General features: G+C 48.3%; 3 protein-coding genes and 5 long non-coding RNA genes across 24 annotated transcripts; 4 read left to right on the forward strand and 4 right to left on the reverse strand.

The window, feature by feature from the left end:
• Positions 1-231: 231 nt before the first annotated feature.
• Positions 232-17,159, reverse strand: LOC108589438 (uncharacterized). Of its 2 annotated transcripts, none has more exons than XR_013531987.1 (2): positions 16,028-17,159; positions 232-574 (listed from the first exon to the last, which is right to left on the reverse strand). It is a non-coding gene; the product is annotated as an uncharacterized LOC108589438 (long non-coding RNA). The 2 variants fall into 2 exon arrangements; XR_001908685.3 differs by lacking the exon at positions 16,028-17,159 and adding an exon at positions 5,006-5,096.
• Positions 17,160-17,171: 12 nt separating this feature from the next.
• On the forward strand, positions 17,172-43,497 carry LOC144581367 (uncharacterized). Of its 3 annotated transcripts, none has more exons than XR_013531984.1 (4): positions 17,172-17,577; positions 25,331-25,487; positions 36,620-36,687; positions 37,333-43,497. It is a non-coding gene; the product is annotated as an uncharacterized LOC144581367 (long non-coding RNA). The 3 variants fall into 3 exon arrangements; XR_013531985.1 differs by having other exon boundaries at positions 17,172-17,403; XR_013531986.1 differs by lacking the exon at positions 17,172-17,577 and adding an exon at positions 17,597-24,831.
• On the reverse strand, positions 28,362-31,462 carry DUSP1 (dual specificity phosphatase 1). Its single transcript, XM_002744574.5, has 4 exons — positions 30,856-31,462; positions 30,433-30,578; positions 29,850-30,069; positions 28,362-29,399 (listed from the first exon to the last, which is right to left on the reverse strand). Exons 1-4 carry the CDS (start codon positions 31,220-31,222, stop codon positions 29,029-29,031), a joined length of 1,104 nt encoding a protein of 367 aa, XP_002744620.1. The 5' UTR covers positions 31,223-31,462; the 3' UTR covers positions 28,362-29,028.
• Positions 43,498-47,833: 4,336 nt separating the features above from the next.
• On the forward strand, positions 47,834-53,626 carry LOC103790812 (uncharacterized). Its single transcript, XR_617098.5, has 2 exons — positions 47,834-47,950; positions 53,014-53,626. It is a non-coding gene; the product is annotated as an uncharacterized LOC103790812 (long non-coding RNA).
• Positions 48,570-88,405, reverse strand: LOC103790815 (uncharacterized). The gene is made up of 3 exons (XR_008479215.2): positions 88,373-88,405; positions 88,172-88,234; positions 48,570-48,980 (listed from the first exon to the last, which is right to left on the reverse strand). It is a non-coding gene; the product is annotated as an uncharacterized LOC103790815 (long non-coding RNA).
• A 4,573-nt stretch (positions 88,406-92,978) lies between these two features.
• Positions 92,979-212,072, forward strand: ERGIC1 (endoplasmic reticulum-golgi intermediate compartment 1). Of its 11 annotated transcripts, XM_078364564.1 has the most exons (14): positions 93,071-93,190; positions 151,836-151,897; positions 159,992-160,064; positions 164,643-164,803; positions 165,534-165,637; positions 167,206-167,280; positions 167,799-167,980; positions 171,317-171,411; positions 175,893-176,017; positions 185,107-185,211; positions 187,590-187,650; positions 193,077-193,177; positions 195,909-196,031; positions 210,093-212,072. In XM_078364564.1, the coding sequence occupies exons 6-14, from the start codon at positions 167,206-167,208 to the stop codon at positions 210,198-210,200; spliced, it is 975 nt and encodes a 324-aa protein (XP_078220690.1). In that variant the 5' UTR covers positions 93,071-93,190; positions 151,836-151,897; positions 159,992-160,064; positions 164,643-164,803; positions 165,534-165,637; the 3' UTR covers positions 210,201-212,072. The 11 variants fall into 11 exon arrangements, with proteins under 11 accessions (XP_008989050.2, XP_078220684.1, XP_078220690.1 ...); XM_078364562.1 differs by lacking the exon at positions 165,534-165,637; XM_078364563.1 differs by lacking the exons at positions 164,643-164,803; positions 165,534-165,637.
• An 18-nt stretch (positions 212,073-212,090) lies between these two features.
• On the reverse strand, positions 212,091-220,779 carry LOC118151335 (uncharacterized). 3 transcript variants are annotated; one of them, XR_004739499.3, is made up of 4 exons: positions 220,539-220,779; positions 217,969-218,182; positions 216,186-216,320; positions 212,091-215,070 (listed from the first exon to the last, which is right to left on the reverse strand). It is a non-coding gene; the product is annotated as an uncharacterized LOC118151335 (long non-coding RNA). The 3 variants fall into 3 exon arrangements; XR_004739501.3 differs by lacking the exon at positions 217,969-218,182; XR_004739500.3 differs by lacking the exons at positions 217,969-218,182; positions 220,539-220,779 and adding an exon at positions 217,527-217,638.
• Positions 220,159-231,047, forward strand: RPL26L1 (ribosomal protein L26 like 1). 2 transcript variants are annotated; one of them, XM_078364568.1, is made up of 4 exons: positions 220,159-220,235; positions 220,569-220,745; positions 230,058-230,198; positions 230,687-231,047. In XM_078364568.1, exons 2-4 carry the CDS (start codon positions 220,578-220,580, stop codon positions 230,813-230,815), a joined length of 438 nt encoding a protein of 145 aa, XP_078220694.1. In that variant the 5' UTR covers positions 220,159-220,235; positions 220,569-220,577; the 3' UTR covers positions 230,816-231,047. The 2 variants fall into 2 exon arrangements, with proteins under 2 accessions (XP_078220694.1, XP_017825162.2); XM_017969673.5 differs by lacking the exon at positions 220,159-220,235 and having other exon boundaries at positions 220,507-220,745.
• The last annotated feature ends 1,173 nt before the right edge of the window (positions 231,048-232,220 follow it).

Raw genomic sequence — 232,220 nt, forward strand, 5'->3', positions numbered from 1 at the left:
CAACATGGCAAAACCCTGTCTCTACGAAAGATACAAAAATTAGCTGGGCATGGTGGCATGCACCTATAATCCCAGCTACTCAGGAGGCTGAGGCAGGAGAATTGCTTGAACTTAGGAGGTGGAGGTTGTAGTGAGCTGAGATCACGGCACTGCACTCCAGCCTGGGCAACAGAATGAGACTCCATCTCAAAAGAAAAAATACATGGAAGTATGTTGACAATCAGAAAAAAGCAATAGGCAAGATGCTCTTTATTCCATAAAAGAGATGAATAGGTCCTCAGTGTCAGACAAAAAGATAGGAGCAGGTGTGTCCCAAGTACAGGCCAACATCCTGCTGAAGATGGAACTTTCTCTTCCTACTGGGGCTTCTCCCATGGGGACAAGAGGCAGCCCACACCAGGAATTTAGGGGAAGTGCCATCAACTCAAGAAGGGAATGCCGAAAGTGAGGGGGACAGAGAAGAGTCCCTGCTGTCCTTCCGGTGTCCTGGTGCCGGGTTTACTTGTCTGCGTTTCTCTCCAGACTGAGTTCCTTAAATGCAGGGGCTAGGGCTTGGGTGCTTCTCCATTTTCATCTAGGAAACCCAAAACAATCAATTACATTCAAGTGGCATTTTTATCACATTTCTATCTCCTGGGTCTTTTCACTGGGGACAGCAGAATGAGTGAGCATTTGGGCATTTGTTCAAAAATATTCATGGAGCTTCCAGGATGTGCCAGGCACAGCTGTGGCTCCCACACTTGTGAAGTTCATTTGTGCTATTGCAACTGCAACTGACATTTTAAATTCACTCCACACTATACATATTTTGACTTGGGGAATTTTTTTTTTTTTTAAAGAAAACAGTGGCCAGGCATAGTGGTTCAGGTCTGTAATCCCAGCACTATGGGAGGCCTAGGCAGGCAGATCAGTGAGGTCAGCAGTGTGAGACCATCCTGGCCAACACGGTGAAATGCCATCTCTAGCAAAAATACAAAAATTAGCCAGGCGTGGTGGCGCATGCCTGTGATCCCAGCTACTCGGGAGGCTGAGGCAGGGGAATCACTTGAATCCAGGAGACAGAGATTGCAGTGAGCCAAGATCATGCCATTGCACTCCAGCCTGAGCAACAAAGCGAGACTCCATCTCAAAAAAAAAAAGAAAAAAACAAAACAAAGAAAAGAAAATAGATTTCCACTGCTAGAAATATAGTAGGTATATATTCAAGAGGAATGAAAATATACAGCCGCACAAAAACATGTACACTCACAAATGTTCATAGCAGCATTCTCATAATAGCAAAAAAAATGAAACAACCCAAATGTCCATCAACCAAAGAATGAATAAATAAAATGTAGTTTATTCATACAATGAGGGAATATTATTTGGCCCTCATTTATTGGCCCTAAAAAGGACTATAGTACTGATATGTGCTATGACATCACTGACCTCGAGAACATTAAGCTATGTGTAAGGAAATAGTCACAAAAATGTCGCATCTTGTATGATTCCACGTATATAAAATGTCCAGAGTAGACAAAATTATGGAGACAGACGTTGGATTATTGGTTGCTTAAACTGGTGGTGAGGGGGAAGGGGAGTGGCCACTGATGGGGTAGGGGGTTTCTTTCTGGGGTGAAGAAAATCTTCTTAAACTGATTGCAGTGGTGGTTGCACAACTGTGAAGATACTAAAAACCACGGAAGTGTCCATTTTGCATGGATGAAGTATACAGTATGTGATTATATTTCAATAAAGCTGTTATAAAACAAGAAAGAAAATAGAGAATTTCCCCTTTCAAGCACGCCAAGTGTCACGGAAATTGATTTCACAACCGAGTGGTCTGCTTTGGTTTATGAGTGGAAAATTTTTATTTTTCAAGAGCTTTGAGCTCATTCTTCAAGACTACTTGTCTTAAGGTTCTCTTTGTCCCCAGAAGCCTCCAATTTCTCCCGCACTGCCTGTCCCCAGTCCAGGGAGCACCATCTGTGGCCCTTGGCCCACCTCATTCCTTGCCCACCTCTGTCCCCACCCCCAGTGCCCACTGCCAGCTCCCAAATGCCAGAGCTGCCACCTGGGGCCCTGGCGACGCCTGGGCCCACAGTGTTGTGATGTGTTTGGATGGGGAGTTCGTTCAGTGCCAGCGTTACCAGGCTCGAAGGGTGACTAATGGCATCTGCATTTTTGGTTTCAGCTGCGGGGCCTGCTCAGCTGGAGAGCCCCACATCTCTCAGCTGTTTTTGGAGAAGCTCACCTCACAGTTGTGGATGCCGGAGCGCAAGCCTATTCCCCAGCACCTCAGCATCACTTACACATGAATGTGTCCCACAGGACTCTATTGAACACCTACTATGTGCCGGGCACTGTTCTGAGGACACAGCAGTGACAAGAAAAAGTACTTGCTCTAACAGAATAACAAAAATACATAGGAAGAGAAGGAAGGAGGGAAGGGAGGGAGGGAAAGAGAGAAAGAAAGGGAAAAAGAAAGTAGAAAGAAAAAGAAAGAAGAAAGAAAGAAAAAAGGAAAGAAAGATCTATATGATGTTAGAGGCGCTGCTCATGTGTATTAAACAAGGTGAAGTGATTGTGGATACTTAGAAGAACTTCTGATTGGGTGGATGGTGTGGGGAGGTAGCCTCTCTGCGGAGGTGGCTGAGGACGAACCCTCTGCGTGAAGATCTGGAAAGAGAACGAGCCAACATGGTTCCTGCCTCATGGCCAGGGAGGAAGGAGAAAAAATGAAGTTGGAGCAGTGGGCACGCCAGGTTTTCCTTTTTAAATGCAACAGGAAGCCATTAGGGGGTTTCACTAGAGAGGAACAGAATTTGTCTTACATTTTAGAAGGTCACTCTAGCTGCTGGGTGCAGAGCGGATGGGTGCTGGGTAGCAGGCAAGTTGGGGCCAGGACAGCCTTCAGTTCCGGTTCAGGCCATACTTGATCTGCCCCTACTTCTTCCAATGGGGCCTGGGCAAGAGCCCACCCCCCTGACTCTGGTAGCAGAGTCGTGGTTTTGGTTATTCTGTTTTCAGGCTCGGGTGGCAGTGAGCTCAAGCAATCCTCCCACCTCAGCCTTCCAAGTATCTGGGATCACAAGCACGACCCATGGCAGCCAGCTAACTTTATTCCTTTATTATTATTATTATTTTATTTGTTTTTAAAGACGGGGGTTCACCATGTTGGTCAGGTTGGTCTCGAACTCCTGACCTCAGGTGATCCGCCCACCTCGGCCTCCCAAAGTGCCGGGATTACAAGCGTGAGCCACTGCGCCTGGCCCTTTATTTATTATTTTACTTACTTTTTGTGGAGAACAGGACTTTGCTGTGTTGACCAGGCTTGTCTCAAACTCCTGGGCTCAAGCAATCCTCCAGCCTCACCCTCCCAAAATGCTGGGATTATAGGTGTGAGCCACTGCACCTGGCCTAACTTTATTTTTTAAAAGGAAATTATATCATAGCCAAAGGTCATGATTTGATGCAGAGGTTACATATGTTTTCTAATCCACGTGAACATAAATATATAACTTTATTTTTTTGAGACTGAGTCTCACTCTGTTGCCCAGGCTGGGGTACAGGGGCATGATCTTGGCTCACTGCAACATCCACCTCCCAGATTCAAGCAATTCTCCTGCCTCAGCCTCCCGAGTAGCTGGGATTACAGGTGTGCACAAGCACACCCGGCTAATTTTTGTATTTTTAGTAGACACAGGGTTTTGCCATGTTGACCAGGCTGGTCTCAAACTCCTGACCTCAGATGATCCACCCTCTTTGGCCTCCCAAAGTGCAGGGTTCACAGGCATGAGCTACAGCACCCAGCCTCCAAAATATGTAACTGTTTTGAAAGTTTAAGTGAATGAGTAAATATAGTCTTAATACTAAAGATGAATAATGAAATTATAAGAATAAAAGTTTACAGGAACACATGGGTTTCATACAATTTTTTTTCTAATATACATTAAAACAAAATAATTCTTTTTAAAGTTAGCCAAGTACCAGTTTGAATCATCTCATGCAAGATTGGGGAATGGTGATATGTAAGTTAGGACTTCACACTAGATGGGGTCTGGCTGTGCTACTTCCTGGCTGTGAGGCTTTGACCTGGCTGCTTAACCTCTCTGAGCCTGAACTTCCTCTTCAGTGAAGTGGAGATAATGGCCCACCCTCATCAGGATGTTGTGAGAACTAAATGTGTGAGAAATGTTTAGAATGGTGCTGCACAGAGCACTGGCTCAACACACAATATCTAGTTACACAAATCAAACAGGCTGCAATTAAATTCCACTAGGTGGCCGGGCGCGCCACTGCCCTCCAGCCTGGGCGACAGAGTAAGGCTCTGTCTCAAGAAAAAAAAAAAATCCACCAGGCTTTCCTGAGAACCTACTATGTCCTGGACCCTATAATAAAGACTAAGGGTCCAGAGAGAAACAAGAACAGTCTCTGTCCTGATACCGTTAATCATCTAACTGGGAAGACAGAGAAGCCTCTATGTGATCACAACCCACGGTAAAGGGGGCATAGTGGAAAGATGCTACAATGGACACAGGTGGTCCAGAGGAAGGAGTGATTGCTGCTGCCTAGGGCAAAGTCAGGGACAGCTTCAGGAGAAGGTGCTGGTTAATCTGGGTATTGATGGGATGAATAGGAGTTTGCCAGGTAGACAGAGAGGAATCAGAACATTCCAGGTATAGGGAACAGCACATGCAAAGGTATGGAGGCCTGAAGTAGGAAACTGCAGGAGCATAAAGTTCAAGAGGCTGTTGGAGATAACCCCAGGTCCTACCTTTACCTCAAGCTCGGAAGGTACCTAAATCTATGGGGGCTGTAAACCCTCGCTCCTGCCTCCATTTTCTCCTGAGCCTGAGTGGAGATAAAGAAACTGATGGTTCTGAGTTCCTAGTGAAAGGAACAGACAAAAAAGAAAAAGAAAAAGAAAACCAAAAAAAAAAAAAAAGAAAGAAACTGATGGTTGAATGAAGAGTAGAAGGAACTCAGACTCCAGAGAAGATGGCCCTGGCATGAAACCTCTTACCCTGTGCACACTGGGTCCATATTTTGCTCATCTGTGACGCAGGATTATTCCCATGATTTGTTGAGAGTGAAACAAGACATGTGAATAAAGGGCTGGGCACAGGCCTGGCTCACGTTAAACGCTCAATGCCAGGCTTCCTCATTCTTGTCCCCACCTCCCCACCCCACCCCCACTGCAGTGTGTAGTGGGCTGAGCCACCAAGGGAGGGTGGGGAGGAGACTCCCAGCAGCCTGCAAGCCCAGCTCAGCAGGAGCCAGACCAGCTAAGCCAGCCCCAGCCTGTCCTTCCCCTGGCCCCACCATGCCACTCTCCACGCCCAGGAGTTCCCAGGCGGGCAGGTCATGGCAAATGAGATGCATACACATTGCTAAGGACAACTGAGTGACCTGTGTGCTTGAGTCTCCGTAAACACGATCCCAACCAAGGACCCCTTTGCTGGATCTTATCACAGCCCATTTGATCCTCCAGTGCGCAGACAAGGAGGCCTTGCCCAAGGTGCCACAGTCAGGATCAGGATTGAAACTCAGGTAGGGTCTCCAGGATTCCTTCTTTGTCTCCTACATACAGGCACATGTGTCCATGTGGTCTAAGTCCCTGCAAGGGCCCACCGATCTGCCTTTCCGGCCCCAGCCCCACCCCTCATTTCCTCCCTCACTCCCTGCATCCATGTCATAGGGAACCACTTGCAGTCCCCAATGACTCCGCTTGCTTCACACCCTGTGCCTTCTGCAGGCCATCCTCCACACCTGAAATGTTCTTCCTTAGCCCTCACTCCCCACTTCACTCCTCTCCCATCTGGCAAACTCCTACTCATCCTTCAGAGCCCAGCCCAACTGCCTCCTCCAAGAAGCCTTGCCCAACAGAGTCAGTCTTATCTTCCTCTTTGATCATAGGGCACCTTTAAATCGCAATGACTGAAGAGAGAACAGACTTTCAACTTTGAGCCTCTTGGTGTCTACTAATAACTTCTTAATGATCAAATGAGAGAATTCACAAATCAACTACTTTGCTGTTCCATGCTTTAAAGAACCGCAACTGTGTTTATTGATTTTTGTTGTTGAGAGCAGAGTGTGGCATGCGCTCGGGGTTGCTGTGTGCAACCTCAGAGACTGTGCACTGCACAATGCCTTGAGGTGCTGAGCACACTGACGACAATGTGAATTATACTCTCTGGAGATGGGCAACGTGCCAGCCCTGACCCTTGGCCATTCTGGAAATATTTGCAAGCCATCAGGTGCTAGAGCAAAAGGAGCACAGGCATTGAATTCAGACTCACTTGGGTTCAAATCCCAGTTTTGCCACTTCCTCGTTGTGTGCTCCCAGACAAATGACTTAACCTCTCTGAGCTTCTGTAGTAAAGTGGGAATAGGTAAACCCCTCACAGAGCTTCTGCAAGAGTTATTTAAGTCAATAGAAAATGTGGCCAGGCACAGTGGCTCACGCCTCTAATCCCAGCACTTTGGGAGGCTGAGGCAAAGTGGATCACCTGAGGTCAGGAGTTAGAGGCCAGCCTGGCCAACATGGTGAAACCCAGTCTCTATTAAAAATACAAAAATTAGCTGGGTGTGGTGGCAGGCACCTGTAATCCCAGCTATTTGGGAGGCTGGAGCAGGAGAATCACTTGAACCCATGAGGCAGAGGTTGCAGTGAGCCAAGATCTCACTATTGCTACCAGTTTGGCAGACAAGAGTGAGACTGAGTCTTAAAAAAAAAAAACGAAGTGTCTAACATGTAGCAGGCCCACAATAACTGTTCATTCCCCTCCTTGAACATCTGGAATTCCTGTTCCCTCCCCTAACTTCCAGATTGTTTGCGTGTCTAGGATGCAAATGAGATGTCTTAAACCAGGCTCTTCCTAGACTGACTGCAATACCTTTTTTGTCCTTGCTCCTATAAGCTTTGGCACTGGGTCCAGCTCTGACACAAATTAGTAAGGTCCTATTCCTCCAGGAATTTGTCTCACTGGTGCCCTCACATACGTGAATGAGAATGTCCACTGAAGTATTGTGAATAGAAGCCAAAGGCAGGAAACAACCTCCATGCCCATTAGAAGAAGCAGATCAATGAATCACATCCATGCATGCAGTGGATACCACGTAGTTGTAACAAAGAGGCAGCTCTCTACGTACTCACAGTAAGTCATCTCCTAGATAACAGAAGAGAAAAAGAAAAGTATGGAACAATTTGTTGAACGGAGCAGCTGGGGCTCAGGTTCTAACCACAGAACAGAGAAAATGTTGTTCTGTGTCATGAGGGACTAATACTTAGTTTGCCCAAGGATGGCACAGACCTGGTACCATTGGGATGCAGAGGAGAGAAGCTAATTCCTTACACAGCATAGATGCCCTGGGGCATCGAGACCTAGTTCTGTAGTGAAAGCCCACTGAGAAAGCCTGCCCAGACCATCTCTGGAGGGACATGCAAGAAACTGATAACATCAGTTCCTGGAATACAGAATGAGGTAACTGGGGGTAGGCGTGGAAAGAAGTCACTTGTCACAGATCAGACTCTTGAGTAGTTTTAAATATTTCGCTATGGATGTGATTTAACCTGTTAAAATGAAAGCAAACTATTTTAAATAAGGATTTTGTAAGGCCCGTATGTATGGAATAATAATAATAACTTGCTGTTTGACCTTGGCTGGGGCTCAGGGGACTCCATATCCCCAACTTCGAAATGAAAAGACTGTCTCAAGAAGAGATGCAGGCTCCACATCAGAGAGCCATTCCTGAGTCCAGCACCCAGCACTGTGGGCATGGGCAGAACATTGCATTTCGGTGGGGCTGAACCACCAAGGCAGGTTTGTCCTCAGAGACAATGGGATCTCAGGCATCCTGAGCCACTCCAGATTCAAGCACACACTTTGTGTCCCAGTAACAGAAGCTTGCTGTTTACACCGTTTCCCAGGGAGCAGGATCACAGCAGCCCCTGGCTCAAGGGGCCTAATTTTAAAGTTCTGGGCAGACAGAACAAAAAGGCCAGACCCTGGCTACCTACAAGACACATGTACTTAAAAAAAAAAAAAAAAAATTACCTGGAGGGCAGAGAACAGAAAAGAGAAATCAGTGTCTCCCTCCTCCCTTTCTCCTCTCACAAACTGACTTCTCCAGCACATGTCTGTCCTCCAGGAGCTCAAGGAGCAGGAGTCAGGCAGGAATCACTGCCTTGAGGACAGTTCCCATTTTACCCAGAGTCTCAAAGCTGCCTGAGTGTAAGAATCCCATCTGGGAGCATCAGTTCAAAACAGATCACTAGGCCCCAAACAGGTGATTCTCGGGGATCTATTTGACTTTTCTGATTGTTTCATAATGTTTTTCATTTGTTTGATTGGTGAATTTCCTTTACAGTTTGTTTAGATCAGAGTCCTAATGAGATCCAGACATGGTGACTGGTTGACATGTCTCCTAATCTGCTTTACTCTAGAGAGTCCCTCTCCCTGCATTTATTTACTTATTTATTGTTTTTCTCCCTTTTTTCTTGCATTTTATTTGTAGAAGAGACCAGCTGTTTATCTATAGAATGTCACATGTCTGAAATTTGCTGACTACATCCCCGTGGTGCCACTTAACATGTTCCTCTGTCCGCTGTAGCCTCCATAACCTGGTAGAACCTAGGGACTTGTTCAGATTCAGGCTAGAGTTTTGGGCAAGACTGTTCCATGGGTGGTGCCATGTTCTTCCACCCAGAGGCTCATACTGCCTGCTTGTGTGTCTCTTTGTGATGTGAACAGCCATAGTTAGTTACCCAATGCCTGGTTCCATTACTCCATGAGGTGTGGAACAATGACTTTCTAGTCTATCATTCTTTCCACATTTTTAAGCAGAAATAGACACTTCTAATCATCAACCATTTGATTACCTGGAGGTGCCGTTTACATAGAAAAGGCAGAATTGATTATTTAAATCCTTTTTGGCACAGTGACTATGCCAAAAAGTTGACTTGCAGTGTGAGTGGGCAGATTCCTCTGAGCCTGTCCCCACAGGTGTACACGGGACGTGCTGCTGATCTCACAGCTTTATCCTGGCATCTAAGGAGAGCTCAGTCTCTTAGCAAATGCTGTGTGCATATGCATGCTTTCCAGGGCACCTGGCAAGGTTTTCCAGCCTCTCCCGTGGCCCCAGCCTCAGTCTCAAACCCACTGTTGAAAGATAGCCAATGCCAGTAAGATCTTCCCTGAAAAATGCACAAATTCTAAGCAAGAAACAAATCCAGTTCGCCTCTGTGGCCCTCTCTGCAGATGAGAATGCTAGTGCCTCCCTCCCTGGGTGACTGTGGGTACCAAATGAGATAATGCAGAAGGGCCTGACACTTGGGGAAACCCAGTAAGGGGTCCTCCCTTTTACCCCTCAGAAAGCAAAGAGTTCTAGGGCCCTCGGACTTCAAAGTTCGCGCGCGCGCGCACACACACACACACACACACACACACACACACACACACCGGGCACCAGTCCCTCCCAGTAGCCCCGTCAGCCGGCCGGGCAGCCCTATTGTTCAAACACTTTCCCAGCCCGAAGGGGGCCGCTGGGAACGCGAGGAGGCCCCGGCCCTTCCTGCTCCGACGCTGACGCGCGGCCTGCGGAAGGAACAGCGTGTCTCTCGGGGCCAAACGCATTCCATTCATGCTCCGGCCGGCAGCACGCACGTCCGCACCTCCGCGCCCAGCACAGGCTCACTGGTGATCCTGGCCCGACCTGCTTAGGGAGAGGGAGACTTGGTCGGAGAAGTCAGGGCAGCAGATCCCATTTGAGCTCTCGAACCCTCATCCTCCTTCCCGGAGCCTTGCGAGGATGGGTGCCTCAGCCCATTCTACGGCTAAGAGAAGTGGAGATCAGAGGCCGGGTTGGGGAGATCACGCCTGTAATCCCAGCTCTTTGGGAGGCCGAGGCGAACCTTGAGCCCAGGAGTTCGAGACCAGCTTGGCCAGCATGGCGAAACCTTGTCTGTACAAAAATACCAAAATTAGCCTGTCATGGTGGTGCAGGCCTGTAGTCCCAGCTACTTTGGAGGCTGAGGTGAGAGGATCACTTGAGCTGGGGAGCCTAAAGCTGCAGTGAGCCATGATTGCACAGCTGCACTCCAGCCTGGGTGACAGAGCAAGACCATGTCTCAAAAAAGAGAGACAGAAAAAGAAGCAGTGAAGAGCAGCACCTACTTTTCTCCTTTCATCCTCCTGACAACATGGCCAAATGCAGTGTCTTGCTAGGAAGTGACTGAATCCAGGTTTTCCTGGGTCCAAAGACATGATTTTTCCATATAGCACAATGGACTCTGACACCAGCACAGCAGAACTTAAATCCTGGCTTCATCACTCAGCTAGTGGCCAGGCAACAGGCAGGCTGTAGCACTTCTCTGTGCCTCAGTTTCCTCATACGTAAAACGGAGATGATAACAGTCCATACTGTTAGGGTTATTGTAAACGTTCTAGAAGATGATACATGTAGTTTAAGCTACTGTTATAATTTCGCTTCTAGATCTAAAGAATGTGTGAAATGGAGCCAGAGTGACCAACTGTCCCAGTTTGCTGGAGCTGAAAGCCCTGGATGCAGGAATTTCCATTCTAAAACAAAGACAGTCCCTGGCAAACCAAGATAGATGGTCCCCCATAACGAAGCTGATGGGTTTCTTGTTTTCGTTTCTTTTTGAGATGGAGTCTCACTATGTTGCCCAGGCTAGAGTACAGCAGTATGATCTCAGCTCACTGCAACCTCCGCCTCCCAGGTTCAAGCGATTCTCCTGCCTCAGCCTCCCAGTTAACGAGGCTGTTTCTAAAAGTCCACACTCCTCTCTAAAGGGCAGGATGGTGGCCATTTCACGCTCTTACTATTGAGATTTTCCCAGAATTCTTCAGGCCTCAAGTCCTTTGTCCTGCTCTCCCTGCTCCACCCTTGCTTAGCCAAAGGGAAACCAGACATTCTTGACATGAAAATTTTCCACATCCTTCAGGGCAATCTTTTGGTGCCAGAAATAGTCAGCAGGATTTGGGAGTCAGCCTAAGCCTCTAAAAATAGCTTTCATTGCCCCCTGGAAGGCCTGCACCATCTCAACCCCAGATGGCCTAATGAGCTGCCCGCCTGGACCAGTGCCTTAAATGACCAAGAGCTCTGCTGGTCTGGCTGACTGAGGGCGCAGAGGAGGTCAGTTCCCACTCAGCTTCCTTGGGCCGGCTACCAGGCCAGGACCTCCCAGGCCACCCACCCAGAGACATCCCCTCCTCCACCCCCTGGCATGCCTACGTCCCTAACTCAGGCAAGTGCAGCACCATCGCATGTGTCCACACCTGGACAATCACCCACAGCCCCAAGGGCATCCATACAAATGGGAACTCACAGCCATAACCTCCCTGCCCTCTGTAAACTTCAACACACGCAAAACAGCCACACATATGCACTCATGACTAGCGTATCGTTTTCACTACACAAATGTCAAGCTGTCCTCTGCATTCCTAACACAATGTTTCCAAACTTTTCCATCTTTGCCTCTATTCCTCTGAAACTCCCACTCCATCCCAAGATTTTTGTTAAATTTGCATTTTTCTGTGGGGACTTGGAGTTTAAGAAAAATCCAAGAAGGTTGAATGTTCATTCTCAAGATATTCTCAAGCTGTCTGCTGCTGCCCAGATCTGACATCTGTCCTCTACCTGCCTCCTATCAACTCAGTGAGAATCCAAGGCCAATAAAGAAGGAGGATCCCTGCAGAGCACCCATAGAACTCCAGATCCTCAGCCCAGCCTTGTGGCTTACCCTCACAGCCTGGTCTAGGTGGGAGCAGGTGGGAAGGTGCCCTCCCCAGGGTGAGGGGCCAGGGCGAGGAGGCCAGGATACCTGGGGGTCATTGTTACATGCAGGAGCAGAAGCATTTGCTGGTGCTTCTGCACTGATTTAGCCCCAGGCTCCCTGACGTTCTCTGAAGGGGAAAAAGAAGAGGAAGAATAAGAGGTATGTACTGGAAGTAGCCCACCAAAAATGTGAAGACCACATCCTTGTCCCTGTGGAAAAGCAGAGAAAGGAGAATAGCCTGGCAGGGTCTGACAAGACCCCAGCAGCCAGGCAAGAAGTGGGGTTCCAGTCAGGACACTCCCACCCACATTCTGACCTGTGCCGGGAACTTTCCCTTCACTAAACTTCAGCCTCCACTGGCAGGTGGTGTCCACAGCGGACCTTCCTGTGCAGACAGTCCATGGTCCTGTTCATTCACTCATCCAATTATTCCAAAACACATTTCTTGAGCACCTGCTTTGTCCTAGGTCTGGGCTGGTGCTGGGAGAAACAGCTGTGAACAGCTGGGTGTAGTGGCTCACGCCTATAATCCTAGCACTTTGGGAGGCTGAGGCGTGGGCATCACAAGGTCAGGAGATCAAGACCATCCTGGCTAACACAGTGAAACCCTGTCTCTATTAAAAATATAAAAAATGGCCAGGCCTGGTGGCTCATGCCTGTAATCCCAGCACTTTGGGAGGCCGAGGTGGGCAGATCACCTGAGGTCAGGAGTTTGAGACCAGTCTGGCCAACATGGTGAAACCCCTTCTCTATTTAAAAAAAAAGTAAAAAACAAAAAATTCAAAAATTAGCTGGGCATAGTGACGAATGCCTGTAATCTGAGCTTACTCAGGAGACTGAGACAGGAGAATCCCTTGAACCCGGGAAGCGGAGATTCCACTGAGCCAAGATAGCACCACTGCACTCCAGTCTGGGTGACAAAGTGAGACTCCATCTCAAAAAGAAAAAAAGAAACTGCTGTGAACAAGACCGCCAAGGTCCCTGCCCCACAAGTGCCTACAGGGCAGTCAAAGAGACATCACAAAGCCATAGTCACCCTTTAACAGAAGCTGGAGCAGTGCCTGAGGAATGTGTGCTGAGGGAATGCAGGCTGCATGAGACAGCCATGGCAGAGGGTGCTATGGAACCAAGGAATGGGTGCCCAGACAGAGCAATGTAGGGAGGAGGCATGGGAGGTAATTCGGTTGGTAAGACCCTCTGATCAATGGGGGAAGGCAGCCTCACGAAAGGTGTGGAAAGGGGTGGGAGTGTGTGGGGTGTGAGCGTGCATGTTTCTGAGTGCAAGTGAGTGTGTATGGGAATGAGTATTGTGTGAGAAAATGTATTTGAATGTGAATATTATGTGTGTGAGTGTGGATGTGATTGTGAGTGACAGCTTGTGAGTGTGTGTGTGTGTTCAGGAATGTGCAGGTGGGTGTGAGCATGTGTGAGCATGAGCAGGTGTAAGTGTATGCATTTGAGCGTGTATGTAAGCACACATGGTGTGTGTTTGCTGGGTGCAGGCATTAGAGTTCCAGGCAGAGGGAAAGGCATAAACTCACAGTAAAAATAAGCTCAGTTTCTTGAAGAAATGAAAGGAAACCCATGTGTCATTTGCAGTGGTCAGCAGAAGGGACACTGTGCCATAGTGATGCATAGTGAGGACTCGCCATGTGCCTGACTCCATGCTTACTGCACTAACTCATTTGGCTCTCTCAACAACCTGATGAGCTATATTCTATTACTAGTCCATTTTACAGATGAGGAGCCCGAGACACTGAGAACTGAAATAACTTGCCCAAGGTCACAGACATCGGAAGCAACACCGATAAAATTTTAAGGCCTTGCTCTTAATCACTCTGCCAGAGACTCAGAGTAGCTGGGCCTATGGAGGACGCAGAAAGAGCTGCGCTTTATCCTAATTATGATGGCAAGCCACTGGAAGGTCCTAAGCAGAAGTATGACTTCATGTATTAGAATTAAGTTCATTTGCAAGAAAAGCCCAGCATCACAATGGCTTAAACAACGTAGGAAGATAGAAATACAGGTTGCTCACACACGTAAAAAGCCCACCAGATTTAAGAGAATGAGAAGACAAGCCACAGGCTGGAAGAAAATATTTACAAAAGATCAATCTGATAAAGAGTCGTCGGCTGGGCGCGGTGGCTCAGGCCTGTAATCCTAGCACTTTGGGAGGCCCAGGCGAGTGGATCACAAGGTCAGGAGTTGGAAACCAGTTTGACCAACATGGTGAAACTCTGTCTCACCAAAAATTAGCTAGGTGTGATGGCATGCACCTGTAATCCCAGCCACTCAGAAGGCAGAGGCAGGAGAATCACTTGAACCGGGGAGATGGAGGTTACAGTGAGCCAAGATCACGCCACTGCACTGCAATCTGGCAACAGAGCAAGACTCCATTTAAAAAAAAAAAAAGAGTTATCATCCAAAACTCACATAGCACTCTTAAAACTCAACAGTAAGAAAACAGCCCTCAAAAATGAACAAAAATTACCTTACACCCCTCACAAATGGCAAATGAGCCTGTGAAAAAATCCTCAACATCATCTGTCATCAGGGAAATTCAAATTAAAGCAGCAATGAGATACCGCTACACACCTAGTTAAATGGCCAAAATCCAAAACTCTGATGACACCGAGTGCTGGAGAGGATGTGGGGCAATAGGAAGTCTCACCCGTGGCTGGTGAAAATGAAAAATGGTACAGCCACTTGGGAAGACAATTTGACAGCTCCTAACAAAACTAAACATACTCTTGCCATGCAACTCAGCAATCGCATGCCTTGGCACTTACCCAAAGGAACTGAAAACGTGTCCACACAAAAACCTCACATGGATGTTTATAGCACCCAAATTCACAGTTGCCAAAACTTGGATGCAACCATGATGTCCTTCAGTAGGTAAGTGAATAAACCGTAATACATCCAGAGAACGAAATATTATTCTGTGTTAAAAAGAAATGAGCTATCAAAGCCATAGAGGAACCATGGATGAATCTCAAATCCATATTACTAAGTAAAAGATATCACTCTGAAAAGGCTACATACCATATGACATTCTGAAAAAGGCAAAACTATACAGTGAAAAGATCAGTGGTTGCCAGGAGTTATGGTGAGGGAGGGGTGAATAGAGGATTTTGAAGGCAGTGAAACTCCTCTGTACGATACTGCAATGGTGGATACCTATCATTACACATTTGTCCAAACCCACAGAATGTCCAATTCCAAGGGCGAAGCCTCATGTAAACTGTGGACTTTGGGTGATACTGATGTGTCAGTGTCGGTTAACAGACTGTAACGAATGCACCTCTCACTCTGGCAGGGGAATGTTGATAGTGGCGGAGTCTATGCATATGTAGGGATAGGGAGTATGTGTGAAATCTCTGCACCTTCTGCTCAATTTTGCTGTGAGCCTAAAACTGCTCAAAGAAATAGAGTCCATTAAATTGTGTAAAAAAAAGAACTACCGGGTGCGGTGGGCTTAGGCCTGTATCCCAGCACTTTGGGAGGCCGAGACAGGCCTGATCATGAGGTCAGGAGTTCGAGACCAGCCCAACCAACATGGTGAAACCCTGTCTCTACTAAAAATACAAAAATTAGCCAGGCATGGTGTTGGCTCCTGTAATCCCAGCTACTCAGGAGGCTGAGCCAGGAGAATTACTTGAACCTGGGAGGTGGAGGTTGCAGTAAGCCAAGATGGCACCACTGCACTCCAGCCTGGTGGACAGAGTGAAACTCCATCTCAAAAAAGAAAAGAATCGATGATGCATACAAGAACATGGATTAATCGCAAAAAGCGTGCTGAGCGAACCAGCCAGACACAATAAAGGAATACTATATGATTCCATTTATAGAAAGCTCTAGAAATGGCAACATTAATCTAGAGTGACAGAAAGCACAAGTTGGCTAGGTGGCTAAGGTGGGGAGGTTAGGGATTGATTGGAAAGGAGCACAGAGGAATTGCTGATGGTGGATATGTTCCATATCTCGAATGTACTGGTAGGTATAATACACTCTGCTAACATCTGTTGAAATTTAAAAATATATAAAACTGTCAGAATTTATTCAACTGTAAACCGAAGTGAGATCTATTTATTAAAATAAATATTATCTCAATGAAGTTAGAAAAAGGAAAACCTTAAAAAGTGCACCAGAGCTGATGATATTGCTCTGCTCCATAAAATCCTTGTCAGACACATGAAGGGTCTGGGATCTATTTTTTCCTACTTGCAAACTGACAACTGAGCTTACCACAATTGCACAGATGCTAGCAGAAGACACAGGACTCTCGGGTCAGAGACAAAGGACTTCATTAAGCAGCATAAGCTTCATCTTTGCCGTGGTTTACTTGCCCACTAAGTTCCACGGGGCTGGAGCAGGAGGCCCAGGTGGACACTGTGCACACAGTGGGCTTGTGTCAGAGCTGAGATATACCAAGCTGAGGAAACTCCTAATCTTATTAGCATAAGAGGCTACTAACAAACCTGGTCAACATTCGACCAGGAGAAAGGCATTATCTTTATAATCCTGGTCAGGAAATAAATTTGTCGTGTGCTCCAAAATGAGACACTATTCCTGCTCCCCCAGGCTATTTGCCAGCAAACATCCTCGAAAAGATGGGTCCACACAAAAGGTGTCACAAGAAGTATAAGAATGCCATGGAGGGCCGAGAGCAGTGGCTCAGGCCTGTAATCCCAGTACTTTCGGAGTCCGAAGCTGGTGGATCACCTGAGGTCAGGAGTTCAAGATCATCCTGGCCAACATGGTGAGACCCTGTCTCTACTAAAAATAAAAAGTTTGCTGGGTATGGTGGCATGTGCCTGTAATCCAAGCTACTAGGGAGGCAGAGGTAGGAGAATCACTTGAAACAGGGAGTCAGAGGTAGGAGAATCACTTGCAGCGAGCCAAGATCATGCCACTGTACTCCAGCCTGGTGACAGAGAGAGATTCCATCTCAAATAAATAAATAAAAATAAAAAGAATGCTGTGGGGAATTGCCCCTCAACAGTGCTAAGGGAAGGAGACTCCTTCGGTCTTGCTGCTGTACCATCATTCCCAACTTCACTTCATGGCTAAAAATGGCTGCCTCAGCTCCAGTCATCACTCTGTATTCCAAACCACAGGGAGGAAAAAGGGGAAAGAAATGTATCAGCCTTCTCTTTAAGGACACTCCCTAGGAGTTACACACACATTAGGTTTGACTTATTCAAATAGCTATGCCTGGCCAAAAGAGAGGCTGGGAAATGTGAGAAATATACCTGGCTAAAAGCCTGTCACTAAGGAAGACGAGAGCCTGGGAAACAACCAGCCTTTCTGCTCTACATAGTCAGTGTCACAATGGTCTGTCACAATGGTCTGCAAATGCTCTATCAAGTGCTGAGGACACAGGACACATGAACCTTCATTCCAGTAGGCCTTGGGAGAGCGTCTCATTTAGTGGCCATCTTGGCCCTTCCCACCCTCCCCAGCCTTAAAGAGGTTGTTAGGCCCCTGAGTGTGGGATGTGCCCTTGTCTTGCCTGGTGCAGTGGAAGACCCTGCCAGACCTGAGTCTTGGATCACACACTGTGTTCAGCCTGAGGTGTGGGTGAGTCCTCTGCTTCTCCAGGCCTCAGCTACTTACTCCAGGTGACATGGTGTATTAGTTTGTTTTGCATTGCTATAAAGGGATACCTGACACTGGGTAACTTATGAAGAAAAGAGGTTTATTTGGCTCATGGTTCTGCAAGCTGTATAGGCAGCATGGTGCCAGCATCTGCTCAGCTTCTGGAGACCTCTGGAAGCTTCCAGTCATGGCGGAAGGTAAAAGAGGGAGCCTGTGTATCAAATGGTGAGAGGGCACAAGAGAAAGAGGGAGGAAGGGCCAGACTCTTAAACAGCCAGATCTTGGCAGGTACAGTGGCTCATGTTGTAATCCCAGGACTTTGGGTGGCCAGACCAGGTGGATCACCTGTGGTCAGGAGTGCAAGACCAACCTGGCCAACATAGTGAAACCTCATCTCTACTAAAAATACAAAAATTAGCCCATCATGGTGGCAGGTGCCTGTAATCCCAGCTACTCAGGAGGCTGAGGCAGAAGAATCACATGAACTCAGGCGGCGGAGATTGCAGTGAGCTGAGATCACGCCACTACACTCTCCAGCCTGGGTGACAGAGCAAGACTCTGTCTCAAAAAAAAAGAAGAGAGAGAGAGAACTCACTCCTTACCTGAGGACAGCACCAAGCCACTCATGAGGGAGGAACCCACTTCCATGGCCCAAACACCTCCCACGAGCTCTCACCTCCAACACTGGAGGTCACATTTCAAGGTGAGATTTTGAGGGGACAAAACATCCAAACTCTATCAATGGTTTGTTAAACGTGGCAATAATAATAAGCCCACCAAGCAGGCTAAATGGATGCACTAAATAAGTCACATATATAAAGCAAATAGGCTTAGTAGGTGCTCAATAACCCAGGCTTCCCTTATCTTTCCTCTCTCACCCCGAGCTATAAGGTCTATATTGGGCACCAGCTCTGGCCAGAGACATTGAAAATAAAGTCACCCCTAGTCTCCTGTAGTGTATATAATAGGATGAGCAATGGCTCTACTGGGACCCCAGGTCTTGCCTTGCTAAGGCTACAGGGCCCTTCGCACCAGGGAAGCAGCTTGGAGTACAGCATGCCGTGTTGAGTGTTGGAGCAGCCTGGCTCTGCCACGCCGTGTCCAAAGTCAGTGTGAATGACAGCCTGAATGGCTCACTCGGGGCTCGGGAATGGGGCAGTCTCCCACCTTCACAGGCCCCTCACCTTCACAGGACGCTTGGTATCCTCTGCAGGTTTTAGGTTCATGGTGAGTCTCTCAGTTCATCTACTTCACATTTTATAAGTAGGAATCTAGCTGGGCATGGTGACTCACGCCTGTAATCCCAGCACTTTGGGAGGTCAAGGTGGGTGGATCAGCTGATGTCATGAGTTCAAGACCAGCCTGGCCAACATGGGGAAACCCCACGTCTACTAAAAATACAAAAATTCGCTGGGCGTGGTTGTGCGTGCCTGTAATCTCAGCTACTTGAGAGGCTGAGGCAGGAGAACTGCTTGAGGCCTGGGAAGCAAAGGTTGCAGTGAGCCAAGATGGCATCACTGCACTCCAGGATGAGACTCTGTCTCAAATAAAAAACAAAAAAGATAAGTAGAATCTGAAGCCCAGAGAGGTGATATAACTTACTGAGAGTCACAGAGCAAGGGAATGCTACACTTGGGGCTAGAACACAAAGCTGCTGCCCGAGTCTTTGGCTGTGGCTCAGAAAGTTCAGTCACTGGTGATGATGAGGACATCAGGAATGAGAGTGGCCAGGGAAATCTGCAACAGACCCTTCCTCTGCCTAAACTGCTCATCCGATGATGACATTGAGGGGAGCTGGGGCCAGCGGCCAGGCTTTCAGTTCCTTCCTCCCTGCTGGTCATTTCCTTGGCTTCAGAGCAGCACGGTGCCCACACTCTGAAACGTCCACCACAGGGGGCACAGGGCTCTGATCCTTTTTGCATAAAAGAGCAGGACAAAGGCAGGGACCCTCATGAGGGCTCTTGGGAATTCAGTTCTAAGGAAGTAGGTTGGGCCTGGAACAAGTTCCGAGGCCTTTATTCCTCTTATAAAATCTATAGAACAACAATAAATTGGCTTCAGGTAATTCCTCAACACTTGAGATGGGAGTCCTTCTTGTGCCATGTACTCAGCCTTTTAGGTCTCAAGGGTCACCTCTTCCAGGAAGTCTTCCTGTATTGTTCCCTCTTCTGTCCACTCCTCCCTGCATTTCTCCACCCCCTTGCTCTGCCCACACCTCACCTACAGCTCCCAGACCACTGTGCTATAATCATGGGCCAATGTATCAGTCTCCACCACATGCCAGGAGAGCTTGAGGTCAGAAACCACGTCTCCTCCATTCCTGTGCACCCAGCATCCGGTGCAGGGCCCAGCACTACTAAGAGCTCAGTATGGTTAGTTTCCTGACTGAATTGTGGGTCAGGCTAGAGCACGTGTCCCCATCAGAACCGGATTCCTAAGCCTCCCTTGCAGAATTCACTGCAAGACCCCAAACTCTGCCGCTGCCTGGAGGCTCTCCTTGGCTGGTCATATCCTAGAAGGAGTTCCCTCACCCCCAAAGTGTTTCTTCGAGTATTCAGCCATGCACTTCCTCAACAAAATGCTTAGCCCTGCAGTGGGGCCTGAGGACACAGAAATGAAAAGGGCACGATCTTAGCCTCAGGTGGCTCACAGTCAGATGAGGGAGGCCAATGCCCTCTCCCTTGCCTCCTTCCCTTCTTGCCTGTCTTCCTTCTTCCTTTTCATATGTATTTATTGGGCAAGAGACACACAACTACACAGAGTGACAAGAGCCAGGAAGGTGGCTGTTGAGAACTCTGCAGGAGTCCCGAAAAGAATCCCCAGCAGTCACCAGAGGCCTTGGCAAAGGAGATTTCCAGGAGACTCAGCATGGATATCAAATCTTCCTATTAGAGGAGAAGCTGTGAGTCATAAGCCCCAAGCAGCCCTACAGACTTCCCCGTGAATCACCCACTGCCCTCTTCTCCTCATTGGAGGCACATGCCATGGGGAATTCTACTTAGAAAATGAGGGAGGAAATATGGGGGAAGTGGTGGGAGGACAGGGCTCAGAGTGGAGTCCCCGAGGCCCATTTACCCACCATTGTCTTTCTAGACCTACAGCCCTGATCCCAGAAGCTGAGTCTCAGGATGGCAGGGTCTCGAATAGCCAGGGCCCTCGTGTGGCTTCCTGCTTACAAAGTGCTTTCACACACGTTATTACATCTGCACACCACTGTGTGTTATGGGAAGGTCTCCAAGGGAAATTGCTTCATGAGGAAGGGAAAGAGGCTGGTTGAGCAGAAAAGAATCACTTCCCCCTAGCTTGGGCCCAGGACCCACCCAGAGGGGAAGGGAATTGTCCATAGCCTGCAAAGATCTTTCACTTATCCATCACATTCACTAAGCACTGAGCACTCCCTGCATGCTGGGCACTGTTCTAAGGGCAGGATGGCCCAGGTCCAGGCAGAAAGAAGAGCATGGACCAAGGCAGGAGTGAACTTTGCCCATGCAACATAAAGCAATGAGGCTGGGTTGGCTAGAAGGGATGAGGGAGGGAGAAGAGTGGCAAAGATGTGGTCAGAGATGTGCAGCAAGACAAATATCAGATCTTGTAGCCTCTGCAGTCCCAGCTACTTGAGAGGCTGAGGCAGGAGAATCACTTGAACCCGAGAGGCAGAGGTTTCAGTGAGCTGAGATCTCGCCATTGCACACCAGCCTGGACAACAAGGGTGAAACTCCGCCTCAAAAAAAAGAAAGAAAAGGGCCGGGCGCAGAGGCTCATGCCTGTAATCCCAGCACTTTGGGAGGCCGAGGCAGGTGGATCACAAGGTCAGGAGTTTGAGACCAGCCTGGCCAGGATGGTGAAACCCTGTATCCACTAAAAACACAAAAATTGGCTGGGTGTGGTGGCAGGCACCTGTAATCCCAGCTACTTGGGAGGCTGACGCAGGAGAATCACTTGAACCCGGGAGGCAAATGTGGCGGTGAGTCAAGATTGCGCCACTGCACTCCAGCCTGGCAACAGAGAGAGGCTCCCTCTCAAAATTTAAAAAAAAAAAAAAAAAAAAGATGAAAGAAAGGAAAAGTCAGAGGGATGAACACAGCACTTGGGGCCTCTTTTCCCCAAAGGGTATCTGCCAGTTATGAAATAAAAGGATCAAAGACTAAGAAGTTGAGCAGAGCTTTTAAAAGACTCATGGGTCTAATGGGACAAAAATTAAAGCTCAAGGCATACCAAGGGGGGACCTGGTACACCCTATGCTTTGGGGAGTATTACCCAAAAAATTAATCCAGGCTGGAGAGTCTGGTAAATCCAAGCTTTTAGTTGAAACTCCAAAGGGATACACCCGTAGACTCAGAATGAGCTAGTCATAACAGGATCTAAAGCCCAACTTCAGGTCATCACAACCCATTTCAGTCTCCAAGTGGATTAAGGTGATGTGGGATTCCTAAAAAACCCCTAAACACCTTCCATAAAGGAAACCATCTCTAATGGAAAATAACATTACCTTAAGCTTCAAATGATCTCTAAAATTTTTCATATACAATGCCCGACGATCAACCAAAAATGTGAGAAAATGAAACAAAATCAAAAATCAAGTGAAAAAATAGACAATAGAAATAAGTACAAGGATCCATATAGTTATTGGTTACAGACATTCAAATAATGATGTTTAATATGCTAAAGTATATAAATGGAGAAATAACTGAGAATTATCTAAGGCAAATGAAAGGCATCAAACCACAGATTCAAAAACACCATGAATCACAAGCAATATAAACAGAAAAAGAAAAAAAAACTACAGGCATATTATAAATGAAACTGCTAAAAATCAAAAACTAAGAGAAATTTCTAAAGCAGCCAGAGGAAAAAAGACAGATCACCCTCAGAGCGACAACAAGGCAGTTAGCTGAAATCTCAGCAGATGTAACAAAAGTTAGAAAACAATGGACCGTATCTTTGAAGTGATTAAATAGGGCCAAAACTTGAATTCTTTACCCAGTAAAAATTCTTCAATAATGAGGCTGGGCACGTGGCTCATGCCTATAATCCCAGCACTTTGGGAGGCCAAGGCAAGTGGGTCCCCTGAGGTCAGGAGTTCAAGACCAGCCCAGCCAACATGTCTCTACTAAAAATACAAAAATTAGTCGGGCATGGTGGCAGGTGCCTATAATCCCAGCTACTTGGGAGGCTGAGGCAGGAAAATCGCTTGAACCTGAGAGGGTGGAGGTTGCAGTGAGCCAAGATCACACTACTGCACTCCAGCCTGGGGACAGAGGGAGACTCTATCTCAAAAAAAAAAAAATCTTCAATAATGAAGATAAAAACATTTGTAGGGAAGCAGAAACTAGAACTTGTTCTCAGAAGATAATGCCCTAAATACAACACTAAAAGGATAGCTTTGCCTGCTGGTTAGGAATAGACAGAGAGAGGCAGTGCTGAGGCAAGGAGACCAGCTTGGAGGCTACTGCAGCAGCAGGCCAGACACGATGGTGGCTGGACAAGAGAGGTAGGTTTGTTCTCAAACTTCTGGCATCAAGTGATCCTCCTGCCACTACCTCCCAAAGTGCTAGGGTAACAGGCATGAGTCACCATGCCTAGCTCAGAGAAGTAGTTTTGGAAATGATGAGCAGTGATATATTTTGGAAATGGATGTGTTTGAAAATGGATCTGTCTCAATTTGCCATGAAATTAAATATAGGTTATGGGAGAAAGGGAGGAGTCAAGGATGTCTCCACAGTTTTTGACCTGAACTAATAATGGAAGAATGAAATTGCTATTAAAAAAGGTGGGAAGATTGTAGAAGGAGCTGGTTTTGGGTGACTCAAAGATTTGTTTTTGGAATTGCCAAATTTGGGAGCCTATTTGACAAACATGGAAATGTCAAGGAAGCTATTGGATATGCGAGTCTGCAGTTAGGGGAGAAGTCTAGGCTAGAGATATGGGTTTGTTTCCTTTTCTTCATACTTCCCTTATAATGATGATAATCATGACAATGATGGTTAAAATAGCTAACATTTATTGTTTACTATGTGTCAGGTACTGTGCAAAACATTTTATATATACCATTTCATTTCATCTTGACAGCTACCATGTGAAGCAAATACTTTCTTTCTTTCTTGTTTTTCTGAGATGGAGATTTGCTCTTGTTGCCCAGGCTGGAGTGCAATGGCACGATCTCAGCTCACTGCAACCTCCGTTTCCTGGGTTTAAGTGATTCGCCTGCCTCAGCCTCCCAAGTAGCTGGGATTACAGATATGCGCCACCATGCCTGGCTAATTTTGTATTTCTAGTAGAGACAGGGTTCCACCATGTTGGTCGGGCTGGTCTCGAACTCCTGACTTCAGGTGATCTGCCCTCCTTGACATCTTGAAGTGCTGGAATTACAGGCATGAGCCACTGTGCCTGGCCATGAAGCAATCGTTTCATTCCCTTTTTAGACATGTCAAAACTGAGGTTTTGAGAGGAGAAATAATCTTCCCAAAGTCATATAGACACTAGTTGGACCTATCAGTTTTGTCTCAGGTATTTGGAACAGAATCTCAGAATTTCCTTTGGTGGTATTATTTTCTTTCTTTCTTTCTTTTTATTTATTTTTAAATTTTTTTTAGAGACAGGGTTTCACCATGTTGGTCAGACTGGTCTCGAACTCCTGACCTCGGGTAATCCACCTGCCTTGGCCTCCCAAAGTGCTGGGATTACAGGTATGAGCCACCACGCCCAGCCTGGTGGTATTATTTTCACATCTACTGAGTGTTTTACAAACCATGGATACTTAAAGCATGTTTATTGAATGAGTGAATGATTGGTGTCGATCTTGATGAAACTTTTAAATCCCATCTTTGTAGTGGGCTCCACTGCAGAGGGCTGTCCAGGCTGGGAGGGAAGGAGGGCCCAGGGGTCAGAAGTATGTGATGCCCCCACAGGCCCTTGCAGGGGAACCCATCCCTGCAAGAACCAGTCACATCTCCATTATACCAACTCACCTTCTGAAGGTCCAGGACCCCTCACTGCCTCTTCCCAGAAAGTATCTATTTCCTCCCCTCTTTGTCTTCCTGAACCAGCCTTCAGGAACCCCGGGGATTCCAGGACCCTCCCACCCTTGGTTATGGAAGGGACTTAGCACTGACAGTTGGGTGGAAGAAGAGAATAGATGCAGTTCACTGCAGGTGCTTCTTACACATGAGGGAACAGAGGCCTGGGAGGGGGAAGCAGCTTGCCCCAGGTTAGTGGGGCAGGGCTAGATGAGCTCAGAACAGAGGCCACTTCCCCAAAGCTCTGATGGCCCAGAGAAGAGTGTTGTATGATGTGGGCCCAGGGTGTCCCTTCGGCAAGGCAGCCTACTTCTATTTTGTTCTCCTTTGCCAGACATTTGGGAGGGGCGCTGCTGCTTGAGCAACAGAATGGGGAGCAGCTGAGTCACAAGAGGACGAGACTACTGGACCATATTGCAGATTGGGAAAACTGAGGTTAAAGAGTTTGATAGCTTACGCACTACTAACAGGTGGCAGAGTCAGGATTTGAACGCAGGTCTAGCCAACTCCAAGTCACATCCACAAACATCCCTCTCAAACCTCAGGTCTTTGCTGCTCTCCTGGCCTTGGTGTTCCCTTTCCAGTTCGCCTCTCAAATGGGCAACTGGGTTATATCATTCAGATCTTAGTTTATTCTGCCTTCATAGCCTTTGACCTTAGTGATTATCTTACCCCCAATATATAGTGCCATGAGATGGCAAGTGACAAAGTAAAATTCTTTCTGCTGTTCAGCTAAAATAGCAAAAGTCTTTTAGCTAATGAGTAGGAATTTTGTCTTGCACCAAAGTATCCCTGAGACTATATATTTGTCGATATTTGTTGAACACATGGATGAATGAATGAATGAGTGAATGAATGAATGAGTGGGCCTCCTGCCTAGCTTTAAAAGCCACACTCAAGGAAAAGGTGACTGTAAGGTTATCTTCCTTGGCAGAGCACAGTTTTGTCCACTGTGGCGCTAGCAGAGAGCACACCCTTTGTTCTCCATCCGACGGAAGACACCTCCTTGGCTCGCAGAGGGGAGCAGGGTTGCTGGTCTGCAACTACAGGCTGTCTCAAACAGGCTCGCCCCACGGAGCTCCGGAAAAGAGGTAGGCAGCCCTCCCACCTGCTCTCCAGAAAGCAACCTGCAGAGAAAAACAGCCCGGGGTGACCCGGATCCACCCGGCGAGCGCGGGGCGGGACCGCGGCGGCACCGCGGCGGCATTGTTTGCCTCTGTGTATGGCAACCAGAAACCACTGCAGCCAGCACTTCTCTGAGGCACCCCACCCCCCTTTATTTTAATCTCCTAAACTGATTTGTCAGCAGCAGGAAGTGACATGACAGCTTTCCTCACAAAAGGGAAACTCCTCCGTGTTACCATGGGGATGGAGGCCACTGTAGGATCACAGATTTATATAATCTTAAAGGTGTATACACCATGATGTCATCCTCCGACGGGCCAGGGGAGGGAGGGAAATGGTCGCCAGAGGTTGCAAGTCCAAAGCAAATTAGCTATGATTTGCAAAATTCCAAGGAAAAGAGAGAATGCGGTGGAGTTGGCAAGATGGGGGCGGGGGTTGGAGGTATTATAAAGAAATAAGGGGTGCCTGGAAATCACAGAAAAGCATAAAGTATGCATTGATGCATTTTCTACATCCCAGAATTAAAGAGATGGGAGGAACAGTACTCAGATCCAGTGCAAATTGGTCATTTTACTGGGTGGGAAAACTGAGCCAGGAGAACTGACAGAAGTCATTAGTACAGAGGCAAGGGGATGGACACATTTCTCCATGGCCTACTGTGTGCCAGGCACTTTACATTCATCGGCCCATGTCTTTCTCACAAGTGAGCCTCAGTTTCCTCCTTTGTAAAATGGGTGTTGCTATTAACGGTTATTTAACCTTAGCAGTGCCTGGCACACAGTGCTCACTCTAAAACTGACAACCATCATTACCACATTATCAGTATTAAATGATGATGAAGTCTTATCTCAATCTCTTCCTAAGACACAAACACATTAATAGATTTTGAGTATCTTTCTTTTCATCCTGAGGTATTAATTCTTTCCCAAGGAAAGCAGTCTGAGACCAAATATGACATTTTCTGGAGGGTCTGAGCACAGTGGGTCCAGTACATGTGGATAGGGGTCATCATCCCTGGCTCTCAGGGCTGGCATGAGGCAGAGTGGCTTGAGCTGGGAGAAATGAGTGACTTGTTTTCACTGGCAGCTCCCTTAGGCAGCCACTGTATTTTTCCACTGCGTGGATCACACTGGAGATTAATTTTGGTTCAGCCACTGCCTGCCAAGCAGAAAGTGAAGGCCCTAGCCCACGGGGAAGTCAGCCATGGTATCTGTCACAGCCTTGATGTCGCTGGTACATTTCCACGGAAAGATATTTACAATAGTAAATTTCTAGGCTTTGATAAAAACATTGGGTACGGTTTGTTTTGATAGGCATGAACATACTTGTAATCGGAAAGCCAGCTGAGGAAATGAGCTTGCCAGCCCAAGTTCTTAGAACTTAGAACACAGAGATCTTTCAGACCCTGGGAGTCAAGTGGCAGACAGTGAGCCAGTGGGGCAAAGTCAAGGACACTGATTCTGTATAAAGATCTTAAACAATGGGGCCGGACAAGAATCATGGCACAGGGTGCTCCTGGATAAGGCGAGTGAGATATTTCCTTTTCTGCTTCCTATAGCACTTTGTCCAGAAACAAAGAGTGGGGGTGGGGCACTAAGGGGCCAGTAATCCAAGAGCTTCATTGTTTTTTTTATACAACATTATAGACTGGATTGCAGGTTGGTAGCAATTACATCTTTTCTGTTTCAGTTGGTTGGCAAAGGGAGTACAAATTCAGAATATTATCCTAGAACAAGTCAGGTTTAATTGCTTATCTTCAACAAAATTATGAAATCAGAGCAGATGACCTAAGGAGGCAACTACTAAAAATGCCATGTCTGGGGCACAATGGCTCACGCCTGTAATCCCAGCACTTTGGGAGGCTGAGGTGGATGGATCACGAGGTCAAGATATCAAGACCATCCTGGTCAACATGGTGAAACCCTGTCTCTACTAAAAATACAAAAAATTAGCTGGGCATGGTGGTGCGTGCCTGTAATCCCAGCTACTCAGGAGGCTGAGGCAGGAGAACTGCCTGAACCCAGGAGGTGGAGTTTGCAGTGAGCCGAGATTGGATCACGCCATTGCACTCCAGCCTGGGTAACAAGAGCGAAACTCCGCCTCAAAAAAAAAAAAAAAAAAAAAAATTCCATGTCTGTTTCGACGTCCTCCACAATGTCAGCAATGGTCAGGCTGGGGATGGGGTGTTGCAAGTGATTTCTTTACATTGTATTTGCTTATAGTGTTTGTATTTTTTTTTCTTTTGCCATTCAATATATTATTTTCACAAAAACCAAAGCCTTTTTAAAAGCAAAAAGAGTGCCACAAGGTGGGCAAGTGAAAGTCCACAAAACAGATATAGATTCCAATTCCCCTATTGCTGCCACTTAGCTATACTGGGTCTCAGCATCTCATTTGCAAAAGGCCTGGCTGAGTTTCTCTGGGGGCAGGTAGTACACACTGACTTATGTCATGTATTTCAATAAACTTTTGTCTCTTCATAACCCTAGCACAGTTCAGAGGGGAGGGAGACTTTTTATACTACCCTGAGGAAGGTATTAAAAAGGCAATCCAAGCAAGTGGCCGTTTCTTCCTAGCTTTGGCTCTGGGGACACCCTGGCATCTGGGTGACATAGTAGGTTACAGAGCTGCTAAAACGGGCATGGATGGGCACACTGACCAAACCTAATACTCATTTAAATGTCTTCCTCGCAACCCAGCCATTTCATGGGATCATAGGGACACCACAGGGCATAGGATCAGATCTCAACACATTCTGCAAGCTCTTGTCGGAATTCTTCCCTAGTTCACAGGTAGAAGAGGGGTTGGATGTGGATGCCAAAGAAATAAAAGCATTGAAATTTCAATAGAAATGCCATAATTTATTCCACTGTATAAAAAAAGTCATCCTTACGTAACAAAATGTCTTCTCAGAAGAAGAAATATATTATTTCAGGTCATAAATAATCAGCAAACATACAACTGTTGGCAACTAAAAAAAACTCAACACTGGTGTTTTCCATCAGTGCTGAAAACAAACCTGCTCACAATATATTTACAGATAGTACAGTACTCAAAAACAAAAATTGAGGTATTTGGTTCTAGGAGTAGACAATGACATTTGTGAAGGCAGACACCTACACAAAAATAAATAAGGTGTATATTCTCATATGTGTATGTGTTGTCGGGAATGATAATACTGGTAGGTATGTCAAGCATGAAGAGATTCTACAAAAACCGGGGCAAGCAAAAAGAAACTGGCTCACACACTGAGTCCTTTCTCTTCTGCCCCATTTTGTCAGAGGGACTTGATGTACCCACTACATATTGGTCCCGAATGCTGAGTTCAGCAAATGTCTTGACGCTAAGTCATCAGGACGACTGGTTAGGAACCCAGGAGAACTCGAGTGAAATTAAATAAATAAGGACCAGCTCTCTCGAGCCCCTCCCAGAGTTATTGCATTTCTCCTCTCAAGAAGGAGCCTGGAGTCCCGGTGGGATGTGAAGAGCCTCACCTCCCGTGGCCTTTCAGCAGCTGGGAGAGGTCGTGATGGGGCTCTGCAGGTAGCTCAGCGCACTGTTCGTGGAGTGGACAGGGATGGAGACAGGGAAGTTGAAGACGGTGGTGGTGGAGGTGCCTCGGTCCAGCACAGCCATGGCAGGGCTCCCAGCCTCTGCCGAGCAGTGTGGGGCCAGCACCTGGGACTCAAACTGCAGCAGCTGGCCCATGAAGCTGAAGTTGGGGGAGATGATGCTTCGCCTCTGCTTCACAAACTCAAAGGCCTCATCCAGCTTGACTCGGTTAGTCCTCATGAGGTAAGCGAGGCAGATGGTGGCTGATCGGGAAATACCTGCCTGGCAATGGACAAACACCCTTCCTCCAGCATTCTTGACGGAGTCTGGAAAACAAAAGGAGCAGCTAGTTACTTGAGAGCTCAGGAGAACCACCCCAAGCCCAGGTACAGGGTGTCTGAGAAAAGTCATGGGTGTCTTATCTAGAAATGGTCACTATCACCACATGCCATCACATGGATACTGCTCATGGAGCAAGGCAATGTGGGTGCCATGCAAAGGGTGGCACAGGATTTAAACCCAGACTGGGAGTTTCCACTCAGCAGATAGATCTCGGACCAGTCAATTCAACTTTGTGAGCCCCAGTTTGCTAATCTGTAAAGTGGGACATCAAATCAAATTCATATTTTGCAGGAATGTTGCCCACACTAGACAGATACTGAATGTGTGGAAGAAGGCTCAGAAGACTTCATTCAAGTCCTTGCTACAGAGGATGGGCTTAGGGGCTAAAATGAGAAGAGAGAGGCAGAAAAGCCCCAGGCATCAATTCCATTTACCTATGAAGTCAATGGCCTCATTGAACCAGGAGCTGATGTCCGCCTTGTGGTTGTCCTCCACAGGGATACTCTTGTACTGGTAGTGACCCTCAAAATGGTTGGGACAATTGGCTGAGACGTTGATCAAGGCAGTGATGCCCAAGGCATCCAGCATGTCCTTGCGGGAAGCATGGTAGGCACTGCCCAGGTACAGAAAGGGCAGGATCTCCACCGGTCCACCCTGAAATCCAGAAATATCCAACCTTCGTCAGCTTGCTCAAAGCCAAGGCCAGTGCCCACACCCACAAAAACTTCCTGCTGGAGAAGTCAATTTCAGATACCAGGTGAACTCAGTTCTTTTGCTGGAGGATAAATAAATAGAGGTCTAAGCCCATTTGCCTGGGCAGGACCAGCAAGTTCATTTCTGTAGAGCCTACAATTAGAGACTCGGCTTCATCAGACCACTTAACTGTGGAATAAATCATATCCCTGTGTCCCCTCTTATAAATAAAGCTGTAGGTCACTTTCTATATTCTCCCTGGCACTGCTCTTCCATGTCTTTGCCAGTTCTTACTTCTCCCCTGTGGCAGGGGCGCCTACTAACCTGATCGTAGAGTGGAGTACTGCAGGAACTGCACCCAGATTCCGCGCTGTCAGGGACGCTAGTACTCAGGGGAAGGCTGAGCCCCATGGGGGTCGACTGTTTGCTGCACAGCTCCGGGCAGGAAGCTGAAAACGCTTCGTATCCTCCTGGGAATACAAAGGCATTTTTTTCCATTAGTGTCGCCGGGACTGGGCACCTTCATACAAACTCCCCCACCCACCAAGGGCTGGAAGTTTACATCCGAAAGGCCCAGGCAAGTCTTTGTTCCCAGAGCCAAACAAAGCCAATGACAAGTTCCAGAGATAAATGTATTCCAACGCCCACGCGCTGCAGACGGGGCGGGCCCCCAGGAGCCGAGGGCCAGGGGTACCGGGCAAAACCTCAGGGGTATACGGCCCGCCCAGAGCTTCCCCGAGGGCGTACCTTTGAGGAAGAAGACCTTCGCGGCGCGCGCCTCACGGCAAAGCGCGCCGGCCGCCAGGGCCAGGGTGCCGTCGCGCTTGGCGCCGTCCAAGGCGGCGCTGCGCTCGTCCAGCAACACCACGGCTTGGTAAGCACCGGCCAGCAGGCGGCCGCGCAGCTCGGCGTTGGGCACGATGTGCTCCAGGCCCATGGCGCCCTTGGCCCGGCGCCGCACGATGGTGCTGAAGCGCACGTTGACCGAGCCGGCGATGTGGCCGGCGTTGAAAGCGAAGAAGGAGCGGCAGTCCAGCAGCAGGCACTGCGCCGCGCGCTCCCCCAGCAGCGCCCGCAGGCCTCCGGCGTCCAGGGTGCCCACTTCCATGACCATGGCCGGCTTCAGCGCCCCCAGTGTGCTCGACCCTGCGGTGCTCTTTGTCCTCGGGGCCAAGGGCAGGGCGGCGGCTTTCGAGGAAAAGCTCGACACCGCCCCCCGGGTCTCTCTGCGCGGAACCAAAAGCCGCTTTTGGACTGAGAGGGGCGTCACGCAGGACTCAGGGTTCCTCGGCTTCTTAGCGGCCCCGACTGCCCCTCCGATCAGCGTCGCGCACACAGCCCGAACGTCCTTCACAGCTAGCCAGAGTGGGAAAGCGCCTTTATAAGCGGCCTCTCGGGGGGCGGGGCGGACCGGGCGGGCGCGCAGGGGGAGGGGGTGTTTGTTTGAATGGTGATCACGTGATAGAGTGGTGACGTCACCCGCCCTGCCCGGCCTGGCGCCGCCGAGCCAGAGGCGAAGACGTCATCAGCCTCGGAGCCGGGTCCGCTCGCCGCGCACTGGCTCGCGGCCCGGCCCCCGCCCTGCTCCTGGCGCGTCCCCTGGGACCTGGTCCGCGCCGCGCTCGGGGCCCAGCGGGGCGGAGGAGAGCTTGCTGCCAGCTGAGGCTGACCTCCGGGATGCGAGCGGCCCGGAGAGGGGGCGACATGCCACCTGCCTCGGCATCGCCGCTCCCCGGACACCTCCCTCCCCGAGTCCCCTTCCCAGCGCCCCTCGGCCGCCGACCTAGCCGAAAGGGGCTTCCTGCACTTTTGCATAGTCTTGTGCCCCTTTCTCTTATTTCCTCATCACTAACGAGCGAGGAAACAGGTTCCCCGGGCGAAGCGACGGACTTGCCCAGAACCACACTGCTGGGGTGGTGGTAGGAGCAGCAAAGAGGCGCCTAAGATGAAGTTTATAGAAAAATGAACAACTCTGCCGATAGAAAAGTCGTTCCTACCAAGAGCGACCTGAGCGAGTTGGGGTGGAGAGGTTCAGGGCAATGCTTTCCTGTTTCCCAGACTTTCTTTAAGGTGGCTTTAAAATACCTACGTTTGCCGTGAAAATGCAAGCAAGCAAACCCCCACCGGGAAATAATTACTAGTCTTGTGGCCCCCGGAAGACTTGGAGCCGAAGAAGGCAGGTCAGGGGGCTGGAATCCCGGTGGGGGTCGCAAGGCCCTGCGGTGGGTTCCGGGTTTTGGCGTATTGAGGGGTGAGGGGCGACCCGCAGCGCGACTCGACGGCTCCCCCCAGGGGCCGTCCGACGCGTTTCTGTCACCTTGGCTCAAGACCGAGCTTCTCCATCCCTTTCTTTATTCCACAAATATACAGTATACTGAGTGAGCGCCCACTAAGCTGGCGGGGGGGGGGCTCCAATCCGGAACAGAAGCCGCCCCTCCTCCCCCCGCTCCCGGTCGTCGCGGCCGTTACTGGCTGAAAGCAAACTCCAATCCCGGGCCGTTCTGGGCGGAAGACAGGACCTGGATCGCAACGGTTGGGAAGACCCCACACAGCAATATCCGTGCCCTGAGTCCCAGTGACGGCCCCCTGGACAGCGGGGCCTGCTGCAGCGACGCGACGCGCTAGGTACACAAACATAAACATTGCGCCACCCGCCCGGGTGCCGAGTCAGGAACATTCTGCGGTTTCCTCCCCTCCTGGGGGAGGGGAATTCGCCGGCCACCCTCTGTCGTCGCTGTGCGAGTTGTATCACCACAGGCAACTTCTGCATTTGTCTCGCTTAGCCTGTGTGCTTTCCGCCTGCTCAAATGTTCTGCCTGGATTCTTCTAGAAAAGTTCAGGGCATGGAGTGCTTTTTTCAAAGGGCGTTTTCTACCTTCATTTGAACCTTGGTCGAGGACAGCAAAGAGGTCCTCAGATAAGAGCAGCACCCTCTCTGTGTGGAGAGATAGAAGAAAAAGAAATTATTTGTTTATACTACTTATTCAGCTAAAGAACTCAACATACTTTTTGCGTTGAATCATAGAATGTTACAGCGGCTGACTTTTCACTGCATACCGACTTGATTTGTCCCAATTTTTTTTCTTCACCAAGCGTATTTATTATACCTTCCCCTACTGAAATTTTTCAAAAAGAAAACTTTTTAAGGGCCGCACGTGGTGGCTTATGCCTGTAATCCTAGCACTTTGGGAGGCTGAGGTGGGGATCATTTGAGGTCAGGAGTTGGAGACCAGCTTAGCCAACATGGTGAGACCCCTGTCTCTACTAAAAATACAAAAATTAGCCGAGCCTTCTGGTGCATTCCTGTAGTCCTAGTTACTCAGGAGCTGCCGGGAGGCAGAGGTTGCAGTGAATGGAGATCATGTCACTGCACTCCAGCCTGGCTACAGAGCAAAACTCCATCTCAAAAAAAAAAAAAGAAAAGAAAAACTTTTTAATACAAATGTCACAGTGGTAGTAGCACAGTCTGGCCCTAGAGTCAGGTGTCTCCTGGTCTCATCTGCCTTTCTTTCTCTTCTCTTGCTGGAAAGAGTACAGAGAGTAGGCTTGACCCTGTCATTTTGCTGCTGGTTGGTCCTGGGTGAGTCTCCACCTCTACTGAGCCTCCAAGCCCACATCGGTACAGTGAGTCTACACTGGCCCACTTTGTAGATGGTTTAAGGCCCAAGTGAGAGATGTGGGGTTTAGGGAACCCAGGCCCTACCCCTTCCTGATCTCTATGATTCACTGTATCTCTAGGGTTTCCTCTTCCCAGCAGTATGGTTCTTTATATATCATCATGCCCCTGTGCCTTTTGGAGACTTGCATCAGAACTAGGGAGGTCACTGCAAGCCATTGGCTTATGGGAGACATCAGTAGACAGGATCCCAACTCAGGGAGAGCTCCTCTTCAAGACCCACTAACAGTGCTCAGGTCAGTGGGTCACCTGCCTGGAGACAGGTGGTAAAGGTGTAGCCACCTAGGCCCCCCAGTCCAGGCAATGGAGATGCAGCTTCTGACTGGGGATAGAGCCAAAGAGAGCCCAGCATCATCTGGTCTCTAACCACAGAAGGAGTGAGGGGCTGGCCTTGTGGGCCTGGCTACCAGACGGAAGCAGATAAATCAGTGGATGTTGACTCAGGTGAGAGAATTGGGTCTTTCTGACCTTCCCAATTCTACCTAGTCCTGTTTAGGAATAAACCTGGAGGCAGTGTGGAGTAGCAGGAAGAAGAGATCAGGCTTCTGCACTCCCCAAAAAGCTGGCCTGTATTCCTCACCTTTAATGTGTGGCTCTGAGTAAGTCCCCCCACGGGGCTGAGCTCCACACCTCCGTCCCATGACAGAGAAAATAATAACAACAGTTACCTCCAGGGACTATGGGGAGACTAAGTGTAGCCAGGGTTGGCCCTAGCTACAATCCCTGTCCTAATCGTTCTCTCAAAGGTGACTTTGGATCTGTCTTGGGGTCACAGGAAAAGAAAAGAGTGACGTTCCCCTGATGACAGAAATTGGCCGCTGCTCATTGTCTGCTCTGTGACCTTGGGCAGCAGCTTACCATTTCTGAGCCTCTGTTTCCCCATTTGTAAACTGGGAATAACATCCATTTAGGACCAAGTAAAACAACGTATGAGAAAGAACCTGATGTGGATGACACCCGGAGAGAGTGCTCTCGAGAGAGGGAGCAGGGTCGGTCCCACAGTCATGTTCTCTCTTTCAAAACCCATGGCCTTTTTCCTGTCTCCCCCGTGCTGTATGGAGGTTTCTCCCCTCAATATCCTTCTATGACTCCCCATTTCTTAACAAATCCAAAACTCATTCCCACTGGGCTTCGGCCATCTATATGGCTCAGCCTCCCACTCTTTTTGCTCTCTCTCTTGTGCTCCAGGAAAACTCTGTGAGCTGTGTTCTTCAAATGTTCTAGTCCTCTCCCACGTCTTTGCTCACACTTCTGCTTCCCCTGCCAGACAGGGGCCCCTCTGGGCTCCACCGTAATCTTTTCAAGTGAAGACTCCTCTGGTTTCTCCAAGTTCTCCCTCTCCTGGGCCCTGGAGGACATTGTCCATATATTCTGATTGTGTAAAAGTCACCTAGATCTTCGTCATTCTCCCTCCAGTTTGTAAGCTTGTCAGCTTGAGGGCAAGGGCTGTGTTTTTCTCAGCATTGCACTCCCCATTCTACTACCTTTGATGCGGTGCCTGGCACACAGTAGGTTCACAACTTGGGAAATGGTAGAATTGTTTCAAAGGGTACTGTTGACAAGCATCAGAAGAGAGGAGGGTGGACATTGACATTTATGCAGCCTCACCTCTGGGTTAAGTACATTACAGGTACCATTCCATGAATCTGTCAGTGATCCTGTGAGGTGCTTGTTATCCCCATTTTATACACAGGGAAGGAGGCTCAGAGAGAAGGCATGCCTAAGGTCACAAAGTTGATCATCATCAGACACAGATCAAACCCAGGGCCTGTCTGACTTGAGAGAAGGAGCTGGGCCTGGGTCTGTTCCCGTCTCCAGCAGCACCGCCTGAAGCCTCTGCCTCCCAGCTTCCTGGAGCTCTTCTCGCTGGACAGAGTGGTCCCTTGTGTCAGCCCTGCAGGGAACCTGAAGCCTCCTAAGACTTGCAGTTCAGGACCTAGTGCCCCTGCGAAAGAGACTCAGTGGCCACTCAGGCCTACCTTGAGGGCCTAGCAAGGGGCTGACTTCACCCTCCACACCCAGGCAGTTAGGACAGAGCTAGCTGCTATTGCACAGTTCTTACAAACAGATCTCCACGCTCAGACCTGGCAGGGCCCACAGAGCTGTGTCATCCTGCCTAACCCCCGCGTTTGAGAGACAAGAGCCCAGAGAGGTTAGGCAATTTGTCCAAAGTCACACAGTGTTCAGAACATTCTAACTGTAGTCAGCATTGAATGAGCTGTGTGTCCAAACCCTAAACAGTATTTATCTTTGGAGGGTGAAGTTCCTCTTATTTTCTTCCTTATGACTCTGAATGGTTTGAACTTTTTAAATGTGTAACTTTTGTAACCATAAATAAAAGGTAAGATTAGAAGGCAACCCTATGTAAGTAACAGCAACGTTGTTAAAACCAAGTTACAGAGTTAGACTGCCTGGATTAGAATCTCAGCTTGCTTACTCACTAGCTGTGTGTGTTTTTTTGGCAAGTTACTTTACCTCTGTGAGACTCAGTTTTCCCATCTTTAAAGTGGGAATGATAATAGTATCGATCTTGTAGGGCTGATAGCAAGGTTATATATGAGACAGGCTGTGAGACAAATCTAGCTTGCTACCTCTTTTTGTACAACCCACAAACTAAGACTGGTTTTTACATTTTCAATCGTTGGGGGGAAAAAATCAATGAAGAATCATATTTCATTACGTGAATGTCATATAAAATTCAAACTTCCGTGTCCATAAAGTTTTATTGTAACACAGCCACACCCATTTTTTTCTTTCACACTACAATTGGAGGTGTATACTTGTGACAGAGACTGGTTCACAGAGCCTCAAATATTTACCCTTGTCTCTTTACAGGAAAAGTTTGCCAACTGCTGATATGAGCTCATGGATGAAAAGTACTTTAGAACAATGCCTGGCACAGGGTAACTGTTTAGAAAACTTTGTTATTATTATTATATAGATATTTATAAAATCTTCCCGTCGGATGTTTTTAAAAGCAGTGATTGCTTTCATCATGTAATTCATTGTGTTGAAGGCACAGTTTTCATATTTTAGCATTTCTCAGAGTGCAACAATCGGCGGCATGTCATCATTAATTGACAGCATTTCCTTTCTTAACGGTGCATAAATTAACTAAAGGGCCTCAGAACTGATAACATCTTAGAGCCAGTAAATGCAGTAAAGTATAAAAGGTTTAAGATGGAAAAGAATTAAAGTGCTACAGTCATGCAGTCAACAGTCATTCTAGTGGTGGGACAGACTTATTAAGTGTCAGCACAGAAACTGGGTAGCCCAGGAAAGATGTGCAGAGGAGGGGACCTCTACTCGGAGATGTAAAGGCTGATGTAGGATAGAAATACCTGGAGGAAATGCCTCTGAGAGGTGAGCCTCGGTTACCTACCTCTTTCCCCCTGGAAGCCTCCCCTCCCCATAAAATAAGAATAGTAATAACCCCTAAAGACCACTTTGTGATTCATTATGGGGGACAGTCCCCATCGATGACCATTTCTCTCTCTCCCACTAGCTTGAAAGCAAGGGTATGGTTTTTTGTCTTTCTTGATCCCCAGTACAAATCTCAAAGCCAGGCTTGTTGGACAAACAAATGAAGATGAGCCTGGGAGGCCAGGCAAGGGACCAGGAGCAGCAAGGCCTCCATGACTCACACAAGCCTCATCCCAGAACCAAGGATACAGCCTGCCAGCAATGGCCCCAAGCCACGCCCCACCACTGGGACAGCTTTCTGTTGATTCTTCTTTTTTTTTAGCAGAACATGAATTGAGACATAATTTCATTTTCACAATTAGAAAACAGTAACTAATGTTGGTGGTAGCAAATGAGATCACAGTTTGTCTATTCCAAACTCTTCTCTGGGAAAAGGAGGAGGACACGTTATTGGCACTATGTTCAGAATCATAGCTGATGATGCAGAAATCGTTCATCCCAATTTTGCCTTTGTGGGTAAGTAATTTGGGGGCAGGTCTTATTACTAATAAGTGCCAGTCTCTGCTGAGCCACAGAACTTTGCTAGGTGCTTTATATTCATTTCCTGGTATGATCATGACATTACCCCTGTGAAATGGGTACCCTTACTACCTCCATGTGAAGAGATGGGGAACCAAGGAACAGAGGTTAACTAACTTGACCAAAGACGCACAGCAAGGGCTGTGTCTCTCTCTGCTTTCTAAGTTTTTTGTTCTTATTTCTCCACAGCACATAGCAGGCATGATATGAAGGTGGCATGCTACACAATTTCATTGTTTGTTTCTTGAAATAATAATTTATAGGGGCCTGCTTCTAGATTCCAAAGAAAAGAAAAGAGGAACTATGCCCCAAACTCAGGCTTTCTGCCTGGCCCTGCCTGACTCACTTAGCCGAATTGGACAAATGATTCATTCACTGGCCTTGACCTCAGTGGGTTTGGCCACCCATTGAGAGTGAAGTCACACCTCCAGCACTGTGATGCATTCATTGGTCCAGTCACCTAACTTCATGGCAGGCAAGAACAGGCCTAGGTGAGCCTGCCGGGATCAGGGACAGGAGGGCACACACGTGTTTCTGGATATCCTCGAGCTGTGGCTGGGCTGCTCAGTTCTTTCCTAGGAGATCCTCCAGGTCCTAAATTAGTTTGCCAGGGCTTCCATAACAAAGTGCCACAGACCAAAAGGCTTAAATAAAAATGTATCAACTCATGGTTCTGGAGGCTGTAAGTCTGAGATCAAGGTGCTGGGGATTGGGATTTCAACATAGGTTTTTTTGGGAGAGCACACTTCAACCTATAGGAGGGCCTGTGTCCCAGAGAGAGCCTCCTGTGTGCAGTGAAGGTGTGTGTTCTAAACATGAGAAAAAACACCCCTTGTTTTTGGATAGGATGACTCAATACCACAAACAGGTCCAATTGGTCCCAGGTAAATACATCCCTTTAACATGATCGTCATGAAAATACTGAGGGTAGGTGTGGTTTTTTGTTGTTGCTGTTGTTTTCTGGAGTTAAGTTGATATGAAATAATAAACAATCAAAAATAGCCAGAAATTGATATTTTAGGCTGAATTAAAAAGGAAAAAAAAGAAGAAGAAGAAAAGGAAAAAATAAATAGCCAGAATGTTTTTTTTTTTTTAAAGGGCAGTAAGGTGGAGGTAAGCCCTACCAGACATTAAAAAGCTGCTGGAATTGGCAGGGCACAGTGGCTCATGCCTGTAATCCCAGCACTTTGAGAGGCTGTGATGGGAGGATTGCTTGAACCCAGGAGTTTCACAGCAGCCTGAGCAACATAGCAAGACCCCACCTCTACAAAAATAAAAAATTAAAAGTTAGCTAAGTGTGGTGGTGTGCACCCATAATCTCAGCTATTCCAGAAGCTGAGGTGGAAGGCTTGCTTAAGCCCAGGAATCTGAGGCTGCAGTGAGCCATGATCACACCACTCCACTCGAGCCTGGGGGATGGAGTAAGACCCTGTCTCTAAATTTTTTTTTTTTTTTATATTTTAAAGCCTCTGTAATTAAAATGGTGTCGTTGGAAAGAAATAGCCAGACAGACCAATGGAACATGATAGAGAGTCCGGCAATGTATCCAAGTACATATGGAGATTTGGTGCATGGCCAAGGTGGCGTCTCAGATCACTGGAATGTGATAAAACTTCTTTTTTTTTGAGACAGAGTTTCGCTATCGTTGCCCAGGCTGGAGTGCAATGGCACAATCTCAGCTCACTGAAACCTCTGCCTCCTAGGTTCAAGCCATTCTTCTTCCTCAGCCTCCCTCCTGATAGCTGGGATTACAGGCATGTGCCACCATGCACGGGTAATTTTATATTTTTGGTAGATATAGGATTTCTCCATTTTGGTCAGGTTGGTCTCGAACTCCGGACCTCAGGTGATCTGCCCGCCTTGGCCTCTCAAAGTGCTGGTATTACAGGGCGTGAGCCACTGTGCCCAGCCAATAAGACCTCTTAATAAGCAATGCTTGAACCATTTCATTCCATTTGGAAAAAAGATAAAAGTGGATTCATACCTCACACCAAACATCTGAATGAACGGCAAATGGTCCAGAGATCCAGATTTTAAAAAATGAAACCTTACGACTCTTTTTTTTTTTTTTTTTTTGAGACCGAGTCTCACTCTGTTGCCCAGGCTGGCGTGCAGTGGTGCCATCTCTGCTCAGTGCAGCCTCCACCTCCTGGGTTCAAGAGATTCTCCTGCCTCAGCCTCTGGAGTAGCTGAGACTACAGGAACCCACCACCATGCCTGGCTAATTTTTGTATTTTTAGTAGAGATGGTGTTTCTTCATGTTGGTCAGACTGGTCTCGAACTCCGGAATTCAGGTGATCTGCCCACCTTGGCCTCCCAAAGTGTTGGAATTACAGGCATGAGCCACCACACCCTGCCAGTTTACTAGTTTTAAAAGAAAACAGAGGGAGATTTATTTATAACCCAGGAGTGAGAAAATTTTTTATCTATTTAGGACTCAAAGCCACAAATAATGAAAGAAAATCTTGATAAATTCAACTATTTAAAAATTAAAGTCAAATTTTTAGAAAGCTTTTTATGCCTAAAGCTTCATAAGCAAAATTTTATTTAAAAAAGACAAATGGGGGAAAAATATTTGTAATTTACAGATGAGGGCCAATTTCACCAACATTAAAGGAGTTCTTAAAAACAAAAATGAAAAAGCCAAAAATATGATTTTAAAATAGACAAAGACCATAAGCAGATAGTTTACAAAAAAAGAACTGCAATCCTTCTGAACACGTAAAACGTCCATTCTTTTTTTTTTTGTTTTTAAGAGGCCAAGTTTCTCACTCTGTTGGCCAGGCTGGAATGCGGTGGCTCCATCTTGCCTCACTGCAACCTCCGCCTCCTGAGTTCAAGCAATTCTTTTGCCCCAGCCTCCTGAGTAGCTGGGTTACAGGCGTGCACCACCATGCCTGGCTAATTTTTTGTATTTTTAGTAGAGATGAGGTTTCACCATGTTGGCCAGGCTGGTCTCGAACTCCTGACCTCCGGTGATTCATCTGCCTCAGCCTCCCAAAGTGCTAGGATTACAGGAATGAGCCACCATGCCCAGGCAAGATGCCCATTCTTAATCATAATAAGAGACAAGAAAGTTATTTGAAAGACTGTTTCTCATCCATCATCAGATTAGCCAAAATCCAAAAACTTGACAGCATCCTCTGGGACAAGGGAAATCTGAATATGGACTGGATATTAGGTGATATTATGGAATTGCTAACTCTGGTGGGTGTCTAGAAGAATGTCTTGTTCTTAAGAGATGCAAGCTAAAGTATTTAGCAGAGAAAGGTCATGATATTGGCAACTTGGTCTCATGGTTTGGGGAGGAAAAATATGCACACAAATAAATCAATTAAACGTGGCAAAATTATTATACCTCAATAAAGCCAAAAAAAAAAAAAAGCCACCATTAAGAAAATGAAAAGAGAAGCAGCAGACTAAAAGAAAATATTTACAAAACCAAATCTGATAAAGGACTTGCATCCAGTATTTGCAAAGAACTTCTACAACTTAATAACAAAACAAAAAAGGAGCAAAGTCCCTGGTAGTCCAGTGGTTAGGATTAAAAAAGAAAGAAAGAGAGAAGAAGCAAAATATATGAACAGATATTTCTCCAAGGGAGATATACCAATAGCTGATAAGCATATGCACAGATGCTTAACATCATTAGTCATTAGGGAAACACAGATTAAAATCACCATGAGGTGTTACTTCACATACACTAGAATGACTAATAATAACAGAAGTTGGCTAGGATGTGGAGAAACAGAACTGCTATGGTTTTAATGTTCCCTCTAAAACCCATGTTGAAATGTAATTGCCATTTGCAGTATTAAGTAGTGGGACCTTCATAAATGACGCAGTCTGTGGTATTCTATCATAGCAGCAGAAAACAAACTAAGACAAGAACTCACACATTGCAGGTGGGAATATAAAGTGGTGCAGCCTCTTTGGAAAACAGTTTGGAGGTTCCTCAAAAAGTTGAACATAAAATTACCACATGACCCAGCAATTCCACTCCCTAGGTATCTACCCAAGAGAAATGAAAACAGGTACTACACAAAGACTTGTGAGTCACTGTTCCTATAGCATACTCCATAAGAGCCTGACACTGGAAACAACCTAAATATCCATCCACTGATGAATGAATAGGCAAAATAGGCAAATGTGCTCTGTCCATGTACTGGAACAGTATTCAACAACAGAAAGGAGCAAACTGCTGACACATGCTGCCATATGGATGAACTTCAAAGGTGGGAAAGTGAAAGAATCAGACACAAGAAACTGTACATTGTATGATTCCACTCACATGAAATGTCCAGAAAGGCAAATTTAGAGAAATGGTAAACAGATTAATGGCCTGGGCCTGAAGTGGGAACACAGTTTTCTGTAAGTGGGCATCAGGGAGGAATCTTCCTAGGGGACCACGAGAGTGTTACAGAATTGATTTTTAATTTTTTTTGAGACAGAGTCTCACTCTGTCCCCAGGGAGGAGTGCAGTGGTGCTATCTCTGCTCACTGCAGCCTCTGCCTTCTGGATTCATGTGATTGTCCTGCCTCAGCCTATGGAGTAGCTGGGACTACAGGTGCACACCACCACGCCCAGCTAATTTTTGTATTTTTAGTAGAGATGGGGTTTCACCATGTTGGCCAGGATGGTCTCAATCTCTTGACCTCATGATCCGCCCACCTAAACCTCCCAAAGTGCTGGGATTACAGGCGTGAGCCACTGTACCTGGCCGATTTTTAATTAATTTTTTAAGAGATGGGATCTTGCTCTGTTGCCCAGGCTGGAGTACAGTGGTGTGATACTGGCTCACGGCAGCCTCAACCTCCCAGCCACAATCAATCCTCCCACCTTAGCTTCCTGAGTAGCTGGGACTCTAGGCATGAACAACTGTGCTTGGCTAATTTTTTTTTGAAAAATTGTACAATGGGAGCTTGCTTTGTAGCCCAGGCTGGTCTTAAACTCCTGGGCTCAAGCAATCCTCTGGCCTCAGCCTCCCAAGTAGCTGGGATTAAAGGCACAGGCAACTGCTCCTGGCTCTAAAATTGATTTATAGTGATAGTTGCACTACCTGGTAAAGTTGCAAAAAAACATTGAACTGTATACTTGAAGAGGTTGAATTTTACAATATTTTAAAAGTGCCTAAATAAATCTATTTTTTTAAAAAAGATTTAAGGTTCAGTTTTTTATGGTAATGCAATATTTGTTCTGTCCATTAATAGCTATTATTTGAGAACATTTACAATATTAATGCAGCTTAATCTAAGAGAAATTCAACTTTTTAATATCTCAATACTGGGTATTAATAAGAAACAATAGTCAAAATAATTATGGTCAAAATTATGCCAAAAACTTAAAAATAAATGGTTAGTATCAGTATGACTACACACAATTCAGTATTTGGTGTAAAGTTTTTTGGCTGCAAGACAGAATGTTAGCTTTACTTAACTGTGGGGGGTATCTCTTAATGCTTGGATGGCCTCTTTTGGTATTTCTTCTGTTGTTGGTTTTTGGCCTAGTTATCTGTGACTGTATGAATGGAGTTGAGTGGAGAGGTATCCATTGTGTTAATTCCAAATAAAAGTACGTAACTTACATAGTTTGAATATTTGTCACCACCCAAATCTCATGCTGAATTGTAATCCCCAATGTTGGAGGTGGGGCCTGGTGGGAGGTGTTTGGATCACTGGGGCAGATGTCTCATGGCTGGGTACTGTGTTCATGATAGATCTGGTCACACCTGTCATTCCCAGCACTTTGGAAGGCCGAGGGAGGCAGAACACTTGAGGCCAGGAGTTCGAGACCAGCCTGGCAACATGGCAAAATCCTGTCTCTACTAAAAATATAAAAATTAGCCAGCCGTGGTGGCGAGCGCCTGTAATCCCAGCTACTTGAGAGCCTAAGGCAGGAGAATCGCTTGAACCTGGAGGTGAAGCCTGCAGCGAGTCGAGACTATGCCACGACACTCCAGCCTGGTAGACAGAATGAGATTCCATCTCTAAAGAATGATTAAAATAAAGTATGTGGCACCCTGCACCCTGTGTCTCTTGCTCCTACTTTCACCATGTGAGGTACCTGCTCCCCTCACCTTCTGCCATGATGAGAAGCTTCCTGAGACCTCCCCAGAAACAGATGCTGGTGTCATACCTCCTGTAGAGCCTGCATAACCATTAGCCAATTAAACCTCTTTTCTTATAAAGTTCCCAGTCTCAGATATTTCTTTATAACAATGCAAGAATTGCCTAACACAATAACTGATTACTAAAATAAGGAATAAGGAGGTAGACAAGTAATGTAACTGCCCGATAATTTTGAGGCTCATAAGTTAAGCCTAAAGAGTTTAACCATGATTCAAGAATAAAGTCTCACACAACATACAGTATGACGTTAAACTGGAAATGTAAGAGAAAAAATAAAAGGCTGGGTGCTGTGGCCATGGCTGTAATCACAGTACTTTAGGAGGCTGAGGTGGGTTGATCGCTTAAGTCCAGGATTTCGAGGCCAGCCTGGGCAACATGGCAAAATCCCGTCTCTACAAAAAATACAAAAATTAACTGAGTGTGGTAACACATGCCTCTAGTCCCAGCTACTCAGGAGGCTGATGTGGGAGGACTGCTTAAGCCCAGGAGGTCAAGGATACAGTGAGCAAGATTGTGCCACTGCACTCCAGGCTGGGCGACAGAGCAAGACCCTCTCAAAAAAAAAAAGAAAGAAAAGAAAATCTATAAATGCCTCCTGGCAATAGCAAGGGTGAATCTTCCACCATTTCCCCTGTGACTTTAGACAATCTCAGCATGTTGTTTACGTTGTTCTCAGCACAAGCTCTGGCCAGGGAACCACAGGGTCCAGAGTTCAAGGTTCAAGTTCAAGAATTCAGTGTTGAACACCTGACCCAGAAGGCCTCTGGCTGTGATAGGCTCCTTTTGCCATGGAGCCCTTGCTGTGTAGGGTAGCATTGTAGACACCCCCCCTCCCCACCACATAGGATGGGTATTGGTTTATACTCATTTATATAGTCAGCTCTCCACCTTAGTATAAACTTCTGAGGACAAATGGGACTTAATAAAAGGCTTACAAAGTTGATAAGTGTGATTTGGAAAGCCAAAGCCAAGCAGAAAGAGAATACCACTTCTGAATTTTATTTCATCAAGGAAGTCTTTGATTGAGATTTATATTCATGTGAGAATAATAAAAAAGAAAAATTAGCATGGCAAAAGTACAATATATTTAACCTAATGTGCTTTTTATCCTAGATATAAGAGGACACAGGGCAAAAGGATAAAAAGCCCACTTAACGTGAACAAAGTGAGCAGACAACCTACTCTTTCCCTAAAAAAGGTTGGCAGAGAATAGAAAGAGAATAAATATAGGTAAATGAAAACTTTGGTTGGAGAAGCTGATGTATCTGGATGATAAAAACATGTTATATGAAAGAAGCAGAGAGACAGGAAGAATGACTGAAGAGAGGGAGGGAGAGAGAGGAGGCCAGTGTAGGGGGACAGCCTGAGAGAGGGGAGGTGGGGAGAGAGGAAGAGAAGTAGGGGACCAGAACCTGCAGGGCCTCTCAGGCCATCAGAAAGATGGGGGGCTTCTCCCCTGAGTGAAGCAGGAGCCCTGGATGCAGTGGGCAGAGCAAGGACAGGATGGAGGTGGACGGTACTGGGGCAGTAGGACGCACTTCCTTTGGGAGTGTGAGGAGAAGATGCATTGACAGGGAAGTCCAGTACAGTGACACACAGCAAGCACCAAGCCCATCACTTACGGTATGAGGCCTATTCTATCCGCCAATACCTGTAGGCCCAGAGAGGTAAAGCGCCTGCTCAAGGTCACAGCCATAGAGACATACAGATGCATAGAGACATTTATCTAGAGGACTGTGGGGAGCCAGGCGAAGCGAGTGGGAAGTCCAGAGGCAGGTGGTCAGCTCCTGGAGGGCAGGGGTGCCGGGCAGTAAAGGGCAGAGAGTACATGGTGACAGTGCACCCTTGGCCTCTAAATCTGTTTCTTACCTAGGGGGTGGGGAAGTAGCAGTGACATCTCCTACATGAGTCATGTAGGTGGCACACACACAAAGAAACAGACACACACAGATACATACACACACATACAGAGACACAGACATAGACACAGAGACACACACAGACACCCACAGACATACACAGACATACACACAGATGCAGACACAGAGACATGGATACACAGAGAGATGTCTAGAGACACAGAGACACACAGAGAGACATTTAGAGACACAGAGACATACAGAGATACATACAAAGAGACACACAGTTACACAGACACACAGAAAGACACAGACACACAGAGACAGACACACAGAGACATACACGTAAACACACATAATACATTAGTTAACCAAACTGCCAAATTGTCAAAATAACAAATTCCAGAATGAGCTAAGTGTTGATGAAATTCTTCCTGTAGAAATGAACAGAAGAGGTGACACCAGGGCTAACCTACTCGGGAATAACCTGGGTAAGCTCTTCCTAAGACAGGCCGTCACAATCTTCCCAAGGAAAAAGAGAGAGAATATGACATTATGACTAAAAAAAGGGATATTTCCTTGACTTCCCCCCACCATTTTCCCAGGCAGAAAGCCGCACTGTGAGATGCAGATGCAGGGACATATGAGTTTTCACCCCACGCACCATGTGGAGGGCCAGCTTTGACCCCAGTGGACAGAAGCCCAGAGCAGTACTCCAGCCCAGGCTCCTCACTTAGGACCTTTCATGATTCCTGCTGCCTGGGCCCACCTCCAGAACTTCTGATGTCACTTACCTGGGGGAGGCCTGGGCATGGAGACCTTAAACATCTTCACAAGGGTCCCAGCGTACAGTCTCAGGGTCACAAACTACTAACTTAAAGGGTCTTTCATGCCCAGCATATGTTATGGAAAGAAAACAGCAAGTCAAGGAATCTGCATGGTGATCAAATAGTGGGTGCTCTGCATATGTTCACTAGAGGGTTGAAGCTTCCAGCGTGGCTTCCCTCCTGTTACTAGACTTGTGCTTTTCCATGCATTTGCTTTCTGGCTTTGCCATTCTTTACTCCAAGCTTGTATGCTTTTGTAAATCAATACAATGGAGAAGATTTGCCAGCTGTTCCAGGACCCAAAGATCAGCTTCTTTTGCTTCCTTTTTCTTTACCTATTCAAGGAAGAGGAAACACCCATAAATAGCCATGGAAAGGAAATGCCTCAGTGGGGGCTGAATCTGTGAGCTGAAGCCCACAGGGCTGAGCTGCTGAGCCCTCCAAAACCCCTTCAGAAGTCCCTAAGTTCAGCAGCCTGGATCCCACAGTGGGTTGTGGTAACAGAGAAGCTAGGGAGGCCCTGGGGACTGATGGTGCTGGTGGGGGTGGGGTCCTGGGTTCCTGAGCCAGCTGGCCTTAGAGCTCCATTAGGTCAAGGTCATGGGGACAAGTCATCCTAGTGACCTCACACTGACACAGTCACTAGGCCCTGCCTCTGGGTGTTTCAGAGAAAACTCCAGACAGAGGGGTATGGAAACGCTCCAAGGGCTGCCTTATCTAGGGTAAAAGCCACGCGACACTCTGTGAGGGCCAGATCAGGGTCGTTGGACTGCTGATAGGGACACCAAGGCCGAGGTCAGGGTCCCTCTGTGCTAGTCCTAAGCCACACAAGCCCCTGAATTTCTGGACCTCACGGCATCCTGAGTCTCGGCTCCCCTCCATACCATCCCGGGGAATCTGCCTGGGGCTCTCATGGCTAGACACAGAGCAGGAGCCCAGGTAGCTCTACAGCCTAAGGAAGACACCCAGGAAACCGAAGCATGGGAAAGCACTGGGAAATCCCCACTCCAGTCCTAAACCTGCTGGAGCAGGGTCCCAGCAACTGTTTCCCCAACCCAGAAGCGCAGCACCTGCCCAGCCAGGAACTTAGAGAAATGAAGGCCTCCCCTAATCCCAGGACAGTAATACTGTTTTTTTCCCTGTTTACAGACAAGAACCCTGGGCTCAGAGCCATTTGGTCACATGACCAGGGCCCTCTCTGCAAAAGAGGCAGAGCCAAGTCCCCTGACCCCAAAGTGCAGGCCTCACAGTACTGTCAGAGCGCCTGAATGGTGGAGGGGGCTGAGGGCTTTCTTCCCAGCCCAGATCATCTTGCCCCACGCCTCAGCCTTGAGCATCTACCCAGGAAGGTGAGGAGATGAAGGCCTGGAGAAGGATCTGGAAGGAGCAGGTCCACAATGGGGCATCAGCTACTTCGTTTGTAGGCTAAGCCAAGCTGGGCTGGAGTCCGGCGGGGTGGGGGGCCCTCGAGGGCAAGCCTCTGGGCTGGGAGCCAGACTGACCTCTGCCCACTGAGGCCAGGATGAATGTGTTCTTTTCTGCCTCTCTCTTTCTTAGAAGTTCTCTCAGCCCAGTACTTCCTGAGATTTCTGCTGCAGTGCCAAGCAGCCTTCTTAACCCCTCACCTCCCACTCCTTTCGAGGCAACTCAGAACCCAAAGGGGAAGGGTCACAGGTATACAGGTGCCCACAGGTTCCAGGGAAAGAGAGCATGCATCTGGGACTGTGGAGGGCTCTGTTTCACCTCTTAACGTATGCCTTAGATGAGCCACTTCGCCGCTCAGAGCCTCAGTCTCTTCAGCTGTCAAATGGAGTTGGCAATGACAACAGCCTGGCAAGAGCATGCTTGCAGATGGAAAAAAGACAGACCTTGACAGGGCACCAAGCACCTTCTCCAGGCCAGGCACTGGCATTACTGATTGACGTGCATTTCCTATTCATTCTTTGCAATCACCCAATGAGGTAGACATTAATATTTCTGCCATTTTATTGTCATGGGACTAAAGTAGAGAGGGAACGTAATTGTCCAAGGTCATACAGCTGGCAGGTGGTAGGGCTGGGAGTAGGCGAGTGGAGGCAAAAAGAAGTCTTTCATTTGGCCTCTGATGAGTATTCTCAGCACTTCAGAGGCTTCTGGTAGACTCACACACAGAGGCCAGGCCTGGCCCATTCACTGTGCATCCCTGCATCAGCACCTAGCAGGATGTCTGGTGCAGAGTAGGTACTCTGAATGGCAAGGGAGTAACATAGGGAAGGAAGTTCCCTGGGCTCTGGAATGAGGACTCCCCTCCCTGCCCCCACTCTCATCTCCCAGCTCTGTCTCTTCCCCACTCTTTCACTGCACGATTGCTTCTGCCTCTTGGAACCTCCGTCTCCTCATCTGTAAAATACAATCATGATAATAGTATCACAAAGGGGATTGTGAGGATTCGAGGGTAAGAGGTGCATATAAAGTCCCCTCACTCCTGCAATGCTTGATAAATAATACCTGCCATTATTCACTGGAAATGGGGAACTGTCTGCAAAGGGACTTGGAAGAGGAGACCCAGTGTCTTTGGATATGTTATGCTGCTATTGAACTTCCCGAGTTCATAGACAGAAGGAGACCTTTCCTTGGTCAGGATGAAGGTGTCAGGGCCTCAGATCAGAGGAGTAACTCACAGGGACATTTGATGTCACCTTGCAAGCCAGCATGTGATGGGGCCAACCAAGGATCTGAGACACAGCCTGAGACTCGGGTGGGGCCAGCCTGGGAGCAGGCTGCCTGCCCTGGAACGGAAGGACCCGCTAAGGGCTGCCAGCTGGATTCTCAGACCAGAGCCCAAGGCTGATGCCAGCCGGGTCAGGGGCCTCAGGCAGGTCCTAGCCCCACTGTCTTGGCCAGCTTAAAGGACCTGCCAGGGCCACCCCACCCACACCCAGGTTCTTCATTCTGATAGGGAAAAGCAAGGCCCAGTGAGGGGCTGGCCAAGGTTATGGCAGGGACCAGGATGCCTGGCTCTTGACCCAGCCATGCCCCTCACCTGGCTGGATGCTCCAGTTGAGGCCACCCTGCCCACCTCCAGTGCCCAAGAGAGGAGAGACTGTGGACAGGTTGATTTCTGCCCCATGATCGCCAGGACCAAGCGGATCTTCCCTGCCTCAAGCCACGGCGTGTGGCCGGGCCTGGAAACACCTGCTGCACAAGTGAGACCCTGCTTGGTGCTGAGCCCAGGGACAGGACACTTGGAGCCTTGAAGGGCTGCCCACCGGGAGACAGTGAGGTCATGGGCTGGAAACCATGTCAATCAGTCAGGGGTGACAAAGGCATGATTCATTAGGGTAGCAGGCTGGTGTGGAGGGTTGCAGGCTTTGGGCCACACTGTCTAGGTTTAAATCCCAGCTCTACCAGGGACCAGCTGTGGGGCCTTGGGAAAGTGCCTTAGCCTCTCTGTGCTTCAGTTTGCTGTGTTCTGGAGTGCTCACCCCATAGGGTTGCCATGAAGATTAATGAGATGTAACCACTTGGCACAGCCCGGAGCACGGTCAGCACTCACCCAATGATGGCCATTGTTGCCCTCCACCGTCATTGTCTCTGAGTCATGCACGTGCCTATATATGCATGTGGGGCCCAGAGAGCTGCACTGCCTCCAAAGAGGAGCTGTCACCTCGACTCACTGGGGCAGAGTCAGCTCTTCCCTGCTGCTGCTGGGTTTTAAATTTGTATGTATTTATGTATGTATGTATGTATGTATGTATGTATTAGATAGGGCCTTGCTCTTGTCACCAAGGCTGGTGTGCAGTGGCAATCCTAGCTCACTCCATCCTTAAACTTCTGGGCTCAAGCAATCCTCCCACCTCAACCTCCCAAGTAGCTGGGACTATAGGTGTGTGCCGCCACACATGGCTAATTTTTTCGTCTTTTTGGTCTTTTGTAGAAACGGGATCTCACTGTGTTGCCCAGCTTAGTCCTGGGCTCAAGCAATCCTCCCACCTTGGGCTCCCAAAATACGGGGATTACAGGCATAAGCCATGGCATCTGGCCTCTGCTGCTACTGTTAATTTCCTCCGGATCTTTCCAGATGACTCCAGTCTCTCTATAGTGCCTTCATTCCTACCCTGGGCTGCCACACAGCAATCCTGGGGGTGGGGGCACTGAGGCCCATGAGTGTCCTTACTCTAGATGGCCCCGGTCTGCTGGGTGAAGTGGGGTCAGCCAAGAGCCCTGGGCGGTGGAGCAGGGCTTCCATCCTGGCTCAGCCTGTTGTTTGAGGCAGCCTCGGTCTTCCACATTCTCCGTGGTAAGGTAGGGGATGATCTAAAATAAGATTGTGATCTCCACTGGCTCTTTGATGGCGGAGACTCCGTGATTCTATTTTTGTTCTTCTGTTAATAGCATCGTTAATTCTCACAGTAGTGAGCATTCACTGAACACCTGCTATATGCCAGAGACTGAACTTGGTGGTTTGTTTCATGGCAGCTATCAGTTACTGCATGCTTGGATCCACCAGCCATGAGCACGGGGCAGGAGCATCTCATTTAATCATTACAGCTCCCTTCTGGGGAGGAATTATGATCATCCCCACCATAAGGATGAGCAACAAAGGTTCCACATGATGAGATGCCCTCATTCTGCCAATTTGGACGTAATCACCAAGCCATGCCCAAGTCCCTACCTCTCTGTAAGGGAGGAATTTTCATCTCCCATTTACTGATTAAAGAAAAATCAAAACCCACTGCCCAGAAAGGGGCAGTGACTCAGCCCACATCCCACTGTTTGAGATGATGACCTCTAAAGACATTTGGCCTCAACTTTCTATGTTCTTTGATCCCACTAGTCTGTGCTGAGGCCTCGAAGAAATGTGCCTGGGCTTTGTGACTCTCAGTTCCTCCTCAGAATTCCTGTTCAGTTACTCTGGGCCTACAGTGGACTCCAGGTAACTAAGGGTCTAGTCTTTGGCCAGCGGTCTGACCTCTAAATAAACTTGAGCCCTAACTAGGGAAGAACAGCACAGACCACGGAAGGTCACACCCTCTCCACTGCTGCTCAGGCAGGTGGTGCTGCACCCATGTTGTCTTCTTTGTGGCCTGGGACAATCTGTCGGCTCCAGATGAGGATCTTCATCATGTAGACAAGGAAATTGAGGTCAAATGGTTTATCCAAGCAGGGAATCATTGACTGGTGCCCCAGGCAAATCATATTATCAAGGACACTTTTTAAAATTCCAGCAGACTGGAGAGGGTGGGTTGTTTTTCCATTTTTGGGTAAGGAATTTGGACTTTAGGCTGCAGGCTCTGCCTTCAGCCAGGCAGAGGAAGAGGTCACATCAGAGATGCAGCTATGGTTCAAAGGTCCCTCACTGAGAAGCCTTTTCCTTCTAGTGGCAACCTTGGAAGATCAGCTTACTTGCTCTTTTCAGGCCTCTCTTATACTCATCTTTTACCCCCAAGAGCAAAGAAAAGAGGAAGCCACTGTTTGCTTTCTGAAGGCCCAGGCAAAGTGAAAATAAGAGCACCCATGTGAAGGATGGTGACTCATTCCTTGACGAAGAGACCAGGCCAACTAAAGCAGAGGGGCCTTGGGAAGGCCTGGGCTTTCATTCCTTTTGGGACCAAAATGAATCACTGATCTCATTAAGTCACACCGGCCAGTCCCAAACTTTCCTGGGTAGAGCCACTGCAAGCATCAAATCTTAGGTGAGGCCCCATCAGTGGGCACTCGCAAGAGCAAAGAGGCTGGGCTTCTCCTCTCTCAGGAGGCCAGACAGGTCCTTGTTCTCTTTGGAGCAAAGTGGAAACTGGGACCAGAAGAGTCAGGTCAGGGACAATGCCTCAAAGCAGACCAGTCAGCAAGGTGGCAGCCCCTACCTAAGCACGCTAGTGCTTTGGGACACCATACAACTCGTCCACTCATTTGCCCATGGGTTCGGGCAGGTAGTCAGCAAGCACTGACAGCATGACCAGCTGGTGCCAGGTGTTCTACATGCCATTTCTTCCCTAGACCTTGCATCAGAGGAAGAGGAGCCTCAGCTAACAGACAAGAAAACCAAGGTGGGTGGGCGTGGTAGCTCACACCTGGAATCCCAGCACTTTGGGAAGCTGAAGCGGGTAGATCACCTAAGGTCAGGAGTTTGAGACCAGCCTGGCCAACATGGTGAAACCCCATCTCTACCAAAAATACAAAATTAGTCAGACGTGGTGACAGGCGCCTGTAATCCCAGCTACTTGGGAGAATTGCTTGAACCCAAGAGGCAGGGGTTGCAGTGAGCTGAGACTGCGCCATTGCACTCCAGCCTAGGTGAAAAGAGCAAAACTCTGCCTCCAAAAAAAAAAGAAAAAGAAAAACCAAGGTACTGGCCTGGCTCATACAGCCAGGAATCCATCCCAGAGCTGGCTGATCCTGAACCTTTCTTCTTTTGATGCTTTCTCTACAGAGACCTACTCTTCATCTGCAGGCACTGAAGGCCCATTTCACACATCACCATCTGGGTTGGTCTAGGAGAGCCTTAGAAAGCTGGAGATTTTTCTCGACAAAGCAGCCTGGGTTATTTCAGAGGAGGAACCTGCTGCAAGGAGAAGCAGAAACTTGGGCCCATCCTCCAGGCCTCAGCATTCCAGAGGCCAGATGTGTGAGCCTGACGTCATCCACCAAGTCATGGCCCCACTCCAGGCTGCCCTCCGCTGGCTTGCAAACCCTGTTCCTCCATGCTGTCTCCTCCTCCCTTTCTTCGGCATGAAGGAGACTGAGTGGTGCTGGCAGCCACTCCCCAGCATCTGGCAGAACATTCTGCCCCATAGTTGAGCTCTTCTCACTCCCCAGCTTTCCCTAGGGATGGCCGGTGACTCATATTTCCATTTTCAATATTGGGCCAGGAGCCGGATCTTTCCATGACCACCAGCACTGGCTATATAGTGTCAGAATCAAGGATGTGATGTCAGATAGGTCCGAGTTCAAATCCTCCTCTGCTGCTTGTTGGCTGTGTGATTTCAGGTAACTAACTCACCCTCTCTGAGCCTCTGTTTCCCCATTGTAAATGCAAACCACAATGATCGACTCCGATGTCTTCCTTCTTGCAAAAGTCCCTTCCCTTTTGTCTGAAGCTCTGAAAAATGAACCATTCCCTCTATCAGCTTTCTTTTATATATTCACCTTTCACAAGCCAAGGAAAGAGGAAGCTGATATTAGAGTTTTTGAAATGGAATAGTAATATTTACATGCCATGTACTATGTGTAAAGAATCTATTATCAGGTGTTATTATTAGCCCCCAGCCTGGAATACCATGGTGCAATCTCAGGTCACTGCAACCTCCGCCTCTGGGGTCCAAGCAATTCACCTGCCTCAGCCTCCCAAGTAGCTGGGACTATAGGCATGTGCCACCACGCCCAGTTAATTTTTTTGTATTTTTAGTAGAGATGGGTTTCATTATGTTGGCCAGGCTGGTCTTGAACTCCTGACCTCAGGTGATCTGCCCACCTTGGCCTCCCAAAGTGCTGGGATTACAAGCATGAGCCACTGCACCCAACCTATTCACCCCATTTTATAGGTGAGGAAACTGAAGCCGAGAGAGGTAAAGTAACTTGCCCAAACCAGTAAGTGACACAGCTGAGATTCACACCCAGGCTGTCTGGTTTCAGCGTCCATGCTCTTAATCCCAATATGGAGAAATGGAAACAAGATGAAATGGGTAAGGCCATGGCAAAGTGCTGGGCCCATAGTGAACTCCAAATAGTGTTTACTGCTAGTACTATTACTTCTATTACTATTACTTCACCAGCATCATCTCTGAGTCTCATCCTTGCACCCAAGAAGAAGCAGGGCAGGGATCCCTGCCCTTCTGGCCGAATCCAGCAGTCAAGATGTACTTGAGTTAAAGAGGGCCAGTTGGTTACCCCTCCTTCTCCCCTCCTTCTCTCCTCCCCAAATGTGGGGTGCCTTGCATGCCAATTGAATGTTCTTGTCAAGTGGCCTGCCAAAGGTGGATGCTCTCCCTTGTTCTTAGGGTGGGAACAGGAGAGGAATTGCAAGTGGGGTGCTAGGAGGAGGGAGAGAGGTCACTGGAAAGGGTGAGAGCCTGCTGGCACCCGCCAAGGAGGAAGAAGGCAAGAGGGGGTGGAGGGGTGTGGCAGTGGTTTTGGTGAACACTAAAGAACCCTGGCCTCCTGGTTTCCCATCTCCACTTCTTCTCTCCTCCCCAAATCAATATACTAGTTGTTTCTACCCCTGAAACAAACAAAAACAAAGATTGCCACCCTGTAGATGTCAGCAGATTGTCAGGTGACCCTCCAGCCCAGGAACCTTGGCTCCAAGAGGCCAGGTTGAACCACTGGGCTCTCTGCTTCTTTAGAGATCGCTCCTGCCAAAAGGTGAAGCTTGCGATTTGGGTCCCAAAACCAAAAAACCAATGAGATGCTGGTAACAGAAGCCCTACCAGAGACAAAGTATCCCTTCGAGGTTACAAGTGAAGGGGTGGGCACAGGGTGATCAGGAAAAGACAAAAAGAAAGCAGGGCTGGCAAATGGATGACAGACAAGACAGAATTTGAGGAGGAAAGCGTGAGACTGAGTGATAAGGGGACCATTTTGTCTCCATGTGCCACCTCCAACTGGTCTCTCATTTTTATTATCCTTCCTAGACCTGGGAGCAAAGAACTGATGTTACATAGGCATCCGCCTCATCCAGTTCTTCTGTGGCCCCTTTGTGGCCAAAGGCCCGCCTTCTTCATGCCCCACAAGAGATGAGCCAGCCTCCAGTTCTCACACTGCTGCTAGCATTCCCTTTCTGCGGCTGCTGGGAGGTTTGGGAGGTTGAGATCTTTACTACTTGATCTTCTTTGCCAGACAGGGCCATTGTCCCCTCTCTCTCCCTGTTTCTGAGGTTCCAACTCTGCCTGTTCTCAAGGCACTTGGGAGCTTGTCTCCCAGAAGGAATGAGAGCGAGGGTGGACACTCAAAGCCCCTCTCCTAGCTGGTTGCTCACATGGCCGTCTCCAGCACTGGTCTTCGAGTGCAGGGCCTGGCCCCCAGTAGATACCCATAAACAATGTTTTGTGTTTTATTTTAATGACTTCTGAATCATTCATTTTTCTACTTTTGAACTGATTCACTCTTTTGTGTTGCGTAAACTCCTTTGAAACCTTAGTCTGTAAAATTTTGTTATTTTAACTTAAAAAAAGTGATGAGCAGGTCTTATCTGACAGTATTCATTCTGAGCTATACAGATCATTCTAGAAAATTTCCTATCGAATATTTTCAGCTAGAAAATAAGCCCACTGGAAGCCCCCAAGCCCATGCCTGACCCTAACTTCCTTCATTCAATGAGCATTGATCAAGATTGCTTCCAAGCATTTGATGTTGTAGGAAATACAAAACAGTGTAAGGCGTGAAGCTGCTAGCACTATACAAAAGACAGGAAGTCCTCCAGCCATCGGTCCATGTCTCTGGAACATCAGCTATTTGCTCCCAGATACTGATTGCATACAGTGCAACAGGAAACAGAACACTTCGTGGAGCTCATAGTCTCCAGCGGGGGGTGACAGACATCAAAACCATAATCACAACAAGAGCCAAGCACAGTGCCAGGCACCCCATGCAAACAGCTGCCTTTGAAGACACTCGCTTCAGAGTCGGCTTGGCTGGCTAGCACCTCAGCTGCATTACTGACTTTGTATGACCTTGAGCAAAAGGTGTAAACTCCCTGAGGCTTAGTTTCATTTTCTTCCTAGGGTCATGATAAAAATGAAAAGCAATGACCCAAGTAGCTGGCATATCATTATTATTATTATTAATATTATCATTATGCTAATGATCATGACAATATAATAAATACCAGATGAATGGCACAGAAACGAGGGAGGGTGGGAATACTTCTTCCTGGAGAGAGGGTGGTATGAGGATAATTTTCGGAAGAAGGTGGGTGTTGGCTGAGCCCTAAAGGAGGGGTTGGATTTCTATACAAGGAAGTGGCGAAGAGTGAATCAGTTCAAAAGTAGAAAAATGAATGATTCAGAAGGTCATTAAAATAAAACAAATAAAGAATCTAAACCAAATGACTGGGTTCCTTAAAAATAGGACATTGCATTGCCAAGCTGAGAAGCATTAGTCAGGCGGAGGAGGTGGTTACTGGGAAATTTCGCCCAGTTCAGCATTATTGAGAAGTTGTGGGTTCCTGAAGCATTCAGTGGGAGTTGTGCAATCCTGAGGGGTTAAGGGAACCCAAACCCTGGTCCGGGGAGTGAAAGGGAAGTGTTTAGGACGGGGTCAATATTAGAAGCTCCTTGAAAAGCAGAGCAGTTTCCAGGGAAAGTGGTTAAGTGTGTTGGAGGAGTCTGAGGTGGATCTACAGGCCAGGCGGCATCTGTCTGGGGAGCCATGACAGAGAACATCTGGAAGGCAGGGACAGTGCAGCCCAGGTCTGGGTCTGACATGTTCATTCTCCCTACAGTGTCTTGCAGTCTCTCCTGGCTTCTCTGTGCATTCTCCTACGACAGGGACACTCCACCTTCCCTGTCCAACTGGTGGAGCTTGGTAGATGGGTTCAAACCCTAGCTCTGCCACTCACTTGCTGTGTGACCTTGGGCAAGTCACCTTACCTCTATGTGCCTTCATTTTCCATCCATAAGAAGGGGGATCATCATATCCACTTCATAGGATTAGGGTGAGGAATAAGCGAAACACGCCTGGCACATACAGGAGCAGAAAATGTTAGTTTCAGCACCTTCTCCTGTTCTCCTCCTTGTCCTGGTCTCATCCTCTCCTTCTCTACCAATTCTGATGATTTCTTGCTCAGAGTGACCATGGATTCCATAGGCAAATAATTGAACAGCTTCGGTCTGATGTCCTGCCTGGAGGTCATCCGTTCATTTGTGTCATTCCACTTACATTTACAAGTAACTATAACATGACGAGCATTGTTTTTAGACTGAAAACAAAAATATGACATACGGACAAAGAGATGAGGGACTTACGAGAGAGGGAGACAAAGTATCCAGGGACCGAGAGGGGAGAAGTGAATGTCTGCAGTGCCCCTGTTGTGTGCTGGGTGTGGAGGACCCCCAGGCTCAGGAGGAAAATGGGGTCCAGACTGGGCCTTGGAAATGCTATAGCACAGTATGAGACAGACACGCAAACCCAAATGTCCGGGGTGCCCAGGAGAGACAATGGTTTTACTGTCTTGCATGAGCTGGGGAAAGCTTTTGAGAGGAGGTGATAGAGGAGCTGGGTGCTGAAGGATGAGTATTTACCAGGAAGGGTATTTTAAACAAGAATGACCCATGTGAAGGCCCAGCGGCATCAAAGAACAGAGTATTTGGGAAAGAGCTGGTGTCTCTTTAGAATAAGTGAAATTTTCATTTAGCATAGGACCAGACACAGAGTAAGTACTCAACTGAGTGATTGAGCATGGGTCCAGCACATTGGTTCTGTTAGATCATCCATGGATTTGCCCCCAGCTCTAAGCCCACATTCTAGTGACAGCCCCATCATCTTCCAGGAGGAGGGCAGCCTCAGAGTCAGAGGGAGGAGAGAAGTGAGCTCCAAACAAAGGGAGGCCATGAAGTGGGCTAGTTTCCTGCTTACCAGGGGCCTGTGCAATGTGTCTCCTGCCTGGGGCTGGACATTCTGTTCCCTTCGCAGACAGAACCCAGAGGTTGGGCCAACCCTCTGACCCAGGATAAGCTAACGGGAAAGCGGGCCACACTGGGCCCCAAGTCATCAGCTCACCCTGTTGAGCTGGGCCCTGGAGATTCCGCCTGCCCCAGGCAGGATTTAGAGAAGTACCAGGCCGAGTCATCAGCTCTGTGCGGTCACTGCCTGCCGGGGCTGCGCAGGGCGAGTGGGGAAATAATAGATTGCGGCACTAAGCCATGGGAACCAAGTACTGGGGCACTGGAGCTCTCTCCCTGGATCTGTTACCAGAAGCTGGTTATGTAATCGGCTCACTCGTGCCTTCAACAAGCATGTATTAAGGGCTGACTGGGTGCCAGGCACTGTTTCTAGACTCTGGAAATATAGCTGGGACAGATACAGAGACCCTGCCTCAGGAAGATGGCATTCTGGTGGACAAATGGATGTGACCACTGTCCTCCTACCTTTAGTGAGTGTCTACCACAAGCAAAGCTCTGTCCCAAGCACTGTGCTGGTGATATCTCATTTCATCCTCTCTGCCACTGTGGGAGGCAATCCTTATTATTATCCCATATTACAGAACACTGTCCTGCCTTAGGAACCCACCAGCAAGAACCCCCCTCCCCAGATCTTCCCAAGGTCCTTCTCATCCTTCAGGTCAAATTGCTTCTCAAAAGGCAGTGAGGGCCAGGCACAGTGGCTCACACCTGGCAATCCCAGCCCTTTGGGAGGTCAAGGTGGGCAGATCACTTGAGGTCAGGAGTTTGAAGCCAGCCTGATCAATATGGTGAAACCGCATGTCTACTAACAATAAATTTTTTTTTTAAATAAGCCAGGCATGGTGGCGTGTGCCTGTAATCCCAGATACTCGGGAAGCCGAGGCTGGAGAATCACTTGGAGGCGGGAGAATCGCTTGATCCCGGGAGGCAGAGGTTGCAGTGAGCCGAGATTGTACCACTACACTCCAGCCTGGACGACAGAGCAAGACTCTGTCTCAAATAAAGAAAAAAGGCAGTGAGCTAAGGTGGGGTGCAAATAGTGACACCTTGCCTTACTCTCAGCTCTCGGTGACCTAACAGGTCAGGAACGAGGAGCCTGGAATCCTCTGATAACGGTCAGGCTCCACCCACCCAAAGCACTTTCCTGAACTCACTGGAACTTAGAGCTTTCAAATGCTGTCAGAGCCTTGTAATCATCCCTTTTCCAACATTCCTTAATCATCATTACTCTGGGCTCAGGCATTTAATTGCTCATCAGTTTCTTCATACTTTCATGAAGGGAGAATTGCTTCATTCTTTCAGGGCAAGTGTCGCCTTTGATCAAATTGTGCTGTAGGGGAGTCCTCCCCACCACACCAACTCTACCCCTGCCCCATAACTGGTATTCTGCCATGCCTTCACTCACTCACATGAGCCCTGCTGTGTGCCAGGAACTTGGGTCAGGAGCCCCAAGGGAGGCAGAGGAAGAAGCAGCCACTGTGATCAGGGGCAAGAGAGAAGGTGGCAGCAGGGGATTGGTCAGCCCAGGGGTCATGTCACTCAACAGGACTGAGAAAAACATTGCTTGCAATTGGCTGCATCTGGAAGGCCAGTAGAAGTCATCCAGGTTCAGGGCTGTCTGGGCAGACAGGAGTGAAAGGACATGTGGCCTTTGGGGAACCTGGACACAGCCAGGAGTGCACAACATCTAGGGGATAAAGGGGCCCAGGCAGCCAAAGGACCAGCAAAGAAATGTGGGTGGCCAAAAAGGGCAAACTCGTGGAAGGTCTTCAGAGTGGGATTAAGGATTTAACTTACTTGGCTGGGTGCGGTGGCTCACACCTGTAATCCCAGCCCTTTGGGAGCCTGAGGCAGGTAGATTGCCTGAGCTCAGGAGTTTGAGACTAACCTGGGCAACATGGTGAAAACCCATCTCTACTAAAATACAAAAAATTAGCCAGGCATGGTGGCGGGTGCCTGTAGTCCCAGGTACTCGGAAGGCTGAGGCAAGAGAATTGCTTGAATCTGGGAGGTGGAGGTTGCAGTGAGCCAAGGATAGTGCCACTGCACTCCAGCCTGGGTGACAGAGCAAACACCTGACTCAAAAAAAATTTTTTTAGCTTACTCATTTGAGAATAAATTCAGGTTGTTGAGCCATATTTCTGCCCTAGGAAGTGTTCTAGACCATAGAGACTTGACTATAAATAGGGCAAGACCCCTGCCTCAGTGGAGTCTACCTTCTAGAGGGGGAATTGGAGCCAGGTTGTACCTGCTCACAAGAACAGGTGTTTTAGATTTTCAGGAATTTGGAGTCATGTGATGTCATGTTGGTAGCTTGAAATTGGCCACAGTGGGTATGTTTACACCACAGAAATTGGCAGACGCTAAAGGCAGCTTTACTCACTACCCACAATCATCCTGCACCCAAAAGCTGCTTAAACATTTGCCAGCATACCACTAGTGGAAACAGACAATAAACAGGTAGGCCCATAGGTAAACATAGTAACAATAGATTGTACATAAGGGAAAAATCTCAGTAGGGCCTTATGGTAAGAGGTAAGCAGGGAAGGTTTCCAGGAAGCAATGTCACCTGAGGCTAATATCTAGATCCTGCGGAGGAAGAAATCAGACTTTTATTTTGGTTTTTTGTTTGTTTGTTTTCTGTAGACACAGGGTCTAACCTTGTTGCCCAAGCTAGTCTTGAACTCCTGGGCTCAAGTGTTTCTCCCACCTGGGCCTCCCAAAGTGTTGGGATTACAGGCATGAGCCACCATGCCCAGCTAGAAACAGACTTTTGAAGAATTGGGACAGTGTTATAGACTGAATTGTTACCTCCTGAAAATTCATATGTGGAAGCCATAACTCCCAGTACTTCAGTATGTGACTGTATTTGGAGATAAGGCCTTTTAAGAGATAGTTAAGTTAGAATGGGGCATTACAGTGGGCCCAAATCCAATGACTGGTGTCCTCATAAGAAGAGGAGATTAGGACAGACACCAAGGATGTGTGAGCACAAAGAAAAGACCCTTAGAGGACACAGTGAGAAGACAGTTATCTGCAAGCCCAGAACTATGAGGAATAAACGTTTGTTGTTTCACTGTCACACACCATCCAGTGTGTGGGATTTTGTTATGGCAACCTTAGAAAGCTAATATAGACAGTATTCCAGGTAGAAGGTACAGCAAGTGTCAGCATCCTGAGGACATGGAAGGAGGCTAGCACACCTGGAGCACTGCTGGGAGGAGGGGTCTCTATACAGTACCTTTTCTTTTTTTTGAGATGGAGTCTTTCTCCGTCACCCAGGCTGGGGTGCAGTGGCCCAATCTCGGCTTACTATAACCTCCTCCTCCTGGGTTCAAGCAATTCTGCCTCAGCCTCCCAAGTAGCTGGGATTATAAGTGCCCGTCACCATGCCTCGCTAATTTTTGTATTTCTAGCAGAGACAGGTTTCACCATGTTAACCAGGCTGGTCTTGACCTCCTGACCTCAGGTGATCTGTCCGTGTAGGCCTCCCAAAGTGCTGGAGTGAGCCACCACATGCGGCCGATAAGATTCCTTTTCAAAAAAACCTTTGTGGAGACAGGATCTTGCTAGGTTGCCCAGGCTTGACTCAAGCTCCTGGGCTCAAGCGATCCTCCCACTTTGGCCTTCCAAGTAGCTGGGACTATAGCCACACACCACTGTGCCTGGCTAAGGTGCCTGGTTTTCATTTAAGTGAGTTGGTGACCCATTTGGAGAGGTTTTATTTTTCTAATTCATTTGTGACTTTATTAAGATGATTTTTTGTGATCTTTCTAATATTTTAATTTAAAACTTTTAATTGATATTAATATATGATTATATATATTTATCGGGTACATGTGATATTTCAGTATGCATAGACAATATGTAATGATTAAATCAGGGTAACTGGCATATCCATAATCTCAAAGGGTTATTATTGTTTTGCGTTGGGAATTTTCAAAATCCTCTCTTCTAGCTGCTTCAAAATAAATAATAAATTATTGTTAGTTACAGTCACCCTGCTGTGCCATGGAACATTAGAACCTATTCCTTCTACCTAAACACTTGTACTCATCAACCAGCCCTTCCCTACACTCCTTACGCCCTTCTCTCCCCAGCTTCTGGTAACCACTATTCTACTCTCTACTTTTACGGAATCGATTTTATTAGTTCCTGCTTATGAGTGAGAACACAGAATTTATCCTTCTGTGCCTGGCTTATTTCATTCAGCATGATGTCCTTCATTTGGAGAGTTTTAAGCAGGGAGTAACAGTATAGAGCTCAACAGTCATCATTTCTTCTTCTGCCGTATTACATGGGGGATCCGACGAGATGGAGCATTCCAACTGTTAACTGCTCCAAATATGATGAAATGTGAGGGAAGTTTGGGAGAATGCTGATAAGGGGGGACAATCCGACTCAGAACAAGAAGAGTCAGAGGTAGATGGTTTAATGATGGGAAGTGCTTCTCCCTCCGTAACCAGCCAAGAGGCAACACGCCTGCAGAAATCAGCTTCTAGATTCAATTCACTTCAGCAAGTATCTAGTGAGCCACTCCTGATGTGCCAGGCTGGTTCTAGGTTCTGGGGATAACCGAGATTTAAAAACAGCAGACAGGCCAGGTGCCGTGGCTCACACCTGTAATCCTAGCACTTTGGGGGCTGAGGCAGGAAGATTGCTTGAGCCCAGGAGTTCAAAACCAGCTCGGGCAATGTAGCAAGACCCTGTCTCTACATAAAGTACAAAAATTAGCCAGGTGCAGTAGCACACACCTGTAGTCCCAGCTACTTGGGAGACTGAGGTGGGAGGATTGCTTGAGCCCAGGAGGTTCAAGGATGCAATGAACTATGATCACACCACTGCACTCCAGCCTGGTTGACAGAGTGACCCCGACTCAAAACTAAAAGAACAAAACCAGCAGCCAAAAATCTCTGTCTTATGAAGCTGGCATTCTGGGGTGAGTGTAGGGGAGCTGGAGACATCAAACACCTAAGTACCATACAGGCTATGTCAGTAAGTGTGGTGGGAAAGTAAAGCAGGGGAGCATGGGGGAGGGCACTTGGGTGGAAAAGGATTGCCATTTTCTTTTTTTTTTTTTTGAGACAGAGTCTTGCTCTGTCACCCAGGCTGGAGTGCAGTGGCAAGATCGTGGTTCACCGCAACCTCCGCCTCCAGGGTTCACAAAATTCTCCTGCCTCAGCCTCCTGAGTAGCTGGGACGACAGGTGCCCGCTACCATACCAGCTAATTTTTTGTATTTTTAGTAGACACTGGGTTTCACCGTGTTAGCCATGATGGTCTCGATCTTCTGACCTCGTGATCCACCCTCTTCAGCCTCCCAAAGTCCTGGGATTACAGGCGTGAGCCACTGTGCCCAAGGGGTTGCCATTTTCAACAGGACAGCCAGGGAAGATCTCAATGAGAACATGACACTAGAGTGAAAACCCTGAGAAGATGGTGCGATGCTGCAGGGCTGGTGAGCCCCAGTGACATGGGGACCGCTGGAGGGTTGTGAGCAAGAGAGAGACACAATTGCTCTGACTGCTGCACCAAGAATACCCTCTCACAGGGAGGCAAGGAGACTGGGTGAGAGGTTGCTTCAAGAATCCAACAAATGTGCTTTTAAAAAATTGAATAGATGACTGCAGCTTGTCCAGCCCAGAAGCCACATGTGGACACAGTATCTCTTCAACCTTCAAGAATATGTCTCCTAACACATGCAGCCAACTTTGGAAGGCATGTCATAACCATCATGGGCTGATGTAGCTGTCCAAGAAATAGCATTGAATTTAAAAATTAGCATAATCCATTTTATGCATGAAAAGTGAGTAGGTGATAGATAATAGATAGATGGATACATAGATAGATAGATAGATAGATAGATAGATAGATAGATAGATAATAGGTAGATGGGAGGGAGGGAGAGAGGGAGTGAGAGAGGAGGAAGGAAGGGAGGGAGGAAGGAAGGAAGGGAGGAAGGGAGGGAGGAAGGGAGGGAGGGAAGGAGGGAGGGAGGGAGAGGAAAAGAGAGCAAAAGGAGGCCATCAATCACAGGGAGGGAGGGAGGGAGGGAAGAAAGGAAGGAAGAGAGGGAGGGAGGGAAGGAGGGAGGAAGGGAAGGGAAGGGAAGAAAGGAAGGAGGGAAGAGAAGAAAGGAAGGAAGAGAGGGAGGGAAGATGGGAGGGAGGAAGGGAAGAGAAGGGAAGGAGAGGGAAGGAGAGGAAAGAAAGAAAGGAAAACAGGCATACACAATACCCACTTGGTACTAGCTTCCTTCAGCTGCTCTCCTGCTGAGCTGAGGTCAATCCCACCAGAGTCCATCTCCTTCCAAACCACAAATTCAACCCTATAGTATTGTCAAATGCGTGAATTTAAAAAAATATTTCCCTTATTATGAAATATACACCTAAAGAGCATATATGTTCAGGTCTACCATATTGCCAGAACCCAATGTCTCCATCACACAGATTTTACTGCCAGTTTCCTCTAGAGATGGAGAAGGGAATTATACCGCACAAAGCCCATCAGGGCTTCTGAAAACTCCATTTAAATGCCCCTGCTCTTTTCCCCAAGTTCCTCTGTCCACCGCATCCCTGGCGCCCCACTCTGAGCTGTCCGTCAAACACCCCTCCCAGCTCCACAGCACTCTGCCTGCATTTCTCCTTGCTCTTCTAGCACTTATCAAAGCTAAGAGACTGAGTGCTGGGCAAAACAAACAGTGAGCTGAGGCCAAACTGGGATGCTGCCATCCTCCAGGACTTCCCTGGGGGCCTGTGCAGACTCACAAAAAAAAACTATTGGTTACCTGTGGGGATGGCCCAGGGGCTTTAGCTTACCATTTGCCACCCTTTTGAACAATTTCTTCTTGCATGTATGTCAGTTTTAGAGAGACCCCCCACCCAGATCTGTCCCTCCCAGTTTAGGACACAGGAAAAGAGAGCAAAAGGAGGCCATCAATCACAGCCTATTCCCTTCCCTTCTTGCCCCTGATCCAGCTGCTGGGAAGCTGTGTGGACAGGCCTGAACTTGCCTTGCCCACACCCTCACCCCCAAAGCTGCCCTTTGGTCATCCCTCAGCCCTAGGTCTACTCTCGTTAGGTCAGATGTAGAAAGACGCCTAGGTAGGCCCTAGAAATAGATTCGGGGATATTTTAGCAGGGAATGATGTCCTGGGTGCCCAGAATATGAGGTGTGGAGGGGCAGGACGGTGGGGGGAGGTTAATACTGGGTCCACCCAATGATAAGATTACCAACACCTTTCTCCTTTCACCTCTTCTGTATTCTGTCTTTTCTATCGAGCAGAATATTTGTGATCTTTGTGTGCTCCCCAAATTGTGTGGCCACATTTGGAGGAATCAAGACTTGTAGCGCGTTCTGGATTTTGTCACATCTTAGCTGGGTGGCCTGAGCAAGTCCCATTAGCTGTCTTGAGCCTCAATCTCCTCTGTAAAACAGGAATAAGCTCTGTGGATGTCACAGAGATGTTTAAGATGTAGTTATTACTATTTTTTAAACGTCAGTTGATGCCAGGAATATTCTGCCACCCTCCAAGGGTGGTTTCAGCAGGCTTATTTCCTGGTCATAATCACTTCCTCCATCCCCAGCTTATGTCATGCTCAGCCCTGACCTCACCACCAGCCCGCCCTTTTCCTCCCATTCGCTGCGTCACCCTGCCTCCACAGTTAGCCCAGCCCTCAGCACAGAACTCAGCCTTAGGTGAAAAGCGTTAGGGGTCAGCTTTCTCTTTTACCTCCAGCTGCTCTTTTAATTTTTACCCTTTCCCTGCCCCCTTTCTGATCCTCTTACTCACCTCTGCAGATGATGTGTAAAATAGCTCAAATCAGTGTGTTAACCTTTCTGGGGGTTATTTTCTTTTAAACTGAGGTTTTGTCCCTTGGTACAGCTGAAAAGAAAGCCAGCCTGGGAGCAAGAGACTTGGATTTAAATCCTGTGCTCATACTTTCTAGTTGTGGGGTCTCCGATGAGTTACTTCAGCTCTCTGAACCTCAGGGTCCTCATCTATAAAATGGAAGAATGCCCAATGCTTTGGGAGGCTGAGATGGGAGGATTGCTTGAGCCCAGGAGTCTGAGACCAGCCTGGGCAACATAACAAGATCCCATCTCTATGAAAAAAAACACACTCAAATTAGCTGGATTTGTTGGTTCTTATCCATAGTCCCAGCTGTTTGGGAGGCTGGGGTAGCAGGATTGCTTGAGCCCAGGAGTCAGATGTTACAGTGAGCTATGTGATCACATCACTGCACTCCAGCCTGAATGACAGAGCAAGACCCTGTCTTTAAAAAAACAAGAGAGTGAGAGAGAATGATGAATGATTTCTACCCCACAATTTTGTATCTTGAATTGCCAACATGTGTAAGACACAAAATAGGAGTTTGGTCAGTGATAGGTATGTAACCACCCAATGGGTTCATCTTGCCTGCTGCCCCTACAGATAGAGCCGATTTAGCAACATAGGGGAATGGAAGTAAAGAGTTTATACACGCACAGCCTGTTGAACAGGAAACCGGGGTTTTATTATTGCGCACATCAGCCTCTCAGAAAATTTGGAGGCTAGGGGTTTTTCTTTGTTGTTGTTTTTGAGATGGAGTCTCACTCTGTTGCCAGGCTGGAGTGCAGTGGCACAATCTCAGCTCACTGCAACCTCCGCCTCCTGGGTTCAAGTGATTCTCTTGCCTCAGCGTCCCAATTAGCTGGGACTACAGGTGTGCACCACCATGCCCAGCTAATTTTTGTATTTGATTTTTTTCCTTTTTTTGAGATGGAGTCTAGCTCTGTCACCAGTTCACCAGGCTGGAGTGCAGTGGCATGATCTTGGCTCACCGCAACCTCCGCCTCCTGGGTTCAAGCGATTCTCCTGACTCAGCCTCCCGAGTAGCTGGGCTTACAGGTGTGTGCCACCATGCCCAGCTAATTTTTTGTATTTTTAGTAGAGACGGGGTTTTGCCATGTTGGCCAGGCTGGTCTCAAACTCCTGACCTCGTAATCTGCCCTCCTCAGCCTCCTAAAGTGCTGGGATTATAGGCATGAGCCACTGCATCTGGCCAAATTTTTAGTAGAAGTGGCATCGTTAAGGGAGGAAGTGTCCTTACACACCACTCTGCTGGCCCTCAGGCCAGCACTGACCACCTGTATTTAGCTCTGGCAAAGGAGTGGAAGAAGGAGAAATAGTGTGTGAGAGAGAGAGAATGGGAAAAAGAAAACAGAAATCCTGATTTTTCTGTCCCAATTTTTTGAACACTGATTTCAACTAGAACAATCAATATGTAGCAAAGTAGAAGAAAAGGAGCAGTCTTTGTTGAGAAATAGTAATAGCTCACTTTCATTGAGCTCTTACTGCATGCCAGGCTCCATGCTAGGCATTTGACTCTGAGGAAGGAGACCCTTAATCACCCTAAATCCTTTTAAGTTTCTAAGACCACTTCCCCCTAGCCTTCTAGATTGCATTTCAATAGGAGAGGTAAAAGCTGGCAGACCAGGTGCCACCTTTAATTGCACCCCTATGGATCACAGGCATGGTATGGAAGAATCTTTCCTGAAGGCATTGTTTTTACTTAAACACGATCAGACCCCCACCTAAGTCAGGTACCCCACGCCTACTTCATGGATCAAGACCTTTCACACGTAATTTCTAGAGCTGTAAGCCTTTAAAAGGACAAGGATTTTTCTTTGTTGGCGAGCTTGATTGTTAGGCATCTATGCTGCCGCAGCTCCCAACTGAATAAAACACCACTTCCTTCCCAGTTCGGTGTTGGACAGGTTTGTTTGCAACCGTTCCTGCTTCAACTCTATTATCTGGTTTAATCATCACAATCACCCCACGAGGAAGGTGTCATCATTTTTTCCTTGTCAAAGATGAGAAACACAAACATAGAGGTGTTAAAGATGTGGTGTAAGAGCAAGTATTACAATTCAAGGTTGTCAGACCTAAAAACCCTACATTTTTTAAATTTGTTTTTTGTTTTGTTTTGTTTTTTGAGATGGGGTATCACTGTGTTGTCCAGGCTGGACTGCAGTGGTGATACAGTGGCTCACTGCAGCCTCAAACTCCAAGCTCAAGCAGTCCTCCTGCCTCAGCCTCCTGAGTAGCTGGGACCACAGGTGTTTGCCACCATAACCACCCACATTTTTATTTTTCTGTCAAGATGGGGTCTCCCTGTGTTGCCCAGGCTGGTCTCAAATCCTGGGCTGAAGTGATCCTCCTATTCATGAGGAAGGAGACCCCCTTCTCTGAGCCTGTGCTTGGAGAAAAGGAGGAAGTAAAAGCAAAGGTAAGCCAGATGAGGTGAGTGGGAAGGACTAGTTGGTGCCACCGGCCAGGTCTCAAGGTTAAATATTAAACCCCCTACTCCTAACCACAATCCTATCTATAGGTCACAGATATAGAATGGAGGAATTTTTCCCAGAAGGCACTGTTCTTGCTCAACTACTCAGACCCCTGCCTAGTCACGTCCCCCAAGCTTGTCTAATCCATCACAATCCTCTCACATGTGCACCTCTTAGATTGCAAGCCTTTAAAAGGACCAGGATTTTCTTTGTCTGCTTGAGCCAGCTACAGCTCCTGGCCAAATAAACTGCCACTTCCTTCCCCAGTTCGGTGTTCAAGACCTTTCCTTCACAGCTGCTCCTGCTACACTCAGCCTACCAAAGTGCTGGGATTACAGGCATAAACAATTGAGCCCAGCCTCCAAACCCCAAGTTGTTGGGGGAAAACTAAAGACCTAACGAGATTACAACAAAATGAGAATCAGAAATGTGAGGTGTCCAATAATAGCAGGTTAGTCACCATAAGGAGAAGAAAAGCACATTATATGCAGTGCAACTATAAGCACATTTTTAGGAAACCTATACATGGATACAAGATAAAATTTACAAAGGCAGCCACAAATATAAAGTCTCCAAGATAAGTCATTGTGATGTTATGATCTGTATTGATTTCATTCAAATTCACAGTTCCTGGTTCATAATCCCACATCCCTAGTTACAGTGTTTGGTTATAATGTTGGGTGAGTTGGGTCTCAGGAAACAGAAACTCTCCTGCCCTCATTTCATTTACTTTAAGGAAGAACTCTAATCTTCCCCCATCTTTTTGACCCCCCAGAGAGGGTCCTGCCCTATACTCTGGGAGGAAATAATGCTGACTGACATCATGAAGCTTCCAGAAAAACTCAAGAGAACAGGAGAGCTTTCAAGTAGCTAAACATGTGGAGGTTCCTGGAGGGTGGCATACCCAGGGAGGGCATGGAAACCCCACATCCCTTCCCCTATACCTCACCCTACATATCTTATTGGGTGGGGGGAGGGTGGTCAGTCTTGGGAACTGAGCCCTCACCCTGTGGTATTTGACACTATCTCCAGGTAGATAGTGTTGAAATTGAATTAGGGGACAACCAGCTGTTGTTCATTGCTTGGTGTGTGGGGAAAAACCCACAAATTTATTTGGTCACAGAAGTTTTCTGCTGTGTTGGTGATTGTTGTGGTGGTATGAGAGCAAAAAAAAAACATGGTTTGAGAGAATTTTTCCCTGCACAGTTATCAAGACGTCTTTAAGAAAATTATAAATTTTAGTAAGTGGCATTAAAGAAAACCTAAATATATGGAGATGCATACCATGTTCATGGACAGAAAGGCAATTATCTTCAAATTGTCCTAATGCTATTTCAACTAAAAGCCCCAAACAGTTTTTCATATAACTTGACAAGCTGAAGCTTCAATTTATATGAATGTGAAAAGGACCAAGAAATGCTAAGACTCGCCCAAAGCAGAATTCTGGGCAGGTACTTGACCTCCAAATCAAGTATGAAAATGACATAGAGATTGACAAACAAATGATGGAACAGAATGAAGGGCCTCAAAATGGATCCACATTTATTAGGATACCTGATTTCTGGCAGAGGATGCCCTGAAGACTAATAGGCAAAGAACAATTTATTTCATAAATAAAGCTGGGACAATTGGCTATCCAAATTGGAAAACAATACCCTTTAACACATTAAAAACTCAATTCCAGGTAGATCAAAGTCCTAAATGTGAAAATAAATCCTTAAACAGTAAGCATGTGATTAAAAAAAAAAAGACTGGCACATTTGACAAAATAATTTCTGTTCATTAAAAGACATCAAAGGTCAAGCACAGTGGCTCATGGCTATAATCGCAGCACCTTGGGAGGCCAAGGTGAGAGGACTGCTTGTGTCCAAGAGTTCAAGACCAATCTGGGCAACATAGAAAGACCCTGTTTCTACAAGAAATACAAATTGGCTGTGTGTGGTGGCATGCACCTGTAGTCCCAGATACTCAGGAGATTGAGGTGGGAGGATCACTTGAGCCTGAGAAGTTGAGGCTGCAATGAGCCATGATTATATCACTGCACTCCAGGTTGGGTGACACAGCAAGACCATCTTCTAAAAACAAACTGGTTTTGGCCAGGCACAGTGGCTCACGCCTGTAATACCAGCCCTTTGGAAGGCCAAGGCAGGTGGATCACGCAAGTTCAGAGTCTAAGACCAGCCTGGGAAACATGGTGAAACCCTACCTATACTAAAAACACAAAATTAGCCGGGCATGGTGGTGCCCGCCTGTAATCCCAGCTACTTGGGAGGCTTTGGCAGGAGAATCACTTGAACCCAGGAGGCAGAGGTTGCAGTGAATGGAGATCGCAGCATTGCACTCCAGCCTGGGCAACAAAAGGGAAATTCCATCTCAAAAAAAAATCGCTTTAAATGATGATTTAGGCCAGGTGCAGTGGCTTACACCTGTAATCCCTGCATGGGAGGCTGAGATGGGCAGATTACCTGAGGTCAGGAGTTCAAGATCAGCCTGGCCAGCATGATAAAACCCCCATCTCTACTAAAAATACAAGTGTGGTGGTGATCACCTGTAATCCCAGCTACAGGGATTACAGGCCGAGGCAGGTAAATTCTTTGAATCCTGAAGGCGGAAGTTGCAGTAAGCCAAGACCATGCCACTGCACTCCAGCCTGGGCAACAAGAGCAGAACTCTGTCTCAAAATAATAATAATAATAATAATTTTAAATACATCATAATATATGAAATGATAAGCCATAAATTTATAGAAGATATTTTAATGTATAATCAATAAAGATTCGTATCCAAAATAAAGTCCTACCAATTCATAAAACTAAGATAAACAACCTCATATAAAAATGGGCAAAAGACTTACACGGATATTTTACATAAGAGGAAACAAACATGACAAAGGAACTTGTGATCAGATACTCAATTTCATTATCATTCATGGAAAAGCAAAATAAAACCACACTGAAATATCATTCTATACCCACCAAACTGATAAAAACTGAAAGTCTGATAATAGTAAATGTTAGGATATGGAGCAACTGAGATGACTATCTACTCTTGATGACACTGTACGTTGGTGTGGCCACTTTGGAAAATAGAACACTCACATCTTATGACCCAGCAATTCCAATCCTAATTATGTAACTAGAAAAACTCTTGCATATGTACATCAGGGTATATGTACAAGAATGGTCATAGCTGTTGTTAATTAAAAATTCTGGAGCCAGAACTTTGGGAGGCCAAGGCAGTCGAATCACATGAGGTCAGGAGCTTGAGACCAAGCTGGCCAACATGGTGAAACACTGTCTCTACTAAACATACAAAAATTAGCCGGTGGTGCATGCCTGTAGTTCCACCTACTTGGGAGGCTGAGGCAGCAGAATTGCTTGAACCTGGGAGGCGGAGGTTCCAGTGAGTCAAGATTGGGCCACTGCCCTCCAGCCTGGGTGACTGAGTGAGACTTTGCTCAAAAAAATACATGCATACTAAAATTCTGGAACCACTTTACACACATTAGGATGGCTATGTTAAAAAAAATTTTAATAAAAATACCAGAAAATAACAGGTGTTGGTGAGCATGTGGGAAAATTAGAACCCTTGTACAGTACTGGTGGGAATGTAGCATGGTGCAGTCACTATGGGAAACACGCGATGGGTCCTCAGAAAATTAAACATAGAATTACCATATGATCCAGCAATTTCACTTCTGAGTATACATACACCCAAAAGAACTGGTAGCAGGGGCTGGGTACCGTGGCTCATGCCTGTAGTCCCAGAACTTTGGGAGGTTGAGGCAGGTGGATCACTTGAGGCCAGTAGTTCAAGACCAGCCTGGCCTGAACATGGTGAAACCTATCTCTATTGAAAATACAAGAATTAGCCTGGTGTGGTGGTATGCACCTGTAGTCCCAGCTACTTTGATGAAAGAGGCAAGAGAATCACTTGAACCCAGGGGGTAGAGGTTGCAGTGAGCCAAGATCATGCTACTGTACTCTAGCCTGGGCGACAGAGTGAGACTCTGTTAAAATAAAATAATTGAAAGCAAGGACGCAAACAGATATTTTATTTTATTTTATTTTATTTTGAGAAAGAGTTTTGCTTTTGCTGCCCATGCTGGAGTGCAATGGTGTGATCTTGGCTCACTGCAACCTCCGTCTTTTGGGTTCAGGTGATTCTCCTGCCTTAGCCTCCCGAGTAGCTGGGATTACAGGCATATGCCACCACCCCTGGCTAATTTTGGATTTTTAGTAGAGACAGGGTTTCTCCATATTGGCCAGTTGGGTCTTGAACTCCTGACCTCAGGTGATCCACCCACCTTGGCCTCCCAAAGTGCTGTGATTACAAGCGTGAGCCGCCGTGCCTGGCCATCAAACAGATATTTCATACTGATGTTCACAGCAACATTCTTCACAATAGCTGAAAATTTGGAAGTAACCCAAGTGTCAATCAGTTAATAAATAAATAAACAAAATGTGGGATATACATACAATAGAATATCTTTCAGCCTCAAAAGGGAAGGAAATTCTGACATCTGCAACAACATGGATGAACCTTGAGGACATTATGCTAAGTGAAACAAGCAGTTCTCACAGAAAGGTAAATACGGTATCATTCCACTCTCACAGAAAGGTAAATACGGTATCATTCCACTTATGTGAGGTCCCTAAAATAGTCAAATTCATAGAGACAGAAAGTAGAACAGTGGTTGCCAAAGGCTGAGGGGAGAGAGGAATGGAGAGTTACTGTTGAACGGGTGCAGAGTTTTAGTTTGGGAAAGTGATAAATTCTAGAGATGGATGGTGATAAGGGTTGCACAATAGTGTGACTGTACCTAATAGCACTGAACTGTACACTTAAAAATGGCTCAAATGAGGTCAGATGAGGTGGTTCATGCCTGTTATGCCAGCATTTTGGAAGGCCAAGGCAGGCAGATCACTTGAGTTCAGGAGTTCAAGACTAGCCTGGCCAACATGGAGAAATCCCGTCTCTACTAAAAATACAAAAATTAGCTGGGCGTGGTGGCAGGCACCTGTAGTTCTAGCTGCTCAAGAGGCTGAGGCAGGAGAATCACTTGAACCCAGGAGACGGAGGTTGCAGTGAGATGAGCTTGCCACACTACACCCCAGCCTGGGAGACAAGAGCGAAACTCCATCTCCAAGAAGAAAAAAAAAGAAATGGCTAAATGATAAATGTTTATATATAGAGAGAGTATAGACATATATATACACAAGTATACAACACATACACATATATATGCTGTATGTATATGTGTATATAACAATGGAAAAATACCAATAATTATTTAGCTTAATAAAATGTTTTAAAGATTAAAGAAGATTCCTGGAAACCACCCACATGTGTATCAGCAGGAGCATGGGTAAATAAATTAGAGTACAGTATATTCATACAGTGTATTACTACACAGCAATGACAATGAATGAGCTAAACCTGCACCATCAATATGGGTGAATCTCACAAACATAATACATGAAAAGGGAAAATTGCAAAATAATACACTCCAATTATATATAAAGGTCAAAAACATTACATTATTTTGGGATACTATCTATCTATCTATCTATCTATCTATCTATCTATCTATCTATAGTAAAACTATATAAAGAAAAGCAAAGGGGCCCGGCATGGTAACTCACACCTGTAATCCCAGCACTTTGGGAGGCCGAGGTTGGAGGATCACTTGAGTTCAGGAGTTTGAGACCAGCCTGGGAAACATGGTGAAACTCTGTCTCTACAACAGATAAAATATTAGCCAGGCATGGTGCTGCATGCCCGTAGTCCCAGCTACTTAGGAGGCTGAGGAGGAGGATTGCTTGAGCTCAGGAGGTCAAGGCTGCAGTGAGCTGTGATCATGCCACTGCACTCCAACCTAGGCGACAAAGCAAGACCTTGTCTCAAAAAAGAAAAGAAAAGGAAGGATTCGCACAAACTCAAGATGGTGGCTACTCAGTGTGAGTAGAAAGAGGTGCATGATCAGATAGGGGCATGAGGAGGCTTCTTAGATACTGATGTTGGTCTATTTCTTAAGCTCGGTGATGGATACATGGGTCTTCATTCTACATTTATTCTTTAGTTTTTAAATATGTGTTATATACACTTTTTGGCATCTGAATGATAGCACATTATTATCTTAAAATGCTATATATATAGAAAAAAGGCTGGAAGAACTCTAAATATGATGGTGCCTCAGTAGTGGGACTTTCTTTTTACTTTCTAATTTTTGTATTTTTAAAATAGTCTTTTGAACTTTTATAATGAAAAAAGCATTAAATTACAATAAGAAAAAAAGAAACAAAGAGAATTTTCCCCTCAAATTTGTTCGGAGAAAAGGGAAGTGAAAAGACTGGTGAAAGCTCTGGGCTTCCCCAAATTCTACTAGTAATAAAAGATGACATTGGAATTTTGAGGCAAAACGCTACTGAGGAGATAATGAGTTTTGACCGTTATCTTGAGGAGGGAAACGTTCCTCCAAAAAGCAAATTCCCTGGTCCCTTTTCTCAGAAAATCCCTGCCAGTTTCAAGAGTGGGCAGAGAATTTTGGTGTCCTTTGGAAACAAGGGGACGTAACCAAGGAGACGAAGCTACATGGCCCAGCCAGTCCTTGATGGGGCTGATTTCAAATGAAAATCTTGGCACAAAATCCCCTTTCAACAGCCCAAAGAGCTGATGAAAGAGATGAAAAAGAGGAAATAGTGGAACTAAGAGAAATTGTAGAGCTAGGAGGTGGCTTGAGACTATGTGGTCCAACACAGGTAACATACTTCTGGATAGTGCAATGGCCTTTTGACTAAAGCTAATCAGGAGATCTTAGGTTTCTCTTCTTAGTACTATCATCTTATGTACCTAGTCTCTTTCCCATCATCACTGAAACTCCCAAAAAAGATGACAAATTCAACCATTCTTTCTCTTGAGGCATCTATGTGCCCCACAAACACATATGCAGCGCCCACCATGTCTGCAAGCCTTGTTCAGCATGTAGAGACACAGGTGAAGGAGACAGTGACTGTCCCTTGAAGAAGCTACCCCCTCAAGGTTGGGAGGCAGATACAGTGACAATTAGAATGGAAGGTACAAGACACTGTGGGCCGTGGGGAAAGGACTAACCCAGCCTGGGGAAAGAGAGAGGGCAACCAAAAAGACACGGCCCTTGTACAAAGTCGTAAAGGATGAGCTGCAATAAACCAGGCAAAGAGGGGTTAATATGAGTTCTTACAGGCAAAGCGGACTACATGAGCAAAGACACGGAGAAGAAAAACAGCATGGCACAAGGGAAACCGCAAGTACTGGATAGTTTCTTTCTTTCTGGGAAGGTGACCATGAGGCAGGGCCTGGCCAGGGGAGTTTGGGGAAATTAATGGGAACTATATCTAGAAGATCCTTTCTTACCAGGTAGAGGGACTTAGACTGTTTTTTGGGCACTGGGGAGCCATGGAGATATTTTAACAGGGAAGAGAGGTGGCCAATGAGTCCCTAGCATTATGATCAGTCTGCTATTTAAATGGCCTAATTGGCCAGGCATAGTGGCTCACGCCTGCAATCCTAGCACTTTGGGAGGCTGAGGTGGGCAGATCACCTGAGGTCAGGAGTTTGAGGGCCAACGTGGTGAAACCCCATCTCTATAACATACATACATACATACATACGTACATACATACCTAAATGGCCCACTTGATGATATCAGGGAAACAAACAAAAAGAAAGGAAACTATAGGCAGATTAGGGAGAAGACAGATTCATGCTAAACTTGGAGAGAGAAATCCCTGTCTGAAACCCGCCTCACTACTCACCAGCTGTGGTGAGTCACTTAAACATTTATTGAGCTGCTGTTTGCTCATCTGTAAAGTGGGAGCAGTGTGGGAGCATCCACTGAAATGTTCCATGTGGAAGGCCTTGGCATATAGCCAGGCACGGTGGCATGCACCTGTAGTTCCAGCTACTCGGGAGGCTGAGGCAGAAGAATCGCTTGAACCTGGGAAGCAGAGGTTGCAGAGCTAAGATTGAACCACTGCACTCCAGCCTGGACAACAGAGCAAGACTTTGCTGCAAAAAAAAATTAATTTTTAAATAACCTTACAAAAGCCCTTGACAAAGAGTAGGTGTCCAGTCAATGTCATCTTGCTTCCTGTCACTTACATAGTAAGGGTCTTTCCAGTTCCATTTCCTAATTCACCCTCATTCCATCTTCAGTTCAAGGCCAGAGTTATTTCTGGCCTGTCATAGTCACTCAATAAATATTCGTAGAAGACCTTCTCTGAAGGGGTCAGTTGATCTCTTGGAAGTTGAAGATTGTCTTGGCAAAACCATGAGCCCAAGGCTTTGATGCCCTCGAGACCACAGAGGAACTGAACTCAGTCCTCAGCAGGGTTCCTGAGGAGCTGCCATCCCTCTAGCCTTCTGGAAGACCCTGAACTCCTTGGGCATCTTATGCTCTCCCTCCTTTCAGGATTCAGAGCTCCTGGCTGGGAAGACAGAGTAATCTCTGCCTCCGTTGCCCTCCCAAAGAAAGGCCAAGATATTCCCTGGCACACCAAAGAGCCCAGTCTAATAAAGGAAACATCAGCAGTGGTGGCCTTTGCACCAGGGAAGGAGGGGGATGCCAGGGAGATTTCACTTTCTGCTAGGGACTCTTTTTCCTTTTTTTTTTTCTTGAGACAGGTCAAAAATCTTTTGTCACCCATGCTGAGGTACAATGGCACGATCATGGCTCACTGCAGCCTCGACCTCCAGGGCTCAATTAATCCTCCCATCTCAGTCTCGAGAGTAGCTGGGACTACAGATGCATACCACCATGCCCAGCTAATTTTTGTATTTTTTGTAGAGTTGTGGTTTTACCACATTGCACAGGCTGGTCTCAAACTCCTGGCCTCAAGCCATTGGCCCAACTTGGCCTCCCAAAATGCTGGGATTACAGGCATGAACCACCACATCTGTCTTACTTTTCCCTGCTTGAATATATATATATATATATATTTTTTTTTTTTTAGGGACGGGGTCTCTCTATGTTGCCCAGGCTGGAGTGCAGCGGCTATTCACAGGCACAATCCCCCTACTGATCAGCACAGAAGTTTTGACCTGCTCCATTTCTGAACTTGGCTGGTTCACCCCTCCTTAAGCAACCTGGTGGTCCTCCGCTCCCGGGAGGACACCATATTGTTGCCGAACTTAGTGTGGACACCTGATCAGCATAGCACACTGCATCCCAGAACTCCTGGGATCAAGCAATCCTCCCACCTCAGCCTCCCGAGTAGCTGGGACTACAGGCACATGCCACCGCACCCAGCTTGAATATATTTTTTAAATGCTACTTTTAATTTTTTGTTTAGTTTTGTTTAGGTCTCTTTTTTTTTTGAGGGAGAGAGTCACACTTCATCACCCAGGCTAGAGTGCAGTAGCACGATCTCAGCTCACTGCAACCTTCATCTCCTGGACTCAAGCGATCCTCTCACATCAGCATACTGAGTAGCTGGGATGACAGGCACGCACCACACCACCATGCTCAGCTAATTTTTGTGTTTTTAGCAAAGATGGGGTTTCACCTTGCTGGCCAAACTAGTCTTAAACTCCTGGCCTCAAATGATCTGCCCGCCTTGGCCTCCCGAAGTGCTGGAATTACAGGCATGAGGCACCACCACTGGCCTTGTGTTATTTTTTAAATTAAATACATACTATTCCTTTAATTGGATGAGATTGGGTGCATTCAGTATAGACAGATTATGGTATCTGGTGGGAGTATCCATGGTAGATACAGTGTGATATGACCACAGCCCATTCTTTTAATTAATTAGTTGATGCAAACAAAAAGTAAATTTTACAAATGGAAATTCTATTTTAATAACTCTGATTTCAGCCAAATGAGAGCTCTTGCTGAATATGTGATTTTGTTCTTTCTGTTATAGCAGAAAACACAATGATCATTTGATGATTCTAAATCTGAACAATGGTGGCACTACTTTTCCGGAGAGGAGGATACAGTCCACGTCTACATCCCTCCCACATAAGTCCTAAAGCACTTCCTGAGGCTTGGGTGAGGCTTTATTGAACTTGATTCACATAGGAAGCCAAGTCCAGGGTCTGCTAAAAATGTAGCTGTTTTGTATAGAAGCGGGGGAAAGTGAAGAGAAGATGGAAGGAAGCCACAGAGCAAGGAGAGGCCGCAGTTGCTGTCCAGACCAATCCCCTCACTTCACCAACAAGGCCATGAAACCCAGAGATGGGATGTGACTGGAGATCTGGCCAGAGCCAGAGCCAGAGTTGGGAGGGTGGTGGTGCTACAATATGACCACAGAATCAACACTCAACTCCTCCCAGCTATCTGGCAAAGTGCGCACTAACCCCGTTCTGCAGAAGTGGAAACTGAGGCCAGCGAGGGGAATGGAAATTGACTGGACTAAGCTTAGAAGCCTGAACTCTGACCCCAAAGCTCTCTCTCATACCCTTGACCCCCTTGTCTTGTCCCGCAGCTCTTAAGGTTACAGTGAGCCAGTTTTTCATTTTGCCCTTGAGGCACCTTGGAAAATGTAGATCTGGCTGGAGATACCTGGAACATTTGATGATTGGGCTTATTTATATTATTATTATTATTTTGAGATGGAGTCTTGCTCTGTTGCCCAGGCTGGAGTGCAGTGGCACAATCTCAGCTCACTGCAACCTCCGCCTCCTGGGTTCAAGTGATTCTCCTGCCTCAGCCTCCTGAGTAGCTAAGATCACAGGCACGGGCCACCGCGTCTGGCTTATTTTTGTATTTTTAGTAGAGATGGGAGTTTCCCCATGTTGACCAGGCTGGTCTCGAACTCTTGACCTTAAGTGATCCGCCCATCTCAGCTTCCCAAAGTGCTGAGATTACAGCCATGAACCACCAAACCTGGCCTTATATCTATTATTATTTATAGTGATGACAACTTATATGCGGAATGAGAGAGTTCCTGTCCTGCTCACTGGTGTCTCATCAACTTGCTAATGATTGAAAGAATGAACAAATACTAATCCTCACAGATCCTGTCTCTGTAGAGGAAGAGGCTGAGGCTCAGGGAGGTGCAGTGACTTGCTTCAGAGATACGGGAATCATCAGGCCTCCCTTTCTCTCAGAGAAGAAAGACTGTTTCTGTTTCCTCCTCCGTCATGTTGGGCTTGTCACCCAGCCAGTCACCGTCCCTCCCTGAGGAAGCGCAACACAGTCACCAACCAGGAGAACAGACCCACCTGCACGAGGACGTCAATGCTGCCCACACTTGGTTCCACCCACGTATGGTGACACACTCACACTTGGGCCCCAGGCTCCCCAGATCCAATTAAGAAGCGGGAATGGCAGAGGAGGGTGCAGGGTTTGGGTGGGTACTGAACCCCACTGGGGACTAGAGGGGGAACCAGTGGAGCAGGCCCCGCCCAGCCCAAGTGTCAGACAATGAAAGAAAGGTGCAGGTGGGCTCCAGGTTGGAGAAAAAGAAGGTGAGCCAGCGGAGCAGAATCACTGCAGCCTGCCAAACCAACTGCTGGGCAGAGTTAGCACTGGCTGGACGAGACACTCCATATTTCACAGCTCCTGAAAAGTCTGGAGGAAATGCCCACACCCTACACAGACCAGAAAGGAATACATGAGCCCCTATCTGTTTGAAACAAATGCCCCTTTCCTGGGCATTCCCTGTTCCCCTTTATGGACAAAATGCTGCTACCTTTGCTTACACCCTCTCTAGAGGTTCCCCAAAGGAGGAGGATGAGGGAAGCTGCCTTTGGTTGAGTCTATGCTATATGCCTCACTCTGTGCCAAGCTCTGGACCTCCACCAAGTCAGGCGACATGATGATATAGGCACTACTAACCCTTGTTTCACAGTGGGCAAACTGAGGCACAGAGTGGATCAGTAACTTGCCCCGATTCACACAGCATGGTGAACAGGGGAGTTGGGATGGGTCTGAAATGCAGGTCTAGCTCAGCCCAAAGCACATCACATCATGGGCCTCACAGTGCAGGAGTCCCAGGCATGGTTACTGTGTCAAGCAGAAAAGGACCAGGTAAGCAAGTCTTCAGCAGGAGCCAAGACTGCACTATACCTTGCAAGGGACATGAGGCACTTCCAGATTTATCTGGACTCAGTGACAAAGTGAGGACTCATGAAGGAAGGATAAGGTGGGGCTCAGAAAAGAGTCCAAAGAACTGAGATCTCATGTGCATTGAAAATGTTACAAAATTGCCTCCCAGGGACTGGTAACTAAGTGGGTTTTAACACAGCTGTGGGGAGCATCTGAGCACTTTATATAAAGTGGAAACACTACTCACACACTCACTTGCTCATGCATGCACACACTCATAGGTGTGCACTCACGCATACATGTGTATCCTCCCACTGGCTGTTCATATGTGGCATGCAAAGGTTGGTGCTGGAGCAAGAGGAGAACACATGTCTACAGTCTATATACCTGGTTACTAATGAGCACCTACTGTGTACATGGCACTTTGCTAGATATAGGTAGTCCAAACAAGAGTCACTGTGATTCCCGGCTCCAAGGTAGATGATATGTATAGGCATGAAGAGTTAGCTACTCAGACTTCTCATCACTCTCTAAAGGCTTTAGGCTGGTAGATTGCTTTTTAGCTTCCAAAGCACTTCTATATATATTCACTCACAGTGAAAGGAAGAGACCAGCACGGTGAGTGTGGGAGAAAATGTGAAGAATGCCCTGAGCATCACCACCACAGATGAGTCTTGCCTGAATCAATTACTGGGATGAGTGCCAAGTGGTTTTCCAATTCCATCATTCCTTCTATGTTTATTTAGTTGGCATCCTGCTGCAAGGGAGAGCTCTCTCTTCTCCTTGATTTAGTGATGACTTGTTTACATTTGTATAGACTCACAGATTCTTATTTTATTCCATGTGTAATCATCCATGATCATCATTATTGGTTTTGATGTTGAAATTGTCCCAGATTAACCCGTATTTGGCCAGTGGGAGCTCCTTCAAGCTGGCTCTGTGCCCTTTCACATGCATGTGCCCATTATACCTTGAGCATGTCCTTGCTTCTGTCCTGAAAAGATGCTCTAGATTCATCTGGCACTTCCCCCAGCCCAGCCAAAGAATCAACTCTGGGTTGAGGTGCCGTTATCTGAAATGCTTGGGACCAGAAGTGTTTTGGATTTGGGATTTTTTTTTTTTTTTCAGATTTTGGAATATATATATATATATATAATTAGATATCTTGGTGATGGAACCCAAGTCTAAACATGAAATTCATTCGTGTTTCATACACCATATACACATAGGCTGAATAAAATTTTACACAATATTTTAAACAACTTTGAGCTTTTTTTTGGGGGGGGTTGGGTTTTGTTGTTCTCTTTTGAGACAGTGTCTTGCTCTGTGGCCCAGACTGGAGTGCGGTAGCATGATCTCAGCTCACTACAACCTCCAGCTCTCAGGTTCAAGGGATTCTCAAGCCTCAGCCTCCTGAGTAGCTGGGATTACAGGCATGCACCACCACGCCTGGCCAATGTTGTATTTTTAGTAGAGATAGGGTTTCACCATGTTCTCCAGGGTGGTCTCGAACTCCTGGCCTCGAGTGATCCTCATCGTTTGCCAGGCAGAATCCACCTGCCTTGGCTTTCCAAAATGCTGGGATTACAGGCATGAGCCACTGTGCCTGGCCAGAAACAAAGTTTTGACGACGTGCTGACTACAAGCCATCTCATGAGGTCAGGTGCGGAGTTTTCTACTTGTGGCATCACATCAGTGCTCAAAACGTTTTGGCATTTGGAGCATTTTTTATTTCAAACTTTCAGATTGGGGCTGCTCAGCCTGTGCTTCTCCAAGGAACCCTGGTTCTATTACAAGGAGACTGATATTTAGAAACCAATATCTGGGCAGTCTAAGTATGTCACTAGTGCTTCCTAGATGACAGAACCAAGAAAATATGTGCATATTTACACACGCACATTTCTCTATTAGCTAGAGAAATCTATGCACATATCATCTCTCTATGCACATAGTAAAATCCATGAGTTCACACCAATAACTCCAATTCCAATACGGAAGGACAAGGCCTCTTCTAGTCTTCCTCTCGTCCATATTTGCAACTCCCATCTCCAATGTAAGAACCTGATTCCACCATCCCCAACACATGAACTTAATTGTTCAATGTCCCTGTATGTAACAATCTCCCATTAACACAATCCTCTTCCTTGGTCCTGGCCTTGCTGGACAGAGGGGCCACACAAGCCAAGTTCCTGCTGGCCCTGGTATCATGTCCCTCTGATTTACATTCATTCATTCAATAAATCTCTGCTGATCACCTACTGTGTATGCTCCAGTCACTATTCTAGGTTCTGGGAACCAAATACAGACGAAAAATCTCTGCCACCGTGGAGATGAAGTTCTAGTACAGACAGAGACAACACACAAAATAGGTAAATAAGAAATGTGGAATTGTAGGTTAGAAGGTGATGGATGGAATGAAAAAAATAAGAGTAGGGTAAAGGGGGATCAGAGTGTTGGGGAGGTGCATAACTTAAGGGGCCAGGAAAGCCTCCCTGAAAAGACACTGGAGCAAAGACTTGAAGAGGAGCGGGCTGGATAAGCAGCCACTGGGGGAGGGCAGCAGTGGAAAGACCAGGGCAGGAGCATCCCTGATGGCTTGAGGTATGAAAAGCCACTGCAGCTGGAGCAAAGGGAGCAAGGGAAGGGGACCAGGAAAGGATGTCAGAGCATGCTGAGGCAGACCTTGCAGACTGCAGGCCATCGTAAGGACTTGCCATTACTCTCAGTGAGACAGAAGCCTCTGGCATGTTCTGAGCAGAGGAGGCACATGGTCTAACTTAGGATAAAAGGTCTGTTCTGGCTGCGGTGTTGAGAACAGGCTGCAGGTGACAAGACTGGACACAGGAAACCAGTTGAATAGCAATGCTTCACCCAGGTGAGATATTATGATAGCTTAGATCAGGACAGCAGTCATGTGAGATGGTTAAAAGGGCTCAGATTCTGGATCTGAATTTGGAAAGCCAGGGAGACTGACATCAGAGTCCAGGGTCTGCCACAATTTGATGACCCTGGTAAGCCACCCCCCAGCTCAGGCTGTGACCCTGAAGGGCTGTACCCTAGAAGTAGGGGTAAAATAAAAGCAAACTAGCTCTAAGCTTCAGGTCATCTGGGCAACCTAGTAAATTTCAAGCTCTAAACTTGAAATAAGGTCATCCTAGAATGCTGATTTGCCCCAGGTGCCTGGAGAAAGGGATTTAAAAAATATCATCCCAGACCTAAAATTATTTTTATAAATATTTTTCCAAACACAGTATTATGTTAGCACATAGTTGAAGATAACTAGATTTCATGAAAGGAAAAGACACCATGAATGGTAACAAGTGGAAATGAATCTCAAGGACTCCAGACATGAGAATTATCAGACACTGACTATAATATAATCATACTTCCTGTGTTCAAGGAGATCAAAAGCCGTGCCTGAAAATTCTGCAAGGAGACTGGAAACCAGACAAAGCAGCTGTGTCAGTCACGTCCTGTCCTGAACACCATGGCATACTCTAGGTGGTTAGAGGGAAGTTTAACTAAGGGATGCTTTTCTTTTTATTTTCGTCTTTATTTTGAGACAGGCTCTCACTCTGTCACCCAGGCTGGAGTGCAGTTGCATGATCTCGGCTCCCTGGAACATCTGACTCCCAGATTCAAGCCATTCTCCTGCCTCAGCCTCCTGAGTAGCTGGGATTACAGGCATGTGCCACCAGTTCCAGCTAATTTTTGTATTTTTAGTAGAGACAGGGTTTTACCGTGTTGGCCAGGCTGGTCTGAAACTCCTGACCTCAGGTGATCTGCTTGCCTTGGCTTCCCAAAGTGCTGGGATTACAGGCATGAGCCACTGAGCCTAGCCAGATGCTTTTAACAGAATGAGAAGAGTATAGGAAAACTACAAGAGATACTCTAGAGCTAGTACCCTGGAGTTAGTAACAGTGGCGTGCTATTACTATCACAAGGCCTGAAAGGGCAAGGAGAGGAAGTGGTTACTGGAACTAAGAAGAGTGGACCTAGGTGTAGAGTACCTCCTGATAGAAATTATGATGTTCACTGAGGGACACAATCAACCTGGATGACCACTCAGGATGGAAGCTGGGCAAATATATACCAAAACTTCATTCTTCTTCTTCCTTCCAATCTACTGCAGGTACTCCTCACAGGCCGAAATCAATCAGAAGCTGAAAATCAGGGGCCATCAAAACAGGTCAACCTCCCAGCACACAGAAAAGGGTGAACAAGTAGTTATTCTGGAGGGACAAATAGAAGGCACATGGCACAGTGAAGTCACATATTTAAAAAGAACCAAACACAAATTCCAAAACTGGAAAATGTAATGATTAAAAAAAGAAAGAAAGAAAATGTCATGATTAAATTAATGATTCAGTGGTCAGATTTAAGAGCAGATTCAACACAGCCCAAGAGAGAATTAGTAAACTAGAAAATGGGTCACAAGAAACTATGTAAAATGAACAGAAAATAAAGCAAAATGAGACAACAGAGAGAACAGGGCAAAGTTAATATCCACAATAGGTAGTTGGTAAATTTCCAGGACATTGAAAAAACATCAATCCACAGATTCCATTAAGTCCAATGAACCTCAAGTCTACATTCATACTCATTATAGTGACCCTGCAGAGACAGAAGAGTTAAGGATGATGGTAAGGATAACAGGCAAATGGAAGTTAATGGAGTTGCCCTCGACTGAGATGAGGAGACTGAGAATAGGGCAAATTCGGGAAATTTGAGGAATTGTCTGCCTGGCCGCTGTAAGCCCTTGTGTTTGAGCTCCCTAGTCCCTGGATCTCTTCTGGGCAGTTGAACTGCTTCCAGATCCATTCCCCACTCTCACTGCCTTGGGCCTACTCCCCATCTCTTGTCAGGAGATTGTAGCAACCTCCTCCATGGCCTCCCACTCCAGTCCATTCTCCACATTGGCTGTCAGAGTTATGCTTCTAAAAATTGCAAATCGTTGGTGGTGTGATGTGGCCTGATTGTGGGTAATGTACTTGCCTACTCCTCTGGTTTCTATAAGGAAGGATTTCCCCTCAATACTCTGGGCTCCCCTCCAACTGCACCAGGTAAGATGGGTGAATTCTGAGTGGTGAGTGTGGGACTGGAGTCTGAGACTGTGGTGCTCAGCAGTTCCTTTCTTCTTCCTTTTGAAAGAAGACCACCCTTAGGGAGCTGCATTTTGCTCTCCCCTCCCCAAGAAAGCCTGTGTTTTTCCTTTACTTTTTGTGCCTCCTGGGTGGGTCTTTCTGCCAAATTCTGAGGTTCACCATTAGGAAGCCCTCTGCAGATAGAAATCACATTTGTTCAGAGCATTGGCAGAAAAGAGAAACTATGTATTGGGTTCCCGAAAATCCCCAAACCAAAATATTGCAATACATCCTACGTTAAAATGCTTCAGGGCCCCTAATTGCCTACCAAAGAAAGTTCACATTTTTAACACAGTCCTCAAAGTCCTTCCCATCCAGCCCCGACCTACCTGCCTCTTCAGGCTGCATTCATTCTATTCTCTCTCCCACCACCCATGATATTTGAATCTTACCCAGTATATAGCCAGTCTCTTGAAGACTACTTTATAAAACATGGAGTCTTTTTCCAGCATTATGGAGAGGTTCAGGTGAGAAGGACTGAAGCCTCCAGCCAACAGCCACCTGAGTAAGCCTCTATCCCCCAGCTTCAGTCATCTGCAGAGCCTGTAGCCTTGACCATGCCAGAACCACCCAGCTAAGCTGCTCTTGGATTCTTAATCCTCAGAATGGGGCATAAAGTAAATGTATGCCATAGTTTAAGACCATCCCCCAAATGTTATGTGTTGGAAACTTATCTCCTAACTCATGTCAATGGTGTTAGGAGGTGGGGCCTTTGGAAAGTAATTAGGATTAGATAAGGCTATCAGGGTGGAGTCACCATGATAGTACTGGTGGCCTCAAGAAGAAGACGAGGTCAAACGTGGTAGCTCATGCCTATAATCCCAGCACTTTAGGAGGCCAGGGCAGGTGAATCACCTGAGGTTGCTAGTTTGAGACCAGCCTGGCCAACATGGTGAAAACCCATCTCTACTGAAAAAAAAGAAAAAAGAAAGAAGAAGAAGAAGAAGAGGGGCCTGAGCGGACCTGCTCATGCCCGCTCACCATATGATGCCCTTCACCATGTTATGACACAGGAGAAAGGTCCCCACAAGAGGCAGCCCCACTGCTCTGCCCTTCCCAGCCCCTAGAACTGTAAGAAATACATCTCTTTTCCTTACAAATTCCCCCGTCTGTGGTATTCTGTATAGCAATAGAAAATGGACTAAGACCATGTGTATTATTTTAAAGTTTTAAATTGAGGATAATTAATTTTTTATTATTATTATTATTTTGAGATGGAGTCTTGCTTTATTGCCCAGGCCGGAGTGCAGTGGCATCTTGGCTCACTGCAAACTCCGCCTCCCAGCGATTCTCCTGCCTTGCCCTCCTGCATAGCTGGGATTATAGGCATGCACCACCATCCCCGGCTAATTTTTGTATTTTTTGTAGAAACGGGGTTTCACCGTGTTGGTCAGGACTGGTCTTGAACTCCCGACCTCATGCTCTGCCCGCCTTGGCCTTCCAAACTGTTGGGATTACAAGCGTGAGCCACTGCACCCGGCCAATTTTGGGTAATTTTTTTTGCAGCAATAGATAACTAATGTACCGAGCCTACTTCTCTCCCCTTGACTAACTTCTTCTTCAGGTCTCAGCTCACACTCTTCCTCCTCCTGGAAGCTTTCCCTGACTCTGTCCAAGACACCTGATGGGTGAGCCTCCCAATACCTCTCCATCTTCTCAGGCAACACTGCCCAGACTTTTCTTTAGGGAACTACTCTTCTTCCCTCTGAGTCTGTGTGTGTAGGATGAGGCTGACTCCACTTCAGGCTTGAAGCCTGGCTGCCAGCCTATGCCTGGCCAGTCAGCACTCTCCAATCCCCTGGAGCCAATGTTTAGGCTGTGACCTAAGCCAGACCCTTGGGGGTCAGCCCAAGAGCCTTTGAAGGAGGTACAGGGAAGAGGTCATCTTTATCTGCCGGCATTGCTGAATGGGAAAATATCAGTCTGGAGCTACAGACACATTTTGCCAGCATGAGGTAAAGCCTGCCTCAAGATGAAGCTAGAGGAAAAGAGAAGAACCTGGGGACAGGAAGAGATAGATTCCTGATGCAATTGTTGAAGCACCTAGATGCAACTGTGCCTGAAACCCAAATCTACCTCTGGACTTTTGGATTTTAATTTTTTCCCTCCCCTCCCCTCCTTCTTGGACTTTCATTTTTCCCCTTCCCTCCCCTCCCCTCCCCTCCCCTCCCTTCCCCTCCCCTCCCCTCTTCTTCCTTTCTCTCCCCTCCCCTCCCCTCCCCTCCTTCTTGTCTTTTTCCTTTTTTGTGAGTGCCATAGACAATGTATGTTGATTTTAGATTATTTCTGTCACTTTCAGCTGAAAGGGTTCAGACCAATTCATCCCCATGGGCAGAATCAGGGACACCCTCCTGGACACCCAGATCCTCTGGTACCACCCTTACCACTGCAATCACCACGAAAAACTGCACCAGAAATAGGTGGCCCTGCCCCTGATGTTTTTGTGATGATATCAACTTTGGCTTACCTCCTCCCTTCTTTCTTGAAATTTGAGGTAGGTCATGTTCATTTCCACTTCCAGAGTACTTGCCTAAAAGAGGTATTCAGTGAATAATTGTATAATGAATAAATAAAAGAAAGAATGAATGAATGAACATATGAGTGTCTTCTAGTTGGTCAGGAGACTTTAATAGAGTGAGAAAAGAGAGTTGTTTCTCCAGAGACCTACCTGCTATGAGATCTAAGTTATACTAAAGTCCTCTCTGAGCTGACAAAGGATTGTTATTTTTAAATCTCTCTTCACCCAGACCACAGCTGAACTGGCCACACCCATGGGATACAAACCAATCTCCCGTTACAGAAAAACAAATCTGACCCAGCCATTCTCTGCTTAAAACAACTTTCAGTGATGTTTTTGACAGGAGTGGGTGGAAGGGAGTGAGCATTTGCATTTAGAGAACATTCCCTGTTAAAGAATGTTCATTTGCTTATTGACTGACTCATTAGGCAAGCAATGAATTAGCACCTACTATGTGCGGGCACTACACGTTACTCAATCCTCACAGCAACCTCTTTCTTAGGGCAATGTATTTGTTATCTGTTACTATGTAACTCATTACCCTAAACCCAGGGGCTAAAACAACAAACATTTGTTATCGCACAGGAATCCAGGTGCAGTCAAACCAGGGCCGCAGTCACGTCAAGGCTCCACTGGAGCAGAAGGATCCATTTCCAAATGCATTCACAGGGTTGTTGTGAGGCCTTAGCTCAAGCTTGTCCAGGCTGTGGTCTGCAGGCTGCCTGTAGCCCACGATGGCTTTGAATGAGTCTCAGGACGGTTTTGAATCCGGCCCAACACAAATTCTTAAACTTTCTTAAAACATTATGAGATTTTTTTTGTGATTTTTATATATTTATTATTATTATTTTTAGCTCATCAGCTATTGTTCGTGTTAGTGTATTTTATGTGTGGCCCAAGACAATTTTTTCTTCTTCCAGTGTGGCCCAGGGAAGCCAAAAGATTGGATATCCCTGCCTTAGAAGAATCACGTGCAAACTCACCCACAGGGGCTTTTCCTTAGGACTGCCTCACAGCATGGAAGCCAGCTTCTCCAGGACGACTGATCCAAGAGACAGCAAGAGAGTGTCCAAGACAGAAGTCACCATCTCTTGGTAACCTAATCTCAGAAGCAACATGCTCATCCCCTCTGCCACATTTTGTGCATTAGAAATGAGTCATTAAGTCCAGCCTACACTTGAAACGAGGAAATTACATAAGGGTATGAGTACCAAGAGGTGGGTTAATTGGGGCAATTTCAGAGGCTACCTGCCACAGGTAAGTTATTATTATCCTTCATTTCATACCTAGACACCCAGCTAGTTAAGCAGCTGGTCCAGGTCACCCAGCAGAGAGTGATCTGAGTCCAAAGTGGTTTTCTATTCCCCAGGCTGGTAGGGGTGTGAGATGGAGGAAGGCAGGGAGAAGTTACTTGCAGGAAAAAAAAATGAGGATGATGTCTCTGTTATTTATCTAACTAGCTAAATTAATAACTCTGTTATTTATCTAACTAGTATCTTTAGCTATGTAACTAATTACCAACAACTTAATGGCTTAAAGCAAACATTTATTATCTTATAGTTCCTATGGATCAGGAATTTGGTGACAACTGAGCTGAGTGGTTGTCAGAGTCTCCTATGAGGCTGTGGTTCAGCTGTGGGCTGGGGATGCTGCTTTGAAGACCTAACCAGGGCTGAGGCGCTACTTCCAAGAGACTCCATTCACATAGCTGCTGGTGGGAGGCTTCCTTCTTCACCACGCAGACACCTCGAGCTTCTTTAGGACAGGGCAGCTGGCTTCCCCCAGAACAGGTGATTCAAGAGCAGATAAGCAAAGCCTGAGTGTCTTTTGTGACGTAGCCTCAGGAGTCATAACTGTCATTTCTGCAATATCCTGTTGATTACACAGGATAGGTCAGTCCTATTCACTGTGGGAGGTGATTACAGAAGGGCATGGGAATACCAGGAGATCAGGATCACTGGAGGCTGACTATTTACCACAGGGTTCCACAAGGTTGATAACCTGAAAACTTAACTTTTATCGCTGCTTCCCTGCTCAAAGAGACCCAGAGCCTTCCCATGTACTGCAGCACACAATCTGATTTTCTTAGCTCCATCTCCCACTGGCTCCTGAGTGGATGGACTGTCTGGGACTGACAGCCTGGTCTGCTAACGGACCTCACCAGTCCCACAGCTGAGGCTCTTGTTGATACCTCCCCTCCCATCCTCTGTTCTGTGGGAAGGCCTGGCTCCCTGGGAAGCCTCCATTCAGCATTCAAAGCATAGTTAGCCAGGATCTGGCTGGATGCTAGGATATGATGGTGATATCACCTTCTCTCAGGGAACTTTCACTCAGATAGAGAGGTAGTTACCAGCGAATTAATAATAAACAAATCACACATCATGCCAAGTTCTCCCAGGGAAACCTACAGGGTATCATGGGATTATATAATAGGGGACTGGCCTAGTCCATGAGCACTGGAGCAGTCAAGTAGCCAACCAGGCTGCATAGGAGTATCAGCATTGGGTTTAGTGTTAAGTGTCTGAAAATGCAAAATAACAATAGCTTAAGTAAGACAGATGTTTATTTCTCTTGGGCAGGTGTTTGAGGTGCCACTCAGAGACAGGAACTCAGGTTCTTTCTGTCTCGTTGCTCTGCTCTGTATGGCCTCTATCTTATGGTCCAGGATGATGACACCTACAATCCGGGCAGCCAAATGGAGAAAGGGACACAGAGGGTAAAGCAGACATACCAACTATCCCAGACTATGGAATGAGTGGAAAAGTGAAGGAGTCTGATTGAGTTGTTTTCACAAGCATTAATGAAAGGATTAAATTGATGTGTATGAGTGCAACAGAATCTGTTGTAATTTCTCTTTAAATAAAGCTGTCTTTGGGGAAAACGAGACACTTCCCTTCACTTTTCAATGCCACCTCTAGCTACAAAGGAAGCTGGGAAATGTAACTTTCTTTTTTTGTTTTGAGACGGTGTTTTGCTCTTACTGCCCAGGCTGGAGTGCAGTGGCACGATCTTTACTCACTGCAATCTCTGCCTCCCGGGTTCAAGCGATCCTCCTGCCTCAGCCTTCCAAGTAGCTGGGTTTACAGACATGTACCACCACACCCGGCTAATTTTGTGTTTTTAGTAGAGATGGGGTTTCACTGTGTTGGTCAGGCTGGTCTCGAATTCCTGACCCCAGGTGATCCACCCACCTTGACCTCCCAAAGTGCTGGGATTACAGATGTGAGCCACCGCACCCCGCCTGGAAATGCAATTTTCATTGCTAGCACCTACATGCCCAGCCAAAAGTTGGGAGCTCCATCCCCACTCAGAAACAGCAATGATAATCAACCCTGTCTTGCACTTACTCTGTGCCAGGCATTTGCTGACCTTGGAGATCATCCCAAATACACACTTGATTCAGTAGGTCTGGGCTGGGGACAAGAGTCTGTCCTGTGATGGCCATGTGGCTGGTCTGTGGGCCACATTTTGAGGAGGGAGGATGAGAGGTCAAAGGTCTATCATTGCATGGTTTCGTCCCACACAGGGCCAAGGAAAGGCCATTTGGAAGCAGGGGTGCTCAAAGCCCCTTAACTCTCCCTGCTGACCCCAGGTTTCCAGTTCAGGCTGAGATTCCCTTCTCTCCCCCAACAGTGTCAGACCACTTGTTGAGTGAGTCAGTGAGTGAATGAATGAATGAATGAATAGAAAAGGAATGCAGAGGTCAGGTTGGGCATATGCTCCAGGGGAAGGGTTTGGTTCACCACACCACTCTACCCCAGGCCCGGTGCTGGTGCTGTCCCTTCCGAATCCTCCCGGAGAAACAAACACTGCAGTTCCCCTCTATTTACACAGGAAGAAACTGTCCACTGGCTCTGCTTTTTGAACCACAGCCCTCATCATCCTCTGCCGGGTTTTTTCAAGGCCTGTGTCAGCACAGCCTTGGAGAAGGGGCCAGTGACAGAACCTGGGGGAAGTTCAGGGAAGTTCAGAATGAGATTCCCCTACTCAGGTCTTGTGTGACCTCAACTACCATCTCCTCGAATCCAGCAGTCACGGAGGCAGCTGCTCTGTATCTCTGAGGAGGAAACTGAGGCTCAAAAAAGGGGACAGTTGGCATAGTCCACCCAAGTCACCGTGCAGGCTCCATCTGCCTCTGCGACAACCCAGCATGTGCTGGATGGACCAGGCTCGCAGCAGGCGCTCTATGAACAGGCACTGGAGTGAACCGCAGGGCAGATGGAAGCAGGGACAGCCCCGGCCAGCCTCCAGAGTTTCAGGTGTTGCCACCGTGCTGAGCCAGTCTCCTATTTCTCAGCTGGAGAAAACCTCCCTCAAGTAGGTATGGTCATCCTCTTTGTGCAGTTGTGCAAAAGGGTAGGGGGCTCCAAGAAGCCCAGTGGCTTTCCCAGAGAGGCACAGCAGGGGTAAAGGTGGTCCACCTTGTCAAGCGTAGGACTCCCTTCCTCCACAGTCTTGGGCCCTCACTCAGAGCTAGACGCTGTGCACAGCCAAAGTCTGTATCACCCCCACTCAATCACAGTTCAGTGAAACTGTTTACAAATGCCAAAAAAAAAAAAAACGGTGCTCGGAGAGGCACAGAATTCGTCCGAGGACATCCAAAGAAGGCAGAGAAGGAAATGTAAGTGGGAGGTTTGAAGGAACAAGTACTGGAGTCTGTGGGGGTCTCCCTTCCCCTCAGACAGCCTCAACCCTCCGCCCCTTCCTTGCCGGCTCCCGGGCCCCTTTAACAGGGTGGCGGAAGGGGCGGCCGGGCAGGCGGCGCCCAATGGGCTGCGCGGAGCGTCACTTCCTGGCGGCCAGAGGCGAGTGGCGAGTGGCGAGTGTCGGGGGGCGGCCGGCGGGGGCGGGGCGGCCGGAGGAGGCGTTGGCAGCGGGCTCCGACCCACGCGGCGCCGCGGCCCGCCTGGCCTGCAGCGCTCCCACCCCCGGCGGCGGCGGCGGCACGATGCCCTTTGACTTCAGGAGGTGAGTGTGGCGACCCCGGCCACTCGGGAGTCCCCTCTGCGGGCAGAGGGAGCACCCGGCACGCTGCGGACCCCTCTCGCTCTGCATGCAAAAGCGGCCCCCAGCCCTGTGCATGCCTCGGCAGGCCCCTAGGGACCCCAGGCGAGCCCCCTGCCGCACACGAAGCCAACCAGAGTCGCGAAGGCCCCCTCCTGCAGCGGGAGACAAATCCACCCACCTTCCCTCTGCCGAGTCCCCTCCCCAGCCTGCACGGATACCTTGCATTCCCCTCCCCCACACTAGGAAACAGATTTCTAGCCTCCCCCCAGATGAAAACAGCCCTTCCACCCCAGCATCCTTCTCCTCCCTCTACAGAGCCTCCTTGGTGGACCCCACCCCAGCTGACAGGTGGGGCACGGCCCCTGAAATGAGCCCGGAGGGGCCTGGGGCCCCATGCAGCCTGGCAGCAGCTGGAGGGCTTTAGGTTTCTATAGCCTGAAGCTCTCCCAGGCGGGGCAGATCAGGAGGCCTGCCCACCCCCCGACCCCTAGCCCCAGCCCTGCCCTCTGGGTATGGGGGCACCATGGGAAGGGGAGGAGACGCCTTGGGCAGGGCTCTGCAGAGGGACCACGGGGTCTGGCCTTGGCTTTCTGCAGTCACCACAATGAGCCCTTTGTGGGGTCCAGCTGCCTCATGGTCTAGGTTGCACGGGGCATTCTGGAAGCCTGGCGGGGGGAAGGGGTCTTCACCAGAGGTTCCCTTGAGGTGTGGAGCCTCAGGGGATATCCTGGCCTGAGGCAGCCACACCTGGTGTCTGGCTGGGAGAAAAGCAGGACTTTAATGCAGGGAGGAGATGGATTCGAATCCTGGCTCTGTTCTTTCTACTGAACAGCTCAGTGGATTCTAGAAGTTAGGGGCAAAGGCTCTGGGATCAGATCTTCCTGTCACTGCTCAGCTGAATGACCTCAGCAAGTCCCTGAACGTTCTCAGTTTCACCACCTGCAAATTGGGGCTAAAAGTAAGGTTTCTGCTTGTGACAACTGAGTGCGTGAAACACCCTTGACGGAGCCTGGCATGATTTAGAGCCCAGAAGTAGGGCATTAGTGTACGGGGGTGTTCTACATGAGGAGTTTTCCTCACGCATAAAATAGTGATTCAGACGCCTGTGTCACAGGAGGTATTTCTTCCTCTCCTCTTACATGTGAAGTCATGGTAAAGCGACAGTCTACCCAGAGAGAAAGGTCCTTAGCCTGCCATGACCCCCAGGGCATGGGATATATTGGGGTTTAGACCCAAAGAGTTCACCGGCCTTGGACCTCTTGATTGGCTGACGTGGTTTTCCAGCCTGCCCTGGCCACTGATACCAGCTAGCAAATGTTTGCTGGCTTCTTGCACCTGCAGTGCAGCCCTGTGGCTGGCAGACCCAGGCAGTTTTGAACAAGGAAAGCCCCTCTGATGGAATTCAAGGCCAGTCCTAATATCGTCAGTTAACTGGCCCATAAGAGCTGTGGTTGGCACATCAATTCCTGGTTCCACAAAGTGTCCCCTTTCCCAAGCTGACCATAAAGATTCCTGCCCCCCTTGTCCACCCTGGTGTGATTCAGTAGGTTCCGGTGATTTTGAGCTTGTTGGGGAGATTGCTGCTTTTGATCTTTTAATCCTTTCTCCCTGCACCTCACCCTTCCATCTTACAGAGGAGGAAATGAGGCTCCAGGGATGAGGGCCTTGTCCTGGACTTGACGAATGCTGGATGGGAAGGGTGGACTTGCGTCTCAGGTCACACGTGGCTCCCAACCTTGTGCTCCTTGAATTGGTGGTGTAGGGGGCAGGTAAGGGAAGTAAGGAAAATGGGTGAGGCCAGCTCTAGCCTTTGGCCTTGAAGGGCCCTGTATCAGGCATTGATATTTAAAGAGAGAAACACCCAGCTCTGAGAAACTAGCTAGTCTGGGGCTCCCTTGTCATACTTTAGGTCCCTGAGTGCCCAGGTGCCAGGGGTCCTAGATTTTTTTTTCCTCCCACTTCCCTGGAAGGTCCCCGCTTAACTAGGCAATACCTCCAGGGCTTGGGGTCACCATGGAATCGTGAGAATGGATTCAGTGCTTCACATTTGCACCTTGGAGAATGAGCCGTTTGGGCCCAGCAAACTTGCACTCTTTAAGCTCTGTGAACGACAGGGCTCCAGGACCTGGGTTCTACAGAAAGTTCTACCATCCCCATGCGCCTTCCTCCTCTTCAGTGTGCATTCATCAAGTGTCAGCTCCATGCTCAGCCCTCCACCACAGACCCTACCATGGGGAGGTGGGTGGCTTGTAGCCCAGCTCTCTTTGCTTCTGAGAGGAGAAGGGAGGAAGGCTTGATGGGTCCCAGGAGTGGGGATGTGTGTGAACTGGGCATCCTCAGTGTGGGTAGATGCAAGGGCATCTACCACTGTACACACACTTTGGGGTGCAGACATCTATTTCCTCCTCACGTGAGAGAGGGAGTTTTAATCTTCATTTTAAATCAGGAGAGGGGAGCTCCACCAAGCAGAAGCTGTTTGCTCTGGCTATCCAGTGCCTGAGCTGGTGGAGCTGGGATTTGAACTTGGGGATGTTAACTCCCAAGCCTTAGATCTGGGAGAAATGGGAGAGCTTGGAGGGGCCCACCATCCTGTCAGCTCTTTTAAGAATGTGGGGAATGGAGAGGGTTATACCATTAGATCTCCTTCTCCAGTTCAAGGCTGGGGAGAAAACCAGTCTTCCTGCTCATGTTGCTCTTCTAAAAGTCAGAAGCAGGAAAAATAGTGTGCTCTTGCCCTTCCCTATGGATACTTAAATTTTCTTACTGCCTGTAGAGCTGGCGCAGTTTAGCTCTGTGTTTTCCTGTCTGTGAAATGGGAATGAAGAGAGTACCCACTGAAGTAGAACAGTTGAGGGATGAGACAGAGTGGGTAAAGCATTTAGACACAGAGGAAGCGCCCCATCCATTTGGCCGCTACATTTATTTGTGTCATTTTATTTAAGCACCCATCATCTCCTAACACACGATGTAATTCACCTAATTATCATGCTGCTTCTCTCTCCCTCCCGTTAGTACATGAGCTCCTGAGGGCAAGAAATGTTTATCTGGCTTATTCAAGGTTGCATCTTCAGCACCTAGAACTGTGCTTCAGCCAAACTCAATCCTTGGAAGTACGTCTTGAAATCTGTCAAGGAAGCCACAAACATGGCGTGACTTGATATGCCAGCTTCAGTGGGCAGATTTTCAGCCCTTAGCGGAGAAATCTTCCCTCTCCACCAGTGAATCTGCCCTTTCTAGACTGTTTTTTGGGGTTAGGGAAAGAGGCAGAATGCAGGGGAGGGTGGCTGAGATTTCAATGATTTATTGTGTTTGCTTTGCTCTTGTTAAATTGTTTCACTAATGGCTGGATGTTGCAGTTGTGGAACTGGGCTTGTTACCCACATCCGTGTGTGTTCCCAGTTCTGGCTGGCCTGGGGCCAGTAGCACCTGCTGCTTCCTGCTCACCAGCCCAGGGTGGGTGAGGAGGGAAGATAACAGCATCTGGCGGCCCTGTACCCAGGCCCAGTGGTGCCTGAGCACTGCCTGGGAGGTACAGGTGGCTGCTGTCCCACAGTGACAGCCCCCACATTGAAACCCCAAGGCCTGGGGTGTGCCGCTGCACTGCCACCGACCAGATGTGCCCTGGGACCGTTGACTTCCCATCTCAGAGCCTCTGTTTCTTCATTTTAAGGAGAGAACGTAACCTTCGCTGCCTTACCTGGTCGAGTAGATGTAGGGGCAAGTGTGACGTCCCTGAAATGCAGGATCAGGTCCATAATTTGTGGGACCTAGTACAAAATGAAAATGTGGAGTCCTGGCCGGACGCAGTGGCTCACGCCTGTAATCCCAGCACTTTGGGAGGCCAAGGTGGGCGGATCACAAGGTCAAGAGATCAAGACCATCCTGGCCAACATGGTGAAACCCCATCTCTACTAAAAATACAACAAAATTAGCCAGGCGTGGTGCCACACATCTGTAGTCCCAGCTGCTCAGGAGGCTGAGGCAGGAGAATCGCTTGAACCCAGCAGGTGGATGTTGCAGTGAGCCAAGATCTCACCACTGCACTGCAGCCTGGTGGCAGAGCGAGACTCCGCGTCAAAAAAAAAAAGTAAGAAAATGTGGAGTCCCTTGTTGAAAAAGTATTAAGAGTTTTAGGATGGCATCAACAGAGCATTCAGCCAAGCATGGGCCCCTCTGAGTGTGTGATCCTGTGTGCCTGCACAGGTCATGGGCCCTCATGGGGCTGGCCTCTGCCACTTTTCACTCTGGCCTTCTGAGTGGTCTCTCCCCATCCAGGATATCCCAGAGTTCCTCAGGATACCCTAGTGAGCTTTCCAAAGTTGACGTAATATTTTCATGTCCTGATCTCAGCCTTCAAATGGGTCTCATTGCTCTGAGGATTCAGTCTGAATTCCTTTTTTAAAAAAAAATTATATAGAGATGGGGTCTCGCTATGTTGGCCAGGTTGCTCTTGAACTCCTGGCCTCAAGTAATCCTTCTTTGGCCTCCCAAAGTGCTAGGATTACAGGCATGAGCCACTGCGCCTGGCCCAGTCTTAATTCCTCAGGCCCCATTAAGGAATGGGACCCTGCTAGCCCCATCAGTCCCTACACCAAGCTAAGTCCCAGCCTCTGCAGGGGCCTCTGAGCACAGAGTTAACATTCAACAGAGAGTAGCTCACATGAATGCCTGTATCTACCCTGCTCTTTTCTTCCAGAAAGAATTCCAGGAAGCTGACAAGAATATAAACTTTTCAGCAAGTTTTTAAAAACATAAATAAAGGACCTGATATGGTGGCTTACACCTGTAATCCTAGCACTTTGAGAGGCCGGATTGCTTGAGGATGGCAGGAGTTGGAGACCAAGCTGGTCAACATAGCAAGACCCTGTCTCTATGGGAAAAAAAAAATAGCCAGGCATGGTGGTGTACACCTGTGGTCCCAGCTTCTTGGGAGGCTGAGGTGGAAGGATCACTTGAGCCCAGGAGGTGGAGGCTGCAGTGAGCCATGTTTATGCTACTGCACTCCAGCCTGGGTAACAGAGCAAGACCCTATCTCAAAACACACACACATACACACGCGCGCGTGCGCGCTTAAAAATCAGGGCAAAGAAAATCAAAATTAGGCCAGAGAGAAAATTATGTAAAACAGCCAGTATTTCGTGTTTATTGAACATTTCTAGTGCCAGGCACTGCTGTAGGGATCTTACTACATCAGCCCATTTAATTCCCCCACAGTCCCACAAGGGAGGCACTGTGGTTACCCCACTTCACAGATGAGCCAGTGGAGGTGCAGCGGAGTTCGGAAACATGGTGGTTCCTGTTCCTGGAGCTGGGATTGGAGCGCTGCCATTTGGCACCAGAGCTGCACTGTGTCCTGTCTTAACGCTAAAGCTTTCTCTTTTCCATTAACTAAATTCAGAAAGAATTGAGACTTCTTCTAATTGGGTTCATTGGATTTCTCTTCGTTAATCCTCACCCAACAGTGCTCATTAAGAAGCTTAAAACCATCAACTTCTCCCGCCTAGACTCATGTAGCCTGACACCTGATTCTGAAATGGTCTTTAACTAAAGACCCCCCACACCAGCTATTGGCATCATCCTCGAGGAGCTCCATTTTCCCAGGCTGACCACTGGGGGTTTTCCAGCTTAGAACATCGTGTTTACCTGCTCACTGGGACAGAGAGTGAGATGGAATGTTGCTCCTCCCAAGGCAGTTTGGATTCCTGGCTGTGGTGCCATGGTAGCTGGAGACAGGGCTTTAGCCAGCTGTGTCCTGGTTAAGTTCCATTACCCATCTGGTAATCCTTTCATATTTTATTGGGAGTTACTCCTAGCCAGTTTTCATCAGGCATGGGAGAGACAGGCAGAGTGTGAAGAGGGCGTTTGGGGTGAGGCTTACCCAGTACATCTAAATCAGGGAGCCTCAACCCTGACTGTACATTAAAGTCTGTCATGTGATTCTAATACACAGCCAAGACTGAGAAGGACTGAATTGGGAGAACCAGTGGCAAGCAGGCCTGAGTGCACCAGGGAAGCCAGGTGGGGTGGCGGCGGAGAGCCTTGCAGGGGGAGGCTGGGGCGTGGAGTTCCCATCCCACCGTCACTCCTACATGACCTTTAGCAAATCTGTTACTCCGCTGGTAAAGTGGACAGCAAGGGGCCTTACCTGTCTACTATATCCTTGCTGTTCAGAGTGCAGTCTGAGGTGGCAGCTTCGGTGGTACCTCGGAGCTTGTTGGAAATGGAGAATCTCAATGCCCACCTGGAATCTGAATCTGTATTTTAACAAGATCCCCAGGTGATTCATGTGTTCATTAAAATGTGTAAAGCCCTGGTCTGTATGACTGATTTGACTCAGTGTCCTCCAGTCTGTGTCCCTCCATGCCATACTGGCTGCCTCATTAAGGGGTCTGAAGAGTCCTATACTGAATGAACCAGAGTCACTTTGTTCAGCCCAGCATTTGCCACATGTATTGTCACAAATGCCCTGTCATTTATGGAGCAGCTAGTACCATTTCTCAAAACACAGTTTGGGAAACACAGCCCTGATTGATCCTTTAAGGAAGTGGCAATTAGCCTAATTGTCTGTTGTCAACTTTTAGATCTATTAACCTAATTACATTGGTCGTATATGTGGGAAAAGTACAGGACAGGAAAAAAACCTCCAACACTGACTCTATTTGTTTTTAAAAAAAGTTCTTGACCCATGGGAGAGACGGGGTGAACTCAGGGTTCTCCATACAGCCAAGAGCCAGGGGACATGTGGGGTCCTTTACAGATACCTCCTCTCCCTCCGAGTGGGCATGATCCTTCCTGTTTTATGTCCAAGGAAACCAATCCTCAGAAATGCCGGGTCACAGCTGGTGCATCAGACAGCGTAATCCCCATGCCCTTGACCACCAGCCTTCCTCCTGTCACCTGCCAGGCTGCACAGCTACACAGGAAGGAAGATCTGCTTGAAATAGACAAACTGCTCTGTTTCTCCAAAAGGTGGAAACCCTATTCAAGATGAGAGGCCTGGCTGTAATAACAGTTAGTATAGTCAGAGGACCTGGATGTCCCTGATATACTGGGGATTGGCGTTGTGGTAGCCCCTCCATACATTAGCTTTCCTTTGTCAGATTCTGCTCTGGGTCTTGAATCTCTTTGGAGGAGGAGAAGTAATGCTCATCTTATTAGTAATACCTAACGGCCCTTAAGCTTCTAATGTCCTGAGCACTGGGCTAGGCATGTCATTGGACTTATAAAATCTCATTGGCCTTACAGCAGATACAGTGATTCATGATTTATTTTCTTTGTTTTATTTTTAAAGTTAGCATATAATAAAATTGTGTGTGTTTGTGCACTCTTCTATGAAATTTAACACTTCTTTATCATGTAACCACCATCCAGATACAGAATAGCTCTATCTCCATCACCCTTCAAATCTCACGCTATCACTTATAGTTCACACTGTTAATTCCATTATTTTTGTGTGTGGTTAGAATACCTTCATGAGGTCAGGAGTTCAAGACCAGCCTGGCCAAGATGGTGAAACTCCATCTCTACTAAAAATACACAAATTAGCCAGGCATAGTGGCGGGCACCTGTAATCCCAGCCACTCAGGAGGCTGAGGCAGAGGAAGAGAATTGCTTGAACCCAGGAGGCGGAGGTTGCAGTGAGCTGAGATCACGCCACTGCACTCCAGCCTGGGTGACAGAGTGAGACTCCATATCAATCAGTCCCAGCAGTAGAGTACCTCGACACATTTTAAAGTGCACAATGCAGCATTGTGAACTCTAGGCATCAGGTTACACGGCAGACCCCTAGAACTTGTTCATCTTGCATTACTTACCCTTTATACCTGTTTAACAATTCCCATTTCCCCCACTTCCCAGCCACAACCACCATTTTACTTTATGCTTCTGTGAGCTTCCTTTTTTTTTTTTCTTTTTCTGGAGACAGCCTCACTTCTGTCACCCAGGCTGGAGTGCTGTGGTGCCATCTCTGAGATGTTCAACCAATTCTCCTGCCTCAGCCTCCCAAGTAGCTGGGATTACAGGCATGTGCCATCACGCCCAGCTAATTTTGTATTTTTAGTGGAGATGGGGTTTCAACATATTTGCCTCTTTTAGATACTTCGCGTAAGTGGAATCATATAGTATTTGTCTTTCTGTGTCTGCCATATTTCACATAGTGTCATGTCCACCAGGTTCATCAGTGTTGTCACAAACGACAGAATTTCCTTCTTTTTTAAGGCTGGAATATTTCATGGTGTGTATATACCACATTTTCTTTATTAATTTATCCACTAATAGACATTGAGGTTGTTTTCACGTCTTGGCAATTAAGAATAACGCTGCAGTGAGCATGGGAGTGCAGATGTCTCTGAGATCCTGATTTCAGTTCTTTTGAATAAATACCCAAAAGTGGGACTGCTGGATCCTGTACTAGCTCTATTTTTAATTTTTTGAGAAATCTTCCTACTGTTTTCCACAGTGGCTGCACTATTTTACCTTCCCACCAACGGTGTGCAAGGGTTCCCTCTCCACATCTTGCCAACATGTCTTGTTTTTCTGGTAATAGCCATCCTAACATGTATGAAGTGCTATTTCATTGTGATCTTTCTTTGCATTTCCCTGCAAAGATGATTAGGGATTTTGAGCATCTTTTCAAAATCTTGGCCATTTGCATGTCTTGTTTTGAGAAATGTCCATTCACATTTTTTGTGCTTTTTAAAATTGGGGTTTTTCAGGAAGCAGAAGTTGCAGTGAGCCAAGATTGTGCCACTGCCCTCCAGCCTGGGTGACAGAGCAAGACTCCATCTCAAAAAAGTTGGGGGGTGGCAGTTTGGCTAGGGGTGGGGATTCACGCCTACACCCAGCACTTTGGGAGGCCAAGGTAGGTGGATCACCTGAGGTCAGGAGTTCGAGACCAGCCTGGCTAACATGGAGAAACCCCATCTCTACTAAAAATACAAAAATTAGCCAGGTGTGATGGCGTGCGCCTGTAGTCCCAGCTACTTGGGAGGCTGAGGCAGGAGAATTGCTTGAACCTGGGAGGCGGAGGTTGCAGTGAGACAAGATTGCACAACTGCACTCCAGCTTGGATGACAGAGTGAGACTCTGTCTCAAAAATTTAAATAAAATAGGATTTTTTATTTGTTTGCCGCTGAGTTTAAGGAGTTGCTTATATAGTCTGGATATTGACCCCTTATCGGGTATATGGTTTGCAAATGTTTTCTTCCATTCTGTAGTTGCCTTTTCAGTCTGTTAATTGTTTTCTTTATTAATTCGGTTTTTTAAATGGGAAGCCAAGGCACAGAGCTGGAATGGGAATGGCCCAGGACACACGGCTGGTGAAGTGCGGGGCTGGGGTCCAGAGCCTGGCCTCTCACAGGGTGCTCTCCTGCCTCGCTGATGTTCCTCCTTGCTGATTGTTATTATTCCTCACTACACCTTCCCTCCCCTCCCACCTGCACACCAGGAGTCACCAACACATAGAATTTACTGAAAGTATCCTTTGAGAACTTTGGGGAACCCTGGTGATATTTGAGGTGTTTTGATGTCTTGCTGGGTCTAAGAGTATGTTTGTGGTATGCAGTAACTGTCTCCACGTCTTCAGGGTAAAATGATTTGTGGTGGTCCAACCCTGGCCACCTTTCCAAATGGCCTTCTACCTTGCAAACCCCTCTGGGGACTGACCACAGGTCCCCTGGGGAACTCTGTCAAGTGCCCTTAGAACTGACCCTCACATTGCACTCATGCGGCAGAGCTTTCTGGATTGAAATCCCTTCCTCAGTGTTAACCAGCTGTGGGACCCCGGACAAGAGACTTTGCCTCTGCAAGCCTCAGTTTTCCTCATCTGCAGATTGGGATGCTCATACTTTCTTTGCAGGGATTTTGTGAGGGTGAGATGAGCTCATGTGGAATGTGAGGCAAGCATACTTGGAGGCAGGATAATGTTTCCCTTTTCTCTGCCTTTCCTGGTGGCACAGTCTGTGCACCTCGCTAAGTACTAATAGATTTCAGCGGTGGGACATCTGCTAGGTGGACATGGTAAAACTAGGGCCTCCGAGGATTGCAGGACACAGATGCAATCACATGGGAACACTCAGGCACCCCCAGGTATCAGCAGGTACCTCAGTAGATGATTGGATAAGATGTGGGCCATGGCCACCTGGAGCGCAAGGCTCTATAGGGGAGGGGCAGCTGTCATGCAGCTCTGTTGCTTACTGCCTACAGATGCCTTGATTTTTCAAGAGACAATGAAAATTTGATAAATTGTGTGAAAATGGTTGGCCACTGATCCCAACTTTATTTCTGTTAAACACCGAACAAATCCTTCCGAGGGTTGATGATGGCCTGTGACAGGCAGGGTGCTGCCTCTTTGTCACACATGGCAGTGTGACCAGGACAAGCTCAGAGTGGGCAGGACCCTGGGCTCCTGGGAGGTAGCCTGGTGGGCATGGACTTGAGGCTGGAGGCAGAGGAGTGATGGCCCCACAAGCTAATTGCTTTGGGCACAGGCAGCCTCTGGGCCCCATCCCATACTCAGCAACCCCCTACTCTGGGCCTGTCCCCAGGACCTTGATTCCTTCAGGTGTCAGCTGGGGCTCCCCTCCTCTGATGGTGTGGGAATGGCACCATGGGCCCCTGCCACTGGACCTGCTGTCCTTTTTGGTGGTCCTAGGGCTGGGCCCAGATTCCTTTGGAGTGACACACCCTTTCTGCAGACCCTTCAACACCTTCGGCCCCCAGGGTGTCTTTCAGGTGACTTCCCAGGGCTATGCTGTGACAACAGTAGTGCCCCTAGTAGCCACTGTGTATCTAGTGCTAGACTAAAGGCTTTTCTTGGATTCCCTCAGTCCATCCTCAAGTCAGGTAGGAGCCATTTCCCATTCCCATTTCCCTGAGGTGGAAGCAGGGATGTAGAGGGGGTACAGGACTTGGGCAAGGTCACACAAACAGCAAGTGACACAGCTAAGTCCCAAGTGCATGTCTCTGTGCCAAAGCTGGCTTTCTTAGCCAGTTTCATGCCCTGGGAGGGGAGTGTTATTGCCTTGATTTTCTAGAGGCCACTCCATGGATCCCCCAGTGTCAGCTGCCATCTGCTCAGTTGTGTTCACAGTCTGTTGCCTTGGGGAGAACACACTGTAGGAGTGGAAGCCTTAGGGGGCCCTGGTTGCTGGAGAGGGGGCTGGGCTTGGTGACCATTTCCTACCAGTCCTGGCCTGGTGTTGATAGTCATGATCTCATTTCACCCTCATGACACACCTGCAGGATAGGAGGAGCTGTCTTGGCTCAGAGTTGGGAGAGGGAGCCCTGCGCATCTGTGAGCAGGTGATTATGCTGAGCCCCTGCTGGGGGGGCCATGAGGAGGGGGTACAGCGCTTCCTGTGGGCAGCAGGCAGGGCTGGCCATCTTGCTGGAGGACACTCTGGCCAGTCTCCAGGGCCCCTGTCCACAGACCAGGAGCAGGCCGGGCAGCAGAATCATCTGTTGGTTGAACACATTGAATGAGGGCCTGTGTGCAGGTATCATTCTAGAAGCTGGGGACATAGTACTGAGCCAAACAGACAACCCCTGCCCTGCAACTCATGATTTAAAATTCATGTTTTCCTTCGGGTATTTTGCTTCTCTTTCTCTTTTAATGAAATGCACTTTTTATTTTGGAATAGCTTAGATTTATGGAATAGCTTAGATTTACAGAAAAGCTGCAAAGCTAGTACAGACACCCCACATCCATTCCGCCAGGGTTCCCACCTTCCATTACCACATTCTCACTGCTAAGAAACTGACCATTGTGCATGGATATTCTCTAAACTCTGGGCTTTATTTTGATTCTGCCCATTTTCCACTGATGTCTTCATGGAGCTCCAGGATCCAATCCAAGGCCCCACATTGCATCTAGAGGCCACGTGTCCCCAGGCTCCTCTGGGTGGTGGCAGTTTTTCCGTTGGTCCCTGTTTTCTATGACCTTGGCAGCCTTGAAGAAGACAGTCCAGGCATCCTGTAGAATGTCCCCCAGGCTGGCTGGGCACGGTGGCTCACGCCTGTAATCCCAGCACTTTTGGAGGCTGAGGCAGGTGGATCACGAGGTCAGGAGTTCAGGACCAGCCTGGCCAACATGGTGAAACCACATCCCTACTAAAATACAAAAATTAGCTGGGCATGGTGGTATGTACCTGAAATCCTAACTACTCGGGAGGCTGAGGCAGAGAATTGCTTGAACCCGGAGGCAGAGGTTGCAGTGAGCCGAGATCACACCACTGCACTCTAGCCTGGGTGACAGAGTGAGACTCCATCTCAAAAACCGAAACCAAACAAAAACTATGTCCCCTAGTCTGGGTTTGTCTGATGTTTCCTCCTGAGTGGATGGGGTTAGCGTTTTGGGGAAACATCCCCAGAGGTCAGGCATCCTTCTCAGCACATCCCATGGGGATCCACTTGACCTCTCTGGTGATATCGGCCTTCAGTACCTGGTTAAGTCCTCATTGGAGTTGGTGGTCTTCCCCTCCCCACCCCCGCTCCCCCCGCCGGCTCTCACCTGCCTTTCCTGGAAACTGACCCTCCTGGAGGAAAGAGGACTGACTCCCAGCATCTGAAATCCCTCATTTGGGTTGGTGGCCTTTCTCCCCAACTCCCCACTGCACCCACCTTTCCTGTCTACTGATCCTCCTGGAGGGAAGTGGAGTGACTCCCAGCATCCAGAATCCCTCGTGCAATGCTACGTGACATAACAGTGCCTCTTTCTTCACTGTCTATCCAGGACACCCAGCACTGGGCACGTTGACTCACTTCTGAGCCCCACAGCGTAAGATGGGGCGGGAGAAGGAGCTTGTAAGAACCCATTGTCCTCCCCGCCCTGCCCCTTGTGCCAGGCTGATGTCAGGTGGCTGATAGTCATGATCTCATTTCACCCTCATTACACACCTGCAGGGTAGGAGCAGCTATCTTTGCTCAGAGTTGGGAGAGGGCAGAGCTAGGGTTGCAGCTGTTCTGAGCCCCCGCCCCATAGTCTTTGGGTTATGCCCTGTGCCCTTTGTAGGAAGAGCCAGTAAGAAGAGCTATAGGAATCATGTCATAAGAGTAACCTTCAAAGGACTAGGAAGGCTTCTCCCAGCACAGGGGAGTGTTTTAAGAGGTGAGTGTGAGACTTGACCCAGAGTTTTTCAGGCCCCTTCTAGTAGACAATGGTGGGCCTGTCTGGAGCTCATTGCTGTGGATTCAGGAGGTGACTCTTGACTGCCATGAGGACCAAATAAGTTTGTCTGTGTAAAGCCCTTAGAACTGTGCCTGCCATCTGTTAGGCACTTGGTATCTATTTGTTACAGAAAAAACACAAGGATATCCAGGTCCTCAGAGAAGATTTATGGATGGGCAGAAAATTGGACTAGAGATGCCTCCTTGGTGTTAGTCTAAGTCAGCTAATTCCTATAATGAACCAGCAAATCTCAGTGTTGTCATGCAACCCAAGTGTATTTTTTGCTCAATGTAACTTGTGCTGGGACTTGATGACCGCTTATGAAGTCCCAGCAGAAGATGCGGTGCTCCGCTCCCCTTGGGTAACTCAGAGGCCTTGGCTCCTTCTGTCTCCTGGCTCTGTTCTCCTCCAGGGTGTGCTGGATCCTCTCCTTGGCCTGGCAGCAGTGGGGAGAGAAAGGAGGATGGGGACAGTTAGGTGGCAGGTCAACATGTGGGGCCACCACTTCAGCTCACAATCCTTTGTCCAGAACTCAGAGACCTGGTCACATGTAGCTGCAGAAGAAATCAGCAAATACAGTCTAGCAGTGTACCCAGAGGACGAAGAAGGAAAGGGCTTTAATAAGCATGTTAATAAGTATGTCTCTGCCATGGTAACTGAAGTCAGTGATTTTCACCCTTCCACTATTCTGGTCCTGTCATCGTAATTTTTGGCAGATTCCTAAGCAGCATGTGTTATCTACTTAATAATTTTTCTTTGAATCATTTAGTTTTTGAACTTAACACTTTTATTGATGAAAGTTAACCTTATAACATCTTTGAACATGGAAAAGCAGTATCACCTGCTGTAAATTGATAGAAATAATTGCAATGTGTTTGGGTCTCACTAGCTTCTAGTGCCTGCTGAAGTTGCTGCGTCTGTTAAAAAAAGAGGCATTAGCAAGTGCTAGAGAGAGGTGTTGAAGACAAAGTGGTACCACCCTGAGACTTTCTCGATGTTCTGAGGATACTCAAAAGAGACCTGAACAGGGAATAACCTTTACACTGTAAGGTCTGATGTCATTTAACCACCAGGGAAGTGGGGTTCATTCCTTTTTTCCCCCCATCAAAAATGTATTGGAGGGATTCTGGGGAAAACAAGACAGACACCGTTTCCACCTTCATGATGATTCCAGGCTGTTGAGGAAGATGCACAGAGAGTAGGAAACCAATCGTGGCACAAATGGTTATTTTCCACCATGGTGATTGCTGAGAAGGAAGGAAAGTAGATGGAGTGATAGAGAGATTATAGAGAAGCAGCTAACCGGATTAGCTTAGCTAACTAGTACTTTTCCTCGAAGAAGATCTTCCCAGACTGCCTCTTCGACCTGACTTGGTTTACCTGCTGCCCCTTTTCTGGCTGCATCTTTTTGTGACACCTGAACAGGTTCTTCAGATCACTTAGCACAGTTAACACAGTTGCAGGGATTTGGTTGTGCAGTTCGTTATCTTACGTCTCTTCCTTGATGGAGTCTAACAGGGGCCGTTATCTATTTGTTCATCACTGGATCCTGGTGCTGAGCCCAGGGTCTGCACACTGTGGGTGGTCAGTAAATATTGATTGAATGAAGGGAGTAGAGAGATAGGGAAAAAGGGACAGGCTGAGGCCCTCCTGCAGTGTGGCAGAGGGATTCACCTCCGCCAGGATGGAGGACTTCATTGCCATATCCCTTTGTGTTTGGAAAATGTTTCTCCTAAGTGCATCTGAGAGAATTTATTTTGATAGGGTCCCGAGGAATTGGGAAGTCAGACATTACTGAGGCCCTGCCTGAAGGAGGGGTGGGTGGCCCACTACCTGTCCCAATGGGAGGCCACCAGATGCCCTCCCACCCATGCCAGCTACCCCTTGCTTGAAGCCATGTTAGTCCCCAGAACAGGAGTAAGGCAGTCAGGAGGGAGAAGACACCTGACATTCCACTCTCACTCCTGCCTGGGCATTAGGATTCATTGTGATTATTCCCATTTGGGGAAAGGGAGGCCCAGAGAAGTTGAAGGCCTGGCTCAGGGTCATACCACTGGCAAAGTAACAGACCCAAGCCCTAGCTCTATTTTCCCGACCCCCGCAGAAAGTGATGCCTTCAGTTATATCACCTGACCCTGGGAACCTTAATTGCCTCTTTTTGAGTTGAGCAATTGTGCATTCTCTAGCAAACTGGCATGTTTCCCTAATCACCTGCGTCTCTGTGCCAATCTGGGAGAGTTGGAGTCAGGTGGCCTGGGACTCTGCATTTTCACCAGTGTCCTCAGTGATTCTTAGGATCAGGCAAGCTGGGGAGAATAAGGGTTCCTCCATTATGTTCCCAGTGTAACTCTGGAACCGGGTACCACAAATCTTTGTTAACCTAATAATGACCATCGTAAAAACAAGTGATGGAACTAAGACTTCAGAAAGCCCTTGGGGATGTGTGTGTTCATCCCAGTGATCTAGGGATCCTGGTTTTCCTCTGCAGATGAGGAAGCTGAGGCTTCGGGGGTGTTGAGAGTTGGGGGGGGTCACACCTGCAGGAACACGGCTATTCTGAATTTGAATCCCATACCTTTTCCAGTTGATGGCAGGAGTCATATGCATCTTGGTGAGTGTTAGGTCCTCAGATACCCCCAGTGACAGCAGTTGTGGGTTTTGACACTTCTCTGTCCTGGTGCATAGCACAAGACCTAACCCACACTGTCTGCGCGCAACTTGTTTCTGGAAGGCAGGGAGGAAGGAAGCTGCCAGTGCTAGACGTTTGCAGGGGAACGGGGGTGGTAGGTGGTGATAGTAGAAGTAAAAACATTCACTGAGCATCTCGGGGGTATCAGGAGCAGTGCTACAAACTATGAATATCATCTTCAGTTCTGACCCATGAAGTGTAGGGGCTTTTACTTGCCCCATTTTACAGGTGACAGAACTGAGATGGAGTGATCTGATCTCAGATCTCAGGAGTGGTGTGCATCAAAGTCCTGGGCTGATTAGAATCTGTCAATACGGAAGCTGGAGGGGTCCCGGGATGGGTTCAGTGTTGCCCTGATTTATCCAGCAAGCCAGGTGGCAGGAGCTGGTTCCACCTTTCGGGCCTGCCTGACTTTCCCCAGTTCGGCTTTGGCCAAGCTGCAAAACTGGGTCACACTTGAAGCCAGGTGATTGGTCAGAGCTGAGTTAACCCTGAGTCAAAGGAGAGCATGAGAAGGTTCACCTACCTGCCTCCTCCCTGCCCCACCCCACCCCACCCTGGGCCAGGCCCCTCACAGTGGAGCCACACAGGCACGTCACCCCGATTGGGCCTCTGCCTGCCCCACACTCACCGGAGCATGACGAGTCAGCCACCCGGGACTCGACTGTTCTAGAAGCACTGTTCCATACCGCCAGGCAGACCTGGGACAGCTTGGGGGAGTGGAAGGAGTGGACACAGTGTAGTGCAGAGAGGCCTAGGGCTTTGGAGTCTGGTGGATCTGGGTGCTGATTTCAGTGCTCCCACCCACTCACTGTGTGTCCTTGGGCAGTTCACTTCACCTCTCTGAGCCTGTTTTCTGATCTACAAATGGGAATATAACCCTGACCCCAAGCAATTTCTGTGTGGAGTTAACAAGAGCCTCATACAGCCCTAGGTTCTATTTCAGTGTTGGGCCCCTCTTTTCTTCCTGCATTCATGAAACTTCCTGACACATTTGGTCTTCCAAAGTGTAGGTTGCAAACTGGTAACATCAGAGGTTGAGTTTTACCCAAAAATGTGATTATTTGGCCCCCACATTTTAAAAAAATTGCATTTTATGCCAGCATTTTTGAATGAAAGTATTCCACATAAAAATTTGGATTTCTAGCCGGGCATGGTGGCTCACACCTGTAATCCCAGCACTTTGGGAGGCTGAGTAAGTGGATCACTTGAGGCCAGGAGTTCAAGACCAGCCTGGCCAACATGGTGAAACCCCATCTCTACTAAAAATACAAAAATTAGCCGGGCATGATAGTATGTGCCTGTAATCCCAGCTACTCAGGAGGCTGAGGCATGAGAATCACTTGACCCGGGAGACAGAGGTTGCAGTGAGCCGAGATTATACCACTGCACTCCACCCTGGGCTCCATGGCACTCCAGCCTGCGCAACAGAGTGAAACTCCATCTCAAAACATAAAAGTAAAAAAGCCAGGTGCAACAGCTCATGCCTGTAATCTCAGCACTTTGGGAGGCCAAGGCAGGTGGATCACCTGAGGTCAGGAGTTCAAGACCAGTCTGACCAAAATGGTGAGACTCTGTCTCTACTAAAAATACAAAAATTTAGCCAGATGTGGTGGTATGCAGTGGTTCCAGCTACTCAGGAGACAGACAAGATAATCGCTTGAACCTGGGAGGTGGAGGTTGCAGTGAGGCGAGATTGAGCCACTGCACTCTAGCCTGAGTGACAGAGTGAGACTCCATTTAAAAAAAATAAAAAAATTGGATTTCCAATGCATCTGGAGAAACGGGCCTGAGTGGCCACATGGCAGCCCAGGGCTGTTGCTGGGCAGACCTCTGGGACTTTAAAGCGAGAGATTCAAGAGCCAGGATCAGGTTGCAGGGCCTTGACAGGGAGGGGGTGCGGTCACCTCAGGGACTTCAGGCGCCCAAGGACCCCTATGAGACATGAGGACAGTCTTCCAGTCCAACTGACTTAATTTTATCTAGTAAGCAGGTGGCTGTTAGAGTCTGTATGCCCAAGACAGCTTCCCTGGGTAAAAGGGCTCTACTTACCGGCTCCTTGGGCCAGTCACTGACTTCTCTGTGCTGCTTTCTCATTTGCAAAACAAGAACAATGGGTTGTTAGTACAAGAGCCCCGACATATGGTAAGCGCCCCACACATATCAGCAGCTCAATGAGTCCATCTTAAATAGGAGATTTGCCTGAGAGCTTACGAGATGTCTTTATAAAGGTTCCTGGAGAGACGGGCCTGTGTCTGGAAATCCCAGGGAGGGACTCTGCCTGCCGATAGGTGAGCCAGCCAAAAGACCGCTAAAGCATCAGGTGCATTGCCAGGTGCGTCACCATCACTTGACTGGGAGGGGGTGTCAGTGTTGCATTTTTTATGCCCCCACTTTGAGCCCTGTGCTTAAAGACACCATCAATGCCACTCCTTGATGGCCTTGGGAATGGATAGAGCTGAAAAGAGTGAGTCCCAGAGGCTGCTTTTGGTTTTCCAAAACGCAGGCATGGTCTGCCCAGGTGCCCTTTGTTGGCTCGTTAGCCTGCAGGAGCTGGTTTCTGCTTGCTGATGTTAAGTCAAAGAGGTCTCCTGGCTCTAACTCAGATCCCTTCCTCATAGGGTCGTCTTAGTGGGCTTCAGGCTGACAGTGGATGCCAGGGACCCAGGCAGGGAGATCTCCCATTTGAAAGGAACCAGTGGCCTTTGGAAACTAGTAGAGACCAGTGATTAAGAGCTTAATCTCCAGAGTTCCTCATTAGGCCGTCAGTGACATGAGAGCAGATACCAGCTCAGCCTTGTTCACTGCCAGGTCTGTAGGACCAAGGATACCGAAAGCCCCCACCTCTTTTTTTTTGAGATGGAGTCTTGCTGTGTCACCAGGCTAGAGTGCAGTGGTGTGATTGAGGCTCACTGCAACCTCCGCCTCCTGGGTTCAAGTGATTCTCCAGCCTCAGCCTCTCTATAGGCACCTGCCACCATGCCCAGCTAATTTTTGTATTTTTAGTAGAAACGGGTTTTCACCATGTTGGTCAGGCTGGTCTTGAACTACTGACTATGATCTGCCCGCCTCAGCCTCCCAAAGTGCTGGGATTACAAGCATGAACCAATGCGCCCATAAAAAGCTCTTTTTTTAAAAACAGTATTGAAGAGTAAATGAGCAGGGTCTTCCTCTTGGGTCTGAATCTCAGCTCTCCTACTTGAAGCCTCTCTTGACTTGCCAACAACTTACCATGTCATCAGTGGAGATGGTGATGGTACCTTCCTCCCGGGGGACAGTAGAGTTTCATGAGATGATGTGGCCATCACTCAGCATGGCACTCAGCCACAGGAAGTGCTCAGCACATGTGGCTGTGATGACTGGTTTGCATGGGCATTTCTGTGGGTGGACCTTGACACAGGTTCCTGCACTTGACTCTGGCCCCATGGGTGACCATGTTACAACTGACCTTTTGGAATTTTCACCTCACCTAGGCTCCCTGGTGGTAATAACCTAGAGGAGAGAGGGCATGTGGGTTTGGCCAAGGGAGAGGATCTCTGGGGAAAGCCACACTGTTTGTCAGAGAAGCACCTGTGTGTACAAGTGTAGGTATGAGTGTGCAGATGTGTGAAACTGCATGTTCCCGCCTTTGCTGCAGGCCCACAAGGTGGTTTGCCATGTGCTGTTGTTGCCTGGAAAGGTATAGTGCAGGATGCCATTCCGTATGATGTCCCTGGGCCTGGCAGCCCCAGTGACTGGTGAGCGGCTTCTGGATCTGCTCATGCCTCCAGTAGAAGCAGCTACAGGAGTCGTGGCGTCGGCCCCGTCGTGGTCAAAGTCCCTGCATACCCGTAAGGGCTCCCAAGGTGTAGATTGAGGTGGAGGAGCTGGTCAGGCTGCCCAGAGGCATCTTCCTCAGTGGAACCTTCTTCCGGGTACCTCTCAGCTGTCTTCCAAATGACTACCTAGCATTTCCCTCCCTTGGTCCCCACAGCAGCCCTGGGGGAAGGAGTAGCCCATTTCACAGATGAGAAATTTGAGGCTTACAGAGTCACTCTGCACAACTGGGGCTGGGGGACCGTGAGCTGGTTAAAATGCAGATTTCTGACTCGCGCCCCCACCTCCCTGCACTGTCCTGGAGGATGGGATGTAGGAATCAGGGCCCAGGCCTTGGTGTTCTAAGCAGCCTCTCTGAGGAGCTGCGATGTTGGGAGAGTGGGAAACAGAAGCAGGAGCCCTGCTCTGGCCCTGCTGTCTGCTTGGTGGGGACAATTGCATCAGCTTCCTGGGCTTCCTTCAGCTTCAGCAGCTGTGAGCTGGAGAGAGTGGTGCCCACCTCCAAGGGTCCTGATGAAAATTCCACAGTTTGTTCATCTCACTTGGGATAGTGGAGTGCCTGGAGAGTTCAGTAAAATGATTTGTTGCTATTATTCCACATGCGATTCACCACAAAAGCAATTTCAGAGATAACCAAAACAGATACCCATGTGCATCATGGACAGTAGTGTGTCTTCTGATCTCCTTTGAAGTGGGAGTTTCACAGGATGATGAATCAGGGTTACTCTGCCCCCATTTTAGAGATAAAACTACAGCAGGGGCTGGGTGGGGTGGCTCACACCTATAATCCTAGCACTTTGGGAGGCTGAGGTGGGAGGATAACAAGGTCAGGAGTCTGAGACCAGCCTGACCAACATAGTGAAACCCTGCCTCTACTCAAAATACAAAAATGAGCCAGGCATGATGGTGTGTGCCTGTAATCCCAGCTACTCAGGAGGCTGAGGCAGGAGAATGGCTTGAACCCAGGAGGCACAGGTTGCAGTGAGCTGAGATGGTGCCATTGCACTCCTGCCTGGGCAACAGAGTGAGATTCTGTCTCAAAAAAGAAAAAAAAAAACAAACTACAGCAGACAGGGCATGGTGGCTCACGCCTGTAATCCCAGCACTTTGGGTGACCAAGACAGGAGGATCACCTGAGCCCAGGAGTTCAAGACCAGCCTGGGTAACATAGTGAGACTCCATCTCTACCAAAAAGAAAAATAAATCAGCTGGGCATGGTGGCCTGTACCTGTTGTCTCAGCTACTCAGGAGGCTGAGGCAGGAGGATCACTTGAGCTCGGGAGGTCAAGGCTGCAGTGAGCCATGATCACGCCACTTCCATTTCAGCATGAACAGAGTGAGACCATCTAAAGAGACAAAAAAAGAAACTACAGTAGGCCCTCGAATAATGTTTTATTATAAAACATTGATGAGAAAAAGTTATTTTGTGGCTGGGGCCACTGTCTGTGTGGGGTTTACACATTCTCCCCACATCAGTGTAGGTCTTCTACAGGCACCCCCCTGGTTTCCTGCCATATCCCAGAGCTTTGCCTGTCAGGTTCATCAGCACGTCCGCATGGTCCCGGTGTGAATGAGCGTGGGTGTGTGGGTGTGTGGGCATGTGTGCTCTGTGATGGGATGGCGACCTGGCTAGGACTAGGTCCCTCCTTGTTCCCTGAGCAGCTGGGATGGGCTCTGGCCACCCGTTACTCGGACCTGGAAAAAGTGAAGAAACAGTGACCTTACTTGTTCTAACAAATCTGTCTTAAGTGTATGTACAGCTTACATGTATTTCAGTGTCTAACAGTAGAAGCATTTTGATATTTATTTAGAAGTTTGGTGCTGTTTTTGTGACCAGAAATATGCCTTAGGAACTTAACTCTTGTTTATATCCATTAGCCTTTGGGGAAATTGTTTTTCATCTTATGCTGTTTCCCTCAGTCATGGTTTCCAAGAACCTACCAACAACCTTAAGTGAGGCCTTGCTGTACGGAGGGGCCACTTGGGACTCACACAGGTGTTTGGCTACCAGGGCTCTGGGGCTCCTGAAATGGACCCCTTCAGAGAGCTGCCTGGGCTGTGTTCCCAAAATGCACAGGGGCGAGTGTGGGTTGGCATGTCACAGGTCACTGCACCACCCACCGCCTCCCCTGAGTAGCACTTCCCAGAACACGAGGACACACTGCCAGTTGGGAATGATGATGCTGGTTTCCAGGAGAGCAATGGGGGTGCGAGAGGAAGCATGCCCACCTGCCTCCCATACCCAATCTGGACCCAAATAACACGGCCCTGAAGTACTCCACGCCCCATACCTCTCCACTGGAAGCTCTACCCACAGCCCTTCTGCTGAGATGGTCTTGGGCCTAGCTGGGACCTTGCTGGCCCATTTGCTCATTCAGTCATGTAAGAGATGTCTGTTGCATGCTTACTATGTGCTGAGGCTGGAGTATCCAGCTGACCCCACAGACATGGTACCACTGTCATGGGGCTTACACTGAAACAAGGAAGATGGACAGTTGGAAGATCAAGGGTTTTCCCAGGAAGAATATCCAGGGACCTCTGGGGATGTTCTGAGCCAGCCTTGTATGGGGTTCGAGGAGGTCCTGCCCACCATGCTCAACTCAAGGCCTCAGGGAGGAGCAGAGCTGATCTGATGCTGGGGCAGGGAGCCAGGCCTGTCTAGCACATGGTGTACCGATGAGGGAATGCACCAGGCAGGCAGAGCCTTTGGGCACCGCAAGGAGTATACCCTGTCCTCAGCACAGAGAGACCAAGCCTTGCATAGGGGAGACAGGTTCCAAGTGGGCTGTGGGCAGCCGGCTCAACCTGTGCTTTGGAGGCTGGCCTGGGTGCAACCCAGTAGGGGGCTGGGCCAGCGGCTGCCGGCTCCTGTGACATCCAGTCTTTTTGCCAAGAGGCCTCTTTAATTCACATTTTCTACATCGACTTGATGTTTTAAAAATGTTGACCTTTAAGTTCATCAAATGTCACTTATTAAATCGTAAGTCACATCCCATTCAATTAAAAAAAGACAATGGGGCTGGTGACTCAGTTCTTGGCCTCCTGGTAGGAGAGAACCTGAAGCACTTGAGCCCAGAGGGAGACGTGTGCCTTGTCAGTGATCCCCGTATCCCTGGGGGTGGGCTGCATCTCATTCCAGTGAGAAACTGGACTGGAGAGAGACTGGGTTGGCAGGAGAAGCTGTGACAAGGTTGAAACGCCACACCCAGGCAGGTGGACTTGAAACTTACCCACAAGAAGCAAAAGCCCTATTGGAAAGGTGACGTTTGGTCGGGCAGGCCAGAGGGGAGTCAAGGCCATGTATGCAATAGTGCTTGACTGGCAAAGAAGCAAATGGCAGAATGTGTGCATGCAGGGAGTGAATGAGGAGGCTTCCTGGAGGAAGGACACTTGAGAAATGAGTTGGAGCGAGGTCAGTAGAGGTGAAGGGATTCTAGCCAAGGACTCTGCAGCCTGATGAGAGGCTCGGAGATGGGAAAGAGTGGGGGATACAATGGGCAGGTGAGATGGGGCTGCATGTTCTGCCTCAGGCACTGGGGAGTCCTAGCAGGTTCTTGAGCATGGTTGTTGCTTAGGAAGAAAAATAAGATCAAGTGAATATAAAAACTCCCTACAGCTTGGAGGAAGGAGAACTGAAAGTCTACTGGGGTCAGGCGCAGTGCCTCATGCCTGTAATCCCAGCACTTTGGGAGGCCGAGGCAGGCGGATCACCTGAGGTCGGGAGTTTGAGATCAGCCTGACCAACATGGAGAAACCCCATCTCTACTAAAAATACAAAATTAGCCAGGCATGGTGACACATGCCTGTAATCCTAACTACTCAGGAGGCTGAGGCAAGAGAACCGCTTGAACCCAGGAGGCAGAGGTTGTGGTGAGCCGAGACTGTGCCACTGCACTCCAGCCTGGGCAACAAGAGTGAAACTCTGTCTCAAAAAAAAGAAAAAAAGTCTATTGGTATGGGTTAGAACAGTTCCCACAGGCTGTGAGGGAAGGGTTCTCCCCTCTGAGATGACTGCACCTTATTCAGACCTTCATGGAGTTAGAAGACAGACTGTGGAGGCCAACCTGAGGCTGAATGGTAGCATTGCCCTCCTGCCCTGGCACCTCAGTATCCCTGTTTATGAGGTGGAGAAACGGTCATCTGCCTCAGGGTTGTGCCAAACATAATTAAACCACGCATCTAAAATGCCCAAAGCATGCCACAGACATGTAGACAGCATTGGGGTAGCCAAGGGTTGGGGCCCCTGAAAACCCCACAAGAAATTCACAGTTGGGGAATTTAAGAGCTTTTTGAAAACATAGTATTGGGGCCCCAAGGCCACCAGTAGACCTTGGGAACATGATGTATGCTGAAGTTCATTAAGATAACACAGTAAGGCCGGGTACGGTGGCTCATGCCTATAATCTCAGCACTTTAGGAGGCCAAGGTGGGGGAGGGGTGGCGGTATTATGAGGTCAGGAGATCGAGACCAGCCTGGCCAACATGGGAAAACCCCGTCTCTACTAAAAATACAAAAATTAGCTGGGTGTAGTGTCACGCGCCTATGATCACAGCTACTTGGGAAGCTGAGGCAGGAGAGTCACTTGAACCTGGGAGGCAGAAACTGCAATGAGCCGAGATCGTGCCACTGCACTCCAGCCTGGGCTACAGAGCGAGACTCTGTCTAAAAAATAATAATAATAATAACACGGTAAAGAGATTAGCCACCATGTTTTACGTATCTTAAATTAGGAATAAGGGGAACTTCTTTAAGCTTCAGTTTCCTCATTTGTAAAATGGGGCTAGTGACTGCTTCACAGGGCTATTGTGAGGATGAAGTGAATGGGGCTGAGATGCTTGGCTTTGGAGGTGCTGGAGTGGGGTCTCAGGTGGTATCCCTGGAATGGTTCGATTCATTGCCATGCACTGTCCTTCCTCACCAGAGAAGTATGCGTTTCTGCTCTGGTAGCTTCAAAGAGATGCTTATAAATATGTGTTCCTTCCTTGCAGGCCTAGGGTAGGAGCCTGGGACTCACTGCCTAGTGGGCAGCAATGAACAGTCACAGCCCTGGCCCCACCCTTTGCTGGCTTTGGATCAGGCCCTTCATACCCCTGGGACTCAGTTTCCTCACCTGTAACAATGGGCTAATAATGGTGCCCCCCACCTGCCCTCAAGCATTGTGTGAGGCCAAAATGAGATAGTGCACATGAATTGCCAGTAAGGGTTCAGCCATGGCCACATGGTCATGGACCCCTTCCACGTGGCCCCCTGGACCCTAGGCACCCCTCTTACATGCAACTCAGCTTCTTCCCTGGGTTTTCGTCTTACGGCATATATCATGGTTCCTGGAGTGAGAGGAGTAAAATCAGTCTCCTCATCTGCTGTCTGCTTTACCTTCCTTTTCACTTTTCATCTCCCCGGGCTGCTCATTCACTCATTCATTCATACATTCACTCACCTACACATTTACAAATATTTATACTAGTCACCGTGCTGGGCACTGTGAGAACCAGTCATGACCAGCAGGGATATAACCCCTGCCCTCATGGAGTCTTGGGCTTCAGCAATTAAACATCCAATTAAATGTATAATTCTCAGTTGAGATGAGACTATAATGGAAAAGAGCAGGGGGCTGCGTCTTCTGGGGAGTCAGGGGAACCTGACTGCAGTGATGTTTGATGGCTGTCTGAAAGGTGCTTAGAGTTCACTGGGCCACTGAGAGGTAGGGAGGTCCGGGTGGAGGGAGAGCATGGGCAAAGGCCCTGAGGTGGGAGGTCACAGGTTGGTCAGCTGAAGTGGCTGCTGGACAGAGAGCTGGGGAGTACCAGGGCTGGAGGACTCAGCTGGTCAGGCCATGAAAACTGCATAGAACACCGTAAAGAATTTATCCTAGGAAGCCTTCGGCCCTTACAGGGTTGTGAGCAGAACGTCACAAACTCTTGATGGGAAGGGAAGACCAGACCCATTCGGAGTCTCGGGCATTGTCCGAGCAAGGGGACAGTAGTCTGCACATTCACACTAGGCCTTTCCTCTTCAGTCACACACTAGGGGAACAACTCAGATTCACACTTAGTCCTGAATCCTGGTGGTGACACAGAAGAAAGTCATAGACACGGGGTGGGGCAGAGGGGCCCTCGCTGAGTCCTCTGCTGCCATGCAGCCCTGATTGGTTCTAATCCAGGCCTGGATTAGAAAAGGCTGTTGACATGGGCCCTACTGTGTACCTGGTAAACTCAAGTTCATCACCAGCACCCCGCGGGCATGGGTGGGAGTCCCCTGTTGTCCACAGAAAGAAAACAGGCCTCAGAGCTTATGAGGGCCCTGCCCAAGATCCCAAGGCCCCTGCCAGGCAGGTGTTTGGGGCCAAAGTCTGTGCTTCCCTGCCCTGTGGATAACACCAGGGAGAGCACGTTCCTGTTTCAGAAGTACTTTGGACAGTCAAACCAGGTCAAAAGCTCTGTGCGGTCAAAAACTACAAGGCTATGGTGGGGGGAGCCGTGCTGAGGATGTGATTTTGAGGCTTTCTGAAGCCACCAAGTCCAGACTTGCCTTCAGAGCTTCCTGGGATCTCCCATGTCTGGGTGGGTCATCGGCGGCCTTCCCAGGGAGGGCTCTGCTCCCCTAAATGCCCCTTTGCACCTGCCCCAGCCCCTTCCCTCCTCCTGGTCTTTGGGTCAAAGTTGGGCCGTTCCCTGTGCATGCCAGTCCCCTTACATGTGCATTTTTCCTCTATGATTTTTCCTGTTTTGATGAGACACTGCTCTTGGCTGTGCAGGTTCCCAAGAGGGGATGAGGCTCCGGCCCAGCCAGCCGGTCATTCAGGAACTTTGCTCCTAGGCCCAGACCCACACCCAGCTGTATTCCACCAGAGCCAGAACCTTTGAGCTCTGCGTGAATGGAGCCTGTCCCACCCCACCCCAACTCCCATAGCCGCCTCTTTATCATTCTTCCCAGCTGACGGAAAAGGCCATATTCCAGCCTGGAATTAGCTTGCCCCCATTTCTGTTTTCTTCCAGACTGAAGGGTGGGAGAGTTTCCTAGAGTTCTTGTTCCCACCGGCATCTGAGCCCGGCATCAGGACCTGATTGACAGGCTACTGTGAGGAAAGGAGGAGTGGGGATGCCTATGAAGTACATTAGCTCCTTGGTTCATTCATTTATTCATTCATTTGACAAATGCACTGAGCACTTACTCTGTGCCAGGCATTGTTCTAGGCACTAGGCATAAAAAGAGTAGAAATTAAAAAGTGTCCTGGAGCCAGGCACAGTGGCTCACGCCTGTAATCTCAGCACTTTGGGAGGCCCAGGCAGGTGGCTCACTTGAGGTCAGGAGTTCGAGAGCAGCCTGGCCAACATGGCAAAACCCCCATCTCTACTAAAAATACGAGAATTAGCCGGGTGTGTTGGTGCATGCCTGTAATCCCAGCTACCTGGGAGGCTGAGGCAGGAGAATTGCTTGAGCCCAGGAGGTGGAGGTTGCAGTGAGCCGAGATCATGCCCCTGCACTTCAGCCTGGGTGACAGAGTGAATCTCTGTCTCAAAACAAAAAAAGTGTCCTAAAGGTCACAGTGCCATTTCAACCCTGTGAAGTATGGCTGCTCTCATTGCCTCCACTTAGCAGAACGAAACTGGCTCAGAGAGCTGCTGCAGGTGCCTAGTGCTGCTGGTTGCTTCTCGGCCACCTCTAAGGGAATCACCTTAAAGTCCCCCTTCTTAGGATCCCTAGAGCCCCCCGTAGCCCTCACACCTCCTGCGCTGAGCCTGGGCTAGATTGCAGCCCTTGTTCCTGTCCTTCACAGGTGCCCTTGGGCAGGGGACAGCCTGCCCAGCTGTACACAGTGGCCTTGCCAAGACCACAGCATGGCCCATAGGTGCCGACTTCAGGATTTGGAAGCCAGTTTTCTCTAGCTCCAAACTCCATAGTCAGTACTTTGGGGTTTTGGATTGTTTGTCGGCTGGGTTAGCTCTGTTCTTTTTTTCCAACTGTGCTTCCTGCCTTTAAGCTGGGCTGTGCCTACAGGCCTTTTCTTAATTACTCAGCTCTGCCAGGGGTGCTTCTGTTGAAAGTACTTGTTCTGGGCAATTTCAGGCTTTTAATCTCACTTTTGACGCACATTTAGCCATCCCGTGCTCCTATGTGTTTGTTCATTACTTATTCATTCTTTCACTGAACAGCGTTTATTCAGTGCCTGGGAGGGGCAGGGACAGAGGTGAGCAAGACGCATCTCCAGCCTGAGGTAGATCAGGTATGTGAGGCAGTGGGCTCAGGTGGGCTCAGCAGTTCCCTGATGGGGGAGCAGAGGAGGGCCGGAGGGCGGGGAGAGGTGTGGCAACCTTGAAGGACTTTGGTGATGATGATGATCATAGCCAACCCTGAATAGGGTTCTCTTTATGCCCACATCGTTTTGCCCCTTACGTCTGTTAACATGTTTCATCCTCATAACCAGTCATTAGGAACAACTTACACATTAAGAAGCCAAGGCACAGAGAGGTTGATTAACCTGCCCAGGGTTGCCCTGAGCAAGGGTGGGGCTGGGGTTTGAACCCAGGTTTCCCAGTTCCTGCGTCTGTGCCACTCACCACTGTGCCACACTGCAAACACCAGAGCTCTTTGGATGCAGGGATGGGAGCAGTGTGTGCAAGCCCCAGAGCTGTGACTGTGAAAGAAACAGACTGCTCCGAGGCTTTGCTGCAGAATCTGAGCCAGCAGGTGCCTGGGAGGAAGCCACCCTTGGGCTGGGGCCAAGCATGGGTCCTGGGGTCAGGACAAGGAGAGGGACTGGTGCTTGAGTGCTTCTGGAGCTGCAGATCTGAGGTGGGGCTTCTGAATGGTCTTGTGTGAGGAAGGAGTCCAAGGTTAGCCACGCCTATGTTTCTTTGTGAGCACAAAAACATATTCTATAGCCAGAGTTCCACAGTGTTTGGAGCTCTGCCTGAGGGCCTGGGCTGGGGCTGTGTTGGGAGGAAGGGCCGGCCAGGGTGGATATAGGCTCAGCCAGCCTTGGCCGGAGCCTGGCCCTGTTGCTGACTGCCCGGGGTCACTCTGGGTGAAACTCATCCACCCTCCTGGACACTCTGCACTGTGCTTCATATCCACTGCCGAAAACAAGCCAAGTCCTGCCACGGCCTGCAGGGCCTGCTGGGCCTGCCGGATGTGTCCTCCATCCCCCTTGCTGACCTCGCCCCCTGCCACCTGCCCCTCCCTGCGTGCCAGCTGCAGTGGCCACTGCTGAAGCTTAAAGAAGTTCCCCTTATTCCTAATTTAAGATACATAAAACATGGTGGCTAGTCTCTTTACCGTGTTATTATTATTTTTTTTTTTTAGACAGAGTCTCGCTCTGTAGCCCAGGCTGGAGTGCAGTGGCACGATCTCGGCTCATTGCAGTTTCTGCCTCCCAGGTTCAAGTGACTCTCCTGCCTCAGCTTCCCAAGTAGCTGTGATCACAGGCGCGTGACACTACACCCAGCTAATTTTTGTATTTTTAGTAGAGACGGGGTTTTCCCATGTTGGCCAGGCTGGTCTCGATCTCCTGACCTCATAATACCACCACCCCTCCCCCGCCTTGGCCTCCTGAAGTGCTGAGATTATAGGCATGAGCCACCGTACCCGGCCTTACTGTGTTATCTTAATGAACTTCAGCATACATCATGTTCCCAAGGTCTACTGGTGGCCTTGGGGCCCCAATACTGTGTTTTCAAAAAGCTCTTAAATTCCCCAACTGTGAATTTCTTGTTGTGGGGTTTTCAGGCCAGCCTCACACCCACCTCAGAGCCTTGGCCAAGCACTGGCTGTTCCCTCTGCTCAGAATGCTCTTCCTGGGCAATTGGCATGGTGAATCCCTCCCTTCTCTTGGGTCTCTGCCCTGACCTCACCCAGCCTGCAGTGCCCTCCGTCTGGCTCTGTTAGACCCCCGTGTTCTCCTTCATAGCTCCTCCCACCCTCCGGTACAGTCCCATCTCCCTTTGGCCTGTTTATCACCTGTATCCTCCAGGGGAACCTCGGTTCCTCAGAGGCACGGGCCTTGCCCGTCTTGTTCACACCTGTTGCCCCAGTGCCTTCAGTGGGGCCTGGCACTTGTGGATGCTGAATACTCGTTGACTAAATGAATGAACCTCAGTTCCCTCATTTGTAAAATGGGAATCATCACACTGATCTACTATCGTTGATGTAAAGATGAAAGGCATGTTATTTGGGTCAAGACACCCAGCACAGCGCCTGACACATAGTAGGTCCTTAGGAATTGGTAAATAATGTGTGTGTCAGCCCAAGTGTGAATAACTGGCCTTGTTTAGACAAAGTGTACATACATAGCTCTGTTTTTTGACATTGCCAGGATAGCCTGGTGCTCCCCAGTTCTAAAATTCAGGGTGATAGGTAGGATAGAATAAGATAAGAGCAGAAAAGAAGAAAAGAGGAGGCAGTGAAAAGGAAAAAAATAGTGTGGACTATTTTTCAACAGAAACGTAGAAAGACATAATTTACCTCAAGGCCTAGCTTTGCCCACTGGAAAGTTGATACATTCCTGCCAAGGACATTTATTGATTGATTGATTGAGATGAAGTTTCACTCTTGTTGCCCAGGCTGGAGTGCAGTGGCGTAATCTTGACACACGGCAACCTCTGACTCCCGGGTTCAAGCAATTCTCCTGCCTCAGCCTCCTGAGTAGCTGGGATTACAGGCGACTCCCACCACACCCAGCTAATTTTTGTATTTTTAGTAGAGACAAGGTTTCATCATGTTGGCCAGGCTGACCTCAAGTGGTCCGCCTGCCTCGGCCTCCCAAAGTACTAGGGTTACAGGGGTGAGCTATCGTGCCTGGCCTAGTCTTCTTTTCATTAAAAAGTGGCATTATTAGGTGTAAAAAGACCTACTAGCACCAAATGAGTTTTTTTATAAACTTGATTATGAGAATTGAAAGAAAAGTGGAAAAGGAATCACTTCCCCAGCAGGTGATTCATGTTATTTGCTGCCCTCTCTGGTTTCTACCTCAAACCGTCCTATGTACAGACTCCCAGAACCATCCACCTCCTTCCTGAGGGCCAGGAGACAAAGGGCCTTTGGGCGTGATCAACTGCACCTTCAGGCTGAGTGGCTGGGAGTCCTGTAGCCCAGTCCCCATCTCTCTTCTAGAAATTCAAGTCAGTGTTTTATAAGTCTGGATCTGAAGCCACTTCTTCCAGCCAGCCTTCCCTGCTGTCTCAACTTCATAGCATTTTGGCTTTTTTTTTTTTTTAAAAAAAAAAGAAAAAAACAAACGTGTGATTTTCTTAGAGGTATCAGAATTATTCTCCTCGTATGTTATCGTTCTGCCTTAACTCTGAGAGCAAGGCTTTGTCATATGGAGCTGGCACCTACTATGTCACAACACTGCATGTGGCTCAGCACACCAGGGCTTTTAATCGCTGACATCTCCTCTCTGAAGAAATACATTTTATGTCACAGCCCAGTGTACAGTGTATGAAAACAACACAGCCGTGTGCGGTGGCTCATGCCTGTGATGCCAACCCTTTGGGAGGCCGAGGTGGGTGGATCATATAGGTCAGGAGTTTGAGACCAGCCTGACCAACATGTTCAAACTTCATTTCCACTAAAAATACAAAAAAAATTAGCTGGGCGTGGTGGTGCATACCTTTAGTCTTAGCTAGTCGGGAGGCTGAGGCAGGAGAATTGCTTGAACCTGGGAGGCGGAGGTTGTAGTGAGCTAAGGTCACTCCACTGCACTCCACCTGGGCTACAGAGGGAGACTCTGTCTCAAAAAAACAACAAAAAAACCCTAAACGGTGCTTCTCTTACTACACACAATGACAGTAAATATTTTGTAGTCTTATTTATTTATTTATTTGAGATGGAGTCTTGCTCTGTCACCCAGGCCAGAGTGCAATGGCATGATCTCAGCTCACTGCAACCTCCACCTGCCTCCAGGGTTTAAATAATTCTCATGCCTCAGCCTCCAAAGTAGCTGGGATTACAGGCACATACCACCACACCCAGGTGATTTGTATATTTTTAGGAGAGACGGGGTTTCACCATGTCAGCCAGGCTGGGTCTCAAACTCCTGACCTCAAGTGATATGTCAGTCTCCCAAAGTGTTGGGATTACAGGTGTGAGCCTCCACACCAGGCCATCTTTTTTTTTTTTTTTTTTTTTTAATGCTGGTTGCAATCTACTACTTTGATTTCTCGGTCCACCAGTCATCCTCATCTGCAGTTGGTAAAAACATTGCTGTAGAGGATTAAGGCACAATCCATATTAACAGGTCCCCCCTTTTTTATTGAGTACCTATTATATGCTAGGCACAGTGCTGAACACTGTCTCATTTTATCCTGACCACATTTTACGTGTCAAGCCACTGAGTCTCAGAGAGGGACATCACTTAATTCCGGTTCACACAGCAAGTAAGGGCAAATTAAGATTCCATCCTGGGTCAGCCTGACTCTCATTCATGTCCTTGGGGTCTTAGAGCAGTTCCCTTGTGTATCTGCCACAGAGCCTTGCTCAGTGCTCTTTCCAGAGGAGGTGATCAAATGAAGGAATCAGATATCAAATTGCTATACAAAGAAATTCTTTTTTTTTTGAGACAGAGTCTCACTCTGTCACCCCGGCTGGAGTACAGTGACGCAACCTTGCCTCACTGCAGCTTCCACCTCCCTGTTCAAGCAGTTCTCCTGCCTCAGCCTCCTAAGTAGCTGGGATTACAGGTACCCACCACCACACCTGGCTAATTTTTAGTAGAGACTGGGTTTCACTGTGTTGGTCAGGCTGGTCTCGGACTCCTGACCTCAGGTGATCCACCCGCCTCAACCTCCCAAAGTGTTGGGATTACAGATGTGAGCCACCACACCCAGCCTATAGAAAGAAATTCTAAAACAGTCCCTTTAATATTAACCTAAGCCAATGCAAAGGGTTCCCAAACATGGTTGATGACTTGGTTTCCTTTCTTTCTAAATTTTTAAGGAACTTTTAAATTGAGGTATTGCAGATTGTAAAGTGTTCTCATCTTGAGTGTACAGCTCAATGGCTTTTTACCTGATACCCCCACGTGACCACCCCCAGATCAAGGTGTATACCACTCTCTGTATTTCAGAAAGCTCCTGCATGCTCCTTCCCAACCAGTACTCCCACCACAGGGAGACCCATCTCCTGACTTCCCTCCCCTTGCCTTAGTTTTGCCTGTTCTTATGGTCACACACGTGGAATCATACAATTTGTGTGTGTTGGGCTTCTTTCATTCCATGTCCCATCTGTGGGATTCTGTCATGTGGTCGTATCAGTGCTTCATTCTTTTTTGTTGTTATAGTACCTGATTGGGGTAGTTTTGAGCTTATTTTTATGTCATAGATTATTTTGGACATGTGGAATCACATAAAGAATGATATACACCCACCTCCCTTCCCAAGGCCAAACCTTAAGCTGCTATATTCCTCTTCTGCCTGCACTTTCCATTTTGACCCATCTCCATCCCATTCCAGGAGAAATACTCTCCTTAATGTGGTGTTTATCCTTCCCATGCAAATTGATAAATTTTTACTACCTATGTAGGACTTCTTAACAGATCCTTTATTTGAGTGAGTACACACTCGATTTTTCTTTTTTTTTTTTTTGAGGCAGAGTCTCGCTCTTGTTGCCCAGGCTAGAGTGCAATGGCACGATCCTGACTCACCACAATCTCCGCCTCCAGGATCCAAGTGATTCTCCTGCCTCAGTCTCCCAAGTAGCTGGGATTACAGGCATGCACCACCATTCCCGGCCATTTTTTGTATTTTTAGTAGAGATGGGGTTTCTCCACGTTGGTCAGATTGGTCTCGAAGTCTCCACCTCAGGTGATCTGCCTGCCTCAGCCTCCCACAGTGCTGGGATTATAGGATTACAGGCGTGAGCCACCACACCTGGCCACACTCGCTTTTTCTTCTTTTGCATTGCTGAGTCCAATTAAATTTTAATTTAAACATTCCAAGTGTTTCTGGGATTCAGAACCTTAGCTCCATGCTCTAGAGGTCAAGAGAGTTGGAGTGAAGTCCAGAAGGAAAGGCCAGTTGGGGAGAAGCAGAAGGACACAGTGGGGAGAGAGGTGGAGGAAAGGGGTTGTGGGAGGGAGATGCTCACAGCCCTCGAACAGCAGCCATAACCTGGTGGCGGCCCCTGCCGCTGCCCTGGTTTTTCTCTCATCTTGGACCTATGGAGAGTGCACCATGCCCCTCTTTCTGGCTTAATTTCCTGTGTCCACTGGTGCCACCTCTTGGCAGAGGCAGCCTTCAGAGGGATTTGTGGGGAAGAAGGAGCTTCTCCTTTGGGAAGAAAAGGCTTGTGGTCCTTCATGTACCCTATACCCTGCAACTGCGTCACAGGGGAAGCAGTCCCACATGGGGCCAGGCACTGTCTAAGCCTTTTCCCTGTACAAACGTGAACCCCCGCTGCTGAGCAAGCCAGTGAAGGGAACACTGTTTGACAGCCTGAGAAACTGAAGCACAGGACAGTGAAATAAATTCCCCAAGGCCACAGCTAGCAAGTGGCAGAGCTGGGACGTGAACCCGGAAAGGCTAGCTCCAGGCCCACCGCCCGTGTACCCTCCAGCCTATTATCTAGTAAAGGCACAGGCGGCCCAGGGGCCTTCCCAGTGCTCATCTCATTCTGCAACTCTGCATTCTCAGTAGGTTTTCTTGACTCTAGCTCCAGGCAGGCAGAAACTGCCTTTGTTTGGCTCCCATTTTTATCATTAGCAGAGGAGGTGCTAGTGATATTTGCTGAACTGATGCTGAATGAATGCATGAACATGTAAATGAAAGGGGTTGCAGATGGAGCGTCGTGGCCATGCAGAGTCTCTGCAGACCTTGGCTTGTCTTCAGGCTGTGGGGGCTCTGCTAGCCAAGGGTTTGAGTTCAAGCTTCAGTGCTTGCTGGCAGTGCCACCTTGGGTGACCTTTATCGTGCTACCTGGAAAGTGGGGATGCTGGCAGCCCCTCCCTCCTGGCATCACTGGCACTCCATGGTCAGGGTGTGATCCCTTTGGGTACAGGCGGGGGTGGTGGACCTCCCAGGTGGGCAGGCCCAGTTTGGATGAAAGGCCAGGGACGATTCATAGGAGAGCACAGGAGTCCTTGCTTAGCCCCAGCAATTCCACAGAACCTGCTATGAACTGCTGGCTGCTGCCTGTAACTTTTCCCTGTCCCTATTTCCACCTTTTGGAGGCCACAAGAACAACTGCTGGCTGGCCCTTGGCCACTGCCTCGGTGTTCCAGCCTCTGCCATCATTTGACACCAAGAAGACAGCCAGGCCGGCCTCGGGGTCCCCTGTCCTCTGGGTCCTGGCTGGGCCGGGGACTCATCTATCCCTTCTCTCGCTGCCCTGGCACAAGCCAGCAGAGGAGCTCTCAACCCTGGTGCTGGGCGGCGGGTATAGATTTCCTCCTCGGTCCGTGAATATACCCACAATTTCCCTTCCCTAAATTCTGCACTCAGCAAGGCTCTTCACAGGAAGCATGAAGGACCTCTCCCTCACAGTGAGCAAGTGACCTTTTTTTTAAGCACCTACTGGATTCCAAGGGTTCTTTCTACATTCCAATTCATGATCTCACTTGTTTCTTAAAATCTCCCTAGGACAGAGATGTAATGCCCACCCCCCATTTTACAGATGAATAAACTGAGGCTCTAAGAGGTTCAGCCAGTTGCCTAAGCAGAGTCAGGATTTGAGCCAAAAGCTGGGTTGTCTCCACTCCTCTCCATGCTGCTCTGCAGAATAGAGAAGACCTAAGAAAGCTCAGAAATGTAGTGACAGTCGCAGTGCTAGCGATGATGGTAATCACAGCTCACATCCACCATGTGCTTGCTACATGCTGTGAGCTGCCATTCATGCCTTACGTGCGTTTCTGCATTTAATCCTTACTCCTGTGAGGTAAATGGTATTTTAAACTGCATTTTACAGATGAAAAACACAAGATTCAGAGAAAAATCTGTCCACAGTTATGCAGATAATGCATGAGACACTAGAACCCCTGGCTTTGAAAATCCATGGGGATTGAAAGACCAAGTACACTGGTTCATCCAGACAGTGGGATATTGTTCAGGACTGAAAGGTAATGAGCTCGAAAACTGAAAAGAACCTTAAATGCCTCTTACTAAATGAAAGAAGCCAATCTGAAAAGGTTCTATACTGTATGATTTTAACTGTGACATTCTGGAAAAGGCAAAACTATGGAGACAGTAAAAGATGAGTGGTTGGTGGTGGGGAGGGATAAATAGATGGAGCACAGAGGATTTTTAGGGCAGTAGAAACTGTGTGAGACTGCAGTGATTGATACACGTCATTATACTCTTGGCTAAACCCAAGGAATGTCCAGCACCAAGAGTAACCCCTGATGTAAAGTATGGACTTCAGGAGACAATGATGAGTCATGTTCATTCATCAATCATAACAAACGTGCCCTCTGGTACAGGATGTAGATAGTGAGAGAGGCTATGCCTGTGTGGGGACAGGAAGGAAGTGGGAAATCGCTACTTTCTGCTCAATTTTGCTATAAACCTAAAACTGCCCTAAAAAATAGTCTATTTTTTAAAGAGGGGAAAAAAGAAAAACAGGTTCATGAAGCACTTGGTGCTTGAGCCACCACAACCCCCAGCAGTGATGGGCGTGGCTCAGGATTGTGTGGGGGCTTCCCTGGCTGGCTCTGCTGTGGGCTCATCTTTTCCAGTCATTCTTCCAAGCTTGCTGTCAGGGGTAGTTTGAAATCCAGTTTAGGAGTGTGTCCAGCATGGGGAGCTGGAGTGAGGCAGTGGTTGCTGTTGGGTAACCAGCAGAGGCTGTGGGGATGGCAGGCATGCCGGGGCTCTGCCAGGGTATGGACAGATCTTCCCACTTGGGGAGGAGGAAGGAGGAGGTGACAGGGGTGATAGCTATACTCTTTGGTCCCCATTCCCTAGGACAGTGTGTGCTCAGGAGAGGTTAGCCTCATTCCTGCCAGGGAATTGCAAAATTCAGCCTCAGTTGAATGAGTGTCCTTTGGAAAAGTACATTTTGCTCAGGAGCCAAGTAAAACTGAGGACTCTGCAGCCAGCACACTGAAGTCGCTAGCCATGACTCACACTGAGTGGGGAGGGGTGTCGAGCTGGGAGGCAGGCCCTGGCTCTGGTGGACCCAGGCTCCCTCTGGCACCAGGCCGCTGGTCGGCTCAGGGCCCTCAGCTGGGATATTTTGTGTGCCAGAGGCAGCAGCCTCAGATGGCTTTGTCAGGGCCCAGACACCCCTTGCTGTTTAGAAAAGATGTCTCTAAGAAGTCATGGAGAAAATGAATCACCGTAAAAATCAAATTTTCTTATCCACTTGCATTATTGGTTTAGAAATGGCTTCTCTCCAAGATGAGTTTTTGGTAGATTGCAGATCAAAAGTTTTAGGGGCATCTGAGAGTGTCATGAGAAGAGCCCTTGGTGGGACACTTATTCTTCCTTGTGACATTAGGGAGTTTGGTAGAGCTTTCTGGATCAGTTTTTTGCCTTTTAAGATGCATCTGGACTCATCAAGTACCCAGAAGGTATGGAGCTCATGTTCCTAGTCCCATGTTCTTGGCAGACATTGCTAATCCATCTCAGACTGCAACAGAGTCAGGTCTCAGCCTTAGCAGCCTGGCAGCCACGAGAGTCGATCCCTGAGATAAAACCTCTTGACCACATGGGAACTCCATGATCCCAAAGTCCCTTCTGGCTCTATAACTTTATGTCTCTCTCCTTTCTTGCTGTGTTTTTCATTCTACTGACTATTCTGATACAAAAATATTTTATGTTCAAGATTTAAGGCCAAGTTCACAAACTGACAGTACTCAGGCCAAATCTGACCCACAGAAGTGTTTTGCTTTGCATATTATTTTATTTTTAAAATACTTGGCACTATTTTTTAATCGGTGATTTCACCTGATTTCTGGTTTTACGTATCTGGCTGTCCCGGAGCCCCTTGGGGTTCCAGCCATGTGTCAAGATGAGAGGCTTTCTATGGACTCTGCAGTTTGCCACAGGCCTCTCCAGCCCACTTCTCTAATTTCCAGTCTCTGCCTATTCTCAGTAGGCGTTTTTCTACTCCAGAGAAGCATACTTCCGTCCCACATGTAAGACCCGGCTGTCTCTCATTTGCTGATGTGAGCCACTAGGTGACCAATGCTTGGGTCTGTTAATTTACTTGGGAGGCTGACGTTTCCTGGAATCTCTTTCAGAGGGAAAGGTGTTTCCTCTCTATGAATAATAACTGCCTGATGAATTGGTTTTACATTTTTATTTTCTCATGTGGGCTTTCCTTAAAGCAGGGTCTCAGTTATGCTGTGAGCTGTTGAAAAAAGCACAGGTTGAGTCAGATGTGGGAAATTTAGCAAGGGGAGCAGGAAGCAGAGCCCTTCTCTCCCTTTTGCAGTCCCTCCCTCCCTCCCCGCCTGCCTGCCTGGGTCTCCTCGTTGTTGCTACTGGGTGGTGAGGAAGCCCAGTGGCTCCCTGAAAATGCCCGCCTGCACAGCTCAGGAAAGCTCCTGGTGCAGGAAAGACTTACAGTCTTCCCTGGCTCAGTGGGCCTTTTCCTGCTTAAGGATGATGCTCCCCACTTAAGTTCATGGTGCCAGCCCCTGGAACATCCTCCTGCCCTTGATGAATTCACAGCTTTGAGGGGAAGACACCGATAGTATGAACGGGCCAATGTGGGCTGTGCTGTTCATTTGGGAATGCAGTCTATGCGTGTTCAGTGACCCCACGGACTGCAGAAGCCCCCATGGGGCCACTTCACCCATGCCAAGGCTGACTGGAGATGGCTTCTCAGAGAAAGTGATGCGTGAGCTGAATTTTCAATTGCCCGAGGCCTCTGACCTCACTGGCCACTCCAGCTGTATCAGCCTCCCTGCTGTTCCAGGAACCTGCCAAATACGCTCTCTGCCTCAGGGCCTTTGTACTTGCTGTCCCCTCTGCCTGGAATGCTCTTCCCTGGCTCTCCCTGTGGCTGTTGTCTCACTTAATTCCCATCTCCATTTGCATGTCATGATCTTCTTGTCTGATGACTTTCACCTGACATTCCAAGCACCCCACCTTAAGGGCCCTGCTATTATACTCTATTTCCCTAACCTGTATTATTTTTCTTCATAACACTTATCAGCACTGACATACATGAGTTCATTCACTGTTTGTCTCTCCCACTAGGAGATAACCTAGGTGAAGGCAGGGAGATTCGTGTCTGGCCTAGAGCAGTGTGTGGTCCTCAGTAGGCACTCGATGATGGAAAAGAACCCTGAGCTGATGAAAGAGAGAGAGGGGGTGATGCAGACAGAGGGCACAGAGTGGGAATAGCAGGGGTCTTTGGGGAACAGAGAATGTTGGCAGGCAGTGGGGTGGGAAGGAGGGGCAGATAACACAAAACCAAAGACAAATCTGCTAAGACAGGCCCTGACCATGTCTCTCTTTTGATTTATAACCTGCTTATTATAGAAAAACTGACAACATTGAGATTTGCCCAAATGAAAGTGATCCCCAGCTAGCCTCTCAGCCAGGCCGACAAGGAGAACATTCTGATTCCTTTCCTCCTGCCCTTTTGCCTGGGATTGTCTGGAGAGTCTCACCTTTTCGTTTACGAACTAGACCTTGCTTTCTAAAGCACATAGCTGCCTGTCCCTTCAGGTCTCTTTACTGTGCTCCCAGCCCAATGCAGTAACCTTGTGTTCTGATGGACAAGGATATGAACACCAGCTTGGCCATGAGAGAGTAACCTTGGGCCTCAGGGACCCATGAAGCTTTGTAGGAACTTCCACCCTTTCTCCTCCATCGTCATCCCCACGTGTCTGCCTGTACTCCAGAACTCAGTGTGAGTCAGTGTTTCTACACAGTCTTTCCTGAACCTTAGTTTTCTTTTCTGTAAAAATGGGGATGAAGCTAGTGTTTTTTTTTGAAATGAGTCTTGCTCTGTAGCCTAGGCTGGAGTGCAATGGCACAATTGGGGATCACTGCAACCTCCGCCTCCTGGGTTCAAGTGATTCTCCTGCCTCAGGGATTATCACGTGACTCTCCTGAGTAGCTGGGATTACAGATGCATGCTACCACAGCCCGGCTAATTTTTTTTTTTTTTTTTGAGACAGAGTTTCGCTGTTGTTACCCAGACTGGAGTGTAATGGCATGATCTCAGCTCACTGCAACCTCCGCCTCCTGGGTTCAAGCAATTCTCCTGCCTCAGCCTCCTGAGTAGCTGGGATTACAGGCACACGCCACCATGCCCAGCTAATTTTTGTATTTTTAGTAGAGATGGGGTTTCACCTTGTTGACCAGGATGGTGTCGATCTCTTGACCTCATGATTCACCCACCTCGGCCTCCCAAAGTGCTGGGATTATAGGCGTGAGCCACCACGCCCGGCCAGCCCGGCTAATTTTTTGTATTTTTAGTAGAGACAGGGTTTCACCATGTTGGCCAGGATGGTCTCAAACTCCTGACCTCATGATCCACCCACCTCAGCCTCCCAAAATGCTGGAATTACAGGCATGAGCCACCACACCCGGCCAAAGCTAGGGTTTATACTTTGAATGGTTTTGAGGATCAAATGAGACAGTATGAGTTACTGCATGGGCTCATGGGAGGTGCTCAGTCAATATCATTCTCTTTCCCCTCTTAAAATCTTAATCGTGCCCTGTGCTTTTACCCCAGAACCCACCAGAACTCAGCCTTGACTTATTTCTCAAGGTCACTGAGAGTGTTGTCAAAAGGTGGTCTCAGGCCAGGCGTGGTGGCTGGCTCACATCTGTAATCCCAGCACTTCGAAAGGCTGAGGTGGGTGGATCACTTGAGGCCAGGAGTTCCAGACCAGCCTGGCCAACATGATGAAACTCCATCTCTACTAAAAATAGGCATGGTGGCGCATACCTGTAATCCTAGCTACCTGGGAGGCTGAGGCAGGGGAATCACTTGAACCTGGGAGGGGGAGGTTGCAGTGAGCCAAGATCATGCCACTGCACTTCAGCCTGGGCAACAGAGCAAAACTCTGTCTCAAGAAATAGGGTGGTCTCATAGCATAGAGTAACACAGCAAAGCTGAATCAAATGGGCAGGTGGAAATCAAGGGACACTTGTGGTCCCCCAAAAGGGGCACCTTTCACAGGTATCTTGGCATGACCCCTTCCTCTAAATACTCCCCTCCTAAACTTAAAAACACTGACACCAACAGTTTATTCTTTTTAAATCTCTGTGAAAGGCCGTGCCTGGCAGGGAGCCATGGGCATGAGAATCCGGTCCCGGGAATAGCTCCTGCCGCTCAGCATTTAAATGCCGTCTGTATTTTTATCCGATGATGGGTCACTTTTGAAAAACCCCGCTTATGCTCTGCCCCTCTAAGAATACATTTCCATTTATAGCATCTGCACACAGGATGTTGTTGTGTCCCGGTGTGGGGCCAGGAGGCCGTGTCCTGTTTCCAGTGAGTTGGAAACACTTGGGGGGCCCTTGCTCCCCCTGGCCCAGCACTCCCTCTGGCCTTGATGAGCAGGAAGCCTGAGTCCCGGCCAAGCCCTGGCTACCTTTCCTCTTCCTGTGCGAGCTGGAGCTCATCTGGCTATTGTGGGTGTGGGAGGAGAGTGGGGGTGAGGGGGCCCCTCTCCAGCCCTGCCCAGCCAGGGCCTCCAGGTGGCACAGTGCCACAGTTCCTCGGCTCCATGGACCCTGCATCTTCCACTCACTTACCAAGTGTCTCAGCCTGCTGTCAGCATGGGCCCTGAGATTTGGGAGGTCAGGGAGAATCAGTGTGCAGTCTCCAGGATGAGGCTGGCCAGGGTTCCAGTTCTGACTCTGCTTCTTGTTAGCTGTGTGAGCTTAGACAAATGCCTTGGCCTCCCTGAGCCTCAGTTTCTGCGTCTGTTGAAAGAACCTCAGGAGTAATAGGGAAGTTTCTGTGGCTAGAGTAAGCCAAGTGTCTAAGCAGTGCTTGGCCCATAGGGTAGGAGTCCAGGAAATGCCAGTCCCCTTTCCCATTCCTCTGTTGACCTGTGGTAACTCAGGTGGGTGCAAGCTGAAAGTCTTAGGAAATCTGCTTGAAGTTATAAATAAACATACGCCCTATACCTTTGTAATTCTAGTCCGCATTGCCATCTCCTGAACTGTGCTTTTCAGCAAAGCAGATTCCTGCCCTGCCCGCCTCACCCTGCACCAGTTTAATTCCTTCTACAGTGGGCCCCTAGAATCTGTAATTTTTTTTTTCTTTTTTTGAGACAGAGTTCGCTCTGTTGCCCAGACTGGAGTTTAGTGGCGTGATCTTGGCTCACTGCAACCTCTGCCTCCTGGGTTCAAGAGATTCTCCTGCCTCAGCCTCCCCAGTAGCTGGGATTATAGGCATGTGCACCAGGCCCAGCTACTTTTTTTTTGTATTTTTAGGGGGTTCACCATGTTGGCCATACTGGTCTTGAACTCCTGACCTCAGGTGATCCACTAGCCTCCCAAAGTGCTGGGATTACAGGTATGAGCCACCACATATACAGAATCTGTAAATTTAACCAGCTACCCACAGATTCTGAGGCAGTGGTCCTTGGACCACACTTTGAGAAATGCTGCCTTCTTCATCCATTGCACAAGTGTTTCTCTGGAATCTACTCTATGCTGGGCATTTTTCTAGGCCCTGGCGACATAGACAGCTGGGGTTCCAGCTTTCTGGTGACTTATATTCTGATGGAGTCAGGCAGTGAGCAGATACACATAACTCTTTTTTCGAGACAGAGTCTCCCTCTGCCACCAGGCTGAAGTGCAGTGGTGTGATATCAGCTCACTGCGACCTCCCGACTCCCGTATTCAAGCAATTCTTCTGCCTCAGCCTCCGAGTAGCTGGAATTACAGGCATGCGCCACCAGACCCAACTAATTTTTGTATTTTTAGTAGAGACAGGGTTTCACCATGTTGGCCAGGATGGTCTCGATCTCCTGACCTCATAATCTGCCCTTCTTGGCCTCCTAAAGTGTTGGGATTAGAGGAGTGAGCCACCGTGCCCAGCCAGATATGCATAACTTAATGTCGAAGAGATTTTAAGTGCTATGAAGAAAGAAGAGGGGAGAGGCTGGGTGTAGTGGCTCACACCTGTAATCCCAACACTGGGAGGCTGAGGCAGGCAGATTGCTTGAGCCCAGAAGTTTGAGACCAGCCAGGGCAACATGGCAAAACCCCATCTCTACAAAAAATACAAAAATTAGCCAGGTGTAGTGGTGTGCACCTATAGTCCTAGCTACTTGAAAGGCCAGAGTGGGAGGATCACCTGAGCCTAGGGAGGTCGAGGCAGCAGTGAGCCATGATTATGCCACTGCATTCCAGCCTGGGCAACAGAGTAAGACTCTGAAAGAGGACAGAGTAAGCACAGGCTTCCCTGAGGAGATGACATTTCAAAATAAACCTAAGTGAGGGAGCAAGCCTTACAGAGATGCAAGGTCAGAACCTTCCAGATAGAACAGTCATTCATTCAAGTTCTCTATCTAATGAGTGGCAGAAAGTCAAGGCCTTTCTATACCTCCTCTGCTTTTTCATTTACATGCTAACTGTGAGGAGTGCTTTTTTAGCTGAAGTAACAGAAAACCAGACTAGAAGAGGCTTAAATAAGAGATTTTTGTTCGTTTGTTTTCGTTTTTTTCTCACATAACAAGGAGACTAGAAGAAGGTTGCTGCTGGTGTTGGCTCAGCGTCTCAAGGATGCCAGAGTTTTTATCTGTGCTCTAAGCTGCACTTTTCCCTTAAGGTCTCAGAGGAGCTGCCCCAGCTCCAGGTGTTATGTCTGCACCCAAGACAGGAAGATGGAGTTGGGGGTAGAAGTGTTAGTGCCAGTGATGTGTGACCGTTTGATTATGAAACCAAAAGCACCCTGACCACAGCAGACTTCTGCTTATTATCATCAGTCAGAACAGTGTTATGTGGCCACCCCATGCCACAAGGAAGGCTGGGAAAGTAAGTGGTCAGGGTTAAAGGGAATCAATCCAACAAGGTCTACCTATTGCCTATGGGGTTTTTTTTGAGACAGGATCTCACCCTGTTGCCCAGGCTGGAGTGCTGTAGTGCAGTCATGGCTCACTGAAACAAACTCCTGGGCTTGACTGATCCTCCCACCTCAGCCTCCTGAGTTACAGATTACAATCATAACTAATGTTTTAATATTTTGTAAAGATAGGATCTCGCTATGTTGCCCAGGGAACTCCTGAGCTCAAGCAACTCTCCTGCCTTGGGATAACAGGCATGGGATACCACACCTGGCCATGTCCTTTATCTACTGAAGAAACTAGGTCATTTATTCTGTAAAATGCCCCGAGTTATGGATTGGGCTTATTGAATCATGTGACCTGTTCCTGGTATTTTCTCTAAACTGGTAGTTAGATTTGGAGCCTTGATTAGACTCAGGGTCACTTCTCTTTGGCAGGAAGCATCCCTGGGTGCTGCTATGTGCTTTGTATTGTGTCTCATTAAGAGGTACAGAACAACTGGCTTTCTTCTCTTTGAGATGCTCAGATGGATCACTGCGTTCAGGCAGGGGCAGTCTGGTCTATTGTTAGGAAGTTTCCTATCATTGCCGATTGTTGTCTAGATCCAGGATTTCATCAGGGGATGCACAAAGAAGATTTTTCTAATTCTCTTAGTCTTTCTGCATACATTCTTTGAAATTATTCTATAAAACAGAACTTTGCCCTCATCAACTATTTGGCTATCTAGAAATACATTTTATACCCTCTCCCCCCAAAAAAGTCAGAATAAATGCATTGTCTTTATTTACCAATTTTCAGAATAATGAGTTGGTGGTCTAGCATCTTAAAGGTGTCCAACACGGCTCATTGGTTGTTTTTAGGAAGTATCTTAATGAACTCATGGATCACGTAATGTATTGGATGTATTTCAATCATAGCTGTTGTTAAAATGTTTTATTCAGACAGCTTTATTGAGGTATGATTGACTTAAAATAAATGTCACATGTCTGAAGTGTACAATGTGAAAATTTGACATGTGCACATCCATGAAACTATTATCACAGGCAAGGTAGTGGCTATATACACCACACCCCAAAGCTTGGACCTCCCTGTCCTGTCTGCACTCACTGGGCAGCTCGTGATCCACTGTCACTCTAGATTAGTTTGCATTTTCTTTTCTTTTTTTTTTTTTTGAGATGGAGTCTTGCTCTGTCACCCAGGCTGGAGTGCAGTGACTTGATCTCGGCTCACTGCAACCTCCACCTCCCGATTCAAGTGATTCTCCTGCCTCAGCCTTCCATGTAGCTGGGACTACAGGTGGGTACCACTATACCCAGCTAATATTTTTTGTATTTTTAATAAAGACAGGGTTTCACTGTGTTAGCCAGGATGGTCTTGATCTCCTTACCTTGTGATCCACTTGCCTTGGCCTCCTAAAGTGCTGGGATTACAAGTGTGAGCCACTGCACCCAGCCTAGTTTGTATTTTCTAGAATTTTATATAGCGAGAACTATACCATATGTACCCTCGTTTGCCTTCCATTCAGCATAATTATTTTGAGAATCATCCATGTTGTTGCATGTATCAATGCTGCATTGTGCATTGCTTTTTGTTGCTGAGTAATATTCTAGTTTATGAATATGCCATACGTTGTTCATCTGTTTGCCTAATAATGGGCATTTGGGCTGTTTCCATCTTGCAGCTATTATAAATAAAGCGCCCATGACTTTTCATATACAGTCTTTGTATTGGCTTATGCTTTCATTTCTCTTGAGCAAATGCCTTGAGTGGAGTGGCTTGATCATATGGTGGATGTATGTTTAGCTTTTTAAGAAATTGCCAAACTTCCGAAATGGCTGCACTATTTACATTTCCACCTGCAGTTGTGAGAGTTCCAGTGGCTGCTTATCTTCCAACGACACTTGTAATCAGTCTGTATAATTTCAGCCATCCTAATAGGTGCAGTGTAATTTCTCATTGTGGTTTTAATTGACATTTCTCCAATGACTTTGATGAAAGCATCTTTTCATGTGGTTCTTTGCCATTAGTAAATCTTTGGTGAAATGTATGTTCATCTCTTCCACCCATTTGTTGTTTTGTTTTCTTATTATTGAGTTCTAAGGGTTCTTTATACTGAATATAAATCTGTATCAGCCATCCAATTTGTATATATTTTTCTCTGTCTGTGGTTTGTCTTTTCAATCTTTTCACAGTGAAAGAGCAGAAGTTTTAAATTTTGGCTGGGCATGGTGGGTCATGCCTATAATCCCAACGTTTTGGGAGGCCAAGGCTCATAGATCATCTGAGGTCAGGGGTTCGAGACCAGCCTGGCCAACATGGCGAAACCCTGTCTCTACTAAAAATACAAAATTAGCCTGGCATGATGGTGCATGCCTGTAATCCCAGTTACTTGGAGACTGAGGCAGGAGAATCACTTGAACCCAGGAGGCAGAGGTTGCAGTGAGTCAAAATTGCGCCATTGCACTCCAGCCTGAACAACACAGCGAAACTCCATCTCAAAAAAAAAAAAAAATTAATGAAGTCTATTTCATCATTTTTATTTTATGAATCGGGCCTTTTAGTGTCTCATCTAAATAAAAAAGTCTTTGCCGGGGTCCAAAGTGGCTCCCGCCAGAGGTCATGGCGCTCGCGAAGGCGAGGTCATCAGTTCAAGGCTAACCTGAGCAACCTCATGAAGCTCAAACTGATTGGCAAAAAAAAAAAAAAAAAAGTCTTTGCCTAACCTAAACTTACAAAGATTTTCCCTTATGTTTTCCTCTAGAAAGTTCATAATAAGTCTGAACATCAGATCCAAATTAGTTCTTTTTCTTAGTTGCTTTGGCTATTCTAAGTCCTTTGTATTTCCTTATGAATCTTAGAACAAGCTTGTCAATTTCCACAAAAATACTTCCTGGGATTTTGATTGGAATTGATTTGAATCTTTGGATCAATTTGGGAAGAAATGGCTTCACAAGATTAAATCTTCTGACCCACTAACATGGTCTGTATTTTCCCATTTATTCATGTCTTCTTTAATTTCCCGCAGCAATATTTTCAGTATATGGGTCTGGGACTTCTTTTCTCGAATTCATCTCTAAATATTTAACATTTTTATACATCTCCTAAGAATAATAGAAGTAACCATTCATGTAAGCGTTTGCTTTCACCTTCTCTTGCGTCCTTTTGAAGATATGAGCAAGACTGTACATTCATTTTTATCACTACAGCCCACCTCCCTGACACAGGGACACACACGTAAAATGTAACAATGCAGCATTCTGCCCTGGCCTTTTCCTCTTACTGTATCCTGGAGAGTCCCCTGTGACAGTGTCATTCTCCTATATAGCTGTATTGCCCTCTGCCTTATGAGTGATCTGTAGTGTGTGAACCAGTCCCCTTTGGCTGGACGTTTGGATGATCTCCAGTCATTTGCTATTACAGGTGGTGCTGTGGTGAATAGCCTTGTGCAGACATCATTTTATATTTTCTCCTGGCGTTCACTGAGTGCCATTAATGGGCCAGGCCCTGCATGACCCACAGGAGATTCAAGGGCAAATCTGACCCAGCTCAACAAGAGTGGAAGACCCTGCAACCAGCCTGGGGTTGGGCCAGGTATAGTCCCCAGAGCCTGTGGAGATGGAGGAGCTGCCTTGGGATGAGGAGTGTGGTTAGTCTGGTCTTCTGGAAGCCAAGTAGTCAGATTTACTTCTCTTCCTCTTTGTCCAGACTTGGTCTTTGTGGGAAGGATGGGGAGGGGAAAGGCCAACATTTTGTGGTCAGAGAGGGTAATGATGGATGGGAGAGGTCACGTGGAGATGATCAGGGTAGAAGTAGAGGCTGCTGAAGCTGGGAGGCCATGCCCGTGGGCACGAGGGTCTGGGGAGAGAGCCTCAGGGAGAAAACCTCATATGCGTTGGTGACATCAGCATTATGTGCTGTGTAGACCAGAAGTCGCCACCCAGATTTCCCATGAGTCCAGGCCTCCTTCACATGCCAGCCTCTGTCCCTCTTCCAGGCAGGCATGTGGCTCAGGGGTGAGAGGAAGTGTTCTTCCGCCAGACTGTACAAGTTCAAGTCCTGGCGCTGCGTCTTGGGCAAATAGAAAGAATGCTGCTGTCTGCCATACAGGGTTACAAAAGTGATCTGAGATACTGATCGCAAAGTCTAAGCCTGAGGCCTGGTGCACAGTAAGCCCTCGCAATGGAAGTAGCCTCAGTCATAGCTGTGATTGTTACTATTGTTATTATTCCTTCCTCAAAGCTTCTCCATCTGGGCTGGAGACAGAGATGGACTTTTTTCCTTTTAACAGAGGGGGAGAGTGGTATGAACTCATCTTAGTAGTGTGAATGTCAAGGTCAGGATTTGAGGGGGGCATTGAGACTTATGCTAGGGCTCCCTCTTGGCTGCCTCCACTTGGCTCTTTTGCTCTTTTCACTTCTGTTCATTTGCCTTTGTGAACCCCCCCAACACACATACACTCATGCACACACATACGCACTAGCACAGCCCCTAGGCCAATGGTTCTCAGTAAGGAGGAGGGAATTAATAGGTGAACAAATGAGTGAGGTTTTTACCTCACTCCCTGGCAGTTAGCACTGAGGGCTCCGGCAGGCTGGTGGCCAGGGCTGACCAGGCCAGAGTTTCAGCTAAAAGCCTTGATGGCTATTTTTGGGACAGATGACCCACCGCTTCCAATGACTTGCTCCTAAATGGCATCTAATTTCATTAACCCTTGGAAACAGTGACATCACAGGTGCCTGCCCAGTCGCCGCCCACATATGGCGAACCACAGAGTGATCCGAGATTCGCCTGCAAGAACAGGAGAACTGAGGTCCCAAGCAGCAAAAGTTAAAATAGCAAAGCTGAGGCATTCTGCTATGAAAAGAAATTACAGATGAAATCCATTAGTCAGACATTTCCAGCAGCAGTTTCCTTGCTTCGGAGCAGGGTAAGGCGTGTTTATTTAGGGATGGACTAGGCAGCCATTCCTCGCTCTGTAGGCTAGACGTGGCCCGGGAAGTGGATTTCTGTTAAGGAAATCCTATATTCTTATTAACTTTTAGCACCAACCTTCCCATACATTATGGAATTTGCTGTTCCTAAAGTGGGAGGAAGCTAGAGACATGGATTTGACACCTTTTCGATGAAAATAGCGACACTTGTCCTTACCACACCATAATAGTAAGTCACAAAGTAAATTCAGATAGACTTTATCTTTTCCCTGTATCCTTTGACTGTTCGTTTCCCGCCCCCCACAAGTGAGCTCTGCTTTCTCTGGCACAGAGCAAAAAGGGGAGGGAAACACTGCCTAACTCCAGATTCCTGGTCTCCATGGAGGCCATCAAGGCGGTGGCCATGATATCACCCACGGGATGTGGGAATCACTGGAGGCCCCTCAGAGAAAACACAGGATCAATGGGAAAATGTGCTACCATGGGGAAGGTTTTATTCCATACACAACAGGGTTTCCCAATGTCTACCCTGTTGACACTTGGGGCTGGTAATTCTATGTTGTGGGTGGGCCTTCTTGTGTGCCATGAAATGTTTAGCAGCACCCCTGGCCTCTACCCATGAGATGCCAGAAGCACCCCCACTCCCAGTGATGGCCCAAAAGACCCCTGAGAGGCAAAACCTCTCGTGGCATGAGCTCTATCAAGGATTGAGAAGCATTTTATTGGCATGTTTTTATTTATTTTATTATTTATTTATTTATTTATTTATTTATTTATGGAGACAGAGTCTCGCTCTATCCCCCAGGCTGGAGTACTGCAGTGGTGCGATCTCAGCTCACCGCAACCTCCGCCTTCCACGTTTGAGCAATTCTCCTGCCTCAGCCTCCCGAGTAGCTGGGATTACAGGCACCTGCCACCATGCCCAGCTAATTTTTGTATTTTTAGTAGAGACAGGGTTTCACCATGTTGACCAGGCTGGTCTGGAACTCCTGACCTCAGGTGATCTGCCCGCCTTGGGGCTTATTTTTATTTTTTAAAATTATTATTATTATTTTATTTATTTCCTTATTCTCTGGACAGGGTCTTACTCTGTCGCCCAGGCTGCAAGGCATGATCTCAGCTCACTGTAGCCTCGACCTCCCTGGGCTCAAGCAATCCTCCCACCTCAGCCTCCCAAGTAGCTGGGTCTACAGGCAACCAGCACCACACCTAGTTAACTTTTGTATTTTTCTTATAGAGACAGGGTTTCACTATGTTGCCAGGCTGATCTCAAACTCCTGACCTCAAGCGATCCATCCACTTCGGCCTCCCAAAGTGCTGGGATGAGAGGTGTGAGCACCACGACTGGCTTGTTTTTGTTTTCAATACTCTGAGTTTAACCGTACCTTGAACTGAGCAAGGTGCACCTCTTCCTGAGGCGCTGGTTTTCTCTTCTGTAAAGTAAATGGGTTGGACACAGTGATCTCAGAGTCGCTGTGAGAGCTGACCGTGAGGAATGTTGACGGCAGGGGGCCCCATTGTGTCTCTGTTTGGGTCCTGTCCCCTGTGCCCAGCTAGCCCCAGTTCCTACTCCCATTCCCTTGACCCCTGGCATCCAGGATCCAGGTTAGTTTTTCTTTTTTTTTCTTCTTTTTTTTTTTTGAGACAGAAGCTTGCTCTGTCACCAGGCTGAGCATCATACAATGGCATGATCTCAGCTCACTATAACCTCTGCCTCCCGGGTTCAAGTGATTCTCCTGCCTCAGCCTCCTGAGTAGCTGGGATTACAGGCGTGCACCACCATTCCCAGCTAATTTTTTTTTTTTTTTTTTTTTTTTTTAGTAGAGACAGGGTTTAACCATGTTGGTCAGGCTGGTCTCAAGTTCCTGACCTCAGGTGATCTGCCTGCCTCAGCCTCCCAAAGTGCTGGGATTACAGACGTGAGCCACCTCACCCAGCCAGGTTAGTTTTTCTTAAGTCCAGTTGGTTGCTCTCTCTTGCTTTAATTTTAACCCATTTTCCTTTTTAAAAAGTGAAAATGTCCAAATATCCACAAAATAGAGAAAACAGTACAAGGGACCACTGTGTACTCATCGCCCAGCTTCACCACTGCCCATCTTATCTTAGTCTCATGTTTAAGGCCAACCTGTGGGCCTTATGCTTGTACAGATCCATTCATGGACTCAGTTCCCCAAGGACCTAGGCTGGGCAGAGAGGAGGGTGGGAAAGGTCCAAGACCTGCCCTTGAGAATTCACACTCCAGTGGCAGGGGAGGGCTGGGAAGGAGTATTTCTTTCTTTTTTTTTTTTCTGAGACGGAGTTTCTCTGTTGTTACCCAGACTAGAGTGCAATGGCACGATCTCAGCTCACCGCAACCTCCGCCTCCTGGGTTCAAGCAATTCTCCTGCCTCAGCCTCCCGAGTAGCTGGGACTACAGGCACGCACCACCATGCCCGGCTAATTTTTTTGTATTTTTAGTAGAGACGGGGATTCACCTTGTTGATCAGGATTGTCTCGATCTCTTGACCTTGTGATCCTCCTGCCTCGGCCTCCCAAAGTGCTGGGATTATAGGTGTGAGGGAAGGAGTATTTCTTATTTGGCCCTCATAAAGAATCCATCCTTTAGCTTTCTCTGTTTGAGGCTAAGCAATCTAGTTCTTTAACTTTTCTTCCAAATATTTTCCACCCAAATGGGCCTGATTTGTCCCACACTGTGAGGAAGAAGCAACAGGGCCACAGATTAGACCTGGATTCAGATCTCTGCCATAGCACGTCATGAGCCTAGCCAAGTCTCCAACCTCTCTGAGCCTCATCTGTAAAATGGAACAATTGTATCCTAATTGTTTGTTCCGAAATGGAACAAATAAGCCCTAATTTGTCAGTCAGTCAAGAGATTATTTGAGAACATGCTGGTCAAAGGCCTGTGTGACCTTTGTATATTGGAGGTTTGCTTAAGCATCCCTTCCCTCCTCCATTCTCTTCACCCTTTCTTCCACATTCTCTTGATTGAGGGCTGGCCACAACTGGTCACATCACTGCAACAAGGGACTGACTAATGTCAGCCAGGGAGGACGTCTCACATCCTGGTCTGTCACATGCCTAGGGCTCTCACCAGCCTCCTGATGTCCCATTTTCTTAGTGAAATTCTTGCTGACTCACTTGGCTTGTAGTCAGTTCTGAAACCAGGGTCTTTTCCAGCTCTCCCTTTACCCCACCACTGCTGCCCAGCATGGCTCTGTGGCGTGGGAATGGAGTCGGTATTAGAGTAGGTAGTGTTGAGGTGGCCACTCCCAAGGAACCAAAAGTTTTGCTAGATTGGCAGCTTCATGGGGCAGTGTCTGCCTTGATCACTTTCATTTCCCCACTATCTAGAACACTGCCTGATACAGTAGGTGCTTAGCAAATGGCTGTTGAATGAATTAATGAATTTTGAACTGGTCCCTGTCTTCCAGGCGACTCTCATCTGCTCTGGGGCAGCCTCCTTGGAAAAGCAGATGAACAAAATCTTGAGACCTTCGTCTAATTTACCAAGAATTGAGCTCTAAACTGATGATTCCCGGAGTATGGGCAGTGGAAGGACCATGCTCTGTAGACTGAGACTTGGGTTTGAATCCTAGCTCTGCCACTCAATCACTGGCTTGGTGACTCTGAGCTTCCATTTTCTCCCTGGAAAAATAAGATATCAGTATCTTCCAGGGTTTTTGTGAAAAAATAAATACAAATACGTATGTCAAAGTGCCCAGCATAGAATGGAAATGATCATGGTTAAGCATCACTTACTCGTTCCTTCGATGGCCTTCTGTAGTTTGGTCCAAATCTCACCTCCCTCTTAGAGCTTTATCATCGCTGAGCCTGCCTCCCTAGCCCCATCCCCATGCCCAGCAAAGACTTACTCTACCTGACACTCAGGAGTCAGCATCATTTGTTAAACCAGCACCTCAAATTCAGATGCCTACAAGGACCAGCCACGTGTGAAGAAAACAGGCTAAGTGGGATGGTGATGATCATGATGATTAGAAATGGTGGCCTCGCTCTGTTGCTCAGGCTGGAGTACAGTGGAGTGGTCATAGCTCACTGTAACCTCAATCTCCTGGGCTCAAGTGATCTTCCCACCTCAGCCTCCTGAGTAATTGGGATTACAGGCATTCTCTAAGTGAGATTAAGTGGCAACCATGATCACTTCCATTCTATGCTGGGCATCTTTGATGTTTTTTTAAAGTTCCATTTAAAATATGTTATTAACTTTTTGTTTTTGAAATAAATTCAGAATTTTCCCCAAAACTGCAAAAATAGTAGAGTTCCTGTATGCCCTTTACCCAAGCATTTCTAAATGTTAACATCATACATAATCATAATACCATGATCAAAACCAGGAAAATCACATTAGACAGTGCTACTGGCCGGTCTGCAGGTTGCACTCAGCTTTCATCAGGTGTCCCACTGATGGCCTTTTCCTGATCCAGGATCTCATCAGATTTAGTTGTCATTTCTCTTTAGTCCCCTTCAATTGTAACAGTTTCCCCATCTTTTCTTGTGCTTTAAGAACTGAATGCTCTTGACAAATGCCAGCCAGTTTTTTTTGTAGACTGTCCCTCACTTTGGATTTGTTTGGTGTTTTCTCATTATTAGATTGAAGCTATACCTTTTAGGCAGGATCCCCCAAAAGTGGTGTTGTGCCCTCTTCAGTGCAGCATATCAGGAGGCACGGGGTGCCAGTGTGTCTCTGTGCTTCCTGTGTCCACTATCTTCATCTGGTTAAGATGATGCCTGGGCCAGGCACAGTGGCTCATGCCTGTAATCTCATTACTTCAGAAGGCCAAAACTGGCAGATCGCTTGAGCCCTGGAGTTCAAGACCAGCCTGGGCAATATGGCAAAACCCCAGTTCTACAAAAAATAAAAAAAAAATTAGCCAGGCATGGTGGTGCATCCCTATAGTCCCAGCTACTTGGGAGGCTGAGGTTGAGGCTGCAGTGAGCACCACTCTACTCCAGCCTGGGCGACAGTGAGACCCTGTCCCTCCAGCCCCTTCCAAAAAGATGATGTCTGCTGAGTTTCTCCACTGCACAGTTACTCTTTCCATTTTGTAATTAGGCGTTTTCTGGGGAAGTGCTCCAAAGGTATATCAATATCCTATTCTTTCGATTTGTTCATTTCTTTATTTCTATCTATGCAGATTCATGTCTTTCTGTTTTATCCAATGGCTTATAATCTGTGATGATTGTTATTTATTTTGATGCTTACACTGTCTCTTCTTTGGCCAGTGGGAGGCCCTCAAGCTTTTTTTTTTTTTTTTTTTAAAGACAGGGCCTCACCCTGTAGCCCAGGCTGGAGTGCAGTGCTCACCATAGCATTAAACTCCTGGGTTCAAGTGATCCTCCCACCTCAGCCTCTTGAGTAGCTAGGACAATAGGCACACACCACCATGCCCAACTTGTCGTTGTCGTGGTTATTTATTTTGTAGAGATGGAGTCTTGTTATATTGCCCAGGCTTTTCTTTGAACTCCTGGCCTCCCCACCTGGGCCCCCATCTGGGCCCGGGAGATCCCCCCACCTGGGCCTCCCAAACTGCTGGAATTACACGCACGAGCCACTGACTGTGTCTGGCCTCTTCTTGTCCTTTTGACATGTCCCTTTCATTCTTCAAACACTTTCTTGGTTTCTGACATAAGAAGGTGCTCCAGGCTCATCTTGTATTTTTCCTGCCCAGCTCAGAATCAGCCATTCCAAGGAACTCTGATTCCTTTAAGTAGAGAATAGTGATTAGAAGCCAAGATTCTCGGTGGCTCATGCCTGCAATCCCAGCACTTTGGGAGGCCAAGGCGGGTGGATCACGAGGTCAATAGATTGAGACCATCCTGGTCAACATGGTGAAACCCCATCTCTACTAAAAATGCAAAAAAAAATTAGCTGGGCATGGTGGCGCATGCCTGTAATCCCAGCTACTCAGGAGGCTGAGGCAGGAGAATTGCCTGAACCCAGGAGACGGAGGTTGCTGCGAGCCGAGATTGTGCCATTGCACTCCAGTCTGGGTAACAAGAACGAAACTCTATCCCAAAAAAAAGAAGCCAAGATTCTAATTAGGGTCTAGTTACACTCATTGCTGTTGGGCTGTTGCTGTTCCTGGACCCTGTCTATGGAAAGAGCTAGGAAATGTATGTATATATGATATGTATATATACATGTGCATATTTCAGTATTTGTGTCTATTGACAATGATTAATTCATACTGATAGTTCCATTAGCACTCTAATACCATGTTTTCACCTCCCTTCCCTGACAGGGAGGCACCTGGCCCTGCTCTTCTTGCACATGTACATGTTTGACCAGTCTCTCTGTGTATAACAACCTCCTATCTCTCTCTGCCTCACCCTTACTGAGCTTAGACACTCTGCCCAGAGCCACCACTGCCTCCTCACCCAGAGCAGCCTCCAATTTCCAGTTTTGAAATAATGGTTCTTATAGTTTTCTTTTTTAAATTTTTCTTTTATGTATATTTTTGAGATAGGGTCTCACTCTGTTACCCAGCCTGGAGTACAGTGGTACCATCTCAGCTCCCTGCAGCCTCAACCTCCCTGGCTTAAGTGATCCTCCCACCTCAGCCTTCCAAGTAGGTGAGACTACAGGGGCATACCACCATGCCTGGCTAATTTTGTTCATTTTTTTGTGGAGATAAGGTCTCTCTATGCTGCTCAGGCTGGTCTCAAACTCCTGTTTTCAAGCAATCCTCCCACCTCAGCCTCCCAAAGTGCTGGGATTACAGGCATGAACCATGGTGCACAGTGGTTTCTATATTTTTTAAGCTGTGAGGCCCAGTTTCTGCCTGTTGGCCTCTGATGGTGACCTGGACAGAAGCTGGGTTGTTAGCCACCTGGGGTATCTTGAGCCCCAGGGCACTGCTGTCAATTCAGCTTTAATCTGCACAGGAAATTTTAGATACCCTCTGTACCCTCATTTTATACTCAGAGAAGCTGAGGCCCAGCAAGGAATAGGGATTTTCTGCAGGTTCAAGACCAAGTTGGGGTGGAGTGAGAATGGGCCCCCTCCCGCTGCAGTCCTTCCCCATTGCCTCGCTACCTGCTGCTCATTTCTCCAGTCTTCTTAGGAGAACCCTCGTGCCCTCCCCACTGGCCCAGGCTGGCCTTTCTATAACATGAGGCAGACCACATCCTTCTCCAGCTCCAAAGGGCCTCTCCACTCAGTTGGTCCCCCTCTAGGCCCCGGGCCTCATGTCATCTGCAGATGTGTCTCGTTTGGCCTGTAGAGTGCTGGCCTACAGCATTTGAGAATGATGAGCTTCTGTGTAAAATTCCATATTTTTGGCTTCTCTTGGAAAATCGGAAGGTCTGGCCTCCCGAGCCCACCTTTCCACCTGGCAGGCAACAGCTGGGGCTCAGTGATGGCTGCCGCTGGTTTGTTTTCTCTCCATCCCTCTCCCCACCCCCATCTCCCAAATTTGCTGACCTCTGACAGTTTCCCACAGTAGACTGCCTGGCCTGGCCCCTATCGACACTTGGTGTGAGACTCCCTAGCCATGGCCTGGCCCTCAGGACCCTCTCCTCCAGCTCCTCTCAGCTCTCCATCCTCCTCTCCCTCCATGCCAGGCCATGCACCATGCAGGAGACAGGACAGCGCCCAGCTTCCCAGGTTCAGTCCCACCTGGTCTTGGCTTCTGCTCCTCTCCTTGCCTGGGCTAGTCTTCCCCTCCACCCACGTGTCTTCTCCCCCTCCTGCTCTGCACACATCAACCCCTGCAGGAAGCTTGACCGAGGACCCCATGCCAAGTCAGGTGCCCCCTCCTGAGTTCCTCCAGCACCTCCAGCTGACCCCATGATGAGGATGCTACTACCTTCTCCTTCCCTTTCTTTGCCTCTATTGTTGAACTACAAATTCACTGGGCCAAGGGTTGACTTTTATCCCCTTGCCTGCTGGCTTAAAAGAGGGGTCGGTCCATAGTAGGTGCTGCATAAATGTTAGTCAAACAAGTGTTAATAATAATAGTGACTACAATATCCACATGGCACTTCTGGGGTGCCAGGCTCTATCTAAGTACTTTATATGTGCTCAGTCATTCAAGCCTCACCACCATGCTGTGAGATAGTTACTGTTGTTGCCCCCACTTTATAGACAAACTGAGGCACAGAGAGGTTAAGTGATGGGCCCAGGGTGGCACAGTGGTGGTCATGGTTGAGCCCAGGTACCTGATTCCATAGCACATGCTCTTACCTCTCACACACCTCTCAGTGTTAAAGTGGCGCACACTTTCTGATTAAGGGATGTGAGTAAGTATGGTCAGGTGAGTTGCGGGGACCCCCTGACCTCCCAACCACACCCCAGACCCAGCTTCTAGTACCCTCAGGGGCCCAGACACAGGTGACTGGGAACTAAGTAGACGGCAGAGAAAGTGGTACCTTTTAACTTGGCAGCCTGCAGGAATTTTTCTCCCCTGAGGTCTTAGGAAACTGAGCGTGTTTCACGTGTAATTAGGGTGAGCGCTCTGAGTTAAGCATCAGCCCTTACGCAAACTTTCCAAGGCATTGCGTTGGGTTTACCCGGGTACACTCTTGTTTCCCAATCACCGAAGATGAAGCACACACCAGCCTGTCACCCCCGGGGCTGGAGTCACTGGCCTCTCCAGCGAGTCAAGTTCTGTCTGAGAGCTGGGAATGCCGTGTGATCTGAAGAGGGTCTGTCAGTCAACCTCTGCTGTGGGAGAACTGTATGCTGCTCAGGTTCAAGTGAAGGGAAGGAAGCCAAGTGTGTGGGGAGCCTCCCTTGCGAGCCTTCTGCATCACATCTTTTACAGACACTTCTTTCCTTCACTGCTCTCCCTGGCCTCACAGGGTCTAGTAGTCATGGTCCCATTTTTACAAAGGAGGAAACAGGCTCAGAGAGGTGAAGTCGTTTGCTGAAGGTCACACAGTGAACAAGAGGACCAGCTGAGATTTGAACCAGGGTAGTCTCATTCCAGAGTCTTAACTCTTAAATAGCTAGTGTTAAAGCTGAGCCAGAATTAAACCCGTGTCTGTCTGATTCTAAAACCCTGAGTTCTTGCACCACACCACACGATTTCCCTGTGCTCTGGTGGGATCCATAGGAAAAGAAAGACATCTGTCTGCTTCTGGGGAGGGAAAGAAACCACACAAGACAGGAACCAAAGCCGTCATGAGCTGATGCTGAGACCATGGGCTCCTGGCTGGACTTTCTGTTAACCTCATGCCTTAACGTTAAGGAGAATCTCCATGAGGCATACAGCAGGAGCTGGGGGGAGGGGGTGCAGTGGGGAGTGGAAACAGGAGGAGGCAGGAAAAGGAAGAGGGGGAGGAGAGGTGACGTGGAGCAAGAATGCAGCATCATCATATAACTTGAGCAGGGCTGTGCGTTTCCCTGCTTCCTCTAGCGTCAGAGTCACCCGCGACTCAGGGGTTCCATTCATTCCATAATTACCCAGGTCCTACTATGCACCAGACCCATGCTAGGGTTTGGAAACGTGGCAGGGGGCAAAACCTAATGAGGCCCCTGCCCTCATGGAAGTTTACACTCTCATGAAAGACCCACCAATGAGTGGAAAGGTCATCTGCTGGCTCACGCCTATAATCTCAGTACTTTGGGAGGCCGAGGTAGATGGATCACTTGAGCTCAGAGGTTTGAGACCAGCCTGGACAACATGGCAAAACCCCGTCTCTACCAAAAAATACAAAAATTAGCCAGGTGTGGTGGCACATGCCCATAGTCCCAGTTACTCGGGAGGCTGAGGCATGAGGATCACTTGAACTTAGGAGGCAGAGGTTGCCATGAGCCAAGATTGCACAACTGCACTCCAGCTTGGGTGAAGGAGTGAGACCCTGTCTCAAAAAAAAAAATCAAAAATGTTATGAAGAACAGATGACAAGGGGATGCAATCTAAGGGTATTGGGGGGAGCAAGGGTTCCATCAGAGAAGCCTCCCACAAGGCATCTTGGAGGAAGTGTCCTGAAAGAGCAGAAGAACTATGGAAAGAACCATGGTTTGCCGAACCATACGGCACATGAGCCAGCACCACTGCCTACTGCCTTGAGTGAGACCCACCCTTTGTGCCCACCTCACTCCTGTTCCATTTGCTCTCCACAGGTTTGACATCTACAGGAAGGTGCCCAAGGACCTTACGCAGCCAACGTACACCGGGGCCATTAGTGAGTAGCCACCCTCTGGCCATGCCCTCTGCCCATCCCCGCTGCCTGTGCCTGCTCTCTCTGTGCAGAACATCTGGGCCAGGGAGGAAAGAAGGAAAGACAGGAAGGAGGGAAAAATGCTGAGCATCTCGCGGGGCCCTTCAAACATTTCTTCACTTAATCTCTATCCTTACTGTAACCCTGCAAGGTATAGACAGCATCTGGGAGGACACAAAAGAAATTGTTAAGAGTAACTGTCAGGCCCGGCATGGTGGCTCACGCCTGTAATCCTAGCACTTCAGGAGACTGAGGCGGGAGGATCACTTGAGGTCAGGAGTTTGAGACCAACCTGACTAACATGGTGAAACCCTGTCTCTACTAAAAACATAAAATTAGTCAAGCATGGTGGCACATGCCTGTAATCCCAGCTATTTGGGAGGCTGAGACAGGAGAATCTCTTGAAGCAGGGAGGCAGAAGTTGTAGTGAGCCGAGATGGTGCCATTGCACTCCAGCCTGGGTGACAAAAGTGAAACTCTGTCTCAAAAAAAAAAAAGTAGCTGCTTCTGGGAGAGGAATCAGGCTTAGGGGTAGGAAGGATATTTACTTTTCTCTTTATAGCTTAGAAACGATTTGAGTTTTTCACCAAAGCATGCTTTTATCCATTAAAAAAAAAATCACAATCTCATCCAGATTTTGGGTTCTAAAGACCATACATCAATGAAAGGAACCACAGCTCCTTGGAGAAATGGCTGATTTCAGGGCTAGGCAGGGTGAAGATAGGGGAGCCTGGAGATCCTGGTGTCAGCAGGACATAGGCGCCAACTTGAAAGCCAACCTGTGCCAGTTTTGAGGAAGAAAATAAATAATGGTATTGCTGGCTTAAACAAACAACTAAGAAAAAGTTCTGTGAGTCCTAATTGATATAAATAAGTACAGGAGAAGGGACAAATTCTTATAGAAGAATTCCAAATAATATACAGGTTGGGTATCTCTTATCCAAAATGCTTAGGACAAGTGTCTCAGATTTTGGATTTCAGATTTTAGAGTATTTGTGTCATACGTATCTTTTGAGCATTCCACATCCAAAAACCTGAAATCTAAAATGTTCCAGTGAGCATTTCCTTTAAGCTTCATGTTGGCACTCAAAATGTTTCAAATTTTGGAGCACTTTGAATTTCGGATTTTCAGATTTGGGATACTCACCGTGTGTGTAGATATTCTCCCATCCAGGCAGTAGAGCTTTTAATTCCTCTCTCCTTGAGTGTGAGCTGGACTTAGTAACTCTATTTCAAATAATAGAGAATGGGAAGGAAAAATAAAACCTTTACTGAGGAAACATGGCAAGTGACCAGTGAGGAACCAGGTGAGGAAGATTGGCATCACCAGTGATAAGCCACATGCATGTCATGAACCCCTGATATGATGCATGGAGGCATTTTGGCTCCATGGGATCATCCCCAAAAAACCCAGTTCAGTCTAATCATGAGATTAGATTGAATTCGCAATCCCAGATTGGGGGACATTCTATAGCATACTTGTACTTTTCAAAAGTGACAAGGCTTTAATAAACATAACAGACCAAGGAACTGTCATTGATGGGAGACCCAGGATGAAAATGCAAAGTGGACTCCTGGATCAGTTCCTGGAACAGAAATCAGGAGTTTGTAGGAAAACTGGTGAAGCCCAAATAAAGTCCATAGCCAAGTTCATGATACTGTGTTAATGTCAATTTCTTCATTTTGGCAAATGTAAGACGCTAACATATGGGGAAGGCCAGTGAAGGGCATATGGGAACTGTCTGTACTACCTTTGTATCTATGATTATTCTCCAGTAAAAAGTTTTAAAACAAACCAAAGCTACCTTGCAAACAGGGGATGCTTTAGCCTCATTTTCACAATGAGAAAATGAGCTGAGAGAGGTGACTAAAATTTCACAACTCACAAAAGATGGAGCCAAGACTCATACTCAGGTGGGCCTCCTTGTACCCCACAGGCCTCCCCAGTACTTGGTGTGGGAGAGGGACCCACTTTCTGACGGTCCCAGCCCTGCTGCCTGAGCAGTGTCCTGGGCCAGACAGTCGGTCATATTGGAGTCCACTCCTGCCAGGTCAGGCCATTCTCAGTTGGGGGATGACCGTGGGGATCCGGCTGGGCTTGTGGAAGCTGCACAATGCCTTTGCAAGCCCTGAGGAAGAAACAACACAGCCGAGTGGCAGGATGCATGTCACACAGACTCTCTGGTCAGGCAGAGCAAGGTTCGTCCTCCCATTTAGCAGCGGCATAACCGAGCAAGTCACTTTGCCTCTCTGATCCTCAGTTTCCCGATCTGGAGATTAAATGTGTCCCGGGACGTGTCTTGTGCAGGGGTTACCTCAGTGTACAGACGACTGTCCTCTTCTTATCACTGTCCCCCCCGGAGCCTGCAACCTATGTGGGTTTGTGGGCTGAGAAGCTGTGCAGCTTTGTGCCTTGACCCCCGAGGAAGGGATATGGAGGAGACCATGAGAGGAAAGAGGCTTTTTAGTTTATGAACCTGATCCAAAAAATGCAAATGAAGCTTACTGCCCCATTCCTACCGCCCACCAATGGCTCCACCCTCTTCCCTCTTCTCCAACTCTGCAGTCGCTCCCTCGTCTGGTATATTTAACAGTCAGGTATATATTTTTCTAGAGTTTTTGAAAAAACACTTAGGCTTTTTTTTTTTTGAGATTGAGTCTTGCTGTGTCCCGCAGGCTGGAGAACAGTGGTGTGATACTGGCTCACTGCAAACTCTGCCTCCCAGCTTCAAGCAATTCTTGCACGTCAGCCTCCCGTAGTAGCTGAGACTACAGAACAGACAGCTGCCACCATGCCAAGCTAATTTTTGTATTTCTAGTAGGGATGGGGTTTCACCATGTTGGCCAGGCTGATTTCAGACTCCTGACCTCAAGTGATCCGCCTGCCTTGGCCTCCCAAAGAACTGGTATTACAGGTATGAGCTACTGTGCCCAGCCTATTTAGGCTTTGATATACCTATATCACTGTCTGAAACACAAAAGGGAGCAGACTTTGCACACCATTCTTCACCTGCCTTTCTTCCACTAATACATGCTGGGCATCTTTTCTGCCAGCGGATAAACAGCCACCACATTCTTCTTTCCAGCTGTGTCACATTCTATTATCTGGCTGACCTGCGGGGCCTGTGGCCAGCCCTCTAAGGGTAGACATTCCCCATTCTGGTTTGTTGGACATCCTTGTATCCTTTTACAGTTATTTCTGTAAGGTAATTCCCTAGAAGAGGAATTACTGGGTTAAAGAGTATTTGTGTTTTGAAACTTAAAAGGTCCTGCCAAAGGTCTCTCCAGGGACATGGTCTGATAGGCAGTTTTAGCCACCCAGCACAGGAGACAGCAAATTTCCTTACACAAAAGGAAAGGCATAAGGCATAGGAAGCCAGCCCTTAGCTACCATTTAGTGAACAAATATTTATTAACCAGGTCCTGGGGCCAGGCATCATGCCAAGCCCTGGGACTATGCTGATGAACGGGCTTCCGTCTTTGTCCTTGAGGAGCTCACAGCCGGGCAGGGCAAGCCAACTCGGACACACTCCATTTCATTACTCTGTGGTAGGTACTATTGATAACTGAAGAAAAGATTAGGGCATTGGAGAGTCACAGCTTGGGGTTTAAATTTTGCCTCCTCCACTTATGTGACTGTGTGACCTTGGACAAATTCCTTGGCCTCTCAGAGCCTTGGGTCTCAGGTCTAGTGCCCCCTTTGGCTGGCCGTACCAGGTTTCCTACCAGCACGCCTTCTCCTGGGGTCACATTCCTACTGTCCAATGCCTGAGTCAGTTTCAGAAGACGTCTGGAGTCAGAGAGCCTTAGAGTCTTGCCCAAACATGGACTGAAAAACCTTCATCAAGCCTTCAGTATCAGAAGCCCTTTGCGGTTGAAATAGTTTTTACCTCCCTTCATGTTTTTCATTCATTCATTCAACAAACATTTATTTTGTACCTTCTCTGAGCCAGGCACTATGCTAGTGCCTGAGGCCACAGTGGCATTGAGACCTGGTCTCTGTCCTCTTCCGCTTTCTGGGGTAAGGGTAACACATGCCATGAAAACATGTGATCGGGACCTTTGGACCACTTGGGTCTCTACCAATCAGACTTGGCACTTACTTGGTGTCCACCTGCTGGACTGACCAGGCCAGAGTCCAAGCCTTGAAAAAGCACACAGATTTCAGAAGGAGGCCCTTCCATTCCCATCCCCCAGCTCCCGTATGGATAGAATTAGAACCCTGGGACATGTCTACAGGCATGGAGCACAGAAGGCAGCTGTCAGCACTGATCTTCGTGAACACTCCCATTGTGTTTTGTTTTTTGTTTTGTTTTGCGAAGGAATTTCACTCTTGTTGCCCAGGCTGGAGTGCAATGGTGTGATCTCGACTCACTGCAACCTCTGCCTCCCTGGTTCAAGTGATTCTCCTGACTCAGCCTCCTGAGTAGCTGGAATTACAGGTGCCTGCCACTGTGCCTGGCCAATTTTTGTATTTTTAGTAGAGATGGGGTTTCACCCTGTTAGCCAGTCAGGTCTCAAACTCCTGAACTCAAGTGATCCACCCAACTAGGCCTCCCAAAGTGCTGGGATTACAGGCGTGAGCCACCAGGCCTGGCAGCACTCCCTGTTTTGTGCCCATTCATCATTACAACGTCCAATGGGTTGTTGGGGCTTGGGGAAGGAAGGTGCGAATGATTCTGAAATGTGGGTCCTAAATGATCCGGTCAGAAAGTTGCAAGCTTCTAAAGGAAGGATGTTTTGCTTGCTCAGCTTTCCAAGAGGTTGAATAGCCTCAGTTTGCAGGTGAGAAAGGGAAGAATAGGAGCCAGGAAGTTTGGATTGATAGCTGATCTCTTCCAGTGGATTTGTTCAATAGTTGGAGAAGACATTTGAAATTAATCTCTCTGCCATTAGAAAACAAAACAAAACACAGCCACTCTGTAAATTGATACATGAATCCTGTTTCAACATAGATTGCTGAATGAGCAAACATGGTGGAAAAGAGTGCCCATTATGCTGCTGTTCGTTAAGGGGGAAAGGGGGACTATATATATTTAAATGTCCATGGATGGACACATGAAACTGTAACAGGGAATCGGGGGATGCAGATCAGGAAAGACTCACTTTTTTATATGGCTGGATTTTTTTTATTATTATATGCATTGTGGCCTATTTTTTTCTTTAAAAAAATTTTTTTTTGTTTCTCTGTCTTACAGTGCTGATACTTTTTTTTTTTTTTTAGGTAAAACTTTTAAATGCTTCCCTAGTATAACTCTTTCAAAGTTTGGGAGAAAATGGGAGTAATTCTAGTATCTCCTATGTCTCAGGTGGTTGGAGAGACTTGGTCAGCAGTCTGGGACATGCTGCCCTTTGCTTGGAGCCTGCGTTCCTGAGGTTCCTTTTCTCAGGGCATTGGTTCTAAAACACATGGGTTCCAGTCCTGCCTCTCCTGCCCCCACACAGTGAAGACTTGGGGTAGCCTCCTCGTCTTGCTGTGCCTGCATTTCCACACCCTTACCATGGGCACTGCCCTCTCGAGGCGGGTGGGAGTGTGAGATGACGGGACATCTGTTAATGCACTCACAACAGGGCACAGAGTAGGGGCCCAGCAAACACTGTATTTCATCCCCCTTCACTCGGAATGCATCTTTGGTTGTTCATTTTGAAGACAGATAGATGGCTATTTCCTTTGAAGATAGATCAATCAATGGATCAGTGTTTGCTGTTTGTTTTAGAAGGGTAGATAAGGAGATAGATATACATAAATAGTTATGGTCTAAGAAAAATAATAGAGATAGGCCAGGCACAGTGGTTCATGTCTATAATCCCAGAACTTTGGGAGGCCGAGGTGGGTGGATCACAAGGTCAGGAGTTTGATACCAGCCTGGTCAATATGGTGAAACCCATCTCTGCTAAAAATACAAAAATTAACTGGGCATGGTGGCACTTGCCTGTAGTCCTAGCTACTCGGGAGGGTAAGACAGAAGAATCGCTTGAACCTGGGAGGTGGAGGTTGCAGTGAGCCAAGATTGTGCCACTGCACTCCAGCCTGGGCAACAGAGCAAGACTCTATAAAAAAGAAAAATAATAGAGATAACTAGCTGTTGCATCTATGATGCTGGCTCTGCCAGTCCAGGTGCAGGCTGCTGAGAATGTAGCAGAATCAGCAAGAGAGACTGAGAACTCTTTTCTTTGCAGGAAACTAAGGGTTAACCAATGTGTCGAATCACTTTCCCCAGATCAACAAACCCTTTCCACAACTCTCTGATGGAAGTCCTACCTATGAGCTGATGCTCAAATAATTATTACCTGCCGGACTCTGTTTCAAGCCCAATCTTTGTGTTATTGAAATCCTCAGAGCAGCCCTATAAGGCAGGTACTACCATTGCTACCATTTACAGGTGAGAAAGTGGAGACACAAAGAGGTAAACAACTCACTTAGGCCCATGCAGCAGGTGAGCAGAGGGGTCCTAGCGTGGCCCTGGGATGTGAGCCCTTGTCCACTAAGCTCCTCTGGGCAAAGCTCAGGTGTGGTGTATTCAGCCTCATTTTTGTATCCCAGGAGCTGACTCCCTGCTGTACACAATTAGTGGCTCCCATGTCCCCAGCCCCAGGCCAGGCACTGGAACTCCAGAGTATTTGCCTTTCTGGATATCAGTCTAGTGGAAGAAACAGCCACAGATAACCAATAAAATGTAGAACATGTTCAAGTAGAGGCTGGGAACACAGAGAGAAGTGTGACCAGCTCCACCTCTGGGAGTGAGGGAAGGTTCCCATCAGAAGGGACATTTGAGTCGGGTCTGGGGGGATGAGTAGGAGTTCACCAAGCAGAGAGGATAAGCATGGAGGAGGAGGGATGATGATTCCAGGCAAAGGAGCAGAAATGAAAGGCATATTTGGGGAATAGCATGTAGCTCAGTGTGACTGGGTGGTTGGACATTGTGGGGAGTTTCAGGAGATGGAGCTGATGAGCCCAGTTGAGGCCCTGGGGCATTTGTTATGTCCTGCCCCTAAAGAGTGACTCCAGGGTCCACAAACTCCAGTGTCTTTAGGGGCCAGGAAGATGAGATAAAGACAACTGACATGGCCGGCTCCAGAACTCTGTTCTACACTCTCTGCATTTTAAACATATTGGACCAGCCAGGGGTGGTGGCTCACACCTGTAACCTCAGCACTTTGGGAGGCCAAGATGGACAGATCACTTGAGGTCAGGAGTTCGAGACCAGCCCAGCCAACATGGTGAAACCCTGCCTCTGCTGAAAATACAAAAATTAGCTGTGTGTTGTGGTGGACACATGTAATCCCAGCTACCTGGGAGGCTGAGGCAGGAGAATTGCTCGAACCCAGGAGGTGGAGGTTGCAGTGAGCCGAGATTGTGCCTCTGTACTCCAGCCTGGGTGACAGAGCAATACCCTGTTTAAAAACAAACAAACAAATAAATAATAAACATGTTGGACCATTGTTCACTTCTATAAATCTTTCTTCTCTTGAAGCACCCCTGTCTATAGCCTCATTTTTCTCTTTCTGAGGACATGGGCACAGTATGGATGGCACCACAGAGGGTGATGATACACAGCAGCAGACTCTGTGCCTCAGCCTCAGAACCAGAGAGGCAGAAGGGAGTGATGGGGCATATGGCAAACTGGTGGGCTCAGACCCTCTGTAGAAACAAGGGCTGAATGTTCTGGAGAAGCCAGAAAGCTGGCCTTTTATGTGAAATCTGCTGATTGTTCAATGTGGACTCCAAATTGTGAAATATGTTATCACTTGAGCCAAACAGAACACATTTGTGGGCCACTGGTTTGCAGTGTCTACTTTTGGCTGGCCTCTACATTAAAGAGCTCTCCTGGAAAGAAGCAGGTCGGGGGGTTGATCCACACCTGGAGGTCAGACCAGTACCCCAAAGGCAGGAGGCGGGGCTGCTTCATGTTGAGGCTCCAGTCAGAAGGGGCTTTGGACGGTCTGTGGGCACGCCCCCACACCCTTGTCCTGGGGCCTCTCTCTTCTCCCCTCTAGGCTGGCCTCCCTTCGTTGGTGCACACCATCCTTAACAGTTTGTGTTTCTGTTTCTTCCAGTCTCCATCTGCTGCTGCCTCTTCATCCTCTTCCTCTTCCTCTCGGAGCTCACTGGATTTATAACAACAGAAGTGTAAGTCATACTTCCCCGATGGGGCATTCCAGGACGCTGTGGTACCCCAGACAGGAAGAGGGAGGGGTCTTTGGCCAGGCACAGTGGCTAACGCCTGTAATTCCAGCACTTTGGGAGGCTGAGGCAGGTGGATCACCTGAGGTCAGGAATTCCAGACCATCCTGGCCAACATGGTGAAACCCCATCTCTACTAAAAATATAAAAATTAGCCGGGCGTGGTGGCAGGCGCCTGTAATCCCAGCTACTTGGGAGGCTGAGGCAGGAGAATCATTTGAACCCGGGAGGTGGTGGTTGCAGTGAGCTGAGATTGCACCACTGCACTCCAGCCTGAGTGACAAAGCAAGACCCTGTCTCCAAAATAAAAAAGAGAGGTTTCTTAAAAAGGAGAGAAAGTTCTGAACCTTCCAACTTCTGTCTCCAAGCCTATGGCATCGGTTGCTCTTCTGTTTCTTACAAGGATTTCAAAGTCAGAGCAAAAGCGAATATTGGCTTGTTAAAGTCAAAGAGAACATTTTGGTTCCATTCCGTGGGGGTCCCCCTGGCTTTGCAGATGAACAGAAATAATTTGCTCATCTCTGCCATTCCTTTGTTTGGCCAGTGGGCTTTTTTCCCTCTGAATCATCACAGGGTCATTTGATGTGAGAGCCAAAGAGTTCAGAGAAACTAACGGTACAGCTTCCTACCGGAGGGGGCAAGGTTGCTGACATCAGAGCCTGGGCTCCTGGACTAACCCCCTTCCCATCTCAGGCCCACACTTGGTGAGGAATCAGTGTGGGCTTTCTGGCAGTGGTTGACGCAGTGTTAATCCATCCCTGATTCCTAGAATTATCTCTTGTCTGGATAACCTAGTAAACACTCTGGGGTGTGTGTAACAGAATGCCATTGGAATTAGGCAGTCACAACCTCATCGGACGCCCCTCTGAGAGGGAATTAGACCCAGGAGCTTCCTGTCTTTGGCACTGGCTTGAGGCTTCAAAGCCTCTTCGTTTCTGTGTTTACAGCCCGGAAAGTCATCACGGAGCTGAGCCCTGGCCACCCACTCTCCTGCTCACCACTGGAATTTTCTTTTTCACTAATGGGATTTCTTAAGTTTCCTTTGCCTCCTCTCAGCCACATGACAATAGGAGACTAAATACATAGCTGCTTAGCCCAAGACAACTCTCATTATATAAGCATTACCGCCTTTAGTTCTCCAACTGCCCCAGGAGGGAGCTGCCCCTCTTTATAGAAGAGAAAATTGAGGCCCAAGGAGATAGAGGGACCTGCCCACAGCCACACAGTTAGGAGGTGGCTCCCAGGCCTGCCTGTCTCCCAAGCCCATGTGTGTTTGACCAGCACACTGAGAGGCCTATGAGATGGGAGTACTGGTCTTGCCTTGTTTCTGGGTATACCTTTCAGCCCTCCCTTGGTGGAAGAGTTTGCCTTCCCTAGTTACTCTGATTCTGTTTTAACCCTGATGGCACCAAAGCCCAAGGGACCCTTTACAGTGGTGGGAAGAGTACCGCATAAGGCATTGGGAGACCCAGTGCCAGCTCTGCTTAATTACTACTTTGCTGTGTGATCCAAGCGAAGTTGCTGAACCCCTCTGGGTCTCAGGATTGGTAGCCAAATGAAGGAGTATAGACCAGTCAGAGCTCCCTTCCAGCTCTGGGAGAGGTGGATCTGCTTCCCAAGACATGACCCTGTGGCCATGCAGGGTTCAAAGAAGGGGTTTTATTCCCCCCAGGCCTCTAACGGGAGATGGCTGTGTCCAAGTCAAGCATCTTCCCCTCTGCACGACTGGCCACTGGACATCTTAGGATCATCCTATCACAAATCAGAGGTAGAAGCAGGGAGAACAGCAGGAGGTTGAGACTTAACGGATGTTGTGAGGTACCTGTTGTATGTCAAATACCCGCTGGCCTCTGCAGGCTGTACCCTACTCTCTAGGAGGGGACCTGCTTGACTTGGCAGGCCTGTCATGTTCTGAGCAAGGTGACAGAGGCACACATGTGACATCCACTGAGACCAGGCAGGTGACTTTATGTGTTGTGGGCAGGAGCACCAGCAGGTACAAAGGGCCTGAGGCAGGGATTACCTGGTGCACATGAAAGGCAAGAAGGGCAATCAGCCAGGGCAAAGCGAGCAAGCTGAGAGGGTAAGAGGTAGAGCAGGTAGGGCGGAGACAGGTCAGGCCCTCTATGCTGCCGGGTAGAATTGGGACTCACTTCTTTTTTTTTTTTTTTGAGACGCAGTCTCGCTCTGTTGCCCGGGCTGGACTGCAGGGGCATGATCTCAGCTCACTGCAACCTCCACCTTCCAGGTGCAAGCGCTTCTCCTGCCTCAGCCTCCCCACTAGCTGGGACTACAGGCACCCATCACCGTGCCCAGCTAATTTTTGTATTTTCAGTATAGACATGGTTTCACCAGGTTGGCCAGGCTTGTCTCTAACTCCTGACCTTAAATGATCTGCCCGCCTCGGCCTCCCAAAGTGCTGGGATTACAGGTGTGAGCCACCACATTGGGCCTAGGACTTACTTCTTGATGACCAGCTGGTGGAGCCCAGGGCTGGGTCTGCTCACTCGCTGCTCTGTGGCTTCACACATGGAGGAGCTGAAAATGCTGGTGGTTGGCATAGTCAACAAGCAAACAAAACTAGACTATATCGATCAGGGGCAAGTACTCCAAAGGCAAAACTAAAGCAGGGCAGGAAGTGGAAAATGAGACAGCTGCAGTACATGATATTTTGTGAGGATCAAACAGGTTTCTTTAGCCGAAAGGTACTTAATATAGTGCCAGATATACTTTAATATCACCAGGTCCATATCTCTTCGTGTATTTATTCATTTCCTACATAGTCTGCAGCTAACTCTAAAAAGATTTTAAGGCTGCTCCGCACTGGGCATGTAAGTACTCAGTGAATGTGAATTTCTTGTCCCTCTTCCTCTTTGAGTTAAGAAGACGCCTCTCTTGCCTGCTGCTGAAAGCGTGTTGGGTGGCATTCCCCAGCTTGTCCCACGAGGTGGGGCACTGCAGCAATAGGCTACAGACAAGTGAGTTTTGATGTCACGGCTTGAGGCTTGAGCAGGTGGGCCGCCACCTGCAGAGTGCCCAGGAGCACTGGGAAGGGCCCTTCCAGCAAGCCCAGACAACCCATGCAGTTTCCCAAGGGCAGGGTGGCTTCTCTCTGAATAGTAAAGTGTGTTCCCGATGCTCCCCACTCCCCTGCTCCAGGACTTCCTCTCCTTCTCTCCCAGGGTCAACCTGGACGCTCTGACCCCACCGAGTCCCTGGAGAGGTACAAAGCTCATGGGTGAGGGGAGGAAGGGGACTAGGTACAGTGGCTCACACCTGTAATCCCAGCTCGCACCTGTAGTCCCTTCTACTTGGGAAGCTGAGATGGGAGGATCACTTGAGCTCAGGACATCCAGGCTGCAGTGAACTGTGATTATGCCATGACACTTCAGCCTGGGAGACAGAGCAAGACCCTATCTCAAAAAGAAAAGAAAAGAAAAGAAAAACAGCAAAAACACAGGGGACATTTTTTGAATATTTGCCTTGCATCCAACCCTGTGCTAAATCAGCAGCTGGAGAGAGGGAGGGAGGCAGGGATGAATAGAGAGACCTGTCCAGAGCTAAGGCCAGAGGCTCCAGAGATCAAGATGCAGTGACCCTGATGCCCTCTTCCCCCTCTGCTGCCTCCTCACCAAGGTGCAGGAGTTGCCCAAAGGGAATCTGCAGGATGAGCCCTAGGATCTCCTGAGCAATCGGGAGGAAAAAGCATCGCCTCTTTGGGGAGAGGTACAAAGCCTAGGGGGGGTGGGGGCAGTTGTCAGAAGCTTGTGACCCCTAGAAGGCCCTGCCGGTTTAGGAAGAACTGAAGGTCACAGTTCTCTTTTTCTGGGTGGCTGGCCCTCTGTGACAGTTTGTGGCTACAGCGGGTCAGTGCCCCCTCCCGCCACCATGAGATTGTAAGTTAAGGAAATGAGGTCACCGTTGGCTAGATCAACATGGCTCCAGCCCCAGCCTGTGTTATCAGTGACATAAGATGCTTATTCTGGCCTGGGCCTGGTGGGAGGCACATTTGTTTGGGTGGTTGGGCTCCAACCTGGCTTTGGACAGGCTGGTAATTATCCTTGGGAAAGAGGCCCCACAGAGTGTTCTGAAACCCTGTGTTTTCAGGGAGCAGGCCCCTCCTCAGGCAACCTGGCCACAGAATGTTCCAGCCTCTGACTGCCCAGTCTCTGACTGCTCTCAATAATTATTAACCTCATGAGATTTATACTAATAAAATGTAGTAACTGGAACTTCCCATTGATAGTTTATAACATAATATACTTACGGTACCTTCCATAATATAACTCATGGATTTATTATGTGCATGCTAACACCTAGCTCGGCACTTTATTTTTATTTTTTGTTTTTTTATTTGTGTTTTGAAACAGGGCCTCGTTGTGTTGCCCAGGCTGGAGGGCAGTGGCTGAATTATGGCTCACTGTAGCCTCCACCTCCCAAGCTATCCTTCTGCCTCAGCCTCCCAAGTAGCTGGGACTATGGGCATGAGCCACCATGCCCAGCTAATTTTTTAATTCTTTGTAGAGACAGGGGTCTTCCAGGCTGGTCTCTAACTTCTGGACTCAAGTGATTCTCCCACCTTGGCCTCCTAAATCCCTTGGCTGGGATTATAGGCAAATGTACTGCGCCCGGCAGGTCAGCACTTCATAATGGTCATCTCATTGATCATCACAGAACCCCTTCAGGTAACTACTACTGTGCTCCCCATGTTACAGCTGGGGAAACTGAGGCACCAGGTGGCCAAAACCACATGAAGCAGTAAGTGGTGGAAGTGGAGTCAAACCCAGATCTGGGATGCTAAAGCCCAGACTCAGCACCTCTCCTCTGTTGTACCCCAAGCATTTTGGGGCCCCAGGCTCATGGCAGGCCACTGCTTTTTGGTCAGAATAGCTGACTGGAGGACATGGATGCACCCTTCCAGGGTAAGGTGGCCAAGCAGGCAGATGGAAGCCCAGAAGGTGGGAGCTTGGAGGTCACCTGGAATCATGTTCACACAGAGGCTCCTCGTAGGAGTCTGGAGTGGGGAGCAGTAGCTTAACCAGGAGGGGGAGCTGGAAGTCTCCAGGTTGCCTGCCTTGAGCCTGGGTTATGGGCCAGGCTGGGTAGAAGGCCCCAGGTGTCGAATTAAGGAGCATGAAGGACATTGCTGTTAGCCATAGGAGGCCTGAGGGCGTCTGAGTATGGAGTGATGGGTTTATGCCTCAGACAGCTCACCTCTTGTGAAGGCGGGTTTGGTGTGGGGCCATCCAGAGACCAGGACCCTGGTGGGAGCTGGGTGATGAGCCAAGGCAGAGGGGCCGAGGGCGCTGGGACTTTGGCTTTGGAGCAGGGGTGGGCAGAACCTGGCGGCTGGCTGTCAAGGGATGTATTTTAGACATCCACCTGGTTGATAACAGATACACACACTTTTACCAGGACGAGTCAGGATCTGAAACTCAGGGTTCTGGAGTGCGTGCTGGCAGAATCGCCCTCCCTCCCTCCACCCCACCCCAAGCCCTTGCTGCTGGCCTCACTGCTGCGTAAGTTTCCATTCGATCAAATTTTGAAGCATGGAGGTCAGAGACTTCAGGCAGGAATCTGAACTATTTAAGGGCCCTTCTAAAAGCAAATAAAATTGTTTTGTATAGATGTCATTGGACTTAATGCCTCAGACTAGAATTTCAAGGCCCTCCACCACATTCCATTCACACTCCCCCCACCCACGCCTCCCCGCCTCCCTGCCCTTATGTATCTCTCCCTACAAGGCCACTGCCCACCCACACCCCCCACCCTCCCACACAGTCGCCACGCTGGGCCTGACTCCCTGACGCCATCTGGCGTCCCCCACCTGGAATGTGCCCCGCTGTGTTCCACCAGTGCACGCCTTCCCTGCATCCTGGGAGTTCTGCTGAGGACTCCCTCCTCCACTTGGGCTCATTCCACAGAAGTTTGTGAGAACACGCTCTGTGCTGAGGCTCAGGGAGCCCTCATCCTGGGGATGGTGACAGGACTGGGGGAGGCTTGTGGGACAGACGCAAGTGAACCCCTAACCACCCTTGTACCCTGTAGGCACCCGGGCCATGGTGGGAATGGGCACACCTGGAGATGACGAAAAAGGACTAGGACACCTGCATCACCAGTCTACAAGGGTGATGGCCCCTCAATTTTTCACTGATTCCCATCCCATCCAGGCAGTGCAATGCCTTGGAAAGAGCATGGGCTGTGGGCCCCCTGTCCCTGGGCTCAGATCCTGCCTCTGCTTCCTCCTGGTCCTTTGATCTTAGCCAGCCATTTGTACTCCTCTGAGCCCAGTTTCATCAACGTGAAAGGAGAACAGTACCCTTGTTAAACACTGGATCAGCCCATTGAGCATCGATATTAATAATAATGATAAAAACAGTGGACATGTATTGAGCACTTACTGTTTACTAAGACCACACTTAGCATTGTTCTTGTTCTCATTTGATCTTTTCAGCAACCCCATGGCATAGGGTTGCTGCAATTGTCCCCATTTTATGTCTGGGGAAACTGACGGAGGGGAAGCCCCTTGCCCAAGTCAACCAGCCAAGAGGTGATTGAGAGCCAGGATTTGAACCCTGGTAGCCTGGGCTTCCACTGTGCTGCTGTATTTTCTTTACCAAGAAGAGCCTGGAATCAGCCCTTGAGAAAGATGAGTCACACACACACACTCAAACTCATACACTGACTCACACTCACACGCTCATTCACTCTCCTGCCCTGGGGCAGCCAGCAGCTTGATCCAGCAGTCTTCCAGCACCCTGTGAAGTAGATGAAATCTTTATTCTTACTTTTTTCTTTCTCCTTTCTCCCTCCCTCCTTCCTTTCCTTTCTTATTTTCTAATTTTAGTGAGGTATGTGTAACTTACATAAAGCAAAGTGGGTAAATCTTAAGATAGAGGCTTGATGAATTTTCACCTGTGTTTACACTTGTAACCATCTGATGAAGACATAATACATTCTATCACCAAAGAAGGCTCCCTTGAGCCCCTCCCAGTCAGTAACCCCCGCCACTATTATTCTGATTTCCATTGCCATAGATTAATTTTGCCTATTTTCAAACTGATCGAAAGTTTTTCCAATTTTACAGATGAGGAAACTGAGGCTCAGAGAGGTGAAGCACTGTGTCCTAGGTCTCCCAGCTCCCAAGTGGCAGAGCCAGGAGGTGAGCCTACACCCATCTGCCACTGCCTCCATAGGCCTTCCCACTGCCCACACTAGTGACAGGGGACTCAGGCCCACGGGAGTCCTCAAACCACAGTAAATTCACAAAAAACATTTATTTTTCTTCCGGGTGGGTTGATTTCTGGCAGCCCGTTGGCCTTTTAAAATCAGTTCAGCCCTAGCCAATGGAGTCAGTTAGCCTTGGCAGGCCCCTGGGGTGGGGTGGCTGTGGGCGGGCTCCTGGCGCTGGCTGAGATGGCAGGAAGCCAGCAGTCCTGGAACATTTGCCTTGGACACGAAGGCGGCCCTATTGACCTCATCAGGAGGCCCAGGTGATTGAATTGTGTTTATTCCACAGCCTGGGGGCCCTCCAGGAAGGAGCCTGGGAGCAGCCAGTTCTAGCCTTACATAACCAGCTTGGCCAGAGTGCCCCAGGCTGTCCCTGCCCAGCACCTCGGCCACCTTGTTCTGGGTGGCCCTCTAGCCCTGCGGAGCCTGTTCTCTGCTTATTCTGGTTAGGAAGACAGGGACCCACGCCTGGGAGAGGCTTCCTGGGGCCTTCTTGGTGAGCTCACCTTGGCGCCACACCTGGGATTCACCTCGCTCTTGGCTGAGGTCACCTCCAGAGGATTGCCAGTGGATGACATCATCCCACAATGCCTCAGTGCTGTGCGGAGGCCCAGCCTCACCAGGTGGGAAAGGTGAGTTGCTTCAAGAAAGAGTCTCAGGTGGCTTCCTGGCTGGGAAGGGAAGCTGAGGCTCTCCTTAGTTGACTGTGTGTTAATCACCCAGCAATCTCATTACTCAACAGCTCTCCACAGTTGCAAATTAAGGCTGGGGTAGAAATTGGGTGTTGAAGGCTAGGGCAGAGCATTTGGCTGTAGGGAGGCCTTTCCTCCTGGGGCATAACCTCCTCAGCTCCTGTTTGCCCCTCTCCCTCCAGTTCCTTTGTTCTTGGTGGCCTCTGATCTGGGCCAACACTATAAGCAAGGTCAGGCACAGGTCTGTGTCTCCCCTCTCCCATGCTAAGGCTTCTCAGGCCATGGCCCCCCGCATTTTATTCCTAGACCCCAATGCTAAGGAGAGGGCTGGGCGGCAGCCTGAGCTGTGGAAAGCCTGAGTTGAGATTCCAGCTCAGCCATTTCCTGCTGTGTGACCCTGGGGATGGGACACACCCTCTTTGAACCTGTTTCCTTGTTTTAAGATGGGGCTGAAGGCATTTCATGGGAGCACATAGGATGGTGTGAATGCTGGTAGTAGGGCTCCCCCAGTGTAACCTAACCGGTGGGGGTCCATTCGTTGCGCTCTTGTCTCTGGGAAGATCCCGTGGGCCCCACAGAGAAGCAAGCCCGGATGTCTTTCAGAGCCCACCGCTCCTGGTGAACAGCATCACACCAGGTGCTAAGGGTGCAAAGATGTGGTCTTAGTAAAAATGAATTCCTTTGCCTGAGTCCTACTCTTTTCCTAAGATATGGCTATTTACAAAGCTCTCTTGGAATCTTACTTGCTTAAGATAGGCCAGTTATCTTTTATTTTACAGTGTAGGGACTGGACCCAAGGGGCCTAATACATGTTTAAAATAATCACAGCCCAGCTACACGAAGTGCTGCTCCCTAGGCCAGGCATTATCTGGGAATCAGATGTGGCCATCAAACATCCAGCAGCTCCTCAGGGATGCCTCCACGACACCTGGGCTCCGCACAGCCTCCCGCACTCAGTACCTCTCTCTCCTGCTGGTCCTGCTCCCCTTCTCAGCCCAAAGGATGGGTCCAGGAAAAAATGCAGCCGTCTGTCTGCATTCTTCCCTCGCCTCATCCCACTTCGCCCCCAGTCCCATCCATCAGCAAGTCCCGCCTGCTCTACATGGGTTCCTGCATCCCTCCTCTCTCCATTCCCATCCCACCCCATCCAAGGTGCCATCATCGACCTCCTCTTCTCCCTCCTGCAGAGCAGCCCCTCCAGTGGGCCTTCCTCGAAGCAGCCAGAGAGAGGCTGAGAGTGCAAGCCAGACTCCATGGCTATGCTCACATCAAGTCTACAGGCCTCGGCCAGCTGCGGTGGCTCACGCCTGTAATTCTAGCATTATGGGAGGCCAAGGCGGGTGGATCACCTGAGGTCAGGAGTTCAAGACCAACCTAGCCAACCTGGTGAAACCCCATATCTACTGAAAATGTGAAAATTAGCCGGACATGGTGGCGTGTGCCTATAGTCCCAGCTACTCTGGAGGCTGAGGCAGGAGAATCACTTGAACCTGGGAGGTAACGTGGCAGTGAGCTGAGATCGTGCCACTGCACTCCAGCCTGGGTGACAGAGTGAGACTATGTCTTAAAAAAAGTCTAAAGTCCTCTTGGGGTGAAGGGAAAAAAAGAAAAAGAAAAATGTCTAAAGGCCTCTTGCAGCCTCTGAGCCCAGATGACCTGGCCCCTCCCACTCGGACTGCATCACACGCCACCCTTCCCTTTTCCCTTACACTGCAATCATGGTGACCTTCATTCAGTTCCCCAAACCCGCCATGCCCTCCCTACCTCCAGGCTCATGCACATGCTGCCAGGACGATTCCCTACAATGCCCTCAGACCTTGGTCACACCTGAGAGTAAGTCTTCCCAGCCCCTTCTCCCCAAAGGTCAGTCGCCCTATAGTCCCTCTCATGGTCCCCTGCAGCTTTTTGTCAAAGTACTCATCAGAGTTGGGGGTGGCAGCATATTTATTTAGGAGCTGAGTGACATCTGGTTCTTGTGTCTAAGCTTGATGAAGGCAGAGGAAGCGTCTGTCTGATTCATTGCTGTTTCTGGCTCCTGACAGGTCGTAGGTACTCAAAAAGTGTTTGTTGAGCAGATTTCGATTGCTAACAGATGCCAACACTGTGCCACTGACGGCAAGGTGATGTGGCTGTCTGTGGAGCCACCTGCCCCTAACTATGGCCAATTCGGTCAACAGAAGAATGACTCCCTGCCCCCAATGATGTCTAGATCCCTGTCCCTGACGCGTGTGGCCGTGTTAACCTTGCATTCAAAAGGAACTTTGCAAATGTGATTACGTGAAGGATCTTGAGATGGGGAGCTAGCCAGGTGGTCCAGATGGAATCACAGGAGTTCCTATAAGAGGGAGATGGAGGTCAGAGAAGGTGGAAGCTGCTGGCTTTGGAATTGGGAGACGGGGCCACAGGCTTAGGCAGCTCCTAGAAGCTGGAAAAGGCAAGAAAATGCATTTCCCAGGAACAAAGCCCATTTTAGACTAACGACCTCCAAAGACGTAAGACAATAAATGTAGGTGCTCTGTGCCTATTGGTGCCAGGCCCTGATTCCTCATAAGACCCCTGTTTCTCCTTTTAGTATTCAAACCACCCTATTTGTAGTGGGTGGTGTCATCCCCACTTAACATGTGGGTTCACAAAGGTGAGCATAGGAAGTGCCAGAGCCAGGAATTGAACTTGAAACTGTCTGAGAAAGATATGCTCTTACCACTAGAGCCATCCCGCTCCAGTCCTTCTCTCTCCTCACTCCACTCCTTCTCTCTCCTCAGCCCTAGCCCTCCCCTCTTTTTTTTTTTTTTTTTTTTGAGGAGTTTCATTCTTGTTGCCCAGACTGGAGGCAGTGGTGCAATCTCGGGTCACGGCAACCTCTGCCTCCTGGGTTTGTTATTCTCTTGCCTCAGCCTCCTGAGTACCTAGGATTACAAGAATGCACCACCATGCCTAGCTAATTTTGTATTTTTAGTAGAGATGAGGTTTCACCATGTTGGTCAGGCTGGTCTCAAACTCCTGACTTCAGGTGATCCACCCACCTTGGCCTCCCAAAGTGCTGGGATTACAGACATCAGCCACCACACCCAGCCCAGCCCTTCCTTCTTGAGAGGTAAGGCTGCACTAAGTGCAGCCTAGACCCCTACCTGAGGGCAGAGGAGGCGCAGGCTCTGCCCAGATGGAGTATGGGTTATCTAAGGGGTGGTCACCACATGATATGGTCCTTGGCCGTTCCCTGCAGCTGAGATCAGTGCCCCATCTCAACAAGGGTTCCTATACTTGTCTCTCCCCCAGTGTGAACGAGCTCTACGTCGATGACCCAGACAAGGACAGCGGGGGCAAGATTGACGTCAGTCTAAACATCAGTTTACCCAATCTGCACTGCGAGTGTGAGTACTCCACACCACCCCTCCCTCCAACAGGACACCTCCTTTGGGCAAATGTGTGTGTGTGTGCAGAATGGCAGAATCTCCAGGACAAATCAAGGCAACATATGGCTCTCCCTACTCTTTTTTGGAGGAAAATATAATTGAGTATGTATGCACTTGGAGGTTTTCTGGCATAAAAAACACAAAACTCTGCTCATAGGGGTTACTCCTGGAGAGCAGCTGCATTGGTGCAGGGAGGTGGGGTGTCTCTTATGGTCACGTTACAGCTTCGCAAAAGAGCCTGAGTCTCGTGCAAGTGACTTGTTGAGGGGAGGAAGCTGTAAGGGAGTGAGAAATGCAGGATAGTGTAGTGCAAGAGGATAAGCAAAGATGTATGTTCAGCTGAGGTCCAAACTCAGCCTGATCTCACAGGATGCTGTGGGGTGTGAATGACACCATAGCATTTGTCACACCCAGTAGCAATGGGACCAGGCCATTATTATCTGTCATTGGGTAATGGTTGCAGAGTGGTGTGTGTGGCAGGGGTCACATCACCTCCCAAGGATTCAAGCAAGAAGATCTCCAGTTAGCCAAGAGCATTCATCTGGAGAAGGGTGTAGCTCTGAGCCATTGGCGGCCAACACCTGCAGAAGCTGGAGTGGTGCACTGTCCATGAGAGACTACAGGATGAGGCTCGAGAGCCTCAGGGGAGGGCTGGGAGACTCCCTTTTTGACTTCACGCCTATTTTGTTTTAACCAAAATAATCGATTACTTTTTTATATCTATCTATATTTTTTCGAGACGGCATTTTGATCCTGTCACGAAGGCTGGAGTTATGCCACAATCTCGGCTCACTGCAAGCTCCGCCTCCCGGAGTCAGGCAATTCTTCTGCCTCAGCCTCCTGAGTAGCTGGGATTACAGGCATGCACCACCGTGCCCTGCTAATTATTGTATTTTAGTAGAGATGGGGTTTCATCATTTTGGCCAAGCTGATCTCGAACTCCTGACCTTGTGATCTGCCCGCCTCAGCCTCCCAAAGTGCTGGGATTACAGGCATGAGCCACTGTGCCCGGCCCAGAATGAATTACTTCTATAAAACAAAACTCATTTGAAATCTGATTTGGAGTCAGATTCTGGCTCCTTTGCTCACTAAAACTGTGACCTTGGTTAAGGTGACCTTGGCTAAGGTGACCTCTCCCAGCCTCGGGTTCCTCATCTGCAAAATGGGCTGTAATGTCTATTGCCTGAGGTTCTTGGGAGAATCTGTTGCGATGGTCCCTAGACTTGTCAGCCAGTGGACTGGGCGCCCTCTCCTGGACTGAGGTTCCAGCCGTCCCTCTGCCCAGCCTGGCACGGAGCCTGCTGCAGGCCCTTCTCTCCCACCGCCTCTTCCTGTTAAGGGACACGGCTGAGAGCAGAACACTGGGTGCATCTCCGGCCAGAGATAGGGAGAGTCTCAGCCCTGTCACTGTTTTTGGTGAGATTTACGTCATGATTTAGAATCCTTGGTGGGCCCCAAGCCAGGGAACCTGAAATAGGTCGGTCCTATTTTTTGTTATTTTTTCTCTTTCACTTAGAAAAATAATTCATCTGGCAGATTCTCATTCAGGAGTGACTGTATCTCTGGAGCAAGGAAATTCTTAGTCAGGCCAGAGGACTGGGACTAGTGGGTAGGGAAGGGAAGAGATGTGGTTCCAGGAGGGGTCAGGCAACCTCCACCCCATGCTCTGCTGGATCTGTGCGCTGTAACCTGAATCCCCCACCCATTCACCCCGGCTACAGCTCAGCATTCTGGCTTTTCTTTGAAAGAACTTCACATTTTTATTATAGGAAAAAATGCATGCTCATCATTGTACTTCTGGAAAACACAGAGAAGCAAAAGAGATCACCCGTAATTCCACCACCCGACAGCAGTGTCAGTGACATTTTGACATCATTCTGTCCAGCTGGCCTTCCTTTCTGTGTTTCTGAACATAGCTGAGATCGTGCTGCATGTATGATCTCATATCCTGCTTTTTAAAATAATATTCTTCATTGTACAACTAATAGAAGAATACATTTTAATCTTAAAAAAGACATGCATTCAAAAATACAAAAATAATATGTTTTTTAAAAAGCAAGAGTCCCCCTCCCCTGACCCCCTTCCTGTCCCAGCATGCCATCTTCCCCAAAGGACACCTCTGCTAGCAGAGGCCCTGTTCCCACCCCTACGTGTGTGTGCATGTCTGTGAACGTATATTGGGTTTGGGTATTTTTTTTCTTTTTACATAACTAATTGGGACCCTACCATATGGCAACCTTTTTGGAGTTTCTTTTTTTTTTTTCTAGCTAGTATCTTGGAGCTGTTCTCATATTACTCATAATATAAGTAAAATCATAACAGCTGCCGTTTATTCTGTTCTTCCAGGCCAGACCCTGTCCTCTGTCCTTTGGCTATATTAAATGCATTGGGATTTTCGGTGTCCTAGCAGAATGGCTGAAGAGTGTGGGCTCAGAAGCATATCACCTGGATTTTATTCCAAGCTCTGGTGTTTCCTAGCTGTGAGAGCTCTGTGCCTCAGTTTCTCCAAATGTAGAGTGGAACTGATAATATTATCTTCCCCACAGGGGTGTTTAGATGGTGTATTCTTACATAAAAGGCACTTAGAAGAGAGCCTAGCACATAGTAAGTGCTGTTTTACTTTTCTTTTCCTTTTATTTTATTTTTTTGAGATAGAGGTTTGCTCTTGTTGTCCAGGCTGGAGTGCAGTGGTGCAACCTCAGCTCACTGCAACTTCCGCCTCCTGGGTTCAAGCGATTGTCCTGCCTCAGCCTCCCAAGTAGCTGGGATTACAGGTGCTCACCACCATGCCTGGATAATATTTTGTATTTTTAGTAGAGACAGGGTTTCACTGTGTTGTCAAACTGCTGGCCTCAAATGATCCACCCGCCTTGACCTCCCATAGTGCTGGGATTACAGGCGTGAGCCACTACGCCCGCTCCTGTTTTACTTTTCTTTAACACTCACAATAGCCTGTGACAGAAGAGAAAACTGAGGCCCAGAGGTTGAGTAACCTGCTCAAGGTCCCAGTGCTGGTGACTCAGCCACTGATCTGCTCTGAGCCTCCTCATGCACCTGCGTTTAGCCATTCTTTGTACCTGCTACACGGCACGGCACTGGGAAAGGGCTGCCAGCATTGGAACAGCTGAATGAAAAGGGGACCTGCTTGTGTTTTCTCTAAACTTCGTATTATAGCACTGGCATTTCCATGTCCTGTGGACTCATGACAGTCATTTTGAATGGCTGCAGCACGTTCCCTTCTATGGATGGGTCCTCACTTACTTCTCTATTCTCATTGAGGAACACAGAGTCGGTTCCCATTTTTCCCTTTTAAGGTTGGCCCTCTTTAAAATTGCTTCCAGCTGTTCTTTCTCTTTATGGGACCTCCTTTCTAGTGCTTCTGCCAGGGAAATTCCTGCATTTCCATAGTTCACATGGATCCTCTCCCCACTGGCTACTTGGGCCATCTCTGGGGATGCAGTTGGCACTGGCATGCCCATTTTACAGATAAGGAAGCCATCTGAGTCACAGTGATGTGACAGAGTAGAGCCTGTCTTTTCTCTCTGTACATCCCTGATGCTTATCATAGGGCCTGGTACATAGATGATGGGTAAAGGAATGTGTGAGTGAATGACTGAATGATGGATGGATGGATGGATGAATGGATGGGGACCTGAGCCTTTTCACCCCATGAACCCAAAGACCATCTGAAGGCCGGGAACAGTGTCCCACACCTGTAATCCCAGCACTTTGGGCGGCCAAGGTAGGTGGATCACCTGAGGTCAGAAGTTCAAGACCAGCCTGGCCATTATGATGAAACCCTGTCTCTACTAAAAATACAAAAATTAGTTGGGCATGGTGGCAGGCACCTGTAATCCCAGCTACTTGGGAAGCTAAAGCTGGAGAATTGCTTGAACCCGAGAGGCAGAGATTGCAGAGAGCTGAGATCATGCTACTGCACTCCAGCCTGGGTGACACAGCAAGACTCAAAATAAATAAATAAATGACAAAGACTATATGAGATACAACAGCTAACATTTATTAAGCACTTTCCACCTAGCGTCCATCAGACCCTAAGTTTTTTCTAAATCTATGAACTATTTAATCTTCATAATCCTCCAAGGAAGTTTCCATTATGGTCACCCCATTTTATAGAGAAAAAGACTGAGACATCCAGAGGTTAAGTAACTAAGGCAGAACCCGGATTCAGAGGACCAGTATGGCAGACCCCAGGGTGGCCCCAGAACCCCTAGTATATACTACCTCCCTTCGGCCTCGCATTTAGCAGAGTCATCACCCTGTCCCCTGTAGTCTTTGGACCCCAGACCATGAGCTCCTGGAGGTCCATGGCCCGGCCTGCCTCTGGAATGGATGCATGAAGGCTCCCATTGATGAGGGGCTGGCCCCCATCCTCCCATGTCTCCGAGTTTCTGACTGTTGTCTCACTTTGGCTCCTGCAGTGGTCGGGCTCGACATTCAGGATGAGATGGGCAGGCATGAAGTGGGCCACATCGACAACTCCATGAAGATCCCGCTCAACAACGGGGCAGGCTGCCGCTTCGAGGGGCAGTTCAGCATCAACAAGGTATGGAAGCTTCCCTCAGCCCTTTCTACCTGCTCCCCGTTCCTGCTGTCTCCCTACTCCCTGGAAACTGGTTGTGGAAGTATGCCGTCACTCGACCTGACCCTGACACAGCCCCCAGCGAGCAAGTGTCTGGGTTCAGCTGCCTGGCCATTCCTGCTGAAAATCTGGTTGGGGGGGTCCAGGCTCCCTGGGGTTTTAAGCCCCTGATGGCTGGTTCAGAAAGGAGCTACTCTTCTCCCCAGTGAGGGAGACAGTGATGAGAAGATCTTAGGATTTGTGGCCCCCAGCGCTGCGTTCAAGTTCCTGCTCTACCCTCTCTTGGCCCTACAAGTCACTTGACCCATCTTAGGCTGAGGATGTGATGGTGATGATAATATCACAATACCACCCACTTCACAAAGTTTGTGTGAGGATTAAATGAGCTAATGCAGTTTCATTCATTCAAAAAAAATTTAGAATGAGCATCTTCTGTGTTCCAGGGTCAGTGATAGACTCTGGGGCAGTGTTCCTGGGTTGGTGGGGCTTACATTCTGGTAGAGGGAGACAGTCTACAAACCAGAAAGCATCAGGGATGCCTGGTGAGAAATAAAGCCAAGGGGACCGAGACGAGGCGGGCTTGAAAGTACCTTGTCTGCTCTGAATGACCACTCAAGGTTCACTGTTGTTTTGTCCCCAGAACCAGGAGCTTCAGATCCTAAGTCAAGGGCGTGAGCACAGTGCTCTTGGGAGAGCCGAGGCACCCGGTGGCAGCTGGCAGGGTTTTGCTCAGCATGTGCTGGCCCTCCTCGAAACACGGTACTGTCACAGTGGAGCCTCTCAACAACCCTGTGAGTCAGCACCATTTGACAGCTTAGGATGCTGGGGCCCAGAGAGGCTAAGCATCTTGCCCGAGGTCACACAGCTCTCCTCACGTCCCACAACTCGCCTTCCCAGCCCCAGCCAGACTGAGCCACTGGCCACTCCTTGTCCCTCCTGTAGCCTCTGCTCAGAATGCCCTTCCTCCAGTTCCTGCCACCTGAGCTGGGGTTGCAAACTCACTGGCCACAGCCAGCCCAAAGATAAATTATGTTTGTGTGGTTTAGCATTTAAGTGCATCAGAACCAGTATGAAAAGATCAGGAGTCCAGATTTCTGGCTTTAAAAAGTCAGAGGTTCTCACTGCATTGGGTCCATGTTCTCACTCTGACAATGACCTGGCACCAGTGGGCAGTGTTCCCCTTCAGAGAGGGGGTGTGCTGTCTCTTCCCACAGTCCTTGGTCAGCGGCTGGAAGGCCAGACCTGGTCATCTTTCAAGCAGGGTGGACTTCTTATGTGACAGCTCAGGGCTCCCTTAAGTGCTAAAGCAGAAGCCACAAGCCCTTCTTAAGGCTTCGGCTGATGCTGGTAGAAATCTGCTGTATGTTATGGGTTAAAGTGAGCCCAGGCCCTCAGGAGGAGGGGACTACCCAAGGGCAGGGATGCCGAGGGTGATGGTTCACTGGGGGCTCTCTCTGCCCATGAGCTGCCACACAGCACCTTTGCCATGCCCCATAATTTGGATTTTATGGTGGTTGTGATGGAAAGCCATTTGAGGGTTTTAAACAGGGAAGCAATGTAGTCAGATTTATAATTTAGAACTGTACTATCCAATAGGTTACCACCAGCCACACAAGGTTATTAAATTAATTCAAATTAAATAAAATGTACAATTCAGTCACTCAGTCTCATCAACCACATTTCGAGTGCTCAAAGCCACATGCTGGCTAGGGGCTACCGTGCTAGACAGTGCAGACAGAAAGCATTTCCATTACTGAGGAAAGTTCTGTGGGACAGCACATTCTTAGAAGGATGGCTCTGGCAGCTGCATGGGGCTGGGCTGGAGGGGGTCGCAGACAGTGGTTGTGGCAGTGGAGCTGGGGAGATGTGGTCGGATTAGGAAGGTGGAGTCACTAAGACTTAATGAAGAATCGGATGTGGGGGTGAGGGTGAGTGTGGAATCAAATAAATTTTTGACATCTTTGTCTTGACAACCAGGCGGTCCCATTTCTAGACATGGAAGCTTAGAAAAGCCTGGATTCTATGGGAAGTAGGTAGGGCTGGGCATTGGTCATTCCACTCTGGTTTCCTTTGGGGTTCCCATTAGGTGTCTACAGGGAGAGGTGAAATTAGTAGTTCAAGGTGTGGAGAGTTCAAGGGAGAGTTCTGGACCACAGATCAACATCTGTGGGAGTCGTCAGTAAATAGATGATGTTGGAAGTCATGGGTCTAGGTCAGTTCCTCAAAGTGGGGGCTCCTTAAGCCCCCAGGCCAGCAGCCTCAGCATCACCTGGGAGAGTGTTAGGAATGCAGATTCTTAGGCCCCCCTCAGACCTACTGAATCTGTGTTAGAATAAGCGCCCCCCTCCAGAGATTCTGATGCCACTAAAGTGTGAGGTGCATTGGTTTCAGCAAAATTACCTAGGGAGAGGCCATAGATCCTTGTTCTAAACCTGGGGGCCACAGGCACTCCCAAGGGGAGCAGATGGAATACAAGTGATCTTTGAAGTTGGATGGGGGAAATTTACATCTTTATTTTTACTAAACTCAAACTAAAGTTTAGCATTTCCATCGGCGATGAATGTAGGCTACAAACCATAGTACTATTAGCAGTGCCTGTGACCTCATCACCAATAGAAATTGCTGATATTTGGCCGGGTGTGGTGGCTCATGCCTGTGATCCCAGCACTTAGGGAGGCCAAGGTGGGTGGATCATGAGGTCAGCAGTTTGAGACCAGCCTGAACAACATGGTGAAACCCCATCTCTACTAAAAATACTATAATTAGGCCAGGTGCAGTGGCTCATGCTTGTAATCCCAGCCACTTGGGAGGCCGAGGCGGGAGAATCACTTGAACCCGGGAGGCGGAGGTTGCAGTGAACAGAGATTGTACCACTGCACTCCAGCCTGGTTGACAGAGCGAGACTCCATCTCAAAAAAAGAAAGAAGTTGCTGATATTTATAGCATTTTACAGTTGTTGTGGTTAATTTCCAGAGACTGTTCATATGCATCACTGTTTTAAAATTACAGCAATTGGCCAGGCACAGTGGCTCATGCCTGTAATCCCAGCATTTTGGGAGGCCAAGGTGGGTAGATCATTTGAGGTCAAGAGCTCAAGACCAGCCTGGGCAACATGACAAAACCCCGTCTCTACAAAAAAATACAAAAATCAGCCAAGCCCATGCGTATAGTCCCAGCTACTCAGGTTGCCAAGGTAGGAGCATCTTCTGAGCCCAGGGAGGTAGAGGCTACAGTGAACTGAGATTGCAGCACTACACTGCAGTCTGGGTGACAAAGTAAAACTCTGTGTCAAAAAATAAATAAATAAAAATTATAATAAGTATTAGATGCACCACTAGGTCTTGTTATTCGATGCATCAGTAAAGCAGCATATTCAAAGGTGTTTTTTTAATATTTTAATTACTATTTAAATATAATCTCTTTCCTTTGTAATCCTATGCATTTTACCCATTAAGAACATTTTAAGCATTTAAAACATAGGTAACATTAAACTGGCAAAGGGTCATCCGTGGCACCAAAAGCCTTAAGAACCTAAGGTCTGGAGAGAAGTGCAGTTTGAGGACTGCATTCTGGCGCCCCTGATCACTTCAAAGAGGGGGTAACAAAACGCCCAAGAAGGGGCAGTCAGACAGGAAGGAGGAAGCAAAGGCTGCGTGAAGACTGCAGTCTGGAAAAGAACATATGGATAGATATCAAAGAGCAGGGCTGACGCTGCCAGGCTCAGGAAGGCAGGGCCAGAATGGACAGTGATCTGAGTGCTGCAGGGAGTGTTCCAGAAAACACCGATGATGGGGAGAGAAGGGGCTGCTGCAGAAGTGAGGTGCTTGGGAAGCAAGGGGAGCCAGATGCAGTCCACGGTTGGGGGTTTAAGGCCTTGGAGACGTGCACAGTGCCAGCAGGCAGGGGGGATTGGTGGGGGGCCCTGTCTCTGCTGGGTTTCCATACCCTTCCTTTGTCCCCACTCATCCTCCTGGGGAACCACTGCTCACCCATAGGCCTCAGCTGATGTGGGTCCCTCAGGGGAAGTTGCCCCTCCCTTTCCCTGCCTGCCCACATCCACTCCCCACCGCACCCCTCAGCACACCGTGGCTTCTTCCTGTGCCTCCTCTCTGACTCTGCCCCTCCCTCTGACCACTCCGCTCAGGCTTCCTAGCTGTTGAGTGTCTACCTTATACCTGGCTCTGTGCTTGGCGCTGGGCTGCAGTGCGGAGAGAAACAGCCATGCTTTCGCCCTTGGTTGCCTGTGGTCTATAATGGGGTGACAGCCAGTGCCCAGGTAAACAGGAAATAAAGTAGCTGTGAAGAGAATGATGGGATGCTGTGGTGGAGAATGAAGGAGGAGACCTCTGAGGTTACAAAGGAAGCCTTGTCTGAAGCCTGAAGATGAAGATGCACAGATGAACAGATGCACACACACCACCTAATTGTGGGCCCCCCACCCCCAGGGAGATGCAACCACCTGCTGAAAAAATACATACGTTCCAGATGGTGATCAAGAAGGGATCATGCTAATTCAAGTCATCCCGGCACCTGGAGTGACAACCCACGAGACAGCCCTGCCCAAGGCTGCTGTCTGCTCCCCTTAGAATGGGCTGTGCTGGAGCCCCCAGCCAGCTCTGGGTGGACTTGCCCTTTGGGGTCACACAGTCCTGTGGTCAAGGGCCCCAGCTACCATGGTCACTGCTTGAATGACTGTGGGCAGTTTAGCATTTCTGAGCCTCAGTTTCCTCATCTGTAAAATGGGGATAATAATAACTCACACGCTGTGAAACATGAACAAATAATTCAGTAGAGACTGGACAAGCATCCTGGCCTGCTTTATCTCACATCAGTGCAAAGTTTCCATGACCTCATCAGCTGGCACCCACCCTAAGGTGCGACTGTGAAACATACATGGAGGATGTCCAAGAAATGGGCCTTCTCTGGGCAGGGGTGTTCCAGGGAGTCTCTGAAAGCCTCATACCAGCCTTTCTCAGACCCGTGCTATGGCTGCCACTTACTGAGTTCTTACCCAGCTGTTTCCACATATTAACTCCTTTAGTCTTCATTGTAGCCCAGAGGAAACTGAGGCACCGGAGATTAAGTGGCCTGGTCAAGTTCATGCAGCCAGGATTTTAACACAGGCAGCCTAGCACCAGGGCCCTGACCCCTGAGCCCACAGCCTGTGGCTGCTTCTCCCAACAAGCTGGTTACACATGCCATGACCAGCTGTGCCCCTGTGCCCAGGTCATCCCCCACCCCAGCCCAGCCACTCTCCCTCATTAAAGATCTGTGCCTTTGAGGAGCCGCCCACCAGCAGGTGCTCAGAGAAGCCACCGGTGTCCATGTGCTGTGAAGGCAAGCTCAGCAGCTGGCCCCCACACCCCTCCCCCAGCATCAGGCTTAGACTTGTCCCATGGCCTCCTTATCTGACCCTCAGGAAGTTGGCCGGCAGCCAGATGTCAGAGTTCCCGTGTTTTGGGCAACAGCAGCAGCAGCACCACCTGAGACCCCATAGCAACCTCATTTCATCAGCCAGCCCCGCAGGAGGAGGACAGGATGGGGTGAGGGGCATGGGGCCTGGCTCCAGCTATATGTTTTTAAAATCCATCAGAGACACTGACGTAGGTTCCTAAGTCACAGGCTCTAAAAGCGTTGCTGTTTCTTTCTTCAGCCCAGTATGTGCTGGCATGAGTCAGCCACCTGTGAGGGATTTGGTGTGGAGCAGGAGTGGGTTTCTGAGTCACAGCCTCTCGGGGCCTGGCAGGGTGGCAGGTGCTGAGGTGCCAGCCTCCTTGACTCACTTTGCTCCAACAGCATGAGGCCCAGGCCCCAGTCCCACTTCTGAACCCCGTCATGGCCTGAACCACGGGAGGCCCTCTGTCCCTACATAGAAACACTCTGGGAGGACACACGCCTCATGGCTGCGGGTTTCTTACTCCTAGGGGCAGTCAGCAACAGGGTCTTTAGTCTGACTGTCTTCGTGACTGTTTTATCATGAAAATGTACCCAGGCTTTATTTATTTATTTTTATTTATATATTTTTTGAGATGGAGTCTTGCTCTGTCGCCCAGGCTGAAGTGCAGTGGCGCAATCTCAGCTCACTGAAACCCCTGCCTCCCAGGTTCAAGCGATTCTGCTGCCTCAGCCTCCTGAGTAGCTGGGACTACAGGCGCATGCCACCATGCCCGGATAATTTTTTGTATTTTTAGTACAGATGGGGCTTCACCATGTTAGCCAGGATGGTCTCATCTTTTGACCCGGTAATCCGCCAGCCTTGGCCTCCCAAAGTGCTGGAATCCAGCCCGTGCCCAGCCCAGGCTTTATTTATATTGGTGAAAATGAGGCATAAATGTTAAAAGCCACAGTGGCTTTTCCTCGTGCCCTGCCTGCTTGCGTTCCCTCTTTGGGCAGGGCCCCTCTTGATTGGCTTCAATGACAAGTGTTCACCCTACAAATCCAGCCCAAGGCCAGCTGCGGGCTGCATTGCGTGCATCACCTCAATGAATCCTCCCAATAACCTGGCTTTCCGCCCATTTTGCTGATGGGGAAACGGAGGCATGGAGTGGTTACTGACCTCACCTAAGGCCCCCCAGCTAGGAAGTGGGGCTAGACTTGAGGCCACGTGTAGAGCTCAGAGCAGCCACTCTACCATGGGTTATTGGGTCCCTGAAGCAGGTGATGCTGTCCCTCGAGGGAGATCTTGCCAAGCTGTTGTTTCTGCTCCACCCCTGACCCAGCAAGTGTCCCTTCTCCACTGTAGCCTGCAGCACACTCCGCTGCAAGCTTGCTGAGGCGGGGGCCACGGGCTTTCAGCTTGATGCCTCCCCTGTCAATCACAAGCTCGGGCCCTGCTGAAGTAGAAATATTCCTGCAGGAAGTCCTGAAAGAATGTGTTTGAAACGGACATGCTTACAAAATCCGATTTTGATGGACTGCTGCACAATAAGCCATGTTCCCTTCTCAGACATGGCCACACAATCTTCTTCAATGGGCTGGAATAAGGTAACCCCTGAGTTTTTCAGCGTGGCATTTGGGGGCCTTTGATAAGTAGCCCCAACTCCTCCCTTGAGCCTCTTTGTTTCCTGCTGCTGCCAGCACCCTGACCCCCATCTCATGTGGAGTTCAGTAATATCCTTAGCTATGCCCACATGCTAGGCAGTTTCTGGCCTCTGCACCTGTTCATGCTGTTCCCTCTGCCCGGATGCCTTTCCCTCTCTTCCTGAGTAATGCAGACCCGTCTTCAGAGCTTTAGTGTAAGGATGTCCTTTCCCCTGGGAGGCCCTCCCTGAACATAGCCTGTACCCTCAATTGAGCTGGGGGCCTTCCCTGTAAGCCCCATGGTCTGCAAATTCCTGTGGGCCAAGGCGGATCCCACAGAGTCTTATTGCCTGTTCTAAACTGTGTCACAGGGGCTTGACCAAGGCCAGATTCTTGTCTGTTCATCTCCCCAGTCCCAGCACCTCCTGAAGCACTGGCGCCATGTGGTCATCAGTCTAGGCTGCAGAGGTAGATGGCACAGGTATCAGGGGAGGGAGCAGCATGTCCAACAGATTCGAGCTCAAACTGCAGCTCTTGAGATGTGACCTTAGCAAGTTTCTTCACTGCTCTCAGCCTCTGTTTTCTTTTCTGTGAAATGGGAATTGTCAGATGACAAAGCCAAAGGATTCAGTGTCATTTGTTTAGTCATTCATTCATTCGAGAAGTGTCTATTGAGCACCTGCTGTGCATCAGAGTCTGGGGAGTGCAGCAAGGTGTGGACATGCTAGTGGGAGGAAGCGGATGAAAACAAGATGGGTATGAGATGGCAGGTGATGTCAGAGGCCGTAGCAGATAAGGGGATGGGGAATGGGGGCCAGGGTGCTCTTTTGCACGGGTGGACATGGAAGGCCTCTCTCTTGGACACTGAGAGGCTGAGGGAGGGCCATGTGGAAGAGGGTCCCAGGAAGGGGTGCAGGCACAAAGGCCTGAGGTGGGGCCACACTGGATGCTGTTCCCAGCACAGCAGGGAGGTCAGACAGGAGGAAGCAGAGGACACAGTGGCATGAGGCCAAGAGGTGGGGACATAATACTTGGCCAGTGGCCAGATGTGGCCTGTGGACCCCCACAAGGACATGGACTTTGACTCTGAGAGTATAAAAGCCGTGGAGGGTTCTGGCCAGAGGAGTGATGACATCTGATGGAGGGTTTAAAAACATCTTTCCAGTCACTGTTGGGGAAAGGCCTGGGCTGCGGGGAATGTGGAAGCTGGGAGCCCAGGGAGGAGCCCACTGTCCTTGTCCATGAAGAGAAGACCTCGGACTTGGGCAGCAGAAAAGAGGTCAGGTGCTGGGTGTGTTTTCAAAGTAGAGCTGACAGGGTTTCAGCTGATGGATAGATGTCAGGAGTGAGAAAGGCAGGTTCAAGGATTGTTCCAAGGTTTCTAGTCTGAGCATCTAGGAGGAGGAAGAGAGACTTTCTGCTGAAACAGGGAGAAGCTGAGGCGGCTCTTGCCACATGATTGTCACCAGCATCCTTCGTTCCATAAATACTCATCTAGTACCTCTTGCTGGCTTGGCTCTGCAGTGGCTTGAGACCCAGAGAAGAGATGAGGCTGCTGAAGTCTGTCTGTCAGGGATCCCCTGTCTAGGGCAGTGGGGCAAACTTCAGTAGGAAATGATAGGGGTTTGGAGTCCAAGGAAGCCCTATTAGTCTGCAGACTCAAAGGTCACCCCCAGCCCACTGTGGGACCAGCCAGCCGGTCTCCACAGAGCTGGAGGGGGAGCAGCTGCCATGAAACCTAGCTTTGTGCCTGTCACCAAGGTGGGCACTTCACATGCACCCTCTCACCAGATAGTCCTGGCAGCCCCCATCAGAAGCTGCAGTAGTGCCCCCATTCTGCAGATGAGAACCCTGGGGCCCAGAGAGATGGCATGATGCCTTTGCACAGTTGAAAATGATACAAGCCAGGATCCAAACCCAAATCTGTCTGATTCCAGTGTCCGCTGCCTGCCTGGATCACACAGGGTGAAGCCCCCATGCTCCACCCCCTGGAGAAGTCAACCAAACTCCTGAAACTCACATTTCTCCCTCAGGTCCCTGGCAACTTCCACGTGTCCACACACAGTGCCACAGCCCAGCCACAGAACCCGGACATGACACACATCATCCACAAGCTCTCCTTTGGGGACACACTACAGGTGAGCAGGGGACACTCAAGGTAGCATGGTCAAGGTGGGCATACAGGGGCTGTGTCACACGGTGCCCTCTGTCCTTTCTGGGCATAAGGAGGAATTTCCCTTAAGGTGACATCTAAGGCAAGCCTGGAAGGGCAGGAAGGGTTTCACCGGGAACGGGGTCCTGGGCATGGGGCATCTCAGACATCACCCCTCTCCTAGAGCACCCAACTGGTGGGTTTCATATGAAAGACTTTCAAGTTTACTTTCAGAAAAATAGATCAGTAAGCACATGTGATGCAGCATGTGACTCTGTACCAAGATGCCAGAAGCCCAGGGCATCAGGGCTCGCTTGCTAGCTGAGAGGGCCCAGAAGCACTTGCCTGAAGCGGGAGCTGGGAGGTGGGGTATATGGGGGGCAAGAGATCATGTTAGGTTGAGGAAGCTGGAGACTGAGAGTCCAGCTGGTGACTCAGAGCACCCATATGCAGTGAGGAAGAGGGACCCAGGAGGCAAGACTATAGGCAGGGAGGGGAGAGAAGGGCCCAGACTCAGGCAGAGTGGAGGGGAGAGGAGCTGAGGAGGGAGGACCAGTGGTCTCACATTGCTAGATACGGAGGCAAAACAGAAGGACACAGAAAGTACAGTCCTAAGTTTAGTCATTAGTGGGATGGAAATCTGATTTTTTTTTTAATGTACAAAACTTAGCTTAGGGCTCATCCATCCATTCAACAAATACTTATGAAGTACCTACTATGTGCCAGGCCTTGCGTACCTGGCACTTAATGAGAATAAGCATGGTCCCTGCCCATGTGGATCTTCCATTCTAAAGGGGAAGACAGATGTTGATCAACTAATGGTACAGGTCGGGTGTGGTGGCTAACGCTTGTAATCCCAGCACTTTGGGAGGCCGAGGCAGGTGGATCACTTGAGGTCAGAAGTTTGAGACCAGCCTGGCCAACAGGGTGAAACCCCTTCTCTACTAAAAATACAAAAATTGGCATGGTGGCAGGCCCCTGTAAACCCAGCTACTTGGGAGGCTCTGAGGGAGGAGAATCGCTTGAACCCAGGAGGCAGAGGTTGCAGTGAGCCGAGATCGCGCCACTGCACTCCAGTCTGGGTGACAGAGTGACACTCGTCTCAAAAATAATAATAATGGTACAAATAATGTGAGCCAAAACCATGACACATAACAACAGAAGAGAACATTCTAGCCTTCTCATCTCCATAGCCACCCTTCTTATGGGTTAGAAACGAAGCCTTGACACGGTCAGTCTCAAGACAGCAAACAGACAAACTTCCTTTTCCTTGTTGACGAACTGCAGTTCCTTCCAGTTGTTGAGGAGTTGCTTGTTGAGAATGTGCAGTTCTGTTAAGCGCTCGGTAAACATCAGCCACCTGAGACCAGGATCAGGGATGAGGCCACCCCGCTGCTGCCCACTGCTTCTGGAGTGGCCATCTCCATGGCAGCATGTCCCCACCTACCTCTCTGATGTCTTCTCCTTCCTTCCATTCAGACACCTCACTCTCCTTCCTCCTGGGGGCCTTGTGGGCCTGTCTCCAGACTCAAAGCCCTATACATGCTGCTTGCCAGTTTAACTTCCCACTTTCCTCCAGATCTTGGTGTCAATGTCACTTCCTCCAGGAAGTCCTCCAGGGTGTCTAGCTCAATAACCCCTGTTAACCATGCCCATGGTAGCATGCTCCATTTACCAGGTATGCCTTATCCTTCTTTAGATGTTCTTTGAGGCCAACCTGGTTTCCCATTGTTCTCAGAGAAAAGGTAGGTCATGGTTTTCAGTTCCCATTCTACGGCAGCCCACCCCGCTGCTTGGAGGAGGGGTCTTTTCACACCTGCTGTATGTTCTCTGCAGCAGACATGAGGGGGGCCGCAGCTCTGGGGCACCCCTGCCTGGACTCCTCTATGGGCCTGTCAGAGGACCCTGGGATCTCAGAAGAAATCTTCTGGGACCCAGAATCCACATTCACCTGAATTTTCTGTGTGACGTCATGGAAAGAGTCTAGCTTGGAGTCAGACAGACCTGATTTCAGAGTTTAGCTTAGCACTTACCAGCAGGGCGAGTTTTGGTGTCTTTCCAAGCCTTGGTTTACTCTTCTGTATAATGGGCCCAATGATACATTATTAGGGGCATGAAATGAAGTTATATGAAGTGGCCAGGTTGGAGCAACACACAGTAGGTGCTAGAGATGAGAAACAAGCTTGTACCTACTGTTTGCCAGGCCCATGCTGCCTCTTGCTCCCCACAAATCCTGCTGGAGCCCCCTTTTACACACTGACAAGGTTCCTAGACTAGGTGGCACCTGGCCATCCCCTGCAGCCAGGGCCAGGCCTGGAGGTGGCAGTGTCCTGGCGACCGTCCCCTCAATGCATTTCTCCACAGGTCCAGAACGTCCACGGAGCTTTCAACGCTCTCGGGGGAGCAGACAGACTCACCTCCAACCGTATGTATCCCAGCTGGGAACAGCCTTCTGTTCCAAGATGCCTGGTATAGCAGGCAGGGATAGGGGAGGTGGGGGTCCCGGTCCAGCACCCACTCTGAGCCAGGGAGGCTGCTCACGCTCCATTCCCACAGCTACCTAGTGGGAAGGTAGACCCAGCCCCATCTGACGGAAGAGGAAGAAGGCTTGTCTCGGGGAAGGTACATGCCATCCCTTGGCACAGCAGACGCACGCACCCGGTGGATACCAGCTATTACCATTATTGCTGCTGTCATCACAGCCACATCATCATCCTTAGTTAAACTAATTACCTAAGATCCCACAGGGAGCTGTGGCAGAACCAGAATCTGTTCTGGCTGCAGGTTGCACCGTGAGAATGGGTCTGTGGATGACCCAGTCAGGTCTGACTGCGTGGCTGCCCCCGCCACACCTCACTCTGCTGCTCAGACTCCTCCCATTGACAGCAGCTTCTCACAGAGTCCTTGCCCTCCTCAGCTCCCTGGCACCTTGGCCCAGATCAAAGAGAACAGCACATCTCCACACGCAGATAGGAGAGCATGCACACCTGTGCCCGCACACCAACTCATGTGAGCTCACGTGGCCTTGTACACATGCACAGAATGGGCCCAGGAGGCCTGTTTGCTCAAGCAGACCCGCTGCTGCACAGGGTTCCTGGATTTTTCTTACTTCCTCACCTGAGCTCACCTTTTAACTCACATCTTTTCTTACTATTCCTGAAATGCAGCTGCTCTCCCACTGTCAGGGATCCAAGCCAAAGAAAACATGCCTCTCTGACCTACCCCTGACAAATCAAGCCTCATTTTTTTGTGTCCCTTTGCACCCTTATCCATAAGCAGAAGTCGCTTTTCTTTTTTTCCAAGACGCGGATTGCAATTTACCATCTGCATTTTGCACTTGATATTGTCACATAGCCACGATGCTCTTACTTTCCAGTTGTAACGGGAGCACAGTCGTCCATCTTCAGCCCTGCTGTGCTTTGCTTTTCTGTTTTATTTATTTCTTTATTTTGAGACAAAGTCTTGCTCTGTCGCCCAGGCTGGAGTGCAGTAGCACCATCTCAGCTTACTACAACCTCCGCCTCCCTGGGTTCAAGCCATTCTCCTGCCTCAGCCTCCCAGTAGCTGGGATTATAGGTGCTCACCACCACACCCAGCTAATTTTTTGCATTTTTTTTTTTTTTTGAGATGGAGTTTCACTCTTGTTACCCAGGCTGGAGTGCAATGGCACGATCTCAGCTCACCGCAACCTCCGCCTCCTGGGTTCAGGCAATTCTCCTGCCTCAGCCTCCTGAGTAGCTGGGATTACATTTTTTGCATTTTTATTAGAGACAGGGTTTCACCATATTGGCCAGGCTGGTCTTGAACTCCTGACCTTGTGATCTATACACCACAGCCTCCCAAAGTGCTGAGATTATAGGTGTGAACCACCGCGCCTGGCCTCTGCTGTGCTTTTCGAAGGCATTGTCTTCTCACTAAAAGCATCTGCTGTTTCCTGCATTTCACCATGGCAGTAATGCCTCTGATATGTACAGTGTTGGCGCTATGTTACCTGATGGCTTTCCAGCTATTGCTGATTCTCATTCATGCTGCCTCCAGCAATGGATAAGTGTACAGCAGCACCTCCTTGTTTGAATGCAACTGTCTGGTTGTAATAGAGGTGGATGATGCTTGGTGTGGTGGCGTGGTCATTGTTTTGTGTCACAGTAGTGTGTCATCTCACGGTGGTTATCCACAAATGTTTGCAGCTACGATGAACCCCTCAGCTGCTGGACAGGAAAGAGGATCAAACTAAACAGGCCCAGAGTGTGTGAGCAGAGAGAGGATGTGCACAGAAAACCTTGTCTTCTCTAGGGCTAGTGACGAAAGCCATCTCAGGCTGGCTTAATTGGAGAGAAAAAGGCATGAGATCAGGCAATGGACAGCCAGGGAAGGGCTGGCTTTTATTTTCTCAGCTCCCAAGCTCAGTCACTGGGCCTTTGCTTTTGTAGGTCCCTCTGTGCCCAGGTCTTGCTGTGGGAGTTGCTTCTTGGCATTAAGGTCTCAGTTCAAATGCTACCACCTCCAAGAAGCCCTCCCTGATCACCATATCTAAAATAACCCTGACTCCTAAGGATAAACTTGTTTTTTCTTCCTAGCATAGACCACTCTCTGAAACACCTTGTTCTCTCAGACCTCCGCTGCCCTTGGCTGTTGTACCAACTAGAACATAGCACTCTGCCTCGCCCACTGCTCTGTCCCCAGGACCCAGCCCTGTGCCCAGGGTATAGTGGGTGTATAATTGATGATAAGAGGCCTGGAGGCCACTGTGGAGGAGCTCCTGCCAGGTGGTGGCGCAGTGCGGTCATGAGGACTTGGCCTCCAGCATCTCGCTCCACTCTTTCCTAGCCATGTGGTCTTGGGAAAGTCATTTAACTCTGCCAAGCCTCAGTTTCTGCATCTGTAAAGGGGAAAGAATCCTCTCCACCTTCAGCCTTGCCATGAGGACTAATGAGATGTGTGGACAGAGTTGAGTGTGTGGCCTGGCACATTGTGAGTGCTCAATAAATGTTGGCCATTCTCTTCACTGTCATCCACAGCTAACTTCAGGAAAGAGATCCCCTAGGGCAGATCTAAGGAGCACCTTTCCTACATGGAATTGTGTCGTGTATCGTGGAACTGAATTGTTTAACTGGTCCTGAATGATATGACTGGGATGAAACCAGCTTGTCATGTATATGTATACACATAGTGTGGGCTGCGTGTGTGTGTGTGTGTGTGTGTGTAAGTATACACACACATATCGGCTGCTGGTTTAAAAATGCAGGTTCTGGGCCCCAGTGGTGGGATAGGGATGAAGCAAGATTGGCCATGCGTTAGTAACTGTGAAAGCTGGAAAATGGGTATGTGGGAGTCCATTCCACAGTTCCCTATGTTTTAGGTTTGAATTTTTCCATAAGAAGATTTTGTGGGTAGGGGAGGAGGGAGTGAGCCTGAAGGGAATGTGGGCCGGCCTGAACCAGGTTGGAGCCAGCAGCCTCTAGGAATGGTCAACTCACAAGGAATCCACATGGGTTATAATTAACTGCAGTGTCTCCCATGGGCATTCGGCAAATTGTATCAAAGGCCTTAAAAATGGTCACTGCCTTTGAGTCATCAATTCTACTCATAGGAGAGTAAGCTAAGGAAATAATTAAGAGAGTATACAAAGATCTAGGAAAATAATGTTCATTAGGTCATTGTTTATAAGAAGAAAAATGAGGAACCGCGTCAGTGTCCAGCCATAGGGGGCTGGTTAAGGATGGTAACTGCCCAAGTTGAGCGTGGTGTGTCAGAACCTTGCTGGCAGTCAGGCAGCAAACATTTATTGAGCACCTACTTTATGCCAGGCATTGGGCTAGGTTCTGGGGATAGAGAGGTGAATAAAACAAACAGACTCTCTATGGAGCTTATGTTCTGTGTCTTAGGCCTGAAGAGATGTTCATGATGTTCAATTAGAAAAATATACAGTATGGTCCTATTTTAGGAAAATGTAAATATATGTATAAACATGTCTGGCAGTTTATATGTGAGAATGTGAACCATAGGTTTCTGAGGATGACGAATTTATGGATGATTTTTGTTTTGCCTTTGGTGATCAACCTGTGTTTCGTACAATTTTTTTTTTTTTGAGATGGAGTCTCGCTCTGTAGCCCAGGCTGGAGTGCAGTGGTGGCTCACTGCAACCGCTGCCTCCTGGGTTCAAGCAATTCTCCTGCCTCAGCCTCCCTAGTAGCTGGGACTACAGGTGTGTGCCACCATGCCTGGCTAATTTTTGTATTTTCAGTAGAGACAGAGTTTCACCATGTTGGCCAGGCTGGTCTTGAACTCCTCACCTCAAGTGATCCTCCCATGTTGGCCTGCTAAAGTGCTGGGATTACAGGCGTGAGCCACCATGCCCAGCCTTGTACAAATTTTAACAAGAAATATGAAGTGGTGATTTTGATAAGGCATTTACTTTTTCATTCCTTCAAGTTTGTAACCTAGTGCAATAGGCATTTGAGACACCACGGTCAAGCTTGGTCTTGGGCTCCTGTTTTAAAAATGCAAATTCTGAGCACCACCCTTGGCCCATTCAGTGGGATTCTACTGGAAAGAGGTCCGGGTGTCTTTTCATTCCAGATGATTCTTCTGCTTCTGACACCTGAGAACCATTACAGGGTTGAACAGAGGGATGTTGGTGTCTTCATGGACTTGGCTCTGAGGCTACAGGGCTTTTCTCAGATTTTCAGAGGAACCCACCCAAAACAATTCAGGAAGCACTTCCTTTGCTTACCGAGATACGGCTTTGGCAGGAAGGGGCAGGGAGGGAGCGTCAGGACAGTGAATGCTGTCTGCATCCCAGCCTTCTTACAGAGGAAGACTGACTTGACTATGAGACCAGGATTAGAACCCACAGGCCTACATTTCTGTGTTATTTTAGCTCCGTGATCCATGACCGAAGATTCTGGAAGGCCCATGAGCTTCCTGTAAGCATCCCAGAAGGCTCAGGAGAGTTCATACCTTTCCTGGGTGATATTTGGCAGCTTTGGGCCTGCATTCTATCAGCCCAGCATTGGACTCCGGTTACCTCATGCTTATCAGCAGCTGATTCATCTGTACTTTCATTCATGGCCCCGTCCAGTCATCCTTCCATCCGTTCATTCATTCAGTAAGCATTTGCCATGGTCCACTCGGTACCAGGACCTGCACTGGGCTCTGGGGAAACGGAGATGAGTAAGGCTCCATCCCTGCCTTTAGCAGCTCCCCCATCCAGGAAGAACTGATCTGTCGTTAATTTCTTTCCCCATTTTCCGTTCATCAATGCTTCATCGGTGCAGTTTTTCTGGTTAATAGGCTCTTTTCTTTTTAATACTGAAACCTAGTTTGTTTTAAAAGTAAAACTGTTCACAGTATCAGAGGATGTACAATGAAATGGGATCTTCCTCAAATCCTGCCTTCCTCCCCAGAAGCAAAAGCTGCCCATGGTTCCTTGGGCATCTTTCCAGATAATGCTCCTCCATATTTACATGGATAGAGAGCATCTCCCCTTCCCCCAGTCCATGGACACACATCTATCCTGTGGCATGACTCGGTTCTTTTCCCTGTTGGAGAATAGCTGCTCCTAGCCCCCACTCTTTCATGGTTGCACTACCGATGGACATTTGAGTTGTTTCCAGAATGTTAATAATGCGCACAGTGCGGGAGGAAAGATCCTGATGGATAGTCTCCCAATTCCCAGTTTCCAAGGGGAGAAGATGAAGAGCAGGTGGTTGGTGGTAAAACTGTGGGAATGAGCCCCCTGTCGGGCCCAGGGGGTTGGTTTAGGGTTTAGAATTAGGATTGAAATGACAGTAGAGCTGTCCGCGGGCAGTGCCCGTCCCCCTGCTTCATTCTGCTGTGTCCTTCCTGCAGCCCTGGCCTCCCACGACTACATCCTGAAGATTGTGCCCACGGTTTATGAGGACAAGAGTGGCAAGCAGCAGTACTCCTACCAGTACACGGTGGCCAACAAGGTGCGCGGGTGGTGGCTGAGCCGAGATGTGTGCGGCGGCGCCCTCTGCTGGCGGAGAGCAGACGCGACGGGCAGCTGTGCCGACGCACTTTTCTTCTGGTTTCTTTCTGAAGGCCTTTCTTGGGGGTCAGCTTGAGCCAGGCTCTGTCTCTGAGTAAAGATGAAAGGCCCAGTCCCTCCCATGTGGCAGTCTCAGAGTCAAGGAGAACAGATCTAACTAGGAAATAGGGTGTGATGTCTTTGAAAGAGCAGGTAGGCTCCATCCTACAAAGGTCCTGGTGTTGCAGAAGTCTCAACAGCCCTGCGTCTGGTTGGAGTCCCTCAGACCCAGACCCCATAGCTGTCACTCATTAAGTACTTCCTGAGGGCTAGACATGCTGAGCTCTCTTCCTCCATCATCTTCTCAATCATCATGACAACACAGACTCCTGCTCTCAGGGCACAGGCACTTTACCCAAACTCAAGAGGCTACTGAGTCACACCAAGAAGGCTGTTGATTAATTTGCTGTTGATTGACAGGAGCATCCCAAGACCCCAACACTCAAAGTCACAGAGAAGACGGCAGCCCTTGGTGGGCAGAGAGCATGGTCAGAGTCTGCAGAGTGGGATGACCCAGCAATTAGTGGTCTCAAGCCAAGACAGCCTTGGGTTTCCCCGAGGGATCCCATCAATGGGACATGAATGTTTGAAGCCCGTTGGTTGAGATGCCCCTGCTAAACCCTGGTGGATGGGTTTTTCCCACTCACCACCAGGACTGTCCTTTTTCTTCTGTTCCAAGATTGCCCAAACCCCTTATAAGTGATACCTGTTTAGCTCAGTTAATTATAACAATGGTAGGAGGCATAGCTGTCACTCCTTGAGAACTTCCTGGGGGCATGCTAGGCTCTATTCCTCCATCATCTTCTCAATCATCAGGACAGCTCTGATGTTGAGGCTGTTATTGACCCAATTTCATAGATTTGGCCATTGAGGCCCTGAGAGGTTGTAGAGTTGTAAAGTGGCTGAGTGTGCATTAGAACAGGTTTTCCTTGGGCTCCAGAGCCTGGCCTCTTCATCATCTCACACCTCAGTCTGAGGAAGGGACTATGAGTCTGCCCACCTGCGAGCCTCTCTCTCTGTCCAATGACTTAGTCCCTCTGGTCTGACTCGCCCTAAATTGATGTTCCCACTAGCCCTGTTTCTTTTATTCACTGGGGGGGCATCTCATTGTAACCCCCACGTGCTCACAGCAGCTAACAGATGGAAAAGCACAGATCCAAGCTCAGGACCACACTGCAGTTGAAATCCCAGCTTGGTCATTACTAGCTATTGACCCACAGCATACTACATAGCCACTGTGTGCCTCAGTTTATTCATTCATATAATGGAGATGGTACTCACTTCATAAGATTGGTGTCAAATGAGGCAATGTTTTCAAAAGTGCTTAGTCCAGAAAAAAAGCTCTTAGGTAAATGATACTGACTGCTGCTATTTTTCACTCTTATTCTTTGTCCCTCATCTCTGGGCTGTGACCCAGACCCATCACCCCCCCTGGAGAAAGCTGATCTTCCCTTACCCAGAGCTCCTTTTCCCAGTGCTTTGGCAAGTCCCAGCAGCCAAAATGGCCTGCTCAGCTTGTCTGTGGCTGTAGCCGCAATCTGCCCTGGGAGCAGGCAGCAGTGACCCAGCAGGAAGTCAGGGCTCAGTGTTACCCCTGGAGCGGTTTGGGCTGCTCAGGTTCAGTATTTGGGGTTGGGGGTACCCCAGTGGTTTAATTTGGTCTCCACTTGTTGCAGGTAGGTGCGAACAGCCCACAGGTTTTTAGCGTTTGCAGCACCTGAACTGGAGAGATTCTAGGGGTCATCATGCCAGGCCCATCAGTGTGTAGATGGGGAAACCAAGTCCCTGAGGCTGGCCCAAGGACGCTGTTAGCTCAGCCCCTTAGTATCCTTAGTCCCTGCTCTGTGCTTTCTCAGGAAGGTTGGCAGCGGAGGGGGGAGCCTTCTGGCTCTGCAGTTCAGCCCATTCCTCTAAGAAGCTAGCTCGCTCCCCACACATTCCTCTAAGAAGCTAGCTCACTCCCCACATGGCCTTTTCACCCATCACACACACACAGCTGGCCGGACTCCTGCTTATCCATCACGTGTGGCTCAGAATGTCCCCTCCCCAGTCTCCTAGATGCCTCTCAGGAGTATGGATCATTCATTCATTCATGGCCCCTCCACTCTCCATGACCCTGCATCCCACATGAGTGATGGTGCAGTGTTAGGGATATTCTTGTCTTCCACCTTCTGCAGACTGTTACTCCCTCTGGGGAAAGGGTGGGACTTGCTCACCTCAGGGTCCCCAGCAGCCAACCACAGTGGAGGTGGTTCAGCAAACCATTGTTGAATAAATGAATGGGTTTTGCATGGCCTAGGAGTTGAAAGAGGCAATAGGCCTTTACTCAGCTGAAAATTACACTTTTCTTTTTACAGCTCTGCTTTCTAATTTGTTTTCTGATTCTGGTGCCGCTTCCAGCTCACATGGTCAATTTCTAAACAACCCAGGGGGTCAAAAGTGCCCAGCTGTGGACAACAGAGTTTAGGGCCTCCAGGGGAGGGGATGTGAGAGAGAAGTGGGGAGTCTGGCTTCATGGGGCAGAGAGGGAGGAAAGTCCTTTCTCGAGGGTTGCTGGGGGACCCTCTGCAATCCAGTCTCCACCCACCCTGAGATACAGTTTGCACTTCTGATTCTCACATCCTCTACCCCAGGAATACGTCGCCTACAGCCACACGGGCCGCATCATTCCTGCCATCTGGTTCCGCTACGACCTCAGCCCTATCACGGTCAAGTACACAGAGAGACGGCAGCCACTGTACAGATTCATCACCACGGTGAGTGGCATGGGGCGGTGGGTCAGGCCCTGAGCCAACCACCCTGCACCTGCTCTGGAATCCTTCCCTTGGTGCCCCTCACCTGTTCTCGCTAAAACAGGATGCGGCCTGCAGGGCTGGGGGCTCTGGCTGTGCACAGGAGGCGTCAACCCCAAGGATGCTGAGAAATGTTGTCAGAAGCACATCAGTATCAATGACGTTTTGTCTAGACAGTATTTTCCAGAGGGGAATGCCCCAAAATCCATTTAATTCCTGAAGCAAATCTCCATATGACTCTACTATATGTTTATGATTTTCTCCAGGTTTTTTTATTTTTATGGAAATTATTCTTAGCAAAGTTTATCCTTTAATGTGTAAATTTTGCAGCAAATATTTAACTCTTTTTTTCCCATGTCTAATTTCCAGTTATAGCTGGGGATAGGGTCAGGTTTTTCTCTTTCCTTCCTGCCTGTTCTCTTTTTTGCCATTGCCTCTACCACGTCCGGTTTTCTCTAGGGCAGCTTCAAGCTGATGTCAGTTTTCCTTTATGCTGATTATTTCTATCATGTCTACTGTTTCCTGGCCTCCCATTCAAAAGGTTCCTTGGGATCAGAACAGGAGGGTCAGAGTGCCCTACTTTAGCCAAGAGGCCCAGGAGGTATTGAAGAAGCCAGAGTTAGCTGAGGTGGAAGAGACAAGGTGACTGTCCCTGATCCATAAATATGGAAACTGAGACCTAAAGATAAATATAGCATTGGGAGGCCCTTATGCTTCTGTACTTCTTCATACTTGTGATGGTTCAAGGTCAAGGTCTTGGCTCTTTCATTTCTGGTAATAACTAGGTCAGTATTAGTCAGGACACTGTTACCGAAGATCCAGAACCAGACCTGCGCTGGCCTGAGGAGTAGAAGACCTCGGGCAGGGTTGGATCCAGCCTCAAACATTGCCAGGAATAGGTCTCTATCTTCAGATCTGTTTTCCTCTATACTGGCTTCATCTTCAAGTAGAATTTGCCAGTAGAAATGGCCTCTTTCGGATGGGTGCAGTAGTTCATGCCTATAATCCCAGCACTTTGGGAGGCCGAGGCAGGCAGATCATCTGAGGTCAGGAGTTCAAGACCAGCCTGGCCAACATGGTGAAACCCCATCTCTACTAAAAATGCAAAAAAATTAGCTGTGCATGGTGGCTCACACCTGTAATCCCAGCTACTCTGGAGGCTGAAGCAGGAGAATCACTTGAACCTAGGAGGTAGAGATTGCAGTGAGCTGAGATCACACCATTACACTCCAGCCTGGGTGACAAGAGTGAAACTCTGTCTCAAAAAAAAAGAAAAAGAAAAAGAAAAGAAAAAAAAACTGCTAGTACAAAGATTGGGAGGATGTGAAGCCATGGGGCCCCACATGTACTACTGGTGTGCAGAGACATGGGTATAGCCACTCTGAGGGGAGATACACGAAGCCCTGGATCCCAAAAATCAGGGAATTTGTAAGCAAATGATTTAAAACAAGACCCAAAGGGTAGCCCACCCCAAGCAGATCTTGGTGCGGACTCTAACTCCAGCTCTACTCCATACCTACAATAAGCCACACACAAATAGACAAGCAGGTTCCCTGGTGCCTCCATGCAGGTCTGGACCACTCCTCAGAGGCCCTGGCTCTGTAGCATTGACCATAGCAGAGAAACCCCCTCCATCCACATCTCACATTAGAGTTACAAAGGCTCTTCTTTGTCCCATTTCTGTTTGCTCTTGTATGGAAAGCAGCTGAGACTCTTGAGTATTAAAATCCTCCTGCGATAGCTAAGTGCAGTGGCTCATGCCTGCAATCCCAGCACTTGTGGATTGCACAAGGGATCAGTTGAGGTCAGGAGTTCAAGACCAGCCTGGCCACCATGGCAAAACCTCGTCTCTACTGAAAATACAAAAATTAGCTGGGCATGGAGGCGGGCACATGTAGTCCCAGCTACTCAGAAGGCTGAGGCAGGGAAATCACTTGAACCTGGGAGGCGGATGTTGCACTGGGCCGAGATCATGCCACTGCACTGCAGCCTGAGAGACAGAGAGACTCAGTCTCAAAAAAAAACAGAAGAAAGAAATCACTTGGCCAGTGGCAAATGGCTGAGAAATGAAGCGACTTCATTTATTCACTTAGCATTTGCTAGAATTCACTATGTGCAGGCCCCTGTAGCAGGCACCAGGGTTAGCTGAATCATACACAGTCCCTGCCTTCAAGGAGCCCCCAGCTGGTGGGGCAGATGAGTGAGCACACGGGGCTCTAGTGGAGATGCGTTGTAGACACTGCAGGCAAGCAACAGGGCACTGTCCCCTTCGTTTGGGAAGCTCCAAGAAGGGAACTCTGTGATGGGCCTTGAAGGCGGACGAGGAAGGGCCCAAGGAAAGGGAACAGTACGTGCAGAGCTGCCTAGTATAACATGTCCTGTGAAGGCCATGCGACCCCCTTTGGCAAATCACTGACTCGTCAGTGTGCCATTGACTTTCTGAGAGCTGGAGGTTCCAAGAAGCCACAGGGAAGACCCTTCCTTCGTCAGAAACCCGATGCCTCCATGACTCCTCCTTCTCTTCCTCTCCTTGGCCACCATCCTGTCCTCCACCTCTGCCCCATCCACCTCTGCCCTGGGCTGTGGGCCACACTGCTGCAGGGAACCTCCCGACATCATTAGCCTGGTGGTGGCTCTTCTGAAGGCCCTGTGCCACCACCTTGGTTGCCATGGTAACCGTGGGGTCAGCTCTGAGGGAACCAGCCGACCGGCTGTCCCTGGCAGATGGCGTCATTGTGGAGCTTCAAAGGCCCTTGTCACAGGGCAGCAGATGTGGGGATGACGCCAGCACTCAGACACACATACACACACGGCACAAAGATCCCTGGGAGCCCTCGGAGGGCGGGGCGGGGCGGGGATGGAAGTGGAAGCACCTGCTGTGGCTTCTCTTTCTCTCTTTTTAAAATCAAACACTTGCGTGCAAAGCCCCTAAACGGCAAATGGGGGCCTCTGCAAATAGCTCCTTGGAGGGGCTGCAGATGAAGAGGGGGCTTAGGTCAGGATGTCATGTGGCGGCTGCGGGGCTGGGAGGCAGCTGTGGGTGGGCTGCAGTGAGGGGGTGTAGCAGCAGGTGGGGCCTCCCAGATGCATTGCCAAGTGTCAAGTACCTGGCTGCTTCCAGGTTGCCCCTCCAGGGTCTCATTGTCTCAAAAGGATTTGTTTATCCCTAGCCTACACAGTTCTTCCTCCAGAACTCCAGACTTTAGCCAGACTTCCTGGAGCTCCTCTCTCTCAGCACATGGAGCACCTTGCTCAGACCAATGCTCTGCGCTGTATCAGAACACTCCAGCGCCAAGGGAATAAACAGATCGTGTTTGACGACACACAAGTAATCCCCTCCAAAGTGCTCCCCTCCCACACACACATTTGTCCCCTGCCACTTGCTGAAGCTCCCGTTTTGAGATTGAGATTGCCTTCAAGTGGGTTGTGGTGACAGACTGGATGGCTTCAGAGGTGTCAGATCTCTTTCCTCGCATGGTTTATTTTGGAGGAACAGCCAGAAGTCACAAAGTGCCAATTGGGCCAGTATGGCTGGGATGGTTTTTGCCCACCAAGAAGTACCAGATGGTGATGACACCCTCCTGTTGCTTGCCACTCAAAAACCTATCATTCTTGAAGAGTTGCGTAGCTCACTTAACTCAAGTGGTACCCAGGGCCGTTGGCCAGGGCTCAACCTGGATATGCGGGAGAATTGCTGTAAGGAACCCCACTCACAGACGTTTCTCTCCACTGCCCTCCTTCATGCTCTCTAACCAGGGGACTCATCCCCCCGACATCAGATTGCCCTATATGCTTGCCAGGCCTGATGATGACCTCCGGGTCTGACTTACCCGTGTCCCCAGCATCCAGTGAAGGGCCTGACCTGGACACAGGTGCTCAGAAATTTGTAAAGGACAGCTGCCAAAGAAGTGATCATGTTTTCAGCTGGGCACAGTGGCTCACACCTGTAATCCCAGCACTTCAGGAGGCCAAGGTGGGCAAGTCACCTGAGGCTAGGAGGTCAAGACCAGCCTGGCCAACATGGTGAAACCCCCTCTCTACTAAAAGTACAAAAAATTAGCTAGGTGTACTAAAAGTACAAAAAATTAGCTAGGTGTGATAGCTCATGCCTGTAATCCCAGCTACTTGGGAGGCCAAAGCAGGAGAATCACTTGAACCCAGGAGGCGGAGGTTGCAGTGAGCTGAGATCACACCATTGCACTCCTGCCTGGGTGACAGAGCAAGACTCCGTCTCAAAAAAGAAAAAAGAGAAGTGATCATATTTTCCCTAGCCAGACAGGATGAGGGAAAAAAAGTGATCATATAGCTACCATTATTAAGCACCTATTATGTGCCAGGTAATTACATAGTTACTTCCTTTAGCGTCCCCGCCAGCAACCCCTCAAGGTAGATGATTTTGTTCCTCTTGTATAAATGGATTAAACTGAGGCTCAGAGAGGTGAAGAAACTCATTCAAGATCACACAGCCAGCACATAGCAAGGCTCAGACCTGACCCCAGTGCCTGCCTCTGCAACATCCCCTACCCCCAGCACTGTCTCGGGAGCCTCTGTCTTCCAAAACAAGGGCTGTCAGGGTGTTGCAGCAACAGAGCCCCTGGAAGTCATAGAACTCTTGGTAGGACGGACACCAGGATCATTTGATACAGTGACTTTCATCCAGGGAATCAGGAAGAAATATTAGAGCAGGAAACAAAGTTATATATTGAATATGCATGGTGAAATCACAGCTTCACACATACAAAGCACTAAAAAAAGCCAACATTCATCTAAGGCAGATTGGCTGATAGTTTGCAAGTTTTCCTGCCCATATATGATACCTTTTGTTCATCTGTTTAGGCTTCTGCAAACATTTGCCAGAAACTAAGGTAGCAAGTGCTGGGGACAGAGAAGGGGGCAGGGAGCATTAAGAAGAATTGACCAAAAAAAAAAAAGTGGCGGGTGGCTCATGCTTTGGGAGGCCAAGGCGGGTGGATCACCTGAGGTCAGGAGTTCAAGACCACCATGGTCAACATGGTGAAATCCTGTCTCTTAAAACAATAAAAAAACAAGAATGGACAAGGCCGGGCACAGTGGCTCATGCTTGTAATCCCAGTACTTTGGGAGGCTGAGGTGGGCGGATCACAAGGTCAAGAGATCAAGACCATCCTGGCCAACATGGTGAAACCCCATCTCTAATAAAAATACAAAAATTAGCTGGGCATGGCGGTATGCACCTGTAGTCCCAGCTACTTGGGAGGCTGAGGGAGGAGAATCGCTTGAAACCAGGAGGCAGAGGTTGCAGTGAGCCGAGATAATGCCACTGCACTCCAGCCTGGCGACAGAGCAAGACTCCATCTCAAAAAAAAAAAAAAAAGAATTGAGAGACAAACTTCAAACTGAGAAGGTTTTACCCCTAAGATTATGTGAGTTGGAAAAACAACCATCTTGCCCCTAGAGTGGCAGGAGAGCCTTCAGAGCTCCCATGGGCAGCCTTGGTCCTCTCCTTTCTGCCCCCACTACCCTGCTCAGGGTTCCCTCAGTGTCTCTCTTCCCCTGACCACAAGCTCTGACAAAGCCAAGGCTTAGTCATCTCTGGTCTCCAGATCCAGTGCATCGATGTGGATAATAAATAGGTGTCAAACCATGAGCAAACAGGAGAGGTGTACGCCTCCGTCCACCCCTCACCAAGATGATTTCTGTTATCGGAGGGACAGAACAGAACCCGTATTAGGAGCTTCGTGACTCAGGTCTAGAAATGTACGAAACACTTCAGTTCAGATCCGTCCGTGGTGTTCCGAGATGAACTAGATCTTCAAGAAGGTTGTGTTCCAGAGACAGATTGCTCCAAACTGGGTCTGCGCACAGAGAGGGGCCTCCTGGTGCGAGTGTTCCTAGAGCAGATTCGGGGGCGGAGGAGGAACATGAGATGGAGTGGGCTCCATTTTGCACAGCAGGCTGATTTTTATAGATGCACAGCTTCTTACTTCACAGACTTTGCTGACGGGGACCCCTTACGTCAGGATATTTGATGCGTAAACCTTAGCATAATTGAGAAGACAAATTCTCTGCATGGAAGCTATCTGTACATGAAGAGAGGGGCTACCAAGAGTCTTCTGGCTGGGAATGAGGCAAGGGGGGCTAACAGAAAAAGCAGGCCCTTTGCAGCCTCCCAAACCTGGCTTCTAGTGATCCTTGCTTATCCGGTAGCCCTGTGACCGTGGACAAGTCAGTACCTTTCTGACCCTCTGTGTCCTTGTCTGTGAAATGAGGGTCACTGGCCAGGCATGGTGGCTCACAACTGTAATCCCAGCACTTGCAAGGCCAAGGCAGGTGGATCACGAGATTAGGAGATCAAGACCATCCTGGCTAACATGGTGAAACCCCATCTCTACTAAAAATACAAAAAAATTAGCTGGGCGTGGTAGTGTGCACCTGTAGTTCCCAGCTACTCAGGAGGCTGAGGCAGGAGAATCGCTTGAACTGGGGAAGCAGAGATTGCAGTGAGCCAAGATTGCGTCACTGTACTGCAGCCTGGGCAACAAGAGCAAAACTCTATCAAGAAAGGAAGGCGGGCAGGCGGGCAGGCAGGAAGGCAGGCAAGAAGGAAGAAAGGAAAGAAGAAAGGGTCATGTAGCAGTGGCAAATGGGAAAAGAGGAGAGGGTGCCGTCTCAGACCCAGCACATAGTAGGTGCTCAACCAAAGTGAAGTTCTCTCCAGGTGGGGTGGGTGGGTATTTTGCAGCCCACAGGCATTGTAAAAATGTCAGGGGGAGGACTTTACTCTCCCCAAGCCCCCAGAGCCCTGGAAGATCTGATACCACACCCTCTCCTCCCCCACCCCCAGCCTTTCCAGAACCCAGTCAACCACTTCCCTTCCAGGACAACATCCCCCACCTCTGCCTCCTCCACGACTTTGGTGTTCTCATCCCTGGCTCCAGCCTGTCTGCCGCTACTGGAGTCTGACGATTCTCCAATTCATTATTTATTTCCTCTTGTGGCGCCTCTTCCACACACTTTTAAAACAGTGCTAATGGAGCGAAGGAAGTGACTGAACAGTTCCTGATCACAGAGTGCGGCAGGCAGCTGGACAGTGTCTTCCCAGTTCCTGCAGTGGGCCCCATTCTACAGATGGGGGAAACTGAGGCTAAGAGAGGTCAACTGGCTTTCCCAGCCAGGGCCACGGAGCTGGGATTGGACCCCAGGAGTGTTTACTCCAGAGCCCATAATCTTGCCTCGCACGGCAGTGTCTGTGGTGCTTCTCCATTGCACGCTATGGGATAATAATGGGGAGGGGAGTCGTGATGCGCTGGGAAGGCGTTCGTGCTGCTGGAAAACCAGGCATTTAGCTCCCTGCCAGTACGGCTGGAATACATCCTTCCCATATTATAAGGAATTAAGAACCGTAATGGAAATGTAAGGGAGACACACACGCACCCCTTTTAAAGGTAGACAAGCTGACTTCATTTTAGTCACAGTGGAAGGTCAAGAAGCTGACGGAACCCCTGGTAGGAAGTCGCTGGTGGGAAAAGAGGGGCATTATTGGATGAGGTCTGATGAATGCCACTTCCTGCACTGTCAGGCTCACTGGGGCCCAGGTATTGAATTGTCCTTGTTTTTGTTTCTGGAGCTGTGGCTGCTGCCCAGGGCAGTGGTGTGTGCACTGGCCAAGGTGGCCCTTCCTGGCTCAGTGGCCCTGCTCCCTCATCCCCCACAGGGAAGACCCCACCCCAGGTTGTCCCCAAGCCTTGAGGCCTGGTGGGGAGATACAAGAGTGTGGCAGTGGCAAGGGACCAAGCCACTCTCATTCAATGCCACAAGTCCTAGGGGCTGAAGATTAGTCTTCACATTTTTTTTTTTTGAGATGGAGTTTCAGTCTTGTTGCCCAGGCTGGACTGTAGTGGTGCGATCTCGGCTCACTGCAACCTCCACCTCCCAGGTTCAAGTGATTCTCCTGCCTCAGCCTCCTGAGTAGCTGGATTACAGGTACCCACCACCACACCCAGCTAATTTTTGTATTTTTAGTAGAGACAGGGTTTCACCATGTTGGCCAGGATTGTCTTAAACTCCTGGCCTCAGGTGATCTGCCCACCTTGGCCTCCCAACATGCCTGGGATTATAGACGTGAGCCACCGTGCCCGGCCAGTCTTCCCATTTTTAAATGCCAGAAAACTGAAGCACCAGGAGCTAGGGTGGCACAAGGGCACATGGATGGGATGGGTCCAAGCCAGTTCTGCCAGCCTCCAAAGCCCAGGCTCTCCATCACATCACTTCCCAGGGTAAGGGGCTTCAAGGTGCAGCAACTTAGTAGAGAGGGGCACCTCCTGCCTGCCCCACCCGGGGTCTCCCCCTCCAGGCCCACCTTCTCATCATCACTGCCTTCTCCATGCGCCCAGCTGACACCCTTTACTTACTCAACAAACATGTCTTGCGCACCTCCCACGTGGTCAGTTATGTCTGCTATCTTCTCTCCCTTGGGCATTCAGGAAAATGAGAGTTTTCCCAATAGGCTTGAGGTGGTGAGATTCCAGGAGCTCCCTCACTGGCCAAAGTATGGAACCCACCTCTGGCCTAATGTGCTCTACCCCACGGGAATGTTCTTCATCACAAACACATCTTGGCATTTGCCTGAGGGAACACCCTGTCTGGGCCTCAGCTACCCAATCTGTTGAATGGGTTGCTGTGTAACTTCAGAGGGCCCTTAGAGTGTGTGGGCCCCAGGCAGCCACAGGGAATCTCCCTGCGGTGTCTGGGACACTCTTGCTGTTCTGTTCTTCTGGAAGTCGTTTTGCCCTCTGCTAAAAGTGCCAGAGAGAGAACAGAAGTAGAGACCCAAAGGCCTGCTCTAGAGAATGAGTGATGTTTTACTGATTTTTCTGATTAAAGTGGGTCTCAGGTTTAAAAAAATCCCAGATCTTAACCAAAAGGTCAGAGCCTTCCAGTCAACTGAAAAATAAGATCAGGTTTCATTTACTGAGCATCTACTAAGTGCTACAGATGTGTTCAGCAGAGCAGCAGGGGTTTACCCATTTTATTTTTAGTTATTTTGGCGACAGAATCTTGCTCTGTCACCCAGGCTGGACTGCAGTGGTGTGATCTCGACTCACTGCAACCTCCACCTCCCAGGTTCAAGCAATGCTCATGCATCAGCCTCTCAAGTAGCTGGGATTACAGGCACCTGCCACCATGCCCAGCTAATTTTTGTATTGTTAGTGGAAACGGGGTTTCATCATGTGACCAGGCTGATCTCCAACTCCTGACTTCACGTGATCCTCCTGCCTTGGCCTCCCAAAGTGCTGGGATTACAGGCATGAGCCACTGAACCAGGCCGGCTTTCCCATTTTATAGATGAAGAAACTGAGACCCAGAAAGGCTCTGCCATGGCAAGAATTAGTAAATTGTGCCATAATGCAGCCTCCAAAGGCTGGGTGCTCTCTGCTGCCACAGCAGGGAAACTGGGTGGACTCCACAGCCCTCACCTTGTGCCAACCTCACTACGTCCAACAAGGAGGTGCACATCTCCCAGCCCCAGCTTTGCCCTGGGCTCCCCTGGAGAGGCCACACTGTCCTCACTTCTCTGTGTGAACAGCAACAGGCTGTGGGAACTAAGTGTCGCAACTGCAAATTGCTTTGTTTTCATTTTCATTCATTAGTGTTCTTCTCAGGCCCCATCCCCACAGCCCAAGGAAATGCCAATCGCCGTCTTCCCTCCTGCCAGTGGCACCTCTGTGAGTTCTTTAGTTCCTGCCAGCATCTCCTCCAGCCTCAGAATATCTGATGTTGGATCCCGTTGTTCCCACATCATCCCAGGAATCCTAAATGTGGCAAAGCCTGTCATCTTGCCACCACCCACACAGGCCTGAATCCCAAGGTAGACACACCACCTGGCACAGCCTCGAGGCTGCATCTCCCCATATTCCAGAAGGTGTGGTGACTTTCTACGACGAGCCATGACCAGCCACTTCCCTGAGCGAGTTCAGGTGTGGGAACACCCTGGGGCCTGGGCATTTCTGAATCTTTCCATATGTCAGAATCCAGGAAGCACCCTCTCCTGTGACTCTACTTCACCTCATGCCAGTCACCTCCTAGTGACTGCAAGTGTGTCAGGGGGCCTAAGGGATGAGAGATAAAATAATGAAAGCAGGGGCCGTGGCTTTGTGGGCTGGCTGCTAGAGTTCTCTCGGCAATTTTTTTTTTTTTTTTAAGTTACAGGGCCAAGCATGATGGCTCATGCCTGTAATCCCAGCACTTTGGGAGGCCAAGGCGGGCAGATCACTTGGGATCTATTGAAGATCTATTGAAAATACAAAAATTAGCTGGACATCATGGTGGGCGCCTGTAATCCCAGCTATTTGGGAGACTGAGGCAGGAGAATCACTTGAACTCAGGAGCAGAGTTTGCAGTGAGCTGAGATTGTCCCACTGCACTCCAACCTGGGTGACAAGAGCAAGACTCCATCTCAAAAAAAGACTTGCTCTGTCACTTAGGCTGGAGTACAGTGGTACAATCATAGCTCACTGCAGGCTTGACCTCCTGGACTCAAATGCTCCTCAGGCCTCAGCCTGCAGAGTAGCTGGGACTACAGGTACCACACCTGGCCAATTTTTTATGTTGTGTAGAGATGGGGATCTCACTGTTTCACCTAGGCTGGGCTGAAGCTCCTGGGCTCAAGCAATCCTCCCATCTCCTAAAGTGCTGAGATTACAGGCATGAGCCACTGGGCCCGGCTGAGTTCTCTCAGCTTTGAGGAACGCCCCCTGGAATGTGTCAGGATTTCCCCTCCTCTCCTCAAGTGAATAGTGACCAAGCCCTTCAACACATTCGAGGTAATGGGGGCACACTGAGCAATACCAGTAGATACTCACTAGTAGGGAGCCTGCCTCAGGGGTCCCCCTTAGCCTTCAGGCTTATAGTCACTCACCCTGTGACTGAGTCAGTTGCATAGCACTTTCCATGCCCCAGGGCCTCAGTTTCCCCACAGGCGATGTGCTTGCCTATGTACCTCAATACACACATTGTCTCCCTCTGGTCCGGGCCAGCCCCATAAGAGGAGAGTTACTGAGACTGGGTGCCAGGTGTCTGTGAGTCATAAGCATTTGGGTTCCAAATTGTGTGTAGATGAATACAGATGTGGTAGGGGTGTGTGTGTGTGTTTGGTTATTTTTTTCTTTTGCTTCATTGCACTTAAGTCACATTTTCCTATCTTCTGATCCAAGCTCTAAAAGCGTTTTGTGGTATAAAATATCCCATCATCTGATCCACTCTACAGAAATAAACCAGCTCCCCTGCCGTCATCTTCCCTGAAAAGTACCCCTGCGTCATGCTCTGAGGCCGGCAGGGAGGGGCCTTGGCCACTTAAAACACTTCACCATAATCCCCCCAGCGCCCCTGGTCCTCTCCACTCCCTGGGGGGCTGCTCCAGTTTCCTGGGCTGTTATTACTGGAGGGCCAGCTGCTTCCCTGCCACCCATCCATACAGACCGGTTCTGTCCTGGCCCTTACAGGCCCTTGCTTAGCTCATATCATGGAAATATAATTTTAAAAAATAAACACTGATTTGATTCACACTTCCCCCTCGCCTTTGCTCTGTCTGTCTCCTGGCCTCCCACCACTGGGCACTGGTTCATCTATTAAGGTGCTGCTGGCTCACACAGTTCCCCAGAGGTTGTGGGTCAGTGGCTAGCCATCCACCTGTGGTGCCTCTGGGGCTACTGATGGCATCTGGGGTCACACAACTGTTGACTTCTTCTGAGTCCTATGGTCATTTAAATGCCCCTTAAGTGTGGCATGGGGGTGGGAAGAGTGAGTGTCACATGCTGTGTGACCTCAGACAAGTTGTTTCCCTCTCCGTACCCAGTGGGTACATCAGTGAAGAGGCACCTTCCCCTAGTGCTCCGAGGCCTATGGCTGCTCCTAGGATGGGAGGTGTTGGTTCTATTTTTTTTTTTTTTTTCTTTGAGACAGAGTCTCACTCTTTCGCCAGGTGCCAGGCTGGAGTGCAGTGGCACAATCTCAGCTCACTGCAACTTCCACCTCCCGGCTTCGAGCAATTCTCCTGCCTCAGCCTCCCAAGTAGCTGGGACTACAGGCTGGCGCTGCCACACCCAACTGATTTTAGTATTTTCGTAGAGACAGGGTTTCACTGTTTTGGCCAGGATGGTCTCAATCTTTTAACCTTGTGATCCGCCCGCCTTAGCCTCCCAAAGTGCTGGGATTACAGGGGTGATCCAGGGAGGTTCTGGTTCTTATGAATGACGTAAAGTTGATGTTCAAGGGGAAAATATGTTGAAAGTTTTCTTGCAAGGCCTGGAGCAGTGGTTCATGCCTGCAATCCAAGCACTTTAGGGGGCTGAGACAGGCAGATTACTGGAGCCCAGGAGTTCGGGACCAGCCTTGGCAACATAGCGAGACCTCATCTCTACAAATTAAAAATTTTAAAAATTAGCCAGGCATGGTGGCTAATCCTGTCTACCCTGGAGACTGAGGCAGGAGAATCACTTGAGCCTGGGAGTTGGAGGCTGCGGTGAGCTATGGTCATACCACTGCAGTGCAGCCTGGGTGACAGAGTGAGACCCTGTCTCTACAGATAAATAAGTTTCCTTGCAAACCTTCTATGAACTTAATTTGTCTTCCATCATCCACGCTTTGATTCTCTGAATCCATCGGAATGCAGTTTATAGGCCATATAGCATTTTGAGTAAAACATAATGTTAGTTTGATTAGTCCCAAATGGTGTTCTGACAGCTGCAAGGCTTTGTAATTCAAGTAGGTAAGTGTTTTGCGCTTGAGAAGCAACAGGGTATTGCATTAAGAGCACAGACTCCAGTTTTGAACTCCTGTTCAGCCACTTGCTGTGGCATTGAATGAGGGATTCAGGGTCTCTGTGCCTCAGTTTCCTTGGCTGTGAAATAGGTCTAAGAATAGTACCTACCGCCTAGGGTTGAGTTGGGGATTCACTGAAGTGGCAGGCATGGAGCACTTAAAACCACCTGGCCCAGGGAAGGTACTGCATAAGTATTGTGTATTTTGTTGTGTTTAGTATATTATTATGTGGCAGACAGTTATGAAGTACAGTATAACAGGTGACATTTGTTATCATCCCCCGGCTACCACCGTTCTCAACCAGGGACAATTTTGACCTCTGAGGACATTTGGCAATGCTTGGAGACATTGTGGTTGTTACAACATGGGGAAGGGGGGACTATGGGCATCTCCTGGGTAGAGACCTCTCTGGGGTACAGAGAGGGAAGTAACTTGTCCGAGGTCACACAGTGCATGTGGCACTTGCTTTTCCCCCCATGCCACATTTGAGGGGCATTTAAATGACCACAGGATTCAGAGGGATGCTAAACACCCTTCACTGCAAAGGACACCCTTATGGCAAAAAATTCCCTGGCCCCAAATGTCAATAGCAGCATTAGAAACCTTGCCCTAATAAAAGCTTTCTGGTAGCACCAAAGGCCTCTCTCTCCTTTGCGGCACTTGCCTTGGTTGTAATTTTGCATTTATTGATGTGACTATTTGCCTACTACATATCAGGTCCCAGGATGCCACTTCTTGGCTGTGTGACCTTGGGCCCTGGGACTGCCTTTCAGAAACTCCATTGTCTTCATCTGCAGATGGTATTGTAAATATGTGATCAATTCACAGAGTAGAGGTTAAGACCACACGGTCCAGATGTACCTGTGTTCAAGTTGCATCTCTGCTACTTACATGGTGAACCTAGGCAAGTTACCCAAGGAACCTCAGTTTCCTCCCCTGTGAAATGGGTCTAATAATTCCCTTCCTCATTCAGAGGGTGAATATGGGAATTAAAGGAACTCATGTTGGTGATAATTATTTTATTATTATTAAATCTACCATACAGCAATTGATTTTCTTTGAGCCCTGAGTATGTTCTCGACTCTTGGTGACCATGTAGTGGGCATTTTGGGCTTCAAAGGGCAGTGCCTGCCCTTGCAGAGCCCATCATCTCATGCTGTTGTTGGGGTCTGGCCTGGTGCACCCTCCAGCACTGACCTCTGACACTCCCCCCCCGCCCTCTTACAGATCTGTGCCATCATTGGCGGGACCTTCACCGTCGCCGGCATTCTGGACTCATGCATCTTCACAGCCTCTGAGGCCTGGAAGAAGATCCAGCTGGGCAAGATGCATTGATGCTGCACCCAGCCTAATGGCCGAGGACCCCAGGCACCGCCAGCCTTGCCTCCAGCGCCCTGTCTCCTTTGGCCTTCAGCCCAAATCTGGCTGTGTCCCAAAGTGTGTGCGGGAGGTAGGGGGAAAGTAGAGGATGGCTCGAGGTTTCGCAGCTACCTCTTTTCCCCGTGTTTCATTTTAGACAAATTACACTGCCTGAAGTTGTGGTTCCCCTTTCCCTGGGGAGCCCCAAGACCCCAGTGCACAGGAGTCAGGCAAGGGGTGGCGAGTCCAGGGATCTTGGGGACTCCCTCCTAAGAGAGCTGTAGCCTCTTCTCTCTTAGGGGAACATTCCAGAATGCACATTGATGAGCTTTTAGCCAGGCTTTGACAATCTCACAGCCCCCACTGTGTGGACACACTAATCATTTGGTTTCTCCCCTGGGCAGCCAACCCACCCCGGAGGCACCAGACCTGGGCTCTTGGCTTTGGGACCAGGTCCAAAGGTACTCCTTTATATACCCAGCAACTTTCAGGAAGGATGGTACTTACAAGTAAGCCCCTGCAATTTGTCACTATAGATGGAACCCTGACTTCTGCCCCATCCCTTCCTGCCCAACTTAGAGCCCAGGCCTCAAGTCTTTACCCCCACCCCTTTCTTGTTCTTCCAAGAAGCAGATGCCCAGTTGCTCAGCAGTAGCGGTAGAAACTTGAATCTGCCCGCCAGTCACAAGGCGGGTCACAGATTCCTCTTCCTCTCCTCTCCTTGTTCCTCTGAATCCCCCACCAATGTGCCTCAGCCTGTGTGCTGTGTGGCAACAGCATTTCTTGGTGAAGAGGCTGGTTCCCACTGCCAAGACCCCCCACCGATCTGCTGGGATCTGCAGTGGCATGGAGTGGGGGTTGCGTGAAGGGGAAATCATCTTTTGAGATCCAAATAGACATTGCTTGTGCACTTATGTCTAGCTGGGAAGCGTCCTTCCTGCAACCCTAAAATAATTGTGCAGCCTCTCTCAGATGGATGCCATCAGTCCCAAGGCCTTAGGTGGAGGAAGCAAAGCAGGCCAGCCCTGTCCTCTCTGTGGACTCCCTACAGGTGCGGAGCACTTGGGTCTCTCTGCAGCCCAGTCATTGCCCACTTGCCACTGTGCTCCCCCATCAGCTGGTCACATGCCAACACATTCCCAGCCCCTGGGGTACCTCCAGGGTGCCCCACCTGTTCCTGAGGTGGGTCCCTACCTTGCTGCCCCTCTTCATCCTTTCCCTTTTGTCCTGAAAGGGAGGGGCAATGGTCCAGGCATTAATTCCACCCAGGGAATTTTAGCTATGCCCTCATGTCCCAGGGAGAGAGCCACCCACCTGTTTTCCATTTATAGCAAGATTGTTTGCATACTTTTGTAATGAAGGGGAGTGTCCAGTGGAAGGATTTTTAAAATTATCTTATGGATAGCTCAAGTCTCTGCCATTTGTAATTTTTGGCTCTAAGCTTCAATTGGAGAAGCTTCTCCTTGTGCATATGAGTTGACTGATGTTGTGAGTGTAAATGCATTTGGTTATTTCTGGTATCTGTGGCCACTTGGATGGATTTCTTTTTTTACATTCTGTTCCCCAGTTACAAGAAAGGAGTCCCTTTGGTGTGTGAATATGTGTGCCTGTAGAGGGTGGGGTAGGGTGGGGTGGGGATGGAAATGTGTGGCATGTACATGAGTTGAAATTCTACTTTTATGCATTTTTTTGAAAAAAAAAAGACCTCTGAGGACATAGGGGATATCAGTTTCCTATGGAAGAAACACCTCTGACCTGTTATTCTTATAATCAGAATCTCAAGGGAAAAAAATGTTTTAGTTCTTTCCCCACTCATTGGGTTCAACTAGATTAAAAGATTTTCAGAAATACTGCTGTGTGATTCTTTCTACCCTGACTGGGGCTGGGTAACCCAGAGACTGGAATCACAACCGAATGGAATTCACTTCTAGAGGAGAGAAGATAGAAGAGTTAAAAAGGAGATCTGTGAGGATGATCAGAAAGTCAAACCCCCTTTGGCCAAGCACAGTGGCTCACACCTGTAATCCAGCACTTTGGGAGGCCAAGGCGGCCTAAGGTCAGGAGTTTGAAACCAGCCTGGCCAACATGATGAAACCCCATCTCTACTAAAAATACAAAAATTAGCTGGGTGTGGTGGCAGGCGCCTATAATCCCAGCTACTCGGGAAGCTGAGGTAAAGAGAATTGCTTGAACCTGGGAGGTGGAGGTTACAGTGAGCTGAGATTGCACCATTACACTCCAGACTGAGCAACAAGAGCAAAACTCCATCTCAAAAAAAAAAAAAGGAAAAAGTCAAGCCTCCTTAGATTAAGCCCTTCCTTTATTGAGTCCCTAGAGAATGCTCCTGGGTCTGCCACCTTCTAGCTGTGCAGCCTCAGTCCAGATCCTTAACTTCTCAGTGCTTCACATATGTTGGGTGAAAAATCATGATAGTAACAAAACTACCACATAGGGCTGTTTTGGAAACAGAATTATAATATGTGCAAAGAAATTATATTAGAATGAGATTGTCTGTGTAGAAGAGTGTTTATTCCTGGTACACAGTAAGTTTTCAAAAATGCTGATTGTACCATTATGAGCATTCCTAAATAGAATATAATCTTCTTGAGAACAAGGCTAACATTCTTCTTTAGAGCTTTGAGCTAAGGACTTCGTAAATGAAAGGTGATTCATAAATTCTTGATTTCAAAGGACCTTGCACTCCTTTTTCACCCCTAAGCTCAGCAAACAGAGATCATTATCAGCTATGAGCGATGGACTTCCATGGATCTTTCCCATCTTGCTGTCCAATCCCATAAGACCTTCATCAGAACAGCACTAACACGGACAAACACACCAGTGATGAATATGGGAGGGACTCAGTCTTCGAGAAATTCTTCATTCAGTCTCCCCGTGCTCGCTCTCTTACATCCTGATACTCAAGTAACGTGTGTTCTCAAACCTGTTTATGCCAGTTGTGCTTTTATACTGTTAGAATATGATTTGGTGAACTATTAGTTAAACCAATGAACTATGAGAATGAACCTAGTAAAACTAAGTTGAATGCTTTAGAGAGACTTGATCAAGGTGAATTGTTATCCCCTCTTCAAAATGCCACTGAATAGAAATGAATAAGACTACTGTAAAAGACTTGGGAGGCCTGGTGTAGTGGTTCACGCCTGTAATCCCAGCACTTTGGGAGGCTGGGGTGAGAGGATTGCTTGAGCCCAGGAGTTTGAGACTAGCCTGGGCAACATGATGAAACCCCGTCTCTAGAAAAAATACAAAAATTAGTGGGCATGGTGGCACACACCTATAGTCCCAGCTATGTGGGGAGGCTATGGTGGGGGTGGGGGTGGGGGCGGGTAGAGGCTGCAGTGAGCCAAGATCTAGCCACTGCATTCTAGCCTGAGACCCTGTCTCAAAAAAGAAAGAGAGAGGGAGGGCGGGAGGGAGAGGGAAGTGTGGTGAGGGAGAGAGAAAGAGAGAAACAACTAAAGCTTTTTGGCTGGTTTATGTGAAGAAAATGAAGGTGAACACGGATACAGGTTTCTCAGTGGTAAAGCCTTAGCCCAGGGTCATTGTCCAATGTGTTTTACGTTGACATACATTCAAGGGATGGATGCCATTTTTATTTCTCCTTTCAACGAACTTTTCCAATTTTCTAATCAGATGTGGATTGCAGTGGTTTCAATGTAAGAGGATTTCTAAGTCAGGATTATAGAGCAAAACCCTACAGAGGTGTGTGATAGGTTGGGAGCTGTGGTGGTCCAGGCAGAAATGGCTTCCCTGGGAAGGTATTGCAGAAGATGTGTCGCTGGAGACATGCTTCATGAGGGGAGAAGCTGAAGTATTGCAGTCAACACTGGCTGGGGTGGGCAGGGATTAGAGAGGGAGTGAAACCTGGGAAGAAATAGGGTGTAGCACTAGGGCTTACTAATAGTAGCTGTGGTTGGTTTTTTTCTTTTTCTTTTTTTTTTGAGATGGAGTCTTACTCTGTTGCCCGGGCTGGAGTGCGGTGCAGTGGCCCAGTCTCAGTTTACTGCAACCTCCACCTCCCGAGTTCAAGCCATTCTCCTGTCTCAGCCTCCTGAATAGCTGGGATTACAGGGGCCCACCACCATGCCTGGCTAATTTTTGTATTTTTAAGAGAGACGAGCTTTCACCATATTGGTCAGGCTGGTCTTGAACTCCTGACCTCAGGCAATCCGCCCACCTCAGCCTCCCAAAGTGTTGGGATTACAGGTGTGAGCCACTGTGCCCATTTTGTGGTTAGTTTTTATTACTATATGTTACAAATAATTTTTAAATTCTTGCCAGAAACAATTCAGCAGGCCACTGGAGGTCTCAATCCCTTCTTAAGAAATGGATACTTAGTTCCAGAAGGTTCATTAGCTGCTGCAGCAGATAGATGCAGTAGTCCAGGAACATGAGTGAGGATGTTTGTGGACAAAGACACTTACTGAAGATGCTTTTTTCTTGCCCCAGCAGCTGTTTCCTGTCAGTTATGTAGGGATGAGGTCATGCGCTTCATTCTGGCCAGTCATTGATAGGATTTGGCATTCTCTGCGTGCCAGGCAAGAGTGACTGCTCTTCGGGCCTGATCTTTTTTCGAGATGGATGTTATCTCCTTTTTAGGAAGGAGGAAACAGAGAGACCTGGTAACTTGTCATGGCCACACAGTGAGTCACGCAATTAGTAAAGATGGAATTCAAACCCAGGTCTGCCTGACTCTGGGCTTATGAAGTTTAACATGGTTCCATCTCAGTCCCAAGGTCATCTTTGCTGTGCCAAAAGGGAAAACTGGAAATAAGAGTGGTCAGAGCAGGAAGTGCCTTGTCTGGTGTTATTTTTCTTTTAAAACAACCTGCGGAGAAAATCTAAATTAAACATTAGCAGGGATAGCGTTCTTAAAATTTTTTAGTCTTCAAAATGTAATTTTAATTACACCAATCATACAGGCTCACAAGCCCACTGGAGGAAAATCATAAAATATAAGATAAAGTAAAAGGGGAAAACGAAAGTCACCCATAATCCCACTAATCAGAGATGATCATTTAGTGATCACATTTTAGTGATGCCTTTTGATAAGCAAAATTGGATGATACTGTTCACATTATTGTGTAGCTTAGCCCTCACTTAATAGACATCTTCCTAGGTTAATAAATATGGATCACATTATTATCTTGATTGGCTGCAAGATAAATAATAACCATATTGAGCATCTAATGTCCATCCTTTGTTCCCATCTCACTCGGTGCCTGTTTTCTCACCTGTAACAGGGACAGTTCATACTGTTATTTAACAGACTGAAATGAGCTAATGCTTGTAAACCTGTTAGCACAATGCCTGACAGTAAATGCTCAGCCCATTACTAAGAGCCATGATTATTCATCTAATAAATAAATAAATTCTAACAGTTATTAAGTTCTTCCTCTGTACTAGCTATTGTACTAGGGTTCATTTAATCCTGACACCAGTCCGGGTGTGGTGACTCACACCTGTATTCCCAGCACTTTGGGAGGCTGAGGCAGGTGGATTGCTTGAGGTCAGGAGTTCCAAGACCAGCCTAACCAATATGGTGAAACTCAGTCTCTACTAAAAATACAAAAATTATCCAGGCATGGTGGCATGTGTCTGTAGTCCCAGCTCCTCAGGAGGCTGAGGCAGGAGAATCACTTGAACTCAGGAGGCAGAGGTTGCAATGAGCTTAGATAGCACCATGCACACCAGCCTGGGTGACAGAGCGAGACTCTGTCTCAAAAAAAAAAAAAAAAAAATCCTGACACCAAACCAATGAGGTAAGTCCTGTCATTCTTCCCATTTTTCAGATAGGAATAAAGATAGTGACCAAGATGCTGAATATCTTCTTCAAAGCCAAAGAGCCAGGAAGTGGCAGAGATCCAAACCCAAGCGATTCGGGTGCCAGAGCTGAAGCAAATCCCCATGTAGCCACTGCCTCCACGAAATAAAAATACTCACCAGACACTTCCTCTGTGTAGGTGCTTGAGCTTCTATACCAGTTCCTGCGCATGTTTCCAGGGCTGGGCGTAAGACAAGACAGCCAGTCCCACTACAGAGTGCCTCCAGCTCTTGTCATCTAGGATGTCATTGTGCCTGTTTTAATGTCATTGAACCACACAGCGTGTTAAAAACAAAACAAAACAAAAAGCTTTCCCTACCCTGCTTGATCATAGATACTCCCTGAAGATCTTGGGTTCTCAAGATCTGTCCTCACATGGCTTTCCTTCACTAGTGAGGCTCTGAGCTTCTTGGGTGCACTCCTCCCTAGATCTCTTAAATCAAACCTTGCACCTGGCTCCATGTAGGTACCAAATAAATTGATGAGCAAATGAATGAATGTATGAGTAAATAAGTAGGTGAATGACAATAAATGGATATGTGATAGAGAAGTGAGTGAATGAACAGAGAGAGCCAGTGAGTGAGGGAATGAATGAACTCCTTGGGGCGGGGTATGGGTTTGACTAACACCTAAGGACTGTTCTGAGGAGAACCTCTGAACTTCTCTCTGTGTGTGCACCCTCACGGCAGCATCTGCTCCTGGGTTGCTGATGGGCAATGACTTCCTTTCCTAGGACTGCCCCCCAACCTCCTTATTCTTGGAGCCTGGGCACACACACAGCTGGATGGCCCTTCAGCTGATACTGCCTCACGTGCTTTAACTCTGCTTGCTCTGCTGCCCAGGCTTCTGCAAACAGCCCAGGTGTGGCCATTCTCCAGAGGTCTCCAACTGACTGCTAGGGGCCCGGAATAAAACCTAGTATTAGTAAATTCGGGTGGTTTTTTCCTTTCTTGTTTGTTTGTTTTTTGAGACAGGGTCTCACACTGTCCGCCAGGCTGGAGTGCAATGGCGCGATCTTGGCTCGCTGTAACCTCCCCCTCCCGGATTCCAGCGATTCTCCTACCTCAGCCACCCGAGTAGCTGGGATTACACGTGCTCGCCACCACGCCCAGCTTTTTTTTTTTTTGTATTTTTAGTAGAGACAGGGTTTCCCTATTTTGGCCAGGCTGGTCTCGAACTCCTAACCTCGTGATCCGCCCGCCTCGGCCTCCCAAAGTGCTGGGATTACAGGTGTGAATCACCTCGCCCGGCCGCGGGTGTTTAACAATTTCACTACCACATGTCAGGGAACACTGATAAACTAGGAGAGAGCACGCGACCCGCCTGAGTGTGGATGTTTGGCTTGCAAGACATCTTCCTCTCGGAGTTTCAGCATCCCGGCATCTGTCACTAAGTTGGCGTTCAATAGGTATGGAATGAATCAACGACAGGGAGGGCTAAAATTAGTGAACAAAGAATACCTTGCATAGAATAAACCCCTTGGGTTCTTAACCTGAAGAAAGCCAAGGCTCAGAGCCCTCTCTCCCCCGCCGCCACCGTGACCATGGAGGGGGCGTGGTTAACGTCTCCCTCACAGCGCAGCCGCGACCGGAGACCTTTTATACCCGGGTGGGCGGGCGGTATGGGCCTAGCCAGTGGTTGGGTGGCGCCTGCCCCTCTAGGCATTCCTCCGGGGGTCGGCAGACGATAAGCGGAGCTCGGGAGCGACTCGGCGGGGCGCGGGCAGAAAGGGCCACGAGGGCTACAGGTGGGAGCGGGGCGGCCGGAGTGGGCGGGGTCTGTATGAGAGGGGCGGGGTCTAGAGGAGAGGGGCGGGGCGACGGTCTCAAACCCGCAGGCTTGCCGCAGCCGTCTAGTCCCAGATATAGAAAAAAGTAGAGGTAGGAGCGAGCGGCGACTCACCCCTGTAATCCCAACACTTTGGGAGGCCGAGGTGGGGAGGATCTCTTGAGGCCAGGAGTTAAGTAGATGAACAGCCGAGCACAGTGGTGCGGGCCTGTAGTCCCAGTACTCAGGAAGCTAAGGAGCGAGGATTGCTTGAGCCCAGGAATTCAAGGCGGCAGTGAGCTATGATTGCACCACTTCACTTCAGTATGAGTGACACGAGACCCTGATGCTAAAAAAAAAAAAAAAAAAAAGGTAGAGGTAGGACACCCGGGGCCCCAGCTTTGGCGCATTGCACACGGAAAGCTTACAGTGTGCATCATCGAGAAGTGATGATAGAAGTCTGAATGTAAGGACTCTGGTTAATGTGAAGTCCAGTCTTAGGTCTGTCCTGGAGCAAGCCCCACACATAGGCTTCTCCTTTTATTAGAAATAGCACTGGCCAGGCGCTATGGCTCATGCTTGTAATCCCAACACTTTGGTAGGCCAAGGCAGGCGGATGGCTTAAGCTCAGGAGTTCACGACCAGCCTGGACAACAAAGTGAGACCCCCGGCTCTACAAAAAAATACAAAAATTAGTCGGGCACAGTAGCAACTGCCTGTGGTCCCAGCTACTCGGGAGGCTAAGGTGGGAGGATGGCTTCAGACTGGGAGGCAGAGGTTTCAGTGAGAGATCACAGCACTGCACGCTACCCTGAGAGACAGAGCTAGACGCTGTCTCAAAAACAAAAGAGAAAAAAAGAAGAAATAGTACTACGTGCCAGTCACTTCTAAACACTCTAAAGGGATTAATTTATTTAATCCTCATAGCAAACATATGAAGTACCTACTAAGATCATCCCCACTTTACAGACAAGAAAACCAAGACTGGCCAGGCACAGTGGCTCACGCCTGTAATCCAAGCACTTTGGGAGGCCCAGGCTGGCAGATCACTTGAGGTCAGGAGTTCAAGGCGAGCCTCGCCAAGATGGTGAAACCCTGTCTCTACTAAAAATACAAACAATTAGCTGGGCATGGTGAGGGGGTGCCTGAAAATCCCAGCTACTCCAGAGGCTGAGGCAGGAGAATCGCTTGAACCCGGTAGGGGAAGGTTGCAGTGAGCTGAGATCATGCCATTGCACTCCAGCCTGCACAAGAATGAAACTCAGTCTCAAAAAACAAAAAAAGAGAAAACCAAGACTGAAACGGCGGGGAGGGGTGGTGGGCAGTCACCCTAGGACCAGCCAAATGAAGAGGTACTTGGGTCCAGTCTGATTCTAAAACCCCACTCTTCTGAACAGGGCTAAACAACTAGGGGAAAGTTTTGCAGAGCCAGGTTTTTGAGTCACAGCAATCCTCAAGCATTAGTGCACCTCAAAATCTTGGAGGGTAGGGGAAGAATGCTGCTTTAAATTCAGATGTGTCCCTGTCCTACCACTGTCTGGTTTTGCGGGACTGTGGTGGAGCCTGAAAACCTGTATTTTGAACAGGCTTCTCTGTGATTCTGAAGAAGCTGCTCTACAGATGGCATTTGGAACCTCATAATGTTTAAAACACGGGACAGGCGGTGCATGGTGACCAAAGCCTGTAATCCCATCACTTTGGGAGGCCGAGGCAGGAGGACTGCTTGAGCCCAAGAGTCTGAGACCAGCGGGGGCAACACAGTGAAACTGTATCTCTGCAAAATAAAAAAATAAAAAAATTAGCCAGGTGTGGTGACGCACATCTGTAGTTCCAGCTACTCAGGAGGCTGAGGCAGGATTGCTTGAGGCTGGGAGGTTGAGGCTGTAGTGAATCGTGTTTGCACCACTGCACTCCAGCCTGAGCGACAGAGTGAAACCCTATCTCAACAAATAAAATAAAAAATAAACAAAACACCAGACAATATATACGCCTAGACGACCTCTGTAGCTTCCTCTGCGGAGGGAAACGCAGGCAAAGAGTGTGCAGTAGGTGAGAGACTACTGACAGGTGTGCCCATTAAAAGAATACCAGTAACCCTCTACTGCAGGCCCTACACAAGTAGACCCTTGTCCTCACTGGCGCGGACTCTTGCGAGTTCCCAGTACGCGTCGCGCTCCCGGGATCCCTAGGAATGAGACGCTGCGACCCCACCCCAAGCCGCAGAGGGCGCCATGCTGCTTCACTCCGACGGAAATGGGGCATCAATATCTTTCTGCGCTTGCGCGGCACGGAAGCTTCATTTCCGGTCCCGTGTGCTAGCGTCCTGAGGCCACTGATAGCCGGCTGACTGGAGGCTGAAGATTTTTCGGACTCTGAAGCCCACAGCCCTGCGAGACCTTCCCGTATGTGTCGCGGGGACACATGCCACCCCAAAGCTCTCTGCGTGAACTCCCGACCATTCATTGCTGCCTAATCCTAACATTCCTTCCTCAACCTCTAGGTCCCAGTACCAGCCTCTCCCCACGACCCCTTTGTCAGTATGTGACCTCCACACACGTCTCACTTTATGTGATAGACCACTCACACGTCCCTCTCTCCTCCTTCAGTTGCCTTTTTAGAGGCCACCTCCCCCGTAGAGCCTTTGTGCGGGGATGGGGAGAAGGATCTTGGGTCGAGAACAGGCCTCTGTAACCCACGGAGCGCACCTTCATTCCGTCTCTCTCTGCTCTTTATAGAGGGTCACCATGAAGTTCAATCCTTTCGTGACCTCGGACCGCAGCAAAAACCGCAAACGTCACTTCAATGCCCCCTCGCACGTGCGCAGGAAGATCATGTCATCCCCGCTCTCCAAGGAGCTGCGGCAGAAGTACAATGTCCGCTCCATGCCCATCCGCAAGGATGACGAGGTACAGGTACGTCTCCCTCCGGCGCTAGTGGCGCTCAGACACCTTTGCCTGAGAATGTCATGTGTTCATGGCAGTGGAGCAGTCACAGACTCACATGCCTCAGGACTCTGACAAATAGTGTGACCCTTTGGATATGTTAGGCCAGAGGTAGGGGTCAGAGCCACCAGAGAGTGGTGGCTTCAGAGCATTTAATTATTTAATAGTAATAGTAAAATTTAATAAAAGAGTATGTCAACCAAGCAAAAACCTGCTTTTTTTTGTTTTGTAGAGATAGGTTCTTGCTGTGTTGCCCAGGCTGGTCTCAAGCTCCTGACACTCCTCCTGAGTGTTCCTCCCACCTCAGCTTCCCAAAGCACTGAGATTAACAGGTGTAAGCCACTGTGCCCCGCCAAAAACTTGCTTTTGATTTAGCCTTCTGGCTGCTAGTTTGCCAAGTGTTGTTGCCCAGGGTGGCTTGTTGAACCAGACTTTGTAGGGGAAAGTGCTGCATTGAGAGTAGTGTTTTAGTATATTTGGGTTTAGTGCGATTGATGGATGGGGATTTGTGGGAGCTGGCCATGTGATCGTATTGTATTTGGCAGGGAAAATGGTAAAGAAGCAGCAAGTCACTCATAATTTCTGAAACAGTGGCCCATGTGAGAACCTGCAGGCCCTCTGTTCTCTGTGACTGGAGCATAAAATGCATGAGTGGGGGAAGGGAGTTGGATGTAAGTGAAATAAGCAGGGGCTAGCTTCATTCCTAAGGTATATTTGTGGAGCACTTACCAGACACTATTCTAGAACAAGATTGACAAGGCCCTGGTTCTCGTGGAGATCCCATTTTAGAGCAGGGTTTCCTAGCCTCAGCACTATAGATATTTTGGACTGGATAATTGTTGTCAGTGGGCTGTCCTGTGCATTGTAGAATAGTTAGCAGCATCCCTGGCCTCTCCCCACTAGATGCCAGTAGCACTCCCTCCCTTCACAGTTTTGAGGAGCAAAAATATTTCCAGATATTGCCAAATGCCCCCTGAGGGTCAAAATCAACTCTTCCCTCACTCAATTAAGAACTATTGTTTCAGAGAATGAAATGACAAGATGATGAAGCTTGGTGTATTATCTGAGACACTGGGACTCTCTTTGAAGATTTGGGGCTATGTTAAGGAGGAACAAATGTGGAGTTAAGTTGGGATTGTGACAGGAAGAGTGGAAAGAATAGTTCAGAAATATTATCAGCAGTTTCAACCTCCTCTCTACTGAATCTTTCCCATCAGACATGTTCTAGAATGGGGGAATTGCAAATACTTATAGGGGATAGGTAGGGAAGTGATCATTTAGGGAAGTGAGCTGAAAAGAAAATGGCAAACTGAAAAGCTCAAGCCTCACCTAAAAGATATAATCATCCACCTTCAGCTCATTGATGCCCGAGGGAAAAGCAGGCTCATTGTTAGATTCTTGGATTTTCAAAGAGAACTGGAAATTTTGGATTCACTTACTTAGCCCCATATTTCCTTCCAGCTACTACTCTCTATTCTCTATTCATAACCAATCTTCTCAAGAGAGCTGTCTATACTTCCTCATCTCCCATTCACTCTTGGATACTCTTCAGTTTAATTCTTGTTCCCACCACATTATAGAATCTATTTTGGCATAAACCACCAATAACCTTTTTATGACTGAATCCAGTGGACACATCAAGCATCTCTTTTTGCTCTGTGTTCTCTACATAGGTAGAGAATAGGTAATACCTATTCTCAGAGCTTTAAATGTCTGCTCTATGCCAACAACTCCCTCTTTTATATCATGGTCCAGACCACTTTGGACAACCTATATATCTGACTACCTATATAGCACAGACCTATAGATCTGACTACCTACTGAACATCTCTATTTAGAGATCCCATTGACATTTCAAAGCTTCTTATCCTAGAGTCCTCTCGATCCCAGCCTTCTCACTGCCTGCAGAATCTGACTCTCCTCCCATCTTCCACATCTCAGTAAGTCCCATTTATCTCTCTCCCTAGTTGCATATGCCCCTAAACCTTTGTTATCTTTTTTTGTTTTGTTTGTTTTGAGACAGAGTCTTGCTCTGTCACCAGGTGCCAGGCTGGAGTGCAGTGGTGCAATCTCGGCTCACTGCAACCTCTGCTTCCCGGGCTCAAGCAATTCTCCTGCCTCAGCCTCCTAGTAGCTGGGACCACAGGCACGTGCCACCACGTCCAGCTAATTTTTGTATTTTTTTTAGTAGAGATGGGATTTCACCATGTTGGCCAGGATGGTTTCCATCTCTTGACCTTGCGATCCGCCCGCTTCGGCCTCCCAAAGTACTGGGATTACCGGCGTGAGCCACCGCGCCCGGCCTACCTTTGTTATCTTTAACAACTCTCCTTAAACCCCCTCTTGTAATCTACCATCAAGGCTTGTTGATTCTACCTCCAAAGTAAGTCTTGAACCTATTTCCAGTTTAGTTCAAGCGAGCTGCAATGCTCCCTTGAAAGCAGTTCCCTCCTTGACAGCAGCTCCCTCTCTTACCTTTGTCCATTTTCCAAAGTGGTATTTGCAAATCAGGTCCTACTATCTAAAACCTTCGGCAGGCCAGGCATGATGGCTTACGCCTGTAATCCTAACAGTTTGGGAGGCGGAGATGTGTGGATCACCTCAGCTCAGGAGTTCAAGACTGGGCAACATAGTGAAACTCCACCTCTACTAAAAATACAAAAAATTAGCCGGGCGTGGTGGTGCTCACCTGTAATCCCAGCTACTCCGGAGGCTGAGGCATGAGAATCACTTGAACCTGGGAGGGAGAGGTTGCAGTGAGCCGAGATTGTGCCATTGCACTCCAGCCTGGGTGACAAAGTGAGACTCTGTCTAAAAAAAAAACGTTGGCAGTTTTATATCTGCTAAAACTGACCTGTGCATTTTACTGTATGTAAATTATGCCTCAGTTAAAAATAAAATGATTGCAAATTGTGCTTGTTGCTATGAAGAAAATATAAAGGATGGTATGATATTGATTAAAGGATCTGGGAAGGCTTCTCTAAGGAACTAATAAATTAAGAGAAGACCTGGAAAATGAGGAGTTAGCCAGGTGCTTACCAATTGTGCCTGATGTGTTTATAAAATCTAAAATCATGACTGGGCACAGTGGCTTATGCTTGTAATCTCAGCAGTTTGGGAAGCCAGATCACCTGAGATCAGGAATTAGAGACCAGCCTGGCCAACATGGTGAAACCCCGTTTCTACTAGAAATACAAAAGTTAGCCAAGCGTGGTGGCACATGCCTGTATTCCCAGCTATTCTGGAGGCTGAGGCAGGAGAATCACTTTAACCTGGGAGGCAGAGGTTGCAGTGAACTGAGATCATGCCACTGTGCTCCAGCTTGGGCAACAGAGTAAGACTCAGTCTCAAAAAAAAAAAAAAAAAAATCTAAAATCATTGACTGCAAGGCCCCGTATGGTCCATTCCTGGTCTAATTCTCCAACCTCATCTCCTCTTAACCCCCATATGCTCTACACTTCAACCCGCTGGGCTTCTGGCGTCTTTCAATATACCTTGATCTTTCTCCAGCTGGAATGTTCCCTCTGCCTGGAGCTCTTCCTTCTCCCCTTTACCTGGCTAACTCCTCATTTTTCAGGTCTTACCTTAAATGTCAGTTCTTCTGGCCGGACGCGGTGGCTCATACCTGTAATCCCAACACTTTGGGAGGCCGAGGCAGACAGATCACGAGGTCAAGAGATCAAAACCATCCTGGCCAACATGGGGAAATCCCGTCTCTACTAAAATACAAAAAAAAATTAGCTGGGTGTGGTGGCATGTGCTTGTAGTCCCAGTTACTCAGAAGGCCAAGGCAGGAGAATCGCTTAAACCCAGGAGGTGGAGGTTGCAGTGAGCCAAGGTCGCTCCACTGTGTGACCTCGTGACAGAGTGAGACTGTTTCAAAAAAAAAAAAAAAGTAATTTCCTCAGAGAAGCCTTCCCAGATCCTTTAACCAATATTATAGCATAGCATTCTTTATTTTTTCTCCATTGCAGTAAGCACAATTTGAAACCATTTTGTTTTTCACTGAGGAATAATTTACACACAGTAATATGTACAGGTTAGTTTTGGTAGATGTAAAACCAAATAGCCATTACCCTAATTATGATCAGACAATTAAAAAGACGTTTTTCTTTTTTTTTTTTTGAGACAGAGTTTCACTATTGTTTCCCAGGCTGGAGTACAATGGTGCAATCTCAGCTCACTGCAGCCTCCACCTCCAGGGTTCAAGCAATTCTTCTGCCTCAGCCTTACAAGTAGCTGAGATTACAGGCATGCGCCACCATGCCCAGCTAATTTTGTATTTTTAGTAGAGATGGCTTTCTCCATGTTGGTCAGGCTGGTCTCAGACTTTCCTGATCTCAGGTGATCTGCCTGCCTTGGCCTCCCAGAGTGCTGGGATTACAGGCATGAGCCACCATACCCAGTCTAAAAAGACCTTTTTCAATCATCCCAGTAAATTCCTGTGTGATTTATTCCAGTTAGTGGTCATGTATTTGTATATGTACTTATAAACTGCTTACTAGCCATCAGGCTAAGCTCCATTAAACCAGAGAGTTCATCTTGTTTTTTGCCTGACCTCAGTGCTGAACCTGACACTTGGGGAGGAGAAGAGTCAGTCAGTATTCGTTGAATGAATGAAAAAATTTTTTGATAAGATGTATAAGGTGAGATAGAGAAGGAGGGCAAGGAGGGAAAAGGAGCTGCTATTAAGAATATGTATATATATTTATTATTATTATTATTTTGTAGTTTTGTGATGGAGTCTTACTCTGTCACCCAGGCTGGAGTGCAATGGCGTGGTCTTGGCTTACTGTAACCTCCGCCTCCCAGGTTCAAGCCTCCTAAATAGCTGGGACTACAGGCGCATGCCACCATTCCTGGCTAATTTTTGTGTTTTTAATAGAGACAGGGTTTCACTGTGTTGGCCAGGTTTGTGTCAAACTCCTGACCTCATAATCTGCCCACCTCAGCCTCCCAAAGTGCTGGGATTACAGACATAAAGCCACTGCACCCGGCTGTATATGTTTATTTTGAAATAGAGACATTTTATTTATGTATTTATTTATTTTAAGATAGCTTTGCTTTGCTGCCCAGGCTGGTCTCAAAACTCCTGGCTTCAAGCAGTCCTTCTGCTTCAGCCTCCCAGAGTCCTAGGGGTGTAGGCATGAGCCACTGTGTCTGGCCTGCTGCCATTTTTTGAATGCCCAAGAGGTATGGCATATTTCACCCAAAGGCTATACTGGCTGAACTCTTCTCCACCAGAAGAATAAAATGTCCCTGATTGGGTTTGTTAAAATTGCCTCCTCTCACAGGATCTTCTGAATCTCACCTTCCTCTTTCTCTGAGAAGGTGGTGGTTCCTCCTATTTACAGATAAAATTGAGGTTATCAGCCAGGAACTTTCTGAAAACCTGGCTCCACACCTACAAATATACCTGTAGTTCCACCCCTCTTCTTTCCCTCCTGTTAGAATAAAAGAAATATCCCAGGCCTGGTTCAGTGGCTCACACCTGTAATCTCATCACTTTGGGAAGCCAAGATGGGTGGATCGCTTGAGGTCAGCAGTCCAAGACCAGCCTGGCCAACATGGTGAAATTTCGATTCTGCTAAAATAAAAAGTAGCTGGGCATGATGGCACATGCCTGTAATCCCAGCAACAAGGGAGGCTGAGGCAACTCGAATCACTTGAACCCAGAAGGTGGAGGTTACAGTGAGACAGGATCATGCCACTGCACTGCAGCGTGGGTGACACAGCACGACTCTGTCTCAGAAAAACAAAAGAAGAAATATCCCTATTTATACCTAAGTCTAATCCATCTGCCACTGGGTGCTGCTGTCCACCATTATTCTTCTCTTGGAGTTTTTTTGGTCCCTTATCTTCTTTCTCTGTAGTTTCTTTTACCTCTTCCTCCATACTTATTCCTTCCCGTTAGGATTTAAACACAATCATGTTTTCCCTTCTTTAAAAATAAAAAATAAAAATAAAGTTCCCTTAGCATTCCATCCCTCTCAAACATCTATCCCCTTATCATCTTTAGAGCCAAGCTCCTTTGGACTGTCTTTTCTCACCTTCACCTTCTCACCTGGTACACTCATCACCTTACTGTGTAAGTGGCTTCCATCCCACCACTCACTGAAGCATTCCAGCCACAGCCACTGGTTACGATCTTGTTGTCATATCTGTTAAATATCTTATCCTCTCTGTACTTGATGGTTCCACAGAATTTGACATTCTTCTCTTGGCTGCTTTAACACCACACTTACATGGTTTCCTATTCTCTCTGGTCACTCTAATCTCTTATAAGCTCTTCCAAAATGGTGGCTTTTCTCATGTGTACATTCTGCCCTTTTCTCATACCATCAGCTCCTTGAGCAATGAAACTTCTCTTTTTTTTTTTTTTTTTTTTTTTGAGACGGAGTTTCGCTCTTGTTACCCAGGCTGAAGTGCAATGGCGCAATCTCGGCTCACTGCAACCTCCACCTCCTGGGTTCAGGCAATTCTCCTGTCTCGGCTTCCTGAGTAGCTGGGATTACAGGCACACGCCACTGTGCCCAGCTAATTTATTGCATTTTTAGTAGAGACGGGGTTTCACCATGTTGACCAGGATGGTCTCGATCTGTTGACCTCGTGATCCACCCGCCTCGACCTCTCAAAGTGCTGGGATTACAGGCTTGAGCCACCGCGCCGGGCAATGAAGCTTCTAATTGCGTCTCTGTGGATGACTCCCACGTCTCTATTGCTGGCCCAGTTGACATTCCAGCTGTGTCTGAATTCTCTGCTAAAATGTCCCCAGATGCCTCAAATTTAGAATGTTCCAAACTAAACTATTTTCTCATAAAATACGGGGCTTCCCGGATGTTCCCTGCTTCTGGCAAAGGCCTTTTCATCCATCTGGTTGTCCAAGCCAGATTCTGAGTATCATCCTTCCCTCTTGATCCTCACCTCTCCAGTCCGGTCAACCAGTCAATTTAGTCTTATCCTGGCACCTGTCTCCTTCTTCACTAGGTCCAAAGGTTGCCCACTTTCTCTCTCTCTCTCTCTCTCTCTCTCTCTCTCTCTTTTTTTTTTGAGATGAAGTCTCACTCTGTAGTCCAGGCTGGAGTGCAGTGGCTCAATCTCAGCTCACTGCAACCTCCATCTCCCTGGTCCCGATTCAAGCAATTCTCCTATCTCAGCCTCCCAAGTAGCTGGGATTATAGGCACAAGCCACCATGCCCAGCTAATTTTTTCATTTTTAGTAGAGATGGGGTTTCACCATGTTGGCCAGTCTGGTCTTGAATTCCTGACTTCGTGATCCATCCACCTTGACCTCCCAAAGTGCTGGGATTATAGGCGTGAGCCACCACACCCATCCACCCACTTCTCTTTCTAAATTTTTTTAAATTAATTAATTTTTTTATTTTTATTTTATTTTATTTTGAGACAGGGTCTCACTCTGTTGCCCAGACTGGAATGCAGTGGTGCAAAAACAGGTTGCTGCAGCCTCAACCTCCTGGGTTCAAGTGATCCTCCCACCTCAGCCTCCCAAGTTGCTGGGACCATAGGCAGCCACCATGCCTTTTTTTCTTTTTTCTTTTGGTAGAGACAGGGTTTTGCTACGTTGCCTAGGCTAGTCTCCAACTCCTGGGCTCAAGCAGTCCACCTGCCTCAACTTCCTAAAGTGCTAGGATTATAGGCAGGAGCCACCATGCCCTGCCTAAGGTTGTCCACTTCTCTTTATTCCAGCTGTCCCTTTGGACTCATTGTAGTAATATCTTTTTTCACTCTTGGCCAGGTGCAGTGGCTCACACCTGTAATCCCAGCACGTTGGGAGGCCAAGGTGGGCCGATTTCTTGAGCACAGGAGTTTGAGACCAGCCTGGGCAACATGGTGAAACCCCTTCTCTTAAAAAAAGTGTGTATATGTGTATTTTTCTTCAGTTTTGATGATAGTTCACAGACTTTTTCCTGGTGTGTTCCAAGTGTCTCTGGTCATGTAGTCTGTGGTAGATTTTTCATCGAGGTATGGTTGTCCTCTTTTCAACCTAAAAATCACCTTGGAAAGTAAGCTGAACAAGCTATACATGGACATTTTAGGAGTATTGGGATTCTCTAGTTCTTTATATGTGGTGCTTCTCTGTGCTTATTAATTACAGTCACTTTGTACCTGGTGTTTAATAAGCTCTTGCAGCCAGGTGTGGTGGCTCATGCCTATAATCCCAACACTTTGGGAGGCCAAGGTGGGCAGATTGCTTGAGGTCAAGAGTTAGAGACCAGCCTGGCCATAATGGCAAAACCCTGTCTCTATTAAAAATACAAAATTTAGCCGGGCGTGCTGACGTGCGCCTAAATCCCAGCTATGTGGGAGGCTAAGGCAGGGGAATAGTCTGAGCCTGGGAGGTGGAGATTACAGTGATCCGAGATCATGCCACTGCACTCCAGCTTGGGGGCCAGAGCGAGACTCCATATCAAAAATAAAATAAAATACAATAAAATAAAATACAAAAATAAATAAAACAAAATAAAATAAAAAAAGCTATTGCTTTCAAGGAAACCTTAATCTATTTGGTTTTTTTAATAGAGTAATTTTTAGTACAATAAAACAGTTTGTGAGATTTTTAATTTTTTTCCTGACTATAAAACATTCGTATTAAATTTAGAAATCTTGAAATTTAGAATAATATAAATCTAAAAAATAGACATCTGTAATCCTACTTCCTACCTAATGGCAGCTGTTATCGATATTTATATATATTTTCATCATACTGCATCATACTATATATACACAAAATGTGTGTTTATATATGTGACACATATACACATATATACATATATATTACATATAAATATATATTCACACATGCACACACATACAGTTTGAGTATCTCAAATTCAGAATGCTCCAAAATCTGAAACTTTGAGTCTCAATGTGATGGTCAGAGGAAGTATTCTTGGGAGCTTTTTGGATTTCAGATCCAAGATCCCACAAAACCGTAAATCCAAAACACTTCTGGTCTCAAGCATTTCGGATAAGGGATACTTGACATATATATAATTCAGTGTATATTCTATATGTAGGTTTGTATTCTCCTTTTTTTCTAAAGCTCATATCACACATTTTTGTGGGATTCAGGTAAAATATTTCCAGCCAACATAACACAGCACAGATTTATACCAGAAAAATAGCTAACTTTTGACTCCCAGGATTAAGCTGTTTTTGTACAAAATTGTGTGTTTAGCCCATGTGTTCCTGATGGTTAGCTTCCTCATTATGATCATGCATTACAAATGGAGGGGGATTCTCTTTTGTATTTTCTCTTAGGTAGTTCGAGGACACTACAAAGGGCAGCAAATTGGCAAGGTAGTCCAGGTGTACAGAAAGAAATATGTCATCTACATCGAGCGGGTGCAGCGTGAGAAGGCCAATGGCACCACAGTCCATGTGGGCATTCATCCGAGCAAGGTATGGTCAAGGACTGAGTGGCAATAACAGTCATGGAGTACGTCGATACTGTTAAAATTATTGGTGTTTTGGTACTCCCTGCACAGGTGGCTGAGGTAGGCCAGGTGGGCTTGATTGAGTCAGTAGCTTTGTGATGTCATCAAGGATCCAGATTTTTCTTCTCTTTTCTGTTTTGCCTTTCTTGATGATGGCTGTGCCTTTAAACTGCAAGAGGCTTCCAAGTGTTCCAGGCATCACTTCCCCACTATATAGTATTCAGTGGGATGAGAGAGAATATATCTTTCTGTGGCCCTCATGCCTGCCTAGTGGAACATGCTATTTATCCTTTGTGTTCCTGTTTGATATTGTGTTACAGGGTCTGTTTTCCCTCCAGAGTTTCAGTTCCGTAAAGGCTGGATGGTTGAGGTCTTACTTAACTTATGATGTCTGTATTGCTCAATAGCTGGTGAGAATGCAGAAATAAAGATCTGTTTTCTCACTCCCAACAGGTGGTTATCACCAGGCTAAAACTGGACAAGGATAGGAAAAAAATTCTTGAACGCAAAGCCAAGTCTCGACAAGTTGGAAAAGAGAAAGGCAAATATAAGGAAGAACTTATTGAGAAAATGCAGGAATAAATATAACCTGTTGTGCAACCATGGTTTAACAGTAGATTTTTAGGCTAGTATGTGTTTCTTTGGAACTTTTCAGAATGCCTCTGGGATGTTTCATCTCCTGTTTTGTTACCTGTGGCTCTGTAAATCTACTTTTACAATTTTGATTAATAATGTTATGAATAAAAATAGGAAATGCTTTCTAATTCCAAATGGTATTTGCTTTGTTTTATAAATAAAATCCACTTGCTATCAATTCCCCTTTGCCAGTCTTTCCTATTTAATGTGTGGAACAGCAAAATCCAAGGGGTAGGGTTAAACAGCGCTCCTCTTGCCTGGACCCCTGTGCTAATGGAGTAGAAAGGGCAGGGCTCTAGTCCTTTTTTTTTTTAAATATAGACAGGTCTCACCATCTTGCCCAGGCTGGTCTTGAACTCCTGGGCTCAAATGATCCTCTTGCCTTGGCCTCTAAAAGTGTTGGGATTACAGGTGTGAGCCACCGTGCTCTGGTCCTTGATGCCAGGATTTGCCCCACTCAGTAGCAGTCATAATGTGCACTGGTGTACTCAGGGCCCCACTGTCACATCTCAGGCTTGATGGATTGTTCTCTGACCTCCTGACTTGCACTTCCCCAGCTTTCTCTCCAGGTGCCAACCAAACCAAATCATGTGCAGCTCCCTGACTGGGCTCATCTTCCCAAAGTTTTGACTTTGCAGGTGCCATTTTCATGTGACTAAAATGCCCCTTTTTCTCTGGAACTAACTTGGGAAACTGGCAGCCTACAGGCAAGATTTGACTGAGATGTTTTTTGCCATATATTTTATAATTTTAAAAAATTTCCATCATTTAAAATGTGGGAGACTCCACAGAGAATCACCTGATTCACCTGGCTGCACAGGGCTCTCCCTGTTTTGCACAGTGTTAAGTAAGCTGAAGGCTTGGTGGGTCCCTATCCCACCTGCTCTGCTACCATACCCTTTTTACGTGGCCTTCATTGACCCCCACATTCGATTCCTGGTCCAACGTTCATTCAAGATTTAGTACTGGCTGGGCTTGGTGGCTTGCACCTATAATCCCAGCACTTTGGGAGGCTAAGGCAGACGGCTCACCTGAGGTCAGGAGTTCAAGACCAGCCTGGCCAACATGAAGAAACCCTGTCTCTACTAAAAATACAGAATTAGCCAGGTGTGGTGGCACACTGCTGTGATCCCAGCTACTTGGAAGGCTGAGGCAGCAGAATCACTTGGGAAGTGGAGGTTGCAGTGAGCTAAAATTGTGCCATTGCACTCCAGCCTGGGCAACAAGAGCGAAACTTTGTCTTAAAAAAAAAGATTTAGTTCCTTTGGCTAGGCACAGTGACTCATGCCTATAATCCCAGAACTTTGGGACACTTGGGAGGATGCCTTGAGCCCAGGAGTTTAAGACCAGC

Source organism: Callithrix jacchus, chromosome 2 (genome assembly GCF_049354715.1).
Source record: "Callithrix jacchus isolate 240 chromosome 2, calJac240_pri, whole genome shotgun sequence".
Taxonomy (NCBI): domain Eukaryota; kingdom Metazoa; phylum Chordata; class Mammalia; order Primates; family Cebidae; genus Callithrix; species Callithrix jacchus.

Coding starts and splice junctions, on each gene's coding strand:
- DUSP1 (XM_002744574.5), bottom strand. CDS start 31,222: ATGGTCATGGAAGTGGGCACCCTGGACGCCGGAGGCCTGCGGGCGCTG. Junction 30,579..30,855: donor GAAGGTCTTCTTCCTCAAAG/GTACGCCCTCGG, acceptor TTGTATTCCCAG/GAGGATACGAAGCGTTTTCA. Junction 30,070..30,432: donor GTACTCCACTCTACGATCAG/GTTAGTAGGCGC, acceptor TCTGGATTTCAG/GGTGGACCGGTGGAGATCCT.
- ERGIC1 (XM_078364558.1), top strand. CDS start 92,991: ATGGGCTGCGCGGAGCGTCACTTCCTGGCGGCCAGAGGCGAGTGGCGA. Junction 160,065..167,205: donor GGATTTATAACAACAGAAGT/GTAAGTCATACT, acceptor CCAATTTTACAG/ATGAGGAAACTGAGGCTCAG. Junction 167,281..167,798: donor CCAAGTGGCAGAGCCAGGAG/GTGAGCCTACAC, acceptor TATTCTGGTTAG/GAAGACAGGGACCCACGCCT.
- RPL26L1 (XM_078364568.1), top strand. CDS start 220,578: ATGAAGTTCAATCCTTTCGTGACCTCGGACCGCAGCAAAAACCGCAAA. Junction 220,746..230,057: donor GCAAGGATGACGAGGTACAG/GTACGTCTCCCT, acceptor ATTTTCTCTTAG/GTAGTTCGAGGACACTACAA. Junction 230,199..230,686: donor TGGGCATTCATCCGAGCAAG/GTATGGTCAAGG, acceptor CACTCCCAACAG/GTGGTTATCACCAGGCTAAA.